This window comes from Acipenser ruthenus, chromosome 16 (genome assembly GCF_902713425.1).
Source record: "Acipenser ruthenus chromosome 16, fAciRut3.2 maternal haplotype, whole genome shotgun sequence".
Lineage (NCBI taxonomy): Eukaryota > Metazoa > Chordata > Actinopteri > Acipenseriformes > Acipenseridae > Acipenser > Acipenser ruthenus.
The window spans coordinates 10975084-11263441 of NC_081204.1; the positions used below are offsets into that span (position 1 = coordinate 10975084).

Below are 288358 nucleotides of genomic sequence, written 5' to 3' on the forward strand. Positions count from 1 at the left end.
AGTGGTCAATCACAGCACTTCAGAATCATTGTGGACTTAATTAGACATCTGCTTGTGTGGCTTGAGATCTCATTTTAAAAGGTGTTAATATAACTTTTTTAATTATTGTGGAGAACCTTGCAGGGGCTTCGTACAGGCGGATGTCGGACGCGAACGCTGGACCTCCCGCTTTGAAGCATAGAGCAGATACACCGTTGTAAAAAAGAGCCGGGCTCCCTTTGCAGGAGCAGATATCGTCACCTACCAAGCCCTGAACCCATACACCCGTGCACGCAACATTATTATCATAAGCGACGTGTATTTTAAGTGCAATAGGCTTTAAATGTATAGGGCTGCTGTACTAAGATCACAACGATAACTGTTAGTTTTGTGTTTTCTTATTTGTTTATTTTTGGTTTAAAAAATATATATATACCTTTTTTACTTTTGCAACTCCTGTCTCCCTTGTGTACGCATTGCCAAATATACCCACTAGACTTCCCCTGATGAAAAACGAATGGCACTTTGTCGCACTCTTATACCATTGCCAGAGTCAACTGTAGGCTACACATTAATGCTTTTTTTTTTTTTTTTAGACGCCTTTATCCAAGGCAACTTACAGAGACTAGGGTGTGTGAACTATGCATCAGCTGCAGAGTTACTTACAATTACGTCTCACCCGAAAGACGGAGCACAAGGAGGTTAAGTGACATGCTCAGGGTCACACAATGAGTCAGTTGCTTAGGTGGGCTTTGAACCAGGGATCTCCTGGTTACAAGCCCTTTTCTTTAACCACTGGACCACATAGCCTCCTAATATTGCTTACATTTACATGGTAACATTCCTATATAGAGTGAAGAGGTATGCCACAAACTATTTCATCGCCAAACTTTATAGCCAACATAACATACCCAATGCGGAGTCTGGCAGCATGCATATGCACCTCATTTAATACAATCATTATATATTAATTAGAGTAATTAGTGGTGTTCCGGAAAATATAGCTTTAGACGTTCCCACGTGTTGCTACAACTGTTTAAATATCGTACCTGTAATGTCTCTTTTCATTGTTGACATCCTGACAATTGTTTACATTTATAACTTTCAAATCGATTTCAAAGCTGTTTTCAAAATACCCGCTCTAGTACACTGATAGTATAAGGATTATTGCCCACATTGTCAGGTAACACAGCAATCTATGATGTGGTACAGAACAGAAAGCCAGTGCAGATTGTATATATTGAAAAACAAAAAAAAAGAACCAAAAAAAAAAAAAAAAAACAGAACTGGCACATGCATTAAGTACTTGAAATACAAACGTACCACTTTTTGACAAGGTACCATTTTCTAACCTTACACGGGTCACGTTTTGGTATGTGTACCACATTCTGACAATGTACAACTGTCTGTCCCTACACCGGTCTTGTGCAGCACCTAGACTATATTGACTTAAAAGGGTGAATAGTTTCCATATTACAACATACACTGCACCTCTGAGTCTCTGCCCTTTACTGTTATGTGCATTATGTTTCTACCCTTATAATTTACTAGATTAAAATATCCCTTATTCCAATTCCAGCAAGATAACATTACATGTACCCTCCTATTTATTTATTTATTTATTTATTTATTTGTTATCATTTTTTATTCATTTTTATTCATTTATTGGGCTGAACGTTTGGATAAGGTCTCCCTCTTCTGGATACAAAATATGTATGCCAGTCTCGAGCATTTATGATAATAGGAGGCTAATGGCAGTTTGTTTTTCTAGGAATTTTCTATCACATTTACTGGATGAATTGAGAGCTCGTGTCTGAAAGTCTCAGCAGCTGAATCCCCATTGATCCTAAACTCCAACGACGTGCCATTGCCCATTTAAGACTTTGCAGACCTTTCTGGCACACAATGCAATCAGGGACGCCACCTAAAGGCCAACTCGGGGTTGTTTCAGCGCAGTGCCGGACCTCCCCCAGAACGAGGCTGGGTTTCCATTGAAAGTCTTCGCTGCATTCCACTTCATTCATGCTGAGAAGCAGCAGTAGATACACTGTAGCAGGGAGCGAGTACACCGACAAGGAAAAGAAATATCCATGAGTTTGGGAATGTAATTATGGCAAGGATAACCAATTCAGGATCAGTTTTAATCGGTGAGTATCATGGTTTACCTTTTGTTCCCCGTCTATCAAAGTATTTTGTGTTTTTTTTTAAGCACTGGGAGATCAGCCTTCCTCTTTCCGCCGGTGTCTCCCACAGTTGTAATCTGAAATGTTCTGCATTTCTTGGGGATGGTACAAGGCATGGTCTTTCAAGGCTGAAGTGTAGGAATGCAGTTTTCAGTACGGTTCCTAAGATGTGTATTAAAGTTTGCAAAGCATGGAGCAGTTTTTTTTAACTTAACTTGTCCTGTTCAAGTCAGGAATAGGCTGCAGATTCTTATGTTTTGTAGGTAGTGATTGGGTGTACGGACTCGCATCTCGCATGCGGGGTCGTCCTTACGAGAATGTTTTTCTCCTTACAAAAAGACTTCCAGCGCAAATATACAATCTACACGATTTAAAATAATTACAAACCACTAGTTTTTAAAAAGGAAAACATACGTGATTTGTTATTTAAACACAAAGCTGTCTGGAAAGCCTGTGATGGGTTTATACATGTTGTAGTTTAATTAGAAACAGCTTACTCGTTTTGCTCTTATGGCATACAACCTTTCATAGCTGGAAGAATTGAGCTCGGAACGGTGCTATACACGAGCAGAGCCGCACACTAGTAGAAACTCTATCTCGTTCTTGTTTAAAATGTAAAGATGTCATAATAAGAAACTGGTTACATTTGTTGCATCACGGCATTCATAGCAAGCATCACACCAAAGAGAAACAAACAGATACAACTGTTACATGTAACAATTGGTATTGGGTAGTAAGTGTTACTGTCTGTAGCCCGCATTCCAGTTTCGAAGTGATTCGACGGTACCACCAATTAACACCCATTGCTGTTTTAAGTCATATTTTTTTATTGGTTTGAGGATGACTGTCGACAGGAATGTTTCATGGCATGTGTTATTAGTCATGTTAAAGTTGAATAATGATGACTGTGTATTTATCATTGATTGAAATGGATGAGGAAGATACTGGTTGTAAGAAAGATCGGTCTGTAAATCTTTTTTTGTCTATCGCTAGCTGCATTATTATTATTATTATTATTATTATTATTATTATTATTATTATTATTTAGACTAGTGTTTTGAAGCTGTTTCTTGAGGAGGAAGGAGGGGGTTGGGTGTGTTTTTTTGGGGGGTGAGCGGATCGATTTTATTTCTTACGGGACATTTTTTGATCGTGGCTTCTTAAAAATTGATACATTTCCCCTCAAAGATAAGGAACTCTAGCCTTCAGTTGGGTAACAATCCTTATAGATCGCCTATAAAAATAATTTTACAAATACAGTAGGAATTGTTAATATTTAAACTTTTTAAAAAAAATCTTTAGTAAAATGTAATTGTGTACTGCCTGTGTGGTACATACCTAAATGTTTTAAACTGGACCTACATCAGCACGCTACCATTGTTATTACTTTACATCAAGGGATCTTCTGCCTAATTCTTTTGAAGCACAATTTCCCTATAGATTAAGCAAACTGAGAGACGCAACACAATTCACATGCAGCTCTTTAAGACTTAAGGTATGTTAAACCAGATTATAAATACATCTCTCAAACTGCGACCCGGTGATTACAGCCTGTAGTGCAGTACAGTACAGCAAGGGAAACTCTCATAGCCTGTTTGAGTAGGAGAAGCGGAGCATTTAAATACCATTCTGGGTGTGTAATATTCACATGTAATAATGGATAGACTGTTCTCTTCGCATTTGAAATTGTTTCTAAATTGTGCTCCGAATATTAAATAGAAATCCTGCATTTGTCTTGTTACATTGGATTTAACGTATTGAATACATTTTACCAGTTTATGCATACATTTTCCTTTACATAATAATAATAATAATAATAATAACACAAATGATTCTGGTATGTGTAGCCATGTGCAAAGTTTTACCAAGGTCCAATTCAATGGAGCGAGTAACATACTGTGGAACGAAGTAGCCCACCCACCTCCCTCCAAATTAAATAATCAAGATGGAAATTAGATTAAACAGAAGCCTACTCGCTATCAAGACGACAAAACATGATGTACACAAGCTTTCAAATCTCCGCAAAGAGAAATACCACGGTTAATTGACAGGGTCTGCTCTCAGCTTGTGGCAGCTCTGTCTGTCTAATGTGGTTAAGCAAGCTTAGCTCTACAACTAGAGATGCTTCTAAAATATAATAATATTTAACAGCTTCCACCTGCGCGTTGTCGGCTTTATTTGACGAGCCAAAATAGCTATCTTTAGACATTGTGTAAAATAATAATACTTACTAAATGAAGGTTAACTAATACAAACTGGTGTGGTCAAGCAGCATGGGGGAAAAAAAAACAACAACAAAAAAAAAACGACCCGTGTGTCTGGAAAGTGTTTTGTAGTCTGAAACAGCATATCGGAATGTGCTGGGAATGGATTATACGGTGTTTTGGATGGTATTTAAATTGTGTAGTGAAGTAACGTTGCATGTTATTCCTGACCACCTCATAGGCAAATTATGCTTTTTTGTGTGTAGTAAATGTTACAAATACAATAATATGTTATAATATGTCCATGTTATTTGCATTACTACCTCTATACATTTAAAATCATTCGCAGCAACAAAATAAATAACCTTTGTCACCACATAGATACAAAAGGTATGTTTAATAAATCTATAACTGAAATGTCCAAACGTGCAGCATTGTTCAAGCCAATCAGTTTACTAGTAGGAGGTCTGCAATATAGCTGATTCTTTTGGGACCTGCTGAGTTGCCTACTGTAATCTAAACGAAGTATTTCTGGCTGGTGTCTTCTAAATTCATCTTCCTCTGAACCACTGTGCTGTTTAGAAATTCTCCTGTTGGAGCATGTCATTATTTACAGGTCCTATTATTGTGAGGCGGGGAGATCCCTTATTTGGAGTTGTGGCCTCAGAGCAGTTGGAAAGCTTCCATTGCCTTACCGCTGGACCAGCTGCTCGGACACTCCGTGGCTGGAAACATACCTGTCATTCTTTGGGAAAACAGTTTAGCGATTCCGACAGAGATCAAGAACGTGTGCAGTGTCTGTTCAGCAAGACTGGCAGTGGTTTATCATGTTTTTTTCATTGCTTCCCTCTCTCCTACAATGGGGTCATATTTACAGCCCTGGGAATTGGCCAGATATCTCTGCACGTGGCTTCCAAAAATGTAACATTTTATCTGTTTGCTGTTTCCTTTGGCAATACCATAGTTTCTACACAATTAAGTCCCACGCAGGCTGTTTTTGACTAGGTGTGAAATACATGGATTCTATATAAATACAGTATATTTCCCAATGTGTGTTACATTGAATGTTCCCAGTTGTGGCTTACACTTATTAGGGGAAAAGATTGATCAAATCAACCAAGTATCTTGACTGCTACCCTGAGACTATTCATTAAATAACTTCAGTGAAAAGTAAATGCAAATCAGCATACATGTACATTTAATAATGCATACAATATAACATTTAGGTTACTGGCTTTTGATTGTACAAGAAATAAACAGATTCACACAGCAACACTTTTTTATACTTGTAAAACAGTTCTATCATCCATTTTTATAGAAGGGTCAGACAATCAAAAGAGAATGCTCTGGGAATCCAAAATGCTGTGAATCATTATCAAGTCTTTACTAGGCAAGATGTTTGTGGGCTTGCACTGTATTATGATTATATGAGAACATCTGTTCACTGAATGGGGAAAATCAGTGTGTGAGAAATCTGTTAACACCAATGAAACTCATTTTGATACAAACTGGGTCAGTTCTAAAGCATATATTTTTTTAGCACCCCACCAACCTGACTGAAATCTGAGTGGGGCAAAATCCTGAATTGCTTAGAAAATTGATTACCTTTTGGAGTTCCACTGCACTTGTGAGTCGGTCTTCTTATTAAAATGTTGTATTTCAAAACACGCATATGATTGTCTTTCTCTGTGGATGGATACAATATATTGCTCCTGCTTTAGCAAAAAAAAAAAGATACACACAACTATTTTATAAATGAGTTTCAGCAGATACTGTAATACAATTGTGTCTAGTATGTGCTCCTTGTTTTTAAGTAAGACTAATAGAAAGCACAGTTTAGGAGACAACCTTGAGGAGGAAGAACACGTCAGTGAGGAAACAACAAAATCAGGTATTTTGTTAACGCAACCTCGAGCTGTAGAGGAAACATTATTTGAAGAATGTCATAGACTTGTTTGGCAATATGTTTTTAAAATTGCTTGGTAGGAAAGAGATGTGCATTTCAAGTTAGAAAAAACAAGTTTGTCCATGGGTGAACGTTTGGGTTTGTGTACGTGTGTATTTAAGAAGTTCCACAATAAGGCTCCTCTCGCTGAATTGCTAATGAGAAGATTTTCCATGGCTCCAGGGGTGTTGGAAAATGGGTTCGTAGTTGAGAGAGATCTTATTGAACTGAGGAAAGAGATTTAATTGTAGCCAGCGTGCTTAGTTTACAAGAAACCTGGTCAATGCCGTAGGAGAGAGCTTCATGCAGCAGCAAAGCTGATGGATTTCTCAGTTTGAAAACTGTCTACAGCATTTAACTTGGAGTATTTCCTCTAACAAGACAACGGCTTCTAATCCCCTCCATTATCTGTTTTGAATGAGTACTTATTTTTCATTGGGGGGGGGGGGGGGGAGGCTGATTGCAGTAACCTTCTAATTAATATCTCATTAAGAAGTTCTAAATAATATATTGATTCTAGCAGAGAGCAATATAGTTCTTTCGCAAGGGAGAGATGGGTTTCATTTAAAGTTTTGAAACATTTATCAAAGTCATTGACTACTGCTGTAAGAAAGAAGTTTTATTTTAAACAACCTACCTTAATTTTGTACCCGTCATCAACACATTTTTATCATACACTCTTAGCCTCTTAAGCCCCTTTCACACTGGTACATCTATCCGGGTCTGGACTTGGGTCCTGGCTGCCTGGGTCACAATCCTGCGTAGTGTGAAACCACGTACCTGGGTCGTACCCGGGTGAACCCTCAGGATGTGGGTCGACACGCTGTGACCTGGATTGAGAGACAAAATGCATGACGGCCGTTCGTGAACCAACACAATAACAAACAGCCACAGCTGCGTGAAGGTTCCTCTTCTGCAAGGAACATTTCTGTTTATTCTGTGCAGCCAGCATGAGCCAGATTGCAGCAGGGATGAAGAAACATTTGCACTAATCAAGATTTGGGCGGACAGTTAAATCCCGAGAAGCTTGGATGGAAGCGCTGGTAACAAGCTGCTTCCGGGACATTGATACGCATATTCTTTACTTGCGTCTGTCACCCAGGTCAACCCTGCTTTATCAAAGGCAGAGATCGCATACCCGACCTGCATGACACCGGGTCCTGCCCGGGTAGGTTCTGACCCGGGTAGATCATGCCAGTGTGAAAGGGGCTTTATAGATGTTTCAGGTACTGTGTGATTGCAAGGACCCTCTGTATGTATGTGCACAGTTTACATTTATATACTTGTATTGGGAGCACAATAAATGTGCTTTTTAAATTCATCATCTTGGTTGATATATTACCCATGAATCACAATACATTGTGTTGTCGTGATTCATTTGCAGTTGCCTCCTTTTTTTGCACATGTCTGTTTGCCATAAGGTGTATCTGCTTTAACTGGTTTTACCTGTTAACACACAAGCCCTGTGCAAGCTGACTTTCTTTTTCGGCCTTTAATATTGTGAAAGGGGGTTCTGACTGTGTTTTCACCTATTATTAATGTTATTATTATTATTATTATTATTATTATTATTATTATTATTATTATTATTATTATTATTATTATTATTATTATTATTATTTATTTATTTCTTTCTTAGCAGACGCCCTTATCCAGGGCGACTTACAATTGTTACAAGATATCACATTATACATTATTTCACATTATACAGATATCACATTATTTTTACATACAATTACCCATTTATACAGTTGGGTTTTTACTGGAGCAATCTAGGTAAAGTACCTTGCTCAAGGGTACGTGTCACAAAGACGGCCGGAGTGGGTGGCGTCAGACCAGATGCAGGAAATAAATAAACAGAGAGATGGGGTTTTGGTGAGGCTGAACGCGTGATCGCGCTCAGCATTTAATAAACAGAACAGAAAATAAAAGGTTGGAACAGACAAAAACACTGGACACGGCACTATATGCCAAAATAAAAGGACAAACAAAACGAACTAAACAGTGCACAGACAGACAAACACGGTGAGTGAAAACACTATTTACTTTATATTTACGTTCTTCCATTCTTATTATTTAGTTTCTCCTTCTCCACACTCGTTCTCCACTCACCGAACACCTAACCCTGACTGACTAAAAATGTGCCTATTTATACTGTTGTGCTGGGATTCAATTACTAATTAATTATTCACTTGAATCCCAGCACGTGAATTAATTCTGTGCAACCCCATGCTCACATATTACATTTAACCAGCACGTGAAGTGATTTGTGCCCTCCTCGTGCCTACATACAAATCTACACTTTTTAAATATACGTGAAACACAGACCCGTTTATATCCCGTGTACCAATCTATACACCAACATTAACATACGCACGCATACATACATACACAGAACACACAAATGCACACAGGGGCGGGGCACTTTGCCACAGTACAACAGCAGTGTCCCCCACTGGGGATTGAACCCACAACCCTCCGTTCAAGAGTCCAGAGCCCTAACCACTACTCCACACTGCTGCCCTAATATAAATCAGTTTGACTTTATTTTAACACATGAAGGGACTGGAGTGTGGGTGGGGTTGAATCGTGCAAAAATCAAGTTATTTATAGTAAAAACAAAATCATACTCCAGTTAAAAAAACAAAACCAAAAACCACCTTAATTCAGAAAGGCTGAAAGTCCTTATTGAAGATGCCTGTTGGTTTATTAGGCATTATTTCTAACAGTGTTTATGTGTGATATTGGGTTAAACACTAAATTGAAATCAGATTCTCTCTGATCCTAGCATAGAAAATATACCTCAGCAGAACCTTTGACGCATAGTACCTTTTACAGACCCCATGTAGCAGCGGGACTTTCATCCCCAAAGTCTTTCAAGTCAGTCCCTTGTTCCTCTCCTAGGCCCCACCCCCCTCTAAACTACCTCTAGGGTATTGAGAGCTGCTCTGGGAATATAATCATACCCAGACAATGTTTCCTTGTGGGGCAGGCGGAACGGGGGTACCGTTTTCACTTTTAAAGATACACTAGGCCTTTTCTGTCTTGTAACAAAATAACTTGGTTGTAAAGAAAGGGCACGTCTGCATGTATATTTGTGATTCAGTGTTAATGTTGAGCCCTGAATTTAGAGTTCTGTGCCGAGCAACAGCAACGTTCTAGAGAGTTAGACAACTTAACATTTTACAAATGTTAATCTTAGCTGGGTGTATACCTTAAGGGTAAGTTTTGGGCTTGTCTGATATCAATACTATCCAATACTTTTTTTTTTTTTTTTTAAATGGAAAGACCTTCATTGGTTTTGCAGCATATTCTAAAGAGAACACTAATATTTAAAAGCTACTTGAGAAACCTGGTAAAGCTTTGGGTTTTGTGGGTATACTGAAAAAGCTAGGTGTATTCTGCATCGTTAATATAAATGGATTTACAAGAAGACACTGGAGCCTACTAAACTGATGTAGTGAAATGTCCTCCTGTGAAGATGATGATGCGAGATTAAAGAGCTAAATGCTAGTTTGAATGGAAATGTCAATAACATCAAAGCTTTGGAGTTATCGGAAAGGTTCATCAAGATTGTGCTTAATTCACATTCCTCGCTCAAATTGGATGCTTAAAAGATTTTGACCTCCAGGAAATATCTGGATTAGCATAGTGATTTGCTTCTCAAATGTAGGAAATTGGGTTTAGAGATCAGACAGTTATTATTTTTATATAATATATATATATATATATATATATATAGAATGTTTACAGAACCACAACATCCTTTAATCAGTCTTGCAGTGTAATAGTGTTTCGATGAGAGCAGGTATTCTTGCTGCTGTGTACTGGGGATTCTGCTGTCATTCCCTGTGTTTTGACAGATGATTTTGATTAGGCCAGTTAGGGCTGCAGTAGCTTTGCATCAGCTGCAGTGACCCAGGGCACAGAGCAATTTTAAGTGTGTTTTTTATTGCGTGGTGGTTATTTTTTTAGGGTTTTTTTTTTTTTTTTTTTTTTAGATCATAGCAGATATCTCAAGCTGCATTAGTCCATGCAATGACTTGCATGTTAGCAGTTCCATGTAGCGAGTATCTGTGAATATGTCAATTGCAATTCATTGATTTTGAATGAGAGCTGTGCAAATCCACATATAGATAGATAGATAGATATGTATGGATAGATAGATAGATAGATCTCTCCGTGGAGCCAGCATTACACGTCTTTAATTGTTTTTATGACCTTTCCTCCTGTTGATTTTCCCACCGGAAATGTTCTGGTTGTGTTTCTTTTTTTATACCCAATGAAGGATCTCCCACTTTGCTGGCTTTGTTATGGCAGGATGCGCTGCTCTGTGGGATGTCATCAGTGTGCACCAGAGAAGATTGTTTTCACATGGTCAGCTTGGAGATCGGATTACATTACAGGCAATAAAACATGTTGCAGCAGCAACATTGGGGGGTGGGGGTATTTTCCGCTCCACAATGGCATGTTTACCAGTCTCCCCTCTTACAAATAAATAGTATCTGAAACGCAAAAGGAAACTTAAATTGAGTGGATATGTATCTATAAACCTAATGAACTGAAGTCAAGCACTTTTCCTGCTGCTCTAGACTCTTCACTAAGTCACTGCGTTTCAGTGTCTGAATGCCACTGGTGTGTCATCTTATCCTCATTGTCTCAAACAGTGTACAGTGTGCAAGTTCCTCCTGCAAAGCATTACAGTAAAGTGACAGAAATTGAGTTCTAGTGGTGGTGAGCACCCTGTATGCTGAGTTTTGTTCTTGCTCACTGCTTGGATTGTTTGGTGGGAACGGGCATTGAGCAGGGTCCTGTCCTCCTTGTTAATTAGCACCAAGAAATGGTCAGCATCTGCTAATGCAATAGAAGCTCATTTTGTGCCTCTGTCGCTGTGCCCTCTACCTTTCTTTTGGCTGCTTTTGATCTCTTTTCAATCAATTCTCCTGCTCCAGAATGCCATCTGCCTTTCCCTGCTGCTCACGCCATTGATTTGCATACCCTTGTGTGTAAAGAAGTCTGTCACTAGTTACTCAGCATTCAGACCTAATCGCAGTGCCAAGGCAACTGATTGTGGGATGCTTTCAACGGTGGCAAGTTGAGTTGGCACCAACAGAAAGCAAATGGTTAGTAAGTTACCTCGGCCAAAGTGTTTGTTTTTAGTATTTCCTGCTGAAATGTTAGCAAGCATAATCATTTTAAATGGCTCCATAATGTATCTCTTTATCCCCAATTCAGTCAATAAGGAAATCGGCAGATGTTTTACTGTGGCAATGAAAGAATTCAGTACTGGTAGATTGTTTGGTTATTTTGATGTGGCCTAGGTGCATAGGATTGATACAAGCTGGTTAAAATGAAATGCCATGTATATCCTTAGTGTTTTGTAACTCTTCTGAGCTCCTATTTTGGTATATTTGCCAGTAAGCGTTACATTATGCATTTTCATTGTAATTTCCATGAGATTGCCAAGGTGGACACAGTGTATTTCTCACTATTGGCTTTGCACAAAACAAGCCTGCTGGTGTTGATAGATCCTGTTTGCAAAAACAAACAAAGATCAGTATTCCATTGTATGTGTTTGTTTAGGGAGTATGAATTCACATAGTCTGAGCCAGCATCAAATTCTTTAACGGCAATTGGCACACACAGTGCCATTGTGGCTGCCTTTATTTCTCCCATGCAACATCTATTTCAAAAACAAATAAATAAACCAAGTGTAGATTTCCAGTCTTCCATGACTGAAGTTACTTCCCTTCCTCCACTGGATCCAGCCCAGTACTTGCAGAGATTAAGTTGTCTTCTCTCCACCAGCCTTGTCAATGCAGTGAGCCCAATTCCCACAGGCTTGAACCCATAACCTTCTGATCTCGAGCTGCCTATGCGGATCAATACCCCATTGGGCTATTGTTCCCTCCTGGATTGACACTTCAGGTTTCCTTCAGTCGACTCTAGCTGTCTCAACCCCTTCCAGCATTCATCCCGTTCTCCCTTGACCCTTGTTTTACAAGTGGCAGTAAAAATCCATGATTGTGTGTCCCTGTAAACAGAACTAGTGGAAGAGCTCTCGGCTGCATGGTGAATTAACTGGATAGAGACAGGGCCTTGTTATGCTAATGGTAAGGGATACAGCATTGTCGTCTGTGTTGATTGCCTGTTGCCTCTGACGAAGCCCAACCTTTGGCAGGCGAAGCGTCCGGCTCTGATAATTTGGCACAGATATGTCTTCTGTGTGTGCGAGTGTTTCTTTACCATTGAGGCTGATTGCTGGCAAACATGTGAAACATACAGAATTTCTTTTCTAGTAAGAATGTTGTAGAGATTTGCAAAAAGAATGAATCCTACCTCTCTAATTCTTCCACAGTTTTTAGATTTACACTACAATATTTTTTGACGGTCACTGGTTACGGCATTTTTCTATATTTCTCTTTCCAGATCCTGCCATTTCCTGCAGCAGCAGGTGATTTATGCATGTAACCTGCAAGCACTGTTGTACCCCAGGGAAGCAAAACAAAAATGAGGAACAAATCAGTTTTTTCAACCCATGTGTTAAAAAAGTACAGGAAATGTCTTGTCGTTTTTTTTTTCCACCATGCATTGATTAAATAGATTTATACTAAACTGAAGTGTTTACATGTGTAAGCAATGCCCATTTTGTTTGAAGTAAGTACGATTGTAAATATATTAAAAGGCAATTAAACATGTCTTTCTCAGACTGTTTCTTCCTAATTTTTTACTGGAGATTATTTCCCTCCAATTGTTTGCTGAAGTGTCTCATCAGTGGCTGTTGTCTGTGTCTGAAGGGTGGGAAATAGAAGAGACAGGAGTGTCCTGCTCTGACCTCCTTAGTGCGGTCCAGTCTTTCCTGCAATAGGATATGGCCAGAGAGAGGGGATGTCAAGACTCGGAAGGATATTTTAGGGATGTGATGGAATAGCCATTACTTTTGTGAAAAGATAGATTTCAAATTGGTAGCTTTGAGTGTTTTAAAATTAGTTAAAACCGCTGTCTCTCGTTCTGATTGTTCAGATTGCCGCCAACATATCGGAAAGGGTTGGAACCAGTCTAAAACAAGATGGGCATTTCCTCCTTTAAAAACAACGAAGACATATGAAATGGGCAACATCTTGCACAATGAAGGAGGAAAACCAACTTTCAACATTTCTAGGATTTAATCCACATTGTTAGAAAACAATATTGTGTATTAACATTAAGACCACAGTAATAGACATGGTTCATGGACTATATGGGGAGCAGCTAAATACATAGCGGTTGTATCCAAAGTCCCACATTATCTGTGCACCCTTAGCAGGAGATGAGGGAGTCTGGAAATGGAAACCACATGGAAATATCTTTAAATATCACAGTAAAGGGATTTCAGGAATTCATCTGGTATGACTTTGTGCCACACTGCCTTTCAGAATTCAGAATGTATTTTTTTCACATTAGGGGAGATATATAATAAATTGTATTTGCATAAACACTTGCAAATCACAATTTTAATGACTAACTGGTCAGAGGAATATGAGGCAGATATTTAAAATGGTACACCACATCAAGAAGCAACATTGAGATTGATGAGTAAATGCTTCCATTATGACTTTTAAATTGAATGCAAATTAACTTACCAATCACTTGAAATAGATTCTGTGTATCCAGATATGACAAGCGATTTGCTTTGTTTGTAAACACACAAGTTTCTCTTTTTGCACATGTATCATATTAGTAGTTCTTCATACAAATCAAACAAGAGGGGATATTGTAAGATTTGATTTGCTAAGAGGAGTGATTTTACAGAAAAACCTTCAGCTATTTAACTAATATGTTGACGAATTCAAAGTTATTCAGCTGGCTAGGCCCTTGGGGGAAACCGTCAGGCTTTTAAGGTTCTAAACATAACGTCAAGCATATAAAAAAGGTATAGCAAACTACAGTAAGTGTTGCTATTCAAACGACCCCAAGCCCAAATGTTGACATTTGAAAAAGTTGAAAGTTCTCAGTTAAGACCACTACGACAACCCCTAATTGTTCAATTTTCAATTTGAAGCATTCTGAAGAAGCAGACAGTAAATGTGCATTCTATACATTTTTATACTACATACATTATATCAATTTCCTATTGAATTAAGTGCTTGAACCAATCCTTTCTCTTTTGAAAGTATTTCTTTTTATTAACAAATATTTTGAGGGTTGTAAATTAAAGCCAATTGAAGCAAAACAACATTTTTATGACCAAAGGTTTGAGGAATTTGATTAGTTTGGCTGACTTCCAGAGAAATGTGTCTTCTCCCTTCTGCTCTGCCATAATTGAAGTGGAGAACATCAATTGTTCTGCGTAGATTGTCACTTTATCTAGCCTCAAGTCCTTCGACCACTTCATGCAGCTTCTGTGTTAAAACATTCCACTTGGAACTCTGAAGCCTAGCAGCTGAACTAAGGATACATTTTAGAGCAATCTCTCTTAAAGATTACACCTTAATACCACCAGCCACAGCTGCTATTAAACAGTTAAACAAGTGGAGCACTTCAATTGAAAACAGAAAGTTTCTGGAGAGATCCCCATTGAAACACTATATAAATCAGGACAATGACCTCAGTTTTGCTTGTTAGTTTGGAAGCTCCCTCTGTTTCATGAATCATTTTAAATCCATCAACCTGATTGTTTAAATAGAGGAAAACTTTACTAAACCAAGAGGACAAAAGTGTGTTCCTGTCCTGAGTAACAGTAAACTGTGAGGCACTTTGGTCTTTTAATCCAGGAAATCTGCTATTGCGTTTCACAAGCGGCCCTCCCCATGCCCTTGCCCCTGTAACGTAGTAACTGTATAAATAAAGCTGCAAATGAGACGCAAAGTCTGACATCACTGCTTTGAGGGAATGGCTTAATCAATTGTGTTGCACAGCCAGAAAAATACATGTGTTACGGGAGATGTGCTGTTTCTCTCCTCTTGCATACACTCAGCACTTTACAGTTGACCCAAAGCTCCAGTTTCCTTGGACTTTATTTGTTTTACTAGAAGACCGCAAACATGCAGACGAGTCACGTGACTTGATTGGGAGAACATTTTGCACCACTTAATGTCAGTTTCAACCACAAGGTACCTAGGAGAGATTTCTAATGTACAAGTAATTGGGAAAGTATGAGAACAAAATCTGTCCCCCCATGAAAGACATTTTGCTTGAAATATGAAGCCTTTCACCTCAAGTATTTATGTATTGAGCTGCATATTATTGATTCCATCTCTTGGTTAATGTGTGTGGTAATTTCGTTAGTCTTTTGTAGTTTAATACAATATTGTAATGTTATTATGTCGTGTAAAGCCTTCATGGATATGAAATGTATTTAAATATTTATAGATTTCAGAGACAGCGGACTAAAGGTGGTAGCTTAGTCTTTTCGGGTTCAATTTAATGGAAGTGCTGGGGTTTATTTCTGAAATGCAAAGTCCTAAAGGTTCTCAAAGATTAAACAAGAATTTTGTTTCAAATCCCCCTCCAAAATAAATGAGTCCAAACAGCTTACTGAATTTTGGGCCTTGACATGATTCCACAGTTAGGAATGTGTGTACAGTAATTGGTTAGCATACAAAACAGGACGGCTGTCGGGAGGGTTGCATGATGACTGGAAAATTTACACAAATTATGTGTGAAGTCCCTGGAGCACTTGTTTGTTTGAAACCAGTGACGTTTTTGTGCTGTTATTCACAGCTGGAATGCACAAGGAAGAGCAGGAGACTCTGATAAATCTGATGGCCTTCCAGCTTGGCATGCAGGCTGTCGGCCAGATCCAAAACAATATGTGTGTGTGTGTCTCTCCATGTTTCTAAAGGCTCTGGACTACAATAGCTTTTAGAAGGAAACTGCAACCATTTTTTTCCACAGCCAAGGTCATACACTCTACTGCACCAATATTTATAGGTTAAAATAGGAGAAATTACAACTAAGATTGCCTTTTGAGAATGTAAACAAACTGGACTAAAGGACATATTTGTAAAAAGACGGCACAGAAGGCTAAACTAAAGAAGAAAGTGTGTAAATAACAGGTAACACTGAGCCTGAATGCTGTACTGTGTATTCCTCTTTTGCCAAGTTTTGTTTTAAGGATATTAGTCATATTTTGTTTGACCCTGACAAGTGTAAGTTATGTATTTTATTACTGTAGCACTTAATCTACAACTAGTCTGGTATGGGTATCCCAAATCCAGTACACAGAGGCAATTATTGGCAATTACCTAGATTGTTCTTATTGTTCTGCTTGGTTAATAAAGCGTGGTCAGGACATCTAGTAAATTAGTTTCACTCTAGAGTAAGAGCTTGTTTTTTCGCTAGTAAAATGTTAATTTGCATGCATGTGCTTCAAAACAAATGAATAGGGAGTTTTCTCCTGTCTGTCATCTTTCACCTGTTATGTATGATACGTAAAGCTTTCAGCTTGAAGACAGCAGGTGATTGAGTTTCTTCTTGGAGAAGTAAATTGTGTGATAGATGACATCTTCCACAGAGAAACCGGTCTGCCGTCTCGCTTTCAGACTGGAAATCCAGGATAAGAAACCTGCTGTGATGTCATTGACTCCTGCTCTGGCCCTGCGAGTACCCGTTAATGGAGTTTTACCAGTTCCTGTTTGGCTTTTAATTATATTGGGGTTATTTTATATAATTAATGTATTGGCTGATTTTAAGTTGATTGTTGGTTATGTTTCTGTTATTGCAAACCCAAAGTTTAATGAACGTGAACAATAAGAAAAAAAGACTTACTAAAACAAGTCTTTTTAATTGGTTTCCATTGACAGTATTCCAGTTATAAAACTGAACACGCAGGATGCCAGTATTGTTTCACAGATGGACTAATAGCAGAAAGAATGGTTTTTAACCCATATTTGGTAGAAGTCTCCCATATAACTATGCTTTTAATTACGACAATAAATTGTGCGTGACTCTCTTGATTTTTAAAGCTTCAAGTTGAAATCCCTCATGCGTTTCCTTTTACATGGCAAAGTCATTGTTCTGGAAACTCCTGTAACAAAATCTAATTGTTTCCTTCACTTTGACCTGTGACCTATGATGGCTGCCATATTGGGTTTGTCTTTTTGCTCTCCACTTGATAAATTCCTAAGTGTTCTAGCTGTGTAAAGAAAATGCACATCAAACACAAATTGCTGTAAAAGCTGTGGTGTGCAATGCATGCTCTGGTAATTCAAACAGGCAGGTGGTCAACCGGCCCCAGAGTACTCGTATTGGACATGCATCTACGCTGTGTCAACTCTGGCTAAGACCAATCGCACAGCATCACTAGCAAAAGGCATCTGTGCTAGTAATTATGCCGTTTGTGCTCCGGAATGTGGAAGAGGTATCTCTGTAAATGGGTCTCCTGTTTCCCTTCACAACTGAAGGACTCCAGCTATGGGTTAACAGACCTGTGTTCCTCTAACAGTTGAGCAACTGCAGCCAACATCAAATTCGGATTGGATTTACCTGCACCTTTTTAATTTTAAATGCTCCAATTAAGCTCTATTGTAATTGCTGCTTTGTGCTTTCTATTGAAGTAGCCCTTTTTAACTGTGTGTTGATTTGGTTGTCTATGAAGTGTTAGACTGACTGACTGTTGTGTCTCCCATGCCATTTTATAAATGGTTTTTTATACAAGTATACAATTCAGAAGAGAGTTCGGCTAATGCCTTCATCTGTGTGACCTGTTCGTTCAAACCTTTACCTGCTTGGCCTGTTTCAAACAAGAAGTTTCAGCATTTAATGTTACAGATGATAGTACAGTTAACTGAGGATGCAAATTAGATTAGATCAGATGTCCAAATTTGAGTTTGTTTAAAACTTAGCTGTTTTTCTGGCTTATCCGTGCCATTTCCCCTGAGGTCTTTTTGGTATTCTTTCTGCCTCCATCAGCCCTCGCTTCAAATACTTTGGACTCACTTCCTGAACAAGCCCCACAAGTGGGAGCTGTGAGGCATGTTCAATGCCTGACATCACTTGTGGCATGGAGAGGTGCTCATTTAGTATTGACTTCCAAAGACCCACACCCCAGCTGTCATTGATGTTGAGACTATGCACCTGTTGTGCAATGTGTAGTCACTTTTAAATACTAATCCTCTGGCCCTTAAGTTTGTTCTTACAATCCAATTATCACATTTCCAATACACGTCTGTTTATTTGACTTAATGTTTTTAAATTTCTTTTAAACCTCTCTGTCCTGTGGCTTTCATTTTTTTTCTTGTAGTTTTAGAACCTGTTTATGAGGCTATCCTAGTCTACCTAACAACAGAATCAATTCCAGTTAAGTCTGGAAAGACCTGTATCTTTATTTGTAGTAACATAATGCTGCACATATTCTATGGTTTTGGGCCTGCATATACAGCTCCATTGAGGGATGTTTACTAAACTGATATAGCTTGGTTGATTTGCAGCTGGCTTGCTATATGAATTTAGTTGCATTTAGTATGTATCTAGTTGGTCATTTGCTCGTGTGTGCAGGATTTTAATAGCCAGTTTCCCACTTTGTGCTCTACAAGTGGAAATATAAATTTTACTATGGACACCAGTTGTTGTGAAATGGGGTTCCATTATTGAAAACACTAACCATGGAATGCAGCATTTTCACAGGAACACACAACACAACCTGGCATCCACCAAAATTGTGTGTGTGTGTTTATGTGTATCTATATTGCTATATATATGAGAAATCAGGCATCACAGAGCAGCATTTCCAAACATTCCTATACCTCTTTTCTTGTGTACAAATGTCATCACGTGCATAGAATGATCGATATTTTAAAAATAAAACGCTCTAAATAAAAGCATAGCAAAATGGAAAATCCTGTTATTAACTTCAACTTTTGTTTTAATTTGGATAAGTAATCGGGACATATTACTTCCTGATGGCATTGACCGTGAATGTCACTCAAACATCCACTTTACAGACCAAAAATCACCAAGGTGGTCTTAAAGACAGTCTCAATATCACGGATATATGAATGTCCTCACAGCCAGATTTCAAAAATGGTCCCGTAAAAAGCTTTAAAGGGTACATCAGCACTACATGAAAAATAAAACAAACTATCCCACCTTGCTGTTCTGAATGTATTTGGTCATTGTATAGTAATCGGTATGCGTCCAAACATTTGCATAATGCCGCACTGCCAATGTCCATTCTTCTGGAGCATCTCCTCTGAGCATATATATATATATATTTTGCATACACAGCCAACCCTCCTTTATACCACCAGGTAAGGCCATGGGCAAAAACAGGCAATAAATGAGGGTGAAAACATTAAAAAAAACATTGAATATGTACAGGCAGACACTGCCTGTGTCCAACTGTCCTTCGATTAACAGTATATGCCTCACTTAGGCGAGAACATCTGTGATGTCTTGCTGACTTGCTTTCTTATTTTCAGATGCATACATGCAGATTTTTTTTCTTTTACTCTGGTGTTAAATGTAGGATATATCTATCTCTCTCTATATATCTCTATATAAAAACAGCTAATTGACAAACTGACTTCGTATTACTCTAGTATTAAACCAGCTGTGAACTAATGAAATGCTGAATTGTGTGCCAGTTTTTTTCCCCAGGTATTTTGGATACAGAATGACACAATACTCTATTTTGCTGTGGTGCCATGTTACCAGAAACTGCATGCATTTATACTGATTTATTTATAACATTTATTTCTAGAGGGTAACCCACATTCCCAGCGCCTGAGTCATTAAACATTACTCTCCAAGCGCACATGCTTTTTCATAAAGCAATGTGTAAAAAAAAACACATGTCATTATAATAGCGGAACAGTATCATAAAATAAAAACTAAAGTGCTTCAAACCTTGAAATAAACTGACGGCTAAATATTGCAGCAGTCAATCCATGTCAACAGCTGTGTTCAGGTAATTCCTTTAGAAAACACTAGCCATTATTTGCTTTAACAACCTCTGTTGAACACCACTGAAATGTACAAAATTGAATGGCCTGTGAATTCGGCGGCTTCTCGCTGATCTTATCTGAAAAACAGATTGTTGCTTCTGTCTGGACAGCAAATGGCTGCTTAGCATAGACAATTTTGGGGAAAATATCAAGTAACCAGTTTTCTTTTTGGCCAGGTCTGCTGGCTGTATTTAAAGTGTATGCATTTTGAGGGATTCATTAAAACTGTGTGCCTGTAAACAAACCTATAAAATTCAGTTTCTTGTTCTCTGCACACCTTTATAAAAGACAGGCCCCACTGCAGAATGCTAATGGAGAAAAGCAAAACCCGTCCCAGATGTGACCTACATGTTAAAAATGTAATGTATATAAATTTGCTTAAGTACAAGTCACTTTTTGTGCGAGTGCTGTAATTGATATGCCTTGTGCAATAAATCATGGCATTGCTATAGTATTCAAGCTATTCTCCCAGTAGACAGGTTTACTGATGGTGTCTGGAACCTGTGGTTTTGCTCGATCCAAATTCAATCCACGGGTCTGTAAGCTAGCCAAACAGTGTTTCTTTAGCACCCGCAGGTACTCCAAATTTTCTAGCTTGACGTTGTTTTGGCTTCGACACACTTTTTGGATAATTTGGGGGGGGAAATGGCTGGCTGCTCCTTCGAGTTGGTGGCAGTTTACAACCGGTTTTCAGTCAGTCAGTCAAATTCTGTTTTGCCCAAGGAGGAACATATATTTGCAGTCATTTTTATGAACAAAACTAAACTTTCACATAAAGAAACCCTGAATAGGGTCATTGTATCAGTTCCCCGGTGGCTCTAATACGAAGCACAAACATTGAAATGTGTAGTTTAGGTATAGTATAGGTCAGTGATAATGACGTGCATAACAAGTTGGGGGTCGGATTTAAATAGTGCATATGATCCATTAAGGATTTGGTAATCATTCCAGTGTTTCATAGGTTCTGTAGCATTTGCATGCAAGTCATATGCATATCTAGCTATGGTGCCACAATATGATGGTGAGTCATATTTGGCCTTAGAGATCTACAGTATTACTTGGGGTAAAAACCTGCGCGGGTCCGATTTTTTACGACCCGCTTCCGACCCGGACCCACAACCCGCTGCAACACCGTCTTCTTCCCCCAACCCGACCCGACCCGCTTTTAATAAGACCTGCAACCCGACCCAAACCATTAAGTGTTTGTCCTTTTTACCTACTGCGTGCGTCAACTGACTCTCACGCTCTCACATTTACATATATATCTCCACCATTCTCCACAGATTGAGTTTACACAATAGGCTATACAGCGTGGTAGCTTTCTCTAGTGGTCTGTATATATTTTAACATATTAACTATGTCTACTTACTTTAAAATAAAATACCTGTCTATTCCTTTCGTACCACCAGTTGTGCTTTCGCAGAGATGCTGTACCAGTTTTGTGGCTGTCGTTCACAAAAACATAATGACAGCTTTTACAAGCAACGAATCCAGTCCCGTTCATTATTTTAATTTGTTATGATTCCCAAATAATTCCACACTTCTGATTTACATCTCAAACTATTATCCACTACATGATATAAACCCTGCGCTATCTTTTGTTTCACTTCGTTCACAAACATTTTTAATATCACCAAGCAGACGTGATAAAAAGATCTTGCAACGTATCAAACAAGCGAGAACAACACTGCTTAGTCAACTGACTCCTCCCTAATCGCCTCCTACTTTAGTGCAGGAAATACCTGCTTTTGCAGGTCACCCGCGGGGTACCGGACCCGATTCGATGCAGGACTCTAACTTGGTACCTGGGGCTAGATAATAGAGGATGTGTCTGTCTGTGTGTGTGCTGTTATGCAGCATGTATTTGGTGGAATGTAAACACAATTTGACGGTTTTAATTAAATGAATCCAGCAATGTTTTCAAGAAGCCTTTTTGTCTTGCCAGCTTTAGCTTCACAAACAAGGACAAATTAGGGGAACTGCAGTTTAAAATTTTAAAAAAAATTACATCATGTGACAAATGCCAGCTCATACAGTAAATGTTTTGTTCTATTCAGATAAGATTCTGGAGTCTAGAGAGCAGACTTGATGCTTTTCACTGTAATGACTTTCCACTTGCCATTTGATGGGTGTAAAAGAATCGGGCGTGTGGCTTTCATTTTTATCCTCTTTTTTTTTTTTTTTTTTTTTTTTAAACCATTTCAGGACCAAGCATTTCAGTGGGATGCTCCCCCAGGACCAGACGCTTTTTGGCTGTAGTTGATTCTCTTCCTATAAAAATTAATATTTTACAGTAGCATCTTGCAAATGGTGTCCTTTTTTCAGAACACTCTGGGGAACATTTTAAAGTACTTCTGAAACCATACAAACTTTTTGCTTTTTTTTTCCCCAAGACAATATTATTTTTTATTTTAAGTTAAGTCATTTTTATTATCTATTCTGCTTAGAGATACATGTATAAAAATGCGTTATTCTATGACCCGAGGGACCTTACAATACTTTAAAGATTTGTTGAAAAATATTGATGTGATTGCAAAGACATAATACATGTTTATTCTCAGGGTCTTTATAAGCAATATTGGACACTACTCTTTTTCTTCTCAAAATAAATATTTATAAATAAAATAATAGCTACTCATTTCATTATTATCTGTAATAAGGGGGAAAAAACGTACCTGATATGTTTAGTGCATTAAAATAGTATATGCTTATATCCACTTGTTTCTTGATATTTACAAATGTTGACAGAATAAATGTTCTAATATAATTCTAAGTCAAACACATCAGATTTACAGTGTTTGCCCTTTTTTTTCGCTCTAAAGAAGTTCCTGTGATTTTGTTTCTGCTTTTGTCTCTGCGGGCTGCTGTAAACTGTCCCCACCCTTTAGACACCAAATGTCCCTCTCAGTGATGTCACACGAAAACAAAAATCTATCAGGAATTGAATGTCAGTCCCTCCCCTATCCATTGATGTGTGTTTCAAGCCTGTACTTCAAAGTATGGTGGCCCTGTAAGTCAAAAAAACACAATACTTTTTTTTTATCGTGTTAACACACTCCCGATCCTTAAAGGGTTAATATGGAAACTCAAATTTAAATATTTCCTTCCTTTGAAACAGCATGTTTAGTATTTATTTTTAAATGTGACATTTTCATGATGTAGGGCTGATGTTGCCATAAGGACAAATTTAGAACATCTTTGTTTCTGGTTTAAGACTCTCAATAACCTTTGGATGGCGGTTATTTTTCTCTTGAGGGTGGCTGTCTTTTACGGTATGATATGGTTTGGATAAAGGCATCAGACAAATAAATTAATGACAAATAATAATGGTTTCACTGCCTTAATCAGAATTGAAGATATACCTGCTAGTCATTTCTTGGTTGCTTCTTGGTGTTTTTTGCATATTTTTCCATTTTGCTTAATGGGAATCTACATGGCGTCCCAGGCTAGCCATCTATTCTCCAAATTAAAAGCTGTTAAGAATTTCCCCTAAGGCCCAGTCGGTTTATTTTTGTTTTTGGCACAACAGCCCAGGCTTTTAAATCGACAATGCATAATCAATATGACATGTTCCATCATATTTAATTATGTGCTTTTTCCCTTGCAGGTATCTTCGTTTGGCCACTGCAGACGATGCGATAGGTAACAGATCCAGATAAAGAGAAAAAGACGTTGGATCAATAAGTTATTTATTTTATTTAATTTAAAATTAAGCAGCAGAAGGGAGAGAACTGCTCACCCATAAAACACCCAGAAAAAATGAAGACACTTTTTGACAAAAATCCCTGGCCATTCTCGTACCTGTGGAGTCTTTTAATTTTAGGAGTGATAGCCTCGACAGTGGCAGAGGGGACCCCATCACTTTTCAAAACTTTCTTCACCCAAGACTGGGGCCTGACTCACTTGGTGATCCACAATAAAACTGGGGAAGTCTATATAGGAGCCGTCAACAGGATTTATAAGCTTTCAGACAACCTCACTCTCTTGAGGACTCACATGACTGGCCCGGTAGATGACAATGAGAAGTGCTATCCTCCTCCCAGTGTCCAGTCGTGTCCACATGGCTTGGTAGTCACCAACAATGTCAACAAACTCTTGCTAGTGGACTACACTCAAAATCGCATCATTGCATGTGGTAGCGCCTCTCAGGGAATCTGCCAGTTTCTGCGGCTGGACGACCTCTTCAAGCTTGGGGAGCCCCACCACCGCAAGGAACACTACCTCTCCAGCGTCAATGAGTCTGGCACCATGTCTGGCGTTATCATCAGTGGACCCAATGAGCTCAAGCTGTTCATTGGGACCCCCATCGATGGCAAGTCGGAGTACTTCCCTACCCTCTCCAGCCGGAAGCTCAAGGTCAATGAGGAAGACGCTGAGATGTTCAGCTTCGTCTACCAGGATGAGTTTGTGTCCTCCCAGCTCAAGATCCCCTCCGACACCCTTTCCAAGTTTCCAGCATTCGATATCTACTACATCTACAGTTTCAGCAGTGAGCAGTTTGTCTATTACCTCACCCTCCAGCTGGACACCCAGCTGACTTCTCCAGACGCTAGCGGGGAACAGTTTTTCACCTCCAAGATCGTTCGCCTATGTGTGGACGACCCCAAGTTTTACTCCTACGTGGAGTTCCCCATCGGTTGCAAGAAGGACGGAGTGGAATATTTTCTTATCCAAGATGCTTATCTTAGCAAGCCCGGCAAGCACTTAGCTAGGTCGCTGGGGATCTCGGAGAAAGAGGACATCTTGTTCACAATCTTCTCGCAGGGTCAGAAGAACCGGGCCAAGCCACCCAAGGAGTCGGCCATGTGCCTCTTCACCTTGCGCAAAATCAAGGAAAAGATCAAGGAGCGGATTCAGTCCTGTTACAGAGGAGAAGGCAAGCTGTCCCTGCCCTGGCTGCTGAACAAGGAGCTAGCCTGCATCAACTCGGTAAGTGAATGATATATTTCTTTTTTTTATTATTATTATTACATTTACTTTACAAATATAGTGCTAGCAAAGAAATATTGGCGTACACTGTTGTCTTCCTTAACTTAATTGTATAGTCCCTAGAATCTTTTCAAATCTGGTTTACTACCCTTTATTGCCTTATGTACCATTTCCTCCCCCCCCCCCCCCCCCCCTCCAACTTCCCTTATTGTGCAGTTGAACTTTCAAAGTCTCATATTGGAGCCTCTCCTCCATGTTGGTCCACAGCTAGTGTAGTCCCCCTGTGTTTTCTTTGCTTGACAGCTGATCCTTTTCAAGTGAGGATTTTTCTAAACAAATGTTGTTCCATAACGTTACAGCTAGTCACTCTTGCTATTTCTTTTTCAATACTGGCTGTCTAATTGTTAAGGACATTCCTACCCTTGCGAATGTCATATCCTTACAGGATGGTTCCTGGTGTCCCATGCCTTGTAATGTAACACGCCCCTATGTCTGCATCCTCCCAATGGGCCAGGGATTTCATACGCTGAAGGAGGTGTAGACTAGCTGTTAATGCTCATCTGTCCCGGATTTAGCCTTAATATTTATTCAGATAGTACATCATTAGCAAGTTCTTTGGATTTGCCGTGTGTCACTTAGTTTTTCTCTGCCCCTCCATGCTAATTAATTTATATTATCTTCATGCTGTCTCTCAGTCAGTGATCCCAGGGGAAATTTGAAAGCTCTGCCATCGAAATGCATACAGACAGGGAGATGTGGGACAGTATCCGACATGCTGCCGTAGCAAACCAGCTGCATAATACAAAGTGTGTATGAGGGCTTATTCTTCCTATCTCCTCGCCTCAGACCTAGTGAGTAAGGATGGGAATCTAAGTTGAGGAGTTGAGTTACACTGATCCAACTACTCGGGTAACATTGCCTTAGCTGCATATGCCTTTTGTGGTGAGTCCTCGGTGTTTGCCTTTACTTGAATGTTCCATAGCATACATTTATGTATGAAGACATGCGTCTTCTATGGAAATGTACTGTATGTATTGTTAATGGTTTATGGTCATATACATATGAAAAGGGGACCTAGACCCAGTGACCCCACCCAGTTCGAGAAATTCATAAATAAAATATAAGCAGTTATAAGATGTTGAAAGTTTGAAATTAATTTAAAGTTTATCCCCCTACTTACCAGTAAAGAGTTTTTATTTATTTATTTATTTATTTATTTATTTATTTATTTATTTTTTTAATAATTGTGGCTGATGCAGTTTTTATGGGGATATATTCCAATCCCATTGAAACCTGCTGTGTATTATACCTGTCAAGCTGGTGAGTGTGTGTGTGTGTGTGTGTGTGTGCATTATATTGCCCCTGGAGCCAAACTGATCCACACACAGAGCAGCATATAAATTCAAGTGCTGTAATATAAATACTTGAGCCTAGCTGTGTGGTTATATGTACATAAAAAATGTACCATAAATCAACTTTAAACACACCCGCCCCACTAACTGCCCCCTCCCCCCCCAAACAAACAAAAAGCAGAAAGACTGTTTAACTAATTTTAAATGCACAATATAAACACAATCTCTCTCTGGGTACAAAGGTACTCTTCATAGACAGCTTTTGTTTCATTGTCTTAACCAGCTATCTTGTCAAATTGCTTAGGCTGTATTGAGAACCGCAATGGGCAATTGAGTGACTTGGCTGGCTGCCAAGTGTTGGCTGCAGCGTTTTGAACTTGGAGGACTGGCTTCATCACAGGACTCAATCTTCAGGGTGAAACATAAATGTTTATGAATGTGTGTCTGCAGGCTTTGCTTTTTCAGGTTTATATCGGTAGCACATATTCAATATGGTTAAAGATATGACCGAATAAGACCTCATTAAAGATACCTGAACTCGACTGCTCCTGTTTTTTGTTCGATTCAGAACAAACGGGAACTGCCTAGTAAAGAACAGCAGAGAAACACCTATAAATTGTACATCGCGGAGTACAGAACGCAGGCAATGAAAGCTTTGTTTGCAGACAAAAATATACAAAACAAATTAAAATATGCCTTTTTTAAGAAACAAAATGTGTCCCTTTCAAAATTGATAACAAACTGCATTAAAATGTATTGTATCTTTTTGGCATGTTTTATACAGCACAAATAAGAAATACAGTCTAACAGGCAGCACAGGTACTGCTACTGTAAATTCAGTAGAGTCTGCAGCTACAGCAATCTTTGCATTTCAAAAACCGAAACGATGCCAAAGAGTTAAGCTACATGTTATAGTGCTAATGTCTTCGGTAATCTAGTGGGAATACCAGGGTATTTAAGCAGCTTATTGAAACCGAATAGGTCTGGGTTTACAGAGAGAATTTTCTTTGTGAAACAACACCTTGGTGCAGATGATAAAATCTGTATGGCGGTGTTGCCAGCAAGAGGATTTGTGACACAACTCTGCAGTGAGCAAGGGGGAGGCAGAGTTGGACCTATGTTTTGGAAGACACAACCTGCTACATATGCTGGTTGTAGGGCTTATTTTTGTATGTCATCTATTGAAACCAAACTACTCTGCTTGCATGTTCATCACTTTCGCAGTCATGGTCACTACACTTTGTGAGGAGATTTTTCATTAACCCTAAGCGTTTCTGGTATTTGTAAAGCACTTTGCAAACCTCTGGCATTGTTGGGTAGGAACTTGAGTCGCCTTTTAGAGACAACTTTATTCTAAAATCTAGGGGTTGAGTAATGATAATGCATTGCTCCCTTGACTTTTTTGTACCCTTTTAACAGCCCCCCTCGATTTTATTATTTGTCATTGTCTTACTGAAAAGTCTTGACACTACACAACATTTCTCCCCATTCTGGGCAGCACGTGTCGGTCACACATACTGGACATTAATTATCCTTTCCTGGATAGAAAATCTGATTTATGAAATCCCACCTGTAGCACCATCCAGTTTTACTGACACAGATGAAATATTTCCTCTTAAAGGGACACTCGAGAATGAAGGAAATTATAAACTCCTTATTTTTTATTTTTGGGACAAATGTGTGTTTAGGCAAGCCCAGGTAATGTATTGGGTATCTGCTAGGTTAGACCTCGAACTCCAGGAAGGTGATTTATAAAATAGTTTTTGCATGCTATGGAGGCGTAATAATATTTCAAGATGTTTCAAAACCGTGAATAAATGTGTGGTTAATACAGCCAAACCATATTAATCTTCCTTTTCCCTGTCAACTCCCTCATTGCTCTTGCAAATGGACTGCAGGTGGAAAAGCAACGGTAGGCACAAGCATGACAAGTTCAGTACTCCACATACCCATCACATTTTCAATTTTCACTTTTTATAGGACCTTGACACATGAAGTGTATCGCGCAAAATGAATCTCCGTGCTGCACACACACAGAATTCTGTTTTCAGTTCCATGCTCAAATTGTTATACACTGCATTTCATCTAACAAGAGTGGTAGCAAATTTGACCACAAATACATCAGACACTCGCAAGAACATCATAAACTGGATAACAGCTCACTGCCTGAAATGTACCAAAAAAAACGGTATACTGTGTCTTTAGCTCTTTTCACAACACACAATATATTAGTTATGTCTTGGTAGGTCCAGATGCACACGACATGCCTTGGTTATCAAAATAGCTGAGCAAACAGAACAGCTCCAATAAATGCACTTGCCCTCGTTATCCTGCTGTCTGTTTCAGCACTGGCGTGGATATAAGGCTATTACACTTGGGCTGGCAGCGAGGATTGACCCAATTAGAATCACCTTCGTTCTACTGTCTACCCTGTTATCACAAGCAGAACTCCTGGCCGCCAGAACACTGATTTGACTGCATGCATTTGAACATAATAAAACTAAGCAAAAGAGAGAGAGGGGGAGGGGGAAGCTTTAATTAATATCCTTGCAAACGAAGAAAAGCACACGAATAAGCTTTCCTAAGCACTTTTTTATTTTTTTGTCTGTCAAGATTTTTCCATTTTTCCCAAAAGGCCTGATCTGTGGAAGTTTTCCTGCCAGGTGTCCTTAGTAACAGCACTCTGGGAGAAGGGGAGGTGGTGCTGCTGCTAAGGAAAACCAACTTTTTCCTCTACTGACATGACATTCCATTCATGCATTTTATTAAATGTGTCTGCTGAGCTGCACTGGCAGAGCCAGTGTCAACATTCTCCTCTCCTTCCCCCTCCCCCATCTTACCCCTGTTGGCCTTGCAGTAATGCTCACTAAAGTGTTTCAGAATTAGGACAAATGACTTGAATAAAGGGTCACTGGTTTTGGACTGTATGGACTGTATCTGATCTCTGTTCAATCTGCCAACTATTGGTGTCTCCCACATGATCTGTGTGTCTCTTTTGACAGGTTTAATTTTTAAGGCCTGTTCTTGTAGCAGATGACCTACAACTTTTACCTGCAAAGACTAGAGAAATATCACTCAAGAACAGCTATTCTCATTCTTCTGTTTCTGCTTCGTGTCCAGTGAATCTCGACATCATAGCCTTAAAGTTGGTTTGCACCCAAACATGGAAACATAGAACCTTTTTAAAGTACCTTCTCAATACTTTCCATCACTTGTTTTGTATTTAGAATATATGACTAGGGTCCTGGTTTATAATACAAAAATAATAGTAGCAGATATTATTATTATTATTATTATTATTATTATTATTATTATTATTATTATTATTATTATTATTAATAATTATTTTAGTTTTCAAAACAATGTTCTTGGGATGTAAGAAATCCCTAACAAGGCGGTTTGATGTAAATGAACTAATTGTCAGTGTAATTATTTATTGATGCTGAGGAAGCGATCGCAGCCGTTGCAGTTGTTGCAGTCAATGCATACAGCTGTATTTGTTATTTCTCATAGTTTGCTGAAACCGAGCCGGAAGAGTCTGGCGAGAACGAACAATGATGATAAACATTCATCTTTTCCATATTCATCAGCTCAAGATGCATTTAAGCTCCTGCATCCCAGAGAAGAATGCAAATGTCACTTAGAAGGGTCGGGTTAGCGTTGTGGGTCACACGGTTTATAGTAGATTAACAGCTGGCTGTTTTCTGGGAGCTCACTTGTTTTAATTATCTCTGTGGAGGAATAGCATGGTGCTAGGATGCTAATCATTTTGCTGTTAGACAGTTTTTTTTTTTTGGTGGGGGGGTGTAGGCCTATTTTGGGTTTTTTAAAAAATATTTTATAAAAAGCTTATTCATAGTCAGCTGTAGTCATATGTTGTTGTTGAAGCTGACACCAAGGGATCCTTCAAGAAGCTGCTTGATGAGATTCTGGGATCAATAAGCTACTAACAACCAAACGAGATGGGCTGAATGGCCTCCCCTCGTTTGTAAACTTTCTTATGTGTTCTTATAAGGCGGGCTTTTTTTCTTTCTTTTTTTTTTTTGAGAAGATTGGATAATGTTGCATATAGAAGAATAAATAGAAACACATGGATAAAATATGCTCTTTGTAGGGAGAGGTTAGCATTTACATAGTTCGATACAGTGCCAGCAGTACTTGTTCTGTCAATACCCCACAGGAGCTATGAAAATACATGGCGAAAGAGTATAAACAGTTTCAAATTTAAACTACTGAAAACATTGGCCATGTCATTAGTCCAGTGTAGATTCCTTATTGTTCTCTGACCAAGCTCCCTTGAGTATTTGTTGTGTGTTTATATATTATATATATATATATATATATATATATATATATATATATATATATATATAACCGTCCCTCAGGGCTGGAAATACCAAAGTATACTTTTTATAAGACCGTAATCAAATATGATAAAATTAATAACATGTAGATGCCTGCAGGGTTAAGATGGAAGGTATTAACCCAAATGTTTGTCTAAGTTTTTTTTTATTTAATTTCAGAAGACAAAACATATTGGGATTAAAATTAAACCCTGTAAGCTCTTGTTATATGGAGGACTGGGCTGTTAAATAGAACAAGCGGGACCTCACAAAATCATATTCCAGTATTAGTCGAGCTGCATCTCCACAACCCTTTTTCAATGAAGCCCCACATACAATCCCTTGTTAACAGTGCCTACACTATGAACTGGCACAAACGTTGGTAGAGCTTTAGACATAAAATTGGCATTTCTTCCAGAGACACGCTGTGAGCTGCATTAATTGAGAAGTTCCCACTACAGGCCTGTTCCCTAGTTTGTATGTGTGAGACTGTCCAGTTCTTAAATGAGGCCTAGTCAGTTCTGAGGCGGTGATTTAGAACTGAGGATGTAAAGAAAGGGTCTTGAGTTCGGGCAGCCAAAGTGATCTGTCTCTGTCACCGCATCGATGTGATTTATGTGAAGAAAAATGGCTTGTAATGAGCCATTATCAGTATGAATATTTAAAAAAAGCCTAAACAAAGTACAGACCTGTCTGTAAGTGGAATACAGAGTGGCCTGCTGCCTGTTTAATGAGCAATAATCCATATGTCTGGCAAACAAAAAACCCCAGCAATTTGGTGAGGGTGCTGGGGGAGAGGGGGGGTAAAGACAGTTTGACCCCATAACCTTGAGGATCAAACGGCTAAATTAAACCGTAGCTGATATCACAAACTTTGTATGCATCAGAAGAGGTCTAGCTGTCATTGCTTCTTCACATCTGTTGCCTAGTGTTTGTTTGTTTGTTTGTTTGTTTGTTTGTTTATTTATATATATATATATATATATATATATATATATATATATATATATATATATATATATATATATATATATATATATATATATAAAATCTGCATGCATGTTGCTGGTCTTCATCTTCCAAACATTATCCTTCTAATGATTTTAGCTTTGACAGTTCCCTGAGCAGGAGAACAGCCCTGCTTAACACTCTATACTGGTCCCTAGGAAGGATTCAGGCCTAGTTGACTCCACCGTTGGCCTGCTGTTGTCGTGACAACACTCATCCTCCTCCTTGGGCAATAATATAGAGTGATTTCATGGTTCAGAGAATCCCCCTTGCTTCTCCTCTCTCTTAAACACAGACATGGGGATTAGTGCATATGCCTTCAGAATTCCAGAGTGATTATTGAGTACACCCCAGACACTTTTTTTTATTGTTTGTTTATTTAAGATGTGTTCAGTTATAGATGTAGCTTGCTTTAAACCTTTTGGTCACCCAAAAGTACAGCTTGATCCGTCCTTCAGGCCTTGTCCTTGAACTGCTCTTGTAATGGTTAGAAAGAAGTTTGAGAGTCAGACAAAAATGCTGTATCACTTAAAACCAACTTCCATGAGGTTGGTAAGCTGGTTCTTGATAACCTGTTAAATTTAAGAAGCTGAATGTTTATGTTAACAGAAAAAAAAACAAAAAAACAGTTGTGCCAGATGTCTTTGCCTTGTTATAGTCAAATACAGTTTTTGGATTATCTGACATGTTATCAGTTACAGGAAATAGGGCCTCATTGTCTATTGTTTATGGATAGTGCTGTTGAACTCTATCTGTTCTACTATGTCTTGTACACTACTTGATCATGGTTCTCTCTCTTTATAAACAGCAGCTCTTCAAAGTGGATTTGACACTAGTATTCTATCATGAGTAAACAGAATCTTAACCTGGAAGCACGCCAGTAATCTTATTGTTAAATTGATTTAAATGTAATATCTGCTGCTCGCAAGAGCGCATCACAGTGTTTCCTGAAAGACAAAAGCTCTTTTAATGGCTGGAGTAGTTAGTTAAGTGGTGTGTTCATCTTGTATGCTTTTGAATCACAGTATGGGTGTAGCTGCTGTAAGCTAGAAACTAAAACAATGCAGATAGATTTCCAGATATGGGGGGGGGGGTCAACTTTATTTTACTTTCATTCTTCCCCACTCCATGTGTGCCACTAAAGATGGCAGCGACTGTTGTAAACTGTTGTCCTTTTATGCGGATGACATCTTTTGTGTAGTATTAAAACACACATATACTGGCATTGTAGGTGAAGTTCTAAGCTGCGCTTTTTAAAAAATTATTTTTTAGTCTTGTTTCTTGTGTTGGACAGCTATAATACTTGCGATGTGTCCGTTGCCAGAAATGCTGCTTTGCAAACCATCAGAGTTGAGGTGATGGATCTGGATTACATAGATTCCTTTTTATTTTAGGAACTGTGAATAGACATAGTCTTGGCAGACACCATTTGTTTATTGCCAAACCTCTGAACTGGCTGTTTTTTGTCCATGTATTGCACTAATGCTCCGTTTGTTCTTCCAAGGGACACCCCCTCAAAAACAAATACAAATGACATTTTACAGTGTCTCTTGAAAGAGCTTGTAATTGCACTGGATAAAATTGCTAATGCAGTGAAATAAATGGTATTCGCACAGAAGCTGGAGCTTGATATTCTTCTGTAAGGCGCTTGCATTATTATTATTCATTCAGTATGCTGTACTGCAGCACATTTCCTGAAACGTCCTTTAACATGACACCTGTAGAGCCACGACCACTTGAATAACTTAACACTGCACACTAGTACAAAAGTCTAGGAAAGATAACCCCTCTCCGAACTAGAATTCTTGAGTATACCCATTAAGAGATCTATGACTCTGTATGTGAAATTAAAACTTTTAGTATCTTTCTGTATGTGTGGACAGTGTGTGAGGCACTGCCATTACAAATATTTAAATGCTGTCTATATATTACACAAAAGAAATTAAAAAAAAAAGGTATGTAAAAATGGTATGTTGGCAAAGTTCATGAAATACCTGTGTTTCACTCTTGGGATTTGTCACCTAAAACCCCTTGGTTCTATTACTGACTTGTAATACATTTCAAGACAGCTATTGTGCTATATTTAAACAGCTAGTGTTACCGAGGGAGGCAATTACAGCAAGCATTATGAGAATCTCCAAAAAGATTAAATTCTCTGGAGGAAAGTAATAAAATGCAAGTACAGAAACTGCTGATTAATCAGTAATGTCCAAAGATTGCTGCAATTACAGGAGATTTCAGACAGGCGCTTTTCTGATGGGAGGGCCATTGTTGCTAAGAGTCTTACTGAGCCTGCAGATGGTTTTAATTAACCATTTTTTTGCAGGCAACACAATTGCTGTGCTGACCACTTTGATGTTATAGACAATGGTATTTGCTAAAGTTCTGTCAAAATAGTAAAGGTTACCTGTTTAAAAGCAGTTGTCTAGAGGGACCAGTTTTATTAATCCCTAGAACTATCCCTGTCACTGTAGTGCTCTTTGAGCCAGATAATGTTGGCACACATTTTGCAGCAATAGTTATGAAGGACCTCTTCAAGGTCATACAACCTGGGAAGGGAAGTTCTGTTTCTTGTACACTTTTAAATTGTTACAACTTAATTATGAGCAAACTATTTAGGGACAGTATAGTTTCACTTGTGCCTTGCCTGCTCTGTAGATAGAACAGTAAACCAAATTCCTCTGTCAGTCTGACACAGTAACAGATGCTTTATTTAATGAAAACGCAAACGATCACATAAACAAACCTGCAACTCCAGAGATAATCGGCTTTAATTCCCACTTGTGTGTGAGCTGCGGCTTGCAAGCGTATTCATTTCTTCAAATATTTACACAGGTAAAGCCTGCTGAAATGCAAGTTGCATTTCCAGAGGTTCCCTGTCACCAGAGCAGGGCTGAGCTCACTATCCACTTCAGTTACAGGCTTAGAACAGCAATTAATTCAAAGTTAAAACCAGCATTAGCATGCCATAAAAAAAAGAGATTTTTATTGCACTGGTAGCTGCTGTCACATATCAGGAGCAGATCTATTTCAGATGCAGTTAAAACAGTGAAACACTTTAATACACTTTACCCGTGACCTGATGAATGTCCAGCCCTTCCTGTCCTACAGTTTTGAAGAAAATGCACCTCTCTTGCTTTGGGGGGATTTATTTTGTCTGGCTAATGGTCTGGTGGTCCCTTTCAGTTCAGATCAGCTACAGGCCATGGGTTAGAGTTAATGGTACTAGAGCGTGCAAGTCAGATTCGCTGTGGTTTCCTGTCCTTCTATAAATTGGAAACCAGGTACAGGGCAATGGAAATGAAGATCTGTTCCTACTGACCAGTCCCTGTCCCCTGCCTTGTGTAAAAAGGAAACAGGATGCAGATATGTATAACTCTTATACATATAGACCAATGCCTTCCTTCTATTGCATCTTAAACAAGTACACTGTCAACTTCATCCAATTACTATCTTGTAATGAAATGGCAGCTACCTGAATTTTATTTAGTGCCCAGGAAAGGAAGTCAGCCATTCTTTGAATTGCAGTGAAAAACCTGTATACTGAACTAAATATTTCTGTTTGATTTATCCAAGGTTCCTCTGCCTCAAGATGAATACTGGTACAGCGTAGCACCCAAGTATATTCTAGGTACCTGCACCAAAATAATGCATGTCAGTATTATCTTGCTATAAACAATTTCTGCACAAGAGCAAATATTTGTTTAATTGAGCTTCTCTGGAAGCTCCAAGAGGCCTACTGTTTTAAGAATAAAAACAATACATTTCAAACCCTCCCAACAGTGACTGACTGACAGTGCCTTTTCAGTAGCGCATGGGGTTAAGGCAGGATTCTTTACCACTTTGATCAATGAGATAGTGTAGAGATAAGATCCTGGGATAACAGCTGCCCTGCAGAGGTGGAAGCTGGGCAGTCTTCTGGAGTCTGCTGATTGTCCAGCAAGTCTCTCTCACATATTGTGTGTCATTGTGTGGGGTGAGGGGTAAGCAAACTAACCAGAAAATCATCAATAATGCCTCATTAAACATTTTAACAATTTCTTTGAGGGACGCAGTAGTTTCCAGGAATCCAGCGAAGGTAGCATTAATTGATTAGGTAGCCAAGCCAGGTTGTTATCTGAGTTAACAAATAATATTTCGTCCAACGAGAAAATTGTTCTGGAGATTATACAGTATATCGCAAATACAATTGCAATATTATATGGTATAAATAATTTAAATAAATGTTTCCTTATCTTTTCAATTTATTTTGAACTACAGAAATAAACTGGATTTTAAAAACAGCTTCCTTGAAGTGGCTTGTAAAACTGGCCCTTGGGGAAAACTCTGTATTGCAGTGCTTTGGGAAACCTGGGGAATACAGAAGCTTTGACATTCTTCATATGGGTCGATGTATAAAACAGCCAGGGAATGCTTGAAAGTGATTGGATTTCCAGTCCCACCACTACCACTTTGATATCCTAGAATAGATGAACGCACAATCCCTAAACTGGTTTTATAATTTCCGTGTTTGCAAGAAGTGTTTAGAATCTATTAGGACTGTCCCTTATTAAAGCCTATGTGAAGTTTTCTTTTCTGTTCATCTGCAGTTTTGTCTGGTACATAAGCATTTTATACACCCATAAATGGCATTGCACTTGAATCTATATAGACGGCAAGCTCCATTTCTCTGTTTAAAGAAACACGTGGCTTTGTCCTCCAGGGCAAATGTAGTAATTGCTGCCTTTCAACCAGAGTCTGTCTTTTGGTTCAGTGTTCAGCTCACCACCAGGTTTTAGATGCAATTCCCTAGTTGCATTCTATGGCTTTTTTTTTTATGTATTCTCATTAGGTCAGAGCACTCCTCCCAGCTTGGGGGTCAGGGTCTCTGCTCCAACCTCATGCTGTTTGAAATATGATTGTCGTCTGTAAGCAAAAGAGGCCATGTGAGTGGAATGGGGGGGGGTTGTCCTTGTAACTGCTAATGAGGGCCTTCTGTTTGCCCAGCATGGGCCATCCTAGGGGGAGATACCTCTAAATGCGGTCATCTTTTAGCAGATTAAAAAGCACTTTCTCACAAGTCCTTTATTTTGCTGCATATGCTTTTGTTTTCTAGACTTTCTCTCTGACCTCCTGCCCCATTCTCTTCCTCTGTTACAAACAATGGGACCCAACATTAGTGAAATGGTCAGGTGGGGTACTGTTGACTGCCGGCAAGAAATTTGAAATTGTCTCCCGAGTCCCTTTCCTGAGTTAAAAATAAATAATAATTCCCTTTGATTCAGTTAGGGATTTGAGACTGTTATGCTAATGGATGTAAGCCCTAGTTAATACTCCTCTGATGGTAATGCAACATGTGTGCAGTTTTTTTTGTGACAACTTCTAATATGACTCGCTCTCTAAGAAATTTCTTGGATTAACCTTATGAAAGAAGTTGTTTCACAACTGACTTTTTATAAGTTACAGATTCTACAAATAACCTCTCTGCTGTTAAATACCCAAACCAGTTTCTCTTTTCCATGAAGCACCACAATGCATACTTGTGCATGGCACATATAGTTATTTACAAAGAACAAATTGCTTTTTTGGTGATTTGATTAGCCAATATTATAGTAATGGCTTATCCAAATTAATTTGCTGATCCCCATACAATTAGCAGTGTTTCAAATTTCAATAGGAAATCTGTGCTAATCTTGGTGTCAGTTATTATCTCCTTGTTACATATGTCCACGTGTGTACGGTTATCTACTGGCACGTGAACATTATATGCCTATCGCAGATAAATAAATTAATTGGATTTCTTGGGAGCATTGTGCTGTGGACAATGCTAATGAAATGCAAATCTGTTGCAAATCGGTTTTAAATGATTTCTCCCCTCTCTGTCTTTTGCAGCCCTTGCAGATTGATGACAATTTCTGTGGGCAGGATTTTAATCAGCCACTGGGCGGGACAAGCACCATTGAAGGAATACCCTTGTTTATCGACAAAGAAGATGGAATGACTTCAGTGGCAGCTTATGACTACAGAGGAAACACTGTCGCCTTTGCAGGGACGAGGAGTGGGAAAATGAAAAAGGTAGGAAAGGAGCATGGGCACGTCCTCATGTTTCTGGCTATGGGGATGACCTCCTGCCTAGGGCATGCAGTTGTTTGGTTTGGTGGTAGATTTGGTAACTAGACCCACTATATCGAGTCCCATAAGCAGTGTGCTTGAGTGAAAGCAATGCATAGTGACATTGATGTTCAAAGAACTTTGTTTACACTAAGGGGGTGCAGAAATATTCCTGTCCCTGTTCTATTGCATTATATACAATGAAAGCTAATGCATATACTGTGGTTAGTTGCATCATCATGGTAATATCCATCAAGGTTACTCTATTAAATGACACACAACATTATATATATATATATTTTTTTTAAATACACACTATTAACTTAACTTACATTCTGATCTGTAATTTCTGACAAAAGTATTCCACACACTTTAGAGAATCGTATTGCAGTGCTAATGGCATCAGTCTGTGTTGTCATCCATCAGATTCCAATTACATTATCATGTTGTGTACATGACGGCTCATGGTTACGTGATGCGTGACAGCGAGAAATGGCATCATGTGGTGTTGGCATGATGGATAGTATGCATGCAGATGTTGCTGTTTTGGCTTGCATGTGCATTGAGGAAACTGATGAGTAGTTTGAGCCCTGGTGCACAACAGGCAGCTCATACAGTGAATTTATCCCTCAATTACCTTGTTAGTTGTCCCACAATCATTAAAATGAATATACACCAGGCATTCACAGACTTGCTGTTAATGTGTTGCATGTAAAAGCACACTAATTATATCATTAGTTTGTGGCTTATTTAGCCTCTACAGTATTTTTCATTAAAACTAGTTCCTAGTTATCCAAGAGTTCCTGGTTATCCTAGAGTCCATTCAAGCCTGTGTCTGATGTAATTTCTAAAGGTGGCATTCGTTGAGCTGCGGTGCCTGTATATTGATGCATATAAAGGACTTTTTACAGTGAGTTTTGACTGATGCTCTGTGCAGCATGTTAATGAATGTGGCACAAATACTTTTTCTTTTGATGTGAAACACAGTAGAAGTTAGACCTTGAAGCGTAGAGGAGGAGAGGGGAGAGGGGGGGGAGATCCGGCCCTGGCTTTTGCGGTGTGCTAACTCTGCAGAGATGAGGAGGAAAAATCAATAGCTGATTTTTGAAGTGACACATGGTGATTGGCATCGCATTTCATTGAGTGTCTGTCTCGCTTGCACTGCATTGAGATAGAAATTGCAGTTTTTTTTCAGAAACGGCTCCTCAGCTAGTGGCCTGCGGAAAGGGGAGGGAGGAATCGGTGACCGTATGATACTTGGTGTGAGCAGACGTTCCCTTTTCATTAAAACATGATTGTGATTCATCTTTATTTTATGTGTTTCACATCCTTCAGTAGACAGAAACCTAGTGGGGTTTTCTGAATGTTTGAGCAGTGAGTGAATTATCCATCATTAGGGACTGCTCAGGGGACCATGGTAGATCCGATACTAACACATTAAGGATGCAAGAACTTTTCAGAATGCTTCCTAGCAATTAGTATTTTACATGGTCCATGTTTTTAAATTTATTTGATTCACTTATTTATTTATAAATGCATTTTGCACTGTGTCGGACAGCGTGAATCTCAATGAAATGTTAAGCTGAAGTCTATTGATGTGCTTTCAGCACGGATTGTAACTTGCCTAATTCTTTCGGTCCACATCAGCACAAAATGCTTGTATTGATTTATTCTTATTAATGTATAAGACTGTGTTATAAATCTTCCACAATCCTGTAATAGAAGTACTGTATAAAAGTCAAATTAGATTAAATGAACACTTCGAATGAGATCAATATATTAATACCTGTTTTATCCAAACTTGTTTTTGTGGTCACTTTTCTGATTTTACTTGTGTAATGTGTGAACATATCGTAGCATATATTATACAGGAAATTTAAGAATACTCTGTATATGATGGGAGTTTTCATTGGTAAGTATTTGTCAGATGTAACAGTATAATGTTATCCCTTCACTAAGAACTCTTGTACTCACAAGTCATCAGCTGTTTCATTTTAGAGTTGAGAGGTCAGGAGCAAAAGAGCCAACTCCCAAGAGTAAAATGACATAGCATTATGACAAGTTAAGTGTTCCTGTGAAGGAGGCTCAAAGGTTTTTGTAAACCAGTCACCGCCAGGCTTGCCACAGTCCATTCAACTGCTAATATCTTATAAAACAATTTAGATTCTGTTTTACGAAAATTATTGGGTAAAATCTAACGGCACCCTTGATTTTGACCTAAGATTGCTGCCATATTCAGATCATGTGACTTTGGTTTCTGGATATTGAAGACCTAGATGTTTTCTTAATACTTAGTAAGAGGTGGTCTTGTGGTTTTCTGATTTGATTACAAATATTCCTAGAGTTTTAAATCCTATAGTTTGAAATGTTCAGGTAATTAAAGGGAATTTAATGCCTTTATACTGGAGCTTCGTTCCAGACGCATACAGCCCAGCCCCAGCCCTCTCTGCAGTCTCCTCTGTCCTGTAACCCTGCCCCCTGGATCATTGAAGTGTGGATGTGCTGTTTCTCCTTGAGCGTACCTGTGGATCAGTCAGTGTGGCGGAGAAGCCATTCAGAGTGCTTGTATCTGGCTGGGGAGAGGAGAGGAGGGCAGCAGGAAGCAGAGAATGCTGTCTCATTTGATATCTGATAGTTTCTGGGGAGGCTGCTGACAGAAGGATGATTTATTATGCAATCTCCATCCTACCCCTCTTATGCCTGTATTACCTGTGTCAATGAAGGGTACTGCATCAAAGATTATTGATACAATAAAATGTGTAGACAGGGTTACTCAAAAAGGGAATGTTACAGAATATGTGGCCCCCACATAGACAATATGTGCCCAGTGAAGTGGCCTCTGTACTCCCCGGGCTGCAAACTTTGGGGCACATGAAATCAGTTTTGTTACCTAAATTAGGATTAACTGGAATCAATAAATGTCAGGCCAGATTTGGAGCTCAATTTGTACGTGTTCTCTCTTTTAAATATATTAGAGTAACCCCCTGTAATGTATTTTTAAATTATGATCAATGATATATTATTGAAATATATTAGACAGTATTTGTGGGGGATGAGCTTATTCACTATAGAAGTTGTTTTGCCCTTCATGGAACTACTGTACCCTAGGGAATATTTGCAGAAATTAACTGTTGCCAAATTCCGTTTTATTTTAATGAAGCTCCAGTAACTGTATTTGCATATTTTACTTTGAATTATCTGTAACTGTTTTTTTTTTTCCCAAATGTGGTGAAAAAGCGAGTGGCACAGAGTGGAAAGTAATGTACCTACTGTGAGTATTCGAGTGTTGACACAAGAAGTGATGGGCTTCTGCAACAATAGAGAGAGCAGTGTAAACAAAGGAAGGTAATAAAAATACCTCGGGGAGGAGGATAGAAATGAACACTGTGGCTGGAAGCTTAAGTTCTGGCAGGGAAGCAGCCTTTGAGATGAAGATTGCAGTGAGTTGATCATGACCACATGATGTTGTCTGTCCATACTAAATCTTTGCAGGAGAAAACATTTGTCAAAAATCTGTAAGCACTGACATTTTTTCTTTTGTGATGGTTCTACAAGTAAACACAATATTTTAGAAAAGTTGACATGAGTTCAGCTAGGACTGAAATGACGTCCAAAATTGTGGTTAGCAGCCCTTGAAGAGCATAGGGAGGTCAGCAGCTATTGAGGACTTTATTGAGCGAGTTGTAAGTAATATTTATGCAAAATGTAGTCTTGTATAGTACATTCATCTTCCCTGGATTATATCCCCCAAGAGAGTTTGTGCATCTAAATCGAGGATGAAATAAGACATGGGTAGCATTTTCAGGCTTGATGACTTGCTGTTTAAAGGTTTAGAGATTAATTACAAACCTGAGTTTGATGTTTCAGTTTATCTGTACATTATGACCAACAAAGTTATATTGCTTATGCTAATCACCCTACAGTAACTAGGCCCAGTCTGCCTATCCCACCCATTCATTTGCCCTGGAGCAATGACTGTTTAAACCACTTTATAGAATTCTTAATTCATTAAATACATATCTTAGCATTACTGTAAAGTAGGGTGAAATTGTGTATACAGTAAACAATAAAATGTTCCCCATATTTCATACGTCTTTGATTCTCTAGTGATAAGAAACCTGACGGACGAGCGAGCCTGTGCTGCACAAAGGCACTTTTGTCTTTCATTCTTGGAACCTTGCACACTCAGCAGTCTTTGCTGTGTTGGTAACAAGTGCTGGATAATGTGGACGAAGCTGTGTGACGTTTAACCACAATGGCTGCTGTGAGGCAGTAACAAAATCCCTTAACCTATTCCAGGTGACAGCTGTATAGTGAACTTGCAAAACAACTGTTGGCATTCTAGTTTTGGCTTGCAGAGAGAGAGAGAGAGAGAGAGAGAGAGGGAGAGAGAGAGAGAAGCTGTATTTATCCTCAACTATTTCTGACCTCACCCCCCCTCCCAATACTGTAGTTCTCCAGCCCCCCACCCCCCCCCCAAAAAAAAAAAACCAGTAACACACACTTCTAATGTGGACGTGAAAGAAAAAATGAGCACTTATTAACACTAAATCTAGAAAAAAAAATGTAGTTGGAAGAATACATTTAGCAAACAAGACACCTATGAACGGGGATATTTCTTTTAATTAATCTGGAATAAAATAAAAAAGTATAAAATGATATCTAGTAAACCACTAAACATGCAAAACATTTATTTCACTTATTTTGGTATACTACTGTAAAAATTACATTTGGCAATCCCAGTCATCTACAATATAATTTAAAGTAATGTTGGTACATATTTGTCCAAGCGCATTCTTTTATGATTAAATATCTATAAGGGGGGATTCCAGGTTTGCCATGGTATGGTGCAACCTGTACTGTACTGTGGGAGGCAATAGTGCCTTTACTGTCATCCATCGGATGGCAGTGGTTAAAAGCTTCATAGCGCGTGATCTCATTAAAAAGTCAATGAAGATCTCATTGTGAGATTTGGAACTAGCATTCAGCTTGTACAGCACAAATAGTATAACAGATGGTCCCACTGTTGTCTAAAATCAATGTCTAGTTTCTGACTTCAATTGGCATTTTTTCTCATTTAATTTGTACCTGAAATCACCTGGGTGGAGGCAGCTGCATTTGGAATACAATACAAGTGTATTGATTAGGACTGATATTCTGACTAATGAATGCACCAGTCCTAGAATATGAGTTGTCTTTCTTTTTTTAAGGTTTATTCACCATGAACCATTCATTTAGAGTTGGTGTAAATGCCATGCAAATTGACCCATATGTATTTTGTTGCAGGAGGTTTGCATCTGGTGGTTGGTTGTATCGACTGTGTTAAGACAGGTGTCCACCCCCCCCCCCCCCACAGTAAACTTCCAATTCCATAAATACTTACCTGTTGTATCTATTCAGTTTCAATACATGCATTTTAAATTATACAATACAATTTATAAGTAGTTGTCATGCTGTCCAAAACCTATAAATACCTCCAATGTTTTGATTCAAATACATGCTCCTTGAGAAAGATATGTACAACATATCAAAACATTGGGCAACTGGCTCTTTAAGTTAAAATATAATATATATGTTATGGACCGTAGCTGAAATCGGGCAGTTGCTGTAATGCCTGGGCATTTGGCTAAGTGCCCAGCTGCGGCACGCAGATACTGAGTTAGCTTGAATTTTATGTCATTTCGGCATCTGCCCTGGCTGGTCAACTGTCCGCAGTCACCCGGGCGAAGAAGGATTTTTTAACAGATACAGTAGAATACAAATAGAGAGTGAATTACCTTTGTTGCCTTTAAGAGCACTGCCACCAAGCCACTCGTTGCAATGTTTATTTAAAGAACTTAAATACTTTCTGACAACGCTGTGGCAGCGGAACTAAACAAAATATCAATGCACAGTTTATTTTCATCATGGGTTATTGCAGTAATACAATAGAGTTGCGTTGTTTGAATGAGAGATCATTCAATATCAGCAAGAGACTAATAATCAGTTAAGTTTAAATGGGTAAGACACCCAGTTAAATAAACCTGAAACTCAGGAAGAACGCAGTGCCAAAACTAATTTATCATCGCAATATTAATAGTTTGTATTTCTTCTTTGGAAATATGAATGACAATTTGACTCGGAAGAAAACATTTTCTTAAAAGAGGTTTAGTTTTGATTCTGTAGAAAATATTTTTTTACACATTCAAACCAATATTATTTCATGTCTAACATTAGTTGACATCAGATCTCAGACAGTTAGACATTTGCCTCAGAATTTCATTAAAATAAATAAATAAAAATAAATATAAACGATTCAGTCAGTCTAATGATTAAATAAAGTTATTCGACTGACAAACTATTATTGAGAACTGCAGTAGATACTCGGAGGATGAACACTGCTGTGTTACTTTCCATTAGCCTTCCATCTGTTACAACAGGGCACACTAAAGTCTTTCTTCGCCATCAGCCCGGGTGGCTGTGGACAGTTGATGAAATAACATAAAATTCTAATATATAATGTGATATGTGTGTATAAAAAGATTGGTGGTGACCTAGACAAACAAAATAAGCGTTTATCATTTAAAAAACGTTCAAGGGCTTTCAAACAGAAATTATTGATGCCAGTTATTGACATGAGGCCATGCTTATGAATTGCTGTAGGGTTCATAGAAAGTATGTTCATTTTCTCTGTTATCTTTGGTATCAATCATTCACTCATTATTTTCATCTTTGCTGCTTCATGCTGGGGTCACAAAGCATTTTTAGCAACTGCAAAACAGGACCATGTTTCCCATCCTCTTCCTGTTTTTTGTTTGTTTGATAGAACAAATGTCAAAATCCAATGTCACTTTTCACTGTTCGCTCTCTGGGCCAATCTAGCATACCGAGTACAGTGCTCCTGCAGAGAAGTATATTTGTTTCTATTAGTTCTGACAACAAGGCAGGAAAGACGGCTGTTCCTCTCAGCTGTGCTGCTGCTGAGTCTGCTCACAAGACAGCAGCTGGGTGGATAATTCCAGCTGACTCCCCAGTCTGTCCCAGTCAGTCCAGCCTGACTGAGTCTCACAACAAGCAGGGATGCGGCTGGGGGAGGGGAGGGGTGTGATAAAGGACACACACTGCCTGTTTACATTACCAAATGGCTTTTTAAATATTGAGCAACAAAACTATCAGGAAAACAAGAGGCAGTCTACAAACTTTGAGTTTTTTTTTTTGTCACAAGGTAGTGTTCCTCAAATTCCTTCTGTTTTTTAAGTTGACTTGTAGGGACACACTTATATAAGTACACTGCTAAGCAGATTTTGTTTTTATTACTGCAACATTTTCTCTATCGGTCAGTGTGGGTTAAATGGATGTGCCATTTTCTTGTAGTTGGCATGAAGTCACTATTTATGCATTCCTTACTGGGGTTATGATTGTCAAGTACTCATGTAAATTCCTAAGGGTGCTGCAGTCGGACTTGAAAGCTCTTGAAGTGCAATGCACAAAGTCTCACAGAGGCAAGCTTCTTGTGTCCTTATACACAGAAAAAACACTTTCAAGCTGCCTAAAACCTGACTCATTCTGTTGTCTTCTATACGACTTCTAATTTATTTAGAAATGCTGGTTGCCTTTTACAGTACATGGTCTTGCAGGAAGAGACAGTAATTTGGTTGCATTTTTTTTTTCCAACTGGTTTAGCAATGTCCAGGTGTCATGAATTAAGAGAATCAAGAAAACCCATACTTTAAAGTTAATGGTTTTGATTTTTATTTTGCATGCAGAGCCATGCAGCATCTTGGTACAATACATCACGAGCACGTCAAGTTGTTTTTAGTTGTGATAGACAAGCTCTCATGAGACCTTGTCCAAAGTCTGTTTTTTTTTCCTTTGCACTAAAAAAAAAAAAAAAAAACAACTCTATCCACTGATAATTTCTCCATCTGTCGTGGTAAGTGGTGTCAGAATTAATTGTTCCCAGATAGGCAGTACATTAGTGTGTAGCATTAAATATTTCTTCCTGCTTTAAAAAAAAAAAAAAAAGTACATTTTTAAAAATAAAATAGTTTTTTCATGTAGAAGAGAATTACACCTGCAGACCTTAAATAAAAACACTGCAACCTTCCTAGGTCAGTGATGCATGGCAATTTGTCTCTTTTTCCTTATGTGACTTTTGCACACAAGTTTCTTCTTAATGAAACTGTACAACTTGGCAGGTTCCCTGACAGACCCTAGCGAGAGATGTATGTTCAGAGAACACCCCCTCCCTGACTATCCAGCCAAAGGTTCAGGACTTTGTCAACACTCCCTGAACTCCCACTGTGGAGCATCGTATGAGCGTGTCTCCCAGGGCGAATGGAACGCTGTTACAGGGGCTTGCAGTTTTTATTAATATACAGAAGAGGTTGAGCTCAAGCACTCCAAACTTTCCCCATCATTGAACACACAACTTGTATGCCTAGTAGCAATGCCTCATAGATGAGGCAGCAACTGCACTACAAGGGACTTTGCCTGCATCTACTGTACTTGGCTTTTTAATATTGCAAACTTTCTCATACTCTTCGAGCATCGATTTTGAAGCATTGGGTGAAATTAGACTCGCCCAAATTAATGGCATGGGCGAACCTGATTCGCCCAGCATCGATTTTGAAATGTTGGACTAAACTAGACTCGCCCGGGCTAACCCCGAAATTCAGTGAAAACTGCTGAAAAAACGTGTTTCGCCCAGTCGTCTTTTTCAAGTTATGGGCCAATCTAGATTCACTCGATTGGAAGCGGACGAGTGCAGGAAAAAAGTGGTAACTTCGGGATTCGCCCAGAAGCCCTTGGCGAAACTAGATTGGCCCGGGCAAAACTAGATTCACCAGACCACCGGGTTTCTCCCTTAACATATATCTATATCTGTATCTATATCCCTGTTTGTTCAGCCTCCCTGGGGTTAACAAACTGTTGCATGTTAACATAATTGGAAACAATCAAACCAGCTCGCCTTGTGTAATTTAGACTGCCAAAAAACACAGTTGAGCCCGGAACTTCAGAGAAAGTTACAATTCAAGTGTTCCACCGTATTCAAGGTGAACTAGCAGATAAGCTCCAGGAAAACAACTTAATCTTAATTAAACCTCTGTGTTTTAATACATATCCATTTGTGCAATGATTAACAAATAATTATTTTAACACCTTTCCATCTGCAGCAACAGATTTTGTTACATTTCCCAAATTATTTAATAACTCTTAATATTTCCTGTTTAGATGACTGCTGAGTGTTGGCTTCCCTGAGTTTTACGGTACTTGGGGTGGTGCTTCCAGTGTATAAGTTACAACTGCACTGCTTTCATTGTTTGATGCAATAAAGGAAGGAATTATTTCCATAGGGCTGGCTGTAGGCTGTAAATCCAGTTCACTGACTTGGGTGGCAACTGTGAAGAAAGGTTCAGTAACATTTCTCACATTTGGCTGTCTGCTTTTGATTGTTTGCCATTCTGTACTTGAGGACCAGGATATGGTGATAGCAAGCTAGCCTAAGGCTCAACACCCTTACGTTCTGTGTAATGTGTGGGCGAAAAATATCACATATTAAAAAAACACTAGCTTTCAACACCACAAAAGGTCTCTGCTTTAGGTGAGACATCAAACTCATTCTGAATAATTATCACAAGGAAATGTTTGAGGTTTGTTCACTTACCATAAAGGTATCTGTACAGTAAAATGACAAACCCAGTAAATGTATTGTTATACTTCAGAGTCTTAACAAGCCCATTTTATTGGAAACCTGCAGTGAAATTGCAGATATATATTTAAAAAGTTATGTTACGAGGTAACTAACTAAACTAGGATACTAACCATAAAATCGGCTTGTGTGGCTGTCATTGTAATTGTAGTATAAAGGTCATGTGAAATGAATGGAAGCTGAACAATTAAAATAAGCTTAATGTGCTGGCACTAGTTTTCACAGTTTCAGACATGGGGCCCTTGAGGCAAGTATAGCAGTGGAGTGACATGCTTAGCTTCTGGCCTCTGACCTATAGACTGAAATAAAATACAATTCTGTTCATAAGATCTTCATCTTAGGTAACCTTTTCTAATGAGGTTCCAATGCAGGAAGGTTTGTTATATATTGCCTAAATGAAGACTTCAAATTCAAAGCACAAAATTAAGGATTAGCTTTTTATTCTATAGACTCGATATATTGCAGACAAAAAAAAACAAACAAAAAAATAGATAAATGGTACTTTACCTTTGTATATATGATTTATTATTATGAAACTATTTCCCTTTTTATACTCTTTATGATCAAAATGATGACCGATTTAGTACTGTATTGACAGGGAAGATACTATAACTTTAACTATAACAAAAATCCATTGTCCTTTTTTGAGATCATTTGAAAAAATTCTGAAATAAAATACATGTAAAGCCTTGTTTCCCTTTGCCACTGGGATTGAATTGATTTCAAATTGAAGTTGGTAAAATCAGCAGACGAGTGCCATTGACACTGTTTGAACTGGGACTTTGACAGAACAGCCCAATCATTAATTTAATGGTGGAAGTTACCCAATTGCAGAATGTGAAGCACGGGAGAAACCAATTTGGCAGAATGGAATGCTCTGAATTAATTGTGCTATTGGGGAAATATTGGTGTTAAGTGTGATGTACTAAGGCGATTTGCCGTCTGTGGTGCAGCGCCAGGTTGCAGACTGGATTGTATGCTGTAGATTGAGCCAAATGTAGGCAGTCTCAGTTTGATATTGGCACAAGACTGAGTTTCTGGTTTCATAAGCCTCCCATTGCAAAGCAGTTTGAGCTTCTAAGCTTGGTCACACCTTAATTTTTCTTCTCAATACCTTATTTTCTCAGCTCAGGTGTAATTAATTTAAACTCAAAAGAAAACCATAAATGATTCAAACTGCTAGGTAATGAGTCTTATTGCCGCACACATTTTCAGTAGAATCCTTGCTTGAAATGTGTTAGTTATTTAAGATTTTTTTTTTCTCCAATAGAATTGTTTGCAATAGCATGCTTGTGTAAGGGTCACACTGCTATCCAGTCAGTTGATTAAGAGACCGCAAGGCTGTGTACAAACACACTTGATTGATGTCATAAACACACCAAAACATGTACAGCATTTCAAACCTTTTCATGACCTTTTATATTTTATATGAAACATCTAACCGAAGGACCGGTAATAAATGAAAATTCAATGTAGAGGTTAAAAATGGCTTGTACTGGTTTGTACTTTTTTTTTCTAATTCTCTTTTATTAATCTCTTTGTCTCTTTTTATAATCCAGTTTAATTATACAATTCTGCCTTAGTTGGAGATGTGTGTAGTCATGGGTGAAGGTGAATTCAATGTGTTTTTCCTGTGATTTTGTACGTGTAGAGACTAGGTATGTTATATTTTATGATATTCAGAAATTTCATATCCACACAGCAGTGTTTGCATTACAATTAACAGTAGAAAATATATCCCTGCTAATATTTTCTCAATTCCAGCTGTTCAGTGTAAAATATTCACTGTAACCTGTATTTAATACAGGAAACATCAGTCACAAGAATCTGAATACACATGCCGACTACTAGTACAACAACTCAAACTGGAGTGAGACTCACAGTATTTGTATTACAGGAATAATTACTGCAACAAGCGAGCATGGTAGAATATAGAAGAAATAAGACAAATACACATTAAGGTAGACCACCTGTCTAGTTTTGAATCTATATGTATATATTCTGTTTAATCACCTGTTATACTGTAACCTCCCCACAGTAGGTGGATCCTCAAATGTTTGAGTGTCATCTGCTTATTTGTTTTAGACCACCTGTATGTGATCTGTTAAGTGGATAAGAAGCTTCATTGACGGTGTATTGTGACACACTCAATTTACAGCTCTTTTAAATAAACATGTTTTTTTTGGTTTTTAATTGCATTCTTTTAAATGTGTTTGCTATTATGTGTAAAGTGTGAAAGAAGCTCCATGTCATTGGATCAGTAGTTGCATCTGAAGGTGAATACAGTACAAGCCCATGACAATGGCAAACTGACTCTGCCTGAATCAACATATTCTTGGGTCAAAGACTAGGATGGAAGGGGTTCTGCATTGGCAAAGCAGTAGCTTTTTTGTCCTATTGTACAGTCTGATCCACATTAATGTAAAATGATGACGCACTGATGATTGCCCCCCCGGCCTTTGAAGTCAGGTCTGAATAATACCCTTGAATTCCAATAAACAATACCGTGCTTTTCCCTTCTGGGTTTCCCATGAATTTGGGGAAGGGCATGTCGATCTGTCTCTGAATCACAGCGCTGAAGACTACAGGATAATGGATTATGATGACTGCAAATACATACTGACGGCTATACAGGAATGGACTTACTTCCTGCTTGCTGATGAATGCATTCTTTTGTTCAGTGACTTATGATAAAAAAAAGTATTTAAATGTTTAAAATACAAACAATCTGTTCAATAATTAAGAACTCGATTCTCCAGTCGATATGATCCCATTCTTCCCTGACCACCTCTAACTTCAGTTTAGCAACAGTCCCTTCTTGGCATTAAAAATAAACTGTATTATTACATTTGAGGTTCTCAAGCTGTTCTTTTGATAGGGCATATACATTAAAATATGAATTAACTTTGCTTCATTGCTAAATAGTTGAAGAGTTTAAAAATAAGGCCAAGTTTATCTTTGAAATTCCAGCTTGGTTTAATGAAAAATATCTATAATGATACTGTGGCGGAGTGTCCCGCCCCTATTTATTATTATTTGTATTTTTGTTTGCGGCGCGGGTAAAAGCGCCGCGTCTTTTATTATTATTTAAAAACCCCGTGAGGATGCATGGCTGATCAGCTACTGATTATTTAAATAGCTGACAGTCATGCATCCTTACCAAACGCGTGCAGACTCTGGCCGAGGGATAAGATGATAATTACCAACTAGTTAATCCCTCGGCCAGAGTATATAAACCTGCAGCTCTCTGCATTTGGGGTTGGGGTGTTGGAGTAGAGAGTACGGGGAGCGGAGAGAAGGAATAACATTTAAAAAACAATTGCTAATACGTGCTGGATTATCCAGCACGGCACTTACTTGTTTGTTTATTTATTCGTTTGGCCCTCGTGCCCTTTTGTTTGTATTTTGTTTAAATCTTTTGTTTGTTTATTATTAAATACGCTGAGTGCTTTGGCACTCGGTTTCACCCGCCCATCCACTGTTTTGGAGTCAGTTACTTCCTGGTCCGTGACGTCATCCACCACACCACTGCGAGCCAGACTGTCACAGATACCCAATACAGCGTGTTCACATTAGCTACAGTGGAGTATTTGCAGTGGAAGACCATTATCAAGGTAGCCCCCCAGGTTGTTTTTCAGAGAAATGCTGCTCTGGCCTTAGCTGAATGGCCTTTGCTTATCTCTGTGTGCTATGCCATTTTTATATTGGAATTATGCTTCTATAGTTTTCATTAATTACCGGCTTAAAAAAAAAAAGCGATTTATATTCTTTTACATTCTCCATTCAGCCTTATTACAGGCCTCCTGTAATCCAGTTTCATTGGAAGGCAGGTCTTCCTAGTCCAGCGTTACACAGGCTGTACTGTAATGAAGGGCTTTGTTAAAAGGATTTAATGTAGTTGAAAGCGAAGACATAGCAGTCATATCATAATTCCTAATTAAATACAGCTGCTGAAACTGCAACTTAACCAGAAATGGACTCTGAAGAGCCTCAATAAGCTGCGTTCCAGTGCTTTTGCATATCGGACTTGTCGGTGACAATATTTCCGATCTTGTTTAATTTTAACTAATAAAATTAAGCAGCATGCACCACCAGTTTAATTATTCTGCTCCTCTTGCTATGCACTAGTCTTTGAGCAATTCAAGGTACTAGCATGGAAAAAAGATATCTGAGTTGGTATTGGTGTGGCCCAAGTTCATGAGGATGATCAAATGTATTTCTTGGAGGGTTACTTATTCATGAGCTCTGGCTTGTGATTTAAACGGCGGGCATGCAACACTGCATTAACAATGTTGTTTTGAATTGGTCCAGAATACAGTACACTACATTTTTAAAAAAGAAACCATTTAATTTGGAAACAAAGAACACATCTTGGACACGGGCCAAGTCTACAACACTTCTCTGGATAGATTTGCCAGAAGGTTCAAGTCTAGCAGTGCAGTTTTGTAAACATTTTCACAGATCCTGGCATCAGTCAGCACAGGTTAAGGAAACAAGGAGGATTAAAGAGGGAGGCTTTTGTGAAGAACAGCTCTCAAAAACCACTTGCAAGTCATTCCTCCCTCCTACTCTCTGTGGCTTGGGAATGGAACCATTTCCTCCAAGTGGATACTGGACTTAACCTCGGCAACAAAACAGAGAGTTGCCTTTTCACTTCCAACTGTTAAGGTGTGTTTTTAAAAAAGGCAGTATTTGAAAATGCTCAAACAATTCACAACCAGGAGTCACATGCCAGAACCCTCAGATGTTTTCCTTCCTGTATTTGTCTAGTTTGGTTTACAGCACTTCAGAAAAGCATGGAGAGGGTTGCTGTTCTTCTAAATAGAAGTGCTGACCTCTTCTTTGTCGAGTTCTGGATTGATTTGTTAATTAATCATTTAGGCAGTATCCAGGTGACGTCAACATATTGATTGTGGGAAGGCATTAAAGTGACTATTCCAGAAACAGTTAACCATTTGTACTGTATATAGACTACTATGCTGTCTCCTCCTCACTGAAACTGCCTACCAGCTTGCTTGGTTTGACTTTAAGACCTTCATGGAAAATAATAACTTGATGGTTTGTCAAATAAAATTACATCACTGTGCTTGAAGCCTGTCTTCAAAATAAGCTAAGTAGTGTGTGTGTGTGTCTGTATATAATATATATATATATATATATATATATATATATATATATATATATATATATATATATATATATATATATATATATATATATACAATATATTTTTTTAATATGGAGGCATATTCATGTTTTTAGAAACTAGGAATAAACATAAACTAACAAACTAATTTATCACAAGTCTAAAATATCACACAACTACCTTCTCATTCTCATGCCACACAATAATTTGAAACTTGGATACAGGGGCCTTTGGAAGTCATGGGCATTGATTATTCCCGGTAGCTTGCTTGCACAGGGGGTCCAAGATATTAATATGGCTACTGAAACTTATTGGGTGAACTGTGGAGGCTTCCATAAAAGCCAACCCAGCCAGCCTTCCTGACTCGAGGCTTAAACTCTCTTTTAATGCATCCTGCTTGCTGTCTGAGGGACTGCAGGTTCAATGCAAAGCAGTTACACAAGAAATCTAAAGAGACAATTCTTGAGTCCCCTTTGTTTTATCATTTTAATGATGATTTAATTACAGTTCTGTGTCTCTGAAATCCAGTTATCTTTTATTTTCATCGAGCCATAAATAATTGACGATGTCACATATTATGATTTCATATGCCCTTTTAATGTGTTTATAAAAGAGGGGCAATGCAAACAAATAGTAGTAAAATTCTCATATGAACCACTAATAACTTCTAAAATGTAAGTGTACTCTGACTGACTCAATATTGATAATTGACAGCCCTAGCAGCATCCCATGCCATCTGCCAAACCAGTCTGCTCCAAAGACTGGCAGGCTTGCCTTGCAAGAAGCGTTTGCGAAGTGAGTCAAGTTTCCCAGTTCCTGCCAGTGCTCGCTGTGTTAGGGATAGGGAGGGGACTGCCACAGACAATAACACTTGACATATAAAAACACCCATTGATTTGTCTGGGTCCCAATGAACATGTGGGATGAGCAATAAGGGAAGGATGGCTCTTTGGGGCATTCATGAACTCTTGTTGGTGCAACACTGTTCTAGCAGCAGGGAGAATTACCTTTGACCGAGTTCTCAGATCCTGTAGGTAAACAATCCACTTGTGCACATAACTTGCAGTAAACTTAAGGCTCATACCAGTTAGCGAAAACAGGTTATGCAGCCTTAATTCGAAAAATCTCTCCATATAAGAAGCATTTTAATGCGGTTTCTGCTAATAAAGCACATGTGAGTGGTAGAATGTAACAGATAATAAAATGTATTTTATTCTTTATAAAGATTTTATTGTAAACTGCCTGCTACGTAGCTATTACATACACCCTCTCTGAAATGTTCATCTATCAGTGCTTTTAGAATTATTGCCATTATAATCAACCCTTCAGTGGGTTCCTAATTTACTACTGTGATCGGAGGGTAGTATATACGACCAGCGGTGAAGTTGGGAGTTATTTGGGTAGCAAGCAAGGAAACCTTGCTTACAGCTTACTAACTTGAACTAGAGGCCTTTTATATAAAGAATGTTACTAAATGTAGGGGTGCATGTTACAGTATGTGGGTTTAGAGGAACAAAAACCTGTGACCTCAATTTCGACCCGCTCTATTCAGTTTCTGCCTGTATGTCGCAAAGAATGAAGCTTTTGGCTTTGCTTGACACTACAGCTTGGGTACAAGTTATTTTAGGAAAACTATACTCTGGTATTTGTTGTGAGGTGCTACTCAATATGCTATGGAATATTTGTAATGTGTTCCTTCACCTGGGATATGTATCCCACAGACTTGCCTTTTTATTGTTTTTTAAATACTGTATTTTAATTATTAATGATTTAAGATGGAAATTTAATTAAACACTCTCTCATAAAATGTGGATACCTAAAAACATTTGGTATTTTTTAGATATCTGACTAAAATCTGAAAGATGCTTCATTTGTCTACTATACCAAACTTTTTTTTCCATTGCAGGAAAGCAATGCAAATTGACAATTTGAAAAAAGCCTGAATGATGTGATTCATGTTTTTCAGTGCTGTTACAAAATCACAGTTGGTTCCAAAGTTGCTGATAAAATCAACTCTTGCTGTAAAGCACATCCTGTGTTCACCCTTGATGAGCATGCTTATTCTGTTAGAAGTACTGCTAACTACCCCCTCCTTTGCATGAATTCTGCAGATCTGGGTCAATTAAACTAAACTTCTGCAAAGCCTAAACCTGCAGAAAAACCACCTGATGGTTTTGCAACAACCACATTCTCATTCAGTGTTTTGCAGACTGCACCGCGACACAGTCTTCTGAAACTGATGACGGTATTTGTGTAGCAGTTGGAGTGTCTAATCTTCATTTGCAGGTTGAGAAACAGCAGGGCCCTTCCAGCAAAGGCGTCCGTCACAGGGATGATAAATCCCCCATACCATCTTGTTTTGGCAGCTGAGCTATTTGGTGCAGATTATTTAAATCAAATAAATGCATGCTTATGTACCCATGTTTGTATTTTTGCTTTGCATTTCACAGTGAACATCCCTCTGCTTACTGTTCCTCGTTTTGCATTGCCTAATCCTCCACTATTCATAATGTTAACTGTCATTCACCTGTTTGCTGCTGAACAGCGAGAGTTCTTGCTTGGCACAACCTCCCAGCATCCAGAATTAGGCTGTGTAGTGATATAAAAACCCTTAAAGAAATACAGTATATCCGAAATGTGTGCAAGTATAGACTGAAAGATTAAAGCAATGAAGACGTTCAAAGTGGAAAGCTGCATTTGAAACCAGGTATGCATATCAAAATGGTAATTAACACTTGGATAACTGCATAAGAGACATATTTACGAGTTGCTTGGAAGAGCTGGCAGGTTTTTATTGGTGGCCTGAAAATTGTAATTATATTAATCTGCCCCAACTTTTCTGCTGTTCATGCATTTGGCTCAATCAATTTAGCCATTATCTTGCCCAGACATGAATGGTAGCTGCATTGGAAGAGAAAACACTGCTGTTCCTTAGTTGTTTAAATATGTACTTTTATTATAATTTATACACAGAAAATCCTCGGTCTACATTTGGCAAGTCTATTACACAGATCGTGTACATGTGCTAATAGTTGGGTGGACAGAATACTAATTTGTTGCTCAAGCATGCTTCCCTCTGCTTCCATTTCAGGGTCAAGTGTGAAGGGTTAAAGGTCAAGTGTGAAATGTCCGATTGAGCGAGATGGTTTTTGTGACAATTACTCTGCTCTGGTAGTACAGTATGTGAGTGCTTGGGAGAGGTAGTCTTCTCTCTTTCACCTGTTCAGTGTCTCCCTTGTCTCTCATTCACTGTCACCCTCTTTCTTTGGTAACTGATTCTTTCAAGAGTGGTGTTTCTAGGCACTCTGCCAGGACCCCTGAAGTCATGTTTACTCTGATTGAGGGCTGTAGACGCTGGCCTCCGATGTGTTAAAATCATTAATGGCCCTCCCCCTCCCACCCTTGTGCCCTGTGTGAATGGCTGAAGGATCGCACGCACACACACACACCAGTAATCCACCCCCCCATCTCCTTATTCAAATCCAACAGACACCACTATCAGCATGGGAGATTAGTAGCGAAAGTGAAAATCTGTGCAATGTAAAGCATTTCAGATTTGAAACCCAATGCTTCATTTACTCAACCCATGTTTGTAATGTTTGGCCACCATTGGTTTCATGACATTTATAGTTCTAACAGTTACTCTGTGCTTAAATGAGGAAATGAATTGCATATCATGTTGAAAGTTGTCTAAACACCTTGTGAATTGCAGCTTGTTTGATGGAACATATTATCTTTAATTGTATTCGTTTTTATTAGTTTTATTAGTATCCTAGTTTTAATATGAAATAGATATTCCCTTAGCTGCAGATTTGATGTTTCAGTTATGGCATATGTCTCTCTTTTTTTTTTTTTCTTGCATTGAAAATTGATTTTTTTACAGCACTGAATATTTGTGTTTAATGTTTTTTTATTTAATCTGTAACTGAGTAATTTTAGTCAGGCGGCATCCCCATTGTACTGCCTGCATTTAGTTTGCATGGCTCCCTTGACCCTGTCTGACACTACCTATTGTATTTCCATTAACTAATCCCTCTGCTTTGCATTCCTTCAGGCCATATTGACTGAATTGTGTGTTTTCTTATCCGGGTTTGCCAGCAATTTTCTGAGGAAGACAAAAAGAAAAAAAAAACAGAATCTAAATACTGTACAGTTGACATACAGTCAGTGAGGACTGTCCATGATTTTAAGCCAATGAGGTTGTAAAGAAGTCATTTAAAATAAGCAATGCTTTCCTGAGTCACTGTCTTTTGAAGACAAAGAAATTTGATTGGTATCTTCTGTTCTATTTTTCAATTTTCATTGAATTTTTCCGCACCACAGAGCCCCTTTTGCAACTTTTCCCATACTTCTGTTGAATGATGTTACTGCTTGGCCTTGAAGATGTTTAGAATGCATTAAAAAAAAAAGGGAAAAATGACTATTTGGGAAAGGAATGATGGGAGAAAAGACTTTGAATGTGCTTGTCACTTAACCTCTCTGACTCATTTTGAGCGTTTTATCACACAGTGTGAAGTGTAACATGAATGTTACACTTAAAATATATATATATCTCTGTGGCTTCTTCCCTGAAAAGTTGTGTGTAGTTGGTGCGTTATATAAATTGGGAAATAAAATGTATTGACAGGATCTCTTTGTATATGTACCTCCTTGTAAACACTGTTTTCAGTGACCGCGTTACATTTGTTAGTGACCTGATCTTGACACAATTCGGATATCTGTAAATGTTAAAGTATATCATATATCCTCCACTATCTTTTTTTTTTGTTCCTAAATATAAATGTGCGTTTTCACTTTTATTTAAACTCTAAAGCGGTGAATATAATTACATCTGCCCTTTGTCTGCCTGGTGATTCTTTACAATCGATTCTTCTATAGCGACCTTTGACATTCAAGCATCTCAAGGTTTCACAAATAAAATCCAAACTACTGTAGAGAAAAAGGCCTTGTCAAGTACATCAATCTTGAGCATAGTTTTAAAGAACAGACTGCACATCACAAATGCAACTAGCCTATGTGCCTAAAGGCTAAAACAGCGGTGTGTAAAACACGATACTGAAGGGTCTTTCCGCTCCAGGTTTAATAGGTATAATGAAAAAAATGAACTAATGTAGGACCTGTAAGGAGATTAAATTGCTTCAATTAAACAATTTAGAAACAGGCTGGAACTTGGGCTGCCTCTGGGTTACAAGCACAAGTCTCTAGCTGGTATCTTGGGGCTTAGCAGAGAGCCAGAGTAGGGATTTTAAAATAAGAGTGGTGTGTTTATTAATTTTAGTGAGACCAAAATATGTACATTAACTAACCTAATCCAGTGTGTTTTTGGCCCCTTTTACTTACATCACTGAATACCTTAAAAAAGCGGTGTGATAAGGTTCAAGTTGGAGTGGGATTCAGTTTTTTGTTTTTTTAGACCAAAATAGGCACCCTCATATATATATATATATATATATATATATATATATATATATATATATATATATATATATATATATTTTAATTGTATTTATATATATTTTATAGTGTTTTAAACAGCAGATCTGCCTTTTAAAAGTGGGGGAGTCACATGGCTGTCCTGTGGAAACTGAAAGTTTCCCCCAAGGGATATTCACAGAACTGCATTCCTTTGCAGGGAGAGAACATTCAGCTGTCTCTGTGTTTTACAAGGAGCTTATTGTTCACTGCCTTCCTCACAACCACACTCCGCCTCCACTTAAACCACCCAGGGACTGACTAGATACACATCAACAGCGGTAATCAAATAAACGTGAAGGTTTATAAGTTTGATTAAATTGCGACGGTAAAATTAGCATTGCACTGACATTGTAGATGTGCCCATCACGGTTTTCTTTACTATTTGAGATTTGATTATTTATTTATTTATTTTTTTCTGTCGCCGTGAATCTCTTTCCTTTTCTACAGCCAGATCCAGCCCAATAATTAATGTCTCTATTTGTATTTTTGCTTTAGCCCATTCTCCCATTCCCTGTTTCACCTGTGAAGCATGCTCAATGGCATAACGGCGCATCAGAAATTGATTGTTTATTTTCACTCACGACCTGAATACTGACAAATCTAGATGTATGATCCCTTAGGATGTAGAGATTATTTACAAATGGCTTTAAAAAAAATGTATTAGTGTTTACTGTTCTTTTTAGTGTTTGGCACAACCATCAATTACATCATTATCCATAATGCATTTTGAAGACTTTCAAATTTCAGGCTGTTATTTAAAAGCCTGCAAACCCTTTGATTCCTCCAGGTGCTACAGAGATGTTTTTTCCGCCAATGCTGAGACTCATGGGAAGTGTTGGTGGGGGGTTTAGAAATCTTTAGTAATCACATGACTGCTGTAATCTTGTTCAGACTCTGAAAAGAAACAAATACTGGTCTGTATGCAATTCTGCACATAGCCATGGTATTCCATTGTGTTGCATTTCCTTTTTAATCCCTACATGTGATAACAGTGTTTGTTTGTTGCTTTAACCACCTTTCTTTTCCCTTCTCATTCAGAGTATGGTTTTCTGCTGTGGCTAAAGATTGCCCGATGGTTGTTAGTGATTTCCTAGTGAAAATTAAAAGCTACTTCAAATTATTCTTAATGATACTGGTTAATTGAAATGTATTATGTTTATAGGTATCAGTGCTGAGGAAAATGTGAATGCATGTGAACCAAAATAAACCACATGCATATCTAAATAAAGTTAAAGTAATGTTTGTTTGAATATTTATATGCAATATATTATGTACAGGTTTTATAGTGTATTTTGTGTTGAATCCACATAGATTTGCATTCATTAATTATACACACTGTGTGTGCAAATCGTTTTAATCAATGTAATTTATAGTTCACATTTTTTCTACTTATTTTATAACCAGATATAATTTTCAGCTTCGTCTGGGACTCAGTAGATCTTTTCATAGAGCCTTAGAGCTCCACGAGAAACTACAGGCTTATTTTTGACAGCCCTTATTCTTCATAATGACCCCGTAACAAAATAAATAGGCTTGTGTCAGGTCAGGGTTCAGTTTTGTAATACTGTGCATTTACCCCACCCTCCTATATGTTTTTTTTTTTTTAATAGGCCCCAGTTGACACTCCAAACTAAACACAGCATTTCCTCTTTGTTCACCCAGTAATTTCTGTTGAAAGAGAGTGTGTATAATTGAATAAGTAATTGGAATGTGAAGTATAATTTAGCATCCATTAGCCATGGCATTCAAGAAGTTCAATACATTTGTTTTTGATTCTGTTTGCATTTGCTGGTCCAGCCTCCCACCGTCCAGCTACGAATGTACAGTACCCAGGCTCTGTGGGAACATTGGGTCTTGTCACAGCAATTACTTTTGCTTGACTTTTTCATTTTGCATGCCCTACAATAATAGTAGGTTTTGACAGTTCCATTCTGTGCTTGGTTGCTAATGTGTTACACTGAAACAAGAAAGTTGAGATTTCTACTATACTGTACAAACTATACAACACTGGGTCAGATGACCTATCTTGGTTGGCTTGTTCTTCCTTGGTTTGTGAGTTTTGAGACTTCTTTACATGGATGGTATTTGTATTTCATCTGTTTACTTATTTTGTATTTTATATATAATTTGTTTTCCGCATACAATGCCTATGCCTTGTTTTTACCTGCATTCATAGTGTAGTATTTGCTTTATATATTAAAAAAAAAAAAAAAAAAAAAAGTGAACCTAGGTCTGTTTATCAATCATGTCAAACCGGTTTGGTTCCATTTCTAACCCTACAACCATAAACATCCACCCGTTTCTAAACACAAATACAGAATTAAATATTGGTTTACTTCACTGTCCTGCGAAAAAACAGGTTGTCTGGGTGTAACAGACTCCCTGCTTCTCACACAAGGGTATAACCAAGTCCATCTATCAGCAACTCGCCAAGATCCAACATATTAAAAATAATGCAGTTTTTCCATTTATGCTGGTTGACATTTGAGATTTGAAGCCGCTGGAACTGTGAGAAGGTTACGCGGCTAGGATGTGTCTTTTGGAGGGGTTTGTGTTCAGATTTACAGTTTATAAAACGGTCGTTATGCTGGACCTGAGGGTTACGCGAGAGAAGTTTGCAGTCTCTCCTCTCTCTCTCGCTCTCTCTCTCGCTCTCTCTCTCTCTCTCTCTCTCTCTCTCTCTCTCTCTCTCTCTCTCTCGTCCCGCAATGTGCAACCAGGGTTTTATTGTTCGCCTGGATGGGGCCATAAATCAGACATGGCAATGCTCTGTCAGACTCGGAGAGAGGATGAAAATAGAACTGCTGTTCCCGGCTGCAACTGCCGAGTCCATGCCCCCCCCAGGATCCCAGTGCCAGCGTTGTCTATTGATTTGCTTGGTGTGGGTTTGTTAAAGCAGCTGCAGATATCCCCTGTTGGGCCTATTATAGATACAGGTTAGGCTGAATTTAGAATTTATAGAGATTTTGTTTAAGTAAGCGTCATACCCCTTCCTAAAAAAATATCAAAACACATGTTCAAACAGGGTTTGTTTTCTACAATCTGCTTTCATAGACCCTGTCTGCTCTGAGCTTTTGGAACCTCTTGGAACCTGTTCATTTTCTTGATTTGAATTAATGGTGGTGCTGCTGCCATGAAAAATGTGGTAAGTCAGCCGTGGAAGCACACCCAAAATTTTCAATTGAGTAGTGTCACAACGCACTGGTGGGGTCAAAAACTGCCGGTTCCCAAGCCATTCATATGTAGATGAGTTTGAGGCCAAGATTTAAGACGGATTCTGTCAAAGCTTTTGTGTTCTTTTCATATGCGTTTCAAGCAAGCTAATTTAGTTGTGTAACGGCCTTTCTTTTCCTTTTTTCCTGTGGCTTAGATTCAGCTTCTGTTGCAAACTTGGCATTTCCCATGAAAAAAGAGAAACTTTAGTTACAGAAAAATGAACTTTTAATTGTTAAACTGAGTGTAGAGGCCTGTTCCATTTTATATTTATGTAATTCATTGTTGGGTAAAATCCTTCTACATTTCCTAATATCTGTTAATGTTAACTGTACACTTTTAGTAAGCTATACCTTGGGCTTTTATTCATATGTTTGATCCGAACCATGGACTGTATTTATTAGGGGACAATGGTGCATAGCAAGGTCCCTACATTTTCATTTTCTAGTTTCAGTTATGTCAACAAAGCAGAATTTGAATCTCCGTAGTGCAAAGGGTTAAACATGTTATACTCTAGACTAAATAATAGATGATGCTTGCATAGGGACCTTGGGATCTTTCTGTGTTTTGACACCTCTGCTTTTAAATTATCTCCTGTAAGTGAGTGTATGTTATGAAATGTACTGTACGACCTGAGAGGTTTTCAGTTGGGTCATAAAGATTTTGGCTTCAGAAATTTGTGACCAGGTTATAACAGACCCTACACAAACTTGATAGGATTAAGTGAAATATTAGTGTCGGGGTAATAGTTTGCCATTATTGATCCCCCTTTGGTCTGACCCTTGCAGTTTCCGTGGCAACTGCAAGCAGTATAGGCTTTTATAGTGGTAAAGAAGGCCTCAAATGGTATGAAAGCCATAATCAATCAGGAGCAATAATAGATTCCTGAAACCAGAGAGGGATGCTGATAAAAACCAAGGTGGTTTATTATTAAAGAACAGATTTGGGTTTGGAACAGCAATTGAAGAGCTCTCCTTTTAATAATGTGTTGTGCCTTTGATATTTGCTGTGTGCTCATTTATATTGCATGGTTCTCGCTGGGGAGTTGGGGCTGGTGCACTGCAGTGAGGCTTGACTTTACCTACACCGCGCTGATTACAATGACAGGCAATTTCTGTCCATTTCTCTGGAGTTTCCTGACGATGAGCTCTAGCGTGGATCTTTTAAAGGCGAATGTGCCATTTTTAACCAATTTAAAACTGAAATACTGTAGGCTTGTTTTATATGAACATGAATACATAGAGTGGCTCATGATTTCACCTTTAACCAGCCAAGGGGACTATGTTTTTACAAAATAAGAATAATCCAATATATGTGAGTTTGATCAGCTGTTAAAATCAAAGCCTGGTCAAAAAAGCACTTAAACTGATAACAATATGTAGCTATTCTGCTTGACTACTTTTTATATCTGTGTGGATGCCAACAGAAGACAAACAAGCAACACATTGGGTCTTGTTGGGTTCTCCAAGGCTTCTGAAGTTTTGAACTGTAAACAGACGAAATACAGATGCTTTGCACACTGTGTTGTGCTTACTCATTACTTCTGTGTGTGTGTGTGTGTGTGTGTGTTTTCTGACTCCAGCTATAATGCACTCCTCCAGCTTCCCTCTGCCACCTTGACTGACCCAAGGTCAAGTAAAAAATACCACACTAGGTTATGTTCTGTCTCGGGAGCAGGACACAGTATCTACAGCATCAGCATGGCGATCTGAGCAAATCAAAATAGGAATGTCAAAGTCAACCTTTTCAGCACATTCATAGATGAGCCCTCACAAAATACCTATGGAGGGGACAACAAATATGGTTGAAATGGTTGCTATAGAAGAACAAATTAGCTTTCATTTAGCAACCATGATGGCACATTTTATGTCAAAATACGAATTGCTTTATGCCATGCTCAAATTTAGTGTGTTTTCCTCCATCCTATTTATATCCCATTTCTGTGTTAGTCCTAGTCTATCTGTGGCTCGTATCTCCTCCATATTCAGAAGGGCTTTAAGTTTAGATTCACTCCTCCAGAGCAATTTCAAATTCCACCTGCAGTGTCAGGCCTGCTTGACATTTTAATCCCAGAGGAGCCAATCGCAGGGCGGGCGACTTTGCATTCAAATTCCCACGACGCGCACTGGGACTTCTGATTAGAAGAAAGAGAGACAGTGGTTGGAAGTCAACTTAAAACCGTGTCGAGCAACAGCCACAATCTCTTGTGATCAAGTATAATTTGAGACTTGTAGTCTTCCATTTCGAAATGCTCTGCTATGGAGGAGAGGATACATTTGCATAGAGGGGCTCCAGGTTTTCATTCACATTTGGTTTGTTTGGGAGAGAGGTTTCTGTTTTTCTTGTTGATGCTAATTGACTGCATTTAGTCATGCATAAAACCCACTCACTTGCTTCATAAAAACAAAACAAACCTGTTTACTACACCAAAACCTCACACCCTCAAAAGTGGAGATTAAAAATCATTTTGCAAACCTTTCATTGGCTGGATTATATCCCCCCCCCCCCCCCCCCCCCCCCCCCAATTATAATATAATAGTAGTATATTGTTTAATCTTTGATTTTCTGTGCTCACCCCCCTTCCTCCTTCAATATCCTAAATCTTTATTGAATAAGTAATAATTAAAGTGTTTTTTTAGTTTTGCAATAGGAAGTGTCCCTTCCCATTAACAACCTGATGTACCCGGCCAAGAGGACTAATTGATAGACTTGCAGGAAAAACAAATGTTGTTTTAATCTAATTTACAGGCGAACAATAGTCCAGGGACAATGCTAAATTCATAAAAGTGGCTTAATGCGATGTAATTTTAACGAGGTGATTTGTGTAATACTGGATGGTGGATGTTGCTAGCAGTGCATTCTAGCATGTATTAAATGCATGGAAGGTGGCTTCTGCTCTCGCTACAGCAGAAATTGCCAGTGACCGAAATACACTAATGCAAAACCTTTAAAGATTCACTGTCCTCATTTCCTGGAAGAACTACAGTAGCTGTCAAAAAGGAAGAGTGGCTAAATGCTTTTTTGTTTGAGGTTGAAAGGGTGGTTCTAGTAGGGTGAATAATTTGTGTTTTTTATTTGACTAGATTGTTTTGTTTTCTGCTGTTCGGGTGTACATATTTGAATGATTGACAGCAATGCCTCTTAACCTGTCACCAGTGAAATTATGGGCTGTCTTGCGTGACGGAGAATAAATAATAAAGGAATGTCTGCAGCAAAATTTGCATGGAAGTGTAACATATCATTAACATAAGGTCTGCAGGTTTCTCAGGATTTTTTTCAATGGGGGTAAACTATGTAAACTTTGTTTTATATATATATATATATATATATATATATATATATATATATATATAATAAACCTTAACAGCTTTAAAATTCATCACCCCAGTTCAGGGGTATGCTGATGAGTTAATTTAATCACTAATTGCTTTCCTATTCCAGTACATTAATTAAAAACAAAGTGTTATGGTGCTTTAAAGAAGTATGGCAACTTTATAAAACACACTAAACCATTATATTTCACCTGCCAAGAGTCAGGATCAGTGGTCAAATGTTGTGAATTTGTTTTAATGGGATTTTAACTTTATGCCGGAACGTGTACAATCAATATTGTGCCTGAAGTTGCTCTTTGTCACAACCCTACTCTCTATGTAGCCATCATTAAGTCACCTGACCTGCTTTGATGTGTCCAAACTTGACCTATGTAGGAAAAACAACATTGTTTTCAATTGGTTTCAGGCAGAATCTAAACACCAGAATTTAATTAAATACATAATGGTGATTACATCCTTAACTTAAAAGAATGCTTAGGCAGTCACAAAACATTTTGCTGAATAACATTTTGTTAAATGACGGATAACGGCATTTTCTAACAACAAACAGATGTTTGACAAGTCCACGTCAATCCCATATGTTTACCTACTGCAAACTTTAGTTCTATACTGTGTATATATGTGTATGATTGTTACTAAATATATTTGAGTCAGTGTTGGAGAGAGAGGAAACAAATACATGTTAAATTAAATCCTGTTGTTTTTCTGGCTCCTGTTTTCAGGTATGGCGCCAGACTACCTGTGTGTAGGGGAGTCTACTGTAATGAGAGCCTTCAGCCATTGTGGGCTATCAGACTGATAGATTTTACGTCTGGAACCTACTAATCTAAAGGTCAGGGTTATGAACAGGGATAGAAGAACTGGCCTGGTTGGTGGAATGCTTTGCCACCTTCGATGAATGTTATCACAGGCTCTAATGTAACACCACTGCAGGATCTGGAATGTTGGAAAAGAGATCATTGGGTGTTAGCACTGCCGGTGCCTGAGGCAAAGATGTTATTTGAGGAGATGGGATGTTAGACAAGAGCCCTCCACGAGACGGCTTGCTTTTCCATATGGATGAGAATATTTGATGACTTCCCGAGGTAGATTAAAGAGGAGAAGCAGGGCTACACTGGCTGCACAGTCGGTAGTGCCAGGAATTAAAATAACATTTCATTATTTGAGAAAATAAATAGTGCTTGGGGGAGAATCTAAATCTTTAATTCCAATGGGTTTTTGTTTTACGATGTTGCGTCATTTCTCTTATGAATTCCTTGTGTGTCTTGGGTGATTTCAAAGAGAGGTTACTGCTTCGAAGAGTTTGCTGGGCTGATTGACAGAGAGCTCGGGATCTTAATTATGTCATGAATTCCATTAACACATGCTATACCGCGTGCATCTGGATACAATATACTGTGTTTTTATGTGTGCCTATTGATCTATTTTCTTTAATCACTTATTTATCCCTATCAATTACTTGTGGATATTAACAGGGTTTTGTACACAGGTCATAATTGATTGCTGTAATTGAGTGGTGGTGTGGCTTAGTGGTTGAACCAAAATGCCAATAAAGAATGGGTTTGAATTCCATCTCTGTGCCTTATTCACATCTTGAGCATGTCTCTTGATTTAATGAACCACACTGTTCCAAACCAGCAACGGTGGGCCCACAGGAATCAAGAAGGTCACATCAACTTTAGATTCATTTGTGTTCATTATTTCTTATATTAAAACTTTACTGGTTTCACAGCCCCTGATTTGTAATATTTAACTTATTGGATATTTTAGTTCTAATTTGGGACTGTGAAGCCACGTTTGTTTGTTTGAATACATTTAGTGTATTGTATTTACATGGGGCATCTCTTTAAAAATATAATTCTAGTTTCCAGAAAGGACCCTGCTTTTCTCTTATTAAAATGGTGAATGTCTTGACAGATTTACTGAGCTTGATATATAATTTAATGGTATGAAGCCTACATGTTAAATTTGTAGTAAATCCTCGAATGGCTGAAATAAGCTATCTGGGTGTATTCATTGTGTCCTTGTTTGTCTTTGCATTTGCCTGTACATTTTTGTGATTTATGTTTTCTTAAACCTCCTGATGCAGAGACTTGAAAATGGGACTGCTTGTATAGTAAACACCAAAGTTGATAACCGAGTTTAATTAGTATTACAAAATTCCCTTCTGTCAAATAACTTAAACCAAAACATGTGGGTTACTCTGATTGCGTCTCGCTTAGAACAGTCAGTCTTCTGATTTCTGGGTGTAATTCCCACAGTGTCGCTGTTATCAAGCTTGGAAATCTAGCTTTAGTGCTCCATGAAGCAAGGGGACAGAACTCTGAGATTTGCTTACAATGCTTGAAAGGAAGGGTACGCAGGAATGCGGTGAAACAAAAATATGTAGGTGAAAGAAAGATCCCATTGCACTGCTTCAGCTCCTGTTCAAGGGCAACCCAGAGGCGAGAGACTCGGGAGAACAATGGAGCTGCACTCCAGTTACAATAAATATTCTGCAGTAGCAGACAAGCGAATCAGATTGAAATCAATAAGCAGAGGTAGGGTTTGGTTCGCAGCAGTGCAAAATCTACAATGAAAACCTGTTTCTGACACAGACCTTCCAACCTGTACCAAGATGGAGAAGCAAAATAACCCTGCATTATACTGCACTCCTGGTAACAAAAGGCTAACAGACAAGTTTTTAATTGCTGAAAGTTTGCTTCCTTTACTGGCTATTGTATTTAATAGACTTGTCTTGGAGTTCACCAGTCTTCACTGTAGATGGTACATGACCAGTATCTTGCTATTTCTCTGCACTTGATTGGTCTCGCCAGTGGCATAACCTTTTTGATGGGGTTCCAGGAACTACAGGGAGATCCCAGAGGACCTTGTCCAGTTTTGGCAAGGCAGGGTGGCCCTTTCACAAACTTTATATATAAGGAAGAGTATGCCAAGTTTGTTTCAGTAGTGAAAAGAGAAAAGCGAACACCACCATCAGCTGTTTCCCATTATATTTCATTTGGCCAGATTTGTTTTTATATTGTGTTCCTGTGTAAAACCATTAAAGTGATTAGCCAGGTTTGAAAAGAGCAAGCCTATTGTACTTGCAGGAAGACGTAGGTCATATGGCAAGTTGTCAAAAAACTTGTTTGGCCGTAACTGTGTACTGCTGTACCATTTTGAAATAGTAGACAAGAATCTTGTATGACTACAGGCCTCAAAGATTTTTTTGGTACAACATTATACTTTTGACACTAAATACCAATGAATGAGACATGTGGATTTACTTTACATTTTCCATTTCATCGCTCAGTTCCAGATTTATCTGGCCCTAATAAAAGTATTTAAGCGACTGTATAGCCAGTGGTAAAAATAACTCTGTAAGGAATATGTGGGAAAGTAAATACATCAAGTATGACAAGCAGAGTTCCGGAACGTTTTAAGAATTTAATTAGTAGTTTTTTAAATATTTTACACTAATGATGTTTTCAGGGCATTTAAACGCTGGAAAGATGCTCATGTGTGGCATCCCTAGAGTTTGAAACAAAAGAATGTGGCTGGGCCTATCGATATTTAATGTTTTATTAGCTGCTGAATAGTACAGTATTTGGTGGCTGAGGGCTGTAGGGAATTCCAGACCCTACTTGTAATGAAAGAGGTTTATTAAAAACTGGGCCTAATTACAAAGTTTAATTTGTGAATTGGAAAGTGTTTTCAGTGATGACTTGATTATTTTTTCACTAATGTCCCTGTGGGACCCTCTAATTGTAATAATACAAAAGGACCTGGAGGGATCTTTATTTTTATTGTAGCAGTTCTTACTGACTTAAATTAACTTAAATCTCGTCAGCTGCAATAGTACAATTTACTACAAACTTTGGTTCGTGCAATGTGCATATGTACTTACCTATCAAAGAAACTATACATCAGAGGTTAATAAATTAATGTATTTGAAATACTAGGCTAGCTACAGACAAGCGTAACAAGTTTTAATGATTTGCCCTTATTCCAGACACTTCTGTTTGCAATATAAAATGATGTGCTCTCTCTCTCTCTCTCTCTCCTCTTGAAAAGCCACACAGACTGCAGTATTTACTTTTTTTGTCTATAGTCTTGACCCTATCCTATTTCCTATGTTATCAGACCGTAGCTTGTGGTTTAAAAAAATGTGGCAATAATCTTTTGAAATGAAACTCGTTTCAAGCTAATGAACCTCCTCCATCTCATTTGGTCAACCCTGAAATCAAAATCGTTCTCAAGTGCTGGCGTAGAAGTCGGTCATTAAAGCAATTGCTTTCGAAGCTGTTTTATAGAGAACACGCACAATACAGTCACTGATGCACCACTACAGCATGCCTGTTTTCTGCATTGCATATCTTGCACCCGTTACTGTATTTTGTAAATTAGGTTAAAACATACAGTATTTGCATAATTCAGCTCTCCCCACTCATGCCGGAAGGATATCTCCTCATACTGGTGCATTGCTGCAGAAACGTAGGAGCATTGATTCTGTGTTGGGGGTATGAAGACTTCTGTGGAAAAGCAATTTACTCATGGAGTGTTTGTAGCTCAGTTGGTAGTACCATCAGCTCTAGGCCAGACAGACAGAATTATTTTGGAATGATATAATTTGCAAATATCCCTGCTTTTCGCCCACTATAGTGGTTTTAATAAAACTAAATATCTCCTTTTGTTCATCTTTTAGATTCCCTTCATCTGGAACTTTATGGATACAAAATTAATCGGCTATTATTATTATTATTATTATTATTATTATTATTATTATTATTATTATTATTATTATTATTATTATTAGCAACTAAGAATTATGAAAAAATGGAATTCAATAAACAAACGACTTGCAAACTTACATCTCCCTACCATATTCTTTCTTCCAGCTCTGTGAAAGTTAGCAATCCATAGATAACCACATTTAAAATAGTATTTTGTTTTGTTTCTGTTAAATGTCTTTGGATGAGTTCCCAGCAGAATATTTTCAGGGGTTGTAAGTAGCAAGCCTTTTCAGGCTAACCTGCCACAGAAAGTCGTTTTTTTAACAGTAGGAAGGAAGTTAAAGAGTGAGTAATATAGCATTACACGTCCCCACGTGTTGCTACAACTGTTTAAATATTGTACTTGTTGTTTTTCTTTTCATTATTAACATCCTGACACATTTTTATACCTATAACTTTAAAGTCTGTTTCAAGCTCTTTTCAAAATGCCCACTCTAGTACACTGATAGTGTAAGGATTATTGCCCATATTGTCAAACAGATAACACAGCAGTAACGATCCATGATGTGGTATGGAACAGAAAAACCACAGCACTTGTTATGTTTTCTTTTAATTGCTCTTCCTGCAGTGTTTTAGAGGACCGATCTCAAACCCCAGTGCACTAGAGCAGCCATTTTGAAAAGGGCTTTGAAACAGACATTAGTTATAAGTGTAAAAAGTTGTCAACAAAAAGACAATTACAGGTACATTATTTAAACAGTTGTAGCAACACGTGGGGACATGTACCTCCTATATTATTCAGAACCGCACTGCTTAATCTAAGATATGCCCAAAACAAACTTGGCAAGATTTTAAAATGCAATACCAAAACCTGGATTTTTGCAGGAAGAAGCCAACATTTCGGAATTCCTTCCCTCAGCAGTGTTTGTCTTTCAGTTTGACTTTTTAAATAGGGTGATAAAGGAAATTGGGACCAAAGCTGAATTAGAACTAATAACACTTTTAGTTTAGTTTAGTCTTCTAATCAATAACCTTTTCTATATTAAATATTGAAGTGTCTATAATGAGTTGCTGGATCTCCAGTTCTATTGATCTGACCATGATTAAGCCTCTATTGAATGCTTTCTGTGTCGCTTAAGTTTAAGAACACTGGCGAGCTGTGAGCAGAATTTACATGGAGTGAGGAGATCATTAAGCAGGATTTTAAGCTGATCGTGAAGGACGTGGAAGTAATTTCTTAAACAGTGTGGCCTGTCTATACAGGATTGAAAACCGCTGGTATACATCACAGACTTTAAAAATAAGCTTTGGTTCGCTACAAAGTAAATGCAGAAAAAAAATGGTACGCAATTGTGTGGTGGTTTTATTAGAATTGAGTTGGCAGGAGGATTTATCTATTCACTGAAGTACAGCATAATATATGCCATTCTTGTGTGTGTGTGTGTGTGTGTAAAATATAATATAGGCCATGGATTATGTTAAGTGGTCTGTGTAACCAGGATATTTAATATTTTGGACAGACTTGGTTAGAAGGAAGCAAGATTTACAATGATCTATGCTTCAGTTTATATATATACTTGAATTAAATACATAGGTAAGAATCTCCAGTATGATTTTGGCAGGTATATACTGAATGTCAACCCAACCTTAACCTCAGGAGACAGCAACTGTTCATAAAACCTTTGGCTGTGCACAGCCAAATAACGATCACCCTCCATACCACACTCCTTCAAAGAAATCCACTTACAGTAAAATGAAAATGAAAAAAAAGACCAGAGATGGCTGGTGGTTGTACAAGTCATTTAAAATGTTTAACAGTTTGTAGTATGGCACTCGGACTGTTAAGCAGCATCAACATGTTGGCTTGTTACTGACTTGTTTAATGTCTACCTACCTACATACAGGTAATATGTAGGGAGTCTTGTCTTTTTACAAGGGTAGGCGAGTTAAATGCCATTTTAAATTTTCATAGCAGTGACCTTTCTCTTGTTGATGTTTAAGGGGCATGGTGGTCTAATTGTAATAACTGCCAAGTCCATTAGCAGACTAATGTGAATGTACCAAAAAAAAAAATAAAGTTTGAGTTGTTAGTGAAGGGCCTGATGCAATGACTAATGTCACAAGGACTGCTTGATATTGCTTGGTTTTATGGGTGGGATTTCAACAGGAAAGCACTTTTGATTTTCCAGATATGTCCTGTCCCCACTTTGGGTTGGCAAAGTGAAGCAGATTTGTCTTTTTTGCATACACAACTAAACAGATAGCAGACTTCCAAGGAGGCTGTAGCAACACAACCGATTTTATTTGCTTGGAAAGGAATGCAGTTTGATTAGAAACCTGAGGTGGAGCTAAGTTAGTGCTAGAGTGTCTACTCATGCAGTGATTAGCTGCTTCAAAAGTCTTAGTCTCTTAAACTAGTATTTGACCTCAAAGAATTCTTATTCTGTAACCATAATTTTAATCCAGCATACAGTCTCATAAGGATATTGCATTTAACAAGGAGTGCTCCTATTACAATCTGCCCAGACTTTTGCATGAAGGTGTCTCCTCTACAGTAAATCTGATGGGTTGTTGTCACTTAAGGCACGTATTGGCAGAATCACACTGATTTAGCTTCCCCAATGAAAGTATTGCTCCTGTACCGCACTGTGACAAGAATGGCTGGAGTGGGTGACGTCAGACCAGAAGACAGGAACACAAACGACAGAGAGATGTGGAGTTTGGTGGAGCTGAGCGAATGCTTTCGCTCAGCATTTAATGAATAAACAGACAGAAAATAAACGTTTGTAACAAAACACAAAAAACAGGACACGGCACTTGCGCCAAAATAAACAGACATACAAAACGACTAACCACTAAACAGACGGTGCAGGACAGACGAACAAACACGGTGAGTGAAAACACTTATCTTTACGATTTTACTTTACTTTTACTTTATAATACCCTCCGTCTCCTATCCCGTTCTCCACTCACCGAACACCAACCTCCAGTGAGTGAAAACATGCAGCTTTTATGCAGTTGTGCCGAGATTCGATTGCTAGTCAATCATTCAATTGGAATCTCGGTACAACTGCACGTGAATTAATTAAAGTGCAATTCCCCGTGCTCACATATTACTTTTTACTTGCACGTGATGTGATGTGCCATCCCCGTGCCTAAATACAAATATACAATTTACACACACGTGAAACACAGACCGCTTATATCCCGTGTACCAATGCCTATACACCAACATTTACACACAACACGTAACATATAACACACACAGGGGGGGCACTTTGCCACACGCACTTACAAACTTGTGCAAGGTACACTAAAAAATGTACGTAGTAGAAATATCTCTGTTAAATTCAATGAAACAAACATTTGGTTATGCGTGAAGTCCTTCATGTGATTTTTTTTTATTTTTATGATGTTACATGTTTTGCAATCTTGATTTGATTTTACAAAAAGGCAAAAAAGTTGATGTGACCAGCTTGAAATTGCTTAGATTTGCATTTTGTTGGCTGCAATGAGGAAGTTATAGCCGTCCCTGTCCTCTTTTGTTCAATTTTTTTTTTTTAAAGTTTGGCAGATCACAACAATGAGGAGTAAATACCAAACTTTCCCCGAGCCTATCACATGTCTGTGGGAAACAATCACGGGTCTTTGTGTTGCTCACTCACCTTGCATAAGAACCAGAGTCAGCACTAAAGTATACAGTATAAGGTTTGACTGGGAGCTTGGTAGCATATTTATTTAAGCCACCTTGTGACCAGTTTGGCTAACAGAGTAATTTATTCACCAGGAAGAAAATTCTTAAAACTGCACTGTACTTTTGGGGTATTTAACACCTTTAATAATTGTTTACACAAATCTTGCACTTTTTAGGGAGGCTTGAGGCGAGAATATTATGGTAATTAAAGTTAATTACTATTGCCGGATGAGCAATATTGTGTGTGTTGTAAACTGATTAGGAGTCCTTGGCTTTTTTGCTTTAGGAATTATTAGAGAGACCTCCCATTGCGTTTTAAATGGGATGACGTTTAGATGTGTAACAGCTTGAAGGCACAGAGAAATGACCCGACGTGCCTGTATGAGTTGATGTCTGAGCTTGGATTAGCCCTGCCCTCTCCCCTTATATTCAGCATTGCACCTGTTTAAAGTGAATCTGCTCCTATTCCACTTGCTCATTGTAGCTGCACAAACCCAAAGTTTTTTTCCTGGTCCTGTTTGTCATTTTTCCATTGCAGCAGTGAGTGGTGATCGGTACCGTCTGCTAGTGCTGGGTTGGGTATGAGTTTCCAGGTTCATTATTTTTCTAATATCCATTGAATTTGCAGGAAAAAGTATGACATGTATAATTAGTAAAAGTCATTCAAGTTTGTATCCCCAGAAAGTACCTAATAAACAAAAGAGGATTAACACACTTGTGTACAGTAGCATGTGCGTTTTATATTCAATGTATGCATTGGCTTCTTTTAAATGTAAACTATTTTCTTTTATACATTCTGTTATAAGAACAAATATGAACCAGAAACCAGATTCTTTGATCTAACAAAAGAACATTTTACAGGAAATACCTTGCTCTTATTTTCAGCCCAACCTTTTGAAATAAGCAATAACTCAAATGTATTGAGTAATGGGGAGGGGGCACACATGTATGAAAGACCAGTATTTTCATATAGAGAGATCCTATTACAAGACAGCACGTGCCCCTGCAAAGCCTTGCCAATCAGACGTGTAAGGTGCCTGTTAACAGTTTTGATCACATTGACCTTCAAGCATCCAGGGGCAGGAGCCCTTATTTCAATCTAGACAAATCACTTGGCGAGTCTTGCATATGCCACTGGCTAGTTTTTAAGGCACTCGTTTTATCCAGGGTGGCTTTGTTCATTCCAACCACAAATCTGGAGCAGATCTTATCCCATGAAAATTAAAGAATTATCCACCATCTGTAATCAGATCCCTGGCTCTCCAGAATCAATCCAGTCTGTTGTAAAGTACCTGAGTTACTCTAATCCAGCTGTGATATTTCTAGAGCGAGAGGTCTATCTCCTAAGAACCATTAATCCAAGGAGTGAGCCCTCCACTTATTTACTCTGTGAGCAGTACCCGCTTTTGACATTTTCAGTGGTCTGTGTGCTTTAGCTAGGTATCTGATGTAAGAATTGCAGAACTCTTTTAAAAAAGACCAACTGAAACACACTTTCTTATGCAGTACAAAAGCACAAATAGAATTGTGTGTGAAACAGGAAGTGTTACTGTGATATTTGTAATTTTTTTAACAAAATGGGGGTTTGGGGACATGGAAATCCTTAGATGGCAATAAGGCTCCCTTTGGATAGCAGTTTGTTGTCTACAACGATGGCTAATTAAATTCACAATAAAACTTTGCACTGATAGAACTGCGATGCAAGGAGAGTCTTATTGCCATGCCTGGAGTCATTTTTCTTCTTTGAAACCACATACCCTGCTGTGTACAATGCACTGTATTGCCCAGGGTGCATATCTTGCTTTATGCACCAGGGGAAGGTGACGAAGGCAGTGTCGAGGATGGCAGCTCCGAGTGCCATGGCAGCACCAGCCGCTCCGATGGGATGAACACACAGAATTAGCAGAGGCGCCCTGGTCCCACTAGGCAGGACTGTGGCAGTGCTCATTGTTATCAGGAGATGCCAGCTGTTATCTATCTTGTAACTAGCTTGTGGGGCACGGAGAACAGGGGGGCTTTCATAAGAAGGGCACAGTCTGCCTTCTAAACAGAGGCAAGATTTGTTGTTTCTACTCTGAATTGTTGACCTTGCTAATGCAAATCATGCTAGGATAGCCTTTTATGTATTTTACACTGTGTAGTGTGGTCTTATCTAATCACAATTAGACAGCACAGTTTAAGTTGAAATCAAGGTAGGCAAGTGACCATTCCCTCCTTTAAACATATAACTAATTATACATATTAAAACAGGGCGTCTGAAATATGTCAACTTGTTTCAAACAAGTCCTATATTAGAATGTTTTATTATCTGTGACATTGCTGTAGCCTCCTCTCATCATCATCATTATTATTATTATTATTATTATTATTATTATTATTATTATTATTATTATTATTATTATTATTATTATTATTATTATTATTTATTAATTTTGCATTCACAGGTGTTTTCAGCACCCCTGGTACTCTAGCAGACAATTTCTGTCAGACTGTAGGGAACACACTTAGCAGCTGAGTTTTTTATGTATATATATATATATATATATATTGATTACCTACAGTACAACCATGTAAAACAGGTATATGAAAAGCCTGCAGCTGACCCACCTTTCGTAAGAGAGCTTTTTGATTGTGATCTGAATTGTACCAGAGAACAGCGATTTGTAGCTACCAATGCTCATTAACACCCAGGTAAAATGCATACACTATGTAATATCACGCTTCTACTGCGGAGACCCTTTCTAGCAGACACCTTTTAATGTTAAAGATTTTCAAACTTAGTGTACAGCCTAAGTAGTTTGCTTCTCAGTTTTAAATTCTTGTGATCAGCCACTCCCTTAAATTCCCAATTTTTAAAGAGATTTCGGCTTCAACTACTCATACCTTGTGAGTTTAATTAGAGGAGTGTTTTTACAATTGCTTTGGTAACGACACAGCAGCGTATTTATTGTGTGCCCTCAGATGTGTAATACTCCTGTGTCCCTGCCTCCTGCCTCCTTTAAACAGTGCTTGGGAAGGTTCTCTCTGGATAGAAAGGGTATGTGCTCCTTAAAGCGGCTTTAATTGCATCACTTGTCTCCAACACAACGATTACAAGTCACTGGGCTAAGCCCAGAAATGATCATTTGGTGGTTATTTAAGCTTTAATCTTTACTATGACTATGTATAATACTTAAATGCTTTATATAGATCCCTACTCTGTTCCAAAGTTCCTTTGAAAAATAGGTTGGATTATTCATGCATTTCCCAATGATCACTTCTGTCGTTGCAAGTCTATAATTGCATTGTTGATTGTCCTACTGACTTCTGAACAGTATACTGTACGAAGCTATCCAAGCACGTCTGAAATGCTTATCACGTCATTGAGAGATTTGAGCCAGTTATGATCGATATCAGGAGAAAAGATTCTTGCTACATTTCATTCTTTAGGTTCATTCGAAAGCAGTTTGTTACTGCTTAAGGGCCGGTTTTGAAAAGCTACCTTCATAAACCTGAGTTGAATTGAAATTGTTTCATTGTCACAGGGGTAACCTTTTGAACTTTTGGCATTGGGCTGATGGTGGCATTGATTTCAGCACAAAGGAACCAGCTGCTGAATCCATTTTAGAAACACTGCTGATTGGATAATCATTGAAATATTTGCTTCATGGTGGCTAATAAATACTGCAGTGGTCGATTTGGTACTGCAACAGTTTGAAGAGCAGACCCAGGAGATCGATGCCGAGAGGACTGTTAAACAGATGTCAATTTACACAACATAAAGAATATTTAGTGCAGTTGAGGCAGAGGTTACTCAAGTAGGCTGGCTATTTTTGTTTTTCTTATAATTGTCATTGAAAGTGAGGGTACCAATGTAGCCTGCCCACTGGTTGAGAACGGTGATCACAATGGTCGTTTTGTAGAGTTTGCTGTTTGCGTGTCGGCTTAGTTACAAGCTCATGAATCGGGTTACCCAAATCCATTTACAGCTAATTGCATTTTATTTGAACTTCTTTTTTATTCCCACACAATACATTTGAAACTTTCACAGCACTATTCTGCAACAATGTTTGTTGTTACTGACAAAGGGCTGGGTTTTGTAATATGTTATAAAAACTGGTTAAACAACATAAATTAGATTTGTTGCTGTGCTGCTGTTTATGGCTTGAAAAACCTGGACCGTTTTAGTGTAAACTCCTGAGGGAACCAGAAAATGGATACAACTTTTTATAATGTCACACCCTGCGTCCCATATCCCCACCCTATTACCTGCTAACAGCCCACAAGAAAGGCAAAGCAGAAGCTGTTTACATCATTTTAAGCAGTCAGCCGCCCCCCCAACACACACACACCCGACCACTGTTTAAAAATGTTAACTTTGTTATTCGATGGGCCAGAGCCAAAAGCCCTTCGAGGGATTAACTCAAGCATTACCAGTGCCACTGAAAAAGGGCCTTTGTCAGCAATACAAGCTCCGAAGGGGGAGTTTACTACATTGGCAGGGTTGTGGACACGGACAGTTTCAGAGGATTTAAAGCTCTCTGTGTTACAATTTTTCACAGACTTGCTTCAAATGTGTGTTGCCAAATAATGAATGTCAAGCTTTATTTATACCTTAAGAGGACTAGCTGACTAAAGCGCTGGTGAGGGGGGCCTGCTGTCACACTGAAATTGCAGTTGAGTGGCAAGGTTATAAATCCTCTGGGGTATTGAGAGAAAGTGGAGCATCATTGCTAGCAACTCAAGGGGGTTGGGGGGGATTTTATTTCTTCTGTTTAGAATAGATGCCTGTTTTTCAGTGGGGTGAGACACAAGTCCCTTAAAGAAAGTGAGGAAACTGGAGCAATTTGTTATTTAGATTTAACTAATGAAGTCAATTAAATTGGGTCCTCATTTTAACAACAGTCGAACCCATGTGCTGTATTTATAATGGGCAGCTGTCTAGTAAACATTTAGGATTTTTATTTTATTTAAACATTTAGATGTTTAAACTTTTACAGTCTTGCTGTTCATCTTTTGTTCAAAAAGCAACAGGGAACAGCCAGTCTGCTGAATTGAAGCGTAATGTAAGGTACCTGGCGACCATTCAAGTTGTCTGCAAGCGAGTGCCCATTAGAAGTTTAAACATCTAAATGTGAAATCGGGAGACTTGGCAGGTATGTACCTATAATTGCTGTCAGTCCCCCTTGGGGATTGCAGTCACCTACAATATTGCTTCATATATTACTTCAATAATTTAGAAGAATGTTCTTCCTTTTTTTCACATGTCTTGATAAAATCTGTTTATATCCACTAACTAGATTAGAGTCTTTTGGATCATATTAACCTGATTGGATTTTTCCTTATTGGCAATACTCCATTGAGTTTAAACAGTATTAGTGTGATGGTAATATAGTAGACAGTCTCTTGGTTTTCTTCATATCTACTCAATTAAATTGAAGTTCTTCCTTGTATCTCTTTGGGACACATTTTGTTCAAGGATTACTTTTTGCAGCATTGAATTTTTATTTTAGATTTCAGTTTCCATTAGTCTTTCTTTTCTGCCAAATTTGAAGTACAAGGAGGCGTTTAAGTATTATTTCTTATTAAAGTTATGCTTGTTGAGCAGAAGTCTATCTGAATCCTAATAAGAGCTGCACTGTTAACGATTTGTAAAACTAGAATTATTTAGGATTGTTTGAAAGCTGTATTCGAAAAGAAGCAGGCTGCATTGCACACATTGAATTGCTGTCATTAAATGTATTTTCTATTCATTTATTATAGCTTAACAAACCAAGACTGCCTTTTTGAATGTTGTTCTTCCCAAAGTTGTGTTTTTTTGTTTTCCAGGCGTCTGGCCTGAAACAATGGTCTGAGAGAGATGACCGAACAGTTACTGGTAGCAGTGGGAGGTGTAATATTGAATGCAAGCAGAGATTGCCAGTCATGTTTGAGGAGAATAAAAAGGCAGTTTAAGCCAGTTTACTAGACTGGTTGGATCCCATTCAGAAAAATGTTAGGAGATTTGTTTAACTTATCAACAAAAGGCCAAGTTTTATTGAAGGATAATTGCGGTAATAGGTGTTGAAGAAAGTAGAGAAAGTATATGGGATTAAAGTAGGCATAAAACGTGGTTGCAGAATTATACTGCGTGTTCTCCTAACATTTTGTCAGTGGACCTTTTTTTTTTTTTGCTTGTCCACTGGGATATCTTGGCAGCCTTCATTTTAGAAGTTGCAGTTTTAGATTTAGTCAATAATTGATGTGCTCTTGATAGTGTGGTGCAGGTTGTGTTCTGTACCAGGACACAACGCATCCCTGTGAAGGTTAGTTGAGGGCGGTCGTATTACATTACAGTGGAGCAAAAGATTAAAAACAATTCCATCTGTATCTCGATCCTGTAGCGCACAAACATAATTAAAGGGAAAGCAATGTTGAACAGATTTATGATGTTTCAGCTTCTGCCGCCTTCTATATTGAAAAAGAAAGCTAAAGAACAGAAGGCAAACTGTCAGGGAAGTAGCTTGAGTTGTTTACAGCTGAATATTGAAATAAGGCACATTAGTGTGTGTAAACATATACTGACTCGGCTTCAGTACCCTACAGCACTGCACACATTGAATACCAGCCTTTTTTGCTTGAAGTGGATTTTACTTGCTGTGTGTTGGATGTGTTGAAAGCGTGGAGTGGAATTCTTTCATTATATGTATGTAAGTAAGGGGCAGCCCAACTGAGTTGCCACATTTCATTTAAATGGTACAGTTCACCCCCTGACATCCTGTATTTACCTGGAGGCAAATCCACAAGTGACTTATAGTCCTCCTTGCCAGTTGTCAAGTTGTCTGCAAGCCGGTGCCCATTAGGAATGAGATTTGAAATCTCAGCTTCGCTGTCCTGAGTTAACAAGGAGCTGCATAGACTAAAACAGCAATAATGAGAGGTGGTGCAGTTTGAAGAAAAAAAATAAATAATAATAATAATGTACATTGCACAATCATTTGATTTCAGGACCACCAAAGCCCTCTGAAATAATAAAAGGTTGAACTCACAGGCGGAAAGTCTCCAGGCATCAGCAGAAACTTGGTAGTGCTTTGGAAGGACAAATGAAACGTTCTTTTTCTCAATTATTTAATTCTAATGTAGTTTTCGGTTATCGGCCCAAAGTCAGTGTTCCAAGATTAATGGAGGGCATGCGTTGTAGCTGTAGGCAGCTTTCCCTTTGACGTTTAGATTCATTTACACCATGCGTGTGGCCAATAAAACAGTGGGGTGTGTGTGTGTGTGTGTGTGTGTGTTGGGGGGGGGGGGGGGGTTGCCTTTGTCTCTCTGAGGGTGTGCTGCCCTCATTCAGTACGTAAGTCGGTATTGAAAAAATGTATCGAAATATGAGCCCAATTTCAATAACTGACTAATAAGTAAAGGCAGCTGGTGGTGACAAATGTGTAGCAATGTAGTAGATTTCTTGCATTAAATAACACCATAGCTTTCCATCCATAAAGTTCTTGGGTGTTTTGAGCAATGGTGTTGGTCTCTTTCAATGTGAAAAGGATTATGTGCCGGTATGTGTATTGAGAAGAGCCAAGGTTTTTAATTAATGGCAACTTTTAAATACATTTCATTCTGAAAATTTGATTAGAAAAATGCTTTAATGTTTGCACTTGCGTAAGTTGCAGATTCTGCAATCAAGGGCTTCAAGTGCTCCCTCCCCAATGATTTGTTTGGGAGCCAAAATGATTCGGTGAACTTGGACTAAAGTTACCTCGGGAGTAGAAATCTTAGTTCGCCAAGAACGGGGGTTACTGGGACCAAGGACTGTAGCGTGTGAATGTGATTCTCGCTGGCAGGTTCCATGGTTTATAGAAGATTTGACTTCTCACATGACCTCAGCCCTCTTCTGAGGATGCATGGGGGACTGATAGAACTGGAACTGACCCTCATGTACAGCTGTGTGAGATAGTGGAAACTGATAGAACACCATGGTATATAAACTATGACCTGTCTGTAAGAATGCCATAGTATATAAACTATGATCTGTGACAATCTATTTAAAACAATCTCATGTTAACTATACGTTTTAAATAACAGTGAGATCCATCGAGAACATGAGGTAATGCTTTGGTTTTAAAAATGTAAAACCATTGAAGGCAGTATCTAAATGTATTGTCCCTGAGTGTGCATTTGAAAGCAATAGAGTATTACTGTATGCAAAGACTCCAGATTTTGATTAAACAGCTGCTCATTTAAGCCAATAATGCACAAAAACACTATCAAACTTGTTCCAGTAACAACTAAATGTAACTAAATACTGAAAAAACCGTGCACTTGGGACTTCAATCAACCAGATGTAGATTTCTCAACGCATCATGTTTCAAATTATGATTTACAGTACTTCTAGATATAGGTATGTCTTTTGCTATCTGTATTTAACTATCTATCGATTAGTGATTGCAGAAAAAAGCATCCATATATCACTGTCTGTCTCTGTCCCCTGCTTTGTGCACCTGTGTGCATCTTAACATTGGGGCAACAGCTACTATTTGGAGTGGGGGCAGGATGCTGGTAAGCACACTAACTCTGTGGCTTCTGGCGCTGACAGCTTATAGATCTTTTGTTTCAGTTAAGCGCAGTTAAATGATTTGAATTGGTTAACCATTGTTGTAATTATGTGAACTTTTATACTGTAAACAAAAAATCTGATCGCTTCAATTTGATTAGGATTGCCCCTGGTTTTAATTGGGTACTCCAAGAGCTTCAAATGCAGTGTTTTTTGCAGGCCAAAAAGATTAGATTTAAATTGTCCCAGTGGGGATCCTACCATTGCAGAAAAGGATACCAGTATTCTAACAGAAATATAGTTCATGTTAAGTGTATTTATTAGATTGAAACTCACATCCCAGTAGGCTGATGCAGGGTCATATGACCAAAAATATTTTGCGCAAAAAGTCTATAGTCATGCTCAATACTCCCCTCTGATGCCGCTCCAGCATCACAGATTGCTCTTGAATAAATTAGTTTGAGTTTAATAAGTACAAGTTTTATATAAAACCAATATTGACTGCAGTTGCCTTTCAGTTGAAAGGATTAAATGCTCACTGGAAGCTTCAATTCTAATCAATATTTATATATATAGTGGAACACTGTAGTTTCAAAAGACTGAATAGCAGTGGCACATAAGAAAGTTTACAAACGAGAGGAGGCCATTAAGCCCATCTTGCTCGTTTGGTTGTTAGTAGCTTATTGATCCCAGAATCTCATCAAGCAGCTTCTTGAAAGATCCCAGGGTGTCAGCTTCAACAACATTAAGCACTAGTCATTTTAAAGTGTGTTTTGTAGCTTCTTCACCCACTCCTGAAGAACAACACATTATTGAAATGCACAGAGAGGTGGGGAGTGGAAACACTGCCCCAGAGGGAAAAGGGCAGGACAATGCAATTTCCACCTCAAATGGATGTTTATCTTCTGTTTCTGCTTTTTGAGTGTGCTAAACCAGCAGAAAAGGGCTCTCTGGACACATGACCCTTTCCAATTAGAGAGCCATTCTTGACAGTTACAGTAGATTGTAAACAGGAAGTAGGTGTCTCATTGTGTGGGTTTGGCTGAGGATGAAATTGGTAGAGGCATTCTTTAGAAAACCACAGACATTTTTAGCTTTCCCAGGGTTTTCTGTTTTTCCTGTCTCCCAAAAGAAGACAGATTACACCTCCTGTTAATGGGGGGCTGGCAAGTTTGTGGTTTATGTTGAATGCAATATGTACTGGAAGGAAGGGAATCTGGCTCCAGTGGGGGAGAGCCCAGATACTGTGTCCCAGGGCTGGATTTTGTAATTTTCCTTTTCCTTGTCCATAGTTTTAGTGCATGTGGCGGCACTTAAGGGATTTTTTTTTTTAAATTCACATTAAAACTAATTTTAAATAATTGCTGTTGACAAGGTTTATGAATTAGCTGGCTCTGTCAAACACAAACACACAGATTATCTTTCTGAATATATGCATTCTGAGATTTTCTCACATTGGGGGAAAAAAGTTAAGATCAAAGGTTCTTTGTTAATTGTTTGTTTATTTTTTCAGAGATAACCAGGCTTTATCTGAACAATTGTCAGCCTTGATTTTAAATAAAACTAAACATCAGATATTATCAGTTCAAAAGTTGAAGGTCATCTTCTCCTGTCTTCATTGTGTAGAATGGAAATACATACCTATGGGATGCCATTTCATGCACAATAAATCAGATCTAGATACTAATTATTTGTAGCGACATAAGCCGATTCCTAAGGGATAGAGGGTAACATGCACAGAAAAATTCCCAAACAAAAGAAAAATAACCTGGAAGAATAACAGGAGCAGCTGTTTGAAGTTAAAGAGCAGAGGCTGAGAGGGTAACAAGCTCCATGTTCACGCTCTGCAGAGACCGCCTCCTTCATGTTAATAAATCCCCGGAAGAGTTGGCAGGGGCACAGAACAATACGAATCGAAGACTTCTGCAAACTGCCTCAAATCCTGATGCTCGCACAGACCAGGTGCTTTCCTTTTTCAAAGCGAGATACGCAGGGTCTCGTCTGCATAATGAAGCACTGCCATTAGAAGCAGCTGGCTACAAATGACCCAGAAAGAGCTCGTTTTTTAATGCAGTGTGATTTCAAATACCAAATTCAGCGGCCACTGGCACACATTAGGAACCGTAGTGTACTTTGTAGATGTATTTGCTTCAGTCCAAGGAACATACCTTGAAGGAAGTTGGTGGTAGTTAATATTCATCCTAATGTCAGTAGGCTGCAGTGGCTTATTTACTACCTGTGTCTGCCAGGCAGCATTCAATTCATTATTAGACCTTGTATATGTCAATCTAGCTTCAAACTCGGTTAAAAGTGAGTTTTGGTGTGTGGGATTACAGTTGCATAGGGTGCAGATTGACCAGGTAGTTCAGGATTCAGTCCATTATAAAGAATATACACAGACTCAAATGATCTGATAAGGCAATGTGGCATTGCTTTAAAGCTTCAAAGGAAAAGCCACTCCAATGCAGTGTTAATCTGAAGGTTTCATGCGATCGACAAAATGCCCTCAAGTAGTGGCTGCCATTTAAAAGCAGTCTATGACACTCCACCTGACTGGTGAAATAAATAAAAGCATGAGCCAGTCTGGTTCATGCTTGGGTGAAAGCAGTTTAGGCCCATCTTGCACTAAGAGTTCTTCACAAAACACCATGGGGTGTTTTTGCACAGGAGCAATATTAGGCTTTCCTAGCTCATTTAATGGCGATTTAAAATAAGCTGCACTTGTTTATATATAGACTTCTAAGAGTAGTGAGTCACAGTCAATGGTCATTTTTACAATGAACACGCTGTTATTACACTCCTGCTTCTTACTGAACTTCCCTCTGCTGGTCAGAGAGGGGATTGCAGCCACATTACAAGTTTTGCAGTAAGTGTGGTAGGTTGTACTTTCAGATATTTGTTTCTTTTAGGAAAGCATTTTTTTCTCTGCTGCTGTTTGTATTTTGGTTTTACCTTTGTCTCAGATTAAATCCTTTTTATCCTGCCACAATAGAAGTTTCATGGTAGTGCTTTATTACCCTTTTTAATTATCACTGGATTACCTAATGTTGCAATAAGTTCGCCTATGACTAGTGCTAATATGGGTCTGCAATACCATCTGTAACTTAACTGCATTGCAGTACAACATTTTGATTTTCTTGAACAAAGAAAGAAATTGCTGGTACACTACACCTTGTCCGGAGTGATTTATCTCTTGAAGTTGTCATGTCACAACCTATGGTTTTGCCAACCGATGTTTGCAGAGGAAGTCAAACAGCTGTTCACAACCAACTGTTTCATGCGCAGGCACCGAGTCGTGCTCGTGAAGGAATGCCTTGGCAGGGGTAGGAATCTGCAGTATGTGCAGTTGGAGAGGGTGTCTACACAGAGGCCATGTTTCCAAGGGGAGGGGGGACTGTATTGCAGAAGAAACAAAGCCTGGCCTTGACCCGCTTTCCAGCAGCTGCTGTTCAAAGGAATTCCAGGGCTCTCAGTGTTATTATGGCTGTGTTCTTTGGGGTACAGCTGCTCCCCTTTTATACAGAGAGATGGTCCTCTCTAATGTGTGTCAAGTAGTGTGTTATCTTCCCCTTGATAACGCCTGTCCTTTTCAACATGCCCTGACATGTCCCTTGCAGATATTATACCAGGGTGAGGATCAACATTTTTAACATTCTTTTTCATATAATAAACTCGCCCTTTTGTAGTGCCCACATGTATTCTCCTGTCTTTTTTGCGCTGTCCTTCAATAGTTTTTTGTGCACTACAGCAATCCAGTTTGTATGAAAATATTAGAAAAGAAGGACTCTAATTCTCAAGCCGGCATTGCCTTGGTCAGATTTGGCTTCAGTAACAACAATTGTGTTTATAGCTACTATAAAACCATGAAAACACTGCCAGACTGGTCCTGAGGCCATTTACTTTTAGTCAATTAGATGTTTTAACATTGAAACGCACCCTGAATAAATTTGTAACATGCTTTAAAGTCACCTTAACAACTCCCCTTATTTTCTACAGTGTTCCATCACAGAGGGGGGAAAAAAAGAAACACACTGGTGCTTTTCAGTTTCTTATTAACTCCAGCGTTTTGTTTTTTTGACCTTCCCCTGAAGAAACTTGAAGCACCCCCTCCAGCACTTATTTGAGATATATTACATGCACATGCGAGGGTGACATGCTAGCTCCTTCCTGACTGCTCGACTCATTGGCTGAGACCAGGGTACCAGATGCCGATCAGTGGCCTGTGATACTCTAAGGAATAAGCCAGACAGGAATCGCACCTGATGTTAACTGACCTGCAGTGTCAGGGTTTTGGGGGAGGAGAACCAAGGACGAAATAGTCAACCTGCTTACTTGCATCGGTCTGGGTTTTTACTCTTTTCTACCATGGAACAGGTTCTATAGCATTATGGTCTTGGCTCCCATTTGCCCCATAATACCATTTAAACTAACACTTGTATTCTCGTTATAAGGCAGAAAATAAACAGCAACGTCTCTGACCTATGGCTCCCTAGCATTATAAAGGGTATTTAAGACATTTGAGATTCTTTTGGCATTGATACAATTATATTTTGGTGCTTTATAAAAGGTGATGGTTAATGGCTGTTAATACAGGCCAGTGCTACGAGAGATGTGAATTTTGAACCCAGAGGTTAAAGGCTAGTTATCCCGCTGCACCATCAATACAAATCTGACGAAAGTGAGGAGTTAATTTCCATTGCAATTGCACAATGAGTTTTAGGACAAGGAGTGTTCTCTTTATCAGTGGGCTGCAAACAGAAACACTTTTCTCATTGCTACACTAAAACACTCTTATATATCTTTCCAGTCAGAGGCAGTGCAGATCCAGAGCATCGCTTCCACTGATGCTTTGTGTCCAGAGAAAAGAAGCCCGGGAAGGGGTTAAAATCCGCAGGGATGCAGGCGCGTGTTTTTTGCAGATAAGTCTCCTGTCTTTGAAGTATCACGGCAGCACCGTAAACCCAGCTTTCCGCACCACTGCCAGATGGAGAGAATTAATCACCTCTGTGTGCAGATAAGGGTACACAGTAACAGGGGGAGGGGCGGAGGACTGAGCGGAATTTATTAGTTGGAAGTGGCTTGCACAGCGTTCCAAAGTCTCTGTGGCCTGTCATGATATATCTGTACATATTTTTGTTGTAGGCTCACCACATGCTAAGCATATAGACAATCAGTAGCTTGCAAGGCCACAGAATGCTTTCCAGGCACACTTGTTCTGGGCGATGGCTGTTGGTGAGGTCTGTCTTTTGAGCACACCTGTTTATTTTTCCCTCTCATCCACAGTTTTCTTTGCTGCAGTCCTACTTAAAACCTAGCTCTGGCTAAACTTTTTATAATCTGCCCTATTGTGCGAACTTTGTGTTTCCTCATCAGTGCAGTCTATATAGGCCAGCTTCGCAATGGTGCCAGGAATTTTTTACGACTTTGCATGGGAGACATGTAATAAAGGATCTGCCAAATGCAGGCTGGGTGTGTTCTAATAAAATGGTATGACAGAACCATGAAGACATTCTTTTAAAACTATTATGATAAATGTACATTTGAAACAGACCTGCAAAAGTTGGCAAACGTTCTTCCATCAACATGCAATTCCAATTAAAATAGCGATATAGACTAACCTGCTCATCAAGGCTCTAAAGTCCTTCCAGATTTTGCACACCACTGGCTTGAGACAGAACAGGCAAGTCTACTGGGGATGGGTGTGCAACCTTTTTTTGATAGGGTCTTTCCAGATGTAGGAAAAGGAGGAGGTGGTAATGTGACCTTGATCTGAATCATTGATCGGTGAACCCTACACTGGGTCACCTGATATAAAGCGGTGCCTGTGGCTGTAGCACCGTCTCACCCAGCAGGTGGGAGATTCGTGTTTTAAAGAAACCCAATGAGACTGAAGGAGATAAAATAGGGTAATGAGGTTTGGTGGTTGGTTTGGTGGTTCAGTGACTAACATTCCACTAAAAGTCTTTCTCAATGTCATCATACACCAGCCTATTATAAACCAGCTGTAATCGGGGAAAACATAAATACAAAGTAAATAAGTATGTATGACCAAGCTAAAGGTGCATTCATTAATTCAAGAAAGTGCCTTGTTTTGACGTAGTTTCAATACCCTACTGATTGACTCGTTGTGGGTTGGATTATCCTCTGCTATAGCAACCACAGGAGCACTGGGATTATTTTGAAAAACCTGTTTGTTTTTAAACCTGAAAGAAGTTGCTCTCCCAAGACTTGGGGGTACATTTTGAACCGCATTAATTCCATCTCACATCCAGGTGCCACTCCCGGCAACTCCTAGCCCTTCGAATTAGGATAAAGTTTCTGCAAAAGCACTTGGTCTGCCCTTGCTTTAAAAGATTCATTCAGGAGAGAGTGGTTTGTCATCTCCTATCACATCATTAGGAGTGATGTCTTGTTAACAGCCATGGAAGTGCCTTCCAGTGTTCTGAATAGCGAAATGGGGGTGGGGGTGGGGGTGGGGGTGGGGGGGGGGGGGGGGTGGGGGCATGTTTTTCAAGGGTTACATCTTGTTAAACCCCCACCTTAAAAATGCTGGATAAAGACTGAGAGATCAATATCCACAACACAATTACCACTGTGCTAAGTTGGCACCGTTTTGTTTGTGAAGCGATCAAGCAAGCAAGAAACCACTAACTGTAGCAGCTGTTAAATGAACCTTCTGGGTTATTCATTTGATTGTTTTAAATATCATCGTTAATATCATCAAAAAAGCGGTAAGTGGTAAATGTTTTGAGAATATGGCAGCAAGTCAACATTACACGTTTGACCGGTAAATGGTGAATACCGTTAGAGAATTGTACCATAGCACTGTAGGCCTCCTGACCTATATTTCCTGCTTGGGTGTGTGTTTTCGCTGTTTGGAACAGGAATGCACTCAGCTGTGTTTCAATGTGTATTTTACTCCAGAGAACCACCACCTTTCCTCTGCTATCTTTGCTGAGGAGGAAGACAATGACAGTTGACATTAGCAGAGTGTGCAAACATAAAGGCATTTCTCTCATCTCATACACACTCCAATACTGTGAGCATTCCCAGCAGCTCTACTGGGGAAGCTACAATAAGATTTTATTTTTCATTTTAATCCTTTTTTTTTTCTCATGTTCCAGGTATATCATTTATTTTTTTGTTTATTTTGTTTTATTTCAGCCTTGACCATATTGGTGGGTGTATATGATAGCAGCTGAAATAGTTGCAGTATCCTGAAGATGCAGAAGAACTGTGTTAAATACAGTAGTTATTAGTAGGATAATAACACAATGCTTTCCTAATGAACTGATAAAAATTGTTATATGTCTCACAGTTGGCTACTCTACCATGACTCAAAATGATAGTTTACAAAAAAATGTAATTCTGTGCTTTCTGATTGGTTTTATTTATATGAAAAAAGAATTGTAGGCAAATAACACCTTCCAATCTCCTTGTCTCTTTTAAGATTTGCAAAGAGGTTACGTATATTCCCTGTTCACCTTCCCACTTCAAAAAAGGGGCAAAAATCACTGGCTCCAAATGTCAATGAATTAAATTGGCTAAATTTACCAGGGACATTCTCAGGCAGTTGATTTACATTCTAGTATTATTATTATTATTATTATTATTATTATTATTATTTGCATTTCTTTTACAACTGTCAGGGAGTTCACTAGTGGGCCGACCCTCATTGACTGACGTTGCAATACTGGTTGATACTTTCTGCACTTCTTACTGCCACCAGCTCTTGGTACTAAAAGCCTTACTTGGCTATTGTTTTTTTTTTTTTTTTTTTTTTTTAAAGGAATTATATATTCTTCCCTCTGAGCCCAACAGGGCATGACAACCTATATCCAGATCAGATAATGCAGGAGAGTGAATTTACAAGCTGTCATTATGAGACATTTTATGACCAGAGTTATGAAAATAATCCGGAGCCGTCTTCCCTCAAAGGGCAAGGGTACAGCTGTACAACACCTGTTCTTATACTGAAGAGCCTGAGCGGTTTTTGACTCCAATACCAGGGGAAGGTTCAGTCTTATCTGCTTTTATGGCTGATAAGTATCTCATAAAACACAGTGATGTACCCTTGACACAGAACCACCCTTCGAGGTGTTAAATAATAGGATATGTAACCTATTTTATTAACTCAACATCTTGGACATAAAAGCCACTAAAAAAAATCCTGTTTTACAGTATTTAACTGCTTGGTGGTTCAGTGGTTAAAGAAAGGGGCTTGTTACCAGGAGGTTCACAGTTCAATCCCAGCTCAGCCACTGACTGACTGCGTGCGACCCTGAGCAAGTCACTTAACCACCTTGCGTGCCGTCCTTTGGATGGTAGGAATGTGGAGTAGTGGTTCGGGCTCTGGACTCTTGACCGGAGGGTCATGGGTTCAATCCCAGGTGGGGGGACACAGCTGCTGTACCCTTGAGCAAGGTACTTTACCTAGATTGCTCCAGTGAAAACCCAACTGTATAAATGGGTAATTGTATGTAAAAATAATGTGATATCTTGTAACAATTGTAAGTCGCCCTGCTAAGGGCGTCTGCTAAGAAATAAATAATAATAATAATTAATTATTATTAGAAGATAGATTTCCTGAAAGTAGTGTAAGGAGAAGAGTTTGATGTATGACGTAAGGGAAGAAGACATCCTTTTTAGCGGGTTTGTAGAAATGAGAGCAGGAACTTGCCTTATGGCATTTGGAGATTGGGAGTCCTCATCATCCATTAGCAAGCAAAGTGAAGCCAAAGAACATGTCTGTTTCATTTCAGATACATTAGAGAGCAGAGCAAAAAAGGAAGGGGGTTTAAGTATTACAAAACTCAACCCTTTGCTATGGTGTTCAGTAATTTAGGGATCTTGGCGCTTTAAAACAAATACATTAAATAAACAAACACATTGGTAGTTGACAACATTTGGTGCCAGATCGCTCTTTATTTGACAACAGTTGAATTAAACTGTATTTATTGTGCTTAATAGCTTCTGCGTTTACAATCATTCAGAGTGGTCCTTATTGCAGTTAATCAATGTTCTGCTCAGAAATTGCTTTTCCGTTCTAGTTGCCTGCCATATAGGAACGGAGTAACCAAGGGATAGATCAGCTAAATTCTCTTTTAAAGAGGAAAGCTAGCACTTTCTAGTGATTCTCCGCTTTTTTTAACCAGTTTTCTCACAACTTTGATTTGATCTCAGGTCTGCCAATCTTCTGTAGATTTTGTATTAAGATCTGTCAGTACTGGCAAAGAACTGGCATTGGCAATCTTGCACATTACATTGAGGAGACAGAATAAAATATGTGAACCATAAAGTGCTTTTTAGCATTACAATCCTGATTTTTGACAAAAATGGTAAACCTGTCCTTTTGCTCTTCCAGCTCCAAGTATGGTAAGTGCTTTCTTAATGAAATGCAATTTTTGGTTGTTTGGGAGAGAGTGGGAAGGGAGCGGTGGGGACTTTAATCTGCCTCAGTAGAGGATGCTACACAGCATCAGTGCTTCGATCGAATTAATCAACCCCTGATTGCTGTAAACAGACATCCATTTCCATTTCAATGAGCTGTGCAATTAAGGAACTCAAGTTGTTTGCTTACATCGGGAGGCATACTGTAGTTAAATCAAGTAAAGAGAGCTTGGTTTAAGAAGCGTCATGGCGTGGGGGGCTGAAATATATCAGGAACTGGAAAATGGGCAGATTTATCAACATATAAAAAATAGACATTACAGTCAGCACTCAGATATCCGTCACCCAGATACACGTCACTCGCGTTTTACCGCCCTTATATTAAGAATAAAATCAATATATATAAACAAATTAATGCACTTACCCGTCACACGCAGTTTCTGACACCAGTTTTCTGATACAAAGCCCATCTCTTCAATGTTGCAATTTATTTGAATATCCGTCAATGCCTGCGTGTTGTTGTTTTTTTCTAATCTCTCCAATGCCAAATCAATCTGTCTTATATTGTGCAGTCGCACAGGCCTTCCTCCAGTTTCACCTGATGAAAATGCAGCCAAAACAAAGCGAACGAGACAAGCTAGCTAATGTAACAGTTAATCATTAAACAGTTTTAGATACTGTGATGTATTTTTATTTTTTATCTGTGATCTTTTGTTGCTTTTGTGCATTTTCATTTGCAAGTGAACTGTGACATTAGGGCCTTATCGAGCACTATATTCTGCAATTTTGAATACTGACTTGGGATACTGTTTTAATTTTGGAAGTTTTTTTTTTTTTTAATCTTTTGGTTTTGTTAAATTGCATTGTCTTTTACGTTTTGCCCAGTTCTGTGCATAGATAACATTTTCATTTTGCTGTTAGATCATTAATGGGAAATTTACAATACATATGGATTTAAAAGTATGTACTGTATTAGTTAACATGTTGTCTCTAGTATTGGCAAGTGATATTTTCAGAATCGTATCGTTCTGAATTAAAATACTACTTCTGTTGAAAATATAGTACTGTACCAACAAAACCAATACAGTACATCTAAATGGAAGCCTACTTATTTTAAAACACAGTCCTTTCAGCTGTGTAATTTTGATCTTGTATCTTTTTTGTGTTCCCTGAAAAACGGACAAGGGTTGGAACGGGCCTAAATGAAATAATCAGATATGTGTCACACACGTTTAACCGTCACTGAAGTCCAAATTTTATAGGGTCGGCTATGCGAGTGCTGACCTGTAACAATATTTCATAACATACTTTGACATAAGTTGATTTAAATGACAAATGCAGCGTTACCCAAAGGCGAGACCTACTTTTGACTCGCGTTACAGAAGATGCATATTGTAGTTGAAAGTACAGTAGTCTCTTGTTAATCAGGAACCTATATAGATCAATAATTTGTTCCCAGAACTGATTCTGTACTTAGATTAGCTTTCATAAAAAAAAACCTTGGGGGGGTTGGGTGTGTTTCGAGGATGACAGTTTCTACTGTTTTACACAATTAGAATTGTGAGATTTTATGAGGCATGTTGTGGGTTATAGGTCAGTTACGACCACCAGTCCACATTCTTCTGTATATAGAACAACAAAAAAACTTAGTCCATTATACATTTCCTTTTCTGCTGCCTTTGTGAAAACAAAACGATTCTATGTGTTTTATTCAGATTGTATAATAGCGGTTTCTAAATGGATCAAATTCCACTTTGTGCAAATGCTGTAATGTATAGGGGAGAAGAATCTGTTTTGTCTGTTTCTATCAGTCCTTTGTATAGAACTACTTACACATATCTAGACATGCTTTATCTTCTCATTTTTATGTCCCTCTAGTCACTTCTGTCCTTTGGAAGATTATATATATGCAGCTCCTCTGTTATACTGAAATCACTGCCTGTAGTTTATTTTTCTCCCAGATGTTGTTTTAAGTGATAAATGGAATGGAAGACTGACATCCGTTCTCCTCCCTTCTCAAGGAAGGTAACTCTTCACTAGAACACAAGTTTAAAATTGAAAAAAATCTCTGCTCTATAAAATGGAAAAAGGGGCACTGCATGATGCAGTGAGGCTTAGCTTGTGCAAGTCATGTTACTGTTTTCTTTTTTTCACTGTAGATTTGGGTGACAGCCAGACAAAGTGGTATCTTAACGAGACACACAGCACTGGTTAAAGCTCTTGGCAAAGCAGCAAAAACAGTGAGAAAGTAGGCTATATAGTGTACTGAAAATCCTTTGGCGTTAAAACAGAATAATCTAAATATGAATGTACCATCAAACTTTTAAGCTTGGGCATTGCGGGGGAGTTATGAATTAATAATACATCAAAAATATATATTTTGGTAAGCCTTGCTCGCCACCCTCTCCAAAGTTATTCACAAAGTTGGGGAGGGAAAAAAGGCTGCTGCGTTTATGGGTATTAACAAACGGCAGTGAAGATGTCAATGTGTTGCTATGGAAACATCTTAAATCATAAGTCAATAACATAGCCACCTGTAGCCAAGCAGAATTGTAGCTTGATTCTAGGCCATCAGTAACCCATTACATTAGGGTTTAAGTGGCACAGTCTTCCTGTAACAAAAAATACTGGAAAAGAAGTTAAGCTTTGAGTGCAAACACTTTTATACTAATTGCTCCAATTATTGCCATTTATTTGTTAGACATTTGTTTTGTAAATGAAAACTTCAGTGCTAGTTTTTAAATCTGTTGTTTTTAATGTCGGTCTATCACTTTCTTGCTCTAAGGCCAATTCACAAAATGGTTTGTTCCAATATGAATTATGTGACCAAGGATCATTGAGCTTCAAAGTGTATAGAGTATTTGGTTACAGGAGGTCATGTCTTTTTACAAGGTGGATGTAACCTCTTTTTCAAATCCAATGCAGGGATAATATTACTACTGGCTTGGCTGTCGGTTATGTTGGTGCTGAATAAACCTCAACAGTTTTACCTACGAACTGCAACACATTACGGCAAGCCCTTTGACCTTTTCTAATGCTATTGGATCTTGTTGAGGTGGGATTGTGGTCTGATTAGTGGGTACACAGTTACATTTCTGGATTTAAGAGGCTTGCTTTATTCAATTAAGCATTGTTCCGATACTGGGGGATGTAGTCTCGCTCACTGAACTTTCTGTGAACTGGTGTGACTTGTTTTCTTCGGTCAAACAAAAGCTAGGGGCTGGAGCTTGTAGTTTCTTCTTTTTTATTAGTTTTTCTCAAATGCTTTTACCATGCAGCCTTCCATATGCACCAGTGGAGTCCTGAAGAAACCTAATGAGCATTTTACCTTGATCCCTGTTCTTTCAAAGTTTGAACAGTTAACTTGTTTTAGGATCAAGATTGTCTTTGGTATTTTATCCTTTAGCTGTGTTTTAAACAACTGAAAGTCTCATTTCCTTAACAGTTATAAATAAATAGGTCTTAGTCTTTATTACACAGGACCCTGAATGAAGGAAATCATTGTTAATCCCCTTGTTAAATGTACATCAGCTACTTTAAATCTGGAACACCTTTTTTTGTATGAGTGATGCTTTGTAGTTTAGTTGCCTTGGGTCAATCCCAGCCAAGTACTTCTTTTTCATTTCTTGGCACCCTCTCAGAACTCAGTCCCATTACCAGGAAAAGCCTTCATCTTCAGGGCATTTCTGCAAACCTGTAGTTCCGTCTTAAAGGGATATGTTTTAGGGTGTTAAACGTAACAATGCATTGTGAAACATACTAACCTGCATAAGCTGTTCTTTTTAAGATACAAAACAATGATCCGCCATGGTGTTGCTTATTATGATACACTGTATCAGTTTTTAATACAGATACACTGAGGGCCATAGACTACCCAGATTAGTATCTTGATTGCTCTAGGACAGATAACGGCACGCTCTTCTTTAAGTGAAGAAATTACTGTTTATGGGCCCCCGGTGCAAGAGACTGCCTGCCTGTTCATGAAATGTGGTCCTGGAAAACAGAATGAATAGAGTAATATGATATTGGTGAAAAGTAGTTAATTCACAATATTCTGATATATGTTTGTGTTCTGCCCTTACTGAATGGTGAACATTAAATATGTCTGCAGAATGCCTCTGTTCCCAAGTGGGCAGATGCGTGGCTTTACTGGAATTAGGTTTTGCATCCCAGCAGGCTATTTGGGTAAATTATTTTAAAATTAAATTATATTTGATTGCATGTGAATTATCATTTGCGGGTCAGTGGGTGGGGGGTGGGGAGTGGGGGGTAGAGCAATGACTAGGTGAGCTTAAGTCAGCAACAGTCTCAGCTGTGAATGAATGCCCAGCAAGTAAGCATGTGTGAGGTAATCACTTTGGCACTGGTACAGTATGTAAAGATATATAATTTAATTGGTATCTTTTATATTTGAACAATATAGTGCTCATCTTTTAGTTGTCAGTTTTCTTACTATACAATTTTGTACTATAGTATTCTGAGCTACAAGAGACCTCCCTAATCCGTGCAGACAGCATCACATGGCAACCAGTCACACTGGTGTAGATGCAGTAATGCACCGCACTGTAGAATGTGTGCTCATAAATCCCGACTGACACACACTGCCTGAGCACATCACGCAACTCTGCCTTTCCTCTGAAATGGGTCGGCTATAACCCCGGGACCGCCTGTCACTTGGACACACACATGGTTTGATTTTGGAGAAACAAAATCTGTACTCCTTCATCTGCTGTAGTGGGAGGGGGAAGCAGCACTTATGACTTCCTTATTGTTCCAGTAGGGGTCACTGTGGAGCAATATCTACAGTCTCCAAAGTTTTTGAATAGAATACTTCTAACCAAGCTATTATCAGCCCTCTATCGAAGAGTCCACTGTGGCACAGGGACCTGCAGCTTTTCTGTATTACAGAACAGATTCCAGGTCATTTAAAAATGAAGCTGTTATTTTAGGCACACATTTAGACACAAGTGTGTACTACATACATGCCAAATGGGGCTGTACAATAATATGGAAGGATCTAAAGTTTTAGGAGGGAAGATGAAAAGCTAGAAATGTTCTACAAAAACAGCCTTAAACTATATATTGGAGAGGAATGAGAGTTAAGCTTTTTAAATAGCCAGGCATAAAATATAAACTACTCTGCATGCCTACATGGTGGCTTGGTTTGGCTTTGATGCATTGTTTTTACCCCCCACTCTCTGATTTTACCACCAATCAGTGCTGTCAGTGTGTCGGGCGAATGCAGAGAGAGAGAGACTGAGAGAGAGCGAGAGAGAGAGAGACTCCTTTGATATCTGAAATGTTTTTTTAATGTAGTCTGAGTTAACGGAGCGCTCATGGAGTCTTAACAAGGAGATTACTGATGCCGGCACGCTCGTTTAGCAGTTGGTCTGCTATGACAGGGAATTATTATGGGGGACAACAATTTGGGACCTTGTTCGTCTCAGATAATTAGGAATTTTTGATTGATTACTTTAAAAGATTCTCATTTATTATTTAAATTGATTATTATTTAATGTTGCAGTCTCATGTGGCTTTGTATTGGCTTACATGGGACTCGAGTAATTTATTTTATTTTTTTTAAATGTTACCTCATAATCTTGTTTTGTAGAAGCTTAGACCTCAGGGTCGCTACCGCAAAGTCGATGTATTTTCTCACACTTACACACAAGTGGTACTTTTGATTTGGTGAAGTTGCAGTATCCCACAATATTTCTGTTTTAGGTTTTTTACACCATTGTAATTAATTGTTGAATGCTTTCTGATTCTTTCTTCTGTGTACACTTCACCCGTCTGCTGATGTACACAGTGCAGCCCTTAAGCATCCAATGTAGTTCAGTTATCTGAGGTAAAATTGTGTGTGTGTGTGTCTTATATATATATATATATATATATATATATATATATATATATATATATATATATATATATATATATATATAACCAATTAATGTTCAAAAACATAATGATTGGAAGTGGTGACTGAGGCAGGGGAGAATTTGATTTACTAAGGTTTTGGAAATATGTTCTGGCTGCCGCTTGCCAGCTCCCCTGACAGCGCATTTGAACTCAGTGGAACCTAAATGGATTGAAAACAAACACATTTCCAGAGTTTTTTCTTTGCACTTTATCTTCATTCTCCCTGCATTTTGTGTGTTTTAAAAATAGCCCAGGTTAGCAGGCTAGTAAAATAATCTCAATGCCTGGAAGCGGACGGGTGCCTTTAGACAGTCCGGATAATGAAATGTGAATTTCTGTAATGAAATCTCTGTCATTGTACAGCACAGGACCCTGTGGGAGGAGAGGGAACCTTCACACTTGCTAACAGGCTTTGAGTCACAGGAGTCTTGTTACTTTTGTTTGGGCTCTTAAGGCTTTAAAACCGTTCATACCTCTTAAGCACTTGGGCTAGTTTTAAACAGACAACTTTTCTTAATTTAAGGCTTTGAGAGCATTTTGATATGAACTTGGTGAAAATGTCAGCTTTTCTGACACTGGAAGCCCAGGGGGTGAACAGTTAAGGTACTGCTAGGGGTTAAACCTATTATTGAAATCTGGCCATGTACTCTCCTGACCCCTTCTGGAAGATGGAGGCTGGTGCATCCTTTATCTCACAGTGGCTGCTCAGAAGTGAGGAACTATGCTTGTTGTGGTATTTGGGTTAGAAAATGGAGGTTGTACTAATTTCACTTAAACCCAGAGGCAGGTTTCTCTCTTTTTTGACCTGCTTGTCTTAATCTGAAATATATTGCACCTTTTTAACAGTTAGCTCAAACGTTTGTACTTGGGTATGTAATATAGGGTGCTGGTTTTAAAATGGGCACAAAGTACAGCATGTTCTAGCAAACGCGTGTGTAAAATGTGCACTTGCTTTCAAATCAGGGCTTACAGAGCTCATCCTTATTGTTTCTTAACTTCTTTTTTTTATTATTATTCTAATGCTACTTCCTTTATGCAGTTATTTTACACCCCACAATGTACTTTTTTTTTAAGTGTTTTTGGGAATGAAAACCACATGGTATCCTTTTCTACTCTATAACTGAATTGAGAATGTACAAGCTATGTTTTAATGTTGGTTTGTGCCTGGCTTGTGTTTCCCCAGATTCTGGTGAACTCTGTGAACCAGGCCCAGCCCGCTTTGCTGTATGAGGACGTGGAGGTGAGCGAGGGGAACCCTATCCTGCGAGACCTCGTCTTCAGCCCGAACTATCAGTACATCTACACCATGACGGAGAAGCAGGTAAAATAGCGCCCCCCCCCCCCCCCCTTCCTTCCCCCCTATCATTTCACAGATTAATAATTCCATGGCTTCATTCAATTATGAGAGGGCCAGAAGGGCATATTGTTTGACCAAAGTAGCAGTAAATTGTATACATATTCAGTGAATTATTCTTTTTTGTATATAATTATTTATTTTTTAAATACATTTCTGTTCCAGATTTCATTAGTGTTCAAAGTTAAGGAAATATCATCTTGGGTCCTTTTGCCTTGTAATTTAGTTTAAATAAATATTTTAGACAGTTAAGATGGAAGGTTTTTCACAGTTGATCCTCAGTAGGGACAGCTTTTGGGGGGGGGGGATGACACATCTTTGGTCCTAAAATACCTTGCCTTCACAATTCATAAATGTGACCACCCCAGCCCTATTGTCCTAAAGGAAAGAACAGAAAAGCTTGATGTGCTCGACAACAGTGGCTGACTAATCTTGGTGATAAATTGCTTGTGGAAAGATGTGGGATTGTCATCAGTAGTGCCTATACCTTGCATCGCATGGGTCAACGAATAGGCATGAACCCCTCCCACCTCTGAGCTGCACAGCCTATCGGACTTGAACCTTGCCCTGAAGGATGAGAAATAGCATGATCATTCAATACCGGGCATCTTGGGTTAGTTAATATATCAAGTTGTTGACCGTGTCCAGTAGACTAGTCCGCCTCGATGTGCAGAATTACAAAAAGATTGGAAATGTGAGATTATGAGAGACAGGCAATAAGTACATACATGGGTGGATGGATCTACTGTGGTAAAAAATAACTAATTGGTGAATAATTGATTCAGAGAGAAACTGTAATTGCCATTGGGGACCTTTTTATAATTAATTAAAGCAAAATAATAATTAAAACATAACATATGGCAGTAATACAATTTACAATGTCATGGATCAATAAGTGATGCTTTATTTAGAAACAATGACAGGAGCTTGGGATATTGGGATATTTATGGAAATTCTGAGAATTTAACTGTTGGATAGCCTCATTTTAAACTATTAGCCTTGTGGTCAGGATGCTTGCTGCAAAACAGAACCTAGAAGCAGCCTCCTGGTGATGCCTTTATGTATTTTAGAAGTTGTTTGCAGTAAAGACAGACTTGCAGGCCGCCTTTTGGTAAGTCAGTGCTAAGGAATTCAACCAAACTTTATCAATAAAAGAAAAGAAGCATGTTTTCAGTTTTAGTTGGTACATTTCCCACAGGTATCTTGTTCATATATTCATCAGTTCTTGAGCGAGTGACTGAGGAGACTTGTCAAAAAAAGCACTCGGTATGATTGGCTTGTTCTTATTCCAGTGATCGAGCAGCTATTGAGCTGATTTGACCCTGTGCCCTGCAGGCTATACAGCAGGGTCAAAATGTAATTCAATGTATTAGAGTTAGAAGCGAGGTGAATATTTGCTGGGTATTTCCAGTGGAGCTGAATGAAAGGGGGTAGCTAACCCTTACCTACAGAGTTAAGGCCTCCCATTTTTTGTTATGAAGTTTTATTCATTTCCATAATGACCTCCTCCACCTCCCTAAGCAAATTCTGAAATTCATGGATTCATTTATTTATTTAACAGAAAGGCATTAAGTCCAAGCTTTTCCTTCCATTAAGCATACAATTATGTGAAGCCTGCATCAGAAACTCCAATACCAGAAACCACAAGACTCCTATATTCTAGAAATTAGAAGGACACAGCAGAACTCTATTAATTTTTCTCCAAAACCACAAATTGCAACCTAAATGTGAGTAGAAATTGAATGTGTTTTACAAAAAAAAGATACATTACAAAGTGGAATTCTTTGACTGCGATTTTTGCTGACTGCTTTCTGTATTATGTTGTTTTTATATTGGTTTAAAAACAAGCAAACTTTGCATTTCTGACAAGCTTTGCTGTGATCTGTTTTCGGTAATTCTTTAGGAAAGCAATCAATCATCTCTTTAAAAGGGAGTATTGTGCAATATGAATCTTCAAATACCAGCTCAAAGTCAGATTTTGACAGATTGAGAGCAACTTTGCAGCATCCGAAAACCAGAACTCTCTTGCATTAATGATGTAACATGCAGTTATAAATATATTGCACATGGTAGATTCAGAAAGTGACGACCTGAATATCAACAGCAATTTTCTTTCAGATTTTAGTAGAAAACAAAAAGTGATCTTGCTTTATAGTCGACAGGGAACATGTAATGCTTGCAAGTTAGAGATGATGAATACAATTTAAATAAATATATAAATGGCAACTACAGTTAATGTATTTGGTTTAGCCGGATATGCAACAGAGGCAAGACACAAACCACCCACTCCCCTAGCAAGCATCTAAACCACTGTACAAAAGAACCATGTGCAATTACATGAGTAGTTAGAGGTTTTAATCTACTTTATTTCCAGTGTTTAGAATCTTAAATGGCAGTGCATCACACAACACTGCCTGTAATTTATGGGAACACCCAAAATTAACTGTAATAACACTCTTTTGAAGCAAAGGTACATTTGTAGCAGTATAAACAAGAAATTACTTATTTTTGTTTTGCAGAAAGGAGAAGATGCATTATTATATAGAGTAGTTTCTTTCTAGTTGTATACCATTTTTAAAAGGTGTGTGTTTTTTTGTTTTGTTTCAAATTGCTTTTACATTTGCTTCAAAGCAGGGCCCTTGGTATTAGTCAAGAATAATGATTTTTAGAGTGTATACATTGTTGGTGACAGATTTATTTATTTATTTATATTTTCTTAAGGAAGTGTTTCAGTCCCTATCTTAAAAGTAGGAAAAGAGCTCTGGCCATCAGGTGCTACCAGTAGTCTATTATCCTAAGTGGTGGTAGTGTGTGGTGGTAGTGTATTGTGGCAGTGACAGTTGAAAATCATAAGACCTCACCAGACAGTCACTAGAAACAGACCATTACGAAGTCACACTACATTGAGTAGTATAAAGAGCTACCACTCTTGGAGATGGCATTCTTATGTAAATAGTTTTGTAGCAAATGTAATATCCGGGGTGTCTTTCAAAACAAGTAGTGCTATTAACACATTGTATTTGGCCTACTCGCCAACCAATTCAATTAGTCAGGCCCCAGAACTCCCAGCCAAGAGCAGCGGCTATAATAATGGTCAGCAGGGAATTTGACATTGGCTGCTGGCAAGGGAAGTCTGCACAAGACTCCAGTAGTGCTAATGGGTTCCGTTCTCTATATAATTGGTGCTTATTCAAAAGGGAGACCTGTTCTTGTATTGTGTTTTACCTCATGCTCTTCTAGACCGGTATTATGCAGTACATCTAGCAGCAGTTTTATTTATCATTATCCCACTACATCTATTTTTTTTTTACTCTGAATATTGCACCCGGAGAAGTTCAAGGCAAAGCTTTTTTCATTACTTTTGATTTTGGCTTTTTTAAATTTATTTATATTATTTATTTATTTCTCATTTCTTCTTTCATTTCATTTAATTGTATTGTCCTTGTACTATTGTATCCTGTGAAGATTTAGAGTCGGCAATTTGCGCTTAGAGGCTAGCTTCTCAAAAGAAAATTCTCTGCATCAGATTTGAAGGCAACTACAGTACAGGGCAATTTGAAGTTGTCTATGCTTCTGCATGCAGAAATACTGGTAATGCCCTTAGACCACAGGCCAGGTATAGAAGTCTTGGGCAGATTAGTTACTGTTTCAGTAGAGTGTGACTAGGAAAAGCAATCAAACAAGAAGGGAGTTTAATGTGCCTGTCCACTTTACTTTGAAATACTATCCAAAAAGCTAAATAAATAGCATCTGGTCCTTTGGTCATCAATCCAGTAACTGGGAACTCGCTATCCTAATGTTTCCTTTGGAGGGAATCCAGTAAGGTTGTGGGAGTAAAAGATCGAAATGACAGCTGCAGGATGAGAGATGCTGCGAGTCTGTCAGAAAAAGCGCTTTGCAAGGGATCATTTTTATGCCTGCTGTCTGAATCTTGGAATCTCATCTTTCTCTCAGTCCTGCATGTATTCTTTTGGAGGGATGTGTAAAACACTAGTTCTGAAGCGGTGATTTTGATGCCATCGATTCTGATAGAGGTTTGGTTAACTCAGATATGGATGTTGTATTGGGAGTTATCTGTACAGGGGAGCTGTTGGAGAGCTTCTTAACCACTGTGCAAGTCAGGTCTGTTCTGAAGTATAGGGTGGTTTAGTGTCTCAGCAGTTGTGGAGAAATGATTTTTTTTTTTGTTACAGAACACTGTGATTTGGTACGTAGACATACTAAATTGCACGATTAACTAAACGGGGGTGCTGCCTGTCCTTAATTAATTTATAAGAACTAGAATCTTCACTGCATGGAAGGCAGCTTTTAGTTCACTAGTTAGTTATATATAGAAGACATAACATGCTGAACACTGAATATACCTTTGACAAAAAAGCAATGCTACTCTGGCTTTAAAAGGTTATCACTGCTGGTAATCTAGAATTCATCATTTGAACAAAAAAGTATCTCTTCTACTGGACTTGCCTACAATTTCCAAAGTATTAAATGTTCATTTCAAGCAGGAGGAGATGCACACATGCCCCCTCTCCCACACAACAAATGCCAGTGCTGAGAGCTGTGTTGTACAGTGCCTCAAATTTCAAAAACTAAATTTACAAAACTGACAGAGCAATTCAGCATTTCCAATGTTCTAAACCGGTTAATTAAAACTTCCCGACAGAAAACTGTAGCGCTTTGGAGGACATTAAACTGTCTGTTTAATTCTGGAATAAAAATTTTCGATTAGTGAACGTCGGGTTTGTAGGTAGCAGGGAGACACTATTTCATCCAGACATCGAGAATTAAACTGGTAAGAATATATGTACATGTACATAGCCCAAATAAAAGTGTATTTTATTCGTAGCTGTAATACAATTTTCGAATGCACCTTTATTTTAAAGCTGATATATTGTCCCTAGCATGAAGTGATAACTGGAAAAAAATGTGTTTTATATACAGTATATTGAGATACATACAGTGACAGTGGTTTTATTTTTTTTGGCAACAGCACACATCAACTCTACTGTTATGTTCTATACAATTAGAGACAAATGTTTAAAAATTAAATGACATTTGAATGCAACTCCATGTACAATTGTAACCTCCATGCAAATGACACAGTGACACACTACTTCAATTCCCAGAGCTTGTGACCAATTAAGAAGCAGTCTGAATCTGGTCATACCAGATGGAAACCACTTATGAAAAAAATCAGGTGACTAGAATCTGATTTACAAGGCGATGTCTTAATCGAGGAATGCAGTATATAACATGGTATTAAGAATATATACTATGTAGTTTAAATTTACAAGAAGTTCTACAATGTTATTGGAACAGTCCAACAAAATGGCTTGAAAGATTCATGGAATTCTGTGTTTTCATTTGGCTAGTTGTATCTGCCCTTAGGCACAACTCATTAGGGATATCTCGAGAGAGGGTAAATATATACTTGCTGTAAAGTCCATTGAGCTGTTTCCAGCGTCTTCATGATTTTGGAGTCAAGCAATGATGGATGGCTTGCCTGGCTTAACCAGTGGGAACATTGATACCAACATTCTCACTGGGCTGCGACCACCGTTCTGCCACATTAGTCCTTCTGTGCTTTCCTTTCTTGGTATGTAGATGAAGGTTGTGGGGTTGGATCATGTGTGCGCATGATAAAGGCATAGGATTGACTGCTGGGATGGTGGTTGACTTATCACGTGAAGATATTGCTGGGAACCATATTTGTGCTGTGAGATTTGGGAACGATGAACGTGAATCTGTACGTTTTTAATTATGTACTAGTACTTTCTGAAGTGTAGTAGTAAACAACACTTTCAGATTAGCTTTATTAAAATTACCCCACCCATCTTTAGTCAGTCTTTTAGGTTCTTGTTTTTGTTAGTTCATAGTATGCAAATATTTCAAACACTACCTCATAGATCAACTGCTGCATCCTGGTCCCCATGCTGTAGATTCCATGGTCTGATTGCTGCTAGACTATTGAATGACAACCTAGAAGTGATACCAGTTCATCCGTAGCGTTGACTTTGAAAAATCCGCCATTCCAAATTGGTATATAACGTAAACAAGTAACCAAAATATCTTCAACAAAAGAAAATGGGACCAGTGAAAATGCTTGCTTTGATGATGCAGAAAATGAATTGTTCAGGCTATAACTTGATTTTAGAAAAGGGTAAGCACAGGAATAGATTGCATGGAAATTGTTGAAGTAAGCTTCTGTACAATGATTTAGGATTCACATGGAAGTCTTTGCTGCAATGGAAAATGAAGCATTAAAAGGTTTATGAGATCCAGTAGCCCCTCCAGCCTTTAAAGATGTCTAAGCCAGTATATTATAAAGCAGTTAAACCAGGGTTTACTAGGTGGTGTGTTTTTTTTTTTTTTTATAGTGCTGGATCTGCAGTTATTCACTTTCATTTTGCTTTTAAAAAAATGAGAATGGGAGTAAACCTAAAGGGCCTTGGTATTCCCTCAGTGAGATCATTAGTAAAAACAATATGACTGTGGGGGAACAGCTTTGATAAAGGGCCAGTTTTGGACTAAACTTCCTTATGACTCAAAGTGCTGATTGTGGCATTTGGCCATGGAGTTAAAAAGTAAGAATCTACTTCTTGATCACAAAACAGCTTCCAGAAGGGGTAACTGTTTTCTGGACTGCTTGAGCTACCTTTTGGAGAATGTAAAACAATCAGATTAAACTATGGAAGAATGTACACATAGAAACCAAGGAATTACGTATTGGTGTAAACTTGGTTATGGAACTATTTGAGTATTACGTTACTAGGCTTGTAAATGATTGTTCTGTCCCACTTAGCCATTGTGCTTTTGCTAATTGTATATTTTCTGCATGAGCCTAGTCTATCCATGTAACCACTGCTGTATTTGTAACCTTGCTTCAGACACAGTAGTGCTAGAGGGTACAGCAATGACAAGCTCTGCAAACCTGTTCGCTGTTCTGCGATTTGGAAAGGACGCTTCTAGCTTTCCTTTTAGACAAATGGCAGTCTGGTGCGGTGCTTCATTGATAAGACTCTTCCCTGAAAGAGCAGGAGTCTGCCATTTTTATTCTTTTGACATTTTGTCCTTTTAAAAACAAAGAGTATGTCATTGTCTGGCCAGTCAAGGAAGCTTTCTCTCTTCGTGACTGGGGCTTGGAAGTGATGTATGGCACAATTTGCCATTCTTGTACAGTACATGGCCAGATTAAAAGGAAGAAATCTTCTCCAGATTGGGAAGGCTGCTTCCTACTAAATTACACCTTGTCACAGATTTTGGTATCTGATTGGTATACTATCCATCAACCCATTGTTGTCTTAATGCCCTTCCAATTGCACAGATCGAGGAATTACAAAACACCAGAGGAACCTCCACCCCCACCTTCCAGCATGAGATACCAATGTCAAGATTACATTTCTTTGTGGGCAGATTAAGATGTCCTCTTTTGTGAACCAAATCAAAGAAACTCATTGTGACCATTTATTTTAAGGCCTGACCATTGTGTTGTCTTTTATTGTAATGCAAAGATGAAATGAAGGCTTTTGGAGTGTGAGACTTAAATGAAACATTATATTTTTTTATGAACATTGTTGCATGTACTTGTCTATTGAGAAAGATTTGTATAGTTATAATTGGTTTTATTAATAAAATGCATCAAAACGTTGAGGGAATTGAGGGTCTGGAACCAACTCCTCTGTAATGTTGTTGAAGCTGACATGCTAGGATCCTTCAAGAAGCTGCTTGATGAGATTCTGGGACCAATAAGCTTCTAACAACCAAACAAGCAAGATGGGCCGAATGGCCTCCTCTCATTTGTAAACTTTCTTATGTTCTTAATTGACTGCTTGCTAAAAGCTTATCCAATTTGACACCAGGTTTCCACAGATATCAAGAAGTCACACTATTTCTCCTTGTACTTTCTCTGATATCTTAGTCCACTGTTCTGTTACATTGCCTCCATCTGTTATCACTTCTCTAGACCAGATGTCCGACCCAGTGCAGCTTGGTTCCTTTCATTTTATTCATATTATCCATTTTTGTTTGTCTGTCTTTTGGTAGTGCATTACATTTCCATCTGAGAAAAGTGCTTTCGGTTTTAATGGCTATCTGGCTGTATGCAGACAGTGAGGCTTGTAGGACTCACTTTAAAGAAACAAGTCTCACCTCTTGCTTAGGTCATACAACTGAAATAAAGCAGCAACTCCCCGATTTAAGTGTTGGGGTTGTTCTGAAAAGAGGTTCAGTTTCACTGCACGTTATTGTCATTATGAGTTATGGGATATCTAGTTACTGTTTGACAGTTTGGATGGGATTAATGGGTGATGGTGTATATCTTGGAGCCGCCCTGTCGGTTCCTGTCAGACACTCCTGTGTCACAGGCTAAAAAGGTAACGTGATGCCTTACATCTGTGGCTGACGGATATATTCTTTGTATAAACCCTGCAGATAATGATGGCCAAGTAAGTGTAGGAGTTGTATGTTGATGACATGCATGTTTATAAACTGTAACTAGGGGTTAACTTTTTGTTGTGGTGCCTTTAGTGATATTCTATGATGCAGTTTGGGGCAGAAGTGGTGAATATGTAGGAAATACCAGTACACCATCTGGAATTTGATTTTGCTTTTTAATTTTTTTTTTTTTATTTAAACAGTGTTTTCTCACTTTTTGAGGCACTTTTTTGTTTCTACAGTTTAAGATATTCGTATACAGCCTAAATATACAAATCGCTACATGGTAAATCCTGAATTAACTGGAAAATTGGTCGAATTTTTTCATCTTTAGCTTCCAGGTTTCTTGAATAAGAAAAAAATATTCAGATCAGTTTGTAAGATTTAATACAGGTTTTACTCTAATATACCGAAGAAAAGCATATCATTATAGTGAAGGCATGTATTAGCTATTATAAACTAACAATAAATTATAATAATAATAATAATACATTGTTAATGGAAGGTTTCCACTGTTAAACCTGTATTGTATAGACTGTCTCCAGATTTCAAATGCTGTCAGCTGAGTGTAGGTAAGAGAGCTCTTTTGTTTCTTGGCAACCTTGTCTGTTCATTAGACCATTTCCTCTCTCGTTAAATCAAACCCACCTGAGGAAATCACTGCCGTGGACCTCCTTGTATCCCCTTGTAAAACTAGCCGTACATCTCTCATTGGCAGGCAGCCAGCTGAAAAGTATTGTTGGGTAAAGTATCATCCTCATTTCACCGAATGTCCTGGGATATAATTAACATTCTTTAGGTGTTAGATAATGTACTAATTTAAGGATTAAATATGTATTATCCTTTTTTTTGGTAGATTTAATTCAAGTCTTGCCTGAAGTCATAATGTAGTACGTGACGGGCGGGAAGGAGTTGGTGAATTGGGTAGGGTTGAACTGAGGATCATCCCACAAAAAATATAAGCAAAGATTTTCTAAAGCTAATGCGGAGGTTTGTGGTTTCTTAAGTGTAAACTTGGTTGGGTTTACATGATTTTGTGACGGAATAAAGTGTTTGACATAAGAAAGATTACAAACGAGAGGAGGCCATTCAGCCCATCTTGCTCGTTTGGTTGTTAGTAGCTTATTGATCGCAGAATCTCATCAAGCAGTTTCTTGAAGGATCTTAGGGTGTCGGCTTCAACAACATTACTGGGGAGTTGGATCCAGACTCCCACAATTCTCTGTGTAAAAAAAGTGACTCCTATTTTCTGTTCTGAATGCCCCTTTATCTAATCTCCATTTGTGACCCCTGGTCCTTGTTTCTTTTTTCAGGTCGAAAAAAGACCCTTAGGTCGACATTGTCAGTACCTTTTAGAATTTTGAATGCTTCAATCAGATTGTCGCGTAGTCTTCTTTGTTCAAGACTGAATAGATTCAGTTCTTTTCACCTGTCTGCATATGACATGCCTTTTAAACCCGTAATAATTCTGGTCGCTGTTCTTTGCGCGCTTTCTACAGCAGCAATATCCTTTTTGTAGTGAGGTGACCAGGATTGAACCAGAATTGACCAGAATCAATATTCTAGATGAGGTCTTACTAATGCATTGTAAAGTTTGAACATTACTTCCCTTGATTTAAATTCAACACTTTTCACTATATATTGTTGGCCTTTTTTATAGCTTCCCTACATTGTCTAGATCAATGGTCTCCAACCCTCATCCTGGAGAGCCCCTATCCTGCAGGTTTTATAGGTGTCTTTACATCATCAGTGGCTAAAGATCTGGAGCACCTGTTAATCTTGACTAATTAAGCCAATAATTGGTGCAATTAAGTAACTGAGAGCTCGGTTGAAATGAAAACTAGCAGACCCAGTAGCTCTCCAAGACTGGGGTTGGAGACCCCTGGTCTCGAAGACATTTCTGAGTCAACATTAACTCCTAGGTCTTCTTTATAGATTCAATTTCAGTATATCCCATATGGTATTTATAATGCACATTTTTATTGCCTGTGTGCTGTACCTTACACTTTTCTCTATTAAATGCCATTTGCCATGTGTCTGCCCAGTTCTGAATGCTGTCTAGATCATTTGGAATGACCTTTGCTGCTGCAACAGTGTTTGCCACTTCTCCTCCTTTTTTTGTGTCGTCTGCAAAATTAACAAGTTCGCTTACTATACGAGAATCTAAATCATTAATGTAGATTAGGAAGAGCAGAGGACCTAATACTGATCCCTGTGGTACACCACTGGTTACCTCACTCCATTTTGAGGTTTCTCCTCTAATCACTACTTTCTTTTTTCTACATGTTAACCACTCCCTAATCCACGTGCATGCATTTCATTGAATCCCTACTGTGTTCAGTTTGAGAATTAATCTTTTATGCGGGACTTTGTCAAAAGCTTTCTGGATATCTAAATAAACCATGTTGTATGCTTTGCAATTATCCATTGTCGATGTTGCATCCTCAAAAAAAACAAGAAGGTTAGTTAGACACAATCTCCCTTTCCTTAAACCATGCTCCCAGGATACTGTTACTATATAGGTAATTTTCTATTTTGGATCTTATTATAGTTTCCATAAGTTTACATATAATAGTCAGGCTTATTGGTTTGTAGTTACCTGGTTTGGTTTTGTCTCCCTTTTTGTGGATCGGTATTACATTTGCAATTCTCCAGTCTGACGGTACAATCCTCAAGAGACTGTTGCATGATCTTAGTTAGGTTTATACTGCCCTCATTGTGTTTTTGAAGAAACTATTTTCTCTTCAGCATCTTTTATTTTGGGTTTGTCATCCTAAACCTTTAAACATTAAGTAGTCTGTGAACTGGCCAGTAAAGATTATTCAGCAGAGGGGCCAGACTAGGGAACCATTGCAATTTGGGGATATATCAACTAAATCTGTATTCAGATTTATAAATATATACTTCTGCTGTAATTTGGATGCCAAGAGTCATTTTCATTCAGTTTGTACTAACAATTTGGTCTGCTAACCTAAAATTTTCAGTCTTCAATGCTAAATATATGAAGGAGCAGATGGCACTGCAGTCTAAAATCGCATCTTTTTTAGATACTTTTAGTTAGAATCCAGCTCAGGTCAGGTAATGAGTCTATCAGTCTTAGTCACTAGTACCTTGTTTCCATCTGCTGCTGGGACTGAGTTGAAAGTGACCTGATATTGATCCAGTTTATTTATCTCTCGCTCTCAGTTGTGTGAGGATGTTCTGTACGGTGCTATGTATGCCTGCTATGGAAAGCAATACCATTTTACAGTGCTTACGAGCCATTAACATAGTTAACACAACATTTCTTACTAGTGGCTCCTTATTAGGTTATGTGAGGACCTACACATCTAATAATCCCTGCTATAAAGGACTTTTTAACGTTGAAAGAGATTACTGAAGTAATTAAGAGTTCTGTCATGCCGCAGTAACAGACCCTGCTTTTTCATTATCTTGTTATACCCCACATTCACAGACACTAGACCTTTCTCGAAGAAATATTATGAATCTGCATTTCTTTTGTAAAACAAGTGTCATGACAACTGCAGAAATAAACACCAACATATCTGAAACTTTTCAGGTGAGGCCCAGACAGTTTGCTGTCATTTATTAGACTCTGAGCATGTCACAAAGTGGTGTTTGAGTGTGCTGATGTAGAAATAGCCTACTTTAGAAATAGCCCAGTTACTGTCAAACACTGTCCTTGCCCAGGGTGGAACTCCCGTATGCAGCACTGTCAGTCTACCCATATTCAAATGTAGGGAATTCTAGAAATTCAACACAAGGAATTTCATATTTCACAAAAACATTATGTTGATGTATGTCATGAGCTCTACTCCTTTTCATAAGAACTTGATTTCACATTTCAAACTGCTCTCTTTATTAAATCCTATGAAAATGACTTTTATTGTAGAGCAAACATTGTAATGGCATTCAAAACGCCTTCCTCCCAGGGGCAGTGTTACAGAATACAGCACACTTTCTGTCTGACTTTTAGGCACAGATGGTACTTGATAGAGGGAGACTGAAAAGACGTGTTTTGGATATGGTTTAAGCCCACTTCGTAGCCGTGTTAATTGTATAAGTTGACACTGGAGGCTGTTCTTAGGATATCTTGGCATGTGACCTTGGAGATACATAAGTTTACATAACTTCCATGTGCCTCTGTCCCTTCAAGCTGTAAAACTGCCTTCAAACTGCCATGCATGGAAAATAGGTCACCTCTGTTTGGCTTTTCGGTATAAGCAAATAAGTTAGTGTTGTGATAATTAAACTTTCTCCAAAAACAGCAGTATAAGCTTTGCAACTGGTGGGTCGATTTGATACAGATGTGCTGAGATAACTGTACTTAAGAATGAGGGTTCTTTTTAAATCTTTTTTCTGTTACCGTTTTTTATAATGAACAAAATACTGTCTTTCCATATTCGGGACTTCTTATGGTGGGGATCCATTTAAGCTTTGCTTCATCTTGATTATATAACCAGCACCATTTGATGGATACACAGCAATATTATCTACATGGGTGAACATTACTTCTTTTAATGTTTTAAGGTATATTTTATACAGAAAACACTGGTGATTTATAAATACATCTCTACCAATCCCCATGCTGTATATGCCACAATTGCCAAGTCCCCACCATGTTGGATATGTTGCTCAAGTTGTTTTTTGCACCCCCTACAGGTGAGCCGAGTCCCAGTGGAAAGCTGTGAGCAGTACAGGAGCTGTGGAGAGTGCCTGGGCTCTAAGGATCCTCACTGTGGCTGGTGTGTCCTTCATAATATGTAAGTACTACAGAGCCTGGAATGGCTATATACACTTTCAACATTTTAATAGAAAGACATGTTTCCTAATAAAATTCCAGTTGACTGTACAGTTACCTAATGGTAATACGACTCCTATTGCCAAGAGCCAGTCCACATTTTATTATGAGATCATTAGACCCATATTTGTGGCTAATCAAGCTCACACTTCAATATGGAATTGATCAAACTATTTTGCAAATGGATGCAGTATACAGTAAGACATATTTAATGGTTTTATTTTTTTTATGGACCACCCTTTTTTTTCCCTCTTAACCACCAACCGCTTGGTTGGTCGTCTACTAATCTGAACCCCAACCCAGAATTTTAAACACAAAATCCATTTACTGCTTTTCAATTTAGTACAATCGTATAATAATTATCTCCTGTTGAAAGGAATTTTAAGCCTTTCATTAAATTTGTGAAGCCTCGTAAGTCAGCATCTCTTTCAAAGAGTTGTCTTGTTGCCAGCTACAAGACTTTTTATAGTGATGCAACAAAGAGCGACTGAGTGACAAGGCCTGCCTCTTATCTTTCAAGCTGAGCAGCTTTTACTCAGCGCTACATGCTGTTTAAATCCAATTCCCCACCCCTTACTCAAGTGAATGACACCTGCCTTCCTAGAAGGTATCCGAGTTGGGCCTCTGCCTTTTTCCACTCCTTGACCTCTGTTTTGTCTTCGTTACAAAGAAATGAGCTGCTTTCTCAACAAGGCAGAAATCACAGATGTCTCTTGCCTTGACATGATTGATGATAAGTGTCCCTGTTTTTGTAACAGCTCAGAATTGAGTGCAATATATACTAGGACATATATCCTACAAAGTGGTTGCTTTTTTTGCTGACTATGTAAAACCAGGCTGAAAGATGGGTCGTTTTTGGTTTTTGTGTTAGCAATTACTCGAGTCAGCAGATATTAATATAATGACAAAACATGTATTTATTTAAAGGTACACATCCTCTTTAAAATATATTAGATTTTATTGAACATGTTCTACAATCGCTCATTCAATTACTCAAGTTCCCTGTAAACAGCTTCACAACTTTGTGGTATAACAAAGGTTATTTTGCTAATTTGGAACCAAAACCAAGTTCCCTACTTTTGATTTAAGACTTTAAACCCTTTTGTTTGTTTGTTTGTTTGTTTGTTTGTGTGTGTCTTTCCTGCCAATGGTACTGAATGAATTAGTGCGGCTTTCTGTGTGTGTACACATCTATTTATGTAAATGTCACTTTTTATAGCTCAGTAATAAAAACACAGCTTGCAAATCTTTGTGCCCAAGTTACAGAAGTATTACATTGTTAATTATAACTGCCGTAATTATGAATCGTTTGTATTCACAATTCTTTTTGCAAGCTAAAGTTAGTCTTTGGTTAAAATAATAAAATGATAATTTTTAATTATTCCATATATGTATCTACAATCATAGCTTCCTACTGTTATGTCTGATGAATTAATATTATAATAATTAACAGTTTTAATCTCTCACTGAATTTGGGTCCCATACTAAAAATATATATATTTTAAATATATTTTTGTAAACATATTATTCATATAAAACTCATAGTCTTTGGGAATGATAAAATATATGGAAAAATATATGTATTATGTATGTAACGTTATATAAAATATATTTAACATATTACAAAATTGGCCCGTTTTCATCATATGGAAAATATATTTACAATGTATTTGCTTAAACATATTTTAAATATATTTAAAATATAATTTCAGGTAACAATATATCAATTATATTGTCCATGTATGTTTTAGAAATGTATTATTCAATATATTTACTAAACATGTATTATATAATGTATTCACAATATATTACATAATGTAAAGTGCCTGGACACACACCATATTTTGCATGTGTTCCACCAAACAGATATGAAGCAAGTAAATAAGAAAGGAATGGAATTCCGCAATTTCATTTAAAAATAACTACTATCTTTAAACATAACGGAATATATCAACATTTTGAGAAAATTCAGTATATATAAAACACTCAAGTACAAAAATGAAAAGCTTTCAACATATGCTAAAAAGCTGTTTGCATTACAACAGGTGTTTGGGCTGCTTCTCTGTAGACCTGCTAACATTGTTCTTCTGAAACTATGAGACGTTACAAAAAACTGCTGCTTCCAATTAAAAAGCTATGGAATTGTTGCTGAAAATAGAGCTATGAAAGTAAAAAAAAAAAAAAAAAACACTAAAACTGGAAATACATTTTTACAATTTCATTCTTTTTTCATATTGGTGGGGATACAGTTTAAATATGAACTTAAAATATGAACAGCCTATTGTGTCCTTGATTGTTATTGACCCCTCTTTTTTTTTCATCTAAATACTAGGCTTAGCCCAGTTATTTTTTATGAGATATCTGTAACACTTCGGTATCTGCAGAAAGATTGATTAACGGCCATATTTGTTCCGTCAAGAATAAACTTATTTACCGAATTAAAATCACAGTGTCTATGTTTTTATCTGCTGTACATGGATAAACTTATGAAGCCTTCTTGTTTTAAATTTAGTGCTGCCTGACCGTCGAAGTCTCCAATTATATGCAATATATAAATATATTGTTTGAAAACACTGGATACACTTTTAAATATATTAATGTGAATACATTTATTTACAACATATTTTACAATGTATTTTGAATATAATTTAGAAAAATAAAATGTATAAATGTCAATATGTTGATTTACAAAATACATTTATAGTATATTATAAATATATTTAAGCAACTTGTCATGTTTAAGACAATATATTATAAATACATTTCTGGTTTAAAAAATATATAATTCCATATATTAAAAATATATTTATTTTCCGTATGGGGTGTTTCCCATTATTTGTCAAACCTGTCCTATGAATTCCAGTGGTAAATCGCCTATAAAATGAGACAGTCCCTTGAACAGTATGGTAGTTATAAGCAGGTTGGCCAATATTTAAATATATTTACATACAGTCTAACTTCATTATAATGAACCCCCCCTGGGACCTGGAGAAATGTTTTTTTTTAAAATTATTGTTCACTAAAATATAATTTGGCAATTTGCTATATCAGAATAATGAAGAAATGCCGAAATTGAACTGAACATCTTCATACAGTATACAGAAGTCTTTCAAGACAACTTCACATTGATCAACATATAAACTGTATATTTAAAAGAAAACCATAAAGAAATGAAAAAAACAAAAAGTACACTTGCATACTGAATTCAGTAATTACGTGCCTTTTCTCTTGGAAAACATATCCAGTGCAGATTGCTTTATATTTTCCGTGCTTTTCTCAATGCACGCTGTTTCAATCTTGTTACCTCCTCACGCCTGTTGCCATGGTTGCAGTTTGTGTGAAGATGGCAACGGTTGCATACGTCACACATGATTCGCACGACAATAGGTTATCTATGAATCAGCCTTATCTTTGTATTAGCCTACCAAGGTCTTTCTTTTCACTGAGAGAATAACACATTCACACTGGAGAAAGTTCAGTGTCAGTCACTACCAAGATCGTTTTATCCAGGTAGATTTTGTAAAAGTGATCGTTTCTAATAGGGCTAATTTCCATTGAAAAAAACAGTTCTTGCTTCTTGGAAAAAAAGGGGTTTGTTAAAGTGAAGTTAGACTGTATGTGTCCAGTGAGATGTGACTTTAGTGATATTCTGAGAATATACACATGGGATCCAGAAACCTAATGCAAAAACTGCAAAAGGTTTTAAAATGAGTGGGATGCAGCTTGAGCGAACACCCAAACCAAGCTCTCTGTGTACATCGCTCACATACTGCTCCCTCGAGCTCCGCTTGAACAACACAAACCCTCACTGAATCCTCATTGTACCCTGGCAGCTGCTCCCGCAAGGATAAATGCGAGCGAGCGGACGAGCCCCAGCGCTTCGCCTCGGACCTGCACCAGTGTGTGCAGCTGAGTATCCAACCGCAGAACATCTCCGTCACCATGTCTGAGGTCCAGGTCAGTACAAGGGCATGTCATTTACAAGGCAGCTCCCTCGCAGGCCCTTGTGATTGATGGTGTAGCCAGCCCCTATTCCACATTGTATTTAAAATGCGACGCTGCTAACTTTCCTGTAGGTCACCTGGTTTGGTTGCTGTTGGGAACCAGGAAGCCGCAGGAAACTGAAACTTTTCATCTCTAGAGTTGTTGTCTTCTGAAATATTAGCGTATTCCAAATATACAATACAAAGAACGAATCAAAAGAGCAACAGAAGAAAATAAGTACCAGTGGTAATATTGCTAGTGGTAATACATGATTAAAACCTTTAGCTACTACTTCTTTTAACCCTTTAAGGACCAAGCATGCTATTTGTTACATGCAATACAGTGTAGGTCTGTATGTGTATTGAGTACTACCATATAACTGGCCTATGGCATTCATCCAGGTTCCGTTTCTCTAGGCAAGGATCTTGATATCTATGGGTGCTTATGTAGGGCTTACAAAATGCCCAATGGGCATGAGCAGACCTGAGCTTGGTGGATGTCCATCGCTACCTTTGCTATAATACAGGTCTTGCTTGTCTGTTTGTTTTCAGCTGGTGCTCCAGGCACGCAATGTACCTGACCTAACATCTGGAGTCAACTGCTCCTTTGAGGATTTGACGGAGAGCGAGGGAAGAATTGAGAATGGGAACATCTACTGTCTCTCTCCCTCTGCAAAAGATGTCATCCCTATTACGAGGGGCCAGGGTGAGTTTGTAAAGATGTATTTGGCAATGCCCAAAAAGGGTCGTTTGGTGTTTAAGTGAGGACACTGAGGCTCTATTTTGAAATAAGTGCAAAGACATGTTTTTCTGAGAGGAATAAACCAATTCCTAAACTGCTAGTTTTTAATGATTCAAACAATTGCATATATTTGTTGTTTTGCTTAGAAATAGATCCACAAACAATGCTACTCTCCAAGTAACATTTTATTTAGGAAGTGTGGCTTAAAGTACAGTTAATAGTAAAAAAAAAAACTTACCTAAAGTAATTGTATTATATAATAACTTTGGCCATGTAATTTAAAGCACACTTCCCCTCCTCCAGGACATAAACGAACAGTCAAACTGTACCTCAAATCCAAAGAGACTGGGAAGAAGTTTGCAAGTGTCGACTTTGTGTTCTACAACTGCAGTGTTCACCAGTCGTAAGTACATTTAAATCCTAACTCCTGGTTGAGAGCCTGAGGACATCATGATGAAAATTAGACTCCTATTTTGGGTTTTACTGTGAGCTTAATTATTTGTCTAACCTTGAGTGGACAAATCGTAGAAGTCCCAAGGTCCTCTAAGAAAGCTGAGACTAAATAAGGTAAAGTTGTATTTTGTGGGTTTGTTTTTAACAACGCACTAAATTCCTTAGTAAGCACAAGTTAAAGCACGTCTTCCATATATACTTTCCATACTTGGTACCCTAAAAAGGGGTGCTAGAGTAGAGTCTTACCTTCCTTCCGACAAGTGTAGAGTCTTACCTTACCTTCCGACAAGAGCTTGCGTACCCCAATTTGAAAACCACTGATTTATACCATTAAACCAAAATATCTAACTTGCAACTGTGATATAAGACCACAATTACATATATACACACACACACACACACACACACACATACACACACACACACACACACCTCATTAAAAGAGCATTGTGTTGTGTATTATCGAGGGTAATGTATGCAGCTTCCCTCCCACCCTTGCCTTTTCATCATTCTTATAGTTTCCTGTATGAATCAGCCTTTTGTTGTGATTTGAGCCTGCTCATATTCACCATGCTGGTTGTAACTGTGTTGGCTGGCCTTTCCCTGGAAATATTCTGTGTTAAATTTAGGATACTTTGTTGCTCAAAGCTGTCAGCACGCTTGTTAAATGTTAAGTGATGCTTTAACACTGCCATTGAATAACCCAGCCAAATGAGATCGGTTTAAACCGCCAACTGCAGTTTATCTCCAAATGACATTCTGCATTGGGCCCTCTGCACCGAACCAAACTGGGGGGGGGGTCCTGATAATCATTAATACCATTAGTATTTTGTCCATTAAGACATACGAGCACCAGTTATAGAAACATGAGTGGCATGTACTCCACTAAATGTGACAATTTGGGACAATTGGTAGTCTGTGCTCAAGAGAGACGCAGGACTGAATACATGTTTACTGAATGTTGAGGTCACAACTCCACAATAAATAATGAATAAACATCCCACTTGCATGGCTGTTATAATGAGTTAAATTCTCTTCTCTCTTCTTTTTTAGTGGAGTGACCAAATATGTTGTCTTAGTTATAGTTTATATTAACCCCCATCCTCAATTGAATTGGTTCACATGGGTCTTATATCTGTTGTGGAAGTGCTTGAGTAATTGTGATGGACCTCACAGCTCCCGTACACTCGTCTACTATCAAGAAACACCATAGTCTCTGACATCCCATCCCTTTTATCTTCTAAAGATGACATCTTGCATTAGCTCAGAGCTGAGATTTATCTTTCTCCAGATGTACTGGGATCAAGAGGACATCTGCCCCCCCCCCCCCCCCCTTTATTTCTCTATTAAAAATTGCATACATTTGCATGGTAATAACCTTCTAATTAACATATATCTTTGCCAAGTTAACCATTGTCTCATTAAGCGAAAGCTAAGGAAAATAAAAAGAGAATCACTTGCAGCCCTAATAACAGCTTAATTAAACATTTTCTTTTTCATTTCTCTTAAATCATGTGCTGGTGTGGGGCTTCCATTGTTATGCATGTGAAGGGGTTTCTAGAAATTGGTGCTTTGGGTCACAACAGAGCAATTTCATACAGTAAAGGAGGGGAAGCTAATATATATTTTCTGAGTTTATCTCAGACTGCAATACAGTATTGCACCCCAAGAACCACCCAGGCCCATAGCTCCACACACAGATATATGAATAGCCTTGCAGCTTTTGAATATCACTTCTAAGATTCACCAAGATCGTTTTTGGTGCCAAACCTTTACTGTGTCCTCTTCTGTTTAGGTGGGTGGTTCAGTGGTTAGAGCAGTGTAGAAGGTTGTAGCTTTGAGCCTCCATGTGGACAGTTATTTGAAGCCTGCCACAAGTCAACCCAGCTCTGGATGGGTCAAAGTTTAGCCTTGTAAATAGCTGTCTCTGTATACCCCTTTGGTGCCACAGTAACAAGCCCCCTGAAAGAGCTTGGAGTTATACACCTGTATATATGCTTTACCACTTGTTTTAGTGGTTCAGCTGACAGGACAAGCAGCAAGTACTATATTGGGGTCAGTACATATAATGGATAGCGACGGTTCTATCTGTCTAGGTACAGGGCTGCAAGGCTAACCTCAGAAAGCTGTTCAGTCAAATGAAGGAACACCATCTATGGCAGCTTGTGAATGACTTGGGTTGCACTTCTCCAGTTGTTTTCCAGCCGTTTATTGAGTGAGAGCCAACGGAACTGAATTTGTTAAACAATGCAATTTATGGACGCGGTCAATGATGTGTTGCGGAAAAAGCTTTGATAAAGAATGAAATGAGCTAAGCCTTTGATCTGTAGCTGAGCTGTGTATCTAAGAGGCGGAGAATCCCACATTTACAGTGCAAGCAAATTGCTACTTGTGTTTGTCAGTTCATCATTACTGTAAATCCAGCGGGTCAGCACAAGTGCTTGTTGCCATTGTTTGCTGAGATCTGAACTCTGACCTTGGCAGGGGCTGCTCTTTGTTGCTAGGCAGCGGCAGCAAGCACTCAGCCAAGTTTTGAATAAAGAGGTTGCTCATGGGGGTCTTCCACAGAAGGCAATTTACTGAATTTTCAAGCACTCCTTTTTGACATCAAATACATTACATTTGAAACAAGCTTAATCAAACGCATAATGGTGAATGCATTTTAAAAATAAAAGAAACCAGAGCACGCTAAATTGTGAGGGAATAATGTCACTATAGTATTCAAAGGTTAGTTTTTCTACCACCACACATTGGTAATTTTAATATGAAAAGATTACATTAATGCAATTTATAAGCTACTAAAAAGCTCTTATTCAGCCTGTAGAATAGCTTCTCAGTGGAGAATACCAATAGGACACCCACATTCAAATGATATAGAACTGAATCGCCAGCACTCTTAACCACACAATCTTGGACAAACAAAGACATGAAAGAACAAACTAGAGAATTAATAATTTGTGGTTGATGGTAATATGTTTTGATTTGGGTTTGCACAGAGCCCTCTACTGTAGAGCTTATTTTTTCACTCAGTGTCACGGGAGTGTGGTGCCAGTTAACATGAACTGTTAGGTTTAAAAAACGACACTCTTTCTATTCAAAAAGAATATCGAAATTCTTTAAACTGAAGTCAACGCTCAATTAACAACTTGACTTAGTTTCTTGTACAGCACTTTCTGCTAAACCTGGGGCATTCAAATAAAGTTTTCCGATTCAAAATCTGATTCCATTGCATGCAAATACATGGCCCAACTTACAGGTTAAAATATCCTTTAAAAAAAAATATATATACAGTGTATACACACACACTTTTTAGGTCTGTATCATTAATCACCTCTGGTGGCAAAAAGCAGCAACCAGCAAACTTCTATACGCTCCTTCCTTTCTGCACGCTTCACTGGAATATTGCTATTCCTCTTGGAGCCTGCAGCCTAAGAGATCAAGTACACAGAGGTCCATTCACTGTAGTGTGGAGATAAGGGGCTGTGTCCCTGGCTTGTTCATTATACCTTAGTGGGACCAAGAAACTTGCTAGAGATAAACATGTTTACACATTTGTTGTGCAGTAGATGGTCTCGCAGGAAAGTCTCCCTGAGCTTAGTGAGTAGGGATTAACAGTGTTGTGTGCCTCGTTACTCGCTCTGGAACAGTATTGGCTGATGGACTGTATAAACTCTCACACAATAACCTGACATTCAAAATGTCCCTCGTACAGTAATGAATCACCAGTACAAGCGGGTATGCGGTTAAAACTCTTTATTAAGACACTCATTACACTAATAAAAAAGATATATTAAAACCTATGAATGTAATAAAAAGTACAGTAAACTGTTGCGTAATCTGACTGCCGTGGGACCAAAGTAAGGGCGGATATGTGAAAAGGCGGATAAATTAATCTTGTTTTAAATACCATTATACACAGCTGTAACAATTACTGTACTATATTATTGTTTTGAGATTCAGCTTTCATTAGGGAGCTCCCCTAAATCGCTTGTGTAGAAAGATACAGGGCATTAATGCTTTTAACAGAGTAGTCGTCTGCCCTGTGGGTGCGTGCATTCGCTGCTGAGTGACAGGCAGGAGATCGAGACGGAGGCTGAAGTTGATACGCCCCGCAGACAGGATTTATATACATATTGTAGCTCTGAGCTGCAGGGTTTACAGGATAAAATGAAACAATCAACAGTTGCGGTTCAAAGCAGTAGGAAACCGCTGTATTTTATTCTTTTTTTAGCTTTTGGTGAACAATGGCTCTCATTCCTCTCCTCTCCCTCGCAAACTCAACCTCTCAACTCTCTCTCTCTCTCTCAATTCTCACACCGCCAGATCCCGCTTCTTTCTTTCAAACTGTCATCTCCACTAGGGCCCTCAAAATAGCAATCGATTAATTGGGCACACAAAAACGTTTTCCATACATTCATTACCTTTATTTGTGTGCTCACAAAACCTGAAAAATAACTCCTAATCAGTGCTTTTTCTCTGCCGTGTTGTTTAATTTGCCCTGGAATTATTTATTTATTTATTTATTTATTTATTTATTTATGTATTTATTTATTTATTTTAAATATCGAACATCGACTACCTACTCATTTTGGAAAAATACTGCAGTTGCATTGTGCTTTAAAAGTGAACTCCACCACCACAGGTACGTTTAGTGTACTCTCCATGATGTTGTTGTTGTTGTTGTTGTTGTTGTTGTTGTTGTTGTTGTTGTTGTTGTTGTTGTTGTTGTTGTTGTTGTTGTTGTTGTTGTTGTTGTTGTTGTTGTTGTTGTTGTTGTTGTTGTTGTTGTTGTTGTTGTTGTTGTTGTTGTTGTTGTTGTTGTTGTTGTTGTTTTCATGTCTGTGTCAAAACTCAAAAATCACTATTTTCCTCAGGATTTTCTGTGATCAATGCTCAGAAGTCTGTCGTTGCTTCCCGCCTACACATTTTGATTCCCGGGCTCCCTGCTGCTTGTGACGTTATGATCACAGAATGGTGCTATAGGGTTGAAAGGTGTTTTCTATTTCCTTAGTAACGGTCTTAACAACCATGGCAGGAACCTGTTTATGTGCAAAATGACAAGATGCGTGTGTTAGTTACTGGCAGTTTCAAATACAAAATGGGAAATGCAAACTGCAGACTCTTTTGTCGTAATAGCAAGTTATCTGGACATGTGTTGTCCTTATCTCTTACGATTATGTACGTGTATAACAGGTTTATAATAAATATATATGCAGCCAAACAAATGTTTAGCAAATAATACAAGGATAGTACACAGCGCTTTCTTATGTAATGTTGTTTTGTTATTATTATTTGTATCAGCAGAATTAGCAGAGCTGCACACACAGGAACTTTTTTTTTTTTTTTTTTTGGTGGGCGGGGGGAGTTCACCAAATGAGGCAGGCTCTGTTGTAAGACAAACTAAAAACTTAATGGAAACCCGGTTTAAGAAAACTGTTTGGAGATTGCACCACTGTAATCCATATAAACCAAGGTTGTTTCCCTATTTTGATTTCTCTCCAATGTATTTTCCGAAGTAGTGGTACCTTCACATACATTTGTTGGTATTGTATTAAAACAGCGTGTCAGTGTTGGTGTTTTGTTTAACATATCTTCCTCGCGATGACATTTGTTGTGTTACTGCTTTTCAGCGCCGCTCTCATACTTCCTAGGTGCTATTTTGTCAGACAGGTTCTGATCTGCGTCACGTTCGCGCCGCAGCATACCTGATAAAAGTGGCACGTGACTTGATCGCAGGTGCAGTCATATGATCAGGCAGTCTCTGCTCCTCCAACACAATACTGCTTGGTAAAACAGCTCTGTTCCGATCCATACAGTCTCACACGCTACTTATTCAGTTTTTTAGGTATTGTATTATAAATTATATATATTTCTGAGGCCCCACAAAATCTGAGGCTCTGGGCTGCAGCCCCTAAAGCCCCTGCGTTAATCCGGCCCTGGCTGCATGTATTGAAAATGAAATGTGTGTTATTGATTTTATCATAAAGGCAATTACTCGAATCAGATGGTGACTGTTTTGCACGAGTCGAGTCACGTTTTTTGAGCAGGGAGTTGAGTCGAGCCTTTGCTTACAGTGACTCGAGTCATTTGATGGCAATGACTCGAATCGAGTCATGAAAAATTGCGACTTGATTCCGAGTCGAGTCGTTACAACTCTGCATGCAATATCACCCATTTACAATGCCAGCTACAGTGAATTAACACAAGCGGTCCCCATATAAAATCTCATTCCCATTCTTGATGAACCCTGCTGTCTGAAGGTGTCATTTCACTGCAAGGAAAACTCATGGAGTGTTTGATCATCCCCTTCTTCCTACATCTACGGAAGCTTTTTTCTTTTTTTTTCTTTGCGGCTTTGACACCTCCTGCCACTTAATATTGTTTCCCCCTGATTTTATGCTGCCTGTTTGGCAAATTAACATGTACTCTGGCTATGTTGACAGGTCCAGTCATTGGGCTTGAAATGAATCCTCAGTCACTGCCTTTGTACCTTGAATGCTTTTGTACAGCGTAATGTATATGTGTGTATATACATATATATATAAATAAATAAAAATGCAAGAGGATCAGGAGGATATTGTGATTTACTTTACACTTTTATTTTTATTGCTAACACAATGTAGGCATGATCTATATTTCTCCAGTGCACCCACTGATATATCTACTGTTTCTGCTTGTCAGACAAGGCAGCAAGAAAATAAAACGCGCCTGGCATTGCCCTGCGGCTGCAGGTATTGTACAGCTCTGTCAGGAGAGTGCCGGAGCTGTAATCTTCCCAGTGGTTTTAGATTCTTTGGCCCCGAGATCCCCTGCTCCCAGTGTTTATGCTGCCTGCTGTAAATCTTAGATTGAGGAGCCGTCATCCACAATCACTGAGCCACTGCTTTCCAGATACACACAGGGCCAAAGGCTTTCAAATGATGTAGACCTAACTATAAACTCACAAATTAAATAGACTTTCCATGCCGATGTCTGTACATATTAACTGAATGCAAGTGGAGAGTACATTAAACACTTCCATGGACACTGCCACTTGAATCTGAGTGCTAGTAAATGACACATCTGTGTAGCAGAGCAGTAGTCAAAGTTAAAAGGAGTTTGTTCATTCATTCATTAAAGAATTCATTACATTGTGTATTACCTGCTTGCTGTTTTTTGTTAGATGTGATAAGGCAGCTTTTATGTGTATTTTTTCCTAACCATGTTTTTGTTGCTTTTCTACCGCTGTTAATTAAGCCTCTTCAGAATTTTGTGTTTCAAAATCATAAGAGGTTTGAGTAGCGCAAGTTTTTTTTTTTTTTATCAATTGTTTATTGTCTTGAGTTTTTTATGCCTGTTTCTTCCCCCTATTCATTATGAACCACTTGTCCTAACGTCTCCCTTATTTTAATGTCTTTCAGTTGCCTATCTTGTGTTAATGGATCCTTCCCCTGCCACTGGTGCAAGTACCGTCACATGTGTACCCAGAATGCAGCAGACTGTTCATTCCAAGAGGGTCGTGTCAATGTGTCCGAGGTAAGGAACAGCAGTTCACTTGGTGACTCACCGTTTTCACGTTCTGGTAGGCACATAAACACTCCGTCACCAAGTCTATATTAAATGGGCATGTGAGTTTGTGTGTAGACCTTTTCAGATTTATTTTGATTGACCTCCTCTTAAGAAGACAAGGTTTATTCCTTTTTAATTGCTGAAGAGGTTACCTCTTCTCCTTCCATCCAACTGTAACCCACATCATCCAATTTTATAAATCAGTGTTAACTTTTATCTTCTTACTTGAGCCCAGACTCCATCTATAAAGGCCCGCTTCTTGCTTCAGAGAACAAATTACAAGGATTAACATAGCCAGCTACCAGAGCTTTTACTGTTGCAAATCTTTTCTTGAAATGCAGGAATTATTAATCGCTGGAAAACTATTTAACATTCAGCAGCACCTGGGGTGGGGGAAATCAAAGGTGAATATAAGCCCATATTTTTCAAACCTGTCCGCACTATCTTCATACCGTACATAACTTAACATGCATGGGGAGTAAATTAATCACTATTGCCGCAACTGCTTCTCAAAGGCACGGCTCTGCTAATCAATTATACATTTGTGTAGCACAGTTTGTTCTTTCCCTGTGCTGATTTCTGAATTGGATGGCTGCATTCATTGTTCTTTCGAACCCATAAAGTCGACCTCCTCCAAGTGAATGTTTTCTCAGAAGAAATGATATAAAATTATATATGAATACACTCTGCTTACTAGCTTCTGTAAAATGACTGTTCTGGCACAGCGACTTACCGTGCTAATAACCTGGAGTGCTGACCTTCCGTATGAATAGGTTGCTTCATCCTGGCTCCCCCACCTCCGCACACCAGGCTGGGATTAGAGGTTTTGATTCTGATCATCTTCGGCCCGGGGTAGGTTGTGACTCTCTCTGCTGTGTGGAGGTTAATGGCTACACACCTTGAAACCAAGAGAGTACAACATTACTGCAGAAGCTTTTGAAGTCATTGGCACAGATGGTACCTGATCTAAAAGTGGAACCAGCCAGCAACCTAGACTTATCTTGACACATCCCGTGAGAGAAATTGTGGAAAGTGATGTAATACAGGACCACAAGACTCAGTATATCATCTTCCTCTAGCATCTTGACCAAAGCAATAGCTAGATCATTTTTTTATGAGCATAAAAAGGCAGTTTTATGTACTCGCTTCATGCTAGACCATCCTTTGTTTACGTATTGTATATCTTAACCAATTAAAGCATAGTGATTTAAAGAAATAAATCCAGTAATGTTTGTGCACTTCATTTTCATATTAGTAAAAATGAATGGTACTCCCACTTGTTAGTGCACCCCAGTGGAAACCAGATTGTATTATCTTTACTCTTCCTAGGTTTCCTGCTGCATGGTTTAATACACAGATATGCCATGCATTTAACAAATATGGAACCTTTTTCATGTTTTATTTGAGACATTTTGTTTTATGTCTCTCTCAAACTCAAACAGCTAGCAGTTTGCCAAACATTGTTTTCACAATTAAGTTAGAAGACTCTGTTTCAATTCTGAAAAGCTAAGTACTGTAGAGTACAGATGTTTGATTTGCAATTTCAGCTGGCTTCCAGTAGGACCCATGCTCAAGCAATTCAATATTCATCTAGTCCAGGGCTTCTCAAACTCGGTCCTGGGCCCCCCCTGTGTCTGCTGGTTTTCATTCCAGCTGAGCTCTCAATCACTTAACTATACCCTTAATCAAACTGACGATTTGCTTAATTTTAACATTTAAAATTATAACATTTTATAAGTAACTAGAACTCTGCAACTGTTTAAGATATGAAAACAATTAAAAGGTCTAATTAAGCAAATTATTAGTTCAATTAAGGGTTTAGTTAAGTGATTGAGAGCTCAGTTGGAATGAAAACCAGAAGACACAGGGGGTCCCCGGGACCGGATTTGAGAACCCCTGATCTAATCTAACCCCATAACCGAAAGTCAATAGACATGGACACATCAACCAGGAATTGGGAGGGTTACCAAAATTCAGGAAGTTGTGAATTAACTCCCCATACACCAGAAATTTACTTCAGTCCGATTTAACAAATCTTATAAATATAGAGAGGGAAAAAAACAAGGCAGTCAGTCTTCCTGGGTCTGATCTGCGGGTGATGTGCACTTCGAATAAAAATCCATGGAGCCCCAGAGTTTGGCAAAAATATCATCCATCTGACAGTAACTTGGAGGATCAATCCCTTTCCTACCAAGCAGCTGTAAACCCCCATCCCCACCTCCACCGACTATCTTATTTTCCAACATTTGCATCAGGCAATTTGGCGCACAAACTCATTCTTCATTGGCAATATGGACTCTGCAAACAGCCACAGTAGCAATAGACTTGTTAAAATTGATCAGCCAAACAGCACCCCCACAGCACTAATCCTACATTTCCTCCAGTAAAGCAATTTATTTTCAAATGTTCTAGTTGGCTTTAAGGGATAAAGCAGATATGCCTATTTTTTTGTGAGAGGGTTTTACAGGGTGTCCTGGGAGAGATAGCAATATAAGGATTGCTTTTAAAGAACGACCACATCTAGACAAGATCTGGCCGGGAGGAAGGACTACACCATCATTCCTTAACACTTTTTTTTTACCTTGGAAACTGCATGAACAGATAACAGATGTATACAGTACATGCTCACAGCAGCAAAGATCTGTCAAAGCTGATGTTAAGGATCTGCTTTGTAGAGCTATTGTAAATAATAACCCCCCCCTGCCTATGAATATCTGAAGATACCATACCAATATAGATTAGATATTGGTTACTGTGGGAGATTAGTCAAGTTAACACTGGCATTTACTCTCCCATTTTGTTCAAGGCCATGAGGTCATTAACATCCTCTATTAAATACTTCTGCTTTGAATTCTACTATTTAATACAAAACAACTTGACATTGAAATGGTGTGCATTTGTTATTGTCTCAAACACAGTGAATGAGTGTTTGACATTTTTACCATTTGTTGAGCTACAGGTAAAACAATATATCAAACCTTCAATAATTCTGCTCTTTATTTGCCTCTCACTGGGGAAACAAAGATGGATTCTGGGACAGATGCACTCAAATAGCTTGAAACTGTATAGGCCAGTTTATGATTGGTTTTGTACTGTTTTTTTTGTTTGGTTAAATCTATGCCTGGCTAACAGGTATACTCCCATCTTGTCACCCCTGTACTTATTTTGTCATTCCAAAGCCTTTTACTCTGTCCATTTAAAAAAATAAATAAAAATGGCCTGTGTCGTTAATCAGACACCCACTGTACTCCAGCTAATCTGTCATCAAGGGACCTGTGTTCTTCAAATGCACCCTTTAAACGTTAGCACGCAGAAAGCCAAAGTCATTTAAATCAGCTTACTGACAAAAATGATGTAACATGTCAAAAAGATAATGCCTCATCACAAAAACATTAATACAATATTGTCTTACATTCTTAAAATTACCCAGCCAGCCGTGCGCATCCCAGACGTCTCTGATTTATCTTTTGATCTTGCCATCTCTGGGACCTACCTGCCCAGCTGTTGGGTTTAGTCGTTAGGACAGCTAATCCAAGTCCCCCTTTTTTTCCACACTTCTAACAGGGCAGCTGCTCAGTCCTCCCAGCCAGCAATGACTGCCTTATCCCAGTACTATTAACTGATAAAAGATTGTATTGGTAAAAGAAAGCTAAAGTATGAATTTTGTCCTTACAAACCCCAAAAAACTGTTTGATTAATGTTTTTTCAAAAAAATTGGACTGGCAGTTTGATTTTAGCAGAATTGGACACATTTTGATTCCCATCAAAGTGACTACAAAAGTGACTTCAGCGAGGATGTTCTCTTTCAGTTTGCCCGTGTTAACCAGATAAGACCCTTCAATATCCTCCTGAAGCTTTCATTCGCTCGAATGAGATCAGAAGACTTGTTTCTTGTGATGATTCTCTTGTTGGAATTGGTCTTGATTCTAACCAGAACAAAAAATTACATCCACCCACAAACACTCAGCTGCCGTCATGTAACGTTTTCATTATTGAATTAATGCCCATTACAGCTCATTTTGTTTTAAAGATAATAAAACAGCGAGCTACAGATAAAAACAATCTTTATTATTATTATTATTATTATTATTATTATTATTATTATTATTATTATTATTATTATTATTATTATTATTAATATTAATAATTAGACAATGGATCAAAATGCCAAGAAAGCCAAAACTACAGCTATCCTGGTTGCTTTCCCTCTGGTAATTAAACAAGAGCTGCAGACAGTATGGAGGGCTCTTTAAATACATATTAATCTGTATATTAAAGACATGTGTCTTGCAGTTCTGCAGACAACCACATTTTCACTTTTAACTCTCTGTCTGGCTCGTGAGGCTGTAATTAATTTATTCTTGAGCTCATTAAAAACTTTTATTCAAGATGGAAAAGATTTTTAGCAACAGTTTGTGATGACATTTGGCAAGCCATGTAATATTTTATTTATTTATTTTTTATTTATTTTTTTAGTGAGGCGCTGTAGGCTGTATTTCAGAGCTATTGTTAAATAAAAGCAACTCCTTTAAGTATTCGATTCAGCAATATGAATGTGCTTTTATTTCCCTTTGGACAGCTGTATTTTTCACAATTCAGTGGATATATGTGTGTCTACTTTCTGCCCTATTGTCCTTTTATAACATTTGAATTCGCTCTTGTCTGACCAAATTTGTGAAAGTCATCAAACTTTCAACTGACCTGGATTTTGCGCCATCATGCTACCAATAGACATTTTGCGATTTAATTCTAAGTTATTCTAACTTTCAGTCAAAACCACGCTGCCACTTCAGTTTGACATTTTAGGATTGCCTCAGACCTTGCCAATTTTGCCCATAAAAAAACTGTGTCTGATATAAAAAAAAAAAATCACCTACGATGTGTGGTTGTAGTGAGACAGCCCGCAGCTTGTGTGCACCCAAATGCCTTCAGTGTTTTTCTTATAAAATGGACTATGAAATATTATTGTGATGAAGCTTATGAGATGCGGAGCTGTGCACTTGTACTAAAACAATTCAGCCAATCAGGTATACTCTGTTTGTCCAGGATGGTTTTAAGGACACTTGCCTCTTATGATAAAATGAGTCCTTCATTTAATGTGGTTTACTAAGTTGTTTCTTTCTATCATTCAACCTTGGCTTTGTGAGAGGTGATTATTCAGCTGTTGCATGAAAGACTTATGGCCCTGTGTTATTTCTGGCAAAAAGCCAATCCTGCCTATTATTATTATTATTATTATTATTATTATTATTATTATTATTATTATTATTATTATTATTATTATTATTATTAAAATGTTCTTGTTAATTGTTAAAAGTGAAGATAGTTATTTCTATTGCCGGCACATAGACTGGATGGGTTGATTATGTCCAAAAGATGTTTCGTACAGAGTTGGTCAAGGCCAGGGAATCTGTAATTGATTTATTTTTATTTGTAATAATCTGCTATTGTCCGTGCTTGTGACTCCTGGGAGGTTTCCAATACCAGGAATAAGCCATGATTTGCACCCACACACGTGGTATACTTCTAACAATTAGTGACTGCCAAGTGTCTCAAGCTGTGTTCTTAGAATGACATCTGCTTTGGAATTGGATCACCATGTTTTATCTTACAAACTCCAGACTGCTAGATGCGAGATGATCTGAACTCTGAAATGTGATGAATTTGCCAGATATGGTGTGTTTTTATTGCGAGGCAAGTTATTTTCCACTTACACAGTGTTTAAGTGACTTTATCATCAGTAAAAAGTAGAAATGTGATCATTCCAAAGATTTCTCCTTCCCTGTGCCGTTTGGCTTTTAACTTCCCCTTTTTTTAAGGGATGTGAACACAAGCGCTTTACTCTACTGGCAGCTGTTGCCCATTGGAATGCATGAGGCAGATATAAATAAAAACTGCATCTGCGGTTCTCCAAACAAATACAGTACTTGTGGCATGTCAAAGGCTGTAACGCTCAAGCCACAGATGAATCATTAAATATTTGTTTGTGTCTTGTTTTGTCTTTTACTTCTGTCTTGAGGGTTATTTAAAGTGTATTTGGTGGGTTTTTTATTTTTATTTATTTTTGTACATTAAGCAGAAGTGATTCTTTCAAGACAATCACATCTGCACTAAATTCTAATTCCTTTTACAGTAGGTGTCTGCTTACTACTTTAATACAAGCCTTAGCCGCTGTACATACTAAGTAAGCCTAATTTTCAATGATAAACATTTCGATTTTTCAATGTTTTTAAATGTCAAACTTTCCGCATGCTAAACTCCAACTCTATTGTAAAGTATTTTATAAGACAACTAATATTGGTCAACATTTTGCTTTATCGTTTATCTTTAGGGGCTCAAGCTTCCTATAATAGGCCTGCTACTCTTTGCATCAGTAGGTTGCTATAAACTCTCAAGTTCAGTCTGGCTTCGTAAGCAATTCAGAAGTGAAATGGCGTTTTGTGTTATACCGCTGATATATGAAAAAAATATAACATGTAAAACAATATGGGAAACTATACCTTTGTTAAATACACCAATGGATTATGTAATGTTTATACACATTTTTGTATAGGGTTTGGCGTTTTCTACTTCCATTGGCCTGACTACCATCCTATTGAATATATTTTAGCAGTGCATATTGTAAGATTTTTACGAACCCTAGTACTGCACACGTGCACGGACGTTTAGAAACCTCTCTTCCCAACCTGCCTCTTGCTTTCGTAGGATAATGAAATCAACCGGTAGCTTCACCCCCGAGGGGGAAACCAATAAAAGACTTCATTTTGCTAAAAAAAAAAAACAATCTGATTATTCAAAAGGCTCACACAGGTTAATGCAAATTAACGTTTGCTGCTGTTCATTTCTACTGGCTAGGTTCTAAGCTGGGAATTTTTTATTTTTATTTTTTTCTCCCGAGATCCAAACAATGTGTTTTTTTTTATTTTTTTTTATTGTTGCTGTTTTCGTCACAGAGCCAATTTATTCTCTCATAATTCATGCTGGAAGCATTGTTCTGTATTTTGTTTAATTGGGGACGTTCAGGCTGGTTGATGGCTATGGGGTTTGGGGAGTGGACCACAGGTAAACCATGGATTGAGATGTATTTCTATTTGTGAAATATAAATAATTACTAACCCTTCCATATTGAGAGCTTATTTACTTATTATTTTTATTTTTTAAAGTAATATTAGAAATGTGTTGCTGTAATTCACAGCGAGGATGTGGTTTAACTGAGAATGATGCTAGCTGCTTCTGTGTTGTCGGCCTTCTGGATACAGTTAAACAGCGATGACCCATATCAATGTCATTTTTTTCCCCCTGACAAAATAAAATACAAATGTAAATACAATAACCCGTTTCTGGAATAATGCAGACTATTCTTCAAAGATTTGCAGGAATTATGGCACAGCTACTGGGATCTATCCTTATAGAAACAAAGGTGGTTAAGTTGCAGGTGGTTCGAGAGACGGTGCTCTGATTCTATCAGAAGCTGTTAGTGTTGAAATCTTCACTTTGACATTTATGCAAGTGTACAGTCCTCCTTTCAGGGATGCACTCCATTCTGGCGCACCTGCTGATCCCGGACTATCACGGAAACAGCAGGTATTGTCTCGATACGTTCTGGCCTTTGACCTTTAAGAAGGACGGCCAGCTGAATTCTTGTCAGCTGTTACCTTGGCTGGCTGCAGTCATTAAATATGTTTGCTTGCCTTTCAAGGAGAGTGTGTGTGTGCGCGCATGGTTGGTGTGGATCCACTGAGAGCACTGTAATAATGCTTTGTTGCAGATCAGTTTCTGGTGTCTCTCTTGGTTTATTGTTTTCCAGTTTATTCTCCTGCTGTGCATTCAAAAGGAGGCCTTTGCCCATTTCCCTCCTTAAAACTGACTGGCAGAAACATAATAATTTGTTTTGAATAAGTTATGTTTTATGATGAATAGTTGTGCCTATACAGCTGATATTAAAGCAGTTGGGGTACATACTGTTACCTGCCTTCCCTCTATGTCAGGGGTGCACAATTCCGGTCCTGGAGGGCCGGATCCCTCCTGGCTTTTGTTCCAACTGTGTTCTAAATTACTTAATTAGACCAATAATTGGTAATAATTGGTCCAATTGAGTAATTTAGGGCAAGGTTGGAACAAAAGCCAGGAGGGACACCGGCCCTCCAGGACCGGAATTGTGCACCCCTGCTCTATGTAATACCTACTGCCCCCCAAAAAATCTGTAACCTGATTTTATTTTGGGCCTTAAAGGGTACATAAGGACCTTTTTATTTTATTGTGTTGCATGTTCCCATGTGTTGCTACAACTGTTTACGTAAGGAGTGTTTATTTATAATTTTTTTTACATTTTGACCACTTTTTTTAAAAAACTTTTAAATTGCAGTCCCTGCCTGAGATGGATTTACCAGTGAGCAGGAGGAGGATGGGAAATGTAGTTCTGAGAGGTCCATGCGGGTACATGTGAAGCCATCTTGAGGCAGGGAATGCAATTTAAAAGTTTAAAAAAGTGGTCAAAATGTAAAATAAATAAAAAATAAATACACACACCTTATGCAAACAGTTGTAGCAACACATGGGAACATGTAACACAATTAAATAAAAAGGTCCTTATGAACCCTTTAATCTTATCTATCACATTTTGTAGGTGCTACAGGCACACCAATTTACAGATGTTAAGATTGTTATGATAATAGTGAAGGTAGGTAAGTGCCAGACTGATTTAAAATACAAGTAACAGCAATCAAATTACCACTCCCTTGTCACAGTTCTGTGGCACCAGTGTTTCCTTGCTTGTCGACACGCTGCTGAGCTGCTGCTGTTCCATAGTTTGGTAATTATGATGAAGCAACAGAAAAGATTGTTCTTCTGAAATGTTCACGTTGAAGCTTGGCCCCCTGCATTCTCAGTCTGGGTTTTTGGTAAATAAGTAATGTCATAGTGTCCCCTCCTTTGCGGATTGTAACTATAACTGTAACTGTCTGTCAATTTCTATGTTTTTGTTTTTTTGTTTCATTCACCATTCATTCGCGCCTCACTGTTTGATACGTCTTTCATTACCATGTCCTGTATCAATCAGCTGTATTGGTTATCTGTGCATCTATCAATCACCATTCATCTGCCTAGCTGTCACATACATCTAACCCGTCACATTTTCACTTGTGTTCATCTGTTTCTTCGGAGAATGTGAATCTATGCATTTTACTTATCCCAAATCTATAATATATTATCAAACATAATGTTCTTTTAAAGCTATCCAACAACCATGCTCAGTTTTTCTCTAAATATTTTAACTGCAGTGACATGCCACCTGCTTTCCCCTATGTAATGCTACTCTATCTCTGTACATTTTCTAGGCTAGGTTTCATGTGATTAAGTGCCAGCTGTAAAGATAGGACTGTTTAGTACAGTAAATAAGTATAATATTGCCTGCAGTACTTGAAGTTGTCACCTGGTACCAGTCAGTAAGCCATGGAACAGATGTCAAACAAATAACAGAAGCACTTTGAATAAGTAGCCCACTGTCTTAAGAAGCCTCAATTGCTCAGTCCCTTTGGTGGCTGGTTCCTTTTAGATTTCACTGTAAATACTTGATTCTAGGAAAAACATGTCATTTTTCATTTATGAAGAGTCCTTCAGCATTTTAAACAAATATTAAATTCTTTAATTTTGAGTGAACTAGAAAACTAAAAGTGAAACTCATGGTATATACCAATAAAACATGGTACCCTATAAAAGGAGCTAGCAAAGGAGAGAAACACTCTTCAGTAGAGCACATAAGTTTCAGATGTAATTTCCGCATTGGTTTCCATTGCAAGATATATATTTTTTTATTCAATCACATAAGTTTTATATCGTATGAATGAATAGACTTTTTTTTTTTTTTTTGCCGGAATACATTTCAAATATTCAAATATTTGTCCTAGCTCTCTTCCAATTTTATAAGGTGAGTAAAATACCTTGCTATATTGTACAATTGTGCTCACCAAGTGAACTGTGTTCAGTTTGGTGATATTTCAGTGTCTTGGCTTGGTTTTTGGCCACTAGGCTCAGTCCAGTTTCGGGAGATCTGGACAGCCGTTTGACAACCCAGGTGTTTCCGGTTTAGCAAGTTTTCATCTGACATCCAGAGGGGTGCTGGGGGTCAGTTGCCATGCTTCTCCAGCTGTGATGGGGATCCATCACTACTTATTAATAACTTTTTCAGCTTCCATTCTCTCCAGGCAATTTGAAAGAAAGTTATGTGTTTTCTCAGATTTGTATGATTTTCTTGGATTCCTTCTTTCGTAGTAAACAATATATTCTTATCTTGGATATAACACCCAATACTATCACAGGGGATTGAGTTAGATTTTAGTAATAATTAGTAAATGTTTGTCAATGTATCTTGTAATTAATGGGAATTGACATGGAAATTCCCCATGGTACCAATCAAGACACCAAGAGTGCTGACTAATAGTTTACTGGAAATTTTGACGTTGCCAAAAAAGAACTGGAGCAAGCCCAAAACACTACCTCAACGAGTCTAGAGTTAAACAAGCCTGAAGTGCTTCTGACTGCACAAGTTTATTGTATATCTTGGAGTAACCTTCAGTCCTGAAATGCACATGCAGGAAACATCTGTTTTGAAAGTAAACCCGAGAGGAACCCCCTGGTAAAATATTGTTTCAATATAGTTGGCAGTTCACGGATGCAGACTTTAAATGTTGACACCTGTCATAACAATGCACTTTTTAAATTTATTTATTTATTTTTTATTTCTTACACTTTCTGTCATTTTATGTCAAAGGTTTCTGGTCAGGCTTATAAGAAGCTGAACACCCATGTGTAATATGAAACTGACTTTATATAGCACAGAGTAAATCGGTGTACACAGTTGGGTTAAATACCATCGGGAGTGGAGTATAATTCTCGGAAGAGCTGCCACTGAAATCTACTAAAAAAGCAGTGTACGTTAGATTGGTAAAGAAACTGGAATGTGTTTTCATTTTAATTTTTTTGGGGGCGTTATTGCAAGCTCTAACTACAAGCTGAATTACTGGTCTGTAAAAATGAGGGAAGATTTAGAGGAAAACAGAGTCGCTTGTTGTCAGATGTTTCACCTGAGGTTTTGAAGAAATCAAACTGATCAACTTGTCTGCTCTTGTCGCCTGTGTCCAGAGATGTACAGCACTGTCTAATTTAGAAAACAGCCAGTCCATTTGTGTGCTTTACCACCTGGCCTAGGTTACAGTTCGCTTTAATTTTTAAACAAGAACATTAAAAATATGATTTTTTTTTACAGTACATATGATCTTAGTAATTATTTTTTACTAAGGCAGGGGTGCACATTCCAGTTCTCATTGTCCGGATCCCTCCTGCTCTTTTTTCCACCTGTACCTTAAATTACCTGACTGAACCAATTTACCTCAATATGCTGAATTTAAGTTAAAATATGCAGACATACTTGCAGTCCAGCAAGCAACCCATTAGTAAAGCTGCAATTGTACCCATGTTTCCAAAGTCAGTAACTATAATCTGTCAGTCTCTCCTCCACTGCATATTGCTGTCGAAGAGAGCGCTGTATTTTCCAGCTGAATATTTTCCAGTGTGAAGACCTTGCATTGAGTGTGAAACTGTGTCCCAGAATTAATATGCAGAAAGAAAACTCAGTCTCGGGTTGCTGTAAAATCTGATAACTCACAATGTGGCCACGGACTGGGAAGGTTATTGTCTGATAGCACGCTCTCTTGATGAATGTAAAGCAATCGCTTGCTGGAATGCGTACTGTTCCAACAGCATAGGCAATTCATTAAGAGGAGCTAAAGCGGAATCAGAGAGAGGCAGATTGCTTGTATTGATATAAATAAGCTTCGTTCCTGTCTAGATTAGGGTTAACTTTGATCTATCCCCTGTGCAAAACGCAGTAAAGCTCTGGATCATGCCAGTCTGGAAGGCGTTTACCATTTAGTTTTTTTTTAATTTTTTATTTCTTGTGAATTACAAGGTCACTGGTTTTGAGACCATGTGGTAGTATAGCAGGACCTGCTTCATCTACACCACAAGCTTGTAGTTTTCCTCAGAGTTACTACATGTTTTTTTTTTTTTAAGGTATGAATTTATAGTTTGTAATGCAGAAGGCTACTCCAATTTTGATAGATTTTTAATTTCAGGAAAAAGCCCTCCACAAACCTGTCACGTCGATCACATATAAATGGGAAGTATTGTTGTTATTGGTTGATTACCATAGATACTGTATATCATCCATGACTAGTAAACACTAAATACTGCTCAATTTCTAAATTAAACTTTTTTTTTAAAATAAACTTTCAAATGTACTTTTTACAAGTAAGAAAAATTGGGCAGTTCAGCTAAAGTGAAGTTACAATTCTAATGAGATGTAGATCCGAGGTAATCATGCTTCCCTAGTGTCGTCAATACATATATAAAGATGGATGAAGATGTAGATTTAAGGATAGTCATACCAATCTGGACACAATTTAAATCAAATAATGGTTTGCTTTTAGTATTGCTTCATAATTACAGGGAATCTATTAGTAAATCTCTAAACGGTTACAGTTTGCTAACAGTAGTTTTATTTAATACTGTTGAATTTTAAGTATACAGTGGTTCTAAACTGTTCAACTAAGAATTTCTGAAATACCTGAGCTAACCAATCCAAGTCTAGTTTTATTTGTTTTTTGCTGTGGCCTGGCCAGCGTGGGTTAACCTTGGCCACACACCATTCTCAGGGCTGTATGGCAGTGCTGTCAGGCCAGCTGTCAGGTTTAAGAGCCAGCAGACGGGTACCCTGGTGCTATAGATGTAGCCCCGGAGCTGTGTAGCGGAGCGGCACATTCCAGAAGACAGGTGTTGAGATGATAGATCTCCAGGTCTCCTCCACCACACTTTAGCAGCAGGGAAAGCAGAAATAATAGAACAAAAAAACTACAGAACATTCTTTCCATTCCCACTTAAATAAATATAGTACAGTACAAAATATGACTGTAGCTTATTGTTCCCCTTGAATAGCTGCATACAGGATGCTTATGTAATCTGCTGTTTTGCCATAGTCTGGCTGCACTGACTGGGTACGTAATTGCATAAATGATAGCATGTTGCTACATCCGCACCCAGGCGATGGGAGTGAAGATGTTTTGCCACTCAATTGGTTGGATACCAGAAAATAGCATTGTGATTAGCAGAGTAAATGTTGCTCTTATGACATGGTGGCCCTGTCTTATTATTTTTAAAATGCCAATTTGGTTGTAAGCATAGGTGTATTCATAATAGTAGAAAAGAATGCCAGCTAGAGATTGCAGAGAGGAACACACAAATGATTTCACTGTGGGATTTCCACACACGTCTTCGTTTTTGAGAACATGTATAAATATTTTTAAAATGTAAATGAATGTTTCAATAAAAAGTAGCTGAACAAAGAATATATCGGGTTTTTTTTGTATAAATCATTGCACCGAAATACCAGTAATGTGTTCTCTGTACATACTGCATTATGTAAAAATATAAATCTGTACAAAAGGTCTATACAGTATACAATGCAGTGATAAAATCAAATGAATACCAAGCGCACTTTCTTTTTACTTTAGCTGAAGGCTACCAGTGGCACAAAATAAATCATTCTGCTGCATTGTACACATTTACTGTACAATGTGAAACTAATACAAGATTATTTTAAATGGAAACAAAATGATTTTAGTGCTTTTTTTTTTATTTTTTTTTTTACTTATTTCATTTGTGTTAACTTATCACACAATTAACACAAATGAATTTGATATTATTGGGGGACATGTGTTGTGTTCGGCATATCCAAATATACAGCATAATGTTGTTGTTAGCGATGGACTACTGTAGACTAGATTCACAGCCCATTATTTAAGAAGAAAACTTTCTTCATTCCTAAAAACACATGCAAGCACAGATTTCCCTGTTTTGTTGTTGGCGGGGGTGGAGAGTCCTAATGTTTGCCATGACTAACAGTTATCTGTTCTAGGACTTGCATACTGACCTTGCAATCATGTCATACTTGATTCAGCTCCTTTTTCTTAGTACAGCCTCATGATTATTTGGGGCCCACGCCATGTACATTGCATAAATAGAGATGCAAACAATACTGTTCAGTTCAATTATAATACAATGGAACGCAGTGAGATCCACATGACAACAAGCGTTTTCTGTCATAAGTAACTCCATGTGAGTAACTACCGGTCAATGAAGGGACACGGATGTCAGTTTGTACTGCCAGATGACTGTGCCAGTCATTCTTCTCCTGTCGAGCCTGCAGTGCCCTGAGGCAGGGAGGCAGAGAGGCACAGGGAAGCACACAATCTGCACACAATCCCACTCACTCTCTCTTTATGGCCTGCTTCTTGTTTGGGGAGCAGTAGGGTGGCTGGGAGATTCTTGGCAGTGAGAGATATTCCCTGTTTTAGCCTGGAGCCCCTGGTGGGCCCCACGCACTCATACCTCAGATATGTAATTGATTTTTATAAACTAGAAGGGAGCCATACATCTGTTTTAATTAAATAAGTCATTAAACAAGTCTATTTACAGTGAAAAAAAAAAAAAAATCATTGTCTGAGGAGGTGGGATAGAAAAATCTGACCTGTACATTACCAGCTATTATAACAGTTCTTAGTCTTGCCCAGCATGCTGTAGTGACCCCTTGTGGACATTCCACCCTATTGACCTCTAGCCTTTATTATATTAATATTTAACTGGCCCTTTTCAGCCATTGAATTTTTATTTTTTTGGGGGTCATGCCATCATATTTAAGGGGAGGATATCTGAACCATGTTTAGTTCACTTTCTATCCACACTAATCCTGCTGTCCCAAAATTAAGAGTTGTGTGCCTTGTATGAAAACCATTCATAGAAAAATAATTCCCAAGTTGTTTTTTTCAGTGTGCTGTTTTGAGTTATTTTTCCTAGACCTCTTTACAGGTCTGCAGTGATGGAACAGTTAAGACATTGTTTTAGTGAAGGTTTAATATGAAAGGGTATTAAATATTAAAATAGATTATTTTTTTACACTGTTTGTACTGACATTTCAAAATCAGTCATACCCTGAACTGTTTGCTAACAATGGAGCCCAGTGGAACAAATGTTAATGGCCCCCTCCTTAAGTGTTCCTCTCTGTTGTTTTGCCTGCAGGACTGTCCCCAGATCCTCCCTTCCACCCAGATCTACATCCCAGTGGGGGTTGTGAAACCCATCACCCTGGCTGCAAAGAACCTCCCTCAGCCCCAATCTGGCCAGAGGAACTACGAGTGCATATTCCATATCCAGGGAGCCGTGATCAGCGTCACCGCTCTGCGCTTCAACAGCTCCAGCATCCAGTGCCAGAACACCCAGGTGAGCCATGCTTTCCAGGACACTGCATGTCTTCTATAGCTGTTTCTATTGCACTTTCAGAATCGGCACACCTCGGTGACTGCTCTGTTATCCCCTGTAAAAGTTTTAGCTGTAGGCTGAAAGCACAGTAGCTATGTGCTGTGCATATTCTGAACTGATTTGTATTTAATTATTTTAACCTTCAGGTAAGTGAGTACTTATAAGCCCTTGTTAAGGACAGTACTTAGTTCTTGGATAACGCTAGAAAATCATTTTGGAGAATCTCATTTCCCTCAATCTGTTTCCTGTGTATTCCAGAAATGTTGTTATGTAGGTCTTATCTTTTACTCCCCTTTTAGTTGTGGCTTTTTATTTATTTTTTGGCATTTTTATAAAGCACCTCTCGCTCAAAGAACAATGGAGGAGTGAGATTCGCTCTGCGGAAATTCTCATCACCGCTCCATTATCAGGCAGTATCTCAGACAGCCCATTTCCAGCATGCCCTTTCGTCATCTTGGCAGGTGGATCATGTTATCCAAACAAGTTATCCTGCTCGCTGCATTTGAAAAATTGATTGTTTAAAATGCAGTCTTGCTAGACCCTGCTGATCTAGATTGCGCATCTTTTTATTTTATTTTTTGTAAACTTTTGCTCGCCTCCTTGGACATTGGGTCTTATTCTGCTAACCTGCAGGTTCCCTTGGGGTGGGGAATTAGGAGGGTTGTGCAGTGTTATTAGTTGCTGTGGCTTCACTGAAGCTGTTAATCTGAAGGAGAAGTTCCTGTGCCAGACTGCCCAGTGGATTGATCCTGTTTACACCCCCCCCCCGGCTGGTAAAATGAGGAATGCAGGGCCGGTGCTATGTTTATTGTGGTGTACTTTATAACTGTGAGGCGACAGCTATAGGCTTTCTACTGTTTTTTCTTTTTTTTCTCCTTGATTTATTTAGTCTTGCTTATTAGGAGGTTTCCCTTTCTGTTGTCTACCGGAATGGTACACTGATGACAATTCTTCCTCCCACTTTTCCATTTTGGCTAGTGATCAGTCAGTTAAAGGTGTTTTATCTTTGTGAGTGAAGTTATGGATCAAGGGCATAGCTGGGCACACCTTCGCAATTATTTATTTATTTATTTTTATTGGAGCTGCCCCCCTACCACCACAATTATGAGAATTTTAAATCGCATATCAGAAAGTATTTGCCATAATTCCAGTATATCTCATCTTGTGTCCAAATGTCATCCCGTGCATAGAACACCACACAAAACAAAAAAAGACATCCAATACATCACCACAGACAACACATTGAGGACGAGGTTCGTCTGCAGTGCTAACAAAGGTTAATCTAATTTCTGAGCAACTTTCTTCATATTTCCAAATTTAGTTTTGTAGACGACGCTGATGCACCTGCACAATCACTCTTTTTTCATGCTGCAGAAACCAATCCATTTTATGTACTCACCAAGGGTACAATGTGGCAGCAACAGAACTGTCGTTTATTAATCACTCTGGTTTATTAAACACTGTTTTCCAGACTAAACTAATACAGGTATCATAGGTTAGAAGAAAAAAGAAAGAAAAAACCTTTGTAAAATTCACATTTAGAGATTTGTTATTGCTGTAATTACTGTATTAGAACTCACACCGCGCCCCCAAAAAAGTTTGACATGGCCCCACCGATTTCCTGAAATGATTGAGAGATTTTCTTTATCCATTTTTTTTCTCGGCAGTATTTCTTTTAGGATTTGCAGAAGGGTGCTGCAGCGAATCCTGCTTCTTTGAAACAGCTGCCACTGAAATGACTCTGCCGCTTGTCACTTAGGATCGTGTGTCACTGTTTAAGCCGGGCTGCTAGTTAAAGCCCCCTCCTGATCCTTACACATTTGTTTCTCACAGCTCATCCTTCCTTTCCATTAACTTCTTTTTAGGCAACCATTAGAATTTCATTCCAGAATCACAGTTCACATATTTGGTCTCATAGCAACATCTGACATTTGCATCTTCAGTGCAATAGCGTGTATGGTTCACTTCCTGCAGCGAGTTTTGCTGTGTCAGTCATGTATTGTGCTGTCTGGAGATGACATAGAACAGTAAGCTGTTCAAGAACCTTCTAACACACCTGTAGCTTTTGGTGCTTAGCAAGTGGCCAAATGTGGCCTGGGACAACCTTGTGAGTGGACCCATAGTGAAACTATAAGACAGGTATTAACAGATGTTCAATAATATCTAGATGGTTGGCATACAAATACCTACTAATTACTTGTATTTTGTTGTGGATTATTAAAGCTATTGCTCATTTAAAATGGATTATTCGGTTTGCTTCTGCCATTTCTAGCCGTGGCCTTTTTAATTGAAAATCACTGGTGTATTTATTATAAGCAGAGACCCACCCATTTGGGATCTCAGTATTGTTTTGAGAAACAATGGCAGGGATCAGAAGCACTTTGTTTAGATGTAAGTGTATGTTTTAACTCTGGGTTTAACATTCACACAGCAATTCCTTGTGATATCCTAATTATATATTGTGTCTTTTGTACAACAAATACACATTAGTCAGTCATACCAACTACAATGTATATATAAAAAAATAAATAAAAAAAAAAACATTTGCAATGCCAGTATTATGAAAGCCCTGCTCAACCTTTCAGCCTGTAACCAATCATGACTTTAGGATGATTTTTTAATACTGTATATACACCCTCATTTGAATAGTATTGCCCTGAGTAGCATGCAATCAATGTTAAATGAAATAGTTGAACATTGGGGAAGAAACATCAAGATTCAGAACAGTTGAAAATGGTATACACCATACTTGTACAAAAAGCTAGTACATGCTTTGACAAGTCATCTATAATATGTAGGTTTCATCATCAAAACCATATAACTAGTAACAGTATAGTCAAACAGCGAAAGGTATTTTTTGTAATATCTGAATCCAGATGGTATATCTGTGGGCACCTCTCTAGAGCAGCTATGACTTGGTTATGACAGTCTTTTACACAAATGAAAGCATACTCAGGCCTCCAGCACACCTTCACGTGTGGGTCACGTTATGTTTAGCAGCCTGTATGTTTGTTATTTGTGCTGTAATTCTAGCAGGTGAAAGTGGTCTGCTCATAGAGGACAGCTCTTACAGGAACTCATAACTGCTAGAGATGTGTGAATACAGTAACCCTAATTCTGTATTCGTTGCCCCCCTGATAGTAGTGTTTCTTGTATCGGCGGGAGCTTGGATAAACTTCAGTGTATAACGTCTCCATTTTTCAGTAGAAAACACATTTAGGATAAAAACAAAAAAGGAAAACAAAAAAGAGCCAGCTAGTGTTTGCTCATTGATTAAGTAAACTGAGGATGTTAATCCGTGGTTTAGCCTGCTGTGAACTGCTGGCAAGTGTGGTGTTAGTACATTAGCTCAATGCATTACAATAGGGGTACTGCATTCATCTGGCTGTTTGTGGAGAGACCCACCATAGACCTGACCTGTTTTATAATAGACTGCTTTGACTTCATCAAGCGAGGAGGGGATCAGTTTGCTGGCAGTTCCATCACAAAAAAAACCATCTAGTTAATACTTAATAGAGCCGTCGTTCTTTATTTAACAGGGGAATGTTTGCATGCAGGATAGATGGGACAGTTCCTCTGACAGCCTGACTGCTGACCAACTTAACAAGTTGTGTGCATGAATAATCACACCATTAGCTATGGTATATACATTAAAACATACAGTAAGAGCTTACATTTTAAAAATAAAATAAATTCAGAATTAATAATTTAATGCCACAGCAGATTGTGTTGGGAATGAGTTTGAAATTAGTAAAAAAATTTTTTTTTATTAAACTCAGATTCTTAATTCACAATCTGCCGTCCATCCAAAAATAATTGAACTAAACCAAAGTAGAATGAACTGTAGCTGGTATGTATATTTTTAAATGTATATACACACAAGGCAGTCATTGCTTTCAGATTAACAGATGAACAGAAGAGAGTGTAAACCTGGTATTATGCTGTCCTAAAAGGGTTTACCAGAATTCCTTTAGATAAATGTCAGTACTCCCCAATCTCAAAACCTCCACCCCACTAGAAAAAAATACAAACCTTGTTATGCTTGTTCTCCACATCTATCTTCCCAGCAGCTGCGTTTAAACCGCAATGAAACGTATCAGGAGAGTGTGATGGGGGTCCAATTAAAGTGGTGCAGATAAAATGATGATGAATTGCAGTTTGGCTACAGGGAGACGCGCTGTACATTACAGCTGTCCCCGGACTCGGAGAAAATGGAGTTGAGGTCATCAAATCAGAGGGAAAATGAGGACGCGTCTGTAGCTCCGCTGTTCTCTCGGTGAAGAAAAAAAATAGTCAATTGTGGCTGCAGGGTTGTACTTCTCTTACCTGCTTTATATTTGTAATGGCATTGTTCTCTTGTAATAGAATGGGGGGTGGGGGGTTCTAAAATCCTTGCCCAGACGAAGCAGACTTGTAGATGTTGACAGGTAGGGTAGGTAGCACAGTTGGCAAGGTTATTCTGCCTAGGGATAGATGCAATAACCAAACATTCCTCTTGATTTTATAGGTCTATGGGAAAGCCTCTTGGGCTATATTTACATTTGCACACCAGTGCTGTTAATGTATATTCAAGCACACTATTACTTTACGAATAGGAGCACTCTTCCTTGTGGTGACCTGACCTTACTCCTAACGGCAATGATTCAGTCAGCATTCATATTGGACTATATGATAAAAGTAAAAAATATTCTTAGATTTGTGTGTGAACCCAGCCATAATGCTATGGCTAAAATACATATCCCTTTGATCCTAGTGGTTTCTGTGGGGAAAATGCACCTATTCAATTTGTAAATTCAAATAGCTCCCCATTGTGGCAATTTAAAGACAAAGAACATTAACATCCTTTTTATTTAGTTGGGGCTTATCAAGGTTTCCGACAGGTATAGGCAAGGTCAACAGGGTTTGTACTGCTAAATATAGCCCATACAGTAGTATTGCGTCTGCTTAATGGGAGGCCCATTTTAGAAATATGGGATTAGAATAAATAATAATGGTTCCCATGTGGAATGGATTGCCTTAGCCCATTAGGACCATGGATAAATAATAATAATAATGCTTTGAAAGACAAACTATTAGCTTAGCTCATAATCAGTTCAGTGAACGTTAGGTACAGTGTACGCAGGCCTAATTAATTAGTAAATTACATGCAGCCTTTCTACCCCAACTTCAGATGGAATTTATTTAAGATGATTGTAATGATTAATTGCATAAGTCCCTGACTATTTGTTGTTTTTCTTTTTTTCTATGGGATTATTGTTGAGGCCCAATTATTTATTTTGTGCTGGCCATATCAGTGTGTGTGTATAGATACAATCTGTATTGTGGGAGTCTGGAACTAACTCCCCAGTAATGTTGTTGAAGCTGACACCCTGGGATCCTTCAAGAAGCTGCTTGATGAGATGCTGGGATCAATAAGCTACCAACAACCAAACGAGCAAGATGGGCCGAATGGCCTCCTGTCGTTTTGTAAACTTTCTTCAGTTCTTAATCTCCAACCCCCTCCACTCCACACAAATCCTTTGTTAAAGCTGAAAACGCTGTTTTCCCATCTTGAAATCGGTTATTGCCGAGGAGAGAAGACCGTTGTAAGCTCAGGTTGTCTTTGACAGATTGGATCCTCTACTGTTTCCAGATGCTACTCTTTTGTGCTGGTGGCTCAGAGTGTTTATTTGAGTAGATATTCATTTTGTTTTAGATTTGGTCTGGCAATAATTCTTCCCATGTTAAGCTTCCTCCTGTCTGTATGGCTTCAGCCCCTCTCCTGTCCTGTTGAACATTGTCTAAATAAAAATTAATTGCTTGCGCTATCAGCATATGGCAGCCTTATGCATGTCCCGTACATTTGAAAACCCCTTGCGTCAGGTTTATGTAAATTTCCCTTGTGGCTCTCCTTAATTAGCTGTATCATACACAGAGTTAAAGAGCTTGGCTTGGGTCTACAAAGAAAGCTTTTCTGGTCAAATGGCCTCATGTACGAAAAATATATCTACTATTACTGCAGCCATAAAGTGTAGTCAATTAATAAGTAGTAAAGACTTAGTTTGATCTCCTGTTAATGCTTATCTTTCAATGTAACATATTTAAATCCTATCAGAATTATTTTTGGGTACTATTGACAGTGATTGTAAATTGACCTCAATGCAGTTGCACCTGACCCCTTGGTAGTCCAATTTAAGATCATCCAGCATGCGAACTAACATCCTGTACTGCTATAATGTTAGATGTATACTGCATTATATAGAAGTACTGCAAACAGTGGAATCTTAAAGAAATCATTTCATAAGAAGTCTTCAATGATTAAATTTATTTTAATAATGTATGTCTTAAATATACTGTATATAAATATACATTAGTTTAAAAAGAAAACATTGAAATAAGTTTAGTTCCTTTTAGAATCATTTATAGGTATTGTATATGGCTGAACAGAATGATGAAACATATGTTCAAATGTGTAATGGTACAGTATTCTCTTAAATAAATAAATAAATAAATACATATTTAAATGAACAACTTGAAACTGCAGTTCTTCTATAATTGTGGTGCATTAGGAACTGAAGGTACATTTAATATATAAATATACATGTATACCGACTCCATGCAAACTGCTATTGTTTTCCTGTTCAAATGTAGGTCTTAATGGTAAGTGTACAAGTTGTGGCAACTAGCAGTTGCCTCAATAATTTTCATCCTACAGGTATGGGAAAATTGAATGCCATTGTGGTAAGCTGCTGCATATTAAATATGTAAATGTCATTCATTAAATGACATTTAATTAGGTTTGCCTTAGTTGAAACATCAAATTGGGATTCAGTAAAGAATCATTTAAATATATATATATATATATATATATATATATATATATATATATATATATATATATATATATATATATATATATATATATATATATATATATATATATATATATATATATATATATATATATGAATATATATATATATATGAATATATGAGAGAACAAGACTGCTGAATTCCACTGTAGTGCAGAATCCATCGTGGCAGAGTTGCTGACTATCTTTAGGCCGTTCTTTCAAAATGTTTCAAAATGAGTAATTAGCTGCATGTGACCCACACAGGTTTATTTCAGAACAGCAGCTTGCATTTTTTGTTAACATTGGCATTTTTTTTTATTTGATTAAAAGACCATATTTCTTTTGCTGTAGTCGCATTCCACTTTTTTTTTTTTCCCTGTTCTCGCACCTGCTATTGTACTTAGTGCCTGGGTGGTATAATGTACTTGCCTATTGAGATGGCTGTTTTTGGTTTTTACCACCTTGGCTGTCCCCTGAGGCTCAGGCCATATTATCCAGGTCAGCATTGGAAATGCCCTCAGTAGTGTTAAGATGTGTCTCTTGCAGTTTGACTGCTTACTGACCGTTGTCAGTCCTTTTACTGACCTTAACATGTAACTGTTTTATCAAGCAATGTGGTTGCCTGGCAACACCTGTGCCTCTGTTTCCCAGAAGGCCTAGTTTGTACCTTAAACAGGCATCTTGTGCAAGCCTGTATTGGAGTTCATCGCTTCCATCCCTCCGTAGTGAAGCCTTATCTGATTGGGAAAGGTTGTCCAGGAGGCATTCCTGGGAGCAGCAGAGGTTGTAAATAAAGCAGTTTGTAGGCGGGGCCACTCCTAACTTGACAGATAGGCTACAGGATGAGGAATGGGCATAAAGGCCCCCAGAGCTTTACTTCTGCAAACCCCCTGACTGGAGTAAAAGCAGGTTGTCAGATGAAATTCAGTTCCAGCCAGGATGCCAGGAAAGACTGTGGGCAGATATTGTATAACCCTGGTTCTTCATCAAAATATATTTGATTTCTACAGGCATCTAACTGCCAATTTACCTGCATCTTTCTGTGTATTCTCAGCTAAGCCAAGAGTCTTCCAATGACCTTCAACAAGGAATTGAGTTGAATACTTTGAGGGCAGTCGGGTTCTGTAAGTGATGATATATGTTGAAGGCTCAGTGGGTAGAATGATCCCCTCCTGACTCAAAAGAGCAGGCTTTAATCCTGTTTGTTTCTATTATTATTATTTGAGGCATAACTAAATCACATCCTTTAGTTGCAGTTTTACAGATTAGACCTGCTGCTAATGTTTCTATTCAACGAACATTAAAGATTCCACTGATTTTTTGAAGTATACGTTGTTATAAAAAAAGAAAGGAAGTTGTGTGCATAGTCACAGCAAGGTGTACTGCATCATTCATAATCAATTATACAAAGCTTTTGGAAAGGAAATATCTTCCGAAGATCTGCAGTATGTTTTATCTATGGGAGAAACTTGAGTGGCCTGCAGAAGTGAGCCTTTGTCTTGCTGAAAGAGTTTTCTGCACAGACACACAAAAGATACAATTTGAATATGTTGTTTCACAGTTCTAGGTAGAACATGGGCGTTAATCCAATTTATCGTTACACACTTGACTTCAGCACATTGATTATGGAAAGGTTCCAGTCGTCACACAACTATTAAAACAATGATGCAGTGATAGATATCTGTCAGATATTTCACATGTACAAAAAATGGCAATAGAATAAATGGACCAGCCATAAAAAGATGTGATATCTACAGAAGGGGCCAAGATGTATACAAAAAAGAATCATCCCTGTACAAATCTAAAGTAAAGTTGAACACCACCCAACTGGGGCAAACTTGACCCCCCGTTTTTATTGCAGTAGGAACGAGTAGCAACATGAATAAAGTGTCTTTTGATCACTATGTTTTGCATCTTAAACAAGAAAAAACTGACACTGAACACCTTAAAAATAAAAAAAAAAACAGAAGAGGGAAAGATTCCTCTGTAAAAAATGTGCAGTCTGGCTATACTTTAAACATAGTTTATCCTTTGCTATGGGAATAATTCATGTTTCACCAGTAAATGCTGTATAGAATATTTTTTTTAAGAAGTTGCAGCAAATACTAATAATAATAATAAAAAAAAACAACCAGAAAAGTAAGCAATTCATCAAAAGGAGGTTGTCAGCTGGGCCAGTTCACAAGGGCATTCTCAGATCCCAGCTCCTCTGCCTGAGGTCTCTGGTCCATGAGAACCCCCCTTAACCTCTGCTTGTCTGCTGCATGATCACACATCACAGAGGCTCAATGGGCAGAGCTACAGAGAATGAGGTTGTGCATTCAGGATCACCACAGTCAGTGGAACACGTTCCTCTGAGAGAGAACCCAATGATGGCTTGAAGTATTGTGATGTCTTTGAGGCTGCTGTTTTACAAAAACCATTCCCCACCCACAAATGGATATCCAACAGCCAGCATAATCAAATCCATACCAATCAAAACAATGGTGACAGGATCAAGGAAGACATGCAATTTTAAAGCAAGAATTATGTGAGGTTAGTACAAAGATAAGGAAAGCTTTCCTGCAATAAAATACATAGTTTATGCTTGGGTGATGCATGGATCACACAAAGAATTTACAAGATTAATAAAATGACTAAAGGATTATCCTCTGTATGCCACGGTAAGCTTTTTGATCATGGGTTAGTGACTAAAGAATGTGCACACATTGTTTAAAGGTGAACTCCCGTATTAATAATTTAATCAGAAAGATTGCTCAACCCATTACTTTTTTATGCTTTATTCAAAGTTAATTATAAAATCAGCAGTTAGAACCATATCTTATACATTTGAAAAAAATATTGGTAAGCTATGAGAAATTGATAGGAATAAAGATAAGTAGTTTTATTATAAATAAAAGGGAGTTTATCTTTTAGTAATGTCCTGAACACAGTTATAAGAAACAAAACACAAATGTGTCATTTTCTGTAAGCTGCCAATTTGCAACATGGAACAGGCTTTCGAGATGAAAATAATATTGCTGCTTTTAGGGTGTGAATGCAGAGTACAGACTGCCACCAGTTTCCTAGATCTCATTTGCGGTTTGATTGGCTGATTTTGTACTTTGGGTTATTGCTTGATAACAACAGATGTCATTTATAAGAATGAGGGCGTTCAGAACCAATGTTTTTGTTCAGCTGGCATTCTCAAAGGTATTACTCACAAACCTCTGCACTGACTCAGAGTAATGTGCTTGTTAGACTGAGCTGACAGAAAATAGTGTTGTGTTCACAGGAACTTTCTTTTGTTCATTTTTAAATGCACCTTCTCACTCGGTATTAGTATAATATTGTTATGGGTTCTCGGTACAAAACGTTGTCTTTTTAAGTTATTAATTACTGTATTCAATCTAAATATACAGTTACATTTGATCTTACCATTTTAATTCTCCTACCTGTAATTTGCATAACCCTGCCCTTTACTTAACACCTGAACAAAGAACACTGACAGGTAAGTTCTCTGATCATAAGTAAAACGGATAGAAGGGGGAAGTGATGTCATAAAGGGAACTGGCAGGCACTGATGCAGAGCAGTTTGCAGGTTGGGGGGGGGGGGAGGTGAAGGAGTAAGGATGAGAAGACAGTGGGGGGTAAAACAACAGTAAAACAAGCTTATGCCGTTGGCTAAATAAATGCTATAAACCTGAGCTATTTTATTGTGATCCTTTATTTTCCTGGCAGGGTAGACTTTCCTTTGAAACCCTTTTCCTGTCCAAAAAGTTTGACTGTATTGGACTGCCTTGGTCTAGTGCTCCATGGTAACATTTGCAATGTGTTTCAAGCAATATTGTTGTTGGCTGTGTGGAATAAGCCCCATTGGGCTGTGAGCATATTATCAGGGGTAATGTGTCATGTTTCTGTCAGTTTAATGAAATGTGTTTTTGATGCTTGCATACTATTACATAGCCATTGGATTAAGTTCCACAGATTGGATGAAGTCTTTAGACCACAAATAATCTTTTTTGTTCTTCAGATACACACTGTTAAAAAAACAGGGATTACTGTTCATGTGAGCGCCATCTTTTAACCACTTCCGTCTTTAGAATGTTGTTTAGCATTATGACATCTTAATAAATATTAAAAGATGTTATTCTTTTAAGCTGGCTCTCACATTAAAAAAGGATTCACAGTACAAAAAAAGAACACAAGTAGGCCTAGCTAGAATTCAGTACTCATGGGGAAAAATAAGAATGTGGCTAGGTATACATCTGGTTAATTTTGTTCAGATAATTTCTGCAGATAAACACTATGGTAGTTCCATTAAAAGTTCCATTGTAGGTTAAATTCCCATGTTATAGACCCTTGTCCTTTTTTAAATTATAAACACAGTTCTCTTGTTTGTCTGTTTTCATATTTAGATTTGACTCTGTTATGCCAAGGGCGGCTAGCGAGTCATATGGCTACTGAATGATAGTGTGTGTAGCAGCCTGTGGCTTATTAAAAAAACCAAAACAAAACAAAAAACATAGAATTGGTTTGACGATCTTCAAGTATTGCCAAAAAACATTCAATTATTTATCTTTCTACTTAAAATACAATAAAGTCCCACCAGCGGGAGCAATGCAGATGGGTTCATTAAATTATTTGTGTTCAAAATTAAGTGAACAAGAAGAAAAGGGGTATAAAGCGTGTACAGCACTGTATTTGGAGTATCTAATTGAGCATAATTTACTCATGTGCCCATGAGTTTTCTGAAAGGCACTTGAGCTCTGCAGCCAGACGCTGTAACCATGTAGCTCAGCTAAACAGAAAGCAGAGTTATGTCAACACCAAAAGCTATCTCCTTCATGAAAAATGTATGTCAACCAAGCATGGAGGAAAAACAGCAAACAAAAAACAACTTGTATTCGTACTATAATGCAGGCCTCTATGGCCCTAACTAACATTCCTCTGGAATGTGTCATGGCAGCAGCAGCAGCAGTTGTTGTTTTTCCAGAGACCAGCGATTGGAGTGTGTTAATAACAAGCCTTGAACATTGTATGTCATTCTCCCCAACTATCCAAGTGCAGCCAGTGCTCTTGTGGGGAAATTCAAATGACCCTGTGGTGCTCCTCCGTGGAGTGATTACAAATAAAACAAATGCTGTTCTTCTGGAGTACTTTAGGTCATGCTCCTGAAGGAACTCTATGACAGTTCTGTGTTATAAACTAAAGCATTTCCCAGGCTTAGTGGGTGGTCTCGGGGGGGAGGTGGTTATAAGGCTCGACAGATTATAAATCAGTTTACAGTACAGTCATAAACAAACTACATACATTTGTATGAGACTGGTTTTTAAGGTCTGTTGATTTGTGGCTAGCAGCCAAGCTTGTGAACTGATCTCCATTGGCCTAGCTGGGAGCCTGCTTTTCTGAGGGTACCACTTGGGGGTATCACTATTTAATCCTGTTTTATCAATTGGCAGTTGAAGAGCTTGGTTCACACATGTTAAATATGTGCACATTTAGGATCTACTTTGTCTATTTGTAATTCTGGTTAAGCAGCAGTGTCACACATTTATCTTCTTATTGACTCATGGTGTCTCCACTACAATCTTCTGTTCTCTGTCATAAAACAGACCTTATAAACAGGTAAGTTAACAAAGAAAGTTGCAGTTGTAGAATACAAATTTCCCCTTGAAACCTGCTTGACGTCCTGTCACGCTTTATGTCAGATAGACATGCCGATACTCCTACTACTGTTTTTTCTTTCAGCAGTGGGTGGTTTAAATGGCCATTCAAGATGGTGATTATTAGGGGGCTCCTGAGTGGCACATCCAGTAAATGAGCTCCGTGTGGAGTGCAGGATGCGCCCTATAGCCTGGAGATCGCTGGTTCATGTCACTTGCCGACCGTGACCGGGAGTTCCCAGGGGGCGGAGCACAATTGGCTGAGCTGCCCAGATAGGGAGGGCTCAGGTCTGCAGGGTAATCCTTGGTTCACTGCGCACCAGTGACTCCTGTGACCAGCAGGGCGCCTGCGGGTCTGCTGTGGAGCCATTCAGATCTGGGTTGTCCTCCAGCACTATAGGTCTGATAGCTTCTCTGTGGACCTGCAGGGCACGTTTCGGAGGACGCGTGTGTCTGCCGCCGTTTCGCAAAGTCAGCGCAGGGGGTTGCAGCAGTGGACCGGGGTCAATACATACAACTGGGGATTCCAAAATTGGGTAAAAATCCATTGGTGACCTACTAAATAATAAATAAATAAATAAAAAAAGATGATTATTAAACTCTTTGCTGTAGAGCCTATGGGATACAGCCTTTTTTTATTGAAATGTCTATGTAATAACTCATTTTAAACCCATATGCCCATACACTAACTCTTACACTGTCCCTTGAAATAGAATTGTGAAATCCAAATATCTCACACTGCCTACACCCAGAGCTCACTGCTTTTGCATTTCCCCTCTGGAAGAGCATGAATGGGTTACATCTTTGCAAAGAAGCAGCTAATTCTGGGGAGCAGGGCGAAGATGCTCATAAATGTTAGGACAGCTACAGGCTGTGGGTGAGTGCTGGAGACGCGAGGGGCCCAAATGAGACATGTCAGTGTACAAATTGAAAATGCCAATTTCACTTACACTCCTGCATCGCTCTTCGTGCCTAAATTCTGCTAGTTATTTCATGTGTAAATGAATGGCCTCCACTTGGTAATTCAGATCTGCCAGCCATCTCCCCATCTTGTGATGCTATGAAGCCAGCTTGCAAGCAAATATCAAAGTGATAGATTATTAAAAAGAAATTGTGAGGGGAAAAAAAACTAAGATTGCCTTTTTTTTTGGCTTGGCTCTTAAAATGCATGCTTCGCTGCCATTCTCCACCTTCGCCTGAGAATACTCATGAACACAAATAAGACTAACTAGTGCTGGACAACAGTACTGTTATGAAAATGCATGCATGTGTGTTGAGTGATATATAATACGTTTAGCAAAATTATTTTTTATTTTTTGGTAATACGGCTGAGCCTCTCCCACGCTTTGGGATGAGTGTGGGTTTGAATTCTAATAAATATTGCTATTAATTGTTTCTCAGCGAACACTGGCTATTTTATGACATTCCTTTTCTCACATCAGGGTAGAAGCAGACCTTATTTAATCTGCTTTGGCAGGCTGCGTTTGCTTGTGAGAGAGGTGCTAGCCCTACATAAAAGGTTCACTGGAAGACACTGTTGCACTGACCCAGTTGAGCAGCACTTGATGAGATGAAGTTCTCCCCCTTGGGCTTCAATTAATTCCAAACGCTGCCTGAGGGCCAGTGCGGAGAAGCAGGTGCCTTGATGAATTGAGGTTAACTCTGTATCCAAAGGTCTAAGTTAAGGTCTCCAAATGCCTAGTAAACATGACACGTCCTCAAGCAGCACTTGAAATGATGGAGATCTTGCCTGTTGAAATCAGTTAATTAGCAGTGGTCTAGCAGGAAGATATGGGCCTTGATTGATTGTAGTTGGATTTCATTTGGTTGAGGGTAGTCTGGGTGCTATTTGACAGCCACTCGGGGGCCAATTTGCTGTTGTAGGAGCCCATATGAGGAGATATTTTGAAAATGTAGCCCTTCACTTAATTTCAAAGTGGCCAAGGAGATGAAATGGATGATGTCTTAGAATGTGAGATGCATTTGTGAGTGAAAGAAGGACTGTTTTCCTGCTTACCTGTATTTTGGCTGAAGGAAATGTCAGATCATCGATAACCCCCCAAAACACTATAATCTTAATAAGTAATTGAATCTGGTTATTTTGTTCAGTGAAATTTGACACTGCGTGAACCTCCATGTTAAATTGGTGCACCATTTGTTTTCTTTTTTTGATGATTCTGTTTATTGAGGTTTTTTTATTACATACATAAATAAAGTGAGATGTCATGACAATCAAATCAACAAGACACACAACGTTCGAGAGAAAAGTAAATATAAAGAAGACAGAAAAAATAAAAAGTGAAAGTGCCATAAGAAATGAAAAAAGGTACCGTGGTTATATTAACATAGTACAAAGCACAAAATGATCATGGTAGCTCTGGGGGCTTGAGGCTGTCAACATAGCTCAAAATGGGTTGCCAGTTTTTGTAGAACGCATCAGTAGACCCATGTAAATGTATACTTTATTTTTTCTAGTCTAAGATTGTGTGTTAAGTCTCTGAGCCAGTGGAGATGATAACCATTTGTTTTCTAACAGCCCCACGCCAGGTGAGCGTGGTTAGAACCTAGTTCCACGATAGTGACAACTTCCGTCAGCCACACCTGGTTAAGAACCAGAGCTCCTCTCCTGACTGCAATATAGAGTGAAGCCTGGTATGGAGTGGTTACCTGCCTGTGTACTGTGTAATATACAGCTACTATATGCAACTGAGTGCTATTTTCACACCATTCTTTTGTCCAGCCATTTTTGGAGTACCAATAGTAGTTGGTAGCAAATCTTTCTTTTTGTTTTTTTTCATTTGTTTTGTTTTCCTTGAGAAACTGGGAAAGCCATGAATCATTCATTTAATCTCCTCTGACACACCTGTCATTTTCTTTTGAGAGCCTCTCGGATTTCTGTTCTGAAGGAGGTTGTTACCTGTCAGGGAAAATTCTGGCTCCTCTCAGCACCGTATTGATCTAGACCCAGGCAGGGTGTAGTGCCATGTCTCTGCTCAGAATACTGATTGCATCAGGAGAAGGAGATGGAGACATGTAGGCTAGGTTCTCTGAATTGGAAAATGGGTAGTCCCTTAGAATTGCATCGGTTTGGCTTTTTTCATGTCTTGCAGTCTCAACCGTTTGGTGTGAATCACTTGCTGGGTTGCACGGTGTTGTTTATTGACAAACTGTTAATGCAAAGTATATATACAAATAAAAAATAACACACTGATCAAAGTGTTGGCCAAAAGTGTGTTTCTTTTCTCACTTTGATTGTTTGAAGTTTTATAGCGCATTGTCTTGTGATAAGGGTTAAGTATTGTAATTTTGTCCAGGTAGCTCCAATAAGTCACTTGCCTACAATGTATTTCCACATGTGGCAATGTATTTCCAAATTGGAGTAAGACATGGTGGCACTTCAGTCGGATTTATTCTAGTGTGCCCTTTCAAAGGCAGTGCTATGTAATGACTGCATATATGGTTGCCTTTTAGCTTTATAGTTGTGCTTTGAAGAAGTATGGTTACCTACCTGAGTAAATGGTGGGAGATTAAGTGAGAACAGTAGAGTTTTATCTGTAGCAGCTATTATGAAGCAGAGCAGTTTAACAAGGATAATGTGGATGGTAGCCTCAAATAGAGTGCTATTACACAACTATTTGAAATTAAGATTGAATAGATTACATCAGAGCTGTGTAATAGGTGCACTCGTTGAAAATTACTTGTCCCAGGTTGATACCATCTAAACTGAAATCATTGAAAGTAGCCTTGTCTTCGTGCTAAAGGGTATTTTACAGAATTAAGTAAAACGTGTCAACAGTAACCAACTACCAAAGTATTCTTAAAGCTTGTTTTTCTTCTTTCCAGACCATTTAATTAAAGTCTATGTGACTTAGTTTTCTATTTGTTACTAAATACAACTTGTTGGCCAAATACAAATACTTAAACTGTTAAATATTAGTCACTATTTCTTGATAATTTATTTTTTAATCTTGCAGTATTTCTATGAAGGAAATGACATCAGCGACCTTCCTGTTGACCTCTCCGTGGTGTGGAATGGAAACTTTGTCATTGACAATCCCCAAAATATTCAAGGTAATTTTCATTTTGACATTAAAGCCGAGATGGAAGAACACGTTTCTTGCATCAGTAGCTTCTCGTTCTGCATGCCAAGTTGGTTAATACTTTTCTGATGTATTTTATTCAGAATGGGACAACAGCATTATGGATGGTTGTATTTGTTTACTGGAAACACGTTTTTAATCTTTTCACTTGCTGAAGCCTCTTCATTTCCACCTGGTGTTCTGAAAGCTTAGGTTTCTTTGTTTTGACTTGCATTGCTTATTGCTTTCTATTACCTTATACATCAGGGAGGTGTATGAGTTGGAAGCACCAAAGCTTCTGAGTGACAAGAACAGAAGTTAACATAGAATTCTATGGCTTATGCCTACCCCTACCAGGGACTGTACTCTAGCCTTGGTGTGATACAGCTTTGAATGTTTGTGGAAATCAATTTCCACAGACCCTGTAAGGCTTAGAAAGATGATTGGGAAATGGACTGTATCCTTGCTGTTAATCACTGAAGGCACAACATGACCATCCATTTCTACTTGGTAACACTTAGTATGATTTTGCACTTATTTTTTTTTTAAAGGATGCATTTTTTTATTAACCTTGTACTGTACATTCAGAAAATACATCGGAGAAAAAAGCGCTGACCAGATGCAATGAAATATTTAATGTACTGTAGTATAAAGGCCCTTATTCTGTATCCTTATTGGATCAAGATACTCAAAGGGAAAGCAGAATAATAAAACACAGATATATAATGCTAATGCTTTTTAACAATGCGTTCAATTCATGACAACAGCAAACCTTTGGTAGACCCTGTACATATACAAAACTATATTTTGTCTGTATGATTTAACCAGGTGGAACTCTTACAGTGGTATCCTGGCTAAGAAGGCCCACTGGGTGCAGCGATATGCACAAATAATACAATTTCAAAGACTTTCTAGTCTGGTCACCCTGCTGTAATTGGCAACTGAGTGCAGAAGGGCGTGCTATACTTCTAGCTTAGATAATAATGTTTTTGGAAAGAACACCTTTAGAAACCGCTGTACACAAAAATAGATGTATAATTGTACTTGTACTCTGTGAATAAGCTACCATGATAGCCGCGCTGGTTTCTTTTTTATTGTTGTGCAGACTCTTCTGTAGCACATCACAGTATAGTACAATTTGAGGGCAGATGGACCGACCTCTGATCCAGTGGTTTTAACAGAATAACTAGAAACTCTGTGCAGTTGAAAGAGGGCCCAGGAGAGCCAAACTCAACTATGAATTATCCGTCTGTGCTCACAGAAGATGTACCGCAGTGTAACAGGAAATGTTAATGTAATTAAATCACTAATTCAGTTCAGTTTAATTAGCAAAGGGTTACTTTTAAGTATGACCTTGACAAATCCAGATTAGTTATAGACTTTGCAGGATGAAGGCTCGTCTCCTCTGAAGTCTTGCGGACCTAATATGATGCAGATTTAACACAGAATATAAAAAAGGGAGGGATTACACTCTGAATAGTTTCATATTTGCTTTATTATATTTAAAAACATGACTAATGCTTTTCAATCCAAAGCCACTAGTCCTCTGTTCTTGCTTTTCACTTTCAGTGGTTTAAGTTTATAAAGCAAGCTTTTAAAAAACATTCTAAACCATGTAATAGAAATAAAGATATTACATTGTATTAAATATATCATGCTTTCAGAGACTGCACCCCTGGGGCTCATTCAAAAACTTTAAAGCTGCATTTTGCGATTCGCATTCAATAAATATCCTCCTGATTTTTGCTTGCTTAACACAATGATACTATTGCTTGAGAACTCCATTTAATGAAATCCTTTATAAAGGGGGACTTGATTGCTGCTGTTGCCAGCTGTTCCCTGCAGGGATGACTGTGCACCTTATCTGACTTCCTTGTCATTCATTCCTTTATGCCAGCCCACCTGTACAAATGCACTGCCCTGCGGGAGAGCTGCGGTCTGTGTCTCAAAGCCGACCCACGCTTTGAATGCGGCTGGTGCGTTCAAGAGAAGAAGTGCTCCCTGCGGCAAAACTGCCTCCCCCAAGAAAGCAGCTGGATGCATGCCAATGCCGGGAACAGCAGGTGCACCAATCCCAGAATCACCAAGGTATGTGAGAGACAGAGGAGCTCAGAGGAGATTGGCACAGCTTGGGGGCGGGTGGTTGGTGAATTGGGAGGTGAAGATATGTAGCATTTTGTCTTCAGGTTGACAGTTCACTACCATCCCTGGTCTGTAGCACTAGAAAGCCATCTGCTGCCTTTACATGAAGGGGAGTTGGTTAAAGTTAGTTCCACTTTCAGCCCAGTTTCAATGGATGGGTGCCAAGGCATGAAAGGAGTCCACCACCCCAGATTAATATAGAATGGAAGCAGATCTAGCCCAAGACTCTTCACCTCACCAAGCATTAACTGTGTGCTGTATGTTAAGGAGTTGACAGCTGGATCCAAAAGACTGCTTTACTATTAGAAAAGATGCCTTTTTTAGGTAGTTTAAATAGACCGAATTTCAAAGCTGAAATGTCTCTTGCTTGTAATTTATAAAAAAAGGCTTTGAATAGGATGTAGCCAGCCTGATGATCGTCTCTCCCCACCCCCCAAATTGAATATTATTCTGTTTTTGTCCTCAAGCATTTATGAGATTCATTTAATAAGGTCCAGTTTTATTAATACTGAAATGTCTGTCTCAGTCGACACTGAGTACAGTGCATTAGCAGGGGATTAGCAAGTCATTTCGTTTCATATATAGTATGCACCTTGGATTCCATTTGCAGAGCGTACAGAGAGTCTGTCAAGAAGCATGTCATGCGTTGCTTCCTCCATGTTATTCTTTTCACATTGCCTGTGCTTTTTAAGTGCCCACGACTTCTCTTAAAACAGAAAGCTAAAGCATTGCAGTTTGTTCTACCACTGGTGATTTGTTTTTCTTAATCTAAAAACGGTGCTGTTTAATGGTCATGAAATACAAACCCTTTGGGAAAGCACTTCAACGGAAACAGTTGTGCTTTCACACAACCTTGCAGCAGGTTCAAACATACTATAATAGAATGAATTTGTATACTGTAAAATCACTTTTTTACAGCTCGCAGAGCACGTTGTGAAAAATGGTACTTGTATAAAATGATAAAAAAAATTCTAGCCATACTCTTAACAGATGCTTCCGCATCAATTCTCACAAAATCTCTATTACCATTTTGTCCTAATCACTTGTATGCTGTTACATGTATTGTTATTTATTAATATTGTAGTCAAACCAAGATACTTATTGGTGGCTTTTATCCTTTCCATGCGTAGTCCCCAGTATGATTTTTTTTGTGGCTCAGTTAAAGATTAAACTTGATAGGGGTCTGACTCCTACAGTATGCAATGATAAATACTGGAAACATATTATTATTATTATTATTATTATTATTATTATTATTATTTATTTCTTAGCAGACGCACATCACATTATTTTTACATACAAGTACCCATTTATACAGTTAGGTTTTTACTGGAGCAATCTAGGTAAAGTACCTTGCTCAAGGGTACAACAGTAGTGTCCCCCACTGGGGATTGAACCCACGACCCTCCGGTCAAGAGTCCAGAGACCTAACCACTACTCCACACAGCGGCCCTATTGGCGTGCTATTTGGGGGGGGGGGCAGTTACATTGTTATTAGAAGCTGCTCTTTAATGTGCAGAACATTGCTTTAGGAATTAATACACAATTAATATGTAAGGATTGTTCAAGGATATGTAGGTATGTTTATCATGTCAGCACAAAACATAACTTAATGACTTTGTTAAAACAGTGTTTCTCAGAACAGTTCCAGTTGTGTTGACACTGGAAAATGAGTCATTATTGACTCATTTTAATGGATTCCTTCCAAACAAGCCAAGTAGTATTTTTTTTTTGCGATGTAGTGAAGCAATCCATTTCATGCACTCTGTCACGTATTAATCCGAACTAAACTGAAAAACACTCTATAATCATTAAAAGTTCCAGTTGTTTATACAGATCTATGTCCACAGGGATGGTGTGTTATATTTGAAATCACCTCTGTGAAACCAATTAAGGGCCAGGTTTTTTTCATTGGCACTGTTCTGTGTATGATTCCATGGATCTTCCTGCCATCCACCAATCCCACTAGTCTTGTTTAGATAGAAGCTTACCGACGGACACCAAATTAAAGCTGCACAGGCCCTTTTTTCCCCCCTTTTAAAATAAACATAGGTGTCAGATTCTATGAACTTGGAATCCACCAGCCAATTATAAACTTGCCTTATTAAATATTTACCAAATGCACTCCTCTTTTCATTGTGACCCAGTTGGCAAAGGCATTTCGGGCATTTCTGGATAAATCATGTAATTAAAATGTTGCCACAACAGTATCATTTAAAGATTAGAAATTCATACTATACTCTTTCACTGAGGCTGAAAGTATTTTAAATCTCAACCCTCCTTGGAACGTGGGACATAATGCAGCCCTCAAAATGAGTTATGTATTTACCATCCTTTTGCTTAACTGCTGTACTTAATTTATTTACTTTCTCTGATATTACCTGATAAAGAGCAATGTTACTACTGTACACTAACGTATTGCTAAAAACCACAAGGCATGAGGGAGTACCTAAAGTATGACTATGAAAAGCTGACACACAGGTCACTCACTGGACCTGTATTTTATAGGTCTGCACATAATCTACAGATTGTGGCAAGAGCTGGGAAAAATACATGATGGGGAATTTTTGCTTATGGCAGGCTTCATTTTCTTAATTTCATCTTATTGGCTAATACACTCTGATTGTTGACTCCCCTGAAAAGCCCGTTTTGAGAGAGGCCGAGCGCACGTGTAAGTGGCATGACTTGTCTCGTGTGATAGCCACCCTCACAGCGCTGCCTCCTTGCTCCGACTGTGGGAATCGGTTAATAGATTTGAGCGGCTCGCGTTTGTGTGATTGTTGGGCACAAATCAAGTTGACAGTCCAACCTCCGGGACATTTGGAGAGACTGGAAGGGATTAGAAAAACAAACGCTAGGCTTTTCACAATTCAGAGCTGAAAGCAAAAGGGAGAGGGAAAGGCTGTCAAAGCACACCTCCGGTTTTCTTCATGGAAAAAGCCGAGACTTGGTTGCATGCACAGAGAGTTTTTATGGTAATAGATATTTGACAGTGGATAACCAGACAGGCACTAGTATCCCCTTATCTAAGATAATATACTTTTAGATTCAATACATAAAATAAACTGGTATTAATGGTGTGCAATATAGTTTTATACATGTTTGGTGGTTACTTTAACATCCCCTTAAAATATCAGCTGTTTTCTGAGCAACAGAAAAATTCCACTCCAGATCGATAAAATACCTTTTATATTATTTATAACCGCCTTGCTGCAGGTAGTAGTATAGTGGTTCCTCTGGCCTGCCAAGATGTATTCCAGTCCAGATGTTTATTCCAACCAGGCCCTGAATGAGGTAATTTAACTGGCTAAGGGTCAATTAATTAATTTAGGAGGCGATTGGAAGAAAGTCCTGGACTGGAACAGGACTGGAGTTGGGAACCACTGCAGTAGTAGAACCTCTTAGGTGCTCTTAGACTTAGGTTCTGGTTTCAAAGGGAAAGGAGCATGGGAGTGGACTTGCAAGAAGGTATTGAAGATGATGAAGTAGAGTGCACAGTACACTGAACTGTGAATGCAGTTAATGAATACCAAGGGATTGGGTTGGCTGTGAAAATGAACATGGCTGTGTGACACTGCAGCTTTAAACTGACATGTTAACAACGAAAAGCCCTGTCTAAGGTATATACAGGGGCCTTTCATTTTCAAATTAGTGCAAGGCTTATCACCTTCTCATGTGGATTAATTGTTTTAATTAATTACATCATTGAAATGTATTGGTATGCCAAGCAGAAAAAAGGGGTGAAATGTACTTAATTATAATTTAATGGAAGCCCCAAGGACAGGTGTTTATCCTTTATAGCTGTCATAAATGAATTCTGAGGTAGCTCTCTGAGATTTATGTTCTTATGGTTGCACATTTGGTATGTCACAACCAAGTTATTTACTTGTGTGTGTGTGTGTGTGTGAGATGTAGTCCACAAACTAGATTTAAAGATGCATAGTTCCATTTAGATTAATGTTAGAAAATATAACAGCAAAACTTCATTGAAGTGTTTTTTTTTTGTAATGTTTGACGTGTCCCACAAACATGTGTGATTTTACACAGTACATATAATTTCACTGGTGTTTTATTAGAAAGCAGACCTTGTTCAGAGTCCAGTTTGTTTACATGATTTATCATGACATCCTACTCCACTCAAAGTGGAAAGCAGGTTTCAACAATGTTAGGATTTTTGAATTTGAATTTATATAAAAGTGCTTTAGCCAGGATAGACTCTTGAGTTGCAACAGCTTGTTTATAAGAGAGTCCTGTTTCAACAATCATCCTTGCACACCAAGTGTGTCCACATATTATATATGGATGCCATTTCAACATGAGCGTATAACCATCTTTAAAGCAGTATTTACAAGTATATTTTGTCATTAAACTTTGCTCCTGTTAACTGCATTGTTCTGTTAGATGCATAAACAAACGCATGTTAAGCAAACGTCCGGTGCTATTAATAGGAGCCCACTGTAGTAATTGGACAGATAGTAATATTTAAAAGGAGGTAATGCAACGACATCAGCTGATCTTTCAAAGCCTTGCCGAGCTTACAGCTGGATATTATATGTGGACACAAAGGGAAACAAATGGCTCTGCTGTGAAATTACCTATAATTACATCATTATTGGTATTACGAGTCCTGCTCCATGCCGCACATCAGTCACAATATTCGGTTTGTCAAGCCGCACCTGTCCTCTTTATTAGAAATAATTCCAGTAAATAAATCATGTTATCCCTCTGCCGCGCTGTCGCGGAATGAAAAGAGGCAATACCAGGAAAGGGATAATACGTTTAAATTAAGGAAGGGGGGGGTTTGCGGATGGCTCAGAAGGCTTTTCTTTCTATGAAGTAATTTCTCTTTATTAAAGGAAAGGTGATTGGATTTGGATCATATCAAAAGACAGCAGAGGTAAATGAATGAGCCAGCAGTGTTGGCCCTCTGTTTTCATTGGGAGCACGCTGCTGATCATTAAATGTCACACACATGTATTTCCATGTAAATTAGTTTAATTACTGTATGATATTTATGTAAAAAATAAATAAATAAGTAAATAAATAAACCTGGACTGCTTTTATCCTTTTTTTTTTGTAGCTACTATTTGTCTTTCCTCGTTATCAATTTCGTGTTGCAGCCTCACAGGCAAATTATCACTATTTTTCATTTAGAAGTCTCTTTTCCCACTACCCCTATGAATACAATTTGCAATTACAACAATATAATTACTAAAAAGCTCCCAGTATTAACCTTGGGGCAATTGAAGAATGCCCAATCCTGTTATGTTGCAGGCCAACCACACCAAAGCAATAATACTGTAAAGAGAGATTTGGTTGAAATGTGTGTGTTGTGTGTGTGTGTGTTTTTTTTTTTTTTCTTAACAAATCTTTTTTCAGCAGATACAACCCACAGGGAAGACTTCATTTGTATGGAAGCTTGTATGTTTAGAGCATTTTAGAGACAGACAGATTCAATATATTATTAAAACAGCTTGCGCTTCCCCCACCTCTACAGCTAGTATTGTCTTCATTGTTACAGCTGTTTCCAGAAACTGGACCCAGGCAAGGCGGGACCAAGCTCACCATCATTGGTGAGAATCTGGGCCTGAAGTTCCGAGATATCCAATCGGGTGTGAGAGTGGGGAAGGTTCCCTGCAACCCAATTGAAGCAGAGTACATCAGTGCCGAACAGTAAGTGAAGTGAAGTCCAATGTAAAAGGAAAGACGTTTGGGTGGGAGGTGTAAATGGGGGGAGGGGGGTACTTTTCTTAAAAGCAAAGTGTGTTAAATATATTCCGGTAATGGAAAGGTGGTATGATGGGTCTGCATGGCATACATACAAACAATATGTATTTGCATTAAAGAGTTGCGGTCTTTCTTCCACTGCCCATGCTTTCATGAGTCTGTTCGATATTAAATGGTAACTTTCTTTCTTTTCTTTATCTCTTCTCAGGATTGTGTGTGAGGTTGGAGATGCCACTGGGTACAGAGCCCAGGAAGTACACGTGGAAGTGTGTGTGAGAGACTGCAACCCAGACTACAAGGCCGTCTCTCCTAAACCATTCACCTTTGTGGTAAGTGTGACATGGACTCTATGTTAGTACTTGGTTTTAGGTAAATCAAAAGCACTCTGCAATTATAAAAATCCTAAACAAAACTAGAGGAAAGAGTTTTAAAGCTCTTTGAAACCTTGTTCATTTCCATCGGCAGCAGAACTAGATCAGCTGGGATTGGACTGCAGGTGGAATGGTGTGATACGGTTTGAGCGAGATGACGACTGAGTTTTATAGACTGGTTTTTAATCTGTATTTGGCCTTTGTTTGCTTACTTTAGGTCGTGATTCTAACACCATACCAGCTGACTCATAATCTCTACAGCGTCCTGTTCAATGTTATAAAAGACAATTTTATGAAACATTTGCCTTCTAGACTTCGCTCCTACTTTATCTGTTGAAGTCCATACTGTCTGAGATTGAACCCACATCTACTGTGTAAGATGCTACACACCTGCTTTAAACTCAAGGATTTAATTGGATGGAGATGGGTAAAGCAAGGATGCCCTGATCCCCAGGTTGCTCAGACAAACTTCCACTTTATTAGCCTTCTTACAGACATCAATCAATTTGGTAGCTTTTATGTGGTGTTCAATAACACTATGAACTTCAGTTCATTGGGGAGACCTTATAATCAAAGACTGAAACCCAGCTATTAGCAGGAATCTACTAATTGAATAAGAACACTCCTTTACAGTAGAGAGATTTGTCTAAGCTTGCATATTCAAAGAAGTTATGGGAATCTGGTCTGCAATAATGTTATTACTGAGAACATAGTAAAGACTCCATTGAAGTAAGAGGTCATTTTGCAATGAATTACAATGCTATATCACTAATTGGTACCTTTTGTAAGCACTATCATTCATACAGTAATTGTAATGATGGGCTTAGCCACTGTTATCAGTTCAACATGTTTAGAAGAGCTCTTTGCACTATAGTATTTTAAAGTACAGTGCATGTGCAGTATTTACCACTTTCTGCGAGTACAAGTAATAGACTTACAACCCAGTAACATAGAATATGCTACAAATGCAAGCAAGCTTTTTAGTGAAATTATCTGAATGAAATATCTACAAAACAGATCAATTCAGGCCTGGTGCCAGCAGCTACATTTTGCTGGGGTAAACCCAACAAGCACCAAGTAATTGCTTGCATCAATCATTAATGCACATTATTAAATATGTTACAAAGGTTTTATGGAATTAGCTGGCATATTTGCCTCTTGAATAGCATACTAGAACAAGCTGTTTAAAAATACATTTTAATGAACACTGCCAACAGTATGGTTTGAGTGTTGTGATTTCAATTATATTTGCCCTTTTTTGCTCTCTTTCTTCCTGCCAATAGTCATTTTCCTTCTATTTTTTCACCTCTCCCAGACCCCCAATTTCTACCGCGTTAACCCACCAAGAGGTCCCTTGTCTGGGGGGACCCAGATTACGATCGAGGGGAACCATCTCAATGCAGGCAGCACCATCACAGCTAACATTGGGCTTCACCCCTGCAGATTTGTGAGGTATATTTGTTTAATCAATGTGTTTTCCCAATTCCTTATGTTCTCCATTGTTTTGTTTTTTTATCTGCATTGACTTAGATAATAAAAACTGATTTTTCACTGCAGTATTAAAGAATAGATATCAGTATTTTTTCTCCCTTGAAGATGAGGCTTGGATAACTGCATTTGACTGCACTTAGAACATACTGCTAATTAGTTTGAAGTGTTTAGCATTTTCACTGACTGAACCAAGAATAGATACTGAAGCTTCCATAATGTCCATTTCTGTTTCCATAATGTCCATTTCTTTTTAATTCACACTTAAACTTTCTAAATTTAGTAGGGTTTCAAAGTTACCTTTATAATTAATTTATTTAGCCAGTATGGGGTTGTTTTAGGGAACTGAGCCTTTATTGCTAGTCATTGGAAGTCTGTTATCAAACATGGGTCACACTAGTACTGTATCACCCATATTAAGATATTACCAAACCGAAAGATATATGAAATAGTAGCTGTAATTTGCCAAAACTATGAATTATTGGACACCACTGTGGTTTAGATAAAGGTTTGTGTGTGCCAGGTCAGAAGAACACATGGTGAGTCTGAAGCACAGTAACACAGTGCAGAGTGACCCCAGGGAAGCTCTGTATGAGAACCGTTCTCGATGGCTGCAGACAGCATTCCGCCTCCATTCCAAGTCATATGGCAGTGTCTTCACTTCATTGCCCTTTGAGTTAAACCACTGAGTGCATCTCTGCAAACCAGTTTTGTAAATTGTGAGTAAATTGTGAGCATTCATGAAGATTTACATTATTTTTTTTTCTTAATGCAATATTGTAGCACTGATGTAATAGGAGTGTGTACTATACAAAAGGATAACTTATTGAGAGCATTAAAAGTAGTCTAGTGTAGAGGGAACACCTCCAGGACCTGGCCAGCACTAACTTAAATCTTAAATATTTTATAGCAGAACCTTATGATGCTATGACAAGCTAAATCTGTGTACACAAGCGTTAAAAAAGATGCTTTTTTCTTTCTTTGTTTAGGAGAAGTGCCAAAGAGATTGTGTGTGTGACCCCTGCTGGACAGATCCCAGGTGGGGCCCCAGTTATGGTGAATATCAACTGGGCCGAGCTGAGAAACCCAGAGGTCAAATACAACTACACAGATGACCCGACCATCTTGAGAATAGAGCCTGAGTGGAGCATTGCCAGGTAACCTCAACCAAACCAAACAGGACTGCCACGTTGGTCAGGTCCCCTTCGAAGAGTGATTTTAATTTCAATGCGACTTGAGTTGGATAAATAAACATTAATATATAAATACTCATAGTTTTCTTTTTTTTAACCAATCTGTCTGTAACTTTAAACACTCAATCTAACGCTATTTGTTATATAATAAGACAAACATTTTAAGTGTATTTGTCACAACAGATATTTTTTTCTTGTCATCCATAACTTAAACTCAATCAGAAAGTCAAATTTGAAGAAACTATAAACTACTGTCTACTCCATACTTGACTTGGTTTGTCAGTTTTACAATTTTTTTATAATAAAAAACAAAGAACTAATGAATAATTATAAAACATCATACAAATTAAATAAAGTAGAATATGTATGTGCAGTAGAAAAGAACGGTGATTGGGGTTATTGTCAAATATCCAATAGTATTGCGTGTTGACTGAAGTTATGTTCAGGTAGGCTAAAGTACACAAGACTGGCATTGATCTGGAGTAAATTACAACCTGCCGCATAGGCTATCACCGCACATCTGATTCTAGTGTTAGATAAGGAGCTGATACCGTCCATCTAGTTGCAATTATAAGCTCAAGGTTGAGTCACTGTGGAAGATGCTATTGTTCAATAACAGACTGCCTCCCACTTGCTGCTTTGTGAAACATACTACAGTATAATGCTGCATGAGTAATGCATAATGTAATGGTCCTGCTTGTCACTGTCCAGCGGTCAATTGAGAAATAGTATTGCTTTAGCCCTCAAGATGGCGTTGAGTGAAAAGTGGCATCGTGGACAGTTTCTGCATTACTTCTGCAGGTATTTTAAGGGTCACACATTTAGTCAGCCAGTTTTATTGAAAATACCCCAACCTGAACTCAGAGCTGCATTAAAGTGCATCTGGGCAATACAGATAAACCAATGGAGGCAGTTTTCTTGGTCCCAGTGCATTCCCTGTCAAAAGAAGCCAAAATCTTCCTCAACACACTGATAGGAAGTGAAAGTAACTCCCACAAGTAAGCTCTACAGATGAGCAGCTGTGCATTCCCATCAGATCGAAGTAGTTTGTAGGCCAGTCAGGGATGCTATTCAAAGCAGAAGATGGTCATCTCTTTAACCCAATCCACAGAACACTGCTCCATCTGGCTAAATAAACCCCCATTTTGATAAATTGAGGATAATTCTTTCTGACCTAAATTTGCTTCAACACACAAAAAAAGGATTTGTTCGCAACTTCGGATAAATGTTTGGAAGTTGATGTACCGTGCTGGATGCCCATTGGATGTTGCTGTTGAAATTTGTGTTTTTATTTTGGTTAATAAAACTAAAATATGCTTACAATACCAATTTTTCTGGGAGTTGGGATCAGAAATGTTGAAATGAGTATAAATACATTTTATCTGAATGATGGGCATTGGTGAGCTGTCAGGCATCCCAATCTACTATAATCTACCTGCTTCATCTGAAACATGATTCATCTTATTGTCTCGCAAAACATGGGAATGTACTCTTAAGGTACTCGGATACAATTCTAGGTTTATTCCTAATGAAGAGGCTTTGTACAGAATTTTAAAGCACATTTATTCTCCAGCTGTCTTTGCCCACTGGTTTATACTAACTGTGAACATTGACCTGTTTACCATTTCTTTTGTTTTCCATAGTGGTGGAACTTCTTTGACCATAACAGGCACCAACTTGGCCACCATTAAGGAACCAAAGATTCGAGCTAAGTACGGCACTACCGAATCCTTCAATGTAAGTGCTGACTGCTTTATCTAACCATGCTCTGTGCAGTATGCCTGTGCTTTCTTAGTCAAGACATTTAATTGTTTTTTGGCAGTTTTATCTTTTTAAATGTCAACAGACCATATGCCGAGTATGGGGAAATCTATCTTTTGTCAAGCTCTGAGTAACATTTAGCTACATTTTCATATAGACTGTGGCAGCCAGTATCATTTTGTTTATGGAATATTTTCTATTTGAGCAATTCTATATAATTGAAAGGATATGAGATGGCTAGAGGAAGGAGAATATAATTGTTTACCAAAGTCAGGTAAAAACCTTATTATATGAATACATTGTATTATCCTCTGAATGATAGGATAAGACAATAACTAACTATCTAATGTCTTTATATATATATATATATATATATATATATATATATATATATATATATATATATATATATATATATATATACACACACACACACACATGCCCTTGTGGAGTGTACATTTAAGACACTATGATACAGTATGTATAATATCAGTGTGACATACCCTATAGTATGGATAGATTTTATTTCAAATATAGCTACTGTTGGTACCCAGTTCACCACACTTGTTATCACTGTACACAGTTGGTCAGTGGTATTTATTAAGCTTATATGCTATATATATATATATATATATATATATATATATATATATATATATATATATATATATATATATATATAATTAATTAATACATCAGTTGAAAGTGCGCTGGTCAGGTCTTTGTAATAATGTCAATGAACTATTTGTCTTTAATAGAACTGCACTGTGTACAATGACACCACCATGGTTTGTTACGCTCCTTCCATCGCTGAAACTGAAAAACTCATCCCGGACAGCGGAGAGCGGCCGGACGAGATTGGGTTTATCATGGACAATGTGCAGTCTGTGCTGGTCGTCAATGGAACCGGGTTCAACTTCTTTCCAAACCCGGTCTTTGAGCAACTCAGCCCCTCTGGCACCCTGGAGCTCAAACCTAGCTCCCCCCTCATACTCAAGGTGGGTAGAAGATACAGCAGCTTCATTACGTATATATAAATCACACAATCACAGCCAGCCTACTACTCTACTCACACAAACAATAGAGGCAGTCTGACTGGGAATACAACATATGTGATTTACAGACTAAAACAACAGTTTTGTATGAATACATTATGTTACTTGTTGTCTTAACTCCCTCTTGAATACAAGATGGCTGAGCCAAGTTTTTTTTTTCTTTTTGTCTTTTCTGCTGTGTTAAGTTTTTAAATCATTTATAATATATAGCTAAAGATAATCTTGGATGTGAGTAGTTGAGAAGCGGGATTAACCCCTGAAAAGAATGATGAGTTAAGTGTTATAATGTTTTGTAATTGGTGTAAACCAGTGGCCTCGCTTCAATGCCTGAACCAGGTTCTGCTGCTTGAGGTGTTTATCACTAACAATGATGTGATTTGAATGTTTACTTTTATTGATATGTGTGCGTTTGACTTGTTCATAATAGGTACTATTGTTGTAAGTAATTTGGACATATGTATTCTTGTTCTTTAAGGGACGGAACTTGATCCCGGCTGCCCCCGGCAACTCCCGCCTGAATTACACCGTCTTTATTGGAGAAACCCCCTGTGTTCCCACTGTATCAGAGACACAGCTGCTCTGTGAATGGCCAAACCTTACCGGCCAGCACAAAGTCACTGTAAGTTTTTAAAATCATGAAACTGCCTCGGATTTATCCAGTAGGTCGTTCTCATAAAGATGCAGTCTCACAAAGTATCTCACAAAGTAAAAATAATAATAATAATAATCTGTGTAATCATAACTTGGTCTCAGTCAGCCTCACTTTCCTCAAAGGTAGTTCAGCTCTAATGACACATGCTGTCAAATGCAGCTCCTGCAGCTACTTCCAGGAAACGCTTACTTAAAGAGATGTTATTTTCAATGTAACAACTTTTTTAATTATGTAAAATCAACTTTTAATTGTTATGGTACAAGACAACGTTTAAACTCCAGGTCGCAGGAAATATTCTCGTATATATCTTTACTTTTTTTTTTATGAATGAGGTGCCTTTAATGAGCATATTAAAAAAAAAAAAAAAAAAATTAACTTGAAGTGAATTGTGGATGCTCGCCAGTTTTAATAATCCTGTTGGCCTAATGGGAGTCTGCTTCCTTAAAAGTAAAGACTTTCCTTTTATCTACCCATTGAAAGAAAGGCACAGACAGATGGATTATTAGGAGTTACTGTTAATGCAGAAGCAGAGTTTAACAGGTCCAATCTAATCTAGAGCTTAATACAACGTAGTGTAACTGCTGTGTCAGGTTATATCCATTGTGCATTCTGATTTGTCAGTGTGGTTTTGCTCAAGACCGATTTCTTTTATAAGTTAATATGCTGTGTATAGGTAGTCTGGGCTCTGTTGTGTCTGCTCAAACTGTGTGATATGACATATTCACTTTTATCATAAATTGCAAAAGCTGATATTGTAGCCAGAAACTACTTTAAGTTTCAAATTGAGGTGTATGTTCTATGCATAGATGGACATCTGCGTACTGGAATTTTCACAAACCCTTAAGTGATTTGGTTGACTTCTCGTATGTGATTTATAATCGTATATAAATATTTCATGAACCTATTTTTTTTTTTGCTTTAAAGATAATACATACATATTTCATATTTAAATTTCCAAGGTTGAGGAATTTGCAGTACATTGTGTAAACAGGTATGTGCTACAGTTTAAAACTGGCAAAAAAAAAAAAAAAAAAAAGGTTTTATTATTTCAGCTTTGTTTTTAAATTCAAATACTGGTGTGTTTTGCATTACTAAGCAGTCTGGTATCTTTTACAGCAAATACTAACTGCTGAAGCTGCACAGATGTTTGCTGTGTCTCTGTAAAACTGACCCACATAGCATTGAAAAAAGACGTGTTGCATGGTTTAATATCCTGGAGTGCTTTTCTCTCTGGCTGCAAGTCAGTGCGGAGGGCTGTTTGTTTTGAAACGATGGGGAGGTTTGTTTACTCAGTTTCCATGACAGCTGTTTGGATTCAGCTCAGAAGTGCGGCATTAGTCCGAGTTGGTAAATGTAAAGACAAAAAAACTGTAGATTGTTTATGGAGAAAGATAGTAAATGTTGCAGGAGTGCAGATTCGGATAGGAAAGTGGTGTCAAGCCTCCCTGCTAAAACACACATCTTCATTTCATATTGGAGGTTTGGGATGAGAAGTGTGCTGAAGAAATTAAGTGGTGGGTTTAGAAGTGAGGCATGGCAATGCCTTCCTTTTCAGGAATACAGTATGTTCCATCGGGCCCCGTTCTGTCAACCATGCTCCGGTTATTGTATTTTATACTTCAATTTAGTATATGTAGACATTTCAAAGACAAGACGACAAAAATACAAGTTGCTGCTGCTACTTCCTGATACCAAATCACTTCCTGTGCTGTAGAACCCTTTCACTCCTATGCTCTTGCTGCAACCAGGCCATGTGACCTACCACTTAGATTAGATACAAGAAAGAAACAGACCTACAGTACTTAAATATCCTGACAATACAAGAAAAGGGGGCTCAATGAGGATGCTCATAAAAGGGAAGAACATGGGTTTTCACACCTCATCCTTTTTTAATATTGTATTGCTTGTATACAAATAATACATGCTGAGTGTATGCAATGAGTGTCCCTGCTCTGATTTGAACTCAGATTAAAGCTGGTGGTTTCGAGTTTTCTCCGGGAACGCTGCAGATCTACTCAGACAGCCTACTGACTCTTCCGGCCATCATCGGGATCGGTGGAGGCGGAGGCTTGCTGCTGCTCATCATCATCGTCGTCCTCATCGCCTACAAGCGCAAGTCCCGCGACGCCGACCGTACCCTGAAACGCCTGCAACTGCAGATGGACAACCTGGAGTCCCGAGTGGCTCTGGAGTGCAAGGAAGGTAAGAGCCACCGAGAGCCATGGCAGCGGAACAGGAGGAGATCATTGGTTCAGATTAATACCTTACTTAATACCTTACTTAAAAAGATCCAGTTCTTGTTACTTTGTTCTTTGTCACGCAATAAAAAACAAAAAAAACACAAGGGGGTGGGGGGGATTGTTAGTCGGGTTGTAGTAAAAATGTTCAACAACTGGGCACGACTGCAGCTCCTATCCAGCAGAGAGCGGGTAATTGGCCATTATCACAGTGTGGATGTCCTCGGGTGGTGACCTTTTCAGTCACAGCCAGCAAGAAACCAGAGAAGTTACCCAAAGGAGATGAATCACAGATAGAAGGAGTGATTGGAGGAGTCTTTTGGTTGGAGGTATTCCAGTTATGGGCCTATAAGAAGAATGAGCTTTTAATGGAAAAGAGAATCGGTGTGTGTGTGTGTGTGTGTGTGTGTGTGTGTGTGTGTGGTCTGCTGTTGCCTAATGATAGAGCTTACTGTTTATAATACCCCCCCCCCCCCCCCAGCACCCATCCCCATTTTTTAAAATCTTCAGGGCCCTGCTCAAATGTAGCTTTGGCACAGGGAGATGAAAGCTGCAGCATATAAAGAGTTTGGCATTAAAAATTGAGTTTGCCCCTAAAGCAACAGATTCTTAAACCAGAAGGGGAAAAAGACAAAGCCAAGCTTGTGCCATCACTGTTCTGCATGTTTTTGGAAGCATAATAATAGATTACAATTAAAATACCTATTAGATCATTATGGAAACAAGTTGTTAAACTTCATATGAAAGCATGACTGAGTGCATAAGCTCAAATAACTGGTATAATATTAAATAAATAAAACATCTTATTACATTGTAGTGATGGAGTTAACAATACATATACAGTAAAACATGCATATGTGATCATTTTAATGGTTTTGAACAGCTGAGACGTTAAATAAAATATTAAGTTGCCACTAAGCATCCAATGCGAGTCTGAACCAGGCCTACATATAGGGTCAGGTTTATTAGATCACATGCTGAGGTAGGGGGCTTTCTTTGCTGAAAGGGGGTTAATGCTTTCCCCAATATAACTAGGGAATTATACTAGATCCTGCTCTGCTGATGAAATAGCTGGATGGAAACAACATGTAGACAGGTGTGAAAAATCTGATTTAAATAAACAACTACAAAAAAACCAGATTAACAAAACAAGACAAGAGGTGGGGGGAGAGACAAGCAGAGGAATACATTTTTCCCTTGCAGCAAAGAAATGCAAACCATTTTTGGCAGTTTTACCTTCACATGGGAATCTTGCTCCCATGGGTTATATTCCATAGAAACACAGGAATCTAACTTTAGTTTGCTTGTTGCCAGAATCTATAAATATCTTTTTTCTTTTCTTATTGAAAAATAACAAAAGTTCATATTGAAAGTATATCTCAAACTTCAACAACTGAGTAATCACCATTTTAGAAATACAGCAATATAAATGCTTCACTTGTTAGATTATTCAAGAATTAGAACAATGCTTTAAAGTGTGTGGTTAATATGTATACTGCATTTGAAATATTATTATAAACACATGTTTATTGTTCTGTATTCAATTTAGAACATTTTTCAAGCAACAATTTTTGATGTCTACAAATAGTTGAGCTCAGTCTGGTTTAATTACTGTCTATTTTACAATTCAAGGGAAAAGCATTACTTTTGAAAACATTTTCCCCTCGTAATCCAACGATGCTCATCTTGTAAAAAGGCATCTTGAATGACCAAGCTGACAGCGGGTTTGTGTAAGTGTATTGCTACTTCTCAAGAGGGGGATAAAAAGAGTTGCAATTTAGACTTTCCCCCTCCTTTTTCTACTATCTCCCAGTTGATGTTGACAGCACTGGGCTTAATTTGAACCAGGTGCCACTAAGCATCTGTTATCTCGTAGTGATTTAATACAAAAAAAGTGTATGAGAAAAGAAGAATGTTTAAGAAGATTTGAGTTTTGTTTATTAATCTTTTTTTAAACCTTTTTTAAAAACCTTTTTTAAAGGAGGTGGTACAGTGGGGGAAAAAGAAAATATGTGTAATGTTAGTTCAACTGGTTTGTCTGTTCTGCTTTTATCATATTGTGATACAAAAAAAAACCTGACTTTGGATTGATATGGCCCAAGGGTAGGTATAATCTTCAGTTCCTGGTTTTATCTCCATTGGCTGCAGGAGGGGTTTATAAAAACCTTTGTTTGCAGCACTGGTGCATTTAACGTGTTCTGGCACAGTAATTCAGAACATCTTTTTATCATTACTTTTTATTCTGACTTGACTGCTATATATATATTTGTCCAGTATTTCTATAAAAAGCCTATGCACTGGATTTATTGATTTTGAATATGTATCTGTGCTATACTTTTCAGATCAACGTCTGCTAAAGTATGTGTAATGGGTAGTGTTGTGTGGTACACTGGTGTTCTGGATTGTCACCACAGTGGTTCGTGGTAACATGCTCTCTTGCGGTGTGCGTGGTTGCTGGTTTGTGCCCAGCCTCTGCCCTGTTATATGCGTTAACCATTTTTTTGGTTCCTGGATCCCACTGCTGCAGTATTTTTTTCAGTTAACTGCAGTTTCAGTTGCTGTTGTCTGAGATATGTACAGTACAACACGTGTTCGTATAATTTTTCCAATTTCCCATTCTGTAGTTCCATGCTAACAAAAAATGAGCTTCCAGGATAAAAAAAAGGTTATGTACAGCGAACTCTTTGTAAATCAACGTTCATCTTCACCATATTTTTTTGCATACGGTAAATTCATCCATACAAATTGCTGTCATATGTTCCAGAGCAAATAAGTGGAGTCTTTCTTCCTGTCTTTGCAGCTTTTGCCGAGCTTCAGACGGATATCCACGAGCTGACGAATGACCTGGACGGCTCTGGCATTCCCTTCCTGGATTACCGGACCTATGCCATGAGAGTGCTGTTCCCAGGGATTGAAGATCATCCAGTTCTTAAAGAGATGGAGGTACGAACTCTATCACATTCACCAAAATCCACCCTGCACTTCTCCTACCGACCCTTTCATGTGTTTCTACAAGTAATAAAAGAACATGTTGAGAGTGAGAAGATGCTGTTTGGTCCATCGAGTTCCTCATCCAGTATAATGAAACCTAATTTCATAGGTCAAAATCTAAAAGTATTATACGTGTTCCTAGTGTACTTCACCTGGTAGTTGGGCTAAATGTAAGATTATTTATTAAACAAAAGGTGGCGGTGCGAGAGGGTTATGAAGAGTCTGTTCAAACCAGTACATTTCTTTTGTTTTATTTCTTTTAATAGTTCTTAATAGAACCTGCATAGTAACGATAACATTTATGAATTAAAGGTGGTGGTGTGGGGGCTAATCTTTGAATCTATCTCTGAAATATGTTTAACAGGAGCCTCCCTTGCATTAAGGCAAAGCAGGGAATACTGTTAACCATGCAGTGAATTTGACATTTCTCCAGCATGCAATTTTTGACAAGGATAAGGCTGGCTAATGTATTTTGGTCTGAATTCCATTTGCAGCTAACTTGGGAAATTTTAAATTGATCAAGAGTACAACTTCCCCTCAATTAAAACTGACAGGTGCCAGCATTAGGAACCAGCAGGGCATGCAGAGGAATGTTTTCAGTGTTGCGCGCAGGATGCTACAGTGCTCTCTGCACCCCCTTTGGATTCGGCTTTCTCATGCAGTTAATGTTCAATTTAGCCCGCCTAGGGAATTAGGCTGTTGGGTTGGTATTTGTATTTTCACACTTGCCTGAATTGTTTAGGAGAGGCACACTTGACCCCTGTGAATTATGAATCCCTTGTGCAGGAGTCTGTTTTAAACAGAGTGTAACTCTGAACAGGTTATTGATTTAGTACTTTATTTTCTGTGCTCCCTCAGAGAGCTGAAGGTCCTTGTTTGTTTCTCTCTGTGTTTAGGTCCAGGCCAACGTTGAGAAAGCACTGACACTGTTCGGGCAGCTGTTGAACAAGAAGCACTTCCTCCTGACCTTCATCAGGACCCTGGAGGCCCAGCGCAGCTTCTCGATGCGGGACCGCGGCAACGTGGCATCGCTCATCATGACAGCACTGCAGGGCGAGATGGAGTACGCCACCGGAGTCCTCAAACAGCTCCTCTCAGACCTCATTGAGAAGAACCTGGAGAGCAAGAACCACCCCAAGCTGCTTCTCAGAAGGTAAACGTACCGAGATGCCATCACGCTCACAGCAGCTTTTTACGACTTGTTTTGCGGAGCTATTTATTCAGTCATCCAGGCATGGTAGGATATGCCTTGAACTTGGGGTCTAAATATACATACAATGTCCTTTTGTATGACATGTAGTGATATGTATTCTCTTAATTGAAAACGCATGTACGGACCTCCTGAAATATTTGATTGCATGCCACCAGTATAATAATGAGAGTTATAAAGTAGCACAGTATTTTAAATGCACCCTATTCAAAACTCCCTTGCCTCATGCAAGCTGTACTTGCCATTAAGTCAAGGTTTTTTTATGTAAGAGGGAGGAGGGGAAGACTTGAGATAATGCTAATGCATTCACTGGTGATTTTAATTTAAATATGGCTTTTAGTATTTGAAATAATTTTACTATTCCTAAATATAGATCTGCTTTTATGGAAAGCCTACTTTTTGTGATTTCCAACAAGTGATTAGTACATGGTTCTTTTTTAATTTCATCAGTGTGAGCCCATGTCCTTAAGGATGCAATAGTCTTGCATTGGCATCACCTCCAGTGTCTTTTCAGAACTCCAGTTACTGTTTTCTAGCATCCCCTTAACAGATGTAGCTTGTAATCGATCACCTCCTAGCGGCTGATGAGTTCAGAAATACTGTCATTAGCATAACGTACTTGCCTCTCGAAAGGCAAGATGTTTGTTTTGGAACTGTATGGTTTGCAGTTTGTGTCCAGCCCTTGCCTTTCCATTCCATTCAATTGGCTGAGGTGCCAATTCCTTACAAGCTGATGGGCTTTTTCGACTCAAAGTGATTAAGCAAACCTTCAGTTACTTCCATTAGCCACACTCACTAGTGTTACAATGATTTAAAGTAGCAAGTGGTGTACTGCACTTTCCTTACTGGTAGTGTAGAGAGAAAGTGGCCAGTCTGCCATTTTGAGGCAATAATGTATCTTTAAACTTTGGGCTTTTTACAAATGTTAGCTTTTTTTTATTTGGGGCGGCCAAGTTCAAATCTTTACCTTCTTGAACAAACCATGTAGTGAAGCATTACATAGTCAGTTTACCTATACTAAGTGTGCACCCTTGTTCATTTTCCTTAAAAAATAACAACAACAAAAATAACATAAATTATAGGTTATAGGGTAGGTTCTCATTAGAGCACTTAAAATGCAAATGAGAAAGTAGCCTTTCCAGGAGGAAATCGGTCCCTTGTGTGTAGAGTTCATTACATTTACGATTGTAATGCTGATTGTGCATTTCAAAAAAAGAAAAACCTTTTTTATTTTATTGTGTTACATGTTCCCATGTGTTACATGTTCCCATGTGTTGCTATAACTGTTTACGTAAGGTGTGTGCTTACATTTTTTTTTTTTTTTACATTTTGACCACTTTTTTTAAAATTTAAATGCATTCCTTGCCTCATGTATCCGCATGGACCTCTCAGAACTACATTTCCCATCATCCTCCTGTCACATATGTAACTGAGATGGATTTACCAGTGAGCAGGTGAAAGGTCCTTATGTAACCTTTAAATGCATCAGTTTTCCTTAACACCCCTCTTCTAAAAAGAAGCCATTTAAACACTGCCTTTTTTCCTTTTATACTTACATTCACTTCCCTTGCTCTCTTTTTATGTCTTCTTTTGTATGATCCTCATACAGCTGTATTTTCTTCTAGTTATGATCACGGGGAAATAAACGCTGGCATGATCAAGCAGAGAATGAATTTGCCTTGTAAAACTGATAAGCGCACTGTACAGACTTTTGGGTGCATTCGTGGGCGATTTTAATGGAAGTTTTACGGTAGCTGGATAAGGGCAACTGCTGAGGATGTGACATCACAACGACATACATGTTGCTGTTAAGCAGCGGCTGTGTTGCTTATAACAACATCTGGACAATGAACATATACAAACAACTGCAGTATATTGTCAGATGTGTAAATGAAGCCTTAAAAATCACTAAAACCCACACTGAAATAATTCCCAACCTGCCTCCAGTAATTTTGATTTTAAACATGCATTATGTAAGGTGACCTAAGGTAACATTAGGTTGTCCAAGATTGATGGTAGTCGGGGTCTGTGAAACTAGCTGTAAATTGTATAATTATGTAGGGTTTTGTTGCACTAAAGGAAAAAAAAAAAGTGCTTTTTACCCAAGTCCACCCCTGAGCTGCGTTTCACTGTGTATCTCTCAATAGTCTTTACCGAGCTGTTAACAAAATAAAAGCAACATGGTCTGTTAATTACAGAGGCTTTTAATTACTTTTCTTGGGGACCTTACGGAGGTCATTATTATGCACCAGGTTTTAGGTAGCACATCGTATGCTTAATGAGAGAAGTTACCTAATTATGTTAATTAGGGAATTTTAATGAAGATTGGTGTTTTTTTCTGGTTCTGTTTTTATTTTGTTTAAAGGCAGGCATTCTTTGGGGAGTAGTAATTGATGAGGAAAAGCTCCAATGTGATTTTTTTTTTTTTTTTAACCATGCAATAAAAGACTGATCAAGTAACAGTGCTAATGTGAAGCAGTTAAAGCTATACCAATCATAGGAGTCGATACAGCTGAACACTCCTTGGTGGTAGGCCCTGAATCATGTTCCCCATCATTTGGTGCCTTTAACATATCACCCTCTTCTGTGAGTGTTTCCTTTTTCTTGTTCCCCGGATCCACTGAACACAGTAAGATGGGTTCCCAAACATTCTTGTCTCGTGGCCCACCATGGTATCCTGATTTAGGACCCCCATCCACTGATTCCGGAATTTTGAAACTTACAATCACCCCCTGTTTATTGGATAATATTTAGAAATCTGCAATTGAGCTGAAGGTGGTAAGTGGTAAAATACAGTAACCTCAAAAACAGGAAATGTTCTGTCAATTTAATTCACCAGCTCGGGGAAGATTGCTTTGTCAGTTTTTGAACCACTGCAATAACAAACATATGCCCAATACATCATACACACACCAATGTTATCTACCTGTAATAAAGGCAACATTAATCCAATAGGGGATGCAAAGATACAAAATAGACACCTTGGGTTCAGTTCTCTCATGAGGTTATGGATTCCTGGAAGAACAAATAATGATGCAAGATGAGAGGTTGAAAAGCATTGCTTTGTGGTCAAACTGTCAGTTGTTCAGATTACCAACTTCAAATCTACAGAAGGGTTAATCAAAATATACAGCAGCAGATGTTCTCCTCTGGTTGTCTTTGACAGCTCTTCCGGAATGCTGTGACACACCAGCACTGGGATTTCTGCGATTGTGTCTTACCTGCTGTAGATTCTTTCAAGCAGCACTGATTTCTAAATTTAATTTCACATCACAGCTTTAAACTTTAAGCAGAACAACAGCTTTGTTCCCCCCAAATGAGAGTGCCTCAGGTGCTCCTGAGAAAGTCTGCAATGACAGGATCCTAATTTGTAATGTTTTATTTATTTTTTTTGTTCCTGGGAAGGAATATATCACAGTTCACTGAGAAGAGGACTAGGTGTGAAAGATATTAATAGTCTTTGACTTTTCAACTTTTCAACTTTTTTTGCTTTATCCCCATTCAGGACCGAGTCTGTTGCAGAGAAGATGCTGACAAATTGGTTTACATTCCTGCTCTACAAGTTTTTGAAGGTAAACTCATAAAAGGTTTTGTTTATTTATTTATTTATTTATTTATTTATTTATTTATTAAAGATATATTTACTATATTTTATATTAAATGTTAGGGTTCTCAGCTGAAAGAGAATAAAATATGCTGCAGAATCTATTTTTGCGTGTCATTTTTATTTATTTATTTTTACATTACACCTGGCAAAGCATTTACCGAGCACAAGGTTTAAAATATATATATATATATATATATATATATATATATTTGCTACCACAGCTTTAATTTCTTGACAGTTTACAGACAGACAGCCTCCAATTCAAGATCTCCATGGATTTCCTATCAGCGCTTTTGCTAAATGGCATTCCTTTTTAGTCATGTAGCGTAAAGTCCTCTTTCCATTTTTAAAGCTAACACTTTTTTTAAAGTATTTTATATACTGTACCATACCTCCTAGACCCAGTGATATACATACTGTGTATTGTATGGCAGTCTGGCTCTGATCGTTTTATTCCCAATAATACAGGTTGTAACAAAACTGGTAATCTTATTTCTGCGGCTTACTCCTTTTCAGCAGCCCTTATTTGTTTTTAATCACACGGTAATGAGATGTGCTGGAAACTATAATATAGCAGAAGTAAAAAATGTAGATATTAGGTGCCTGCTGAAGTAAATCTAGTCAATAGACTTCTTTCCATGGTTCCTTTTTACTTTACCTACCGTATGCCTAAGGCACACCTCCAATTTACTATAATATAGACCAAATGAAAACTTCACAGTAAACCTCTTTTTATTTTTCTTGATTTCTTTGCCTCTTCGCTAACCCAACTAAATACAGCTCTTTAGTGCTTTCGTCACTGACACTCACTTCCTTAGAAACGGTTGCTAACTGGTTCCAAACAACATGGCACTTTCAATGTTTTCAGCGATCACGTTTTTTAAAGGGAAGAACAATAATTGAAACGGGAGAAAACTCTCTCAAATGAGGGAAATTTCAATGATTCTTATATGACGGTACGCTTGTTGTCTTGAAAGGCACAGTTAATGCCAGTATGAAGGCTAAAACGTACGATGTTGAGGTAAGTTTCCCTCTAAATAGACTATCGTTTAATATAAACCACTGGGCTACAGTCAGCACTCGGATATATGACACTCAGATACACATCAGTCGTGTTTTACCGTCCTTGTATAATAGTAAAATCAATCCCCATTATATATATATGTAACAAATTAATGCACTTACCCGTCACACGCGATTTCCGACTCCATCACCAGTTTTCTGATACAAAGCCCATGGATTCTGTTTTAGTTCTACAAACCTGTGTTTTTTTTTGTTTTTTTTTTATTATCTTTTGCTAAATTGCATTGCCTTTTATGGTTTACGCTGTTCTGTGCATGGGTAACATTTCGATTTCATTTTGCTATTGTGTCGTTAATGGGGAATTTTACATATAGCTACAATACGTACCAGATTTAAAAGTGTACTGTATTACTGTTTGTGCCCAGTCGTCTCTTGGCAAGTTCTGAATTAAACTACTACTTCTGTTGAAAATATAGTACTGTACCAACAAAACCAACTACAGTACATCTAAATGGAAGCCTACTTATTTTAAAACACAGTCCTTTCAGCTATGTAATTTGGATATTATATCTTTTTGTGTTCCCTGAAAAAACTGACATGTTTTTGTCTTTTACTGCTGTGTTCTTCCCCCAACTTGTGCGCTAACAAATTTCAATCAAAGAATCAACATCTCCCTGTACAGTTCCTCAAACCCAAGTCATATTTTTTCTTTCCATACTAAATGTGTGTGTGTGCAGCACAGGGGGTTGTTTGGGTGGTAGGGGGCAGGTTACAACCTGCTCATCTACATACACGTCAAATCAGATTAAATAATCAGATGTGTGCCACATGCGTTTAAAGTCACTAAAGTCAAAATTTTATAGGGTCAGAAATGTGAGTGCTGACCTGTTCTAAGAATCAAATTCAGATTAAATGTGGAAAATAATTTTAACAATAGTACTGGCATTAGGTTTAAACATTTCTGTTTCGTTTTGATTTAATAGCTAAGCATATCCTTATCTTGTTAAAGTACCTGTTCGTTTGTTTGAAAGAATAGCAACAAGCACTGCCAATCTTTTAAAGTAGGACGTGAACAAGACGTACACTGATGGGATAATCTGTCCAACATGCAGCAAAAGAGTATGCAGTCCCTATGTTAAGATTGCACTCTGAGACAGACAAAAGTAGTTTGTTGTACAGGCTCCAAGAGGACTGAAATGTGTTCAGCTTTTTGCTGGTATAAATGAAGAGCATTTGTTTTGTTAAGATTTTCTGCACTATATAATATCACAAGCTGTAGACTCAGTTTTATCAAAAATATTCACATATGTCTTTCCCATTCTTTTTAAATGTTCAGTGGCCCTGCAAGACATATTTCAACTGAAAAATAATTAAGAAAGTGTTGTTAATAATCATAATAATTACTAATAATCATTAACTTTTTTGTGAAACTTTAGACCTACAGTACAAGGCCTATTCATAAAGCACATTTTCTCCTTCTCCCTTTCTCCTATCTCTGTAACAAATTATGGCAGGTAACTGTGAAGATTTTCACCCCTGTGGTCATTATCCTAATTCGCTTAGTAACATGTGGCTGTTATAACAACCTACTTTATCCCATATCTGACAAATGGCCTTAATGAAGCCAAAATCTCAAATTAAAGATAATTTCAAAGACAAGCGTGTTATCGGAAAGGTCTTGGGATGATGTATGCATGTTCCTGCTCGTTAGCAGCTGTCTCTTTAATTACTGCAGATGCTAACGAGATGCTAACAACATATGGTGACAGAGTCTGCACGTTGAGCCAAAAGTGGAGTTCCATGTATAGAAAGGGCTTTCTTTTTCTGTCTTCCGAGAATACTTTGACAGTAAAGAAGGGCAGCAGCATTGCTTTGTACACTTCGCTTCTTTCCTCAAAGTTTGTGTGATATAAGGGCCTGTGGCATGTTTATGATTTGCACCTTACCCTCTGGAAGGATGGTTGTCAATATGGCCTGGACTTTGGTAAAAAATAATCTGACATGAACCAAGAAGTGAAGTTTAAGGTGTATCACTTGTGTAATATGACTGGGTTTAAGGGAGCAAAGAATTGAGAGGTTTTACACAATTTTTAGAATACTGTAGAGCTCTGTCTTCAATCCAAACGAAATGAAACTACAATTGTGCTGTATGTGGGCACCGTTTAGCCTTACTTTCAAAGTCTTGCTATATGATTAACACCATATTGACTTTTACATGAATTGTCAATTCCTCTGCTTCAGTTGTCTTTTAATGGTAATCTGTTTCTGGTTTCTCAATGGTCAGGCTTAACTTGGACACAGAGTTGCATTTTCGGGATATTTAAGATGTAATGCATTGTTGCTAATTTAGTGTTTGCCCTTTTTGAATGTCCGTTATATTGTAATGTTTGTGATGTTGGCTATGAGCTGTGTTGTGGTACAACTTCTAAAAGTAGACAGGTTTCTGTTTGAGGTCTTTTGGAAGGTTGACATACTATTGGTTTTAGAAAGGAGGAGTCTGATTTAATTCCAAAACTCAGTGTACAAGACATCCTAATCAAATATTGTTTTCATTGAGTGTTGCTATATGGATTACTAATGCCGTTTAAAGACTGACATGTTTCACCCTATATGAGGGAAGAGAAGGCGGTCATTAGGAACTGAACTCCTGGTGGTGGCACATGTAATGTGAAGACTAATTAGTCCTGATAACTGGAGGCGTCTCTCTGTCTGTTTTCTCTCAGGAGTGTGCCGGAGAGCCTCTGTTCATGCTGTATTGTGCCATCAAGCAGCAGATGGAGAAGGGACCAATAGATTCCATCACAGGCGAAGCCCGATATTCCCTGAGTGAGGACAAGCTGATCCGCCAGCAAATCGACTACAAGACCCTGGTCAGTAGAACAATGTTGACACAAATGGTGTCTTATTTTCATACAGACAAAACTGATAGTAAAGATTTCTCAAGACAACTTGAAAAAGTAAATGGATTATAGCGCTTAGCATGGTCTCAGAGTGTGCTTCCATTTTTTTTGTGAAAGAACAGTTAAACAAAAAAATATGCCAAGCACCAAGGCGAATTTAAGGACTTGAAAGCTGACAACCATTTTTCATCAAAAATCCTTTCCCTTGTCATTGGCAGTTCATCAATCATACATTATAAGCGCACTGAAGTCTTCACAGATGTTTTCCCTTTCCGAAGACTGACATGTTTCTTCCTCTCTCTCAGACTCTCCACTGCCTGAATCCAGAGAATGAAAATGCCACGGAAGTCACTGTGAAGGGTCTAAACTGCGACACAGTCACCCAGGTGAAGGAAAAGCTGCTAGATGCTGTATACAAAGGGATGCCATACTCGCAGAGACCCAAAGCAGGGGACATGGATCTTGGTAAGCCATGTTGAGAGTTTAAAAAAAATTAATAAATAAAAATAAAAAACTCAGTTTACATTGTATTAGTGACCTGACGTTTTATAATTAATAGTAACAATAAATGACCAGGTAATTGTATTCATTGTAATTAGCATTAAAGTTAATTGAAGAACCCCATTTATCTCAACTTCCAAACTCAGAGTGTCCTACAGGGAAGCAGGGAATGGCTTGGCTTGAGATTGAACAAGAGTTTAGGATCAAGACCCATTTAATTCCTGTGTCTGTCCCAGGCTGAAATGATTTCCAGGTGTCGCTGAGGAAACATTTATCATCCCCCCCCCCCCTTCTCCCAGAGTTCCTTTCACACATTTCTCTGGTGCTTTTCTCCCCCGAGCAGAGTGGCGGCAGGGCCGGATGGCAAGGATCATCCTGCAGGACGAGGATGTGACCACCAAGATCGACAACGACTGGAAGAGACTTAACACCCTGGCACACTACCAGGTAAGCCAGGGTGCTCACCCGGAGACTTGGGCTTATTGTGCACACCTATGGGAAGTGGACATTACTAGACATGGTACAACAGCTGCTTTTAGTAGCTTATTCTAATACACGTAAAAATCAATGAAGGGAATTTGGGCAAAATACACGAGTACTATATCTAGCTCAATATCTCCTTAACAGGAAAGTGAAGAGGTATGTAATGATTTTGGTACAGGGGGTAAAGGTCGATTTAACATCCACCACCTTTGGCTTTGCTTAATCATCATAATCCTTAAAAATGTATTATTTTTGTATTTTATTAATAATGAAACACCCATTCCAAAGAGACAAAATGCATACACTTTATTGAACAAAACCAAACCTAGTTTTTGCTTGAGTTTCAAGGGACCAGATTTTGAAAGAGGTATGAAGCCCTGTTTATAATTATTATTATTATTATTATTTATTTCTTAGCAGACGCCCTTATCCAGGGCGACTTACAATCGTAAGCAAAAACATTTCAAGCGTTACAATACAAGTAATACAATAAGAGCAAGAAATACAATATCTGTATATATCTGTATCGGATGCTGCAAGAGAGAACCAAAGACAATCTTTTTCACAGTGGTTTCCAAATGTATGTGGACCCTGACACACTAGCCCCAATAGCTTGGTCAACTAATTGTTTTGTGGTAGAAGTTACTAAAGCAACTGAAGGCCACTAAACCTACTAATGCTCTTCTCGTGTCCTGAGGCAGATGACATCATAGGTTTATATTTAGAATATCTGGGATTGTTGTGTTTTTTTTTGTGGTTTTTTTTACATATTGGGTGGGATTAAAGGGTTACTGCTAATTTTATTTTAACATGAAATTGCAGGCTTTTAAAATTTAGTTTTCGTATATTTGAATACATTTATTGCAATTTCCCTTTCTCTTCAGGTGACTGATGGGTCTCTAATTGCTCTGGTACCCAAGCAGAACTCTGCATACAACATCTCCAACTCCTCTACCTTCACCAAATCACTTAGCAGATATGGTAAACCACTTCCTCCTTGCATCCAATTATCAGCACTTCCATTTCCTTTTATATATTGCAGTCTCTTTACATGTAACATCATTTGTTTTGACAACTCCATTTTATGTCGTGATCACTGATCTTTGTACATACGTGACCATACGGGCGAAGATGCTGTTTCAGTTAGCTGTGCAAAACCTGTACTAATGTGTTATTAGAAAATGATTTTTAGCAAATGTTGTATTGCAATTAAATTGCAATGTTAGTTGTCATCAGTCATGGAAAACAATTCAATTGCAGCAGTTAAACATTTTGAATTGTAATGTGTGATGCCCCTAGCAGGCTACTTCAGACATGATTTATGTTTTTGTGAGAATTTCCTTTCAGTGTTTGATACTCTTTGGTATGTTTCTGCCAATGCCGCTTTGCCATAGATCTTACAATTCTGTTGCTGTAACCATTGGATCATGTAACATTCAAATTACAGTAATACTAAACGTAATAATAGAAACTGATACGTTCTCAATTGTCGGTTGATCTGAGGAGCTCCGAACTTACTTAAGCTTGTCATGTTAAAAGTTCCCTTTCAAGTAAGAAATGTAATCTGTACTGTATGGGTATTTACCTCTTAAAGACCTGAATAAGATATATCAAAGCTACTCGCAGAGCCTGTGATGCCCCTGACGGCATAAAAGTACTGGAATCGCAGATCTCGGCGCCATTTTTCCTTTAAAGACTGACCTGACAGGAGAACCTGGTTCAGAGAAGTACTTGTTGCCTATCTAATTTTTTTTTTGCAAATTATTGTGTTTACACAAATGTAAAGCGATATTATATACTGTGTTAGTATTACTAATTTTGCATATATTGTACACTACAGCCTATTGCTTGTTACGTCCCACTGTGGCCTTGTGCCCCGCATGAAGCCAGCAGCTTGAGTCGATCCTTCTCAGGGATCCAGCAACATAAGTTGGCTGACTTTGTGCTGTCCCCCCAGGCTGCATAGCTTCGGCTGGAGTTAGTTCATTTTCTCGTTTTTAAAATACGAGACGTTTATATTATTAACTAATTATTATCATAATTAGTTCCCTGGTTCCCTGAAATAGAAATGTAACCATTAACCTTCAAGGTGACACTGAGATCTGTCAGCGTTGCATTTGTATGCAACATTTCTATTTCAGGTTATATTAATATCCTAACGTTCTGCTCTCTCAGTTCTACTGAGCACTTCTTTGTTCTGAAATATTCCACTAAACCTGTAACTGTCATACATACCCTTCCTACAATATTAAAGCCATTTCAATCATGTATTGGTATGACAACCATTAAATCCCGCACCTAATTTTGGAAAATAATAAAAATCACTCATTCTATGACAGACACACACAGTACAAAATGCTTTTATGACTCGTGCATCCTTGCTAAAAGCCTGCAAATCTCAGCTGTCAGAATTGGTTTTGTACCTTCAAGGCATGTTACGATCAATTTTGGGTTGCTACAGCAACAATGTCAGAGTGGTATGGAACTGAAATGAATGGGGGATATTTTCGTAAACTAAGCCGAGTGGGAGGGACATGCTTTTGATCCATGCAGGCACCACTAAAGTTTAGCTTCTGTCATGTTAGATTGGGAAAAGTTTCTGAATTCACTTGCAAAACCTGAATTTTGGAATCTCCATTTGATGAGACTGTTAGTCTGTTTTTTGCAAAGTAGAACTATGTGGGATTTCAACAAGTGGGTATGATATTATGAGAAGACCCTATTACGTATCTCTGTGTGAGCTTATGCAGGCATCAGGCTTGTTGCGTGACACTGATGTCTGAGACCACCATAAGAGATTATTTAAACTGCCTCTACAGTAAAAATAGATAAAATGAATATTCTGGCATAAAAGCAGTCATCATACGAACAATACTTTAGTCTTTTGCTTCTAAACCTTCTACTACCTTAAAATACTCTTGACATGGAGTACACATTGCCAATTGTATATCCTTAGAAATGACTTTCAGCCCTGACCTAAGAGAAAAGAGCTTCTTAATGTTTGTATTGCCTATACTACAAAGAACTGTTTGCGTCCCTCCTGTGACAGTATAAGGAGAGGACTTGCATGTACCTTAAAAGCAGACCTGTTTTTCTTTCCATTGTTTCAGAGAGCATGCTTCGCACAGCCAGCAGCCCAGACAGCCTGCGGTCACGTACGCCCATGATCACACCAGACCTGGAAAGCGGCACCAAGCTGTGGCACCTGGTGAAGAACCACGACCACTCGGACCAGCGAGAGGGCGACCGCGGCAGCAAGATGGTCTCTGAGATATACCTGACGCGGTTACTCGCCACAAAGGTAGGCTAGGTTTTTTTTCGCCCACCACTGCCCATTTCATAAATAGGATTTTGGGCGTTTAAATCCATGTTGGACACACACTCCTATTTAAGGGGAACAAATGTATATGGTATGCTTAAAGCAGCTAGAATGCTGTGCAATGGGGGACGTTCGCTCTATCCCATGTTTAGCAAGTTACTGTAACTGAGAAAAGTAGCTTTCTTCATAACTGAATTCCCAAAAATGAAATTAGATTGTGTTACAAGCCTCTTGGGTGGTTTTCTTAAAACAAATATAAAAATATTTAGTGTTTTTTTTTTTTTGAATGCCCATAGACCAGTGGGAATGAAAAGTGCCAAAATGAGTGTCTGGCACTGCGTCAGCCGGTCTGGCCCTCCATGTTAATCTGAATAAGCAATTTAGAAATTAATATACCCCGCAGAGAGCAGCCCAAGCACAATTTTCTTCCTGCGTCTACTCTGTTGACAAGGCAGAAATGTGCTCCTGGTAACTGGAATGAAAAACAGGATCTCCCGAGCCTCTGTTCCTGCGTAGATTGACATTGTAATTTTAACCGATTCCCTGTGTCAGCTGAAACTAACCCGGGGAGCCTGCCCAATCAATGGCCTGTGACACAAATTAAACACTATTGTTTGTAATAGCCTTTATGAAGTGGATCTATAATATGGTCGTCAATAAAACTCTTACTGTTCTTGTGTTGCTTCCGGGGAATGATATTAAGCCTGTTTGCTGGTAATGTGCACTAGACCGTTTACTACCCCTGAATGGGTCATTTGCATTATTGGCCTCCAAGCTCCACTGGGCAATTTGCAGATGTTAAGTATCTAGCTATTCTGCTTACATTTACTTTTTCTTTAGGCAAAAGAGAGTCCACAATGGCATGAGGGTTATTATTTTTCAACTAAAACAGTTTAAATTGTCAGAAATATAAAACATACCCACCCTATCTCTACACACAGAGATATACATTGTAGTGTAAATACGTCTATGTATAAAGACCAAGTAGCATCAAATGTCACTTATTGATCACTTGTCCCTTGTCTTTTTACAATGTTTGCAATTATACAGAGGCGTTCTGTTGATCCAGTATTCAATTGTTCACTTTTACCTGGCTTTGAGCTTCTCTGGAAAGCCTGACACTGCCTGGCTCTGAACAGATTTCCTCGTTCCATTGAAATCTTTCAAACTCTGCCACCTACTCTACTCACACACACACACACAGACCGAGGAAGTATATGGGGCTGGCAGAGTTGTATAGACACATTGTCACATTATTCTGAATGTAATCAGGGAGGCCTTTCAGTCCCTGTACTTCTGGATTCTCCGCACAAGCTCCAAGCCAGGTAAAAGCAGATTTAGAGAGAAATTATAACTCAATGTTGGAACTCACAACCATTTGAAATGATAGTAAACACCATAAAATATTAAGGGAAATGTGGAAAAGCAATTAAAATTACTTGAACCTACATGATCTTTTAATAGCATGGGGTACATGGCAGTTACACAGATATTACATTACAGAATAGTTTGCTTGAGCTTTTATATTACAGAACTAGAAAAAGGCATTTACATTTGCCTTATCTCTGTACTAACATGCTTCATTAAAGGTATGGTTTTGTCAGTAACCATGTTTTCATTTATCTGCCCAGGCTGTCTGGTTAGCACTTAATTTGGGGCAAAATTTTAAAAAAAAATAAATAAATAAATGTGTGCTTTCCTTGCATTTTAAATACATATAATCCCATTTGGCATGAATGATTACCAATCTGCCAAGCCCTCGCTGAGATAGAAATGGATCACAAATGATTTAAGGGTCTGTTTTTTTTTTCTTTCTTTAATAAGTATTTTACTATTATATGCTGGTTTTATTCAATTACTTGGAACTGATAAAACCACTCGCCAGATCTTGTAAAATAGAGTTCCAGGGGACTGTGTGTGGTGCTAGTTTCCTTTCAACTCCCTTCCCTTCTCTAAAAGATTTGAAATTTCCACAATATCATCTTAAAATGGAGGATATTTAGGATCCCTGTTTTTATTGCACCAATTTTAACAAAATTTGGAAGCTGTATTTATATTTGAATTAATATTCAAATTTAGTCACAATACCTGTTTCAGTTCTACACTGGTATGTCTAGGGCATTTTAGCTCAAAACGGACACTTTTTCCTAATCTAATCACTATTTTGGTTGTCACCTCAGGGTACATTACAGAAGTTTGTGGATGACCTCTTCGAGACGATATTCAGCACCGCACACCGCGGCAGTGCTCTTCCACTAGCCATTAAGTACATGTTCGACTTCTTGGACGAGCAAGCGGACAAACACCATATTAGTGACTCTGATGTCCGGCATACATGGAAGAGTAACTGGTAAGCAGTTTCTTCACCCATGACGGACTATTGCAACAGGGCTTTTCAACTGCTAGTCCATAGTGAACACAACAGTCCTTTACACCCAATCCAATTGTCTTGACATGTACAACGGCGCAGTAGTGACACTTGGTGGTCAGGGCAGGTTTAATTGTTTCAGTAAGCTGCATCAATTACTCTATTATGAATGCATTTATTTGACATTGTCAGATTAAATTGCATGTTAACCCGTCAAAATACTAAAGTATATGCATATATCTGTTTTATTTTATTGAATGGATTTTGAATCAAACATTTTGACTTGGTAACTTCATATGCCATTTGGATTTTGATAGAGAGACAAAGAGCTGTATAGATTGTCATGTTTGTTAGAACGGTACTCAGCACTATGCTCTGTTTCAGCCTACCTCTACGTTTCTGGGTGAATGTCATCAAGAACCCCCAGTTCGTGTTTGACATCCACAAGAACAGTATTACAGATGCCTGCCTCTCGGTGGTGGCTCAAACCTTCATGGACTCCTGCTCCACGTCTGAGCACAAGCTAGGCAAGGACTCTCCCTCCAACAAGCTGCTGTATGCAAAAGACATTCCCAACTACAAAAACTGGGTAGAGAGGTATGCTTCAAATTGAATTGTATTTTTTATATTTTTTGCTGCAATTTGGTTAATGGTCTTTGAAAGGTTTAGCTTCTCATATTTAGGGGAAAGTGAGAGTATTATTGTTGGAGACACACAGGTTGCAAGCATCTCTTTATTCAATTGCACGTTACAGCTCACAACCGATAACTCTGTTACAGTAAAACTGCATATCCTGCCTACATCTTTCAAAACTGAACTGGTCTGGAGCAGGCAAACATGCCACTGCATCAGTTTAACTAGGTTAGGCACACATGTCATTAACACAAGCTAATAGACCGGTAATTGAATTTTAGCATACACAGCAATTCATCACCAGGGGTGGAGTTACAACTTCTGCTCCCTTCTTAAAGTCACAGCATCACTTTAATAAAGTGACCAATAGTCTTAATAAGCCCTTCAGTATGGCACCATTCTCCTCAGCGAGGCTACCTATTGCTTTCTGTGCTGGGAGAAGACTCTGCTATATGACAAAGGTTTGCTTGAAATTGGGATTGCAAAATACTATTTTTGGCTCAAACAGCAGGTCAATAATGGTAAGATAATGTGTTACTGCACTCAAGGGAAGCTTCTTGGACGGTTGGTCATTGAGTGGCTTAGCACTGACAAAGTGCTGTAAACAGATCGATAGGAGCCCTTCTGTCTTTAAGAGGGAGGGCATGTAGCTGTCGGACAGCCACCGTGGACTTGGAAGCTGTGCAAGTCCGCACTCCAGCAGTGTTTGAAGTGTATGCCGTTCCGAAGTTAACAACAAGGTTTAAAAGGCTGAGCTGGGATAAGGTCCCCAGATGCTGTCACCTTGAGATGCAACACCTCTTGTAATGGTTGTGACTTAATCCAGGTTGAATAGGATTGTACTACGAACTGGGATGCTTTCAGAAGTGCTCCCGACCCAAAGCAACACTGAGACTAGAAATTAAAAACTGTCAATGTTGCCTTTCTTATTTTGTAATATTTCATACATTTGCACAAGTGGCATATTATGAAATGCACGAGAGAGCCAGAAAAAAAGGGATGGTCCCAGCGAATCAGTTGTGAAGTATGCAGCATTGATCTTTATTCTGCAGTTTGTTCTAACCCATTATTATTCCATTGCAGGTACTATTCAGATATCTCTAGAATGTCAGCAATCAGCGACCAGGACATGAGCGCCTACCTAGCGGAACAGTCCCGGCTCCACCTGAGTCAGTTCAACAGCATGAGTGCTCTGCATGAGATTTACAACTACATTGTCAAGTACAAAGAAGAGGTGTGTATGTTCTTTGGTATCATAAGGGCTTTATGCATTTATACTTACATTTATAGTGCCTGTTGCAAGTTATCACAATGATCAAATACCATGAATAACGGCCCAATCAGAATCATCCCGGTCAAACTTAACTAACACTAATTAGAAAAAGGGGAGATAAAATAAGAAAAAATGGACTGAATCTCTGCCATAGTGCTATACATTGGTCACAAAGATTAGTGTCTGCTTATGACTTGCTTTGTACCTCCACTCAAATTTTAAAATAAGCTTTTGCAAAGCTTGCCATGGAAGGAGTTATTGACCCATGAAGGCTTTGAAAATGTCTGGGGAATGTTGTGAAGTGTCTTTGGGTTGCCTATTTGGCACAGTTTAAAATCCTGGCAGCCAAAACACAAGCCTGATGATAAAGTACAGGACTTGATTTTGAATACATGTGCAGCAATTTTATAAGCATGCATATTTCCATAGCACTCTTGAGAGCTAAACTACCAGCCCTTGCCCAGCTCCTCTTTTAGTCTCTTCCTTCATCCCTGTCCTCCATCAGTTATTCTCTTTAATGTATCGCAGCTGCCACCGTTTACTGGGTAACAGCCATTAAATGCAATTCCAGAGACACAGCACAGCCCTCTCTCACTGAAATTCAAAAGAAATTATAGAAAGAGATGATTATTCCATGATGCCGTTCTGTAATAGTGCAACGGTGCTTGCGAAAGGAGACTGTAATTTATTCCCATATCTTGGTAATTGCACACTGAGATGCCTCCCTGTGTCACTCATGTCATTGGCCAGGCTGAATTTAGTTTTTAAATCTTTGAATGAATACTGTCATTTTCTGACTCATTAGTAATGCATACAGCAGAGATGGTAGCTTGATAGTTGCTGAATCAGTCGAGAGCTGTCCATATTTTGCTGACACCTTCTGTACACCTTCATTTTAAAAATTGATTATTGGTGTTTGGAAAGGAGTCCATATTATGAATACATGTATTTGTATGACTTTTTTTTATTTAAGAGTTGTTGTTTTTTTTTTTTTTTAAGCTTGCAAACTAAATCCTCTAAAGATGCGTACAAGTTTTGCATTGGCACAAAAGCCTTTAAATCAAGCCTATTATGTTTTCACACATTTTGATATATGTATAAATGCAACTAGAAAATAAATACTCAGTCAGTTAGAGATTTCTAAAGCAAGCAGTGGCTCAGCAGGCATTTAGCTCTAGGTCAGTAGGTCTTGCAGTTGACTGGAGCAACCTGACCCCACACAAGCTACCAGCACCCTGCAGTGAGAGGGCACCAGGTTGCTGGGGATGTCAGAATTCACATGATATTCCAAACCAAGGCTCCATCTGGCTTGCAAACAATGCTGAACTCTTTTCAAAGTGACTCTGGTGTTTGTCCTAGTTTTTTTTTCTAAATGACTATACAGTACAGTACAGCTATGGCCAAAATCATCATTTTAGTTTCAAGGCATTATATATATATATATATATATATATATATATATATATATATATATATATATATATATAACATAATTTAGGTCTTTTAATTAACGTCATGTAATCAAAAACTACAAAATTATATAGCAAAAGTCTACCGGAAACCACAATAGTAGTACAGTATTTCATGTTAGATTTCAAAATGTCACTTGTCAGTTAAATTCCATATATTAACATAACATAATTCATCAGCTTTCATTTGACTTTCATTTGCAAAATTAGTTAATTCTATAGGGTGATGCAAAACCTTTGGACATAGATGTACATGCTCAAAATTCTGCCTTGTCCAATTTCTTTTAAGCTGAAATGTCCTACACAAAAATCATTTTCTCCAAATACAGTTCTCCATAGGAAGGTTTATTTGTTAAGCTCTTGCTGCCACACCTTAAAATCTGCTTCCCAATTATGAGTCTGTTCGTCAAACAAGCCTGCTTCTGATACTATTTGCATGTAAAAACTAATTTTAAAATCATTCAAGGCAGTGTGCAACCCTTTTCAAGTGCAAGCAGACATCTCACCACTAGACTGGTACCGACACAGTGTGATTGTGTCATCTCTCTCATCTCATCTCATCTGTATAATTATGCACCAGTGCTTTCAAATCATTGACTTAATGAAATGGTTAATATAATCTGCTGCTTGCGCCCCCCACGTACCCAATGCACTGCTGTTCCAAGGGCCATTACAATCTCTAATTGGACAATATCCTCATCGAGCAGGAAGGTAATCTGTTAAATGACTGTGTTATGACATTGATTGAATGGTGGGGAGATTAAACCGTCATCACAGAAGCCAAATAAATATCTTTCAGTAAGAGCTAATGGCAGTCGTCTCTTCTGGTAGGGTCTGACATAACTTGAGCCTCAACTTTTTATAGTTATGTTATTTAAATTTAATAATTCAGGAGACTGTTGTTGAATACCTAACCGAGCTTGGAGAAGTAATTTATTGCCATATACTGCATGTAGAAGCAGGAACACTCTTACTTTGATTACATGCTGAAGAGGCTGGTTCTTGTAAAACTGTTTGTCTTCACAGGCTGTGCTTATTTACCTTACTTACCTCAGTCAGCAACAGAAAAGATTGATTCCAGCACAGAGTCCAGTTGATGGTTCTTGGGCCATACACTCTATGGCCCATTGAGCTCCACAATATGCATCTATTTGGCATTGAAGGCTGGACACTTTTTGATCGAAGCAATTCAACGTTAAAAATATAACCTGTTTAATGAACACAAAACTACTTAAGAGCTTTGCAAGTCCAATTATTTATTTTCCTTTGTAATTACTTGTTTTTGTTCTTGTGCCTCTAAGAACTCTAGTCATCAATATGGCTCTTCCGGACAAAATGGTTTGTCAGCCTCCCCTTTTAATATTTTCTTTTCTCCCCCCCCTTTTCTCCTTGTAGATACTGTCTGCCTTGGAAACAGATGAACAAGCCAGACGGCAGAGACTGAGGAGTAAGCTGGAGCAGGTGATTGACACCATGGCTCTTGGCAGCTGAAGCTCCACACTGGACTTTTCTGAACTAAAAACTGAGGGTGGGGGGACCGAAGCAGTGCATTGTGGAACCCGCAGGACTGGGCATGCGTAGCCTGTCTCAATTAAAATCGTTTTAAGACATTTTGGAAAAAACAGACTAACTTACCATGGACAAACATATAAACATTGAAGAATCAAGAAAGAGAGAGAAAAGGAACAGAGAAGCAGCAAATTTGTGGCTTTAGGAGCAGTTCCTCTGATCACGTGACCCTGTCACATGACAAAGCCTGGATGAGACTTTTGTTAACCTCAAGGACTTTTCTTTTTAAATGTACTTGACTCTCTCTGCCTCCTGCCACCAGTGTTACTGCTACATTTGCACAATTTACAGAATTTAAAAAAAAAAGCATTTTTAAAGAAACAAACTAAAAAAAATAGTGTTTTCAATTTAAAAAAAAAAAAATGATATTATAAGGAGTTCCATAAGCTTTGATATTTCCACAAAAAAAAAAAAATGTCCTGTGCCATGTTTTATTTGAATGTTGTTTAGTGCAAAGACATTTTGCTAGATGAAAAATGTGCTTTAATTTAAATGTTAACATGCCTAGTGACTGAAGTTAATAAAAAAAATGAATACAAAAAATGACAATGGAAGTTGAGAGAACATGGTAAGGCCCTGACTTGATAAAATGTAGGAATTGTAAAAGTAAAGTAAGTTGTACTGTATTTTTATTTACAGCAGCTCTACATTACGGTACTAGAAATTCTTCATTGTTACTTGGCAAGAGCATTACCATCATGAAGGAACTAAAATGTCTGTGACTTTATCAGCAACTGAAAATCATTTTCAAAGAATGCTGTTGCCACCTTCACAACATTGCTAAATACATTATTCAGTGCTTCTAATTACAAAATTACTTATTTGACAATCTCTCAGAACATCTTCATGCTCGAGTATTAGTAGCGCTCTTTTTAAGTTGTGTATTTGTTTTGCATTCCATTTTTACAAGCTGGTATGCACAACATTTTCCAGTAGCACAATACAAGACGAGTCAAATAGATATATATATATATATACAAACAAGAGATTGCTTGGGAAGGCCAGGTGTTGCAATGTTTGCTTTCCATTACTAAAAAACTATCAGAAACCACTGCTTCTGAGGAAGATTAAACTTATGAAAATACTATCATCTGGCGAATCATGTTCAGTCTAGTTTGCTGTAGGGTTATTTCAATATGAAATTCTTGCCCTTACTCTTCTCAGGCCCCAGCATTAGATACTTACAGTTTTATTGCATAAGAATGCAACAGCCATTATTTCCTCCGCAGCAATCTAATGAGGTCACATAGGGCATTTGGCTTATTTGAACAGAAGGGGAAGATCCCAAAGGAGCGTGATTTTTTTTTTTCTCCAGATATCATACAGATTAGGTTGCAGAGTGCAGTCAAAGACATAAAGAGATTCTGATTGCAAGTAGGATGATCTGAAGAGGACAAGCTTTGAGAGTAGTCTGCTATTTATCAACTCAAGATTTAATAAGCCCATTAGCAGCCCATTATTAAAAGGATGACTTTCATTGTCATGGGTTAGGTCACATTTTGTGACTTGAAAGTTTGAAGGTTTTCCTCCTTGCCTAAATTTTGCCGAGGTTGATAGTAGTGAATTTTAGTTTTGCTTTAATATGTGAAGCTGCGTTCATCCACTTTTATCCCGATGTTCAGTCCAGAACCAGATGTCAGGTACACAAAGTTACACAAACAATAGGCACATGCAGGCATACAACTTTTGTTTTCTTTATTAAGGTCCTTTTGAGTTGCTTCTCCTTGGTGTCAATATATTTATCATCCTGCTTTTACTTTGAGAATTTAGATCATATGTTTGTGTTATAAATGGAGATTGCTGTTGCATCTTGTGATTTTTTTTAAACCCAGTAACTTCAGAATGGGATGCTTTCAAACAATACCACCCCCAAAAATTTACATAAATACATTTGGTTTTGGACCAAGCTTTTCTCTCAAGTTCCAAATGACCTACAATTCAACAAGAAGATAAAAAAGAGTTGATATCAGTTCTTGGAAAGGCTGAATGTGTGCGATAGACTGTGGCTTCTACAGAGTAAGGGTAGACGAGGATGAGTCTTGGTTTGATATCGTAATTCAAATTACGTCAATGTAGTTATTTATTTTAGGCCCAACTAGCCCATGGACCTCTTAGAATTCTTGTGGTGGCCATCTCCCTGTTCAAGTAGACCAGATTTTAATTAGTTTACAGCCATTATGGTTGGGGGCAGAGTAAACACAGCAGCTTTATAAAGTCCACTTTGTGCTGCAAACCAGATTGAATGATGTCATCCATCATAAAATGTGTGACTTTAAAAATGCTGCATTATTGTGCTTTGTGTATCGATATAACATCCTCAAGATAACTGCATGTCTGCCATACTAAGCAGCAATAAAGCACAGTTGCTAGCTACAGCGCCCTCTATGGCCGGTGGTGGTAGTCCTAGAATCAATAGTTGGATGCTCCACCTGCCTGAGTTAAATGACTTTTCAACAATAGCCACACAAAGTACATTTATTATTCCCCATATACAGTAAAACTTCTGTGCAGCTTTTTGCTGGCCACCACCACTAAGTTCAAACTTTGTATCTTTAACATGGAAACTGACATTGGGAAAACCTGGTTCACTTCTTTTTTTTTTTTTTTTTTTTACGTAGCTGCTCCATTGCAGAACAGTTTAACGATTGTAAAAAACCACTGGTTCAATTGTAATTTTTCAATGTCTCAGGATTTATTTTGGAGGGCCTGTGGACAATTGCATGAATGCTTTAGACTTTAGTAAGAGTTACTCTTTTGAAAGAAATTATTATAATAAAAAATGTAAGTGTTGAGGCAGTTCTTTTTCATTTAATTTGTCGCTACTATATAAAACAAGAGACTTAATGGTGCAACTCATTTCATTGAATGGTACTAAACTATTGTGTATAATACAAGAACAGCTGTTTTTGATGTCTTTTTAAATTGAAATGATTCAAAAGAAAGGACAATGCTGTTGGATTAACTGCAAAAGATATAATTCCATGGCAACTTTAACAAATATTGGTTTTCATGGTAGAAGCAGCCATTGTAGTGAGCAATTGTGTCATTTAATGGCAATGCACAGTTGCATTTTTTATCTTGACCACTTTCTTACAGCATTAGCATTAGCTCTGCCCAGTGTGCAACTACAGCACATCTCCCAAATTATGTTCACATTAAATATTCCTAACCCTAACCATAAAATCATTACCTCTTGTTCTCTCCAATGGGGTTTGATAATCCTACCTGAAACAGAATTTGGTTTCTTAGACAATCATTGTCATGTTGTCTTCATATCACAAATGTAATTTGCAACAGTGGGCATCCTTTCATTTTTTTAATCATGTCTATTTGAAATCGGCAGTCCTTTTTAAACATAGAAACAAAATAAAATACATAAAACAAATTGATTTTATTACTATAAGAATAGTGGTTAAATGTAGAAGATTGTTTCAGTCTTGAAGCAACTGTGACAAGTTGGCTGTTTAACGCTCATTGTGTAAATATCCTGCTAATTCCTATTTTGCAGATTTACTACTTGTAAATAAACACACGCATCAAGGAGAGATTAAATTTTTTTTGCTAAATAAAGCATTTTGTCTGTCATTTAGTTTTTTTACTTTTTTGGGGGTAAATGGATTGGCCAGCTGGGATGAAATTCAGTATGCATATCTTTCTACATTACAGTCAGCACTTACATATCCAACCCTATAAAATGTTGACTTCAGTGACGGTTAAACGAGTATGACGCGTATCTGATTATTTCATTTTGGCCCGTTCCAACCCTTGTCCATTTTTCATGGAACACAAAAAAGATAGTGTGTCAAAAATACATAGCTGAAAAGACTGTTTTAAAATAAGAAGGCTTCCATTTAGATGTACTGTAATTGGTTTTATTGCTACAGTACTATTTTCAACAGAAGTCGTATTTTAATTCAGAACCATATGATTCTGAAAATATCACTTGCCAAGACGACTGTGGACACATGGGCTGTAATACAGTACACACAGACTACCCATAATCACATAGGAGGCTGTGTGGTCCAGTGGTTAAAGAAAAGGGTTTGTAACCAGGAGGTCCCCGGTTCAAACCCCACCTCCGCCACTGACTCATTGTGTGACCTTGAGCAAGTCACTTAACCTCCTTGTGCTCCGTCTTTTGGGTGAGACGTAATTGCAAGTGACTCTGCAGCTGATGCATAGTTCGCACACCCTGGTCTCTGTAAGTCGCCTTGGATAAAGGTGTCTGCTAAATAAACAAATAATAATACTTTTAAATCCCGTATGTATTGTAGCAGTATGTAAAATTCCCCATTAACTACACAACAGCAAAATGAAATCAAAATGTTAAATAATCTCATTATTTAAGGAAAAGTTCCTGTGCACACAACTGCTTCTGTGGTGGACAGGGCATTAGGGGGGACAACAACACCGGTATACACAGCATGATGGTGTTACCAGCCCCAGCTTGGGGTCAGGGTCCACCTCGCTGTTGAACGTTAATCTTTCAGCCCATATCTGATTTGTAGACAGACATTAAAGATACCATGTTCCTCTTTTGAAGAATGTTAACTCCATGGTCAAAACACAGTAAGTATTTTCTATTTTAAACTGTCAGAAACAGTTCTGTGGGCTAATTCAGGACATCTGTTATCACGTGTATGTTACCAGAAAATGAACAGAGATCACTTCAATTAAAATTCCTTCAGTGAACAGCAACAATGAATCCGCAAGTGATTCAGTCTGAAACAAATGTGGATTTGGCAGCATCTTGTAGTCCTGCAATGAGGCCTCAAGGAGAAAGCATATGTTCTTTCACAAATGTCAGTACAAGTAAATGCAACTATGTCCATGTTTTGCAAACTACAATGCATCCTTGATATAGGTTAAAGTTAAAGTTCAAAAAACCCCAAGCAGGGGAAGGGAATGTGATTCATTACTTTAACAGACAGGATGGGTACATAAACCTCAGACTGATGCAATGAATGAAGATCTATCATTTACTGTTTTTGTTGAACAATTATTTTTTATTAAGGTGAGGTGAGCCAAGTACTAACATGAACTACAGTACATTGCAAGATCTCCTTTAGATATACTAAAAGCAACAAACGTTTTGACTAGAAGTCTTTATCAATATCTCCAGGATCCACAAATATTCCTTTATAACCTCACCCATTAACCACATCATCTTATTAATTTAGAAAACTTTTGAGTTCTTAATGCTTTTCCAACCTACAGTGTTGGGGTTTTCAGTGGCATTTATTTTTCAGTTTTGAATCCATAAGTACAGGTCAACTTTTTTTCAATAGCTTTTACAGAAATGGCTCGGTAAATGTAGTAGGAGTAAAAAAAAAGGTTTTATATTGAGTGTGTTATTACTAGGCCATGGCCTTGGAAGCGGTTAATGCCTGCTCACAAGAGTATTAATGTGTGATATTATTTAAATCAAACAAACTAAGCTCTCTGAATTGTAGCCCTATAGTATGACTTGCTGTTTGCTTTTGAAGGCATAGGATAATGACCACTCCAATTGGAAAATGATCCGTGAAGTTTATAAAATGCATTTAAAGAGCCTAAAAGATATTCCGCTTATTAATGAGATTTTAACTTGGCTTTAATAAAACATAAAACGGTATGAAATCATGGCTCAGACTAGGTTCATTAGACAAGCTGAAATCAAATTTGAAACAAAACAATTGTCAGGCCTCAGCAGACAGTATTGCTTCATAGGTATTGGTAGTGTAAAGCTTGTGTATTATTGTTGACACACAATAAGTGGGTTTAAAAGATTTTATTGGTATGTGGTATAAGGAGGAGTACAAAGCTAAAGGGATAGTGCTGTTGTTTATTATTTAAGAGTCTATCTCCACTTCCTGTATCCCCTATATAAAGGTCAACCCCAAAATATAGGCCCATATAGGAACCCTAATAGTCCAAAATGCAAGTGTGCACGTGTAATGCAAAGGTGTCAACACCACATGTACATAACTGATACACATTCCTTATTGTCTGTCCAACAGAACAATAGGCATGTTGACATGAATAGAGCAACAAGGGGGAAGGAGGGGGGGGGGGGGGGGGTTGGAGGTGAAATGAAGAGAGTGACCAACACTATTGACTAAGCAGCAGAATATTCCCATTTCCAGCATATATGGTCCCAAGCAGATCATGCTTGCATGAGATCAGTTCCTGGGTTAGCTCCATTTACATACGGTACCAAATTACAGAGTATTTAATGGTGTGTAAAATGGTTTCCCTGGAGTTGTTCTTGTCCATTAGTAAAAGGCATTGATTACAGTTAAAATGTATTTGAGGGAGAAATGAAAATGACCAGAAGGGATAGATCAATTTGACAAACTGGTCATCAATCAAAAAAAAGAAAAACGAACACTATTGTTCCCCATAGAGCTGTAAAGTGAGTAAGCACTCAGTTAATAAGAGTCACATGACACATGGTTTAATTTTAACAAATTGTTGTTCTACAGTTTGCCATGTGCGTTTTAAAATAAACAAGTCATTTTGGTATATGCCTGAACTGACAGTTATCGTAGCTTTTGTTTTTCAGTTATTTTTGAAAAGCCGCAGGAAAACAGCGGTATAATCAAAATGTTATCCTAGGGTATATTTCCTTTAATCCCCACCCCCTCTCCATGAGGAGGGCTGTTAAGACAGTGTGTGTTGACATTTAATGCACATGCAGGTGATCTATCTTTTGTAATGCACTAATTTTCTACTATCTAGCAATAACACTTACTATACTGTACACCTCATATATACCACGTTTCCAGTACAGAACACATACATTCTCCAAGAATTTGTAAAAGAGTGTTTATCTTACTCCTTAAAGATGGTACACTGACAAAGTCATCTATGTGCTTGCCTTCAACCTCTGGGGACCAAGAGTCAACTGAATCAAAGGGCTTTCAGCATGGCCAGTGTTAAGTGGCTTGCTGGCAGGTGGGGTTGACCTCCTGTGGGCAAAGCAAATGTCTCTCTGATTATCAGGCAGAGTAATTTCTTGTAACCCATACTGAAGGAAGGCAGTGGAGAGTACAGGACTGGGTGGTACCTTTAAACTGCCAGCAAGGATTTATGCTCCCAAAGCCTCAAATTGCAACTTAATTTTCCCACAACATATATGAAGATTGTGAAGTATGTGCATCTGAAAAGCAGCCACGGGGCATTGTTAAGCATACTCTGCTGAGTAGATTTAATTATGAAATCTACTTTAAAGAAAAAAACAAGGTCCAATTGGGTCATCATCCTTTAGGTTAATATGCATCTCCGACCCTGGTATAAGACTTGACAAGAGAAAGATGATTGTGTACCATAAAGACAGGGTTAACTGTCCATATTAATTCATTTTAAAAATGTTTAATTAAAAGAAGAGCATCCTCTGCAGGTTTTATTTTTATATCAGAGGGATTGTAATGTCACCTTACCTTTACAAGATGACTAATGATCATTAACAAGTAGAGACAAATGCTGCTTTTAATCTACCACCTGGAATGTTTTGAGATCTATGCTCCCTGTTTTTACCATCAAACCCAAATTCAGAAAATATTAACTTATGATGTATTTATATTTGAATTACAATAAAGTGATATTAAAAAAGGCCCCTGTGTTAGGATTGTGTCTAAACTGATTTAGAACCTAAGAAAACGTATGACTGAGATGAGGCCATTCGGCCCATCTATGCTCATTCTGTTCTTGGTAGCCAATTGATCTAAAAACTTTGTCAAGTTGGGTATTAAAGGATCCCAGTGATTCAGCATTAATAACACGACTAGGTAACTGTGGCAAAGTGCCCCGCCCCTGTGTGCATTTGTGTGTTCTGTGTTGTATGTTGCGTGTGTTAATGTTGGTGTATAGAGATTGGTACACGGGATATAAACGGGTCTGTGTTTCACGTGTATTTAACAAGTGTAGATTTGTATTTAGGCACGAGGAGAGCACAAATCACTTCACGTGCTGGTTAAATGTAATATGCGAGCACGGGGTTGCACAGAATTAATTCACGTGCTGGGATTCAAGTGAATAATTAATTAGTAATTGAATCCCAGCACAACAGTATATATAGATGCACGTTTCTTTCACTCAGGGTTGGGTGTTCGGTGAGTGGAGAACGGGAGAGAGGAGGAGAAATAAAGTAAAAGAACGTAACGTAAAAATAGTGTTTTCACTCACCGTGTTTGTTTGTTTGTCTGTGCATCCACCGTTTGTGTGTTAGTGCGTTTTGTTTGTCCTTTTATTTTGGCGTGTAGTGCCGTGTCCCGTGTTTTTGTGTTTAAAACCTTTTATTTTCTGTTTATTAAATGCTGAGCGCGATCACGCGCCCAGCTATACCAAACCACATCTCTCTGTCGTTTGTGTTCCTGTTTCTGGTCTGACGCCACCCACTCCGGCCGTCTTTGTGACACGTGGTGTCCTGCGTGGGATCGACAGCGCCTCCAGGACTCAGGCCAGAGCAGGAACCGCATTTTGGATTTAAAAAAAAAAAAAAAAAAAAAAAAAATGGTAGAAGAGGCCATCAAAGTGCGGGACTGGATGCTGGAAAATGCTGGGCTGGAGGCCCAGTCTATACCAGTAGTCGTCCAGTTCCTGCAGTTTATGGATAGGGAACGATGGGAGGCTTATGCAAGGGAACAGACCGTAAGCACCTGGGAGGAAGGTGTGGGTTTGGTCCTCAGCTACCTGGAGGCAATTATAAGTGGAACAGCAGCCCAGGTAGCAGTCCCACCAGCAGAGGAAGAATGCCTGCTGTCCCCGTCTCCACCAGCAGAGGAAGAATGCCTGCTGGTTTTGCCTCCACAGCTCAAGCGGGAGGAGCCTGAGCGTCCACAGCCCAAGCGGGAGGAGCCCGAACGTCCTACGCCTGAGTGGGAGGAGCCCGAACGTCCTACGCCTGAGTGGGAGGAGCCCGAACGTCCTACGCCTGAGTGGGAGGAGCCCGAACGTCCTACGCCTGAGTGGGAGGAGCCCGAACGTCCTTCGCCTGAGTGGGGGGAGCCCGAACGTCCACAGCCCAACAGGGAGGAGTCGGTGCGTCCACAGCCCAACAGGGAGGAGTCGGTGCGTCCACAGCCCAACAGGGAGGAGTCGGGGCGTCCACAGCCCAACAGGGAGGAGTCGGTGCGTCCACAGCCCGAAGAGAGGGAAGTCGGGGCTTCCACAGCCCTAGGACCCAAGCTGCCAGCAGAGGGTGAATACCTGCTGGTCCCACCTCCACCAGCAGAGGGTGAATACCTGCTGGTTCCACCTCCACCGCAGTGGGAGGACTGCTTGCCCCTCCCACCTCCACCAGCAGAGGGTGAATACCTGCTGGTTCCACCTCCGCCAGGAGCAGAGGAGCTGGAGCTGCCTCTGCCTCCACCACCTCCAGGAGCAGAGGAGCAGGAGCTGCCTCTGCCTCCGCCACCACCACCGCAAGGAGCAGAGGAGCAGGAGCTGCCTCTGCTTCCGCCACCACCACCGCAAGGAGCAGAGGAGCAGGAGCTGCCTTTGCCTCCGCCACCACCACCGGAAGGAGCAGAGGAGCAGGAGCTGCCTCTGCCACTTCCAGGAGCAGAGGAGCAGGAGCTGCCTCTGCCTCCACCACCGCCAGAAGCAGAACAGCAGGAGCTGTCTCTGCTTCCCGTACTTCCACCACGGGGAGTACGGTGGCCGGAGCCCCAGAAAGGGGAGCTGTCGGCCACAAAGAAGGGGGAGGAGGTCTGGAGACCACCAACCCCAGCAGCAGTTTCGCTGCCGGAGATCGTGGGGGAGGTCAGGAGACCTGCTCCCACTGCAGCAGTTTCGCTGCCGGAGATCGTGGGGGAGGTCCGGAGACCTGCTCCCACTGCAGCTTCTTCGCTGCCGGCAGTACTGTGGTCGGAGCCCCACCAAAGGGAGCTACCGGCTACAAAGACAGGGGGAGAGGTCAGGAGACCACTTTCCCCAGCAGCAGTTTCGCTGCAGGAGCAAACCAACAGGCTGTCAGCCGTGCCACTACCGGCAGGGGTTCTGACAGCATGGCCAGCCATGGGCCCACTGAAGCCTCCCTTCCCAGCCCGAGACTTTGTCCTGGACTGCTGGATTTTTAAGGGGGGAGGTGGCCGTTGAGGCCATGTGTGCTGCGCACAAGGGGGGGTATATGTGGCAAAGTGCCCCGCCCCTGTGTGCATTTGTGTGTTCTGTGTTGTATGTTGCGTGTGTTAATGTTGGTGTATAGAGATTGGTACACGGGATATAAACGGGTCTGTGTTTCACGTGTATTTAAAAAGTGTAGATTTGTATTTAGGCACGAGGAGAGCACAAATCACTTCACGTGCTGGTTAAATGTAATATGCGAGCACGGGGTTGCACAGAATTAATTCACGTGCTGGGATTCAAGTGAATAATTAATTAGTAATTGAATCCCAGCACAACAGTATATATAGATGCACGTTTCTTTCACTCAGGGTTGGGTGTTCGGTGAGTGGAGAACGGGAGAGAGGAGGAGAAATAAAGTAAAAGAACGTAACGTAAAAATAGTGTTTTCACTCACCGTGTTTGTTTGTTTGTCTGTGCATCCACCGTTTGTGTGTTAGTACGTTTTGTTTGTCCTTTTATTTTGGCGTGTAGTGCCGTGTCCCGTGTTTTTGTGTTTAAAACCTTTTATTTTCTGTTTATTAAATGCTGAGCGCGATCACGCGCCCAGCTTATACCAAACCACATCTCTCTGTCGTTTGTGTTCCTGTTTCTGGTCTGACGCCACCCACTCCGGCCGTCTTTGTGACAGTAACCTATTCCATACTCTCACCACTCTCTTTAGAAAGACTTTCTTAACCACTGTCCTAAGTCTATCTCCAGTTAATTTCCAGCTGTGTCCTCTGGTTTCTGTGCTGCAATTAAAGTTAAAGGTTAACTCCTTTTAAGATTTAACAGACTTCAATCAACCCCCATAATTCTTCTTTATTCTAGGATAAATGGATTCAGTTATTTCAACCTATTTTCGTAGCTCAGTCCTTTAAGTTGCTCTTTGTTGGACTCTCTTCAGGGCCACAATGTCCTTTTGGTAACGTGGTGCTTAGAATTGAACACAGTATTTTAAGTGTTTCTCACCAGTGCATTGTATAGCCTCATCATAACCTCCTTTGATTTGTACTCTACACTTCTACATTATATACCCAAGCATTCTATTTGCCCTTTGGATTTTTTCCCACACTGTTTGGATGCTGACAGCGATGAGTCTATAACAACCTCAAGGTATTTCACTTGGTTGGCCTGTTCTAGCTCTGAACCACCCATTTGTTCTTTGGAGCCAACATTTTCGTGACCCGCATGTAACACTTTCCATTTGTTGACATTAGATTTTATTTATTATGTCTCTGCCCAGTTTAATGTGAACCCTAAAGGATTTTTTGTGTATGTGTGTGGGTGTGTGAAAAAGTCCGCAAACCAGAAATAAGCAACCGAGAACCATTTGGACATACAAGCCTCTTTAGTCAATCTCTGACTCGTGTTCTGTGTTTTGTTTAACGACCCAATCTGATATCGGAACGAGGTGTGACCTACAATACAGCCAGGGATTTACGATGAAGATAGAAACATAAACATAAATAGAAGAAATGCAGCATAAATCCTGTGTTGTGTTATGCCATGGTTAACGATGTCTGTGTCCTTTTACGCTGTCAGTTGTTGATAAATTGAGCTTTTTTATGCCCCATAGAGATCAGTACGGAGTCTTTCTTTAGGATGTACTGTCAGCTGGAGAGTAGAGAAACAAGCAGCAGTGTTTGGCTTTCTAAATCTTTCTTGAATTAATCTTACTACACTGTCATTTTAGTAACTCCCAAGTTTTTCTCCATGATTGTGTGCTGTCAACATGGGCTACAGATAATTTCGACAGGCTCTGAAAGAATTAGTCTCACGTCTACAGGCATCAAATTATACCGCAGGGCCTCTGTAACTCAATATGGATGCAAATATTAAATGTTGTGTATGTATATTTGATTATCTGACGTATTTGTCAACATAATTCTTGAATGGTATAAAAAGTAATTGTCACAGATAAAGCTTTGTTTACTTCTGGTAGGTAAAATATGATACATTAAATACATTAATTTTGAACTACATACAGCTTAAAGGAGAAACTTAATTTTAAATTCAATAAAATAAAAATACCACAACTTACAACCTGGGTTATTGTCCTCTTCCATGGCCCTATTAAATCAACTGCTGGCCATAAGAAGATACCCACTGAACATACCACGAAATATGCAGACACTTAACATTTTAGCATAATTTATGCATTGACATGCAGTTTTGCTATTGTTTTGAAACTTTATAGTGAAGGTGAACGGGGTAAAAGGTGCGAGCTTACCCCCACCCTCAATTACTTCACCTTCAAAGGAACACAGAGGTATTTAAACCGTATTTAAACCGTCACTGGCAGCGTTCACAGGTATAAATGTTTATTTTGTTCTTTTGCACTGGATACTGAACACACATGACCAATATTTAACACACACTAGCAGGTTGTATCATCAATAACTGACATTCAACAAACAAGATCATGACTGACCTAATAATCCTCTCTCTCTCCTAAGGAAAGACACGGCATTATATAAACCCCAACCCTGCCTACTCCTAACAGGATTCATTATTCAGTAAATATATGCACCTGGAATGATTTTATATAAAAAATACTCTTATTTAACATTTATATTTTACAATAAAACATTCATATATTTTAAATTAAACATGTTTCTTCTCATTTAGACGTATTTGTTTAACTTGCATGCATACCGTCTTTGTTTACAAACGATCGATAAACTATTATTTGCTTACTTGTTATTATCATTGTCATTATTCTTTAATCGTTAACTATTACCAGTAAAAACTGAAAATGAGCATTAGTCCTTCTAGTGGAAGATTACCGAACATCTAGCAATAACAAAACACTTGTTCCACATGTATAGCTACGGTAACTTCCTTAATGGAAGCGTCCTAATCTAATTACAGCAATACACCGTCATATATCAAGCACACTCGATCAACAGCAAGCACAATACATAATAAACCCACTGCTCTATCACCAGTAGAATAACAATCACAATAACAGGCAATTCAATATTACAGTGGGGGGTCTGACCCTCACACTGTGTTTTGTTTGTTTTTGTTTAATAAACAGCGCTTCACTGCAGCTTCTGCCTCTGAGTCTCTAATTCCTGCTGCTAACGCTATCCTGTCACAATTTAATTTCAATGAATCGCAGTGTTTGACCTCTGGAAAGTTTGACTGGATGTCAGCACAGAACAGGTAAAGAACAGGCGCTGTACATTGTAATTGAATACCCACAATTGTCAATACGGTTTTCAAGTGTCTGCTTTGGAAGATTTTTCTTTTTTAGAGCTGTTACTTATGTGATCTTTCTGATGGAAATATACAAATGCTTAAAAAGGTTGCTTCGCATGGCGTTAACAGGCATATTAACTACTACATTGTTCTACAGACCTTTTACCTGCCAAAACTTAGTATCCATGGTATGTGTTGACTACAGGCTAAGTTAATCGACCAACAATGAAAGGCAACCCTTATGAAAATACTGAATGAAGTATTTTCTTTTAATGACCATGGAGCAATGCGTCAAAGATACACTAGTATAATGTAGCTTTATCCCAAACCCAAATCAATGCAACAAGAATACAAAGCCCATACAAAAGTATAAAATTGTAAAAGCAATCTTTCAATTTATCAACTGAAGCAGACGCAGAGAAGTCTGGAGATAAGCATGTCATTTTAATTCTGAACCAGTAAAAGACGGGAGGGGGCTTTGATGGGATCGGGTTGGCTTATTATATTGAGGTGGAGCCTGATAAGGAGAGAGGATCCATTAATATCAGGTTCCACCAAAGGCACAGAAAATGAATGTAATACACTGAGGAAAGGATGAGTCGAGTAAAAACGTGACAAATTAGACTATTTAAAAAGTAAACCTGGCTGAGCATTGTGTCCTGGGGTTTCACCGGAATTAAAATACTGGGTATGTTAAAATGTTAATGGAAGTGGATTATGCTACACATATACAAAATACATACAGATAGAGGGAAACAAAAGAATATGAAATATTCTTCAGAACACCGAATTTGCCCCTCCCTGAAGGAGGTGGCTTGTTCAAATCGAGTCAATGTTCTGGAGTGTTGTTTACAAAAAGAGAGAGGAGGCCATTTGGCTCATCAATGCCTGTCTTGTTCCTAGCTGTTTGATCCTGAAGCTGGCTTATGCTAATTCAGCATCATTAACAACATGGGTAGGTACATATTTTTTTCAATTAATATTTTACATTAACATTTATTTCAATTGTTATATTTGCATAGTATTCATAACCATGTGAATGTAAACTCATTATGAGTGTTTTGGCATCACAGAAACCACTTTTTTGGGGTAAACAAAAACCCCACACAGTTGTTCTGTACTAGCAAACAGAAAATATGTGGAGTACCACTGAATTTGTAGGATGTCTTGCTTATTAAATTAATTTAACCATACAGAGCAATAAGATCTTCAGAGATACTAATATATTTAGTAAGCAAGTAGTTTGAGTGGAGTAAAATAAATAACCCACTCTCCAGCACTACAAACCTGCACTGTTTATTTTAGGTGGGAGAATATATAATATAGCCCCAACCGGGTATCATTCATTATCATAATGAATGGTGGTATTCACATCACTATTCTCAAAGGGGACCCAAATCCCATACCTACTATCTGTAATAATCACCACCTCTGAAAGATGGTTCAATTCCTAACACTGATGAAGGCATTCTTGCAGGTTGTTTTTTTTTTTCCCAGGTAGGAGTTGAACTACATATGAAATCATAATAATACTAAGTATTAGAAAATAAATGAGAGGGCCAACACTGCAAGTCAACCATATTTGTCATGTCAAGACTACAGTCATTGATAGAGACTCTAATGATGAGCGAGGGAGTAGGAGCTGTCACTGTGATGAGTGATCCTGGAAAGAGAAACCGGATGCCCAGTTCATGATTCACAATTATTTTGACCAGATTGGTAGACTGGTGGGGGTGGGGGGGGGGGTGGGGGGAGGGGGGAATTAAAATACAAATAAAGGTTGAAGAGGTGTTTTCAAAGTCAAAGTTTATTGTATACATACAGCTGTGAGTCATTTGGACATTGCTCTTTTGGTCAGTGAACAAATACATTTAAATATGTCAAATATGGCAATACATTTTATAGATCTCAGAGTTCTCCATGATCCACCAGCATTTTAACAGCGTTACAATAAAATGAACTTTCCTGACCAATTATCATTGAGACGTGATGCTGATAGTTAGATTACTTATTAAAAAAGAACAAATGCCCCAATTCAAAAACATTGATGTGTGCATGTGTTACAAGTCAAAAGTCAAGTATTTTGTTATTTAGTGCTAACTGAGAACCCCTAACAACTACAATATTCAAGTCTCTTTAAATTGGTTCAGTTTTGACAAGACTCCAGTTCTCAAAGATTGAAACAGACACAGGACCTCACACATAGATATAAACATGCTCACACAATCCTAATAGCAAAAACCCTTAAAGAAGTCCTGCTCTAAAGAAACAATCACTGCAGAAGCAGGCACCCTGCTTACACTCTTACTCTGGCGCCTGCTGTTAAGTTGCATCCGAAGACGTCCCATGTCGCTCATGTGTTTCTTCGTATTGTTTCTCAAGGTAGCTTGTGTTTTTATGATGTACGGGTTACAGGCACTTTCTATTATGAAACTAGCATGTCTACCCCTGGTGTGTGCAGGGTGCGAATCCCAGGAGGTAAGAAATAACAAATCTCCAGCTCCATGGTTAACCATCTCAGGGGTTGCCTAAAGACAGCCTCACAAACAACAACGCATCTAATGAATTGTTTTAACACAGTGTAAAATATATCTTTCGTGGTCACAGCTGCTATATGTAAAGTTAGATTTATCACTGCTAGTTTACACAAGAAACATTGTTAGCTTGAGGTCCTACTTTATTTATTTATTTATTTATTTATTTATTTTAAAAACCTACAGTACAGTATACCAGTGCTGTATAATGTTTGACACTAATATAGATTTGTGTTTTTCCTCTTTCAGTCATGCTAGAGTGCATTTTGCACATTTACAATACACTATAGGGGAGATCCAAAGAAGATATAGCATGGCCACAGAAATACATGTCTGAAATATAATCATTACCAGTACATTTGGGATATCTTATTAATATATTTATACAACAATTACCCCTGTACAGAAAACAGTAAGAAGATCAGTAAGTTGAACTAATCAAAGCCTTCTTTGATTATGGCTTTTTATCTGCAGTCAAGCGGAGCCGAAACATGCTTTTCATCCTACATGATTCTAGGTCATGTATGGTATGGTTTGCTATACATATATGTGATTGTGATTGTGAAGTAATTATGAACCTTGCGTTTTCATATGGACAGAAGTGTAGCTGCGGTTTCCCAAGCAGTTTTAAAATATAGTGAAAAATATAGTGCGCAAACAGTAAAGTGTTACAGCATGTTCACTAAAGAGCGCCATGATTATTTTATTATTATTATTATTATTATTATTATTATTATTATTATTATTATTATTTAATATAGCAGCTAGTTTTTACTTTAACTATTCAACTAAAATTACAGCTCAATCTACCCGTACAATAAACTGAAAATCACCCACAACTGCATATTTTGAGGATCATTGGGACATGGTCACGATTTGTTGTTTAATTGAGGGATATGTGACCATTCCCCAATTATTACCATTTTTGTTTAAAGTTTGGGATGGAAATCTGTAACAAAGTCACCAGAATAGCCCTTACATTCTTTTGAGGCATCAGATCTGTACAATCACAGATAAGAAAAAGTAACTGCAACTATCAGTCCTGCTCTCTTGCACACTTATTTACATATCCCCATAAAACCAGTCCTGACAATGAACTGACATACAATACCGGAGCTTTACATACAGTAGGTATTAGCACTGACATGAAAGCATAGCCTCCTATTGGGAGAAAGTCTTTGGAGCACTTTCCCTCTTTGGACAGAGCAAAACCTTGGACATATCACATACAACAGCATTCCATTTATATAGCGCCTTTCAAGACCAGGTCCTTTCAAAGCGCTGAACAAAAATAGTAGAGTAGCAATGCATAAAATATAGCTAGTAATCTCATCATTAAAATAAATCTGCTATTTAAACATTAATACACAGTGATCTGGGCATGATCATTATTTTTTCCTCTACAAACAGAAGATTTTAGTCCTAACATGAAAGCAAAGCCTCCTAGTGGGGGGAAGTCATATAGCCCTGTCTGCAGTTTTTTTATTATAAATTATTAATAGAGATAGTAAGTATTTGCACTCTTTGGACAGTGATAGAGCAAGACCTTAGCAACAGACAGTGTGTCACATCTCATCACTTGTGGCCCCAGTCCAATTCATAGAAGGATGAACTGTCAACTTGCTTATCCACTGTAAATAATAAATACAAAAACAGAAACTCCAGTCTGGTATATGATTACACAGGAAATAAAAAAAAAAAACGATTCTGGTTTAAATAATAAATAAATAGGAACAAGGTGAAATCAGGTTTCAAATTGTACTGTCATTTTAAAAGCTACTCATCCATCTATTATGGACATTGTGTCATTTTTCTCCTGCTAGTATTAATCAGTGACTGCTAAAATTAATTTGCAAGCATTTTGTTCTAATTTTATAAAGTGTATTAGTATGTGAATACTAGTTTTAAAAACTGTATTCAAAAGTACTTGCAGAATTTGTACTGTAGTATACAATGCACGCATGTTTTACTAGTCCAAGGAAAAATCCCTAAACACCTAAATAGTCCCATCTGTGGGAGATAAGGTGTGCATTAAAGTTTTGTGAATATGTGCTTATTTTTCATATAAACATATCATTACATATAACTGTCCAAACATTTGAAGGATCAGACAATGATGTTATGCTGCAGTAAAAAAGTTTGACAAGTCTGCATTCTTATGTAAAAGAGTGCACTAATAGCTAAAATATGGCAGGCTATAGTAACCAAAGAATCAGATTTAAGAATTGAATATTATTGTGACACACTGAAGCTCTTACTTTTGATTCAAAGATCCCAGTTAATGGGGTCCCCGAATGGTGTGCAGGGTGAGTCATAAAGCCAGGGGAGTGCAGGTTTGCATCCTGGCTGTCTAAAGTCGCTGCTCTCCACTGGGGATTGCAGAGAGAGCACTGCAATAGCTCTAGCACTCCCACAGGTTAGGAAGGCAAAACCGGCAGGGGCTGTTTCTCTTCATCACACTACAGTGGGCCCTACTGGCCAGGTGCCTGGTTAGCTCAAGCAGACTCCTGCAGGGCTGGCCTTTGTCCTCCAGAGGCCGGTAGCTCGCTGACATCCGCTCTCAAGTTCCTGGGTGTAAAAATACAGTTGGTCGTGGGTTAGGAGGACTGACCCTCAGTTTTCCTGAGTTGTTGTTGGGAATTGTCGCAGTGAGGGAACATAACTGGACATTCCAAATTGTGGAGAAAATTGGAGGTAAAATAAGTGGGCACACTAATCATTGACTATACCAAAAAGAAAGTTCAGTTATATTGTGTAACCAATCAGTGCTACAGAGAAAATATATGTCTTTTTTACTGTTTCTTCCACGTTAACATGTTAACTAAAAAAGCCAAATAATCTGGTAGATAGCCATATAAAAAGAGTTTGGTAATAAATGTATCTACTGTATATTGACAAGAGGCCTACTGTAAGAGATGCTTTCACTGTTTTTTTCCAGTATCTGGTTAAAGAAATAATAAATACAGCTGGTAGTATTGTGTTAGCTTAGCCTGATTTTAACATTTTTGAATGATCAAATTATTATTATTATGTATTGACAAAATAGTTTGGTTTTTTTTCTTTTTTTGCAGTATATAGAATAAATCAAGATGGCAGACATGCTGTTTGTCTCTTTCTAAGTGCTCAAGGAATTAATGTAACAAGTGATCTAATTCCAGCAGACACATTGAGGTCAATCATTCCCTCTCTGTAATAAATATATAAGCAAAACATGATGATTCTGTAGAAAGGCTAATCCACAGCTGCACAATAATGGCAAGAACATTGTGTTTTACTGCCAGGAAGGGGGTGAGGGGCTTAGTTCAGTCTTTGTCTTGCCTGGAATGCTGCTTTAAAAGCAATGTATGTAGTTGAATGGGAAGATAGGATGCCTTATAGCAATTTTTTAAACAGTAGGTGTGCCATAAGCAACTTAATTAATCAGCTCGGTGGTTTACAGAAACCTTAAATATATTCATAGTTTTCCACAAAGAGCACATACAGTGGAGAAGATGTATCGCCATAGTAACATCGAAATGTTAATAAAACATACCTTACAGATATTTTATGTTGTATGGTTTTCAACATAAAAAGCCCTTTAAGAAATGTTACCATTGAGATACCATTATAACACCAGTGTACTGCCATTAACACACTGTAGCAGGAACCATTAGCAGAACACGAAATTACCAGCAATGGTAACACAATGCATTTGGACCATATATTTCAGCTATTCTGATATGGTAATAAGGTATTGGGAATTGGACAACCAGTGTGTATTGGTAGCTACTATAGAGATGCCATCAGTTCTGGTACTTCACATATTACAGTGTCATAGTCTTGTGGTGTCTATAGCAAATCTGCAGGCAGCATGAGTCTGTGGGTAGCAGGGTGACTGTTCATACTGTAATCATATGGGAGGAAATCTCTGCTGAACTGCCCACTCCTCCCTTTCTGAATTAACAGCTTGTATCCCCAGTGTTAACAGTTCAATTGTTGATCCCCAAATGGCAAATTAAAAGACTGCTCCAAACATATAAGCTTGACAGGGGTAATTTGGACGGAAGGGCTGTAGGAACAGCATGTAGCTGGACAGAGCTCTTTAAATGTAAAAAGACCGCTGGACTTCTGTTTTTTTTTAATAATGTTTGCCTGCTTGATTGTATCATGTCCCATTGTGTTACAATTATAATAATAATCATAGCATTCCCATTGTAGTCCTTATTGTCATTACATATAATTGTGTAAGGGTAATGGCTGTCTCATCCTTGTAGTTTTGATTTAAAAAATAATAATAATGTTTGTGGATGTTGGGGTTCTGCTGTAGACATGTTTATTTGCAAGTGGGAGGCTATAACACAGCAATAATCCCAAGGCATCCCAGTGGAAATAACATTTACAGACACTATAAAAGACATCCTTGTAATGCCAGAACAACACTGATTACTGCAGCATCCTATCAGTGCAGTCTGCAGAAAGGGCATCCTTGTAAATGCCTGCAGTAATTATTCTTGGCAAGATGAGTTTAAAACTCTGGATGAGTCCCCACACTGCTTCCAACCGATGCTGTATGCTAGTTCAGTAACATGTACAAAATCAGTATAAAAGTGTGCTCTGTATCACAAATTGGCCCAACCCAAAACACTGAAAGCCAATTGTCATTGTGATTGATCTTGAAACCCATGTCACCCTGGTTCTTGAAACTATGTTGGTTCAACTTGCTCTCCAGTATAGCACAAGTACCTATTATGGTGCACCTTCCCACTTTTTTTACCTTTTAAATATTTAGCATTATTTAAGAAGTTGATTTAGAGCACTTATTGGATTTTGTAAGTTTATTTCTTATTCCCATTTTGTTTAATTATTTACTTTTCCCACTATTTATGGTTATACAATGCGCTTACCATTGTTTACCATGGTTGGCCATTATTATTAATATGCTTTACCATACCTCGCTGGTCTTTACAATGCTTTACCTTGTTTTCTCTATGCTTTATTACACTTTGTTGTGCTTTTACTATGGTCGTGTTTTAGGAGGGGAAGTCTGTTTCTTTGATGTAAGAGAAAACAAAGGAATATTTCTTCCATTAGTCAGGCACTTTATGTACTGTCTTACTCTGGCAAGTATGTGTGGTAATTCCCATACATAGCTATATTTTGAAATGCCATGTTAAGCGGTGGGTTAATGTAAGTGATATCATTGTCAAATGGAAACATATATTTGCTATAACGTGCTTGGCTCATAAACATGTCTTAAAAGAATGCCTCTCAGGGAACTGATTCATAGTACAGTGAACAGAAATATGATTAAAAAAAAAACAAAAAAGAAAACTTGGCAACTTGCTCCCTCACACCCATAAAGGTCATTTTTTGCTTAAGCAGGTGGAAGCATGCTTGCAGGGCAATGTGTGGAAGCTCTTATCTTATTGAATAAATAGAGAAGACCTCAGTTTAAAGGAAGGAAAGCTTTTTTAAAAAAAAGCATTATTCTGTGACACTGGGAAATGAATTCTCAGGCTTGGCTGTGCTCCCACATGTGAGGGCCTAATTAGGAAGGAATGACATTTTGAAACTGACAGAAGTCCAAAATGGATGCTGCTGATGCCATTACTAATTAAAAAGAGCTAGCAATGACTTCCATATGTGATCTTATAGCTGATGAGGGGCTAAACATCATCCAAAATGCACAAATAAATCTGTTTTCTTTCTTAAGACATTTAAAAAAGCTGCATTCTCTGAGATGGTCTTCAATTATAGTCTGTTATTAAATACTCACAAACACAGACCCTTTGTTCAATTCATTACAGTTTAGAAAAGACATGACGCTCCCAACAACCAAAGTGATTTGTGTCAAAATGACTGATTGATTAACAGACTGACCTTCCATTATACCAGGTTGTAATGTTCTGCACATTGAAGAGATTGGAAGACGAGTCTTATTGCTGGAAACACACAATTTTGTGTAAAGCTCTTGCTCTTCTGTGTACTGTGTACAATTGTAAAGAGTTAATGAAAAGGTTATAAGTACAAAACTATGGTTCTGAGTACAGCTGTGCAAAGTAAGCTGTTATTTGGCTGCTGAAAGGGACATAATGTTTCATTGCCCGAGAAAGTGTCAATAAAACTGACCTCATCTGACCTGGTTAAAGTAACAGTTGTCTGGTCAAGACACTACACAACTAAGCTTTCCATGCAAAGGGGTGTAAAAACTGTATAAAATAGCAGCACTAATATTTCACTGAATAAGGAGTCCAGACAGATCATTTTCCACAAAGGCCTCAGTTTGTTTACATCACGCATTCCGTTACCCCATCCACACAATCGGTTACACAAGCCAAGTATAGTCAGATACATAAATCCACTGTATAGTACAGGACATTTACAGAGCTCATCACCTCGTATTTAGTATCAGCTCTGAAATTATTTAGTACCAGCTCTCACCCACAATGCATCTCCTACATTGGGAGGTGAGGTTAGATGTCAGTCTCCCAAAAGCCAAAACCTTAAAGGTGCAGATCTAGAACACACACACAATATATATATATATATATATATATATATATATATATATATATATATATATATATATATATATGTAATGAGGGATCATTACTATTACTACATATATGTGCCCGATTGATTTCATTATTATTCCATGGAAGGGCAAAGGCCTATGCAGCACTCTCTGGGTGCCAAGTGAAGATTGAAAACTCAACAAGACGAGGGTTTGAACACGTACTTTTCAGCAAGCTCCTGATCACATGACCCACACTGTAGTTCGTGGGTTCCTACCCCACCCAGATTAAGTAATAATTCTGACAAAGGCATTACCTTGATGGTTTGTTACTTGACCTGCGTTAGTTATAGTATTACTTATGATAATGATAGAGGGCTTAAACTTACAGATTAATATATTTTTCTCACTAAATAATTACTAAAAGACACTTTACTAAAAATATATTTTGATAGGAATGAGGGGAATAAACAATAATTATAATGCAATAACGCACGTGCCAGTTTCAGGATATGAATTGAGTTAAAAACTGTAAGCCTTAAGAGATAAATGTTGCTTTAAGAGGTGCACATGCTAATAGTTGGTACTGTTGAAGATTTGAAATGTAAGGTAGACATGAACCTATCCTGGCTTCCGGACATACAGCTCTGGAAAAAATTAAGAGACCACTGCAAAATTATCAGTTTCTCTGGTTTTACTATTTACAGGTATGTGTTTGGGTAAAATGAACATTTTTGTTTTATTCTATAAACTACTGACAACATTTCTCCCAAATTCCAAATAAAAATATTGTCATTTAGAGCATTTATTTGCAGAAAAAGACAACTGGTCAAAATAACAAAAAAGTTGCAGTGTTGTCAGACCTCGAATAATGCAAAGAAAATAAGTTCATATTCATTTTTAAACAACACAATACTAATGTTTTAACTTAGGAAGAGTTCAGAAATCAATATTTGGTAGAATAACCCTGATTTTCAAGCACAGCTTTCATGCGTCTTGGCATGCTCTCCACCAGTCTTTCACATTGATGTTGGGTGACTTTATGCCACTCCTGGCGCAAAAATTCAAGCAGCTCGACTTTGTTTGATGGCTTGTGACCATTCACCTTCCTCTTGATCACATTCCAGAGGTTTTCAATGGGGTTCAGGTCTGGAGATTGGGCTGGCCATGACAGGGTCTTGATCTGGTGGTCCTCCATCCACACCTTGATTGACCTGGCTGTGTGGCATGGAGCATTGTCCTGCTGGAAAAACCAATCCTCAGAGTTGGGGAACATTGTCAGAGCAGAAGGAAGCAAGTTTTCTTCCAGGACAACCTTGTACTTGGCTTGATTCATGCCAAAGCTGCCTGATTCCAGCCTTGCTGAAGCACCCCCCAGATCATCACTGATCCTCCACCACATTTCACAGTGGGTGCGAGACACTGTGGCTTGTAGGCCTCTCCAGGTCTCCGTCTAACCATTAGACGACCAGGTGTTGAGCAAAGCTGAAAATTGGACTCATCTGGGGGTGCTGCAGCAAGGCTGGAATCGGGCAGATTTGTCTTTGTGAAGGACGCATGAATCAAGCCAAGTACAAGGTTGTCCTGGAAGAAAACTTGCTTCCTTCTGCTCTGACAATGTTCCCCAACTCTGAGGATTGGTTTTTCCAGCAGGACAATGCTCCATGCCACACAGCCAGGTCAATCAAGGTGTGGATGGAGGACCACCAGATCAAGACCCTGTCATGGCCAGCCCAATCTCCAGACCTGAACCCCATTGAAAACCTCTGGAATGTGATCAAGAGGAAGATGGATGGTCACAAGCCATCAAACAAAGCCGAGCTGCTTGAATTTTTGCGCCAGGAGTGGCATAAAGTCACCCAACATCAATGTGAAAGACTGGTGGAGAGCATGCCAAGACGCATGAAAGCTGTGCTTGAAAATCAGGGTTATTCCACCAAATATTGATTTCTGAACTCTTCCTAAGTTAAAACATTAGTATTGTGTTGTTTAAAAATGAATATGAACTTATTTTCTTTGCATTATTCGAGGTCTGACAACACTGCATCTTTTTTGTTATTTTGACCAGTTGTCATTTTCTGCAAATAAATGCTCTAAATGAAAATATTTTTATTTGGAATTTGGGAGAAATGTTGTCAGTAGTTTATAGAATAAAACAAAAATGTTCATTTTACCCAAACACATACCTATAAATAGTAAAACCAGAGAAACTGATAATTTTGCAGTGGTCTCTTAATTTTTTCCAGAGCTGTATGTTTTCTCTTAGATGTTGAATGAGCCTTTTCTACAGTGGAACATGTATTAAAAAAAGAGAACATCTGCACACATTGCAGATAAAACAAAATGTAGTATCAGCAAGGTATTTTTAGGCCACTCAAATTTTAATTGAATGTGCCATGCCTATAAGTGGCTGTTTGCCCAGTGTTAGATTCAAGCGCTATTTAATTTATGATAGATACTCAAATTTCCTGTTTCTTTATCATCAATATAAAACATGTTCTCGTTCAGCCACTCGCTTTGGCTTTCAGTCACGGACTGACAATTAAAAGGAGCCATGACCATTTCGAATTCTGGGATTATGTGTGTCAGTTACAAGGGTAAACAACAGGGACTTATTCATATCAATCATCTTCGAATTCATGGGTGAAATTAATGACCACACCAGAGTTTTTTAATAAATACTTGAAAACACGAACTGCTTACCATGTTTTTACCATACACAAATATTAACCTTATGAACAAATGCTAAATAATATTGAATAATTTCTACTATAATTGTAACAGGTTGTCATGACGACTGACCGTCTGATAATGTGGACAAAGAGGTATTGTAGCAGTTTTTACTTTATTGCTTACATGTGTGTATATACTAGGCTACTTTTGTGATATCAACTAGTTTCTGAACTAGATTATAAATGTGCAAGGTGTCTAAAATAATTTCTCTATCATTTTTTAAATTATTATTCCTTACGGTGTAAATAATAAGTGACGTATTTGATATTTAATAGCCTACATTTAATTCACCTCCGCTTGTCTCAACAACGTAATAAGGACAAAACACAGCTTGTGATATTGGTCAATTGTATGTGCTATACAGTAAGTAAAGTAATCCGAGTGGAATCAGAGATGCTGGAATCAGTTCCTGAAATGTTCCGACCCCACATAGTCTAAAAAGCTGCAGTGGAAAAGAGGGGTGGAGGTTTTTTAACTCAATCTTGAATCCCCATAGACTACCATTGAGCTCGAAAGAAGTCTGTTGGCAACTGGTATCAAACATCCTGTGCAGCTCGAATTAAAATAGACCAATTTTAAATTCAACAAGAAATTTTCTTGGATCTGGGGCCAACGTCATCTACCAAGAACGGTGTTTTTAGACAAGTGCGTTCCTTCACTTGATAATATCCAACCTGTAAAAGAAACTGCAACTTCTCAGCAAGTCAGAGAGGAGTGCCAACCGCATGCATGCTCAACAAGGCAGGACAACACACACACAATCACACGCACACAATGTGATTAATACCCTAGAAAATGGCTGATTGCTTTCCTTATCAAAGTGGTGCGAACCCTGAACATTACTCAGCCTTCTCCCCAGCTCTGTCTGTAACTACAAACCAGGGAGATACATAGCGTCTCCCTGGCAAGCCAATGTGCCCTAATAACAGTAGCCAGGCTCTTTGGACTTTCTCCATCTACCCAGCCGAGCGGAGAAATTGCCTGCTACCGTGGGTCGATTTTTCATGCGCTCGTAAATTGCTTTGTATTGACACTCTGTCAGAAACGAATCGTCACGTTAACCCACACTGCCTAGATTGGACTCTTTCCATAAGCTGTGGGACTGATTTTCACAATATGGAGAGCTTTTTCTCATTTGGGCCTATTTAGGTGTTTCATTACAGGACAGTTTCTTTCTTTCTTTCTTTTGGGACATATACTCCCTGCAGTGTTAACACACACCCACATGAGGCCCTTTAAAGATTGAAACTTTTGTAGTGGGTGTTGAGGCTCTGCTGAATCCAACAGAGGCTGTCTTATATCCCCCAGCTACATTTTTAGATTTCTTGTCTCCCTCTGTAAATAGTCTGCTAAAGCATGTTTAGCCTGTAGACCAGTATAATTGCTTGTTCCTTCCTCCAGATGACTTCTGTTATTGCCCCTGGCATCAGGTATGATAGGTAATCCTGGTAAATTGGGATAGGTTGGTCATGTGATCTAAATCTCCTCTGTTTGTTTTTAAGCTTGCAAGAGGTATTGGTTTTATGATTTCTGCTTGTTTCACACATCACACACACTCACCTGTTAATGTGTTACTTTCCCGGGTTGTGCTGAAATTGACCTTCTCGCGCACCCTTCTTAGAGGGTCTCTCCATGTTGAAACACATTGTCAAAACAGACAAGTGCTGGTTATCCAACTGTACATAGTCTAATTCTTGATGTAATGGGCCTTATTCCCTGGTATCATAGTAAAGCATAGGTAACAGAGAATGGTAAAGAATGGTTACAGTTGAACATTGTAAAAAATATGGTAAAAGTAAGGGGTTCCTAGTGGCTCGCAGTGCAGGGTAAACCACTTATAGATACTGGCTGGAGGCCTGCAGCATGTCAGTGACCAATACTGGTCAGGCCAATGATAGACCTCCTGGTAAGGGCCCCGCCTCCAATATTTAATAGCTTAGTAACTTCATTGCATAGATTTGTTGGGTAAAAACAGGGGATTTGCTTGACAACAGGAATGGAGGGTTGGAAAAGTCCTTTAATCTTTAGCCCTTCTAATTGGTAAGAGGGTTTCAGAGGTATAGTATAAGCATGTTCATTAATTGCACAACTTTTGCAGGTCCTGCCAATATTAAAAATGTTTACCAAGGTAAAGTTGCACAGCACCCTGCTCATGCCATAGTGTGTATAGTATAAAACCAGCAAGAAACAACTTAGTTATAAGAAGTTTTAATTAATGTTTAAAGTAGTTTCTTATTTAGATGTATAGTGTTAATTATTTTATTCCTCTTTAAGAATTGCATCAAAAAAACCACATTATCCGCTTCAAGTCCAAGCTATTCCACTGCCGACCGTGGACGGAGCTCCCAGGGGGCGGCGCACAATTGGCCGAGCGCTGCGCATGGGGGGAGGGCTTAGGTCGGCAAGGGTGTCCTTGGCTCACCGCACACCAGCGACCCTTGTAGACTGGCCAGGCACCTGCGGGCTTGCCTGTAAGCTGCCCAGAGCTGTGTTGTCCTCTGATGCTGTAGCTCTGGGTTGGCTGCATGGTAGGCCTGCAGAGTGAAAAAAAGTGGTCAGCTGACGGCACATGCTTCGGAGGACAGCGTGTGTTCGTCTTCGCCGCTCCCAAGTCTTCGCAGGGGTGTTAGCGGTGAGCTGAGCTTAAAATAAAATTGGATATGTCAAATTGGGAGAAAAAGCAGAGTACAATTAATTGACAACTACTAAATAAAAAAAAAACACATTATGTACAAATGTTTCTTCACACAACCTATTTCCTAATAAGAGATACCCCCACTGTTGTTTGCATATCACCAATCAAGACTACATTTGAGCGTTATTCACTGCACGCTCCATCCCCTTGATAGAGCAAACGAATAACAAGGATGTTACTATTCAAAAAGACTAGCAGATTTTATTCTGTGCACTTACACATTCTGTATGTAATTATCAATAATTAGCTCTTTTGTTTTTTTTGTAATTATTTCATAAATTGTCACTTCTAGAGCCAGACATGCCATCCCTCAAACAATATGTTTTTTCTCAGTGGGCTGCCCTGTATAAATATATTAAAATAAATACATACATAATAAAGGTCACTCTAATGATATTAAACTGCACTTTTCAGCCTCATGGCTGTCACAAACAAAAGATTCCAAAGGGATTCGCAAAACAACCAATGCTTACATGAGTCTTTAGATTTCCCTTTAACCCTTTACAAACTGTAAATACTGCCGTGTGTTTAATGAATGCTGTTGGGATGTGTGTGCTAACCTGGCAACAAGCCCAAACAAAATCCAACAAACATGCGCAAATACTGGAATTCATTCACCAAGGGCCACTCCACATAAAGTCCGTAAGCCAAAATGTTTTGAATTTATGATTGCAGTTGTAAAGAAAAAAGGTGTTCTATTTCAGATGTGCAATCTAATTTTGAATTGTACATGTCTCACTGCAGTCCAGATGCTGTATTGTATGTTGTTGTGTTTTTTTTAAAGCTTTTAACTGGAGTCGTTTCTATAGAAACTGGAGGCACCCCACAGGAAAAGATTGCTCACGGATCATCACAGCTTCATGGAAGTACTGGGGTGAGAATTCTTGCTTTTCATTCTGGGGATGTAAACAAGTTATTTTCTGCCTGCCTGCTCCACCATCCCGGCTCCTGTGGTGGGTAAGCGTGTTAATCCAATTTTTGGATCGATGGTTTACAATGTGGCAACTTTTTCTATTTCTTCTGTGCCGGTCAAGGCTACTGAGCAGATGGCTACTGATAGAAAGCATCACGGAGGCAAAACTGCTTCCAAATCCGGCCATTAAAGAGGGAGCCAAATTCACCTTCATCCAAAGCAAGTGATTAAATTCAGTACATATCTTTGAATAGTCTAGTACTGCAGAACAAGGTCAGCAGATTGAATGGTTCTGGATAGTTTTTAACTTCATAGAACATTTCCACGTGTCCAATTTGACCAAGAAAAGTAAACCAGCAATTCTAAATGTAACGTTTTAATGACAGCCTTATTTGCTGTATTAAAATTGTAATTTATCTGAAATAGATGTAATATTGTGATACCAATATTACAAGCACCTAGGGTTACTATATATTTATTCACTGTATTATGATGACCAATATCATATCCATCCTTTATGATTCAAACTTAGTCATAAGAAACACACTCCAGAAACTCCACTACACTAGTAAATGTGTCAAAACATTATATTATACATTATAAGCACTTGGAAGTTTGAATTAATTTGACCACAGAACAAATAAACACGTGGGTGTCTATTTTTTATTGTATCCTAGACTCCCCATAGCAGAAACCATGGCTTGCCTGGCACTTTCCTTGTAACACTTTTGATATACAGTAGGAATTACTTTTTTTTTTAGGTTCACTTAAAACCACCTGCTTACATAAAGGAGCTTTATTGAAACCTTTCAACAAATTCCTGCAGCTGCTTTGACAGGAAGTCCTTCAGCTGCTATATAAACACAGTGCGAGGAATGAGTCAGAAATGCCTAAATAAATCCTAGCATTGATTGATGTGCTCAGTAGCAACAAATCTTGCATGAGCACAGTTTCTTTGTTTGTGTATTTGTTTAATTCAGATGTGATTTTGAGATAATTACCTCATAATCTCAAGGAAAGAAAATGTACATGTTGTGATTCTAACATAATTCAGTTGCTATTTCAACATAGAGCAGGTGACATATACAGTTTTGTAAATCATCTACAAAAACATTTATGTAGTCATTTTCTTTCACAGACATTTTGACTAGAGGTCTCTCTCAATGTCTTCATTGGTGAAATGAGTTTTATGTCACATTCTTATATCACATGCTTTAGTGTAGTCTCTAGGAGTGAAAATCTCTGAATAAATGTGCTGGTTTTGCACACAGGAGACATTAACCTGGCACGGATGGGAATAGGTGGGAATTATTCACATAGGCAGAAGAGAGAAAGAGTAGAACAGAAAAAAGAGGCTGCTGTTACAGATTATAACCCTGTCAGTAAGATTAAGTTACTGTATGTACTGTATATGCTTTATAACCAAATATTCAGAGTAGATGGGCTATTTTGCATAGTGGTAAAGACGCTTGTGTGAGTGGTTGTGGGTTCATGCCCCAACCCTGTTACATTGGTTTCATGATTCGGATCTCATTGATTGGCTGTAGCCTGTCACCAAGGTTAAAGGGTGAAAGATGCGCAGTGTTGTGTGATTCACTGTTAAGGATTTTGACACCTGTCAGATAAGAGGAGGTTAGAAGTAGGTTCAGAAAATCAATACAGATAGGATGGTAAAAAGACACAGTGGAAACTTGCAGTAACCTCTGTATAACAAACTCACCCCTTTTCAAAACCGTGATGCTGTTATCTAGGTAAGATAGCATTCTAGTCTTCACACAAAAGTATGTTCTAAACCATTTGAACAACAGAGCTGCTTATGAATAAATTCCAACATGTACAGTACATTTTAGGCATGAAGACATGTAGAGCTGAGCTCTTGAAGAACTCCAAAACTCAAAGCTGTATATTTACAGAGAATTGGTAATCCTGACGTTGAAAGTACCTGGTCGACTGGAATGCCGTAGGGAAATCTACAAGGATTCGTTCGGTTGCTTTTCTGCATTTCAGAGATTATACAGTACATTTCAACCTCTCCGTCCAAGCTGTCTACTTTCTGCCTAGCAGTGTCATATTGTACCTGCCTTTGGGGCCCAACATCATTAAAATAGTGTACTACCTTTAGAAGAAAGCTATGAAAAGTGACACGGGTGCTGCAGAGATCTTTGCATGCAGGTGCTTCAGTCTGGTTGCATTCCTCTTAAGACTGAGAGTGGATATGGGCAAATAGTTATAGGAGGGATGTGCATATGCCCCTTTGTTTATTTATTTTTTGCTTTCATTCCTGAGACCTTTACTCAGATTGCCTTGCCAGTTTGCATTTGGCATTCAGGCATCATAGCAGACATTATTATTTGTTTATTTGGCAGACGCCTTTTTCCAAGGCAACTTACAGAGACGAAGGTGTGTGAACTATGCAGTAGTTGCAGAGTCACTTACAACAACGTCTCACCTGAAAGACGGAGCACAAGGAGGTTAAGTGACTTGCTCAAGGTCACACAGTGAGTCAGTGAGCGAGACGGGATTTGAACCAGGGATCTCCTGGTTACAAGCCCTTGTCTTTAACCACCAGACCACACAGCCACAGTACAGTTCTGCTCCCAGGTAGAAAGGTTGCACAAGTCTAACGGTAAACAAAGTTATAGTCCCTCCTGCACTGACTTCAAAATCCAGCCTCACTTCATAAAATAAGCGCTGACTGAAACTAATGCCTAATTTCTACCGTGGGCCGGGGCCGAACCTGGCCAAGAAAAATGTGTTTCAGTGTTTTTTTTCCCCAAACGTGACCACCCTAGGAAGTTCTTGTCCTGTGTCAAAAGATCACTGGGGGATTGTGGGATTAAAGAAACCTGTAGCAGTACTACATTCAGAAAAGAAACTGCCGGAGCAATGGATGCTACAATTGAAACTTCTTTGTCATTATTTTTATTTTTACTTTACATATATGTTTTTTTTTTGCCGTGACGGGGTTGCCATGACGCTCCCACAGGCAGTGCAGGTAAAATGAAAGTAACAGCCGCCCCTATTTGCCAATGTCTGATGAGTTTGAGTAGGAACCTGCAGGGTTGGCCTCTGAGTTTAAAACAGCAATTGGCTGTACCACTTCTCCTAAGAAGTTGACACCCACTTCTCATAAGCTGTTGAGGGGAGTTGCAGTGGTTAGGGAACAATATTGGACACTATAGATGTATATATAAAAATAAAAAAAAACACTGGCGATCATGTACATTTTCTAATTATTCATTAACAAAAATGGGAAACTTTGAAAAATTTCAATTGATTAAAAATATATGTGTTTTTCTTGTCACCTCTGTGCATATTTTAGAACCCCCACACAGTCAACAGATCCAGTTCCCGATTTTTTTTTTTAAAAAAAGGTTTTGCTTTTCAAAAACACAGTGCCTCCTTTTTAATATTGCTTTATTTTTGTTCTGTCTTATCAAAAAAAAACATTTTAAAACCAACCTCAGGGGAAAAAAGTCTTGCAGTTTGTGAAAATAGACCAGTTTCGCTTGAATGCATTGTTTCGCCTCAAGCTAGCTCTGCATTTACCACCATGTCAATAGGTAAGGAAATGCTACAGGTTTGGATCAGATTTTTTTTTTCTGTTCTATTAATATATATATATTTTTTTATTGGCAAACTTTAACCTCTGACTTGATATGTTTTACACTTTTAACAAGTTACCTCTGACCTTATATTGCCATGCTTCTATTTTGGTAGGTGTTACTGTAGTGTAGGGCTCTTTGTGTTATTTAACACCTTAGCTGTAGGCATCAGTCCCTATTGGATATATTTGTGAACTGTTATTGTGAACGTAACTGACAACTTGACAGGCAAAAAGTGAGATGAACTGGAGTGAAATCATACCTCACTATGTGATTATCCTAGGAACAAGAAGCAAATCATTTTAAGAATGCTACCTAATTTTAAGTGTAAAGCTAAAACAAAACAAAAGAGGTCAGTCATCAGTTATTTTTCTTCAATATACAGTGCAACCTTCTTATATCGCAAAAAATCCAAAGGCACTGAATTATTCCCTAGTCACACCATTTAAATAATACACTGTAAACAGATGGTGAACATTGTGATTTTGAATTAAAATCATAATCAAACCAAAACGATATATTCATATATACATATCCCTTTAATTCACAAACCCTCAGTCACACACACAGTAACAAATGTACTTCAATTAATGCAACAATATTATTACAGACTTACATTGCTTTTGTCTACAGTAGGAGCCCAGTAAAGTTTGACTGCCAGCTCTTTCTTTGTATAAGAGAATAGAAGTATGCCATCAGTGTTTAAAGAATAAAGTTTGTTTTCTTTGGGTACTTTGTCCAAATTAGGAATGAACTATCGGACAATTGAAATTAAATTAGACTGCCAAAAAAGCTGCCTCTTTACTTCGTTCTTTGCTGGTTTGGTATTTTACATTTCGGAATTTGATTATATCGCTTTACTCAAAGACCAAATAAGCTGTCTCTTCTTTTGTGTTTCGTTCTTTGTTGGTTTGGTATTTCACATTTCGGTAATCCTCCCTGCATGAAAAACATGTGCAAATGCACATCGGTTTAATTTAATTGTTTTTGTTTAATTGTTTAATTTAATTTGTTAATTGTTTTATTGTTAATTATCCCCTGCACCTGGGTATTAATTGTAAATTAGGACCAGGTGCAGGGTATATAGGAGGTGCAGTCAGTCTGCACAGGGCTGCTGTGTAGAAGGAGACAGGTAGTGTGTTCTGTGTCCAAGTAGTCAATGGAAAAAGTAAGTGTTTTGTTAAAACTGTGTGGTTGTTTTTGTGTATGCCAGGTAAACGGCTTAGCTGTCCTGCAAGCTAGTCAGGGACCAGCTAGTCAGGGACCAGCACTTACTGTGTAGTAAGTGCTCCGAAGGAGCTAGGTGTCTATCAACTAAGTCTATCAAAAAAGGGCAAAGAAAACACATGCCCCTAACATAGGAATCACGGTAGCATGCTCTACCAACAGAGCTAGCTAGCCAGCTGGCACACGAACTGTGTGAAACACATTATTACATTTTGTGATATGGAACTGGGGATAAGGTGTGATTCTCAACTTGGTTTCATTTGTGACTTGAACTGGATTCAAAACCAATCCTTATAGGTCTATAAGGTAAATTAAACCATATTTTACATGTGGGACTTGAACCAACTACCCTGCAAATGAGAGTCCACTGTTCTATTAACTAAGCCAGCCAGAAAGCTGCTTTGGACCTTTGTAAAATGCCAACTAGGGCTTGAATTCATTATTTGTACAATATGTAGGGGCAGATCGAGACTGGATAATGTGTTCAACCCACACGACAAGGCCTGAATTCTGGTGTTTATTTTTTATTTTTTAATCTCAAGTAGAGAACACCAGTGCTGTGCCTTTGTGTTCTGGTTGTTATGGCATTTCTTTTGACCAGAGTTGGGCAGGGTCCTGTGGGAGGGGCATTTGTTTTGGACGAGAATTTTTTTCCCTGCCAAAAAAGTGTCTTTCCAATGCAATGATTTTCAGAAGGGAGCCCCTGCCAGTGAGCGACACCCTTATAGAGAGGCGGGTAATGAACACAGTGGAAGATACAAGTCATAAGAACGCATCAAGAAAAGCAATTACAAGTTAGACAAAAATTAAGACAACATATTAGTAGAACATTAATAAGTTAAAAACTTTGACAGTTAGAAAGAAACAACTAAAGTAACTTCGAACAAACTAAAGTAACTTAGACACTAAGTTAGAAAGAAATTAAACAAGTTAGAAAGTAAGAAATGAGGACATTAAGGTAGCGTGACACACATTAAGAATGAATACATTAGAGAATCAATTAAGACAGAAAGAAACAATTCGAGAATAAATTAAGAAAGTTAGAATGAAACCATTGGAGAACAAACTTAGAATAAACCATGAAAACAATGGGTAAAGACAGTTGGAACAAATTAAGAATGAACCACTAGAATCCAAGAATAAACAGGGAGCAAAGCCAATAAATGAAGAGTGATTTCCAACATGAAAGTCTGAACCAGCAGCAAACAAGAAAAAACAGGGAGGGAACAGAAGAAGGACGTTTAGTTTCAGGAAAAAGACTATGACAGTTAACATCAAAGATGAAAACAACAAACTATTATAAATGAATAAACAGTAGAATAAATGATTAAAAACGAAGGAGCAAAGAGTAAAGCAAAACAAACACAAGTTACAAACAAACAACACAAATACGTGAAAGTGATTATACCTTGAAAGAATGAACCATTCAAATCCATGCACACAAAGGTCCCAAGGATTAGTATCGGTAGTCTACTACACTCAGACGCTTGGAGACAAGTTAACAACTAAAAGCAGCAAAAGGAACGATACTTACAACATGCAGACAATAAAAATGATTTGTATTCAAAAGCATTGAGACATTAAAGGCAAACAGAAGCATTGCATACAAATTACTCAGAGATTTTTACAAGGGTTAAAACAGGATTTGCCAACCAAAAATATTGTGAAAAATATCAGCACCCTTCCATAGATCCAGTCACCAGGGGTTACCACCTGCACGACAGAAGAGCATGTTAGCTAAACCTGGAATACATGCCCCCAGCATTCCAAACATTCTGCATTCCAGTGTTCTAGAAGGGAGCGACAAAGGGGAGGAGCAACAGCAGGTAGAGGGGCAGGTGAATGCGAGTGGATAGGAGGAGACTCCCTTAGTGAGGGGCGGGGAATGAATGCAGTTCAAGTTACACTTCATGACTAACTTCAATAGAGAAGACAGATAGTATGACACACAGTAGTTATATTCCCGTATATAATTTCTACTAAGAACAAGTTTTACTACTTAGGATGTATATTTGTGTGTGTGTGTGCGATGTTTAAAATGTACCGTGATAATGACTGCCATTGGCGGTTGTAGGTATGAGTATAACCACGGCAGTTCTAGTGTTAAAGTAGTTCATAAATGTACATTTTGTGTATATGTGTGTTTTGTACAGCCTTTCTGCTAGAGATTACATGAGATTAAGTCAAAGAACAGGATCTTGACTGCTGAAATCTCGTGAGCCACAAGCACGATTCCTGTTCCAGTTTACATGGGTTTTTACAGCTATTTTTATCTTGAGAAAGCGATTGACCCTGCCGTTTAAGTCGCGCTGCCAAAATCTTTTTGCTGTTTCACGATGTATTCGCGTGACAACGTCACACAGTCATGACTGCAGAGTCAATTTCTCGTGCATGTAAACCCAGCCAATGTTGTGCAATATTATGCAGTTTAGTTGCTGGATATTGATACACAATATTGGCATGGCATACACCAGGGAATTGTATTTTAATGCAACATTAAATATGTTTCCTCAGGTAAAAACATAAAAAGGTATAATAAAGCATTGTGAAAGTATGGTAAAGCAAAACAAGGAAAGGCAAAAGCATTCACCATGCAAATCTACTGCAATTTTTGGAGGATCATCCATCATCTTCCTGTAAAATTTCAGTATGTTTTAATGAGCTTAACAGTGGCAGTATTGATATGCCCATCTGTCATTCATTCAAATAACAACTACTCCTGGAAAAATGATAAAAAAGACAGTACAGGCTTGAAGGCAGAATTACATATTTCTTCTAAAAACAACGACTGGGATATTGGCTGTCGCTGCTGTTTAGATCATTACAAGCATACCCCATCCTGTATACAGACAGTATGTAATGGGACCCTATCTATTAAATTAGATATAGTGTCTTTGCTGAGCTCCGTTGGGAAAAAAAATACTTCCGAGAAAACCATCTGCTAGTTTGACAGGCATCTGTTTTCATTCATGTTTATCTGACATTTTCAAGGCCACGATATAATGTAGACAGCTGCTCATGTGGACGATCTCCTTTCTGAACCAAAAAACAAGCATGCCGGCTTTCTTAGGACAATGTTAGGACTCTCAGTGCTGTCAATAAGCCTCCCATAGGTTCAGTAAAGGCAGCTAGGACCAGAATGTATTGAACACCCTCAACATTGCATCTTGTTTTTTATCGGCAAATGTCAGGAGAACCAATTACTTTTAATTAAGGTTTATTACTTATTCATCAGGTTGCTGGACAAAGCCTCAAGAGGTTATGCTCATGTTAAGCCAGCAGATATACATGAATAAGAGACACATGAGATCTTATTTATACAGCAGCAGATAAAATAACAAATACTTTGAGATCTGATTTACCCATCACCTGGCAACCTCTGGGATTAAGGTTTTGATTTGAATCTTTAAGAAACTGAGACTCAAGGGTGGCCCTCCACTTCTGTTTTTATTATTATTATTATTATTTACCCTGTTTTATACTGGAAAGGGCACAGAGGTTATTTGTTTCATAGTAGCTGGGTTTTATTTCACCACCACTTTTCTCCCCAATTCAGAATGTCCAATTAGGCTTCCTCACAACAGCTCTGAAGCCCTGCAATTGCTTATTTATTTTTGTTTTACCTGTTGGCAACCCTACATCTATCTTTGTATGCATATGTTTGTAAATGCTTTTCCTGTATAATAAATACATCAATTATAGGCTACGATGATGACTCTCTACTGAGAAGCAATTTCGAGAATGTTCTTTCAAAGGCAGGACCATTTCTAAAAATTATTTGCAGATGCTCTGAATGTTGCAGCATGATCCTCTTCACTTATCAGAGCAACCTTCTTTTGGTCTTTTCTCCTCGCAGGTTTGAACAGATTATGGGTTTGTACCTCTTTACAGACAGCTATGTAGAACTGCAATTTGTTACAGTGACAATCCAATTGATAGCATTAGCACTGAAGTTAAGGGTATTGAATTATTTTTCAAAGTCAGGAGAAACTAGATATTTATCCTAAGTCTTATATCCAATTCTTCTCAGTATTGCTCCCTACGGTTTAACATCAGATTTAATCTGTTTTGCTGAAATTCAATGAGAAGGGAAGACAGTTGATAAAAAAATAAATAAAAGGAAAAAAAAAGCTTTACTTTAAAGAAATCACACCGCTGGTTAAAATGAAAAGGCTGTTTTGAGTTTAAACTCAGATGAGTGATTTGTATGTGTCAGGTGGGGACCTGAGGCAATGGTAAATACCATTTAATAAAATAACTAATGTTTCACCCTGACCACTGGACAATGAGAGAGGAGGGACCACCATAGGAAATAAAGAAAGAATCAATTTTTCTTTTTTTTCAACACACAATGATGAACAATGACGCAGGATTTTAACTAAAAGAGGGGCATTAACTAATAAAATAGAAAAGACAATATAAACAAACTAATTATTTAATACATTAAAACACTGCTATAATTCCTATAAATACACATCTATGTTACACTATTAATTACTAAAACCTTAATTAATAATTATCTTTATTCCTATTACATTCCTAGCTTTATTACTTGGCATACAAATTACTATATTTTTACTATATAACTAAATACTTGTTTCTACCTAACTACATGCACCACAAGTAATATATTCAGTCAGACATCACAAATGCATCAGACCTGAACCCGAGCCTCTGCAACACTTTGAAATGTCCAGCCAAGTCCAATCAATCCAGTTGGGTCGGGGAAAATGACCACAATCCAAAGCTTGCGTCTCGTGCTGCAATTTGTAATCCTGGTTTAGGTGTATACTGGCAGCCCCGGTGACCCTGGAAATAGGGCCACTACTCCTCTTCAACCCTTCTCCACTCCTTGGGGAGGAGCAAGGATCCTATGCAAAGGTAAACAAAGAAGCAGGTATCAGAGTTACACACAGACTGATCTCCAACGATTGTAATCCTTCTTGTGATATCTTTCCTATTTTCCCTGATATCTTCTAATCGTTTCGGATTATCGGGGTTCTACTGTAGTACTTTAATAATAGAACAGCGTGAACATTTAACAAAGTATCATTACAAACATGTTAAACGTATGTGACATATTAATAGTATACTATTATATAGTATAATATATAGTCTGAGAGAGAGAGAACTGCGACAATGTGTTTGTAAGTAAGGTAAAGATGTTTCTGACCAAACTGTTAATCTTTGTATCATATGCTTTTTAATGAATCTCAAAAAAACAATCGATGAGTGCAAGATCTCACAAGAGTTGCACAAGCACGTTGGTAGGATGAGATCAGCTCCTCTACTTTTGAGCTTCGAACTGCGGAGCCCTCAGGAAACGTATTTCCAAAAGCTTCATGTTTGGTTTCAAAATGCCTTTTCATATTGTATTCCTTAACTACTGACACACATTCATTGCATAATAAACACATTGGTTTTGCATTTGGTACAGTTGGTAAAATAAATAAGTATTTATTGGTCCACTCATTGTTGAATCTACTATTTTCACAATTTTTTCCTATTTTTACTAGCTAGAGTAGAGACAGCCATGTTAGAAAAATGATACAAAAATAAAACACATCTTAATCACAAATTGATTTACGATGTTACTGTTTTTTGTTTTTGTTTTTGTTTTTTTTCTTTTCCATATTTATTTTAGTTAATTTTTATAATTTTTGCTGACTGTCGGCGGGCTACTAGTTTTAGAGCCCTGATTTAGTGTGTACTGCTGCAGCCTGTACTTAAATTTAGATCTTGGCTCAGTAGATGGTATAAATCATTCTCGACTTATATGCTTAGAACTTTAAATGAGTATAGACCACAGGAAAAGTAGTCTATTATAGTCACTCAGAGGATAAAGCTGTTGTTCATCTTTTCTTTTGATAATATAGGAGACAATCTGAGTAGGAATGACAGGTAGCATGCACTTCAGATGCGCCATGGTAACCACATCAGAAGCAGGACCCTCCTACTCCCAGATCTCTTTTATTTATATCTCTCATCTGTATCTTATAAGCTCTTGTCTTTATGCCGGGTTATGGCCTATATTTTATTTTATGGTGTCGTCTCCCTCATGCATTTAAAAAACCTAGCTCTCATCCTCCTAAGCTAGAGCATATACTGTAAGAGCCGTAGTATTATATTATCTACTGATTGATTCAGTAGAATAGCATAAAATGTTATAAGCCTTGTCAAATTTTGTAATAACGAGAGCAAATTTAAATAACCTTTATGTCATTATGTAATAAATTACAAAATCTCACAGGGCCCTAAGTACTGTACGAGTGGTTATTTGAATTGGTTACTTTTCTTGAAGTTGTTTTGTATCTGACGTGGATTCATAATTAAAAACGGAAAGCTGTTCATCTGATTACGTGATTACGGCTCAGGAGGATTGCAACTTCTGCTCTTCAGATTGTCAGGTGAAAAGAGGCAATTGGCTATCCAGCTTGAAACGGATGCTTCCTGAGTCAATACATGGTAGCCAATTATTCAGTATCTTGATCCTAAAATCTTTTGAGCTGCACTGCTTTCTAGTTTTTGAAGGCAAGCCCCCTGTTTACAAAGGATCATGTTTGGGTTAATTTTACTTAATAAGGGGTCCCCCGAGTGGCTCACATGGCAAACACACAACTGCATAGTGAGCAGGATGAGTCATACAGCGCAGGTTCATGTCTTGGCTGTGAGAAGTCACTGGTCTTCACTGGGGATTCCAGGAGCGTTGCATTGGCTCTGGCGATTCTATGAGTTAGGGAGGCAAAACCGACAGGGGCTTTGTCCTCATCGCACTACAGCATACCCTGCTGGCCAAGCTCAAAAGCGGACACCAGCAGGGTTGGCCTTTGTCCTCCAGGGGTTGGTAGCTCGCTGACATCTGCTCTCGAGCCACTGGGTGTAAAAGAGGACGCTGGCTTGGTCGTGGGATTGGAGGATGCCCACTGAACCTTCAGGTCTCCTGAGCTGTGTGTGGAATTGCTGCTGTGAGTGGAAAAAAATCAGTAGTAAAAAATTGGACACACTAATTGTATGAATAAACAAATAGATTTTTAAATGCAGCACTCCTACCCACATGTCAGCCAATTCAGCTAATTGTAAGTGTAAAGTATTGTACACTATAACACAATTGGACAATAACTATGTTTTTTGTGAAACCGTGCTGATGTAAAGTAAGGTTAATAAAATAGTCTGGAAATGGTCTCATCAGGATGGATCTGGTAATATATTACTGAAAGTGACAGCTCTATAGCGTTTAATTAATACCATATTGATAAATGCTCTAAATAGTTTCCAATTATTGTGTAATTAGTTCTCATCAACTGTTTTTCCGAAATTCATATTAACATCATTAGGCCTATCAACTGAACTTGCATTACAAGTAGTTTTGCTCCACAGCTTTACAAAAGAATCAATAATGGTATAATGCTTTTCTGGGTTGTTAAAAGGAATGTGAAATTTGGGTAAAAGCTTCCTGTAAAAGGAAGCAGGTTTGCATTTGTCTGCAGTTATATCACCTTGGGTTGTTGCCAAATCTCAGAAGCTAATACGAGTTGGTATCCTGTCCTTTACTCAGGTTTACTCACTGCCTTTAATGTTATAAACCTTTTACAGCATACATTTTATAATGTAACTTCAATTCAGCGTTACACATCCACAAGGAATAATACATTTACCTTTTAATCTTCTTAACTGTAGAATTAGACGTATGTGTCGCCTGCTTTCTACTCTTGGTAAAATCAGGATTTAATGCAGATAAGATAAAACATGTTGCAAATTGTTACAGGAATGGCTGAGGGTCTGACGTCACGGCAGAAGCAGGGACAACAAAAACAAAAAGGTATTGTGTAGTGGCGCGGGCGCCGTTTTATTTAATGAATCCAAAAAAATAAATAAAATATTCAAACAGAAAACACTCGCTCACAGAGCAAAATAAATAATTAAACAAAAAGAAATCACCAACACAAAAACACAGGTCAGGCTGGGCAGATCGCCGTCACTGTTCCTGTTTACTGTTAGTTTCGTTTTAATCCTCTCACTCTCCGTCTCTCTACTCCAAACACCCACCCTGAACTGGAGAGCTGCAGGCTTTTTATATTCAGGTGACCATCTCCCGATTAGCAACTAAATTAATCACTTAATTAATTCGGGAGATGGCCACCTTCTGCACGAGTATTTTTCATTACACCTGGCAGAGGACGAGCACCGATCTCGCCTCTGCCAGGACACGTTTTAAAAATAAACAAAACAATAACATACGGCGCTCGCCGTCATGTATACAATAATAAATCATAATAATGATACAAAATAACACAGGGGCAGAGGGGGACCCCGATCTAAAAGTAAACAAACAATGTACAGGGCACCTCACCCTGTTACATATCCCCCCCCTTGTGCAATGCACACATGGCCCCAACGGCCACCTCCCCCCTCAGTCTCAAAGTCCCGGAAGAGGGGGAAAGCACAGTGTCCATGGGGGTGGCCATGGTGGGAGGTCCGGCACCCCCCAATTTTCCGTGGCCGGCAGCTCCCTCTTCAGGGGCTCCCGCCATACACTATCCTGCCGCGAAAGTGCGGCTGGGGGAGCTGGTCCCCTGACCTCTCCCCTTTTCTTCATGGCCGTCCGTTCCCCGCCGTGGGGCTCCGGCCATAGTGTAGTGACCCCAGGCGAAGCAGGACCCCTGGCGACCCCAGGCGATGGCAGCGCCCCCTCGGGAGGCGACGGCAGCAGCAGCGGACCCTCGGGAGGTGACGGCAGCAGCAGCGGACCCTCGGGAGGCGACGGCAGCAGCAGCGGACTTGGGAGGGGAGCCCCTGGCCATAGAGGCGGCAGCGGGAGCTCCACTTCTCCCTCGCACCCTGCACCCTGTGTGGAGCAAACGGCAGCCCCAGGCGATGCGGAACAGGCCACCCCAGGCGATGTGGAGCGGCTGGCAACCTCAGGCGATGCGGAGCAGCTGGCAACCCCAGGCGATGCGGAGCAGGCAGCCCCAGGCGATGCGGAGCGGCTGGCAACCCCAGGCGATGCGGAGCGGCTGGCAACCCCAGGCGATGCGGAGCGGCTGGCAACCCCAGGCGATGCGGAGCGGCTGGCAACCCCAGGCGATGCGGAGCGGCTGGCAACCCCAGGCGATGCGGAGCGGCTGGCAACCCCAGGCGATGCGGAGCGGCTGGCAACCCCAGGCGATGCCAGACAGACATCCTTGGGCGAAGCGAGGCTGGCATCCCCAGGCGATGCACGACAGGGCGGCAGCGGACCCTCAGGAGGCGACGGCGGCAGCGGACCCTCAGGAGGCGATTGCAGGAGGGGAGCCAGGACCAGCGTTGGGGCTAGGTTTGGCCCTCTTCTCAGCCGCTGCGACCCAGCGATTTTCCCCCTTGCTCGTTTTAGCAGCCTGTGCAAGGGCAGCTGCGGACCGCCAACCTTCTGTTTCGGTCCATCCTGTCGTGAAGGGAGAGGCAGCTCCTGCTCCTCTCCCTCGGGTGGTGGTGGTGAAGAAAGAGGCAGCTCCTGCTGCTCTCCCTCGGGTGGTGGTGGAAGCAGCTCCTGCTCCTCCCCTTCTGGCTGCGAAAGAGGCAGCTCCTGCTCCTCCCCTTCTGGCTGCGAAGGAGGCAGCTCCTGCTCCTCCCCTTCTGGCTGCGAAGGAGGCAGCTCCTTCTCCTCCCCTTCTGGCTGCGAAGGAGGCAGCTCCTGCTCCTCCCCTTCTGGCTGCGAAGGAGGCAGCTCCTGCTCCTCCCCTTCTGGCTGCGAAGGAGGCAGCTCCTGCTCCTCCCCTTCTGGCTGCGAAGGAGGCAGCTTTGAAACCAGCAGGCATGCTCCTTCTGCTGGTGGCGGAACCAGCTGGCATGCTCCCTCTGCTGGTGGCTTCGATGGAGGTGGAACCAGCAGGCATGCTCCCTCTGCTGGTGGCGGCGATGGATGCGGAACCAGCAGGCACTCACCCTCTGCTGGCGGAGGTGGGAGCGACACACAGTCCTCCCAGTGTGGTGGAGGCGGAACCAGCAGGAACTCTCCCTCTGCTGGCGGAGGTGGAAGCGACATGCAGTCCTCCCACGGAGGTGGAGGCGGAACCAGCAGGAACTCTCCCTCTGCTGGCGGAGGTGGAAGCGACATGCAGTCCTCCCACGGAGGTGGAGGTGGAACCAGCAGGAACTCTCCCTCTGCTGGCAGGTACCTGGGCTGTGGACGCACCGACTCCCCCCTCTTGGGTGCAGGATGTTCGGGCTCCTCCCTTTCAGGCGCAGGACGTTCGGGCTCCTCCCTTTCAGGCGCAGGACGTTCGGGCTCCTCACTCTTGGGTGCTGGAGATGACCGGGTCTGGTCCACTGCCCAGAACCACTCTGCAGCGTCCCCCACCAGACCCTGGTTCCACGCCTCTTCAAACTGGGGGTCCCCGTAAGGGCAGTCTTCCCTGACGTGCCCAAACTCGCCACAGGCGCCGCACATAGGAGCCCCCTCCTTCCTCCACTGCTCCTGTTCAGCTGCCCAGTCCGGGGGTCCAAACTTAGTTGGCACCCTGGACCACCACCTCTTGTTCAGCTGCTGTGGTTGCTGTTGTGGCCGCTGTTGTTGGGGCGGTGGGAGCAGCAGTCTACCTCCCCCTGCTGGTTGTGGAGACTGAGGCGACCCCTGCTCCTGATGGACAGGGCAGCGGGCCACGTAGTGCTCACCTCCGCAGATGGGGCATAGTTGGGGTCGCTGTCCAAGGGGGTACCAGGGGCAGTTGGTCCTGGAATGCCCAGGCTCAGCGCAGCAGTAACACCCGGGCTGCTGTTGCTGCAGCTGCTGCTGTCTGCAGCTCATCCTTCTCCCTATCCTCCGTTTTCCTCCCATCCTTCTTCCTCCTTACTCTCCTTTCTCCCTCCAACCACAATCAAAAAAACGAAAAAAAAAATGAAAAAGATGTAGTACCCTCTTCTGCCTGCGTCCTGGAGGCGCTGCGATCCCACGCAGGACACCACGTGTGACAGGAATGGCTGAGGGTCTGACGTCACGGCAGAAGCAGGGACAACAAAAACAAAAAGGTATTGTGTAGTGGCGCGGGCGCCGTTTTATTTAATGAATCCAAAAAAATAAATAAAATATTCAAACAGAAAACACTCGCTCACAGAGCAAAATAAATAATTAAACAAAAAGAAATCACCAACACAAAAACACAGGTCAGGCTGGGCAGATCGCCGTCACTGTTCCTGTTTACTGTTAGTTTCGTTTTAATCCTCTCGCTCTCCGTCTCTCTACTCCAAACACCCACCCTGAACTGGAGAGCTGCAGGCTTTTTATATTCAGGTGACCATCTCCCGATTAGCAACTAAATTAATCACTTAATTAATTCGGGAGATGGCCACCTTCTGCACGAGTATTTTTCATTACACCTGGCAGAGGACGAGCACCGATCTCGCCTCTGCCAGGACACGTTTTAAAAATAAACAAAACAATAACATACGGCGCTCGCCGTCATGTATACAATAATAAATCATAATAATGATACAAAATAACACAGGGGCAGAGGGGGACCCCGATCTAAAAGTAAACAAACAATGTACAGGGCACCTCACCCTGTTACACAAATAAACAAGAAATCAACAATTTAGGTTTGTTGCTGCTATATGTCATGATAGAAATACAGTTCTAATTACCTGGATTTTTTCAAGTTAGTTTGAGTAATCATTTTAACTGCTGTTTTGGTGCATATTTATTTTAGATTGTTTGCATGCCATTGTTGTTGCAGCTAATCTATATGAGGTAATTGGTGTTAAAAGGCAAATCCTGGAATAAAATACTATTTATGTTTTTAAATATGTCTCAATTTGAATCATTGAGACTTAAACAGTTTCAGACTCAGTTTCAGTACTAAAAGAGCTGCCACAAGCCTTTCAAACAAAGTATTTTTTGCAGATTGTTCTTTCAAAACTCGAGCAATAATAAATAATGTGGCCAGCCCAGTAGGTGCATCAGTTTGACCACATTTTGTCACTGAGATTTTATAAGGTGTTAAATATATGGTTATGTTGATTGAGGACTGCTCAACATTTCTCACTTAGTTCAGTGACATCATCGTCACATATAATATTCAAGAAAAAAAAGAAAAGAAAAACAGAATACTGGATCCAAAGGACATTCAGAAAATAAATGAAGTATGTACAGACGTGCTCAAATTTGTTGGTACCCTTACAGCTCATTGAAATAATGCTTCATTCCTCCTGAAAAGTGATGAAATTAAAAGCTATTTTTATCATGTATACTTGCATGCCTTTGGTATGTCATAGAATAAAGCAAAGAAGCTGTGAAAAGAGATGAATTATTGCTTATTCTACAAAGATATTCTGAAATGGCCTGGACACATTTGTTGGTACCCCTTAGAAAAGATAATAAATAATTGGATTATAGTGATATTTCAAACTAATGAGTTTCTTTAATTGGTATCACACATGTCTCCAATCTTGTAATCAGTCATTCAGCCTATTTAAATGGAGAAAAGTAGTCACTGTGCTGTTTGGTATCATTGTGTGCACCACATTGAACATGGACCAGAGAAAGCAAAGGAGAGAGTTGTCTGAGGAGATCAGAAAGAAAATAATAGACAAGCATGGTAAAGGTCAAGGCTACAAGACCATCTCCAAGCAGCTTGATGTTCCTGTGACAACAGTTGCAAATATTATGAAGAAGTTTAAGGTCCATGGAACTGTAGCCAACCTCCCTGGGCGCGACCGCAAGAGGAAAATCAACCCCAGATTGAACAGAAGGATAGTGTGAATGGTAGAAAAAGAACCAAGGATAATTGCCAAAGAGATACAAGCTGAACTCCAAGGTGAAGGTACGTCAGTTTCTGATCACACTATCTGTCGCTTTTTGAGCGAAAGTGGGCTCCATGGAAGAAGACCCAGGAGGACTCCACTTTTGAAAGAAAAACAAAAAAAAGCCAGACTGGAATTTGCTAAAATGCATATTGACAAGCCACAATCCTTCTGGGAGAATGTCCTTTGGACAGATGAGTCAAAACTGGAGCTTTTTGGCAAGTCACATCAGCTCTATGTTCACAGACGTAAAAATGAAGCTTTCAAAGAAAAGAACACCATACCTACAGTGAAATATGGAGGAGGCTCGGTTATGTTTTGGGGCTGCTTTGCTGCGCCTGGCACAGGGTGCCTTGAATCTGTGCAGGGCACAATGAAATCTCTAGACTATCAAGGCATTCTGGAGCGAAACGTACTGCCCAGTGTCAGAAAGCTCTGTCTCAGTCGCAGGTCATGGGTCCTCCAACAGGATAATGACCCAAAACACACAGCTAAAAGCACCCAAGAATGGATAAGAACAAAACATTGGACTATTCTGAAGTGGCCTTCTATGAGTCCTGATCTGAATCCTATCGAACATCTATGGAAAGAGCTGAAACTTGCAGTCTGGAGAAGGCACCCATCAAACCTGAGACAGCTGAAGCAGTTTGCTCAGGAAGAGTGGGCCAAACTACCTGTTAACAGGTGCAGAAGTCTCATTGAGAGCTACAGAAAACGTTTGATTGCAGTGATTGCCTCTAAAGGTTGTGCAACAAAATATTAGGTTAGCAGTCCCATCATTTTTGTCCATGCCATTTTCATTTGTTTTATTATTTACAATATTATGTTGAATAAAAAATCAAAAGCAAAGTCTGATTTCTATTAAATATGGAATAAACAATGGTGGATGCCGATTACTTTTGTCAGTTTCAAGTTATTTCAGAGAAAATTGTGCATTCTTCGTTTTTTGTGGAGGGGTACCAACAAATTTGAGCACGTCTGTATTTATGTAGAACAATGAGATAAAGTGAATATGTTGTGCAATTGTGAACAAAAAAAAACATAGTATTACAGAAAGAAAGAAAAAATGTTTTGCACCAATAACTACAAAAATAAAGTATTTTTACTTGTGTTATGTATTTTCTTTATCTTTATTTAGAGGACAACACTGTAAGACTGCATTTATATTACAGGTAGAATAAAAGCAGTTTGTTTGCCAGAGCACAGCTTGCAAGTGGTTAAATCCATCAACTCCTTGGACCATGAAATCCTACTTTGAAATATACAATTTTAAGTTTAGTATTGAAATCTGAAAAACTTCAGCCGGTATTTTTTTTTTACCATGAAATTTTTAATGCAAAACCTTGAAAGAATACGACTGCAGGCTAAGGCATCATTCAAGCAACCTTTGGGAGCACAGAAAATTCATTTTTTTACAGACAGCTGATCATATCCAAGGGCCTTCACATTAAATATCAATGGGCTCAGCCAAAAAAATGAAATACCGAAACATAAAAAGTGTTCAAAAGGCAGATTTTTGCATTAAAGACTTTGAGTTGCTGATTCGTGAACTGACGACAGGCCAGTTTTGACTCACATAGGCTGGTTTGTGACTATTCCACCAATTTGATTTGGATCCAAAGTTGCAGACTCAGCATTACAATGCAAATTAATACGGAAGCCGACACCACTGAGTCAAAAGTAATCCCTACAGCAAATCTGAACTATTGAATCCAAGAGATGCAACGGCTGGATTATACTTTTACCAAGAAATAAGAGTCTGTTTTTCTTTACTGCATTTAAATGCATAACATTGTAAACCTATCCTATGGACCTACTTCTTATGGACCTATCAGTAATATGTATTGCATTGCACTACCACACAACAGGAGATAGAACGTCTCGCTTTAAAAAAGAGAAAAGGTACAGAAAAGAAAAACATTGAAAAGATAAATAAACCTGTAAATTAGATTTAAAATGTTTGAGAAAAGAAAGAAAGAAAGAAAACAATAAAGCCAATATTTACTAGTTTCAAATCGTAATAATACCCTGATTATAGGGCATCACCCTGGTAGATGAAATTCTACTACCTTGCTGACATAGCCAAATCTCAGATAATAATGCCCTCTAAACTGGCATTAAGCGAAGCGTTTCAAATCTTGGTTGGCATTCCTTTTGCTACCAGACATTTATGCTTCATCCATTTGTAATTATTAATCTGCTAGATTACTTGATTGATACCATTATAGCACTGGCATTGATTGTGCTGTTATTGTATTTATTTAGTGGCTTAGATAAATTTAAAGCTGTTGACTGAACAAGATCACAGGACAAGACAATTCGTATTGCACGGCTAGGGGCTCATCACCTCTGAGTCAACATCTTGGGTCAACTCGCTGCCATGCTGGTAGTTAAGGACTTCGTTGACCAATGTTTCTAATTTCCAATTGTAATGCTGCCCAGTTAAAACCATGGTAAAGCAGTAAATAGAGAAAGCATACAGTAGTAAACTGCAAAAAGATATGATAAACTTGTGTGAAATATCTTACATATTTTCTTTTGTTTTTGTTTTAGTAGGGACAAAATGTACTCACACTTTAGGGATCTGCTATAGGTGGTTAGATAGTATACATTCTGAAACATTTTATTTATTAGTGTTATAGATTGGAGAGAGACACTATTTGCATCATATATAACCTCCTATAATTGCCTTCTCCCATTCCTGCACTGCAAACTGGGTGTTACCCACCTCAGAGACATCAGATTCAGTGGCTAAGAGTTGTGTCGCACAGTGAAGAACTTATCTGAAGCAGCAGAGAGGAGCAGCAACTGGCTGTGGTTGAGACGGAAAGATTCTGGTTGGGACACCAGAATCACCGTCAAGCCCTCTTGAGGTGTCGTGGGCTAGTTGACGAAACACCAAGGATGGAAGGTGCCAATTTGATGATCCTAGAGATGTACCCTACTTAGCTCAATCCAGACGGTTGTCATGCTGATGTGCTGGGGAGACGGCACTGTGGTTGATCCCTGGAGCCAGCATCGCAGCCGTTGTGTGTGCTGATGCGCTGGGGAGGCAAAATAAGCTGATCCCTGGAGCCAGCATTACACTTCAGCCATCAACAACAGGCAGAAGGATATCTACATCATCAGATGGAAGGAAACGCAAATGGATGCGACACAAATGGATCACATTAGTTTATTGTAAAGCTACGTATTAGTTGGTGCTTATCTTGGCGAGAGCCGAGTTCAAATCAGCATGAAGTTTTAACATCTACTCTCATGTAATGGAAATCAAAAATAATAATGAGGTCTTATACCAGCAATGTACATTCCTTTACTGCTCCTTTTTTTATACTGTATGTATGTTCATTTTAATGTACTGCTTGTTTGTGGGGGAAGCTAGCTTTTAAATTTTAGATGCAGAGCTTTTTACAAATAAAAGAAAAAAGTTCCGATTGCCACAAGCAGAACACAGAGATAAGAACAATCTGACTTGATTATTAGTCAACATAAAGGACAATCTTCCCCGTAATTGCCTTTCTGCATAGTCTCGGGGTGCATGTTTGCATTTCTTTGTGTGATAACACAGACAGCTTCAGGTCAGCTGCAAGGGCAACATAAATCAACAGATCTTTCCTTTTGATCAAATATGAGAAAGGGTTGAGAATCAGTCATGCACAGCAGACTGCCATGTGAGCGTTTGAAGAGCAAACTATCTAGTGCTGTTGGTATTCTGTATTTTCTTATGCTCTTGTGCTCTATGACACAGATCCTTGAGTTACAGCCTGTTACAGTACCACTGCACGTGCCTATAATATTGATGAGCAATTGTCTAAATTACCTCATTCTGACTTTTGTCAGGGCCATCACTCCCCAAATCATAGAAGCAAACCCTCTACCAAAAGAGCATTACTGTACAAACCTACTTCATTAGAGACTGGGAAGAAGTAAAACAGACAACTATATTCGGAAACAACACTTAAGACTCAGTACTCACTTTGAAGTGAGCCCTAACACTTAAGTGTTGTGTCTGAATATGGTCTCCAAATTGGTTGTAAAGACACAATAAGAATTAATATGAATGTATTTAAAATGAAAAGGTAAACTACACAATGTGGGCCAGAGAGAATGGTACAAAAGCAAAGGATTGGAAAGCATACAGTACCAAATACACATTTCATTGTCCTGGTCATTGCATTTTTGTGACCTGAACCTTATCAAATACAGGATATATGTTCAGTATTTCAAAAAGTAAAACAATGATGATAACTATGACCTTATTGCTAGCATATGTTAAGGAACGGACTGGTTCCACCAATGAATAGTTGCATCAACATCCTGTAAATATCAAAGACATTAAAAAAAAAAAAAAATACTCAAGGATTCAATTGAAAGATCTAGCTTGCAAAGTCTGTAGAGTATAAGAGATCAAAAGTTCATTTAGACCATATGTGATAGTTGAAAGATAAAAAGAGTCATAAACTGTCTGTGAACTGGAGTAGAAATCTGAGATTACAAAAATAAAACTGTACTTTAGTTATTATATAAAGGACATTGTCGCAGGTGCCACTGAACTAGTTATTCCATATAGTAAAATATTGACTCCGTTGACATGGAGGATCTCGGTAGCTACAGCTGTTGGTTCATCAATTGAATCAGATTCAGTTGTATTGTGTTTACCAACTGATGATGTGAGGCAGAACAGTAATTGGATACCAGAAAATATGAATAACAGTGAGTTTTGGCCTCCTTCAGTGTTCTGGATAGAAGGTGTACCTCGCAAAGTGACTCTGTGCGAACAAAAGGAAATATAAAGAAATAATATTTACAGCTAAACGTGTCCAAGTATCTTATAGGAATGAAGTCAGGCCATGGAAATCCACACCTGTGATGGAGAAACATTGGATCAAGGGACTTCTTGTGGAAACAACTAAGAGCGAAACCTGGTACACAAGCTGAATCCTGCTGAGGATATATGGATATGCTGAATATGTACTAGGCGATTTTAAATATGGAATGTATTATAAAATGAAGTGTCAAAGATATTAGGAAGGATAAAGAAAGAGTATCCTTGTACCACTAGTAGGTGGCTCTCTTGCTCCATGAAATAGGTCAGTCCTCTCTTGTTTGGAATTACACATGTATTCATTTAAGTACTTAGTGGTCTGAGAAACCCTAAGAAAATATATATAATGAACGATTTACCACAAGTATGTCTTATCTTCAGAAAGCATGATGCTTGATAAAAAGCACTATTCCAGCTAAAAGTGAACGTTAATCTACAAATTTATGTCCTAAAAACACAAGGTAAGAAGAGACTCTTTATGACCAAAAGATTAACTAACAAGCCAGAGGTCTTGAGAAAAAATCCTGTCTCGGATGGATTTTGTATGAACAAAGGGTCGAGCCTAGTTGAATGCAGTTATACTGGCCTATATTTGGATTTAAATCCTAAAAGGGATTCACCAAAATAATATTATAGCAATTGATAAACAGAGGTAAATTAATTGAAAGATTATCTTATAATGAAACAGGTTCAGTGCTAATTGAAACTGTTTATAGTTCATAACACTTATTTCATAAGATTAATAATATGTTTTAAGTATTTGCTATAATGAGAAAACATATTATTTAAAACTGACAAGTATTATTGCTTGTTCACGACTGCTGTAGTGATAAGAAGATTAAAACCTGGAGCAGTATTCGATTCACTTAAATGGGAAAATGGTAAAAGTTTATTCTTCTTTCTATTGAACAATAAGACTTCTAGACATTATGATATCCATTGAAGTATAGAAGTTAAAAGGTGTTGTGTTATGTTTTTGTGTTAAGTTTGTAGTAATATACTATAATGTACCTTGTTATTAATTCACTATACTATTGTCTAATGATGTTAGATGGATTCCTTATAATGTGGTGATTTGAAACTGCTACAGTGAAACCAGGGCCTCTCTTCTTATCTAGAAAGAAGGAATGTCCTTGGGTTCCACTTCAGCAGAGCTGCAAGCCTCATAGAGATGGGATGTTAAGGTTTATGGAATTAGTGGTTTAGCACAGATAAGAATATATCTTGAAATAATATGCAAAAATTATGGCTTAACAGACCTTTATAGGTCATAAATCTAAAAAGTGTTTGCACAGACTCTGACCTTGGAAAAAACAAGAGACTGTGGAAACTGCTAGCAGTAACATATTCCCAGAGAGGTACAGGTCAGAGCCTGGTCAGTGCATCTCTTAATGGATAAATAATTGTAATGAAAACTATTACCACTTGAACTTAGTGAAACTAAATGACTTGAATATTGTATGAGACAAACTTTTGTCAAATACTCTGTTAGACAATGGTATATGGAATCAAAACTGACTCATTAACAAAATGATGAAACAATATGAAGTTAAAAGAAACACATACCTTTAATTTAGCATAATATAATCACTTAGAAGATGATGTCACATATTAAGAACATCTCTCATATATAACACATATAAAATTAGTGTTTTGCATGCAGTAGTGTTTTTATATTATATTATAAACCAAGATCTTGGGAACTTTGGTTCACTTAACTTTTCAGATAAAGGAGGGGCTCGGAGGAAAGCAAAGAAATGAGATCATAAGAGTTGAAACAAATGTGAAGTTTTGAATTTATTGAAGTCCATGACACCTATTAATTCTGAAAAGTTAGTCCGGATCTTTTGAAAACTATTATTTGTAGAAGAAGAACTGTCCCACCTGATTAATGATTGGATTTAATTGAGGCGTCCCATGTATTCCAATGAGACGAAAAACCTATAAAACTCCAAAGTAATTTCAATGGAGTACCACACTCATCCCAGACAGGGTAAGGTGGTCCATCTTCTGCAAACCAAAAACACAATTGAACTGATTTAACTCAGTTTAATTTGCCTGGTGAAGACAATCATATCCTTTTACGATCTATATTAAAGGGTAAGCATTAATCAATTATTATTTTATCTCACATGTATTGCATGTATTGCTATAAGGGACTCACGCTATGTTTAGAAGATAGGAGAACATTTGTTGAATGTGCTGAAAAGAGGCTACTGGGTGTATTTAGTGTCGTGGTCATGGCCAGGCCTGCCGGCTGCACGAATACATAAAGATGTATTAAAGTGTTAACGTTAATATCTGTTAAGACACTGGACTGCCCAGAACGTCTGTCAGCTGGGGATATGAAGTAGCCTGTAGCTACTCAATCCAATATTTAACTGTTAATAAACCGAAGGAGTACTGATCATACTCTGATTCGTAAAAACACTTTAGATACATGAGTCTGTCAATTTCTTGGGTACTATATTGGTCATCCGAATATACTGCGGGTCCAGAGCACAAACTATATCCCACTAGGAGTAATAACATCTCTGTCCTCCTAACGTCTCCCCTGAGATAAGAGTGTATGCTGAGCAAATAAAAAGAGTACGTAAAGAAATCTGACCACGCGGATTTCGTGACAACATTGAACAAGTGTTGAGATTCTTAACGTTGAATAACTTTTTCCTATTCAACGCTACAGCTATTGAAGATGATACTTTTGTAATGAATCTTGCACCTATTTAAATCCAGCAACAGATTGACTGCTTGAATGGCACGGTTCCAAATTACACTGCGTTGCTAAGCAGACGTGGAGATCAATCTAAGGAAGGTAATGCTCTGAATGAGCCTGTTTCATTTTCAGTTCAGTGTGCTTTATTTGCCATACATTGTAAGTGTTAAATAAAAAGAATACTTCAATGTCCATAGCGTGCTGTGTTTATTTTACTCAAAGCCGTGAACATCCTCATTCGTGGCATACCCTCTATATAGCCCTTGATATGCCGCAACATTTCTTCCCTAGCAAACAATCCAATAAACCCATATGGCAAAGGAATAGAACAGCTACCAAAAGCTTGCATTTGGCCTATCTTAATGTGATAAGTTACATGTTGAAAAATGTTCAGGGCCAATGCACCAGTGAGTAGCCCAATGGTGCTCTTTACCAAAAAACTAAACTCAACCACCAACAATGCTTTTGGTTTTAATTATACAGAAGACTGATTATAGCATGCTGCAGTGTGAATAATAACCTATGCCAGGTATTTTTATTGAAAGAAAATACTCTACTCAGAATTAGCTGATTAGCTGAAACTATTACTTTATAACAGGAAGCTATGAATAAAATTTAAGATAAACGTTTTATTTATTAAAAACATATTTCTGTATTTAATACAAGTCTTTTACTTTTTACATTTGTTTAGCTTTTTTCTAAAGTGGAAATAGCTAGCTGTTCTTGGACAAGGGGTGTTTTGCTTTAAAACACCCTAGAGGCTCATCAACCTTGGTACTGTCAGTCAGGAGATTATATTAAAAAACCAGGCCTCTAGGTCTTGCTTGCTAAACCAGAGGAGAGAGAAATGAGCCCTAATTAATTCTAATTTTCTAAGAATCTGATAGCAGATCCACATGCTGGCAGACTTTAAACACTTAATGAGCTTAATCGACTACACTTGATGATTTTATTTAAACCCCCTCTTTGCCATAAATTAAACTATTAAAATACACTCGAACTTGACTGGCAGCTTTAATCTTGGCAAATCATTATTAATCCTGCACGTCAGAACACAGGATTAAGGGGGATACTTTTTGTATGTTGAAAAGTAGAGAGGAACAGCTGAGCACAGTTGGACCAGAGTAGAGCGTGTTTGACACTCACCCATGAGACTGCATAAATTGGATTTCAAATCCTTCTTTTGGAGCCCTTCAGAATCTTCACAATTCACAGCCCACAGCTGATGCTTCAAATGCAGGGCACATTTTTTTGGTTTATATTAATAGTATATTTTAAACAATTCTTAGTATATTTTAAACAACCTGGGTTCAAGTATTACAGACAAAAAAACAAAACAACAAAAAAACAAAAACAAAACTAACAAAGAGTGCTTAAAAATGAGGTTTTTTTTACATTATTAATATAGTTTTTAAATGTATTTTTGTAATGTGGCCTTCCTGTATTGTTCATTTTAAATCGTTTTTAACTGCACCTGCATTCCACTTGCCCAAGCAGGTTCCACCTTGACATTCGGTTTGCAGACGATATCCTGGACACATGTGTTCTCTCTGTACCAGGTATGGGCCACTAAAGTCCTGAAGGACCATTCTAAACCATGTTTAACGAGTGTAATGAAGTAGTTTCATGACCTGCTTTAGGACCTCGATGGAGTTTTAATTGGTTCAATTAAACAATTAAGAACATGGTTGAAACAAACACCAGAGTTAGTCCCTACAATGACATGCCTGGCGACACCTAAATGAAGAACCTCTGTGAAGGGCAAAACAACTATGGCCTCTCTCAGAGAACAAACAACAAACTCAATCCTGAAATGCAAGGAATAGGAATGTCATGAATGCATTTCATTGGAAATGTTTTCATTGTTTCAAGGTTATATTCCCTGACTGACTTGCCAGTTCTTCTTTTCTTGTTCTATTTTTTTTTTTACTGTACCCATCTATCTGTCAGATTTATAAGTATAATGATGGCTTGTCGGTGTATACTCTATTTTTGAAGAGTGCCCAAAATACTATAATAAAACCCTTTCAGAGAAATGTATTTGTTTTTAACCAACTCATTGAAACATCATGAAAACTGTTAATTGAGCAACATGTTTTAGAAGCTTTATGCTTTAATGTGATAACTTTCAATGCACTCTTTGTATCTGATTAGCTGCATTAAACCATCCCTGACACATTAGCATGGCAAGATCTATTCATCACGAGAAGAAGCATTTCTCTACCTCTCCGATTGCACATACCGGTGTCCTGGCGTGGCTCACCCTCTGCCCCCTTTCTATAGGCCTCCCCCAAGGCTCAGTCCTGGGACACCTTCTGTTTTCTCTACACTCGCTCCCTGAGTCCCCTCATCTCCTCCCATGGCTTCTTGTATAATTTCTATGCTGATGATGCCCATATCTACCTCTCCTTTCCCCCCTCTGGCTCCCACATCTCCTCCCGTATCTCCTGGATATAATCGCTTCATTTTAAACTCAACCTCTCCAAATCAGACCCGCTTTTCTTCCCCCTCTTCGTCCCCCACCACTGATCTCTCTATCTCTATTCCTCTTGAATTCTCCACCCTCTATCCCTCCTCATCCACCAAGAACCTCAGTGTCACCCACGACTTCTCCCTCTCCTACTCTCAGCATATCTCTACTCTGGCACGTTCCTGACGCTTTTTCCTCAGCAACATACACAGAATTAGCCCCTTCCTTACTGACTACTCCACACAGCTCCTAGGTCAGGCCGTGGTACTGTACCGCCTCGACTACTGCAACTCCCTCCTGGCCGGCCTCCCTGCTTCTGCTATCCGTCCGCTCCAGCTCATCCAAAACTCTGCTGCTTGCCTTGTCTTTTCCCTTCCTTGTTTCTCCTACACTATTCCGCTGCTCCACTCCCTCCGCTGGCTCCATATCACCGCTCTCATCCAATTAAAACCTCTTGTACTTGCCTATCGCTGTCTAAACCTTTCTCCCCCTCCTACCTCCAGACTATTATTTCACCCTACACCGCCCCTCGCCCCCTCCGCTCCTCTGCCACAGGCAGATTAGCTGTTCCCCCCCTCCACTGCACCTCTTCAAGACACACCTGTTCAGACAGCATCTGTAAACCTCACAACTCTGGACTCTACTGGACTATATGGCACCCGACTGTATCAGTACTTGCATCATCTTATTCACATTTTTTGTAACTGCTTTTATTCAAAATTGTTCTTATCCATTTATTATACTTACTACTTGCTCTAAATGGAAGTATGTGTCTTATTCTGATGTCAGTATTACTAACTCATCAGCCACTAGGAAGAGACCCATTATAACATCAACAAAGAAGTTGAACTCAATGCCTGCAAGTAGAGTTTATGGCGAGCCAAACTAAACTCTTTATATAGTGGATTTCAATAAAGCTTCAGTCTGCAGCATAGTTGCAACCAGAATATAACATATTTCCAGATGCAAATGCTAAGGACCATGCATGACCACCTACAATACAGCCATATTAGAACTACTACAATGCAAGGTATCTTCAATCAAGCCCATTCATTTTTAGGGGGCCTTTGCACAAACAGAGGGTGACGCAGATGAAGTAAATTTGGGTAAATTGGTGATTGCTCTTAATTACTCTGCAACAAAGGACTAATTAGTGAGGGTTGCGTGTTTACCCTTTGCAAAGCCGTAGCCGTTCTTCAGCTTTCCAACCTTTATGACCACGCAAATAACATTCAGATGTCAGCTGAGTTTTAATTATCTTGGTTCTTTAGATGCTTGATTTATTTATACTCCACTTACATATCTTAGCTGAGACTGCTGTCTGAAATTAGAGGTAAACGTGTTTTAATGGTCTCATGCTTTCATACACCATGTGTTTTACAAAATGTCGACTCCCTTTGCAAAATGTCGACTCCCTTTACAAAATGTCGACTCCACTAAAACGTTACAAAATAAGCATGATCACACATGTACAAAATGCATATTGAGTTTTTGACTTAGCAAAGGAAAAAACAGACTTTGAGAATAAGGGAATCCTAAATGAGTAATGTATCTTCAAATGTAAATTTATGCTGTATAAAAAACCAGCATGGTTGTGGTAGTTCGTTCTATTATCAACACATCATGCATTATTTCCTCATACAACTGAGACATTCGTGCTGTGTTGCTTTTTCATACTACCCGTGTTTCACATTAAGATGAGCTAAAAAAAAGAACATACTCATACCTTGTTATGTGTTTTGTGGAAGGGATTCACACCACGTTTCATAAAAGAAAGTGATGGCCAGAGATTCAACAAAGGGCAAAGTCTCTTTAGCTCAAGGTTGAGGTGGAAAGAGGATGAGAGTAGATAACCCATCCATCGTAATTTTCCCTGCCGGCAGACACTGATGGATTGCCTTCCCTATCCAGCGATGTCAATCACCTCTCTCCACTCTGCTTATATCGACAACAGCAATCTATGGACAACATTTTGCTACTCAGAAGATCAGCAAATCGTTTTCCATTCATCTCATTATTTTTGATGTATGAAGTTGGAATTTCTGAAGCCTCTTTTAATGGTTAAAATGCTTTTTTGTTGTTGTTGTTTTTCAGCAAAGGCCGATAACAATTTCTCCCTAACTACTTCATACAAACACAAAAGGTTTTTGAACTGATTACTGGTCTGGTTAGAAAGATACTGGTGTCAGCTAACTAGCAATTATTCTTCCTGGGCATTAACCTTGACTGGGAGACAACAGGAACTCACACAACTGAGTCTGTTTTGATTTGGGTTTATGCTCATTAAGGTAAAGTGTGACAGTTCTGGAAAGCTGAGAACGCAGTGAGCAGAAAGCTGGCCACAGCTCATACAGCACAAATGCGGGACACCTGCTTCAGTGCTCCTGTCGATGTGCCAATTTCCATAACCTCTGTCAACCTCAGCTTCTGTAAGGTACCATCATCTACTGCAGGTTTAGATTGTAACTCCCCAAACGCAATGCCATTTTTGACCTCTAGAGCTTGCTTTAGCAGATTAGGTGCCTGTTGTTCTCTTGTAAGTAAAGGTGGGATGTTTTGCTGCGTCGGGTAACTCCTGACTGTAAAACAACTACAGCAGTTCCCCATATATTTTCTTTCACATCATTCAAAGGAGTTAAACCAAGAATTTCAAATCTACTATCCAACTTATTATTTGCCTTATTATTCAATCTACAGTATGTGGCTCTGGAGGGAAGCTTGGGCCAAGCTACCCACTCACCTTCCCTGTAAAATAAACAGCCAACTCCCAAGTGTAAATAGTGTGTTTAGACTGTTGTTACATTATTTTAGTGATTACTGTGTTTTTCCCAGTATGATTAGTATGTGAAGCAGCAGAAATGCACATGGATATTGTAAAAGTTGTTGTGCATATGTTAACTAGGTGTGAATGAGTCATTGAACCCAGTTGGCAAATTAAAGACCTGCTCAGGCATGTAAGCGGGACCTGGACATTCATTATTATTATTAATTATTTACTTCTCAGCAGACGCCCTTATCCAGGGCGACTTACAATTGTTACAAGATATCACATTATACATTATTTCACATTATACAGATATCACATTATTTTTACATACAATTACCCATTTATACAGTTGGGTTTTTACTGGAGCAATCTAGGTAAAGTACCTTGCTCAAGGGTACAACAGCAGTGTCCCCCACTGGGTATTGAACCCACAACCCTCCGGTCAAGAGCCCAGAGCCCTAACCACTACTCCACACTGCTGCCCTCATTCTGGGTGGTAGACAGCAGGAACAGTTTGTTTAGTAAGCTGTTTCAGCACTGACAAAAATAATAGACAAGCACTGCTGCTAGAGTGCTGTCTGATTCTTTACCTGTTTTTAGGGAAGAGGCATCTCCCAAAAAAAAAGCTTGAGACCACAAGCTATAAAGTCTGTTTGTGTGACAACCTGCCTGCCTGCCTGCCTGACCATCGGCCTTTGGAACATCACCAAGAAGTTAAGAAAGGTAGTTCAAAAGAATGTTTTACTGCCAAATATGATGTTAATGTAACATTTTTTAATGAATGACCCCTACTGGCCAAATAGGCACATTATATGTGTGCATAAAATACATGCCTACAAACCATGTATTCCCCTTTAGCAAAACTGTAGTGTGTCTGCTTGTAGTGCTAAGGGTCAGCAATTCAAATCCGGACCACAATGAATGTAAAAAATTAAATTAAATAAAAATCATTCCAATTTCCTTTACTTTCTTTATGGTATTTGCAATCATTTTGAGTGTTCTGTTGGTCTCTGTTGCTACAATACTGAGTCTCCTGTTACCCATCCCAGCACCACACATCCACGCAAGAACCAGCGACAGGATCCTCCTTGCCACAACATCATGAAGGGTGTTTTTTTTGTGTGAACCATAGAAGGTTAAAGACATCTGTGTGACAATAAGCTCCTTTCTACAAGGAGATTCATATTGAGAATATGCACACATAAAGAACTGCCTTACATTTAAATTAATAAATCATTCTACAGAAATCAGCCTTGTTAAATTGTTCCCCTTGATCAAGTATAATAAAGTCAGCAAAAGTGAATCTCCAAGTGCTTTCTTTCTTTCTTTCCTTCTTTCTTTTTTCCCTTTCTTTTTTTAATCATTGTCAGCCATTGAGGATGTAAGATTAATTCATGATATAGGTGGATAAATGTAATTTAGCAAGCCCATTGCCGGTCAAGTAAAATCATTACTTATTAACTCTTGTTATTGTGGATACTGTGCGCAACCCAAGACACATAAAGGTATAGATCCTGATCACTAACTTGTCAGCTTTTGTGAACGGACTATCATTCTACAGTCTTGGAGACAGAAGCAGCTCTCAACCCAGTGCATTTTGTCCCTCTGTGAAAATAAAGCCGTCTTTCCCATTGTGACTGAAACTGACTTTCAGTAGGAAGATGCAGCTTTTACTCTATAGCAGGAGTAGACTACTATAACAACGACTAACAATCGAATAGCTCAACGAGTCATCACTTAAAAATCCAAAATAGAATCTATATGGATTGCTTCCACAACTGCGCTTCCACCTATCTCAAAACTGTACACTTCTCTTTCACTTGATGTGTGATTAGTCGACTGCCATTTACTGAGGATGACTGTCACTTTTCTATTCGACTAGTCAACTATTCGCTGCTACCCCTACTCTAAATATTGGTCATGATGTGTGTGATACATTACAGGTATTTACTTTTTTGGGTCCAACCTTTTTGCATTGCTTGTAATATCTGTGGATAATCTACAGCTGCTCCATTATATTTGAACTAGTTTTACCCTTATGTTGATAGTTTAAAAATGATCATTTTGCAGGTAGTACACAGACGTTATTAAAGTACTGTACAATGCACAGTGCAAGAATGTGGAGATACACAGACAGGCTGCAAAAGCACAGTAATTAAATGTAACCACTCAAAGTAATTGTAACATGATATCTGGTACCGGTATTACAATGGTTAAATAAATCTGTTTGCAAGCCATGCTTTTAGACAGTCTTGTACTTCCTGGGTCAGTTTACCTGGAGGGTAACATTGTCCCCACCCCTTCACTGCCTTATTTCTTGTCAGTAACCAATCAGCTGCTTCCCCTATTGACTGACATGCTTTAAACCATGTGACACTGCTACGGAGTAAATGACCAAGAAACAGGCAGTGGTCGCTCCACATGTAATCCACAGAGAAGATGGAACAGCCAGGACGCTGCCCTGACTTTATGACTCACCCTAGACACTGTGTGGTTGTGCCTTTACCAAGTGAACAACTCTGCAACTGTATTTCTATACCAGCTAGGAAGTATTACCTCTGTCACTGTCCCAGTGAAAATTGAAATAACATTTTTTAAAAAAGTCAGTTAAAAAAACATTTGTATAATGCATTTAGGTAGTTACACCTGCTGCTGCAAAACTGTTCAATGTAAGTGAGCCTGTGCTTTTCAGTGGCATGTAGGTTCTGTTCATCGTTTTGCACCCCTGGTGTTATCATGGCAGTTTCAAATGTTGAGAAGGCAACCAAGCAGGTCTTACAGCAGAGTCTCAACGATTTATAATGCTCAAAACAGATATTCAATAAAGAAAATAAATAGTATTGAACCGTAGTTTTGCTTATTCTTTTCAAAGGAGTACTTACACTTTTACCTATAATAAACAAAGATTGTCATTTGGTCAGGAGCTTGAATTTATAGAGGTTAAAAAATCTTGAACCTGAAACAGTGTCTAAATAATGATGGTTATAAAATATAACATATTCCAAAATAACCAACGTCTGCCAACAGCCTACATTTAGTCTAAATAACCTTGGACATAAAATCTAGGTTGATTGAAATGTGTGGTTTCCAGGTCGTCAATTAAACATTAGCCCCATGTGTGGCAACTCTCCGCTGCATACAAAAGACTTGTATTGCTGGAGTAAAAGAACATGCAGATTTCCTGAGATCAAAAAGCCTTTGGCTCACATTGATTTAAGGTCAGCTTAACCATCACTGGATTATGAATCTTACTGTCGGGGTATTGCTCTTTAAGCAGGGTGACTGAACTGAAAATTACTTCTCACCTAAAGCTATATTTTATAAAAGGCATTGCGGATACTTATGTGAATGCTTATTTCCCAATCACCATCCATGTGTTGGGGCTAGAATTAATAGACATCATATAAATAAGTGGCTGTTTTTTTCCCTTTTGCAAGTATCGCTGATTGGCTCTGAAAAGGACAGACAGATATCTCATTGGCTAATGGGATGTTTTGCATAAGTGTTACTCCTTGTAAATATTGGCAGGGACGGGGTTAAATTCTCCTCCCTGCCCAGGTTTATTGTGTCAGGTGGGAATCATTAGTAATCAATTAGCACCCAGCCACCTGACATAAAAGGAGGCCTCAGCTTCTCAGTAGAGAGAGGTAACTGAGGAAGCAAGTGGGTAGTGTGTGGTGCTTGCTGGTTTTCGTTGTGTGCTATTTTTGTTTATTAATTTTGCAATCCAGTGAAGGCAAAGCTCAGCCTGGAAGCCTTATTTCTTTTTACTGTGTGTTTATTGTTTGTGTTTAAGAACCTTTCTGTTTGGCCCTTGTGCCTTTTTATTTTATGTCTTTTATTAAGTCTTTTTGTTTGAACTGCAGTCTGTCTCTGGGCCTCATCCTTTGTGCCATCTTGTCACACTCCCCTACCCCACTCAGAACATTGTCTGTTCACCTTGCTATACCAGAGGAGAGATAAGGAGCCTGGGTTCTTTAATTATGTGAGTTTAATTGTAAATGTTATGGTATGTAAGGACTGTATGCAAGTGCAATGGAAAAGATAATTTTTGTGTTTACAATAGCCCTACAACAGATATGCATGTAAATGCTAGACAATACAATATAGTTACATATAGTGTGGTGCCTCCACCCAGTAAAAACCTGCTGCACCTCTGAGTACAGTGGATGACTTTCTCCCATGATCCTACTGAACACACACTTTACCAGGAAATGGACAATTTTTAATAAAAGTAATAAATATCTGGGCTCAAATACCCTGCATGTGATAGTCAAATTAAATCTCAACAACAGCAATGCAAATTACTATGTGTGTTCAGCAGGATCATGGGAGAAAGAAATTGTTAATTTAAACCACACAGCAATGCAGTTGAATAATAAAACACAAATAACAATTTACCTTAGTAGTACTGCTGAAAAAATAAACATACAAGTAGCAAAATACTTTTTAAATGTATTTACTAATATATTTATAGTGGTATCACTTTTAGGCTCAAATAAAAATCGGATCTCATAATACAATATCAGTCCCAATGTATTTCAAACAGTCCTTACTGTGGCTCCTTAAAATGCTATTCATGTCTGGTGAATATGTCCCTTACAGGAAAAGAAAAAAAAATATATATATATATATATATATATATATATAGAGAGAGAGAGAGAGATTAATGTACTTTAATATATTGAAGGTTACCAAATGTATTCTACAATATATACTATTCATTATATTGCACAATATATAAAACATTGTTATATTACTTGTTTGTATTTGATTGGCAAGTGGTTGGTGGTCATAGAAGTGCATAAAACAACAAATAGGCATTTAAGAGAAGTAAAAACCTGGTAACTGTATGCCAAATATATTTTGACCTATTTTTTTTCCCCGTAAGGGATGGCAGTAAAACACAGTCCTCCAAAGGGAGTTAAAAATAAAAGCAGTAACTTGGCTGAGAAAGATATTTGTATTTTCTTCACTTCAGTGTGTTATTGATTTTGTAACAGTCTAAATTCCCACTGAAGGTTTTGCATGGAGTTCACTAGCTAATCTAACTAAACTATAGAATATTAGTTGCAAAACCATGAGGCCTCGGTCAGTGCTCACAATACGTGGATTTGTTTAGCAGTCCTACCATCGAGTCAAGCCATCTCTGGGAAAACGTACCACCAACCTTACATAGTGCCCTTTCTGGTCGGGAGGTAGACTTGCAGCTCAGATTCCCTCTTTTCTTGTCATTACAGAGCTTTGTTCCCAGGGGGCCAATTATCAGGTAGCCCCGCCTGTCATACGCAGCCTTGTCTAGTTTCCCTCTACACACACAAACACACTCTTCTTGGGACTGTATCTGGGCTTGGTGAAGCAATAATCGGCACTGTGAGCCCCCGTCTCTATGGTCAGTAGAAACAAAAGTTCATTCCTCATAGGAGCACAGGTAAATCCCCAAAGCCTGGCTTGGCATGGGGGTTACATAAGCAACAGCTGCATTTTACAACACTGATAAATTCCCCCTGGATTGCAATCCAGGGTGTTTTCCTAGTGCTGTAAAATGTTCTAATAATCACAAGGATACCATTTTTCTAAGTTAAAGTAGCAGTACCATACTCGAATATAAGTTTCACAAGTCCAATAAAAACTTCTATTGCACAACTGCAAGACTAAGTCCATGTGTAAATTTCAACATCTAACCCTCACTCTAAATAACCTACTGTACCAAGTTTGGAAAACCAGGGCCTTCAAATAAAGTATTGAACTGATAACTTGTGTATTTATATGTAGGATGGGATTGTGGAGCCCAAGGTTTCTAAAGACAAGTCGTTTCCTACAGTTGGTAAAAGGCTTCTTGTGCCACATTGCACTGAAACACAAGCATTCACACTCTCCATCATGCCACAAGTAATTAATTAGCACTTAGTAAATCCCTGTAATCCCTATCCTACTATCATTTTGTTTACTAATCCGACCAATGCTAAGAACTGTTGTAAGGGAAGGCAGTGGAGAGGATGGATTGATCTTTTCTTTCTGAATGCTATGAACTAGTTTGACTAGGCCTCCGAGGGACCTCGGCACAGATCAGAGGGAGAGAGAAGCAACAGAGATGAGGACAGGCTGTTGGGAGATACTGATAAAAGAAATGCCTTTCTTTTAAGATCACCAGAGCTGTAATGATTTTTATTTTAATTTTTTTTTGGACATAACAAAATCCAATTAAGTTAGAATAAACCTGGGTATTGAGAAAAATGTTCCTGCAAAAGAGAACAATAATTTGCATTACAAGTTGAAGAGTTCATTTATTCAGAAAAAAAATAAGTGCAGTCACTCCAATGTAACTGATTTGTTGTGTAACTCGGAGCGTAGTGCTGCCACTGCTAGACCATTGCAGTGCTAATCCCTTTTAACTATACCACTTTTAAAAAGAGAAAACCTTTACATTCACAGGCACAGCTTGATATTAAAATGACAGTATGGTGCCTGTCGGCAGTTTTTCACGCAATTACTGTCTGTGACTTTGATGCTATCGATTTAATTGGAGTAGCCTACTAGAATCTGTCATTAAGTCTAAAATCCTGCACATTAAAATCTGATTGAAATTTGCAGTATTGAAACAGCAGTAGCAGTTTCTTTTCTTTTTTTATATTCCATGCTCCTGTATAAAGTTTCTTATTCTGTGAAATTTGCTGTTGAACAGGCATCAATGCAGGTATAAATTGGAACTCCAGTCAATTAAGGCATAGTTCCAAAAAGCTTTCATTTAGAATTTGTGGAAAGGAAATCTGTGCAATTTCAGTATTTTCCATTTCTTTGCAAAGTAAAATAGTTTAGTCAGCAAGGGGCTCAACCTGTGTGGGGAGATTAGTTTCACAGTGAGAAAATGTTTGCTTATGCGTTAACTGCGGCTATGCAACAGTACCATTTTAAATGTATAGATAACATGGACAAAAACATACCTGCTGTGCTATGACTCTTTACATAATAATAATAATAATAATGCAGTAGTAACATTGTCGGCACTTAAAACTCCACTGCCATTACTGCCAGAAACACGGTTCGGTGCTTTTACTGTGTTTTTTTTTTTTTTTTCCCCCTCTGACATTCTTTCTGGATCATCAGAAGAGAGATTTTAGATTTTTTTTGAATGCTTCAACCAAACTTATTTGCTTCCGTTTGCTCATTAATACCACTAAAAACACTACAATCCTGTAAACCTAAATAAAATGTCTATTTTGTGTCAACCAATTGCACAAGATTACATGCGAGTCCACACTTATGAAGCTGCAGTTGTGCAAACCAATGGTACGCACAGTGCGTAACGTGCGTACGACTGTAGGCGTCAATGATTCTATCCGTGGGTCCCTGTTTAACAAGCAACTTAGAAACCTAATAAGAAGAAAGAAAAGCAACATTACTCGGGATGTAAATATTGTAAATATATAGATTGTGCTTGAGCAAGAAGTCAATGACTTAGTGCCTCTTTATCTGACAGCCTCAAATAGGAGTAACACTATAAACGGAAACAAAGTGGCAATGTGCGACGATTCAGAGAAATGCCCTCAAGGCAAAACCCCACTCATTGCTGCCTTTAGGCTGGAAAAAGAGAATTGATTTTTCCGCTCATTGGGATGAAGCCTACAAAGCCAGTCAAAATTAAACAGAGAGGCAGGGTGTGTGGGAAAACATAGATCATATGACATGCAGCCGAACTGCATGCTGTTCTCCACACCAGCCGGGGCATCAGAGTCATGTTTTCTGTCACACTGTGTCTTGCAGTGTGTAAAATCTGACATTGATTGGCTGGTTTGAATGATGTAGAATATGTTTACAAAAAATGAGATCTTTAGATTTAAGGTTAACCGCAGAAAAAGCTTGCGTGTCACTTATTTGTCATGGGAAGAGGGTAAAAAAGCCTTTTGCATGAGGCATATTTTTGGAGAGAGGCTTAGAATTTGATTCAAGAGGTTTGGTGAGCATTACCAATGTTGATAAAAACCAAAAAAAACACAAGGCGGCAGGCCTTATTAAAGTCAATGTTATAACTATTCAGTACATTACGTCTTCTGACATGTCATGGTATAGATCCTTTGCTTGCCAGTTCCTGTTTCAATAAGGCCTGTTATGTTTTGCTGTGTTTTAATACACTTGAAACCCTATTGCTATTTTAGAACTTTCCCTTTCAATATGCAGACATGCAGGGAGAGCTGACCAACAGTAAAAATCTTAAGGTAATATAACAGAAGGTCAGTTACGCTATATGTCATGTGCTGTACTTTGTATGTCAGAACTGGCTCCATTGTGAAATCTCCTGCAGTTCACTTTGCATTTGAATATATGGCACAGAAAATAGCCTTGTAGTACCTTTCACTATCAAGCACCACAACACCAATAAGTAAACAGAGGGGTATACTCTGCAGTACAGTGCCAGTTTAATTATACATATATCCCTCATTGGGTATTGACATATGAAAAATGCAAGCTACATTGCTCATGTTCCTGGGACACCAGACAGCGATATCTCTGGTTTCATACATAAAACCAGCTAAGCACAATATTCCATGCTTCAGCTTCTCTGTCTGTTGGATAATTGGGCTATTCCCATACCTCTTTATTGCTACCGCCCTCAATAGCTTTGCACATGTTTAGTCTCAATGGTTTTCCATTACTAGCTGTATCTTTCCTCTACAGCAACAGCAATGGGACTGACAGTTAACACTGGCCTCTAGCTGGTAGGTTTTATCCATCCTATGGGAAGGCACCTTGACTGTACCACAGTGCTTTTGGAGGTTGGGAATTGATGGCTGAGCTAAAAACCTGTAAAATACCATTAATACAAGACACGAAACTTCAGTCATGTGTCTACCATTAAGTAATTTACAAACCAGTATTCAAGATGACATGTACATCAGATGTACTGATGGCTTTCATTAATTGTTGGCAAGGAAGCATAAAGCATTATAATAGCATGGCAAATGATCAATAAGAGGTTGACATTTTTTTTGTAAAGCAATTATTTGTAAGAAACTTATTTGTTGTTTGATGGGAATAGGCCATCATTCATCAATATAAAATGGTTCAAATATGATTCCACCATTTTGTCCCATTATTCTTTTAAACTCAAATTATTTAATAAACTTGCTCAGAGCAGTGTTATATACTGTATATTACTATAACTGAGCTAACAATGTATTTTATAGTGTAGATATTAAGGTATCCTCAGGTTTCCTAATGGCATCAAAATAACTTTAACTACTGAATCACTTCTGGGGGAATAAGCTGTACACCTTGAAGACTATTAAATGGGAGAGTTTGTGAACATACCTCAGTTTTGTATCATCTTGGGACAAATTGATAGGGGGTAATGCATATGCTTACATAAAATCAAGGTAAACATTTCAAAGTTACAGCTCTCTCAACTAAGGATTTAAATTGGCGCTCTTATTTAGACAAGAGCAGAGTAAATTGACTCAAGATATTTTGAAAGTGTATAAAAGGGTTTGACAGTCCCCTATTTGACAGACCACATTGAAACCCTTAGTAGTAGCTATAGCTTGCATAATATCGCATTTTAACGCCTTAAAATGCCAAAGGCTTTATTCAAACAGTTTGTGATATACAGTATGAACGTTGTCCACTATAGAATAATTATCATTATTAAATTAGTTTCAACTGTCATTGGAATTGCTGGGGGGGGGGGGGCTGTATAAATACCAGGCAAGGCAGAGCCTTGGGGAAAGGTTGTGTATGCTACATGAAGAAAATGTGACTGACAGGACAGCAATTCTGCCTGTGCCTAGTGGGCAACTGTAGGAACTAGATGTTTAGGGCTTGCCTTATAAAAAAGTATTCTTGAGCAGTGAGCTGTGGTCTTATTATTTCTTGGTATCCTGACAAGCGCCACAGACCTTGAGGGCAAGCAATACACAATTATACCTGTCATGTAGTTATTGCCATGTAATCAGATTTTGTTTTTTCACTTAATATGATGTTGTGCATTAAAAACAATCCCAAGACCCAGTTCCTCCAGTCCTGCTTGACCTGATAAACAATAGCTGTTCAGTAAACAATGCTGTCAATCTGACAAGCACAGGGTTCTTTAAAGAGACTTCTACTTATTGGCATGTCAGTTTATTAATTAAATAGTGAATAAAATCAACCTGAATACAGATATTTAAGCATCACAGAAGCCGTATACACCCCGTCATTGAGCATATGGGACTTTCCACAATAATTAGACTGGTGTATTGAGTTTTCCTTTTGGAATTTCGGAGAGTGGTTAGTGGGAGGTAACAGAAACCAATCTCTTCATATGTCAACTCCAGGGTGCTCCATGTAGAATTCTCTACACTGCCGATTCACAATCATGTTACTGGTACTGGTGTATTTTTTTTGCATGGTGCACGATTTAATTAAACTGAAGTTCATCTGCATACGTTATTACTTGCTTTGTGGACCAATATTTTTGGGAATTAACAACCACATTCGTGGACTTTAATACCCCGAGAGGGTGAATCTCAAGCTTGCTTGATTGATTGGTTTGAATTCGGCTCTGTCAGTGGTGAGAATATATCTCATTAAAGGCCAGGTGTTGTCTTGTAGGAGAATGTACACATATGTAGCTTAAGAAACAAATGTTATTTCAACAGAAAAGAGCCACAGAGTGGCATTTTACTCCACAAGCAGTAAGTACTATAGCAGCAGCCAGCACCTTTAGATGATATAAGCCTGTTGGCTCCATCTGCAGATTGTCATTACCTTGAGAAACCTGGCAGCAATATTAAGCTTTCTAACTTGCACATTGCCACAGGCTCTGTAATCTTGAGAAACCTGAGCACCATAGATAAATTTAGGTTGAAACCATGAAGAACTAATACTGTGCCTGACCTTGGCAGAAGTTAAGTTGTAGCGGAAGATGCATGTATGGGGAACGTGGAAGCCTGGTGTCATATTTACAGTTGGACCCTGCTCTTTGAAACACTCCTAAAATGGAAACCAAATAGTTCCGTAATGGATCCTACATCTGGGTCTTGGGTTGGTGTGGAGTGTACCAATAGTTAGTGACCGGAGGAATCTGCCACTGACTTATTCATTTTAAGTCAAGTCATTTTTAAAAAAAAATGTACTTCCATAAAATGTTCCAGTCAGAAGCTATTAACCCCTGTTACAATCACAGCAATGAAAGTGTTTCTAGGTAACAAAATAATTTCCCAAACCTTTGCTGTCATGCGCTTTCATTAACTGTATAGGTCTCAAATGTGCAGTTTTGAAAGAAACACATCAGCAAATATTTATTTTCATTTTAAAACATGACATCTACTAAAACTAAAGGGTTATTCCTTAGTCTGCAATGAGATTGTCCCATATTAATAGTGTTGAGGACATGTTGTGTAGTGTCTTTAATACACTGGGGTTATATTTGTAACAGTGAAGTTGCTTAGATAAAAACACATTTTACTGCACCATGTTCACAAAATACTGTGACCGAACTTGACAAAGCCAACGGTAATAACGTGTGCCTGTATAGATTTTTATGGTGAAGTGTATACTACATAAAAAACGCAGGAATCTGGCATAAGTAGTGCCTTAGTTTGACCAATTATTCAGAGCAGTATTCCGAGATGTTGTTTTGAAATTGCTGTAGCATTTTTATACAACAACCTTCCAGTACAGTATTTGTAATATTTAAAAACTTTTTATTGTTTAATTATTAATGCTCCCCCCCCCCAAGAACTGGTAAAAATCAGCCGTATTAAATCCATATACACGCCTAACAGTGTGTTTTATTGAAGAGATTCAACTCCACTCTCCCACAGCTGTATCTATTTTTTTCATTCTCCAAATATATAAGTTATTTAATAATCCTGCATTGCCAGCCTGTCTTTACAAACAACTAGTTAAAGGGACTTTGTATGATTCAACATTTTCTTAGTATTTAATTTGTGTTTAATATATTTGTGTTCTATGCGATTTTCCTGTTTTTTCAAAAATCATTATTTGCCATGCTTTCTAACTATTCCAGCAATAAAAAATCTTCTGGAAAAAACTGATTTTTATTACGTCGCATTCAGAAAATGTTAACTATTTAAGATTGGTGAACTATACGGTTATACTGCCTGTAAAGAGGCTTTGGAGTCTGTTCTTGTTTCAAAACCGTTTCTTGCATCAGAAAATGTTTACAACCACTCTTTCAAAACATCAGACTACCATGTCCTGTGCTTCAGGTATTAGGACCTTCGCTGCCTGACATCAATTCTAAACACAATCTTTTTTGCCTGTTTTAATTAATGCAAAATACAAGTTGCTGAGGCAGCAGTGAGCCATGTAAATAGCACTGGCATTAATTATAAGAAGGATGAAATGTAATTGTTCATGGCTCTCTAGAGCATCCTTTTGTAAAGATGTGCCAAGTTGTTCTACCAAGCCTTAGGCAGCCTTCTAGGGAATAGACCTCAATTAGGTTTGCAGAAAGGCTACTATTTGATCAGAAAGCAGGGTCTGGCTTAATATTTATATAAGCATTGACTAATTGGCTGAAAATATCGCACATGGCTTATATAATCCATACAAAGTGTAGTTTTTGATTTAATGAGGCTTACTTACATAATAACAGCATACTCATAGTTTCAGCGATCACATTCTTTTTTTCCTTTATTTTTCTTTTATGTTAGCTGGAACAAAAGGTTGAAACTGATTTGTTTTGGCCTGTGTTATAGAATTTACACTTCAATTATGTACTTCTCCATCATGGTTTTCAAAGCATCCAGGGGAAAATGATAGGTGACTTTTTCATATTATACAGGCAGCGTACATAATTGAAAGCACTCCAGGGTCAAAGCAGGCGATCAGGCAAAATGTATTTTCAGAATCTCACCTAGAATCATTTTTATTCATTGCCAGAGTACTTTACAGAAACAGATTGATTGTATACCCTTTTTTTAAGTATTTGGTGTTCCTTCACAGGAATAGAAAACAAATTAAACTGAATGTAACATTGAGCTGTTTTTTGTGATTTTAATTTAAAAACGTGATCTCTTGACAAAGCATAAGTGATTTGAATGGCTAGAACCATTTATACCGTTTACTCTGCTTCATAGCAGAACTTTTTAATAAACTGCAGTCAGTTTCAAACAATATAAAATGTTGGTATGCCTTCTCATACAGTATAAGTTATAATATGCTATACTGTATATTCATGGTAATTATTCAGTTTCCCTAAGCTTATATGATGTATTTATAAAGTACCATGTCTTATTATTACTTAACATACTTTTGTGAGCGTTACCATATTGGACTATTGTTTACCATTTTCTCATGGTATGCATTTATATTTTAAGGTTCTTTGATAGGTTATGTGTTTCTATTTGGTCACACGGTGTCCCAAACTCGGCATTGATCAGGAGTTTGCATCATCTCTTCTTTCTCCTCATTATACCCACACTTAAATATTTAGGTGCCAGCAACAGTGGAACGTTTTGAAAAGAAAGTAAACAGATCGGACCTGCTATCGCCGGACTACAGAGCCAACAAGATACTGATTGTTAATGCTAGCGTCTGCCTATTAATAACTTGTGCTAAAGAATCTCCTTTTGGCTTGGTGCTTCTCTTGATTATATGTAACTATGTTGGTGTAACATACAGATAGGCGGACATGTACACAGACGGCTGCCACAATGTATTCATGTATGTGTCAATATTCACTGATATCTTCATTGTAGGCAAGGCCACCATGTACTTTTAATCTATAGTTTCAGCACACTCTAGTAGGGCACTTGTGCCTTTCAAAGTGGTTTAGGACATGGTTTAAAATCACAGTGCTCTTTTTTCATACAGCAGCCTGTTTTCCCATGAGGTTCCCACGAGATTAATTATAATAATACATATCAAACCACAACCCTACCTCATCATGGTCACAAGCTGGGTTTGACAATCTTTTTCCAAAACCACTGCACATGGAAATGGAAATCTCCCAGCCTTATTTCTTAACTCATTATCCAGTTGCAGGAACCCAATGCATTTGTCCAGCTATGAAGGCATGATAGCACAAGACTACTTGTTAAAATTGTTCAACCACGAGAGTGCTTGCAGTAAGCATTTTTTCATAGTTAATGCAACAGAAATTCTAACGTTTAAAAGTATCCACGTTTGTAGTTTCAAAGCCTGACAAGATATATACTGTATTATTCCTGTTGACATTTTTTATAACAGTAAAGACATTAATAGGAATACAAAAAAATTCATACTTCAGGGATGACTTTTTTTTTTTGGCAAGGCAGGGTTAAGTGCTTTGCCAGTTCTATTTGACAGTTGAGTTGCGGAGCTCCTCTTCAGATATTGTTGTCTGCCAGAGACGCATGCATTGTAATCGGCCAAAATGTCTTTATACTAGTAAGCACCAACACCATCTAGTGCACAGAAGATTATTTCCAGGAAAGCAAAAGGAAACCTGACCCACAGTGGTGGATCACTAGATGGGACTTGCTCTTGCTTCTAAAAGACACCTTGGCTCATCTAGCCTGTTTTACAATACACATCTCTGGCAGGCCAGTAGAACTGAAGAGCACATTAATACAGACTTATAAAAAGATTTAAAAAAGTACAACATTGCAATAACCACTGAGAGATTAAACATAAAATTAAGAATTCAATTGGAACCTACACACTATGTAATGTCCTTTTTAAACCACAGTAGCTGTTGCTGAAGTGATTTTGTATTTTCCATTTATTCTCAGTCCATGAGTTGCAAAATTAGGTGTTTTTATATGTTGCAATGCGCTGTCTGTTTCGTTTTCATTTTCTTCTATTTGAATTTTCTAATTGAATACCTTATTCGGGTATTATACTTTATATGCAGGTTGTCAGTGTCTTGTACTCTTCCTGTGTCCTGTAATCACATGTAGTAATATATCTTATTAGCAGAGTGCGTGTGTCAAATTCATGACTTGTGATTATGTTTATAAGAAGGACCAGAGGATACCAAAGCCGCAATAGAGAAGTTACAACAGAAAAAATAGTTGAAGAATGATGTCACCACAGGTTCGGTATAAAAAGGCTTGTTTATGATCCTTTGTTAGACCAGAGGGATGAAGACTGCACACTCTGTCTACAAAATTGGTAATTAAGCACATTTTTTTTTGTATTGCACGCTGATTTTAAAGTTTAATAATAAAGTATTGGTATTAATCTAGTGGTATTGAGTGAATCACTCGGGGTTAATGCACACAATAAGTGTCACACCAGTGAGCCAGTTAACACATGTTTTCACATTTGAACATGAAAGACATCTGAGCGAGAATTAGATCAATTAATCTTACCAAAGTTTAGTTTGATAGGGGGTGGATAACATAGTACCATACACTGTAAGTGTACATAACTTGATGGAAACAATTTTACAGTTGCCACAACAACAATCAATTCCACAAAGTAAATTCCTTGTATCCAGTATGGCAGCATGACTTATCAGTGCATTGGGGCTATTTATCATGCTTTCACTCAAATAACAAAGCTTGCGTTTCTGTTGGTCCTCTGACAGTCCTTCGGAACATGTTTGCCATGATTTAAGTAGAACACACAAAAAGAACTGTAGCTCCAACTTGGTTGTTACAATGTGAGCCTGTTATACAGGTTAAGAGGTGGTATATGGATCTCTTGTTCAGAATAACATTCTCATTCTGAGGCGGAACACATCCAGCACCGTGTGTTAAAGAGCATCTTGGTACAGGTGTGACATAGCACAGCTATCTTAACGAATGTATTCTTTTGATGTCATTAAATCCTGGTTTGTGGTGTGTGTGTGTGGGGTTTTTTTTTTTTTTTTTAAAAAAGCACTCCCATGGCTGCAGCAGAGCTCTTAATCCAGTACCTTCGCACCTCACTTTAATGTTCAAGTAAATCTGGTACCCCAGAGTATAACCATTATCTTGTCTCCCTGCACCTGCTTCTAGTGGCTGTGAGAAATATATCAGTAAGGAATGCCACATAGAAAAAATGTAGTATTTCTTGCATGCACTGGAGGCAGTGTTACAGGGGGGCAATGGTGTAACTGATTGACGGTTAGACATGATTCTTAGAGCTATTTTAAGGCCAGACAGGAGTTTTATACTGGTAATTATACAAATTGAATCAAAACAAGAAGAATGTTAGTTCAGATAACTGATATTTTACAGACATACTAAGTTGCTCTTTAATTTGACTCCCAACTAGTGTATTTTTTTATATAAGAGAAATAATAGAGCATTTGGCTACATTGCATTGGCCAGCCTTAATCAAAATTAAGCGATCATTGACTTAATTCTTTATTGTGCATTTTGTAGCGCTTAACTTCATGGTACAGCAAGCTAAATGAATCCCAGATACACGGTAATCCAGGCAAAGTTGTAACTATACTGTGTCAGTTGAGGTTTGCATGTTTCTAAGACTAGCAGAATAGAGAATACCCTGCAGCCAACCTTGGGGCTAAAGCCACACACATCCACTCCATTCATTCCAGAGAATGAGTGACACCTGTGCATTATCTCCTCTATAATTTAACTGTAAGCTGCACCAAAAAGGAGAGCTGTTCAAAACCTGTCAGCTTACTAAAGCTCTTTCTGAATGTATGAGGTCCAGAGGTTTACTGCATGTAAACCCTGATATAATCAACTATTACTCTATGAGCCCAATTCAATTTACTTTTATCTGGGGAAAAATAGTTTTAGGGCAATACAAATCCATGCAGTAAAACAGAGTATGTGAATGTAATTGCATTTCATTCTTTGTCTACAGTGTGAATTGGAAATCAAGCTATTTAAAGTCTGAGGCACAGCTTTCACAGGAGAATATATTAACATAGCATTGTGAATGGTTTAATAGTGTTGCCCAGGCTCTAGCCTTCCTTTGCGGTAGGAACTCACTTGAAATGCAAGGGAAGAGAGAAATAGTTGCAAAGGAGGATAAAGACTTTCAGAACAATTTATAACGGGTGAGTTTGGTTTTATAAGATTAGGATTCTGTGTAGTGGGCTGAGCCTTCAAAAATATAAAATTTCCCCCCCCCCTCCAAGTTAAACAGTTAAATGGGGCCCTTATTGGTTTTAATATTTAGCTTGCTTCATAACCCCCTCAATGTGCACACTAACTAAGCACTGAATGAACACTATAGTAATATATGTCATTCTACAAAAATGCAAAATAACTATTAAACAAATACTGATTAAAAATGACTTGCTAATAATGTCACTTTACAAAGACTTCTCAAATGTACGCATGCAAGTGTCCTTTTTAATATGAAAATACATGCATGCTACAGCATAGCAAATACATTTTAAAGACAGGTGAGATACAAGGGCATTAACTACACTATAGATACACTGTACACACACTGATGTTACGTTATTCAATGCATGCACTTACAGCAATTGTATGAGTGTTAAATACATGTCAATGAATGGCTTTCCCTCACAATCACTGAATTGTGTGTTAGGTGGGTATAGTAAATATTAGTACATAACTACAGTGTGCATGTAGTTAATGTACCTGTATTTTGAAGTGTATCCCAATTCTTGTATTGTCAATAACCCTTTTTAAAGCTTTGATTTGGGCCTTAAAGGGTTGAACATTGTAATAATTTGTAGCTCATTTGAATTTCCAAATGTGTCAGTATATCTGAGGAGTTTAAGTGCGCCAAGGTCAGATTGGAAATGACATTAGTAGAGTCACGCGATAAATGCGTAAGGGAGGCAGCACCTGTGTTGAAAACTGGAAGAAAGTGGGCGGCAAAGAAAGCTGTGGAAGATGCAAAGGCTGCCCTTCGAATTGGTGATATCATGGGGCAAGTTCAGCATGGAAGAGGGGGTCTTGGTTTCAGTTCAACTCCTCCTACATGGCACAAGGCGGCCCCAGCTCAAAGAAGGAAGCTGGTAGTCAACGAGGTGCAAAAGCAGGAGGAGAGGATGAGGTGTATAAAGGCCATTTCCCAGGCCAAACAGGGAGAATGGATGAGATGGGAGAGTGTGGAACAACGCAAGATTGGCTGGCAAGACCTATGGTCAATGGAACAGAGCAGGATCAGTTTCCTCATCAGGTCAACATATGATGTTCTCCCATCACCACAGAACCTAAACCTCTGGGTAGGAGAGGATCCCTCATGTCCTTTGTGTTCATCACCTGCAACATTAAGGCACATTTTGACAGGATGTAAGGTGGCTCTTAGCCAAGGACGGTTTACTTGGCGCCATGACCAGGTGCTGCGATGTTTGGCCTTAGCATTGGAAGACAAGCGTAACATGACCAATAAGTTGCCACCTGTTCCATCAAAACATTACACACAAAAGACAACATTCCTCCGCCCAGGAGAGCAACCACCAAGAAAAGGTGTTAAAACCAATCCTCGCCCAGGACAACTGGAAGCTGCTAGAGACTGGAATATGCTGGCAGATTTTGGTCAACGGCTTATTTTTCCACCTGAGATTGCCACCACTAACCTTCGACCAGATATTGTCTTGTGGTCTGGATCAGCACGCCTTGTTCACCTGGTAGAGTTAACAGTGCCATGGGAGGATGCTGTAGATGAGGCGTATGAGAGGAAGAAACTGCGGTATGCTCAACTAGCCACTGAAGCGGAACAGCGAGGATGGAGAGTCCGGGTTTACCCAGTGGAAGTGGGTTGTCGAGGATTTGTGGCACACTCTACAACCCGGTTTCTCAGAGACGTCGGATTCAGTGGCCAAGAGTTGCGTCGCACAGTGAAGAACTTATCTGAAGCAGCAGAGAGGAGCAGCAACTGGCTGTGGTTGAGACGGAAAGATTCTGGCTGGGGACAGGTAAGTAAGCTGGGCTGAGTTGAGTGGGGGACGGAGGGGGGTGATGCTGGGACGCCAGAATCACCGTCGAGCCCTCTTGAGGTGTCGTGGGCTAGTCGACGAAACACCGAGGATGGAAGGTGCCCACTTGAAAACCCCAGAGATGTACCCTACTTAGCTCAATCCAGACGGTTGTCATGCTGATGCGCTGGGGAGGCCGCACTTTGGTTGATCCCCGGAGCCAGCATCGCAGCCGTTGTGTGTGCTGATGCGCCAGGGAGGCAAAAATAAGCTGATCCCTGGAGCCAGCATTACACTTCAGCCATTAACACCAGACAGAAGGATATCTACATCATCACATGGAAGGAAACGTAAATGGATGGAGACGCATATGGATCACATTAGTTTACTGTAAAGCTACGTCTTAGTTGGTGCTTATCTTGGCGAGAGCCGAGTTCAAATCAGCATGAAGTTTTAACATCTACTCTCGTGTAATGGAAATCATGAAGATCTGGATACGTCCAGTGACTGCTGTGAATAGTGCAGCTGGCAACAAGGGAAAGACCTTGTGACAGCTTGGAGAGACAGCTGACAGGAGGAAAGAGACCCCATTGGGGCTGGTAAGGGTTAGCTACCCTTGTCGGCAGTATCCAGCTCTGTGTTTACAGGATGCTGGAGACACCCGCCCAAGGCTTCTAAGAAATTAAAGAGAAAAATACCCCTAGAGTCTGCGAGAGCGGGGGCGGAAGATGACTCAACGTTGGACAACACGGTTAACGACTTAGGAACGGAAACGGATATGAGTATGGAGAGTACTTCACAAAAGACTAGTTCAAGATCTGCAGTTAACAAAGACATGGAACTCCAGGTTTGTGTCTGCGGCTGGAGCAAGGCGACAACGGTCAGGGGTTTGAAGATTCATCAAGGGAGAATGAAATGCTTGAGGGAGAAGGGACAAGGGCCTCGCATTGATCAGTACTTCTTACGAAGTCAGTCAAGTCAGTCGAATGAAATCCAGCGACAGGAAGCAAACCACAGTTCGCAGGATATCAGCACCCCTGTCATAGATGTGAGGAGGACTTGCATGGACACAGTTAGTGATGAACCTAATGATCCATGTGAACCCGGTCAGACAAACCAGCATAAGAGAGAAAAGAACCTCAACGGGCACAAGCCTGGAGTTAAATGGCCAAGAGCTTGTGAGAAAACTGCATGGGACACAGTAAACACAGATCTCTGCGTTGCATTGGAAAGATTAAGTGGAACAGTTGAAAAGAAGCTGGATAAATTTGGGGACATCATCTACGCATATGGAAGTGAGAGGTTTGGAGTTGAAAAAAGGAAGGAAAAAGTACAAACTATTCCTGGAAAGTCTAGACGGCAGCAGGAGATTGAACGCTTAGTTAGAGAAAGGAGACAGCTGAGGAACCAATGGAGAAGAGCAGAACAAAGTCAGAAGGAGGGACTCAATCTCTTACAAAGGGTCATAAAAGATAAGCTTGCAACATTGCGCAGAGCTGAGCGCCTACGGAAACGCTACAAAAAGAAGGAGCGTGCGAGAGCTAACTTTTATAAAGACCCATTCAAATTTGTAAAGAAGTTATTCACCAGTGAGAAGAATGGCACACTAAAAGCATCTAAGGTTGAGCTGGAGAGATATTTGGAGGAAACACATACAGATTCAAAAAGGCAGGAGCCTATGTCAATTCCGTCAGACATCCCACCTATCAATCCACCAGAATACCAAATGGAGGACTGTGCACCTAAGTGGAAAGAAATAGAGCAAGCTGTGAAAAAAGCAAGGGCTTCATCATCTCCAGGGCCTAATGGAGTTCCGTACAGAGTGTACAAGAGTGCTTCAGGAGTTCTACGAATTCTGTGGAAATTGATGAAAGTGGCATGGGAAAAACAGGTTGTACCAAGAGCATGGCGCCGAGCAGGTGGAGTCTTTATACCTAAAGAAAAAGATTCTACACGCATCAGTCAGTTTCGTCCCATTTCCCTATTAAACGTAGAAGGCAAGATTTTCTTCAGCATTATTGCTCAGAGATTGTCAGCTTACCTATTAAAGAACTGCTTCATTGACACTTCAATACAAAAAGCGGGCATTCCAGGTTTCCCAGGTTGCTTAGAACACATCAATGTGATCTGGCAACAAATTCAATCCGCTAAAAAGGAGAGGAAGGAGCTCCATGTGACATTCCTGGATTTGGCTAATGCATATGGTTCAGTGCCACATGAACTACTTTGGGCAGCATTTGATTTTTTCAGTGTACCGATGACAATAACAAATTTAGTGAAAGCCTATTTTGGAGATTTGCAATTCAGTTTTTCAACTTCAGAATTCAGCACTACATGGCAATGCCTAGAGGTTGGAATAATGGCAGGATGCACCATTTCTCCACTGGCTTTTACCATGGCAATGGAAGTAATCATTAGGGCATCAAAATGGGTAGTAGGAGGAGAGCGCTTGGCTTCTGGAATGCGACTACCACCAATTCGAGCATATATGGATGACATGACAACCATGACTACAACAGTAGCCTGCACTAATCGATTATTGGGCAAATTAACCAATAACATTGAATGGGCACGAATGCAATTCAAGCCCACTAAATCAAGGAGCATCTCTATAATTAAAGGCAAAGTAGTAGATAAAACATTCTTCATTAATGGTGAGGCAATACCAACAGTGTCTGAGAAGCCAGTGAAGAGTCTTGGGAGATGGTACGACGGGGATCTAAAGGACACAGTTTGTGTGGGAGAAGTTAGACAACAAGCAGTGGAAGGGTTGAAGAGCATAGACAGCTGCGCTCTACCAGGTAAACTAAAACTCTGGTGCTTTCAGTTTGGTCTACTGCCGAGGTTGCTGTGGCCACTGACTGTGTACGAGGTTTCTTTGACAACAGTCGAGAAGCTGGAAGCTTTAATCAGTTCATACATCAGGAAATGGTTGGGAGTTCCACGCTGCCTCAGCAGAGTGGGACTTTATGGTAAAGGAATACTGCAGCTACCAGTCTCTGCTCTAACCGAGGAGTTTAAGTGCGCCAAGGTCAGATTGGAAATGACATTAGTAGAGTCACGCGATAAATGCGTAAGGGAGGCAGCACCTGTGTTGAAAACTGGAAGAAAGTGGGCGGCAAAGAAAGCTGTGGAAGATGCAAAGGCTGCCCTTCGAATTGGTGATATCATGGGGCAAGTTCAGCATGGAAGAGGGGGTCTTGGTTTCAGTTCAACTCCTCCTACATGGCACAAGGCGGCCCCAGCTCAAAGAAGGAAGCTGGTAGTCAACGAGGTGCAAAAGCAGGAGGAGAGGATGAGGTGTATAAAGGCCATTTCCCAGGCCAAACAGGGAGAATGGATGAGATGGGAGAGTGTGGAACAACGCAAGATTGGCTGGCAAGACCTATGGTCAATGGAACAGAGCAGGATCAGTTTCCTCATCAAGTCAACATATGATGTTCTCCCATCACCACAGAACCTAAACCTCTGGGTAGGAGAGGATCCCTCATGTCCTTTGTGTTCATCACCTGCAACATTAAGGCACATTTTGACAGGATGTAAGGTGGCTCTTAGCCAAGGACGGTTTACTTGGCGCCATGACCAGGTGCTGCGATGTTTGGCCTTAGCATTGGAAGACAAGCGTAACATGACCAATAAGTTGCCACCTGTTCCATCAAAACATTACACACAAAAGACAACATTCCTCCGCCCAGGAGAGCAACCACCAAGAAAAGGTGTTAAAACCAATCCTCGCCCAGGACAACTGGAAGCTGCTAGAGACTGGAATATGCTGGCAGATTTTGGTCAACGGCTTATTTTTCCACCTGAGATTGCCACCACTAACCTTCGACCAGATATTGTCTTGTGGTCTGGATCAGCACGCCTTGTTCACCTGGTAGAGTTAACAGTGCCATGGGAGGATGCTGTAGATGAGGCGTATGAGAGGAAGAAACTGCGGTATGCTCAACTAGCCACTGAAGCGGAACAGCGAGGATGGAGAGTCCGGGTTTACCCAGTGGAAGTGGGTTGTCGAGGATTTGTGGCACACTCTACAACCCGGTTTCTCAGAGACGTCGGATTCAGTGGCCAAGAGTTGCGTCGCACAGTGAAGAACTTATCTGAAGCAGCAGAGAGGAGCAGCAACTGGCTGTGGTTGAGACGGAAAGATTCTGGCTGGGGACAGGTAAGTAAGCTGGGCTGAGTTGAGTGGGGGACGGAGGGGGGTGATGCTGGGACGCCAGAATCACCGTCGAGCCCTCTTGAGGTGTCGTGGGCTAGTCGACGAAACACCGAGGATGGAAGGTGCCCACTTGAAAACCCCAGAGATGTACCCTACTTAGCTCAATCCAGACGGTTGTCATGCTGATGCGCTGGGGAGGCCGCACTTTGGTTGATCCCCGGAGCCAGCATCGCAGCCGTTGTGTGTGCTGATGCGCCAGGGAGGCAAAAATAAGCTGATCCCTGGAGCCAGCATTACACTTCAGCCATTAACACCAGACAGAAGGATATCTACATCATCACATGGAAGGAAACGTAAATGGATGGAGACGCATATGGATCACATTAGTTTACTGTAAAGCTACGTCTTAGTTGGTGCTTATCTTGGCGAGAGCCGAGTTCAAATCAGCATGAAGTTTTAACATCTACTCTCGTGTAATGGAAATCTCTGTGAAAACTAATTTAATCACAAACGGCTCCAAAGCAACCCTTCTAGTTAAAAAAAAGTTAATGAGATTCAGCACATTTCCCGACAACCAAACACAGGGATATTGTAGTATTACTTTTATACAGAAATAAATGTTCCTTTGTATAATGTAGAAAATTAAAAGGCTTTTTAGTTTAATTATCTTCAGATGTGAAATGAAGGAAATCAGTACAAGTCATGATTTTTTTTGTGTTACCAGTTTCGGTACAGAAATTAAATCTCTGATGTAAAAGGTGTGCTAACCAAGGCTTTACAATCCATTTTTATATTGGATTTATTTACATACTTGAACCTATTTCATGCATATAATAATCACTACACTTTATGTACTATATGCATTTCACATATTACATGCACTTCACATATGATTATTTTAAGAATGCTTTTAGTGTCTTTAATATTTAATCTGATAAAAAAAACCTGTATGTAATATGATTACACTGAAGCTGCATTGTCTGGAACTATCGACAGATATCAGCCGTTCAGGTAAATTTGAGTATGCAGTTGAAATGGATCTCTTCCTAGAGACTCATGAGTTAATACAGTACTGACATCAGCATCAGACCCGTACTTGCCTCTTGACCTATAGAGCTTGCTCTTTACTTTACCTTTCCATTCAAGGGGCTGAGATGCCAATTCATTGCACAGTGCTTCAATTTGTCACAGAAAAATAAATAAAATAATTAAAATTGTACTGTAAAAGTACATACTATTACGAATACTACTACTTACGAATGCTTGCGTTATCATAGTACATTTTATTGTGGTGGGAAAGGGTATATAATTAGTAAGTGGATGTGCTACTTCAGATTCTTTTATATCCTAGTGCAATGCTCTGTGGAAATATCTCTTGGATAACAAGAAGCTTTTCTTCATTTTACCTTTCCATAACAACAACACCTCTTCAAGGACCAGCTTTGATGAAACCATGTGCTCAAATTGTTTTTTTGTGATGGAAGTGTTTCCACTAGTCTCACCAGTTCTGTTGGTTCTTGTTGGTTTTTGAAAGCCAAAAAAAAAAAAAAAAACAGTTCTGTCCTGATAAAATTGGTTGTTTTTATGCATATGTAGACATTTTTCCAGAAAACATTCAAATGTATGATCTGTTTGTACGTAAGTGACTGGAATTGCTAGAATTCCTACATAATGCTGCCTAAACAAGGACATGAACAACAGGCAGACAAGCACCATTTCACATTTACTTTCTGAAGCACCTGATAATATACAAGTATGGGCTTTGGACCAGGGGCATGAGTGGCTGTTTACTTATTCAAGGGGACTGTCAGTTGACTTGGAAGGATAAGTTTCTGCTTAGTGCACATGACTGTTACTTTTATTTATTATAGCACTGCCCTTTATTTTTGCATTAGATTATGAAACCTCTATGAGCACGTCACACTTTACATTTTTCCATATACACTTATCCAATTGTGATGAAACTTGGTACTGTATTAACATTATTTAACAAGCTATTGAGCTTATAAGATTCTGGGGATATATAGGGGTGTCTGAATGTTTGTACATCTGTTTGGTTCAGGTTGTAAGACCATTGCACATCAATTGAATGATGTATAACAAAACATGATGAAGCAATATGAACAGAAACATACATTTCCTTTCAATTATAGTTGAGGAGGTAAAGAACAAAAATAGCAGAGAAAGAAGCAGCTGGAATCTGACATTCATGCAGTATGACTGGAGTATGAACTGTATAAAATATCAGACAAGAAGGACATTGGGGGGAAAAAAATCTATAGTGTGTGTGTATATATATATATATGTATATATGTATGTGTGTGTGTGTGTATATATATATATATATATATATATATATACAGACACACATGGGGAAACATTGCTGCAGAATTCGTTGTAAATGTTATGTATAACAAAACATGATGACGCAATATGAACATAAACATACATCATTTCCTTTCAATTATAGTTGAGGAGGTAAAGAACAAAAATAGCAGAGAAAGAAGCAGCTGCCGTCTTCACTTCAGTATTGGCTGCACACAGCATTGTTTTGTGTTGTGCTTTTGGCATCCACACCACAACATTTGTACGTTTTCTTCCTCACTGCTGGAGCTACTCAAAGACGCAACTTCAGTCATCTTGAGTATGTTAATGTATCTGGCGTGAACCTGACACATGACATAAGATATCGGATGATAAATGACAGACAGGATCTGATGTTCAACGACCTTTACTGTACCGTTATTTGTAAATTGTCACCCTTTTGTAAATGAAATGCTGGTTGTCCTGCTGTCAATACTGCACAATACACAAACTGAATAAGACAAAGGTGTCTTTCATTGTTCCATGATGACTTCTGTCATGCACTGGGAAAAACGTGCTCAGTCTTAACACATTAATACTCTCCAACCCACTTTGTAAATAACATACTCATTATCTTTTTCCTTTTGTATAACAATTAAAAATATGTATTTAACCTCTGTTAACTGTATCTCTTAATCTGTTCAGCTTTCTTAATACAATAAAACACCTGTTTGCATTTCACAAGGGAATAAAACAATGTAATTTACATTTGCATTTTTATTAATATTGCTAATATCCATAAATTAAAGAAGATGGTGAAAACATTGGGGAAAAAAATATCGTTTTGAGTTGCTTTTGACTCATGAATTCTGGCTCCAATACTCCAAGCAACTACAGATTGCACCAGCACCAAATATGCAAGTCTGTTGTGCTTTAATTTTCACCTACGGTATTCTGAATCCTTTGAAATTTATGGTAATGTATGTTTGAAAAGTTCATAAAGAACCCCATTCTGAATAGTGTCAGTTATTTTAGGACCACTCTTTTTTACAGTTTCGCAATGTTACATGTGGGTTCTGGCACATAAGCAAGGTGCTCATACTGTATTGGGTTTTAGGATGGTGAGTATCTGTGTATAAGTAGGTGTTTACATACAGAACTATTGTATATAACCCATACAGACACCTGCAGACCTATAACTATTATATAATGCTTTATTTTGAATATGCATGCTTAAAAAAAATTAACTATATATATATTTTTTTCATTACCAACCTTTTAGTAATGTTGCATTGAAAAGAGTAAAAGTTGACAAAGAGAATACTGTTAAATGATACAAGGCTCATTGTCGATGTCACAGTTTTCAATTTACTTTGCAGTTGGCTGCAATTCCAAAAGGTGCCTCAAGTTTTAGTTTTAAATGTTGGAAACATCAACCATACAGATATAAAGAAAGGCACAGCACAAACTATGTGGTATGAATGATGTCATGAATAGATAAATACTGTATGTAGAAAGTAGGAAGTTGTTTGGTTGTGCAGCAGATGCAGTTGCCTAGGAATGTTTCAGCGATCTTTAATACTTTAACCATGGCTTTATTGTATACTACATTTCATAAAACATATATAAAAACAATATATAAAATAGCTTTTAAGTATAGTTTCTTAACATACATTTTTTCTTTAGCTGCTTTCATGAAGTATAAAGCTCAGGTATGCAGAATGGTGAAGTCTTCAATAGTTTTAAGGATGCACAGAAGTTCTGTTGTGAATACTGATAAGATACTACTGACAGATCGGTATTGTACTACAATAATAAATACATTATTAAATAGCATTATGTGACTTTGGTTCATCACACTGCTGTATTTTATTTTAATTTGCCTAGTTTTCTACACAATTTAGTAACACCAATGATGTGCCCTCATTGCAACAATCCTCACAACAGCTCAGGGCAACCGAAGGTCACGACCAAGCTAATTGCCACATAAACCCAATAGCGAATGCCAACGAGCTACTGAGCGTCATTGAACTTCCTCAGGTTTTAAATAATGAGCACACGTTCAAATTGAAAGAAGTTTGTGTGGTTTGTAACCACTGTAATTCTATTTTAGGCTGACATGCCAGAAGGTGTAAAAAAACAAACAAACAAAAAAACAACAAACATATGTAACAAACAAACGGAGCTGTATAGTTTGTCTTTGGACACATTACTCAGTAGCAATAATGACTTCAACAATTTAATGGCTATGGTACAACTATATCTCCATAATTAAATGTAAAATATTCAGATAATATTAAAAACATTTATGTAAAAAAAAAAAAAAAAAAACTTCCTGCATAAGCCATCTGTTGTACCCACAGTGAATTACACCTCCATCCAGGGAAGCTTGAGACAGGTCTCTTAAGATTTCAATCTGCCTTTTTAATTGGTCCGTGTACTGCCAGCCTGGGGCCAATTGGAAAGCATCCTGCCGTCGAGATGCAATTCAAATTGATGGTGTTCATTTATCTAATTAGACTCCCTCTGTGGGTTTTTTATTACATACTGCCATTATTTGTAGAAAGATGGTGTTTGCAGTTATAAAGTGCTGTGTTTGAATTTATAATTAGGATTTACAGGCATGTATCATAAAAGCACAGATTTCAGTGTTAAAGCAACTACATCTTGGTTCACGGCCAAATTCCAGGAAACACAATTATTATTATTTTTTTTTTTTTAACATTTGAAATGGACAAATAATTTTGACACACAGGAAACATATGTGCTGTAAAAGCATATTTTAGGCCTTAATGCTAAAGATGTATTCAATAATTCCTTAAATACTATTGTCCTGCATAGCTGTTCTCTATGAAGGTCTTGTATTCAAGGTTTGAAATAAGAACACATACTGGCAATCGTTTTCTATAGAATATTTTAAATAGTGGAGGGCCTTTGTATCTGGCTTCTAATCATGCCACCTAGGGAGAAAACCTGGCTGATTAATAACCTGGAAAGAGGGAGTGGGAGGGGCAGAGAGGGTGTCAGTGATAGATTGTTAGGAAACAAACTTATTTCTATTTAATTTAGGTATAACACGTTTGTAGATTGGGACTTCATAATCTTCTATAAGAATACCTTACCTCAATATTGTCCACTTTCCAGAGTTATGTAAACTCCAACAAACACACTTCCATGCTTCTCTGGTCAATTCCCATTGATTAAGAATAGATTTATTACTTGGAATTCAACATCATCTCCACAATCAGGTCTGTACAATCCCTGTTTTTCAATTTTTACTATCATACTGCAACCTTCCTGCATAGACTAAATGTCTGTGTTAATATGCAGCTTAAACAATTAATGAAATATGCTTAAAATCATAAAAGATGGGGGGGTATAAATTACTGTCATAGCTTGTCATATTGAGTAGCAGTTACAATTATCATAATGGCTACAATATGTAGCACATGTACTGTATAGAGTAGGGATTATTCTGTCTTGACAGGCTGACTGCTATTGTGATAGCTGTATGATTACTAGGTTCAGACTGTAGATGATCTGACCTTGTCTGTTCAAATCAAGAGTATAATCATTGCAGGGAGAATGATAGCTAGGTTTTAGATTAAGGATGATCACACTCTTACAGTGTGCAGATCCATGTGACGGGTAAGGAGACTTGCCTTGAGCACTTGCTTATAATGCCGACAGTGGATGCAACATCTGGGTTTAGATTAGGGATGATTGCAGCTTTTCAGATAAAGTGGCTGAAACAATGTCCTCTGTATGGGGTGATGTATCAGCCTAGAGTAAGAATGATTAGCCCTTTTCAGCTTGAGCAGTCCTTGTGGACCTAAAGGTGTGAGTGATGTCTAGTTCATGATTAAGGGTGATTGTCCATTGTCTGCTTGAATGATTAGGCATATGATTGAGGATAGATTGTGGCTAGTCAGGATACAGTGTGCTGAAGATTCGTAATGATTGTATTTATTTATTTTTACTTGAGGTTATTGGTAGGGCAGCGGCAATGTTTTGAGACATTCTTACCACTGGGGTAATATTTTCATAAGTTGATATTCCAATGGTATGAACCAATACATTCTGGGAATCCTATACAGATCATTTTCATAGATCCATTGCCCCCTATGCAGGATCGCACCCGTCTCATTAGTGTAGGCCTATTTATCAAAGATTTTTGACAATCCAGTTAAAAACTGAAAGAATGCAGCATTGTTAATATCCTAATTAACCTTTCCGTGTCCCTGAATGCCATGTTAACTACAATGCAGAGTATTCCAATGAACCTGCAGGTTTCTGACCCTGAAAGAAAAAAAATCTGAAAGAATAGTAACCATGGACATTTTGGGACACTGTGTAGGCTTATTTCTCTTATACTATTTTAACGGAAGTGCAAATAGCTGCCCCTAATTTTACAGAAAAAGAAATTCAACTATTTTAGAAAACTAACAAGAAACTTGAATTTAACAGCTCCTACCAACCAGTTTGATTCTTGTTTATTTAAAAATAATTTGTCATTGTTTGTTTGTTTTTTTAATGGGGGGTCAATTACTTTAAAATCAGGCCCTTGTTTCAAAACTGGGTTAAATTTTCACATTCCCTAGTTTCATCCGTAGTTCTTAAAGCCACTTTAATAGTACTCATATTTTTAAATCTTTCATCGTGAGATTACCAATGACTCCAGGGTTTAAAAAAGCAAACAACCAGTCAACTTAAAATCATGTAAAATTAAATGTAATGTTCCTCCTGGAAAATCCCATTACTGGAAAGCACTATATATTATATATATATATATATATATATATATATATATATATAATATATATATATATATAATCTCAAATACAAATACAAATGCCATTGTACAACATTCACAGACATGCACACTGCAATCATATTTATGCTCTGAGTAACAAAAAAGAGTTGTACAGATCCCCGCCACATAGATTTCAATTTATTTCCATTTAAAGGTAGTTCTTCTCAATCAATGTTAATACATATCAGCTGATGGCTGTGACCTCAAGCGTCCGTGCCTATTCATAGAATAATTTATCTCGGAGACCATTAAAAGTGAAGAACAGTGTAGTTTAGTAATGCTGCAGTTTTTTTTTTCATTTTTATTTAGAAATTGAACATTATTTACTGTACATCCTTATTTCTTAAGAAATATATAGGCCAGTACAACTAGTGTAGTTGGTAACAATGCATCAAGCAACTTCATTAACCCACTAAGTACCACATACATTTTTGAAAAACCCAAGCTGTATTGATGCCATTTGATACATTACATTTAGACTTAATGTCTGCGGTTCACAAAATTAGAGAAAGTTATCATAACAATATAGTTAAAGAAAAAAATTAAATAACAGGTAGATGCCAGTTAAAAATGCTCCAATAAATTACAAAGTAGCCCGGCACTGAATGAGTTAAAAGACGATTATTTAAAATGAAACAAATCTCTTTTTGATACCATGATATCAAATAGCAAATGGAGAGACACTATAAGTGCATTATCAGGAAAACAAACTTGGTTTAATGTTTTAGGTCTAATGACTTTAAACATGTTAAAGGAAATTACCAGGAAAATCCAAGTGGATGCACACCCCTAATCTAAATAGAAATGTCAATACCTCATCATGAACTAGAGGTTGGAGGATCATTATAGCTGGAAATGCAACATTTAAAATCACAGAAATCATCTCCACTTTAATTCCGAGAGGATACAAAATTGAAATTGAAAAAGCCCAAGTTCTTTGTCATTTTTTCACTGTAATTCTGTGCTTAGACTCAAGCTGTTTTAGTGTTTTCTGTTATCCTACACTTCATTAACTACAAATCATAACATGAGTTAATATATCTGAACTACCCTCCAAGGGCGTAGGTTTGGTTTGAACATTGGTGGGGACACAATTTTGTAGGGGGGCGGAGTCACGGTCGCTAGTGGGGTTCGGGGGCATGCCCCCCCCGGGAAGAAATTTTTTAGGAGACAGCTGTTAAATGGTAACTTCTGGTGGCTTGAAATGAATGCTGGACTTGAATCGAGGACAATTTGATTGACATGAAGTTGGCTGGTATACACTTAAAACACTATGATAAAGTGTCCCTCCTGGAAGCTGGTTTGACATCCCTGCTGTAGAATTACTAATAACCTGAATTATAACCTATCCCAGCCTTACTGTAAGCTACCAATACCCCTGGCACTACAAGCATGAGCACATGCATGCTCACGTACTCTGCCTGCCACTCCTGTGTCTGTGCTGCTGCTTTTACCTGGGTGCATTGCTTCATTCACCTGATAAAATAATAAATTGATTTGCTGAGTATTACTATACAGCATTAGCCTACTATTATATCACAATGTGCCTCAAACAATAATATATCTCAAAACTGAGTCTAACACTTTCACTGTTATAATCACTAAGCCATTACAGACCTCACCTGCGACCCTGTTGCTTCACCTGCCTCTGTACTGCTTTTATCAGGTTGCACTGCTTCATTCACCTGATAAAATGATAAACTGATGCATGCTGTTTAGAGAGAAAGTATGACTGCTAACTTCATTATTAAATTATTTTTACATTTGCTATGAGAATCATTATCAATTGTGTTTATTACTTTAACATCTTTCTACTTACACTTTGACTTTTTGTAAAAAAAACTTCCTTATGTCCATCTTTCTTTTTTTGGTTGCTATTATGCTTTAGTCACCTAAAGCCAAATTGAAGTGATTAACTAACGTTAGTTGGATGACGATATCAAAACATGCTCACGCACACTCACACTCACACACATAATGATTTAGCTGTGAAACAAGCTAGCTAGCCACCAAGGACGTTGGGTTAGCAGCTAGTAATGGGTCGCTAACGTAATAGGTAGGTAGGTCGGTAGGTTTATTCTCTCAAACTATGTTGCTGACGACGTGACAATACCTTCAGCCCCGGCACCTGGCTTTCATTCAGTCAGTGGGTCACACTCATATCAGCCTGACCGGCAAGCGGCAACTTCAGATGAGCGTCTTTCCAGAGTCCAGCCTAAGCCAGCGGGCCTCAACCTTTTTTTTAGTCACGCCCTACTGAAATTTATTTGTATATCTGTCGTCGTCGTCGTCCCCCACCCCCGTTTAATTTGACTTTTTAATATATATATTTTATTACTGCCTATATAATATAGAGCATTTATTTAGCCGCCTGGATAGTCACACTGTCCAATCAAATACATATGTTCGTGTTCGCTTTTTACACACACGATACAAAAATATCAAGCAAGTAGTAAGTTAGTTACAAAGGGAGGAAGGAGGAGGATTGAAATAATGTGACAACGCATTAACCAACAAACACAAACATCGAATTAAACTGATTATATTATTTTTTAAAATAAATGTGAAAATTGTGGCACAATATACACCGTTTAAGAATATTTTAAACCCGGAGATTTACCTTTCACGCCCGAGTCCTTGTGCACTTTCGCACTTCAATGAAAACAACACACTCTGCTGGTCCCTGACCTCAGCCACGCACTGAGTCCGTGTTACAGTGATGCATTATGGAAGGGCCTAAGCCAATCAAATTAGCGTTTTTTTTTGGTTTGTTTTTTTGGAGGAGGGAGGAGTGACGAGGGGGAGGGGCGGGGGGCTGAGAGAGTTAACCCTTTGTGGAGCAGATAAAATGACTTGACAAAAGACGTTTCAGACTTATCAAAATTATTGGTAGGGACAATTCAACGGTCCCTTGACATTGGTAGGGACATGTCCCTAGCTAAATCTACGCCGGTGCTACCCTCCATTATACTTTTCATTGAGCATATAGA

General features: G+C 38.6%; 1 protein-coding gene across 2 annotated transcripts; it reads left to right on the plus strand.

Moving 5' to 3' along the window:
- The first annotated feature begins 1917 nt into the window (after positions 1-1917).
- On the plus strand, positions 1918-199842 carry LOC117963410 (plexin-A1). 2 transcript variants are annotated; one of them, XM_058988788.1, is made up of 32 exons: positions 1918-2126; positions 23844-25165; positions 37740-37922; positions 98229-98366; positions 111495-111595; positions 115467-115590; positions 116169-116322; positions 116662-116761; positions 124212-124326; positions 139489-139689; positions 156181-156277; positions 158183-158373; positions 163949-164100; positions 164363-164483; positions 165841-165977; positions 167003-167170; positions 168850-168943; positions 169726-169965; positions 170498-170641; positions 172642-172876; positions 175712-175854; positions 176799-177055; positions 180618-180684; positions 184466-184612; positions 184948-185107; positions 185484-185590; positions 186511-186607; positions 188737-188927; positions 191126-191295; positions 191698-191910; positions 193030-193180; positions 196084-199842. In XM_058988788.1, the coding sequence occupies exons 2-32, from the start codon at positions 23996-23998 to the stop codon at positions 196177-196179; spliced, it is 5664 nt and encodes a 1887-aa protein (XP_058844771.1). In that variant the 5' UTR covers positions 1918-2126; positions 23844-23995; the 3' UTR covers positions 196180-199842. The 2 variants fall into 2 exon arrangements, with proteins under 2 accessions (XP_058844771.1, XP_058844772.1); XM_058988789.1 differs by having other exon boundaries at positions 185487-185590.
- Positions 199843-288358: the final 88516 nt, after the last annotated feature.

Excerpts from the sequence above, each read along its gene's own strand:
- LOC117963410 (XM_058988788.1), top strand. The coding sequence starts at position 23,996 with ATGAAGACACTTTTTGACAAAAATCCCTGGCCATTCTCGTACCTGTGG. Across the intron at positions 116,323-116,661 it reads CCCTATTACGAGGGGCCAGG|GACATAAACGAACAGTCAAA; the intron begins GTGAGTTTGTAA and ends CCCCTCCTCCAG. Across the intron at positions 164,101-164,362 it reads GAGTACATCAGTGCCGAACA|GATTGTGTGTGAGGTTGGAG; the intron begins GTAAGTGAAGTG and ends ATCTCTTCTCAG.